The sequence below is a fragment of the Lemur catta genome, chromosome 5 (assembly GCF_020740605.2).
Source record: "Lemur catta isolate mLemCat1 chromosome 5, mLemCat1.pri, whole genome shotgun sequence".
In the NCBI taxonomy this organism is placed as follows: Eukaryota; Metazoa; Chordata; class Mammalia; order Primates; family Lemuridae; genus Lemur; species Lemur catta.
This window is the reverse complement of record NC_059132.1, coordinates 79,664,803-79,869,602: the sequence shown is the minus strand read 5'-3', so window position 1 is coordinate 79,869,602 and position 204,800 is coordinate 79,664,803. Positions and strand designations below refer to the sequence as shown.

Genomic DNA, 204,800 nt, shown 5'->3' with positions numbered 1-204,800 from the left:
GATTAACCGTCACAGTACCCATCTCATCCAGTCGTGAGGACTAAATGGGGTAACATAGAAAGCATCTGACAGAACAGTGCAGGCACTGGGGAACCAAAAAGCAATGTGGTATGCATGTTTGTGGTTTAAGTTCTTTATCAATGGCATGATTTCAAAACCGTTTCACTCGAGCGCACAGTGGGGAAGCCAACTTTGGTAAGCTGAGTGTGCAGGAAAAAACAAACCAACCAACCCTGCTTCAGGGAACATGAGAAACTTGAAATTTTCATATAAGCCGAAAGGATTTTGAAATACCTAATCTAACTTCTCTGTATAGTCTTTAAGATAACATAATTCAGTATGGCATTATGTTGTTACAAAAGTTACCTTCAATGGCATAGTTTTTTCTTGAGACCACAGTGTATCAATGGATCTCATCCCTTTTCATAGCAAAAATTTTGTAATGCCTCCTTTACTGCCCTAAAACTCAAATAACTACTTATATAATTTATGACAAACCAATACAATGCCTAGATGTACTATTTAAAAGTAATTTGCAATGGTACATAGTTCAACATATAAGTGTCGGGCAGTAGTAGGTTAGAAAATATGAAGTAGGCAGATGCTTGCATCTATATAGCATCTCCATGAGTGCAGCAGCTACAAATGAAGACAGATGTAGTCTGTTAGTGACTTCAATTCCATGAGTATCATAGCTGTTAGTCACGTAGTTTTCCAAAAGTACGTCAATTCTTGGTAAACACCAAGTGACCAATTCTTGTTAAGGCAATGTCTTCCCTCAATTTATACAACAGCTGCATTCTTAGAGAATTCATCATATATTAAAATCCTGTAAATAATACATTGTGCTTTTATGTAAAGCAGAATTGAATTCTCAGATTATCATAAACAGGTTTTTCACTCACAGGGATGTCTGGCAGGACATTTAAAGAGGTGACACAGGAGGTGGGACAGCTCCTCATCCTGTGGGGCTGTCCCACGTAGCACAGGACATTTCGTTTCACCTGCCCTTCTGAGCCCCCTCCCTCTGTATGCTACTCGCTCTTAGCTGTCATGCTAACCAAGAATGTCCCCACATTTCCAAAGCACTCCTATTGAAAACCACTGACGTATATAAAATTGTTTCGGTATGGATTATTGGAAATGAGACTTCTGAATTTGATTAAATGTAACAAACATCATATGCAGTGCCAGGAAAATGTTCAAGATAAATTCAAAAGGTTTATTGCACCAAATGCCACAGAAAAAAATGGATCAAAATAATACATGAACAAGTTTTAACAAAAATTTCCATACAATGACATTGGTAGCTATGCAACTGATCAAAAATATAAAGTCCTATGAGTTTCTCTTCATGGAGCTTCAAATAATAATAAATCCCAGAATTTTCTCCTTTTTTAAACACCATTTAAATTTAAGCATATTGCAATCTCACTTCTAAGATGTATGGTTCATCAAATCTTGACATTTAAAAATTAACATTCAGAGGGGGCTGCCTGATTTAGGCAAAAATTATATTAAAATATCCTCTCCCCCAAAACACAATAAAAAGACAAACGGTTCACATTTACCAAGAGAAGCTAAAGACTTTTTCAATTTAATGGTGAAAATATGCATGGACAAAATGCTCTCAAAAGTACATATTAGTGGAAAAAGCCAGACATTTAAAAGAATTTTGGGGTCACTTTGTATTCTTTATTTTTATGTACAACCAACTCTAGTGAAGAACCTAAAAAGCTACAGACTAAATTTTTATAAAATCTCAGGACCTAATTATAAGAGCACAAACAACAGTTTAGTATCATTTAGCATGTGGGGATTTTCCTCCCTTCAAAAAAGTTAATTTTGAAAAATATGGTAAGTTTAAAAAGTTGCAATGTGTAAACGGCAGTTCCATGGGATGTGAAAAGATTATAATTACTTTCATTAAAAAACAGCACACTTCAGAAAAATGGACTGAAGCCTGTACAAAAAGCTCTTTAACACTGATAAAAAATAAAATACTTTGGAATTATGCACAAGGATGGAAGCTACATTTTAAATTTTCATTGTCATGTTTAAAACGTCAATTACCTTTACATTCATTTCACTTATCAATTTATTAAAAATAAAACTGCAACATGCTAGAAAGAGGTCCATCACAGTAACATTTACACACTTCTGCTCTGTCATGCCTCACTAGCTTGCTTAAAAAAAGCAAGATGCTACAAAAGTTACACTCAACAGGTAAGACTTAAAAGTTGAAGAAACCCTAAAGGTGGAATCCTGTCAACTGAGGTAGATTTCTTTTTTTTTTTTTAATTTTTATTTTTTTCTCGAGGTGGTCATGGGAGCAGGTGGGATCCCTTTCTTGCCTCTTGGGCTCAGCCAGAATGAAGCCACTGGGTGGTGCCCGATGGGAGAGTGGGTGTATCTCAACACACTTCCATGAGATTTTTTTCTTTTTTGCTTTTGGGAAGAGGTTGAATTTAAGACAAAGAAAACTTGCATGTTAAGTATTTAAAGTAGGATTACAAAAGAGCAGCAACATTCTTGGTCTGTTTTTGTAGGCGATAGAAATGATTAGGCTGGGACTGGAATCCTGAGTGTTGCTGAGACAACTCCCACCCAGGACCCACCTGCAGTTTTGAAGAGTTTTAGAACATTAGATTAAGAGGCAAATTAAATTTTCTCAGGCTTAATGAGGGTCTAGGCTAATTTTTTTTTTATGTATAGAGTTCGGAATCAACCCTTTAATTTCCCCTATAGGGGTCGAATTTTCAACATGCCACTATGTCCACATTAGAATTGAACTGATTTGTATCAAGTTATTTTTCTGTGAAAACCTGGAAGATGGTGAATGAGGGAAAGTGCCCAAAACATGTAAACAAGGAAAAGGGAACTAGAGATGAGGGGAATGCTTTAAAAACTGGTGCGGATGGAAAAGTTGTAACATTCACATGCAATGAGAAACGAATGCTGAGGAAGCTGAGCCACAGGTGAGGTTCATTCTCTTTCTGTAACATAACAGCAAACAATAATGTCATGGAACTAGAGAATTTAAAATACCAAAGTCAAATGTTAGGTAAAAGGAAATGGAAAACCTCAATTTTATGAATGACATAAAATGAAAATTAAAGATCTTAAGAGCCTTAATGCACCCATCTACACTTTGCATTGTAAAAAAAAGAGGGAAAGGTAGCAGTTATGACCTATTCCTAGGAATTACTCCTTAGAAATAATACGTTGATTTTTCTCCATTGGTACTGCTGGTATACTCTTTCAAACAAATAATTTGCATTTGCAAAAGAATAAAGAGACAAACTTGTGTTAACTTGGTGTACAGGATCAGGATTTTATCAAATAGAACATTTGAAGTCATTCTTATCTCTAAAAGGGAGATTATTTCATCTTAGGAACAAAGGATGGATGGAAAGAACTGGAATTAATTCATAAAACGGTGAAAGGAAACCAGAGCTTGGTTACAAGCAACTGCACTTGCACTCAAGATCGGTGAAGTGCTAACAATGTTTTGTTTTACAACATTAGCTCCTATCTTTTAATGGCCAATTTTTTTAGAAAGTCTTTTACGATAGTCTGTTTCAGGGTCAGTAAAACTACAGTGTTTTATATTAACAGAAAATTAAGGTTTGGTTTTTTTAAAAAGTAAACTGGGCTAAACAATTCATTTTGGTAGGTTTTATACAATGGGTAAATTAGTTTCTGAAAAGATGTTTTGAAAAGGGACATAGGGATTAGAAGGCACAGCAATGATAATGTAAAAATTCAGATCATATGAGAATTGTTTCTAAACGTTCAGACTAATTGCTTTCACTAGTCATGCTGAACTGTTGCAGGTTTCGTTTCCCACCAGGACAGCTGTGCCTTTTAAAGTATAAATAGTCATTTGTATTAACTATTCTAACAAAGTGGCTTCAGCTGGAAGAACTTACCAACAGAAACACTCTTGAGCTTATAGAAATAACTTTGGTAAATGGCCTCTCTTAAAAAGGCTGGTGAAAGCTCTAAAGTAGAAGGATATAACATATGGTTTCAGACTGTACACTTCGCTGCTACAAACTACATCTTGATGGGATTAAGATGCTACATTGATTCTTGGGTTTATTGCACCAACAATCCATCTCTGACCTACCTGTGGCTACATCTGAAACAAGGTAAACTCCAAGAAGAAATGAAAACAGTGGGCTCCTAAAGCACTCTTTCCAACAGGCTATCCTCTTTCAAACAGTAACTGCTACAGCCACCAGAGCTGAAGATGGTACAATGCGGCTTTCTTCTTTTCACCTTGTGTAAAAAGCAAACTCCGATCTGGACTACAACGTCCTTGTTCTGTCTTCTCAGAATGGCAAAATAAGCTTTCTCCAGTCTGGAGTGCTCATGCTTAAAACTTGGACATGGTTTCCTCCTGGAATGTTATGTACATTGTTTACCTCCCTGCTCCAAAGTCACTGGTTCTTCTTCTGTCCAAACAGCACAAGGCAATCTGTAGCGACAGCTTAGTGTTTCCTGTAGTGCTTATGTTTCCTCCTACAAAAAAGGTCACTCTCTCTGTTGATTCATGGGTAACAAAAGGCTTAAAGTGTTCATGACAGTCACAAATGCCACTATGTCAAGTAAACCTAAGGCTTCCAATGAAGCAGCCGCTTGAAAACAAAAACACAAAACAAAAAGGTGGAATGACTGTTTGTTTGCTCTTCTTATGCTTTTGACGTCACAGATAGCTTTATTCCTTTCTCCTTCAGTTGAGAATTTGATTTTTTTCTTCCGAGGAAGAACTGTCCTGAGCTTTAGCTTATAAGAGTATTTGAGCCACATAAGGAGAATGTGTACTGGCAATAGCAGTCAACAGAGGCAGGTCATTGGATTCAATCCTGAATATTGAAGGAAAAAAAAAAAGAATATTATTTTAACATAGCATGATTTTATAGGAAAGCATTATTTCTAGGTACCAAGCTTGCTAGATCATCCTTTAAAACTAATAGAAGAGTAAAATAGATGGAAAGATAATTAACTTATTAATAAGATCTCCCAGTGGACATGACCAAGGAGGCAAAGGGAGGTGGATGCACGTGTGTGGGCATCAAGCTGTTCTTCCGACAGCAGGGGCCACCCCACTTTACGTCTGTGACTTTTCTGTATTCCCTGTAGAACCTCCTTCATTAGGTCATACTTTAAGCTTTCCTCCAGTCAACACTCCTGAATGCACAGGGATTTGGCATCTAGGTTCAAGTGGTAGTAATTTCTTCAAAAACCCTGCAGATCTGTCCAACAGGGCATACGACTTAGGGCCTCACTAACCCTTGGAGCCACAATACTTTGAGAGCAAAGTGACACTAAAAGACATTAAATTAAGAGACATAGTTTCAAACAGACACAGCTTTCACTGCCCCTGTTAAAGCAGAGAGGGATACAGTATAGTCACCGGCTAAATAATGCCAGATATCATGAAAAAAATTTTGGACTGTTTCAGTCTGTGCGATACAAAATCTTTTCCTTGAATTCCCCAAAATTAAAAAATGGTAGCTGGCATTACTTGATGGAGTTCTCTGTTCCTTCTCTAGTAATGCCAACCTGCAGATCTAGTATCAGAGCGGACAAGAAGTTCTCCAGTACTTTTAGTGCTGCTGGACCTGACCCTGGGAGAAAGCGGGTAGTGAGGATGAGCATGACTCCACTATGGACGAAGAGGATCTAGAGATGAGTGCTAAGGAGAAACAAATTCTTATGATCCTTCTAATAGTGTTGATGATGGACACCTGTCAGTCAGGGACTGGGTAGAGTCCTAGAACTAAAGGCACACACCTGGCAATGGGAAACATAATGAGGCAGGATTAAAGTAAGAGGTTGGTAAAGAGAAAAACTAAAAACAGAGCTACGTTGCAAGTTAATTGCAAAAGCAAACATCTCAGAAGGGGATTAAATAATAATTAAGTATGTAAGAAAAACATAGGAAATGCTAAAAGCCAAACAATACATCAGTCACATTCTGGGTGTGAAAGATGAAGTCTGACGAGAAGGCGAAGGCCTGAGTCTTAAAAATACCATCTTGATGAGCAGGCTTAATAGAGAATTTAAAGGTCAGCATTAGAAGCCATATTTTCTTGTCTCAAGTTAGGGAAATCACGATCATAGATAAAGGGGGCAATTCCCCATATATATATAATGTTTTTTTTTAAATTTTTCTACTGAAAAATTAAGCAGAGAGTTAAAGCAAGCCAGAATTTCTTCCCCTGGAGAAGTTATGGCAAATACCCTCTGGAAGATGATATACGTTATTAGTAACAGAGGCAAGTCTCCTTTGTGGTGGGCTTATAATAAAAGGAAAAGTACAGTCACCCCACAGACATGCAGGTGGGTGCCCCAACGTCCAAGAGAAAAATGCCTCCCAACTCCTCCTCTGGGAAGTGAAAGGTAAATACAATCTGCTGCTGTATGTCTGACAGCTTGTGACTTGGGCATCTTAAAATATTAATACTGGAAATGGGCAGACAGCGTGAGATTAAATTTTTTCCTTTCAAGCATAAAATAACCCAGGGAGAAGGGTAACAAAGTACCACTAGCCTAAAGTTCTGCGATTGTTTCTAGGTGTGAAATCTGGTATCAGATACAAGGAACATGCTATTTACGGGGGAGCTGCAGAGGCACACAGCTGATGGACCCCCAAATACTTGGGTGGGTCCCCAGGGCCTGTATGTTTAGGGTGGCACAGCCAAATGAGTCAGTCGGTACAATACTGGGAATAGCCCATCCCAGGGAGAAGTGGTGGCATGTCACAGAACTCACCCCAGTACAACACCTAATTCTTTCACGTGGACTCGTGTGTGTCCCCGAAGATATTCAGACAGCATTTTACTTTTAAGGTACATCTCCTGTAGTCTGTCTTCGAGATGCATGATGCACTGCAAAGCCAATAACATTCACAATGAAGGCTAGAATTCGAACCTCTGCCAGTATTTTAAGAGTTAGAATTCTCTTAATTCACTTCTAAGTACACAAGTACATGGTTATAATCTCATCCCTTTCAAATACACTTAAAAAATTACAAGCCATCTCAAACCTTGGTATAACAGGTTTTCGTAAAACAATGAAGTTTACTTTTTCTAATGACTATTAGGATTTTCATATATATCATTCTAGTCTTTTTAAACATTTTTTACACAGTTGAAATAATTCCTAAGTACAATTATTCCCTGCAACCCTTTCCCGTGTTAAGAATTCTTTATTGATGTAATTTTCATGGCTAAATAATTCTTGAGAATGAATTTACAATTATTTAACCACATGGCAATTTGCATTTTTGTTATAAATGATTTAGTAAGGAATATCTTGGTTGTTTTTTTCCTGTATCTCAGATATTTTGGCCTATTACATTCTTAGAAATAGAATAACTAGAACAGGTCATTTTTGAACACTTTTTTTTTTTTTTTTTTGCTTTCAAGAGTGTATTTTAACTAAGTCTTTAATAACAATAAAGAAAAGGCAATTATTTGCAGGACATCTTTACCCTTGGAATTGTGTTCAGCTTCATTTTTTAGAGAATAGCAACCATCTGTGTCTTTCACCAGAGGCAAATGCTTTTGCATTTGGCAGGCAGAGCTACCCGAGCATCTTCAGTAAGACACCTGATGGCTTTGGCAAGGGTAATTTCATCATACATAATCTTCTAGACCATTAGGCCTGTTATTTTCAAGGTAAAAAGATTAACCGATGCATTTGAAAATGTTGATCTTGACCATCTGGGCTGATCAGTGACATGGAAAAAGTATCTACCAGAGATACAATCTTTTCAGTTTCTTGTTGATTTAAAATCTTAAATGCATTGTGTCGGGTGGATGAAACACAACTGCTAAGTGACAATGAGAAATAATCAAAGCAAAGAGGATTTCACCAATTCTCATGGAAATGTCCCCCTGCCCCAGTAAACAGAGTTAAATAGTAAAAGGATTTCTTATTAAGTTTCAGTTCCTTAAGGAGTGAAATACAAAGTTTTTAATAAGAATGCTATAAAATATTAACAAGAACATTCATTTTACATTGAATCAAAGGATGTTTTGAAATAGTTAATTTGCAGTGTTTTCACAGTCTGCGTGAAAACTGGATGATGCAATATGGAAATAAAGAGAGCTCTGGTCTATATGGAATGTATGCTGAATGTGAAATCAACACAGTTAGAAAAATTTTTTAAAAGCTTGATTATCACATAGAACTGTATTGGGTTTTTTTTCTCCTCTTTCTGGGATTTTGTTTCTAAGATAGATTTCTTCAATTTTTAACTTCTAAAATTTTACATAACTGCTTTCTCCTTTTGTGCTGAAGGTTCTAATAGCCATTTAATCATGTTTTATTCGAGTGATATTAAAGGATAATTTTAAATTGCAGATAAAATTTTCTTTGATCTTGGTTTTGTCACGTTAAATACGTCATTTATACTATTAAGTGGTTAAACATACTTCCATCCAAATGAAGTAAAAAGAATTAGCTGCAGTAATGTGTTACTTTGATAACTAAGATGTCAAATGTAAAAGAGCTATGTATTATACAAAGAAATAGAAAAGTTTGGTAAATGCTTACAGCAGTAAAAAACTATGAAGTCTAATATATGTTTCTTCCCTTACAGGAAAAACTTAGCCTCTAAATCAGCATAACCAAACCTGCTTCTAGAAAGAAAAACTGCCTACAAACGTAGAACAAAAAATGAGGTCATTGTAACACATAAATACTTGTCCTATTACCCCTGGGATGGACGTCCTGCAAGAGTATGCTTCTGTTTAAAGACCAAATAAAGATTTTAGTAAAAAGGTGTTGTCAGTCTTTACAACCATTAATACTGTTTCATGAAACTAATTGTTAGTGACCATCATACTGATAGTAGCTGTCTACTGAGTGCTTATACCATCTAACACTATTCCAAGTGCTTTACATTAATTACAACTCTATGAGATAGGTTCTATTATTTCCCCAGTTTTGCAGGTAAGGACATTAAGGCTTTGAGAGGTCACACAGTAAGTAGCAGAACTTGGATTTCACTCCAGCCTATTGGACTCTAAAGGCCATGCTCTGGTCACTCACATGTACTAGCTTTTAAAGTATTGTATATTGGCATGGTGTTTTGGCAGTTTAAAAAGCAGTCTTGTATCCTTAATTTTCAGAAGATTCTCACAGCACACTTGTCGAATATGTACTATCTTCATTTTACAAATGAGAAAGCTGAGCTTCAGAACACTCAGGATTGTCCACTGCCACATAACTAATCAATGGCAAAGCCTAGATTTTAGCCCAGCTACGTTCAGTGGTCTTCCTGCCACACCCCACTGTCACTCCTTTGACAACAACCAGACAGTGTTTCAGAGCACCTTCTTCAAAGCCATAAAAGTCATAACTTTTTCTGAGGAATGTGGTGCAAGTGTAGATTTGGTCACAAGAACCCAAGGAAAGTGAATACTCCATTAGCAATTAGTATAGATAATTAACATTTAGCTTCCTACCTGGTTGTTAAGCAGGTCTATATCATTTTTGGGTTGGCAGCCTCCAGGGTTGGCTCACCTAAGCCCTTCCTGGCCACGAGACCTGCAGCTTCGCTTCTTTTTTTTTTTTCCTAGTGGTCATCATCACTAGAAAAGCAGCAGCTCCTCTTTAGAAATCTTTCTCCCTCCCTCTCTATGTATATCTTCTCTTTCTCTCAATTTCTCTGTATACACACAGATATTAAAAGGAATTTGCTGTGTATGCTAATTCCAGTACTAGGAGAAGCTGCTGCTAATTTTCTAGGAGTTTACAGGCTCCATTTGTTTGTATTTAAAATAATGTTATGAAAGTGATTCTAAAATCCTCTTTGAAAAGCAACAGTTGATACTATCTTACATGTGTATAGTACTTCACAATTAAGTGTTTACACCAACAGTATTCTATTTTATCCTCAACACCTTTGTGAAGATAGTCACTGAACAAAAGGAACCACAATCCCTGCTTAATATTGATCTAATGAAAGGGGAACTAATGAGTTCTCCAAAGGAGGATTTAAAATTTCCCTGTATGCTCGATCCTTCCGCCTATACCTTATTTCCTTTACTGCATACCATGTTCTTTGCTCAAAAGCATTTCAGTGCCACTTTTATTTCATGGAAGGGCTATTGTTACTGAAATCTATCCTGTTTGCTGGTCTTATGTTGCATGTTCTATTTTTACTTATGCTAACCTCCCATTAAAAACAATACTTTTGAATTTATGATTTTATAATCCAAAGGTTGTTAAAAGTACTTTTAAAACTACATTTCTCTGGTGAGAGAAGAACAAATACTTACAAAATCTGCTGGGAGGTGAAGTTTGTAAAGCTGTAAAATGGACTGGAGTAAACTGGACACCTGGCTGGACACCAACACGTCCTGGCCCAGTTTCGTGGTGTCCGTCACCTTCCTCTGACTCGTGGCCACCTGGACGGTCCACTTGTCCGTGTCTGCGACGATACAGACGGCCTCGGCTATTGGCTCATCGAGCACTGGGTGCTGCAAGAGAAACGCAGAAGGTCCCCTCTCCACAACACTGCGTGACAGTGCCCCGAGTGTTCCTGTTTAGCATGAGACCGGTGGTTTAGAGGTAGATGGTGGGAACTACAGAAATTTGGAGCTTTATGGGGACTCAAATAGGAGTATCACTGAATCATTATTTAAAATTAATTTGGTAAAGATGCATTGCATCATTTTTTTCTTACGCCAAGGAGGCAGACTACAAGTATTATTAAATGTTCATTGGAAGTGAAAAGATGTATGTCCTCCCAACATTCCAGGATATTAAAATTCATTTCTTTTTGAAAGACTGCACTCTCCTTTGAAAATGGGAAAAATGCAAAGAAGGTGTAGGATTCTGTTTCTCCAATAACAAGGTTAAGCAGGGTAACTTAGTATTTCCTTAAAGTTAGCTTTAATCATTAATTCTATGTAACTATGTGTGCTACATACATAAATCATCTCTAATCATCCCTAACAACCAACTAAAATCAGACTAAGGGATGAATGTGTTCATTCAGATGAGTCCAAAAGGTCAAAATTTGACTACTAATATACTTTTAAAATGTAAAATTCTCGATAATAGCATTTATGGATAGAACAGATTAGCAGCTGGTAAATTGTGCCACAGGGTAAACAGGCAAACACTGAAGCACTCAAGGAAAAGGGCCTTTTAAAAAGTCTAATTTCTCAAAACTGATCAAAGCATAACTGCTTCACCATCAGCACCTTCTGGAACACACACTTAGTACCCTGTGAGTACACAAGTCAACGTAACAACAGCACTGCCCTTCCAGGCCCCAAGCTAAGGGAGCGAGAGAAGAGAGGGATGAGGTTACACAGACACAGACAGATGTCATAGCCACCGCACATGAGCACATGTTCCCATCCCTCATCTGCCAAAGGAAAATGAGTATTGGCTGCTTCTGTCTCTCGATCCCTTCCACTACCCAGTGGTGGCCATTTGTTGCTTTGGGCTGCTTAGCATGACTTCCTCCTACGAAGTTCATCCTCCTTTCCCTTTGAAGAATGACCTTTCTTGGATAAGGTCTGGTGGGACTATAATCAGGGCCCCACCTCCCTCCAGCAAGGTGTGGTCACATGACCTGAGCTACCGCTTAGATGTTCCTTCCCTGGGACTTCTCTGTGAGCATCAATGGCTGGCATGGCCCTGTTCCTGCCCAGACAGCATCAGTCCAAACTCCCACAGGCAGTCAGTCTGTGGTTCCTGGACCTCCAGAGTTGCCCTGTTTCCTATCTAAGCCATGCCTAGTTCTTTGGTCTCCTCATCAATTCTAATAATCCTTCCAGTTCTAATTAATCCTCTAATTCTAATATCCTTCCAATAAGGTCCCTTCTGTTTAAGTTAACAAGAGTTGGTTTCTGCTAATTGCAACAAAGAACCCAAACACACACACACCCTTGCTACTGGACAATGGTTACCTGTGATTTTTAAGACTTAACACAAGTAGTGGGACGACTGTAAACAGAAATCAAGGATGTAGCTGTCACACTGTAATTTTAACAGGTGATTTGACTCCCTAGTCCTGGACTTTGTTGTTAGAAGGGGAGCCCATGCAGCTTTGTGTTCCTTCTCACAGATGGGGAAGATGTGACAGGTGGGCTGAATGAAGTGACTTTGTTGGGACCAACATTTTTTCCTATACTATATCCAAGGCGGAAACTTTCAGGGTTTATCTTTCCCACTGAAAGGAACAACAATCAGGCAAAGCCTAATGTCCAACATTTATTTAAGCACATGTTCAAATAATCTTAAACATGAGAAATAAAGAATTTGATAAAGCATACTTTTGAATTAATAAAGCCCAGTTTTCCAAGACAGTTCTCACTTTGTAGACTTGTTAACCGAACAGCACAAAGGTTTTCTCGCACACATAATGACCCCACTACCACTCTCAGCCAAAGGTTTTCAGGACCCGTCACTCCTACACTTCTCACACGCATATCTACACTCTCCAGAACAGAAGCTGAAGACATATGGCCTCCGTGACTTCCCTCTGTAAGCTTTTGCTTATCACTGTGTTGTAAATATACAGCAAGATGACAATGACCTGCCATCAATGTGGCTAGTCCTTATGAACAAAGAAAATGGAAATTTGGCAATTTAAAGGATTTGTAATTTGAGCTCAAATCCCTTCACTGCTTTGCATTTGCCAGAAATTCAGAATGTGCTGGTAACACCACCACAGAACCAATCTCTCCTCTGTACCTTTCCTTCATTACAGACTGTATGCCAACGTACATACCATGAGTTGAATGTATGCCAATCACCTTTCACCGTGAAATCTAGCCTTTTTTAGGGGAGATTATCTGTGATTTGCAGCAGATACTTTGGGCTCTAGGTTCAAATTGAACCCAGTCTTCTAAATGATCTCCCCACTGCAGTGGTAGGGAAGGGAAGAGTGTATCAATCCTACTGTCCAATAGATTGTAGACTATAAATTATATGGTACCTCCACCAATACAAAAAGCTTCGTTGTAAGAAACAAAATGCTGAAATAAGGGCAATGAGGCTTACTAGGGAGGTGATGGAAGATTCTCTAAGCCCGAGTCACATCAGAACGGTGTAGATCTAGATGTGGTAACAAAAAGGGCAGAGAAGCTGGCTCAATTGTTTTAAAAGCAATTAAAGTAGGCAACAGCAATGTTAAAAAAAAAAATCTGAGGCAGAGACTTTAGGAAACTAAAGACCAAGAGGTCCAAGGGTTGAGACAAACCGATAGGAATTTTCGAGCCCATTCCTTGAAGATGGGGACTTCCTTTGCTCCCTATATCCTTAGCCCGTGGCACAGGAGCTGGCATTTGAAAAATGTTAGTTACTGACTAAACTGAGACAGGTTAAGCACAAGCACATGAGAGCTGATGAGCATCTTGCATTGCTGTGCAGCATGAGATTGCTGGCTTTTATGTCTGCAGGCTTCTGCAACAGAAAAGGACCCCCTGAACATTTTCAGAAGAGTACCTTAGAAAAATACTCAAAGAATTACACATCCTCAGACTACTAAATACCTGACACACAATTCCCTAAGTACATCATAGGGCAATCCAATTGCCTCTATCTAACTAGATCATTTAGTAGCTACTTATTTACTGAAGAATAAACAACTTTTAAAGGAAGAAAAAAATAGAGGGAAATCTAAATGTTTAAGAAAAAGAATACTAGAGAGAGATGAAAAAAATCATCAGCAACTACTTTAGTTACCAATTCGAGGGGCGCCAGGGCCACTGGCTGGCCATCCCCGACCAGGCCTGAACTTGCATAGGGTCAGAGAGTTGAAGCGTAAGTTCCAGTGAGTCTAGAGATTTCTGATAATCTTTCCAAAGGAAATTCAACCCCATTAGAGAGAGGGCAGCTTAAATATATTACAATTTGGCTTATCAGTCAATCTCTAAGCTTTCAGAATTTAAAGAACTCTAAGATCCAGAAAACCATGTGTGGATATGTCACAGAAATGCACACCCAAGTTGGGCGTGGTGGTGTGCACCTGCAGTCCCAGCTACTTGGGAGGCTGAGGTGGGAGGATAACTTAAGCCCAGGAGTTTGAGGTTGCTGTGAGCTATGATGACATCACTGCACTCTACCCAGGATGACAGAGTGAGACCCTGTCTCAAAAAAAAAAAAAAAAAAAAAAAAAAACCACCAAAGAAAGAAAGAAATACACATGCCCGCACACCCTAGGCCTTGGTATTTAAAATTCCTCTTAGGGAAGGCTCTATTTAAGACATACATATTATAGAACCACAATAAACAAATGAAACACTGAATTATATGTATGTTTCTTTTTAATGCTTTTTCTTAGCTGCCATACCTTAATGGTAAAAGGTGGTAAATAGTAAAATCTGTTAAGATGATTTTTTAAAAGGTTCACAATTTTACCAAGTTCATGTACATATCAGGGTACAAACACACATACACATCATTGCAGTAACATACAAGTAGCAGTAATTTTAAGAAATTATACACTCTAAGAAATGCTATAAAATGTAAGACCAAATGATTTAAACACCTATGAAAAGCCTGATCCATCCATCAGCTAACCTTAGGGCTTGGAGGTTGGGCAGGGGGACTGAAGAAAAGGCATAGGAAGGTGGGGCATTGTTGTAGCCCAGCACTGACATATAAACCAGCATGAGCCTCGCTTTGGCCTCCTCTAGACCTTGAGGAAAAGGGAGATACAACATGGATAACTGTCAGCTTAATAAGATTACTTAGTAAAATTTGTCTTCTTAATGTTGAAACTTTTTTTCCAAAAAGCTTTGTTATTTTGGGTACATGTCACTAGAAAAACAAGCCAAAAAGCCCACACCGTACATTTACCCTTTTAAAAAATCTCCTCCAAACCATTATCGTCTCAGATTAATCAAGTCCTCTGATGGAGTTCTGAACGAAAATTTGAGGGAAACACTAACACTAAAAGGTCATTTCCACTTAAAATATGCTTGTTCTACCCCCTTTTCCCCCCTTGAGACAGGGTCTCACTATGTTTCCCAGGCTGGTCTCAAACGATCCTCCCCCCTCAGCCTCCTGGACTGGGATTATAGGTGTGAGTCGTCACGCCTGACTTAAAATGCTTGTTTAAGAAACTTTATGAAACTTACAGATGCTGCCACACAACAATTTTACTTCTCTCTCTCAAGCTGAGCAGAATCAATTTCAAAATAAGTTTCTTGCCCAAAAAATTTTTCAAATTCTCACATCAGAATGACTCTGCAACATGTTCCTATTTTCTCCATAACCTGAAAAAGGCGCTGCCCTATCGCCGCGCTCCCTAGTGCCCACACGCACTGAGCACCCAAGTGCAAGCAGGTGGTGACGCAGCACTACCAGCCTGGCGCTTTCCTGCCACCCACCCCAGACCACAGCCACCAGTGTCCACGCCTCCCACGGGAATGTCATCGGGCAACTCAGAAACTTCCGACAGGGCCTGGACTCAGTGAGGAGCTGCAGACGGTTGTTAAGGTGGACGGTAATGGAAGGCCACTATCGTTTTTCCCTTGCTCTGCTCATATGAGAAGTTAGAAACAATCATTTACGCAGTTCTACCTTGTCAACATCTCATTTACCCAAACTACTTTCCTGTGAAGATTTCTCAAGATATTAATAGACTAACAAATGAAATGCTGTTTTATAGATCTTTAGTGGTTTCTCAAATTATCTTGGCTGTTACAGTTTGTTGAATCAACAGAATAAGCCTGGTTAATTTGTAGGCTCCGTGGATTTGTGGGTCCGTTTCCTGGGAGTGTTAAATGCCTAGGATGTCTCAGTTTTAAGGTTCTACATCAGCTCTCTGAGTACACAAAATATGCTGCCTTGATTCACATACACACGACTTCTGCTTAACTTACAGCTTCCAGGAACAAGAAATGTCTAGAGGTTTCAATAATCAGAAGAGCTGTAGCTCTGATAATTCAACAAAGGCAATGATAAGCCAACAGCAAAGGCTATGAAGTCAGACAGGATTGGGCTTGAACATGACCTCCGTCGCTGACTAGCTGTGGGATCTTAGCAATGCCTTACCTGGGCCTCAGTTTCTACATAGGTAAAATGGGATAGTACTTAACTCAGTTTCTGTGAGGTTTAAATGCAGTTTAATGCATAGGTTTTCTGTAAGAAGAATGTGTGTGGAACACGTAGCACAGCACCTAACGCACTGAGTACCAGACAGTCGCGCTGATTTCCCACACCACCCCTCCCTGTACTGACCACGTGCCCTGAAACCTCAAACTCAGAGCTCATAAACAGTGAGACTGTGGACAGACTGTGGACAACACTGCCCTAGTTACGCACTTTACCTAAACCCTCAAACTTCCTAAAATACCACATTATCATTTCTCTTACAACTGAAGCCCCCCTGCTAGCATGTATCACCCAAACCATTAAGTTAGAACTGTTCTGCCACACTCATAGCTCCTCGCGGTCTAAACCCACCTCACTTTGTACATGTTTTTTACCTCTCAGTGCTCTCTAAGACGACCCCCCTCTCCAACCCGGGAGGACTCCTGACTCTCACCTCAGGTTGCGCCCAGAATGTCTTCCCTTCCCTGCCACCTGCTAAAAATGTGACCATCCTTCAAGGACCCACAGCTGTGGTCTCATTCCTGCCATGCAGCTTCCCCACACCCACTGCTCTTTTACCTCTGACAGCACTCACAGTCTATGCCACTCATTCCGGCATTTCATCACCCGCTGTCTGAACTTGTTCCGGACTTCACATCTGTCTGTCTACTCAGTGATTTTATCAGTAACTCATCGAGGTAAAAATCATATTTATTTCTCTTCTGTAGCCTCTGAAATGTGCATAACGATGTGCTGGGCATGTGAAAAATACCTCATACATTCTAGCTGTGGTGAGCAATTTATTTTTGGATTCAACCTAGTTCCTATTAAGTCATCTGCACAATCGTTAATATATTTCTCTCTTTTCCATGCACCACATAGAAATGACTAGCATTTCATGTGATTATCTATTTTTAACTTGATGAAGAGTAAGAAAATACCATTCTCGCATATATGCTTCCCATAGCCACTTACTAGTTGATCATGCTGTTCTTCCTGCACGGTGGGCAGGAACACAGTGCTGCTCTACAGATAGGAACACTGAGGTAAAAAAATATTAAGAGCTTATTAAGTATCTTGGCATGTCAGAAATAGAATGTAGGAAATCACTTGGTGAGTCTGCCATGCCCTCTGCTATGAAATCCTAGGAACTTGTCGGGGTGGAAATCCTTAGAAGATCAGACTGCAAGAAGTGCGATGATGGTCCCAACTCGTCGACAGTGGGAGAAAACATAGCTACCTCTACTACGCACTCGCTATGGAACTGCCCCGTCTTTAGGCTGCTCATGTTGTCCAGTAGATACTCTAAACTGACCCTTTGTCCATCCTCAAAGATGTCTCAGCCCATTCGCAAATCCACCCACAGAAAAGAAACCTGGTTATCACTTACCATTCTTAAGCCACCTCCAGTATATAAAGTCATCTAGAAAACTCTTTTACTAAATGTTGAGCATCCAGACATTCCTGACGGCAATTTTACTAAGGGGGAAGACAGACAGACCCCTATTGGTGGTGGCAAAGCCAGTTCTGCCTGTAGGTTGAGAAGATGCTCATTCAACTCCATTAGCCGAGGGGTCTCAGTTCCCAGAAAGAGCCAGGCCACCCCTGCACCTTCCCCGCTTCTCATCCCCACTCACCCGCTGCTGCTGACGCCAGCTCAGGGTCCTCACCACAGCCACCCCGGCGCGTCCTCAGCACCCCGGCCTTCCCCTGCTGCACGCTCTACCACACTGTATTTCCTGCTAGACCTCACACTCCCTGAGGACAGGGGCCATGTCGTCTTCTCTCTGGCTGGTTTTAAGAGTTTTATCTTTGATGTCTAGTAGCTAAGTGTGAATCCGTTTATACTTTCCCCAATTGGGAGTCAGTGTGCTTATTTAATCTGAAAAAACTCCAGTTATTCTTTCTTTGAATATTGTTTTCCTTCATTTGTACTTCTCTCCTTCTGAATGTGCTTTTCGCATTTCCGAAAAATCTCTTCATTCTAGCCTCCACGTCTTTTACTTGCTTTTCCCTGTTTCTCATGTCTTTCTTTTCAGAGCCTCCATTTCACAGGTTGTAATTCTCTTTAGCCATATTTAATCTGCTCTGCTCTTTAACCTATCCCTTGAGTTTTAATTTCAATGACTGTTTTTCAATTTTAGAAGTTCTTTTTAGTTCTTACACAAATCCAAATAATCATTTATCACATTATCCCATCTTAAGTTTCCGATTCCTTTTTTTTTTTTTTTTTTTGAGACAGAGTCTCACTCTCGTCTGGGCTAGATAGAGTGCCGTGGCGTCAGCCTAGCTCACAGCAACCTCAAACTCCTGGGCTCAAGCGATCCTACTGCCTCAGCCTCCTGAGTAGCTGGGACTACAGGCATGTGCCACCATGCCCGGCTAATTTTTTTCCTATATATATTTTTGGCTGTCCAGCTAATTTCTTTCTATTTTTAGTAGAGATGGGTTTTCGCTCTTGCTCAGGCTGGTCTCAAACTCCTGACCTAGAGCAATCCTCCCGCCTTGGGCTCCCAGAGTGCTAGGATTACAGGTGTGAGCCACCGCGCCCGGCCTCCGATTCCTATTTTTATCATTGTAAACATTTTAAACATAGCTACCTAACAGTCATGGCAGATTGGAGGAGTGCTCATTCTCCTGCTCGTGTTTGCTTACTCGGCCTCATGATGGCTTCTGGGTTTCTTCAGATAAGGTTTGTAATTTCTGAATGTGGGCCTATCTTGCTGGAGCTGTTTCATTTTCCTACATTTGTCTCATGAGTTTGTGGCTGTGAAGGTGTCTACAGTAGTGTGCTTCCTTTGGCCAGATGCTAGAGGTTTCAATGCTCCTGGTTTTTATGTTTATTTCTTGGATAGCAATCCCCAAGTCACTCAGGTAGAATAAATCTGGACCCCAAACTCACAAATCTCACAGGCCTGGGGTTCTGATTTCTCATGGGTGACTTTATTTCTCCCCCCCACCCAAGTTTCCCACCTGTTTCTTTGCTGCTTCACTGCTTACGTCTGAAGTTTTCTAGTTTCCTTTTCAAGGAAAAATAGCTCTTTGAAGCTCCAGGCTTTAAGTAAAGGGCTCAATTCCAGGTCTGAAGCCTATGAGTATGCAAGACCACAATCTCTCATCCCGGGGTGAATTAAGAACCGCACCAATTCCTAGGACCTGTAGCCAGACTGAAATCCTAGAGGACCAAGGTTGCATCAGACCATGCTTACTGCTCTGGTTTTGGTTTCTATTTGTTTTTGGCACAAAAGGATTTCCATTTTTTTCATGTACAGGTATTACAACAATGGAGCTTGGGTCCAAACTGTAAAATTTGGATTCAGTCAAAAGGCTGCACTCAAGGGTCCAGAAGGCCACATGGGGCCCCAGGGCTGCAGGCTCCCTGCCCCTCTGGGCTGTAAACACAACACTGAGCACATGAAAGGTACTCAGTAAGTGTTTTTCAGTAGATAAGTAAGTCTCCAAGGTGTGACTCTCGCCTTCCTCCCCAGAAGCATCTCCAGCTTCCCTGCCCCATCCCTGGTTACGGGAGTCAGCCAGACAACCGGAAGTGCCACCACCAGAGATGTCTAGTACATCAAACATATTTTTAACATATGAAAATACCAGAAGGGGTAACAATTATATATGATCTTATCATAACTCTGTAAGTATTTATCAGAAATTTTCTCTCAGAAACAGGTTCAATGTCAGCCATTAAAGTCTTAAGAGCTGTAATAAGGTAAAAAAAAAAAAAAAAAGAGGAAAAAGAAAATCAACTATTTTGGACCATGAGATACTGCTGAGGGATCCTGGTGGGTACACCAAGGTGGGGGACTCCAGGGACCCTAATGACATCATGAAGACCTGGGCAGAGGGTAAGAGAGAAGGGTCCCAAGTTTGGAGGGTGCAAAGAAAACACCTGACCTTGTACGTGTGCCTGTGACCACCAGGCTCGCTGGACAGACGCCCAAATGCGGCCTGTGGCCTTGAAGCCACAGTGTTTGACCTCGGGAACGGCTGAACCGCCAGTCTGGCCACTTGTTGAGACAAGACACAGCTGGAAGTCATGGAAAAGTGCCCAAAGTCAAAAAGGGTCATAAGAATAAGGCTATGTGAGGATTTGTGCAACTCCAAAATACAAAATAAAATGAGAGAGGGTTGGTAGTTTTTTGTGCCTGCAAGATACTTGGCACAGAAGTCCAAATATCTTGCAGGTAGTAAAACAGTTTGGGAAATAAGTAAAAAAGTAAAACAATGCAAGAGACATGAAGCCTAAGAGACCTATAATAAGCTTTTATTCTCCTTTAGGTAAAGAAAATGAACACAAAGAGGTACAGGCATCATGTCTAAACACATTACTCTTCCCCTTCTTTCTTTTAAAGAAAGACCATCTGCCATTTCTTTTTACTTTTATCACAAAGGGACACACTAACCCTCAGTTTTATCTGTAGTAATAAACATACGTGAACCTAAACCCAGTTGTACAGGGAACAGTCAAGTAACATTAATGAGTGCTTTCTATGTGCCAGGCACCCAGGCGAGGCACTAGGGTATAAAGGAAGAAAAGTCCGTTTTCTGCTTCAAGGTGCCAGCATACCTCCTGGGAGGAATGACGTTTGGAATAGAACAGACGTACAATTTGAGCTGGGTCTTCAAAAATGTAGAGAAATTTGTTCAATAGTGCCCTAGGCAAAGAAGGCATAATCTACACAGGAAGGGAGGTGTGAGAAAAGGCAGACCATTTAAGGAAGGGCAGACAGAGTGACCAGAGCATAAAAGGAGACATAGGGGTGTATGAGTGTGTATTTGAAGAACATAAAAGCTAAGGAGTTTATAGTTTACTCTCTTTAAAAATGGGAAACTCTTAAAGCTAAACAGTAAATGATCATATTCATGCTTTAGAAAGAGTCCTCTTTTGGCACTACACAACATGATTGGAAGAGGGAAAACTGGACACAGGGATATTATCATTATATTTGGGAAGTTTAAGGGGCACTTAAGATTGTAGTCACAGTGAGAAGGGGAGAGAAAATCACAAAGATTTCAGACTAGAGTTGGTGATACCTGGGATCAGTATTGTTCTTCAAAAAAAATTTTTTTAACCACAATCTATAAGAAGAAATACACTTTACCATTATGACCCAGGGTATATGCTTGTACCTGTGTGATGTATGTACATAAATGTACATATATATACAATACAAAGATTTCACTAACCAACAATAACCCTAATTACATGTGATGATTTAAGTTCTATATAATTTTTAAAAACTGGTAATCAAAACCAGTTATAGGTCAAAAACATGTAGTTTAAGAAATCCTCCACAGGCTGGTGGACACAGGTAGTGTTGCATTCAGGGCTGTAGCCACAGAAGACACTTCTAGAGGCCCAAGGCAAGGCCATGTTCATTACCAACACAGGGAAATGAAAGCAACAAGAGGTGTTCTAAAAGAGATTTGTCCTACATATTTGTCCTACATGTTTCCTTTGCAGGCTATTGTTTTTAAGGTTGTTGTTGACCTGAGGCATTTAATGTTATCTGTGTTACTTAAGGAATGATTTACCATTTGATGGGACTTGCTGTTCTTTTGTAGTCTTGCTGGTTGATTACACTGCATGGATTAATTAGGTATTCATGAGCATACATATCTCACCGCCAGGCTTTTAGCAAAGCTCCTTATCTGTGCTATGGATTCCTGCATGATATTTCTGGAGTCAATCTGTTGCTACACTTAAAATTAAATGGAAGAGGCTGCTATATCCAACTGTTAATTCATTTTACATACTACTCTGTAAAATGCCTGAAGCCCCAGAGCATAGGTTTTTAAAAAAACAAAGCCATTAAAATGTGATGCTAATTTTGGTCTTGATGACTGTACCCTGCAGAGTTAGGGCTGCCTGGTCTGCTCCAGGCAAAGTGAAAGTGATGCTGTGAGCACTGAATGAACGTGTGCATGGGTTCTGTTCTGTCATCTGCAATAGGAGTTCCCTAAGACTGAAAAGGCCACTGACTAGTTAGGAGAACTTTAAGTACATTTGCATATAACTTTAATAGTAATTTTCATTTTTACTAAAGTAACGGTTGTCATTCTGTTGTCCCATATTAAAAACATGTTATATTGCTTTATCATTTACAAAGCACTTTCAAGTATATTATTTTTTAATAATAGCTAACATTTATTGGGTATTAGTAACGCCCACCCAATATTAGTAATGAGCCAGGCACTGTGCAAAACACTTGATATGCATTATCTCACAGAACCTTCAAACCAAACCTATGATGTAGGTATTGTTCATTTTCCAAATTAGAAAATTAAAGAAACTTGCCCAAGGCCACAAAGCTCCTAAGGGGCGAGCCATGATTCAAACTCAGGTTTGTCTGTCTTCAGAAGTTAAACTCCTAAGCACTGAATTATATTTTGTCTAAATACGTTTTTCTGAGGCTTAGCGATGCCAGTTGATTTACATAAGATTATCAGCAAATGAGTGATAATGCCAGGACTCAAACTCAAGCCATCAATGCTAAGTCGGTGCTCTTCTGCCACCTTACACTGCTCCACAATTTAATGACCGCACATTACCCATGTCAGCAGTATTCACAGGCAGGACCCAGGAGAAAAAGAGGAGAGGGAAAAGGCTACTCCAGAGTCACAGGCACAGAGTGCTGCTGGCATGATCCCACCCTCCATTTAAAATCAAAAGGAAAACAGAGGAAAGAATGCACATTTAGATGTGGCAGGAAAAAAAAATGAAACAATATTACTTTACACTAATTTAAGGCAGCTGTATAACCTCTATGTTAGGAGACAGAGTTCAAATGACAGAAAAGAGGTAGTATATGGACTAAACAAGAACATGTGTTTAAATATTTAGAGAACTTCTGAGTCTTAACATGTGAAAGTCAATAATAAAAATGAAAATACATGAAATAAAGTTAATATATTTTTCTTTCACAAGAGACTAGGATAAGTACAAAAAGAAATTCTTAGTATTGGAAGCTCTAGAAAGCAATCCCTCAATGAGAGAAAAACTCCAAAGTAGTCCACTGTGGTTATAAAAAGCACACATATACAGCCAGGTGCAGTGGCGTGTGCCTCTCTAGTCCCAGCTATTCGGGAAGCTGAGGTGGGAAGATCACTTGAGCCCAGAAAGTTCAAGTCCAGTCTGGACAACACAGCGAGATCCCATCTCTTAAAAAAAAAAATAGTACACATATACATAAGACAGATTTTACAATCCAAATCATGCACAGGTCTAGAAATTAGATCAATAATCTAAATTAATTGCTTTTAAACAGTTATTAAAAATCCTTCTCTAAAAAGAATTATGAATATCAAAGTCCAATGAAGTCTAGCATGAACACTGGGAAAATTATTAATGTCCAAAAAATAGGTTTTGATTGATAAAGCAATTTATTCCAATTTTCTCTTCCTCAACAAGCCATTATTATAGCTCTAACTCCGGTCATGTACTTGTTCTTGGATCTTTGCTTCTTTTTTTGGCAACATACTCAAGAATTCAAATAATCACTAGGCTGTATGGAGCAGTAAATTCAATATAGCATTTAATAAAATACTCAACTTATTTTTCAACAAATATTTGTAAATAGATGTTGAAAGTAAAGCTGTTTAAAAACAAACAGACAAAAAACACTGCCATAGACCAGAGTGCCAGTCTGAGAGGCAGTTTAAATGGAACACTACTTCAAAAGCAAAATTCATTATGATGAATGTGTCAAATGAAATTAGGAATCCACTAATGCTAATTGGATATATTCTGAATGCATTAAACTTCTGAAGATATTTTTATGAACCGTTTGCAATTTCCTATTAACACCCACGCATGGCTGCACTTTGGATATACCCGCAATTTGACACAATATAGGTTATTATGCTTAATAACTTTCCATCTCTCAGGGTGATTACATAGTTTAAAGAAATGAGAAAAGCTACAGTGTGAAAACACTACTTCTGAAAGGCAGGGAAAATGAAATATTAAAAAGCTTGAAGAGTAATGACAGAATAAATATGGTTGTGTTTTTTCAAATATAAGAATTATAGAGGCAGATGGTCACCATGAAAATCTAATATATAAAAATTAGAACTTGCCAGCCTATGGAAAACATAAAAAATTTCAAGAATGGTTTTACAGATAAGTTCAAAGAGGGTTTATCAATCAACGGACATTTCCATGGTGGTCAGTGAGTGAATATAGGGCATTCAGATACAACCCCCCAGCTGCTAAGACTGATGTCACTGAGGACAATCCCATTAGTTCACATGCAGTCTCTCAGTGCCTCTGTCAGAAGTAGAACACTGGGCTTCGTGGGAGAAAGGCCCAGTGAACACCAATGTTCTCAGGAAACAAAATGACAGCAGAGCAGAAAGAAAACACCCAACAGGTTTTGCATATACAGTTTATATAAACATAAGGTGCTGACAGAAAAGGAAATGAAGTCCTCTAATTCCCTGCCTTAACACTACAGGCAGCTACTAGGCATATATAGTCTACAAAATTGCAGAGGCATCATACAACGCTTAGGACAACTCAGAAAGATGACACCATCCAATGACGGCATTGTTCTCATCCTAGGGTCATTGATGTACAGACCCGTGGAATGATAAATGAGTATGTAGTGTCCATTATAACTATGAAAATAAATTACATTACGTATAGAGACAAAAGCAACATCACAGCTTCATTCCAGGGATATCCCAGTGAGGGTGGCGTTGGCCCACACAGCAGGGTGGAGTAGGAATGTCTGGCCACACTGCTCATCTCTTCACCCTCCCCACTGAGGGGGTTAGGAAGACTCCAGCTTCACTACTGAGCTTTTCTTCCCATTCCACACAAATATCCTTAGCCTGTTTAGCCTGTGTCTGATGCATGTTTAGTCTTCACAGAGGACATGCTCAGGCCAAAGATAACATGCAATCCCTTCAGTTCCACCTAGAGGGAAATACTTGTTGGGTGAGGAGATAGGTAATAAGCCAAACTCCAATTTTCTTAATGTAATAAAGACTTTCTCCACTGCACAAGATACAATATGTTTCTAATGCGAAACATTTATTTTTGCACATCTGCCCAATAGCAGCTCAATTAAAAATAGGCCAACAGACTGACACAGTTGCCTTAACTTCTCAGTTCCTGTCACGCTGCAGATAGCAGAAAAGCACTTAACGGCAGCTACAAGGCAATTTTCCAGTAAGTCTTGTTAATCTTTATACAGTCATCCTCATGCAGCCATCAAAGTGAACTTAATGACAAATCAGCTAAAATAAATTACTTTTAGGAACTTGTTTAAGAATCAGATAAAAAGCAAACCATATGTGACATCGCTTTGGTCCTCCCCATGATGGCATATAATTGTCACCATCTGTGGTGTCTATTCCATCTGCCGACCTACCTGCCTCCCAACCATCCCCAGAGCCACGCTTTGCCCTTCTCTGTCCTGTTATGGGCCCCAAGAGGCTCACCCCTATGGACCACAGGACTGTATCTGCATCAGCTGTGACCTTGCTTTCTGGTTTCCAGCTGGGCTCAGCCACTGAGAGGCACCCGAAGAGATGGGAGGATGGGAGGAGAGACGGCAGGAAGTCATACTGCTCCTACAGCTATCCTGCGAGGCCCTGGGTGCTTCACCAGTCCTTGCTGTTTCCGTAACCCTGCCCACATCTCTATAAACAACCCCTTAACTAGTCTTCAGTCTAAACACCTCCTTGTGGGCCAAGACCTCAGCTGACACACTGTTAGCAGCCAGAGGCTCCAAGCTGGGATCACTCACATGAACTGTGTGGGCCAGGTCGGCCAACAGGCACTGCTTCAGCTTCTCGTCACTGCTGGTCCCATGAAGCACGAGGTCAGGCATGTACGTGGGGCAATAACCTGCCAGAAGTGAGCGGCCAAAGTTTCTTACATTCTGGGTGCTGATGCTCTGAGACCTAAAACAACATTTGGCCCATTAAAATACACAGTTGAAAATGTATGTCCTTCTTTCATCATAAATGGAACAAAAGCCCAGATGACAGGTAAATAAAATAGATTCAGGGTGTCCCGTTTCACCAGTCCTCTAGTAAGTGGATCATTGGTGTGGGAACAGGAGGGGGTGGGGAAAGAAAAAGGAGTTTTTTTTTTTGAAAATGGAAGGCCAGAAAAGTATTATATTTCCATGGCTGGTTATGAGTTTTTTCTTGTACCTCATATCAAACATCCACCAGGCGGTCTGTATCAAAAGAGTGAAGATAGAAAAAACCTGAGGAAGGGCTCTTGCCAAAAGTCTGGCTTTAGGAATTTGACATATCTGCACAGGGTGGTGCCCATGACGGTGCAGAAGAACAGAAGAAATCTCTAATTACTGCTTTCAGTCATCACAGACCAAATAATCAACCTGATGGAGTGTTAAGGAAGAGGTGTTGTTTCCCAACCACCTCACGCTGTTCTGACCGGCAGGACAGAGGCCACATGGCGAGTGTAATCCACCACCTCTGAAGCCAGGCATCTGCTGCCAGCCGTACAACTTCCCTACAGATGACAGAAAATTAAACTCCCTGTTCCCTACCACCACCTCTACCATATCCCTGAGCTTCTCCAAACTGTCACGATGCTGCAGAGACAACCACTGGCCTTCTTCATCAGTGAGCTCAGTCACACTAAGCCAGTGATCATCCTTGGACAAACGACAGCCTGGAAACTGCCCACCCTGATTTGGTAACACTTCTAATACTCTGAGAAAAAAAAGGCACTGTGTGTTAAGCAACCTACAGCAGCTAACGTGATCATGGGTGTCAGGCCAGGAAGACAGTAGCTGAACCCAGTTCCCTCTACTTCCCGGCCTGCCAGCATTACCTTGGCAAGGGCAGCTCCACTTCCAAGCACCCTTCGGTCCTGTCATCACTGTGACCTAGATCTGGTGTGGCTGAAGCACATGCTTCGTCGTCACTGTCTCCAAGAGCGCTGTCGGAGCTTTCATTCCTCGGAATGTCTCCTTCGACCCTGAAGTCGGCCTTCTCATCGTCATCCCCACAGGGGACATCTGCAGCAACCGAGAGGCCAGAGTCCTGCTGGACACACCTGTCTGCAACAGGCTCTAACAGAGGCCCTTCCGCAGCCTTCAGATACAAACCTCGCGTTTTCTCCAGCGTCCCCCTTCCGGTTCCCGCCGCAGTGCCGGCAGCTGCACCCGAGCCAGCAGCGTGGTTGACTTGCCCAGCAGCCTCTGTGGCGGTGTTGGCTCTGATGCCTCTGTCCTCAGCGAAACCCCTGTCAGACTCACCTTCGTCCCCCTCAGAAGACTGATTCTGAGGACAGCAGACATTCTTTTGAAAGCCAGGTTTGAAGAAGCACCTAGAAACCCGCGGGTCCTGAGCCCCGTCAGTGGCCGTCCTGGGCTCGGCCGAGGGACTGGCTGACTCTGGACATTGTCTGCAGGCCCTTAGCCGCTCTTCCATTTTTTTTGTGCGGCTTTCAAAGTCAGACTCTGGAGATGCGGAGCTTCCAATCTGGAAAGTGACCTTTTCTAAAGGAGGCTTCTCACGGAAATGTCTGTCGGGGCAAGGCCAGGCTGCTGACCGGTCTGGTAGTTTCCTGGGCATCTCCCCTTTCAACTGCTCACTGGCGGTTTGTTGGTGGATCTTCATTCCTGTCCCTAGCCCTTCGCAGCTGGAAAATCTTGAAGAGCCATCTTGCAGTGCCTCTTTTAAACTTTCTTCATCCCCACAAAATGCGCCCTGAAGTTTCCAAGAACTGTCTAATGCTGCCTCTTGGAATCCCATGCTACAAGCCTCAGAACTCTGCTCTGACCTCTTGTTTCCTTCTTTGTCAGGTTTGGGACCCAGGTCTCTGATGTCAGTGCCCTCCAGGGTCTCAGGTAACCTCGCATGCTGGGAGTTCTTTCTCTCAGCTGTCGTTAGCGGTAGGATGGGGGGTACGAGAGCAGGCTCATTTCTCACTGTAACTACCACATACTCAGACTCCTCCACTTCTCCTTTCTCCAAGGCTGTTATAATCTTGCTCCCATTTAAAACTTGGTCACCTTCACTGTGATTCCCACTCCAGGTCAGCTGGTTCTCTTGCAGCTCGGAGCAACGGAGAAAGTATGTGAGGACATAAAGTATGCGCTGGACCAAATCCTTCTGTTTCCCTACCACCACGGTGCGAGTCAGTCTCACTGGAGAGCCTATGGCTCCGTAAAGATCACCTAGAGAGCAAAAGTGGACACAAGACAAAGTCCTCTGGGGTTAGCATGTCACAGAGATGTCAGCCTTTATAAGAGCAACACAGATAACTTGTATTCCCAACCTAGAATCATTTCTTCAGACACCTGATTTCTAATTTCTAGTAATGACAATGTTTTAGTTTTGCCTGTCATGGAGAGCCAGCCTGGAAAGCCCGGGCACAGGCTGCAGCCCACCACCCTTGGTGCATGGACCCGGGCTATTGCGGACACCACGCCTGTGGGGTCTTTCCACGTAGCGCACTGGCTGAGCCAGTGGCTGGCCCAAGCAAGGCTAAAGCCAGAGCTCCGAGTGTGGCCAGATCCAATACTGAATCTCCGAAAGCGGAAGCATGTGTTAGAAGAACCCCAGGAAAATGGGCCTTGGGATGAAATCCAAATTCAAGGATTTCTAAACAGAAGTGCAGTGAATCAACTCAAAATACTTCATGATGTGGTCTGCTTAGATTTCTCTCAAAACACGTACACATACCAGGTAGAATCATATGATTAACAAGAAGAAAATCACTTAGTCCTGACTAATGAGTCTGAAGGTTTTATTTTATTTCAAATAAAATTCTGCCGGAAAAAAAATATGTCCCATTAGTTATATCCTGACAAGTTCATTAAAAATTGGCTAATGCACCACAGGTCTACATCCCGCTTAAGGACGGAAGAATAAGGGCAAGTGTGTCATCCAACCACCCAGCCGTTAGGAGCTTCTCATCAAAAATATTTCAGTTAACTATTAAAACTATTGCATTTGATAACTTGATTATTACATTGGACAATAAGTTGTATATTTGATACTTTGTTGGTAATAATAATATGGACAATTATAATAAAGAGCCAGTATTTACTGACTGGACAGGCACTCTGCTAAGAGCCTAAATGTTGACCTCATTGTATCTCTGTATAACCAACCTGGAATTAGAAACCATTAAAGAAATATGTTGGAACAAATAAAAAACTGAAAAGATATGAAATAAAGGAGACATGATACGTGGTAGTATTAATAGTTATAAACAAGAACTTAAGAAGTTAGAATTCATCTGAGGAATGCACCTAGAGGGGGGAAAGGCATTATAAAAGTATATACTAGATAAAACTAAAATTAATAAAGATGGAAAAAGCTTATGAGAACCACCAGGAAGTACGTGTCCCCGGGGACACATCAGGAAGTTCCTCCTCTGGAGAGTGTTCCCTGGTGTGAGGCTCCTAAGGACATTCAAAGGGCAGGACAGAAATAATAATCAACAGTCCTCTCTATAAAAAGACTGGATTATAGGCCAATAGAACTTAATTTTGCAGCTTTTGCAACTGACTGAGAAATCATCCTAGAATTCAGAAGAGTAACTCAGAAATATAGTCTGATGGTAGGACTTTTGTTTGAGAAAACTTTCTTGACTAAGAGCTTATTACTCTTACTTTCCTTTGATTACATCTGCCCATTGCTGCAGGGCATCACAGTCTTTTCAGGAATTCGTGGGCCATTTCTGTTAAATCAATTTCAATGTTAATAGAGAAAAAGCATTACATTTCTAAAATCTGCTATACCAAACCACAGGGGAAAGGCCACTCAGAATGACATTTTCTAGCAATGCATTTAACTTTTACTATTGCACATTTTAATAACTAAATGGAAAAAGCAAAACAAGGAAAGTTATTAAAAATACAACTTATGATAATTTAAACTATATAAAGTAATGAGAGCAATGTGTGTAGTACCAGCATTATTACTTTATAGCCAAACATCATAAAATAATGAATGCATCATTACAATAATAGACCCATAATATTAAAGATTTACTGGATCTTGAACTTGAAGGCAATTTTTTGAATCCCGAATTAAAGAGGCTACTAATTTTTAGAGTAGATTCCTTTGTTTTCATGAGTATAATTTTTTAAAATGAAGAAGAGGTAGCACAACAATGTGAATATCCTTAACACTACTGAACCATATGCTTAGAAATGGTCATGATGATGAACTTTGTTATGTTTTTTACCTCAATTAAAAATAAAAATTTAGATGTAAAACAGAGAGGCAAATGGGAGAAAAACAGGACAAAAGGACAAAAGGAAGGAGTGAAAGGGTGCTTGCAGGAGACAGAGAGAGCACAGAAGCTGGAAGGGATGTTGGGCAGGCCGGGAGGAAAGATCAAAGGAAAGGCGGATAGACAGGGGAGACTAAGGGAGGAAAGACAGGGAGGAGAGGCACAGAGAGAGGAAAGGGGGAATAACAGAGAGAAGGATGAGAAAGGAGAAAGAAAAAAGATGGGACATTAGAGAGGTGCAAAGTGATAGAGGACCAGAGAGAAGGAAAATAGGGTGGAGAAGGGGAGGTGAGAACAGCAAAGAGGGTAAAGCACACATTGGAAAAGATAAAAAAAAAAATGTCTAGGGAAAGCGAAAAGACAGAAACAGGAACTTAGAGAGGGGAAGAAGCAATGAGGTGGAGAAGCTGAGGCAACTGAGGAGCCCTGTTTAGAGAGGACAGTAGAAAGAGAAGGGGTAGAGGTAGGGGAATGTAGAGACAGAAACCCACAGAAACTGGGAGAAGCTGAGAAAAAATAAAAAAGGAGATGAGAGAAAAAACTAAGGACCTTGAAGGGACTCTTATTTATGATTGCATTCTAGAAATGTCTATGCTAGGGAATTCTCCCTTAAACAGTGTTTCCCTACACCCTACACATTTTGACTATGTCTTTATTACCACCATTAGTGCAAGACATTTTCTAATTTCTCTTGTGAAATCTGTTTGGCTTGTGGGTTATTAAAATGTGGTTGTTTCATATCTGAGCAGTTGGGAATTTTCTTTCTTTTTAAAAAAATTGATTTATAGTCAAATTCTACTGTATTTTGAAAAAAAATAACATTTAAACTGTTGGGGGAAAAAAAGAAGAAATTTCAGACATTTTTACTTATATTAATTTAAACCAGTGATCTGAGGAGAAAAAGTGCTTTTCATTTCCTTAAACCCTCAAGATCATTAGGTCAAAAAGAGACCAATACGGAACTCCTTCAATCCCTGGTGTAAGACAGTGGCCTCCAAACTCTGTACACCCACACCAAAAAAGAAATATACCTTATACCACAACCTCACACACCCCTGGAAACAAACATTTTACAAAACATATATGTAAGCCGCTCTGATATTTTCCATTCTATTATACCTTTTCAATGCTTTTTTGACCCATTAAATTGTTTCCACAGCCCACCAGTGGGAAAACACTCGCAGAGAGCACACATCCCAGGCACAGGCAAGGTTGCTAAGCTCCTGAACAGCAAGTCGGTGAAAGTGTGGAAGGGCTCATTGCTCCCAGCCTCTCCCTTCTGGTCCCTGGGAACGCTGAGAAGCCACGGAGAGCTGGGCACTGCAGGGGTCCCTGTCCTGGCAAGCTCCCAGAGAAGTCTGTGAACTGATTCAAGACAGAATCTCTTCTATCACTTAGGAACCTGGATTAAAATTACACCTGCATCATTGTATATTCCCACAGCTTATTATATTTTTCTATTTTTCTGTGACTTGCTAAATACTTAATGAAAAAAACTTTGGAAGCCAAGTGCCTCCTCTGTCAAATTATTGAAGCTTCTTGATGTTTGTAATAACAGAAACTCAACCAACACTTACGCTTGCCTTTGCAAAGCTATCCCTGCCTTCTCTGCCCTGGGCCTCATCCCCTTCCTCACACCTCTCTTGTCAACAGTCAGATCCCTGCTGCCTTGTTTGGGAAAGGGAGGATTGAAGACTTTCAACAATACATGATCTCCCCTGAAAAATGACAATTGTGAACCCACAGGAAGGAGATTCTAACTTGCTATGCTGAACATCGGGAATTAATGGCTCTCAATTAGGTTAAATTTCAAATGAGAAGCATGCCTAATTATAAATACATTTATCTAACTAAATGCACACTGCTTAATTAGCATTGTTTTTAAATGGGTGACCCAGCAGCATGAAACACCATGTTTCCTTAATATCCAGCCCCCTTCCCTTTACCACTTAATGATACTACATTCTTCCCCAAGGTTACTGGCCCATAACAAAAACAACCATGTTTTGTCCTCCCCAGAGTGAATCAGGCCATGTTCTGTGTTCTTGCCTCAGTTCAGTATTGATCGTTTGTATTGTCTATTTAAAAAAATTTTTAATTGACATGTAATAACTGTACATATTTACGGGGTACAGTGTGATATTACAATACCTATATACAATGTGTAATGATCAAATCAGAATAATTAGCATATCCATCACCTCAAACACTCATCATTTCTTTGTGCTAGGAACATTCAAAATCCTCTCTCATAGCTATTAATACCTGAAAATACAGAATAAATTACTGTTAACTATAGTCATCCTACAGTGCTACAGAACACCAGAATTTATTCCTCCTGTCTAGCTGTAATTTTGTATGTTAGGCAACCTCTCCCTATCACTCTCCCTTTAAGTCCATTTTTAGCATCCATAAATTCTTTAGTTAATTCATTTAAAACACACCTATTATCCCCAAACCATGAGACCTGAACTCCCTTACACATCTCATGACCAAGGGCACAAGGACAAGACAACATCTGTATTGCTATAAAATGAGGACAATAGTTACAGGGTCGGAAGGGGAATCTAATCAATATGTGTAAAAAGCACTTAAAACAGCACGTGGCTCATAGTGTTAGCTTTCGTTATTGTTATTCTAATAGGATATTTTCTAATACTGGGGTGCTTTCCCCCACTCCCTATTTCATTTTCTAGAAAATGCCATTTTAACATTTTCTCAAGTAAGCCTTTCTGAAAATCCCCTCCATCTCCTCACTCTGTCTCTCTAGATGCCCCTACAATACACTGTTTGCAGCAGCAGCACCAGCAGCCATAACAAAAGTGCTTTATATCACTGACTTAATTCCCACAGCAACTGTGAGGTAAGTTCCATCATCACACGTTTCACAGGTGAGGCAACAGGTGGGGGAGAAGCAGGGCAACCTGCCCGCAGAGACTGGGCCCTGCGACCAGACCCCAGCCCCATGTGCCTCACCTCTACGCCTTCTGTCCCTCTCTTGTCCTCTTGAACACCCCCACCAAAGGGGTATCAGGATGCTCTGAAATCAAGAGATCACGAATCTGCTTCTCTGTTGCGCAGCCAGTGCCCGAGGCGAGGCAGCGTGTGCTGCTCAACTCTCCAGCCCAGCATTGTTCAGGCCCTGTCTCAATGGGGTGAGTGAGAGTGAGTGTCGAGTTGTTCTTTGTCACTCTAATGTTTGGTGAGTGAGAGGCCCCAGAGTATCCTTCTCCTCCACAGGAACCCAGATATGCAACTCCAGTCTCACTAGCCCCAAACTCGATTACCAAACTACGCCAAAGCACTGGATTCCTATACCAAGCCTAAGTACAAAGTGTGAGGAAATAAATGCCGTCACTAATTGCAAAGAAGCAGTGTAGAGAAAGATAAGATTTCTGACTTATGCTAAAACTTAAAAGGTAGTGAGATCAGGGTGCGTTACCTTGTTTTTTTTCTCATTTTTTCCCCCAATCCACTCCATCTTCTGGGACAGTGGCTCTCAACCAAGCAGTGTTTTGCCAACAACATCCCCAGCTTCACCCCCAACAGCTGACAATGTCAGGAGACATTTTTGATTAGTACAACTTCAGGCAGGGAGGGAGTTCTACTGGCATCTAGTGACTAGAGGCCAGGGATGCCGCTAAACATCCGATAACACACACAACAGCTCTGCCCCTTCCCCCAGCAACTCAACTGGTCCAAAATGTCACCAGTGCCAAGGTTGAGAAACCCTACTCTAGGGTAAACAGCCACTGTGGAATGGGAGAACACCGTTTACCTACCCTGTTTTAAGAGGGTAGAACAAAGCTGCTAGTAGGGGAGGTGGTAGCCTCACAGTTAGAATCTGTGGGCCAAACCTGTATTCCCTGCCTGCCCAGTGGCAACCCATGAATCACTGGGTTGGAGAGCCAGTATAAACTACAAATTCTAGCAATTTTCCTATTCCATCCCATACATTCTCTGAACAGTCAAACTAGGTACTAACCCAGCTGCGCCCAGAGTGGATTATATGGATGTGTCTTGGCCAGCATGTTCACTGACTGAGAGGTGCGTTTCTCCGAGAAGGCTTTAATGGGAGGGTGATCCACAGGCATGACAGTTGGCACCCAGGCCAGGTGGTAGGTTAACACTGCAGTCAATAAGGCAGCAAAAAACCTTGGAGAAATGGAAGAAAATACAATCAGATTACTTAGCGCAGGAAGGGGCATGTCCTATATAGCACGTCCACTAGCTATGGAATTTGCATATAAGCCTCCAGAGAGTTAAAGCTTACTGGTTTTTGTTGATCTGTTCTATTAGAAGTGTAAACTCCTTGAGAAAGCGCTGGCAGAGCTGGGTTTTTTCCAAAGTGCTAGACATCATGGTAAGCCATACAGGTTCCGCTATCCTTGGAACAGAATATAAGTTCCAGATAGTTCCTCTATAGAAGAGAAAAAGAAGGGATACACAAAACTGTTACAAATATTATTTTGGATAACCTTGGTATAAAAGAATAAAGGAGAAAACAATAATTTGGATGTATGTAGTCCTTAAGGGATTCAAGCTTCATACATAACAGGGGTTGTAAACTATGGCCCACAGGGCCAAATCTGACTGCTACTTTTTATAAATAAAGTTTTATTGGGACACAGTCATGCTCATTTGTTTACATATTGTCTATGGCTGTTTCGCAGGAAAAACGCAAAGCTGAGTTGCTCCAACAGACTCTTTACAGAAAAGTATGCCAACCACTGATATAAAATATCCATTTTAAAAACAATTTATTTTCACAATGCCTGTGTCAGAATTTACAATCATTTTTATAGTAAACAATAAAGAGAGAAAAAAAGCACATGCTAGTTCAGGGGCAGCTCAACTCTCCCAATTTCTGGTTAATGCTTTGGGGTTCACTATGCCAAAGAACACTATTCATTTTAGATGGAAAAAACCACACAAATGGCTCTTGTTTATTATATGATATACTAAGTTTTTACATGGAGGCCTAGAGAGATTGGGTTACCTGCACAAGACATACAAATATTTAATGACAGGGTCCGGGTGAGAATTCAGTTCTCTATCTCTGGCACATATAACTTATACTCTAAGTTATATGCCTCACAAATGCTTTTGCAAAGAGCATACTAACTTGGCTTAGGATGTCCACTTAAAAGGACACTATATCTCCAAATTTAAAACACATCCACTATTCCCAAATCAAGACAGATGAGACATATTCTGACTTGACATTCTAACTGTGTACAGGAAAGAATTGGGACACAATAGAATTCTACCTTGACAAAAAACAAGCACCTGCTGAGTTAGGCAGCAATGGCAACAGTTATATGTCACTGGGACTCATCTACTAAAACTAAGGTCTCCAAATGCTAGCACTTGATTCTGTCACCATTTCTGGAGGGATTGATTGTTGAAGTAAGAACAAGATCTAGGTACACAGTGAGGTTTTTTGGTTCTGTACATTCAGTTTCTTGATGCCTGAAAAATGAATACTTTCATGAAGGTAGTATGTAGACTCTTGAGCACAAGCCAGCATCTAGTCTGGCCATAGTGAGCAACAGGCAAAACCAGTGATGCCCACACAAACTATGGAAGGTTTACTAATCACCAGATTCCCATCAAAAAGCACAACCTCACATTCTTTTTCCCATACATGACTTAAGTTTTAACAATCACCAGATAACGACTAATGTGTTACTTGAGTTCTTTATGTACAACCCAGAGTTCATAAAGGCTGGTGATTTTGTTCCAGGTAGCATTATAGAGTTCACCAACATATACTTTAAGCATCATAAAATGTTCTAATATTCTAAGAACTGTAAAACATTTTTATCCTCCAGCTATGGAGTAACAGTTTGACTCATTAGCTCATGACTGCTTTGGAGTGGGACTCCATTCCCCACCGAGATATTGGCTCTAGGAAATGGTGCAACAATCCCAACTCAGCATGATGGGACAGAATCCCACCTGCTACCCAAAGCAGTGTACCTTTCCACCCAGACATTAGGTGCAAGGACTCTAGAAAACCACTTTCCAGAGTACAAAGACCATCAGTTAGAAATTAACTATGAAGACACACTAATGTGCTCATATAATTTAATGCCCAGACCAGGAAACTTATGAGAGGACACTGGGTATAAACTAGGACCTTTCTGGCAAGCTGGACTGTATGTCTCCCTGACATGCATTCTTCCACCATCTACGCTTCAGATAAGCATCTCTGGACTCAAGTGTCCACATCTGTAAAATGGGGTTAATAGTGCTTACCCTTGCAGCTTTTGTGAGGACACGAGATAATGAAGAGAGTGGTAAGAGACACCTGAATATTAGCTTTCTCCATTCACCCCGTTAAAACAGTCATGTCAAAGACTGTCCATTGGGCAGTAGTGAGGATTACTCAGTGGTGGGTTACTTAAATTTTTGCTCTGTTTGGTCTCAGAGTCCATCTTGAAGGCCAAAGATGCTAAAGAGACTAATAATTGCCAGCCTCCCAATTCTGCGAAGGCGCGGGTCTCTCTGTACTCCTAGGTCCGTGGTTGCTGTTGCTACCGCTGCTCATAAATAGCCCTGGTTGGATTTGCCAAACTTTGCCACTTTACCTGAATTCCCCCAGAGCTTCCATCAGACGGCTGACATAAAACTGGACGCGGAGGGTTGATTCTGCAATTTTCCTGCAGGAGATCATGGCCTTCATTGAAGAGAAAGCAAGCCAAATTACTGAGAAGAAATTTTATAACATATCTACTGGGCTTTTTAATGAAAGATAATATTATAATCAATTAGAAACACTCAATAATGCCTTCAGTCATGAAAAAGCAGTAATTTCCTTCCCTCCAGCAATCCAGAGTCTGGTAACTAACAACAAAACCTAAGGATCTATCACTGCTGTGGGTGATTTAACTTCTTTAGGAAAGAGATCTGATACATAAACAAAGTGATTCTGTCATCTTTAAAGCCCCATAATTGTTTCTTTATTTGACATTGGATTACACTCTTATTACCTTTTCAATTGCACTCTTCAGCCTGTTCATGTGAGATTCAAACAGGGGAAAATGAGAAAAAAAGAAGTCCTGGAAATTCTTTTGTGCTTCTTCTTTCTCACACAAGGAAAAGATGATGCTTATGGCAATTTTCTTTCTTCTAACCATGGCTGGATTAGAACTACAGGTTTCTTCAGCCAAGCTGAATGTCTCATCAGTTGACCTGGAGGAAAAAGAAATTTGAAAAGTTGCCATGCATCAGTGAGACACGCTGAAGACAAACTGTGACGCCCGGGGACGGCATTCAGAAAGCTAATTCAGAACACTCAGTCTTAACTAGGAGTGTGTCTACCTCTAGTTCATTCTCCTCTGTAATTCCCTGTCATGAAAAATGAGAAGAACAGCTGGCCACACAGTATTACCGTAACGTGAAAAGAAACTCAAATGAAAATGAAAAGTAATTTAAATGTCCCCTTATGAGACTCTTGTCCTTTTCTCTCTGGATCATTTTTATGTCAGACTGACGGTATTTAGGAAGGAGCATAAAATATCTGTTTGCTCAAAATATAGGTCCTTTGTCTTGGTTAATAGATACCAACAGAGGAGAGTTAGAAGAGGAATGATTCTCCGTGGTATTCTGTTTAACAAAGGCATCGTATTTGAATATTTACTGGTACTTCCAGGCTTGTTTCCCAAGGCTATTAAAACCACTAGATGAAGTTACTCCTCTAAAGGCTCAGATTAAGCCACGTGGTTGACCAAGCTCTCTGGGAAATCCCCCAAGCAGAAAGACTCGCCTTTCTTCTGTTACAGTCAAATTCCCAAAAAACTTATGACTCTTCTGAGAGATTCTGCTTTTATGATAAGAGCCATGAAGCCAATAAATTCTAAATACATAGTCAATTTGTTTTAACAAGTAAGCCTCACAAATATGGCCTAACCATGTCTCTTACTCAACCATTGTGAAAAGCCAAGTATAGCTACCCCATAGCTACCAAGAGCAAGAGTGAAAATAAAAAAATTAATTTGCTCTTTTTCTACAAAGACACCAAAGCAAAGGACATAACATATTGCAAGTGAAAGCATCTAGCCTGGCACGCAGTAGGTATGCAATGCATTTTCTCTTTCTCATTGACTCCACCATTTGGCTTCATATCTCTGCCAAACATGGGAAGGAACCGCTTCCTCCATTTTCAGTAATGCAAATTACAACATAATAATTACTTATGCTGGGCAGAATTTGAGGCAGTTTGCCTTCTGCCCTTGGTCCTAAACTTCTTATTTAGTGCTCTACTCACAGTCTGTAATGTTCCTGTGATTTCAAATATATTCAGATTTTATTAAACACATATACATCAAAAGATTTAAGGTCAGGGAAGCTATTTTATTTTTAAAGAAAAGGAGACCGACATCACAGTTATATGTTACCGTTTCCCTTAACTTCAAAGAAGATCCCGGAGATGTAGACATGGTTGATAAATCAGTAGAAGGTTTTCACTCCAGACATGTCACTGGCAGCACATGGTGCGACTGTAAATGCATTAACTGTTCTGAGAAATCCCTACGTCCTAATCATCAGAAAAAATTCTTGATGCTTTCTCAGAACTTCACACAATCTCACACGATGCTCCCCTCTTCTTTTCTAAAATACCTGTACTAAAACCTTGTTTTCCTGCACTAGTATCTTCTTTTCTGTATAGGAAATTTTTCTGAGCTTATATTACAAGACTTATAATCCTTTTCTCTTTGTCTGGCATCTCCTATTTCCCTTCTTTTTCAGAAGTAAGATGAGCACATCAGTCCACTCATCTTCAGGCCAACTTGATCTTTAATAACCAAACTGCAATAAACACTGAATCCTATGAAGCTTTACTCATCATCTTCACCTCCACACTATAAACAATAGCCAAATCTTTCATCAGGTTTAACATAGCAGAGAGTGCCACCTGCTGAATTTCTGAAAAATTTCCACAGCTGTAACAGTGGATAATTCTTGCTTGCTTCACTGTATCCCTCTACTGAATTCTAAAGCAAACACGCTTCATTCTATAGACTTGGATCAACCACGGAACCTGGAATAAATCAGGTCATGTGGTGTGGTAATTATATTTTAAAAATTCTTCTATAATAAAAGGGTGTTTGAGAATGTTTCCAGAAATTTAAGTGTACACTCAAATACTTCATCATATCTTTACCCCCAAGTCATCAGGGAAGGTACACAGGCTGTTTTGCAAATGTGGAGACCGAGGCAGAGTGCATATTCAACTTGCCTCAAAAACAGAAAGCTTCTTGGTAACAATGCTGGAATTAGATAGAAACTAGGGTTTCTATCTTCTAGTCCAGGCTCACTTTTGGGACACTGGAAATGACCGGGGACTCTGACCTCATGGCTAATCCGTCTGCTGGCGCCCACGCAGCACACCAGCTGGAGTACTGAGGGGAAGGAGCTGGACGCAACTGCATCAGCTGACAGGCCCTGGAGTCAGGGAAAGACTGCAGCTACACACACAATTTTTTTCCCTTATAAAGACATCAGATAGAATTTTGTTGATATTTATGAATAAGCATTTATGTACATTATAAGTACTTCAAGATCACAAATAACTGAAGCCGAAACTATGATTATGTAAGTACATCTCAATAATCTATAATTGATATCAGGACTGCTTAGTCTAATTGTTATTTACGTCAGCTTTGAATGTAACACTAATCTATGTAATACATTGGACCATATGAAATTTGACATCTTCGAAGGTCAAAGAACGTCCTATCAGCATAATTCAAATCAAAGGACATTATACCTTGCTCCTTTAGGGTTTCAGTAACCTCATTAAGTGATGGAATCCCTGAAGCTTGTCTTTCCCTATAGACAGCACCGCTGTACCAGCTACTAGATGCCCAAGCCCCTTTCCCCACCAGGGAATCAAAGCTTATACTTGGCATAGTCAACTGTTAAGAATTGTCTTAGGAAGGATATCTTTAATTACTGTGTATTTTCTCTCAAAGCCAGAAGCAATCACCATTTTTGGTACCCATTGTCTTCTTGTCTCTAGTATAAGAAACTAATTTTTCCACCCACATACCTACCAAAAGGGAGAGATCAAACTGCAACATCCTTTAAGTGAAAGGATCTTCACAGGCACAGTGATTAATTCAAAGTGTCTGCTGCACTTACACTGTCAGTGTTCAACAGGGCTGGCTGCATGAGCTGGTGACCCTGCTCACACAGGGCCCTGCTCTCAGAAGGGCCTCAGGCTTCGTTTCATGTTCTGGGATTGCTGTCTTCGAATCTTCATAATTTTATCTTTGAACTTGTGTGCTGTAAGCAAAGTCTCATGGGACAATGAACCACGTCTTGGGGCTCAGGAGCAAGACTCTTCTGACCCTCTCCTGCCCTTCCTTCTCCTGCTCCCCTCTCTCCCTTAAGGCAGGCCACAGAAACTAGAATTCCTCTTCCCAAAGGTAGGTCATAGAAACTGGAACCCCTTTTCCCCCAAGCCAGCCATAAAACCTAAAAATATTGTCCTAACTTTTTCCTGCCTTTCTGTATAAGAGCTGGCCAAAAAAATTCTCTGACCTACCTTGTCTGAAAGTAAATCACAAGACCCTCATTCCAGGAGGGGTCCTGCCCTAAACCTGGGAGGAAGGAATGCTACAGAGAGGTCAAGAAGAATTCTGAACAGACAGGCCGTGCTGGTTTTTTCTGCGTAAGTCTAATACTATTAGATCATACCCTTTTGTCCAACCACAGTTCCACATGGCTGTCCATTCTTCATTAAACCTAAGCATAAAATAGACAGTTTTCTCTATGTCTTTGGGTCTTTATCTCTGAAAGCTCTCGTGTTGTGTAAAACTTTGATTAAATAAATTTGTTACGCTTTTCTCTTGTTAACCTCTATTTTGTTATAGGAATGTAAGCTATGACCCTTATGATAGGGAGGAAAGTTATCACACCCTTTCTCACCCTACACATGCACATAAGCAGTGAAGACACTGGGCAGCAGTTTGTACATGGGTGGGCTCAGAATCAAGGGCATGCTACCCAGACACTGAGCAACTGGCCTGGCGGTCAGCCACACACCCACATGTCTGAGGCAGGCCACGGACTTGGACCCAGACTGATGGCTGTGACAGTGGCAGAAGCAGAAGCAGCCATGGTCACGAGAGATGGGGGAGAGGAGAGAGGAGGGACTCCAGCAGCTTCAGGAACCATGGTGAGAGGCCAGCTTGCCCATCCATCACTGGAGCCTGTCCCCATGGAGTCTGCACAGATATTTAACTCTCTGACCTGAGCCCCAGGACAGTAAATTATCACAAAGTGAAAGCCTACACAGAGACATTGCAATAAAGCATATCAGGAGTTCTTGGAATTCCCCAGAGAGTTTATAATCTCTGGTTTTGAAAACTGCTGCAATATTGCAAAGCAAATATTCACAGGCATAGAAATAGAAATTTAATGTAACGATTATCATACTGGACCAAAAACCCCCACTGTTTACACATGAGCTTTAGTTGAACAAATTATTAATGAAGACCATTTAAAAATTAATTTTTCCTCATAATTGAGGACACAGTGATAGAATGCATAAACAGGCATTTTGAATGATATACAACTCATAAGGACATTTTTAATTTCTTGTAAGATCTCCACAAGTTGCAGGAAATGTCAGAAGAAACATTAAAATAACCTTGTATAAATTTACACCTAAAATTAAATTCAGACTTTCACGAAATGGAACTGTGTGAAGAACTAAATCTTTAAAAAATTGTTCCACAAGAATCATCTGATCTAGATGTGCTAAAATTTACATTTGGAAAGTTTATCTGAAATTTATCCCAATGTTGTCATAGCCCATAAAGCTACGTAACATCACATCAGCAGAAAGATCCTTCTCTAAGTAAAAAATTACCAAAAATTATTTGCCACCTTACATTTGTCAGGAGTGACCAATATCACTTTCAAACATGTTGACTGAAAGCCAAGTTGCTAAACCTATAAATATTGATGACCTAACAAGTAAACCTGTAGAAAAGTGAGCCAGAAAAATCTTATGATGACCCAAGATATCACATGAAATATTATTTATTATGTTATATAAAATTATGACACCAAAAACATTATTTTTGGAATTTATAAATTTATGTTATTCATCTATCACTATTACCTCTATTACATCTTAAAATAAAATATTCTTTAAAAAAAACAACCTTTAAGTGTCTTTCATAGTACTTTTCTTGCTTTTTAGGCAAGAGGTTCAAACAGTTTCATTTTGTACTGGTCCCACAAATCATGTAGCCAACCCTGACTGTATTCACAGACCTTCTGAACATCAGATATTTATTTTAGGTATCAGTTCACTAGAGAGTCTTTAGTTCCCAATGCCAGGTCTCAATTCAAATTAGAGTATTGAAGAATTTTGGAGAAGTGAGTTAAGGAACACTATTCAACTTTGGATTTAAACCTGAAGAGACGTGAAAGCATTTTCAATAAAGAGAAGATGTCTGAAGGAGAAGGTTTCCAAGATCCAACTCTTCCAATCACAGACACTGTGAGAATAGTGAGGATGGTGGCAGCTCCTTTTCCTGACCGATGGCAGTAATGGTGATGACAACAATAGCAACCATAGCACCAGGTAATTTGTATTGACTAGTATTTTATTTACCATATCCTGTGTCCTGGCTAAAAGCTGGACTTGCTGCAACTCATTTAACCCGCCCAACCACACTCTGAGGCGGTACCAATATTAGCATCACATTGCAGACAAGGAGGCAACACTTAGAATCCAGGTTAACTTGCTCCACCATTCACCTAGCGAGTGGCAGAGCTAGGGCTTGTCCTCATACCAAATTCCAACCCCTTCGTCACTCGACTAGAAATGCCCCAACCACAAAGCAGCTCCCAGTGAGCGATGCAACTGTAGTTTTTTCTTTCTGTCCAGCTCCTGAGGATTGTGAGCAGAACAGGGGAAGAGGCAAGCAGCCCGACTTATGCTACACGCATGTACCATCTCTTCCACGAAGGGCTCCCAATTCCCCTGTGACCACCCCTGTTTTGTCCCTCCTAGGAATCCCAGAGCACTTATGTCTCCCATGGCATTTATCATGTAACAGCCTTATACCATTATTTATATGTATACCATCTTCCCCACCAGTCTGTAAGTACTTCAAGTGCAGGCGCGTAGATGAAGATGTTTATAGCTTCACAGATCCTGACATATGATAATTACTAGTCAATTTACTAAGTCAATTAATTGACATGTGAGTTTTTATAGGTACACATAAAAACTCCCCTTTAAGTTTTTGTGCTGTAGGAAGAGGAGGTTGGAAGCTACTGCTGTAACATCAAATGTACATGTTGCACACAACTAAATTTTAGATCCAAAAACCAACTGAAATGAAGACAGAAAATACCTAGATGCTGTCTCTATAATCATATTCATGTCTGTTCAGTTTAAGAATTTAAGTTTTACAAAAAGAATATGTCAAACCCTTGATTTCATATATTTCAAGTATCACACTGGTATCACTGTAGCCAAGGAGAGATTTATCCTCCCCTTCATTACTTATAAAAGCTACATCTCGAAGGGATCCAATTTAAAGAGGGCACACTCATTTTAAATTAACACCAAATCTACACCAAATACAACACAACTACCCGGATATTTCCTAGTGTCTTCCAAATGAGAAGATTTCTTTTAAAGCTTTTATTTATTCTTTCTTTAGAACTTCTAACTAGTAAGCTTGCAGGCTAAGCTGAAACTAATCATAATGTTTGAACTGTTTTTCCATTGACATCAGGCAAGTACAGCTGCCCTGACAGTTTCACCAAGCTACCGACACTAGCACTTTTCTCAGTAAGAGGAAACTTGCAACTCACCTCCTTGGAAAGATGCCATTTTCCAGACTCGTTGTCTGACTTCGAAGCCAGCGGCGCTGGTAACTGCTGGAAGAGGATGTAGAGGAGCTTGGAGATGGGAAAGGCGTAATCAGAAGACTGCTTAGTGAGGCTGTGGGGAAGAAAATTTGGAATTCACGTAAATGAGTCCTTACATAGCTACATAATGTACAACATTAGCAATATATTAAATACCACTGAACTGTATACTTAAAAAATAATGGTCATGATGATAAATTTTATGTTATATATATTTTAACATAATAAAAAGATTGGAAAAATATATATATGTAAAGTAACCTAAATTTTCAGAGTCTACCAGTGTTATCCAGCAGGGGGAGACTGTAACTTCTTCCTTACTAAGATTTCTGCACAGCAAAGAAAACATCATTTAAAAAGGAAAACAAATTAAAGGAAACAAGAATTACAGATATAGCAAGTACATAAGTTATCAGGCCCCACATTTCAAATGCAAAATAGTTATTATTCCAATTAAAGTATAAACTGCAGATTTCTGATAAAATGGTCCACATAACTGTTTATATTGCTACCTGGTAACTAATGCCATGTACAATGCTTACTTATATATATTTCCTCCTCTTGACTACTTCTTCTCTCCATATTTTGAGGTAAAATTTATGCAAATGAGTATTTCTTCCTCCTTCCCAAACCCCATCTCTACAATACAATACTTATCCTTCTTCCCTTCAACCCCCTTGTTATCCTCTTGCCTGTGAAAAAGCAACCTCTGCTTGGGTTACTTATTTGCCTCTGAGCCCCTGTGTCCCCCACTACATAATATTGGATGTCTACACTTGGGCTCTCAGGAAGTATGAGCTGACTGAGCCAGCCCACACTTTTCTAACAGGCAAGGAGGGACTGGTCTCTCTCAGGGTAGGCAGAGGGTTTCTTTCAAGTCATGGCTGCTTGATGAACATCTGCTGGTTTGGAAGAATGAAAGGAGAAGACAGACTTGTTCTGCTTTTACTTCCCTAGGGCTAAGGAATTAGGCACTGAAATGTCACTCTGTCCAGTGGAAAAGAAAATGGGGTGCTGCAGATGGCTGGTCAACATCTTCAGAAGCAAATCACACGGCAAAGGAAACTGATTTCGATAAACAGTATACTATGCTCGTGGATATCACTTGATAAGGCAGTTTCTCCATATGAACTATTACATTTTTATTTACACTTTTGCAGGCAGATGTAAACAACTTAACTCCCTGATCTGAGCTCTTAAATACTACAGGAGTTGTTTGGCTATTTGTCAGTAATAAAAAACCGGATCCTGGAGAGTGCCAGGTGCCATGCTAGGCAACTGAGATATAGTGGAGGCCAAGACAGAATCCATCCTTATGGAGCTTCAGGTCTATAAGAACATCAGTGATCATGATAATGAGAGCTTCTCTTCCACAGCAGAAGTCTATGGGATGCTTTTCTTAGAATCTAGTCAATAGTCACAGAAAATTTGTTTGGTGGGTCTTAATCACCTTTGTATCCCTTGTACCCAAGGCAGTGCCCTGAACACAGGAGGCAACTGGCAAATATTTACTGAATATATGGCACTTTTTTTTTTACTAAGGTGTTGCCCAGATGTGGCTGGCCCCAGAAGCTGCCTCTGTTCTGATGTGGCTCCAGTAAGTCACCAAAACCAAATCCACATTTCAAATATCAATGAGTGGGTAATTTTATTGAGAATTTTGAAATTAGAAGAGAGCTTTTCCTCAAATTCACACAAAGTTACTTAATTAAAAAAAAAAAAAATCCCAGGCTGGGCACAGTGGCTCACTCCTGTAATCCTAGCACTTTGGAAACTTTTGTCCATTATATATAAAAAGACTTATTACTGGATCATGATGTAAAATGCATTAGCATGGGTTGTAGACAAAAGAAAAATGTGAAAAACACTGACCTACTTCATAGGGTCCCTGCAAAGATTAAACAAATCGATACATGTGCAACACAACCCAGTGCCCCACAAAATAAATGTTAGCTATTCACTCCCTTTGATAATTCTTGGAAAACGTGGGCCAAGTAAGACATTTTGGAGTTCTAAAAGATTATTAGCTCTGATTAAATAATTATGAAAAGAACTTAGGACTTGTAATAAAGACATGAAAAGGGAAGGCAAAAAATAAAAGAAATAGAAAAGAACATTCCTTTCGTCCTGCTAAAGGACAATTTTTTATGGTATACAAATAAGACATTTATAGCTTAGTGCTATCCAGCACTTCCTCATGAAAAAAATTTTATTTTTTAAGATTTTTATATAAAAGTACTGTGGCACATCACTATCAATCATACACTCTGGCAAACAATATAGTACGACTTTCAAATGCAAGAGCAGGACTAATCTTAACTTGCAAACCACTGCTATTTTCATGATTAAAGGGCGGATTCAGATATCTGTTCAATCAACATTAGTGCATTTGAATATTGATTGACATGGCTCAAGGTCTGAAAGGCAGCACTGTCTGATGCAATGCTGGGCTTCTGGGGTGCATTTGAACCACCTGGGGGAGCTTGTTTAAAATCAGAGCTGTCCCCAGCTGATTCATTAACTGGCAACAGAGCCTGGCATCTGCATGATACTGAAAAGAGTTTTTGCGTGAGAGTTCAGTGGTGTGCGTTCCAGCCCTAGCAATGCCCCTGATTAGCCCTGTGAACTGGAAAAAAAATTCTTCAGCTGGTGCCTCAGCTATAAAATGTAAGACTTTTAGTTAAATTATTCATAGGCTTAGTTTCAGTTTTAAAAGTGCTATATCTAATGCTCCTTAATATTTTTAGTATCACTTTTGTTTTTACAATATTTTCATAATTAGAAAAAAAGCTAATACATACAGACTGCAAAAACTTTTGCAGCTTTATGCATTAGTAATAAAGATTACCCCTAGTCACATTACAAGGAGATTTTAAACCTGGTTCACTCTCTGAAAAAACTGTGCTTTTATCCCCACCCTACTGTCTAGGGAGGAGTCTTCAACTAGCACCTGTTTATTCCTGCAGAGATTAACAATGAGAAAAGAGACTAAGTCTAAAGATTTAAAAATGCTGATTCTTGTTCTTCTTGGCATGTGCCATTCAAGTTCAAGATTAATGTTTAATTTTCTCTGAAAAACTGTTTGCCATTTTGACAGTTTACTAGACACTGTGAACTGATGATTTGACTACAGAATTTGGATTTTATCAAATAATGCCCTGGAACTCTTACGTCAAATCCATTCACTCAACAAATATTTACTGAACACCTACTAAGACCCTGGCACCATGGTAGGGACCTGGGATGGAAACTTACAGGATACAGGCAGAGTATCTGCCCTTAAGAAGCTTACACTCATGGAACAAATAAATGTTTCAGACTATGATAACTACTATCAAGTAAGTTATTATGATTTTCTTTAAGTAACTAGGGTAAAGGCTTACAAGTGGTGGTAAATTCTTTAATCAGTGGTCAGAGAACACTTTTATGAAAATGGGACATCTCAGTTGAGACGTAAATGCCAACAAGAGCCAGCCATGGAAAGGGCTCAACGGGAGGGCATCCCATACATTCTATATGAAAAGAACTGGATAATATTAATAATTACAAAAAAACTGTGCATACTTCTACTTGTATATATGGATGGACATATTTTCCTCTCTCATTCAATATTCACTGAACATCTACTATATGCCAGGCACCATACAAGCTGCTGGGGATAGAACAGTCAATGTGACGGACTGGGCGGGTTTCTGCCCTCATGGAGCACACATCTTAAAGGAGAAGAAGAAATAAACAATAGTCTCCAAGGAATTAACAAGATAACTGCAGAATGTGGTAAGTCACAGGGAATAACCTTGACTGAGAAAAGGTGCATAAAAGTCTAGAGCTCAGAAGCAGTTACGATTTCTTCAAGTGGGAAGAATTTTGAGGTTGGCTTATGTAGCTTGCTAAGAAATATAATGATAATACCAAAAAAGCAGCACCCTTGGACTTTGTGCAGGAACAGGACTATAGCAAATGTTCAGAGCAGGCCCAAACGTGGACCTAAAACAGCGGGTTTAGGCCTTGCCAAACATATCTCACTTGCAAGGAGACATTTGGAGGAATGATGCTGCAGATAGCTCCTCTCTGTCTCTTCTGTAGCCTCCTAAATATATGTATTTGAAAATACTCCCAGTGAAATAAAAAAAGTATTAGTGGCATCAGGGCCCCTGTTTCGTCTCTAAGCTCATCCTGCACCACTGTCTCCTCACTACAGTCCAGCCTTTTTTTTTCATTCCTTACACACAAACCTGCAAAGCCCATTCCCATCCCGTGCCATTCCCATGCCTAAAATGCTCTTTGCTGTGATCTGCATGTGGCAGTCTCTACTGGCATTCAAGTCTCAGCTGAAATTTCACCTTCTCAAAGAGGCCTTCCATGAAGCAACTCCGTATCTTTTCTTTTCTTCAGTGATGTGGTTGCCTACACTTTATTGCTCATCGTCTGTCTCTCTTTTATTGAATATAAACTCCGTGAGATCCAGGATAATGTCTATGTATCACTGATCCAACCCCATCTCCTAGAAAAATGTCTGCTACATGAGATACTCAAGAAATGCTGCTGAATGAAGAATGAGCCAACAGTTAAGTGAAGGATAGTGATGCCTATTTCAGTAAGTATTATAGAAACAAAGCATTAGAGAACAAATTTCTAGACAGAATTCAAAGACTGAATTTGTTAAAAGTTCCTGTGGCCACAGCTATATATACAACATTTAGATTGTCTTTTTCTCCCCCACCTTCATTTTTTTTTTTTTTGGATGATGGTGGTATAGCTCTGAACCTGAGCACTTTTTATATCTGTTTGACACAGAGGGTATTACATCCAAAACACAATAATGATCTGTTTACTATAATGTAATGGTATTTCTTTTCAAGCTCTAGCTTATTTAAACATTTGAAAAATAGAAGGTTCCTTAAAGTTTAGGAGTTGTATTTCTAAACACAACAAAACAGAAGCATTTAAAAAGTCAATGGATAGAGCTGTAACTATTGTCTGGCAGGAAAATCTTATTTTTAATCAATCAAACATGTTAATTTAATAGGCAAATCTAATTACAGGTAATACGTTTTAGCTCCCAAACCACAAAATGATTGTAGGACTTCAAAGAGTCCTCAAAAGCACCACAGGTAGTTTAAGTTTTAATAAAATTCCTATAATGCCCCCTTAAAGAAAAAATAACGTTCTCACCACCATGATTTCAAAGTACCTTATACTTGAATTTCTCATCTAGGATATAAATTCTAGCCTAGACTTGGTGACCAACTCACTCTCTGCATTTATATGCCAAGTTATTCAAATACTATATCTTATTTATAGCCTGGGTTCTAAGAATGAAGTATCTGCAAAAGACTTATGAAAAGCATAAAAACCTGATCCTTTACTCTTCCGTATAAGTAAAAAGTTATTTAGTCTGGCTTCTCAAGGGATTTTAATTCAGATTACACTGAATTTATAAATTAGCACAATTTGATTTCTCACTCCCTTTATTTAGGTCTTCTTTTCATAAAGTTTAAAAAGTTCTCCCTAATAGTATCACACATTTTGTTAGCTGTATTCCTCAATCCCTTATAATTCTGACTGCTATCTGCATTATTTTCTGATTCTAATCTTTTTTAAATAGGTATGTAAGAATGCAAGTTTAGACTACAGGAAAAACCTAAAGTGGAAGAGCCAACAAATTTGTGAGAATGAGGAAGATAAATACCCATTCCAGGAAGATACCATAGGTCTGAAATATAAAGAAATAAGAGAAATTGAGTTCTGTCCAAGCCACATGTATAAGACAAGGCAAAGCAAGGCCAAGGTTCAGTGGTAAAGATACAACCGGGTATTTTTAGACTGGGCAAGTTTATTACCTACACAGACAGGGAAAAGAAGAGTAAGCCAAAAGTGCCAGCTCCCACTGACCCTTATCACCACTTACCAAAAAGGACAACACCACACAAAAGGGACTGGATGTCTGCAATGCAAGCTGCGGGATATCTATTGTTGGGGAGCCAGTACTAGACTATAGCTAAGTACTTTTATATTTTGCAGCTCTAGTTTGGGGGGGGTGGGGGGAAAAGCCCCATATCTCATTAGAACCCTGGAGGTGATCAGAAACTGCCTCAGGAACACCTCCTGGGGCGACAGGGAAGTGAGTAGAAGATGACCTCCTAGTAGCCCCTTCATGGTCTCCCATCCTCTCGTGTTCCAAGAAGATCACAAGTTGTACTGCCAGGACTCAGACAAGTGCAGTTCAAGCCTTTGCCTATCTTATATGGAACTGTGCAAGGTCAACAGGGTGCCACAACCTTGTTCACCTGGACACACAACAAACGATAGCACCCTCGTGGACTCCTGCTCCTCTCTACAAAGCACAGTATCAGTTAAGTCAAGGAAGGGCTCAGGTACAAATGGGCTGTCATTTTGCATTATTCAATGGTACCCATGTTGTAATTAAGAATCTGACTTCATTTCTAGATGCTCAACTGCTGACAGCTCCTCAACTTTACCCTCCCCACCCCCCTTTCCTTCCTGCTCCACATCTGGGCAAGCTGATGAGAAAGCCCATCCTCCAAAGCTTCTTTGGAACCAGTGAGAAGTTCAAACCACATGCAGGAACACACACTCCAGCCTCACCCAGTAACCACCATGAAAACCCCAAGGTTAATCCCCTTTCCCTGTGCTCTCAAGCCACTTTCTGACCAGCTTGGGGGGCCCACCTTACTTTCTCACCAGAAAAATCTCATTATATGAGCAATAAACATTTTCATATCATCTTGGGGTGTGTGCATGTGTGGTGTCATCAGCCTTGACATCCAAACCAAATTTTGGGTGGGGGTCCGTACCGTATCTGCAGAGTGGCCAAAACATGTCTTATTCAAATACTATGATGATATACATCCTTACCCTGAAGGTGCATATAAAAGCACTTAAATAAAAATGTTTAGGCCAGGTGCGGTGGCTCACGCCTGTAATCCTAGCACTCTGGGAGGCTGAGGCAGGAGGATCGCTCAAAGTCAGGAGTTCGAGACCAGCCTGAGCAAGAGCGAGACCCCGTCTCTACTAAAAATAGAAAATTATCTGGACAACTAAAAATATATACACATAGAAAAAATTAGCCGGGCATGGTGGCACATGCCTGTAGTCCCAGCTGCTCGGGACGCTGAGGCAGAAAGGTTGCTTGAGCCCAGGAGTTTGAGGTTGCTGTGAGCTAAGGTGACACCACAGCACTCTAGCCTGGGCAACAAAGCCAGACTCTGTCTCAAAAAAAAAAAAAAAAAGTTTAAAAGTACATATTAGAAGTTTTCTTTATACTGACCTGTTTATTTTATCACGTTTAAGAAAAAAGGAAATTCAGTGGCAGAGAGAATGAGAAAATTATTTTTCTTGCCAACGATTTGAACCTTTTGATGAGGATGAGAATTTAAAGTTGAATTAAGGTCGGAAGACGAGGCTCGGTGACGCTGGTCTCAATCCTAGCCCCCCTCAACCTTACTCTACTTATGTACCCAAGACTTCTAAATTTTAGCTTCTGCTCAGACCCATCTATTTAGAGCCAGTTTCCTATATCCAAATTACAGCTGACTACTCACAACTGGAGAACTTGTAGATACTTTTAGCTAAAAAATTATCTCAATATCTGTCTTCCTGCTTTCCCTATACTGGTTAATGCCCACCCTCCACTTGTCTACTCAGTATAGAAACGGGAGAGTCATGCTTGATTCCTTCCTCCTCTCCCATATCTCCTGTCCCATTAATCACTAGCCCTCCCACTACAACCTCCCAGTATGGCTGAAAACCCATCCCTCCTCTTTCTAACACCTTACTTGAAAATTTCTAACTGCAACCACTAAAGTAACTTCTTAAAACACAACTTATCTTTTTTGTTTATATGTGCAAAGAAGATCAAAATATCCAAAATAAAATAGAGTGAGAATGCATTTCTCCTCCATACCTGTCCCAACTTGTGCCCCTTTCCAGACATATTCTATAAGTAGAGAAATGGTTGATTCTAGGACCCAGGCAGGAAATACATAAGATGACTCTGGAGCATCTTGTAGTGGCAGAACGTAAGGAAGTGCTCAAAATACTCACCCTACCACCTCCCAGATGGGGGTATGCTAGCACGTTAAAGGGGCACAGGAGCCTATCGAAAGAGTTCCCAGTGCCCAAAGCTGAAACAATTTGGGCAACAAAATAAAGTAGCATTGGGTTATAGCCCAAAGTAAAAAATATCATTGAGTTCATATTGATATAATGACTGAATAAATGGGGAGAAGAGACATATCTCCTATGCATTCCAAATAATTTATGTACATATTCTGCCTTCAGGAGGAGCAGCACAATTCCCTACTCCTCAGGTGTAGGCTAAGTATGTAGACTTCCTTCCAAAGTACACAGTATGGGAAGGGAGAAATAAAGAGTAACTTTACAGTGGAGAGACCAGACAAGCATGCTCTCAGCCAGGTAATCAGGGCCACTATCAATGGCCACAAATCAAGTTGACAGCAGGTACTGTTGATATGACACGATAACATGATACTTTACTTCTGTGACATTCCTTCCAAAAACTCATAACCTCAATGTGATCATAAAAAAAAAAAAACATTTAAAAAATTCTAATAGTGGAGCATTCTACAAACTACCTAACCAGTACTCTCAAAGGTTATCAAAAACAAAGGAAATCTGAGAAACTGCCACAGCCAAGAGAAGCCTTAAGAAACATGACAACCAATGTAATGTGCTCCTGGAAACGAAAAAGGGCATTAGGTAAAAACTATGGACTTTAGCTAGTAATACTGTATCTGTATTACATTAGAGAATAAACTATAATCAGGACACAGAGAGCTCTTATGTTAAGGGAGTGTTAAATTCCCCCAGAGTTGTAAAGCACACACTAGTCTGCACACGGACTCGGTGATACTAGTAGGGGGTATCCGAAGGTGAGCACATCTACTAGGACAGCAAGGAGAGCAAAACCCCACTCAGGCATTTGCAGCCCTCTCCATCATCTCTGCCCTCTTTCTTCCAACAGGAGAACCAGAAACCGCAAGTAAAGATTGCCTGGAATAGAAGCCAAACTACCCAAGAAAGCCAGTCTTCTCTAATTCTGAAAATTCACATTTATATCAATACTGCTCCCTTCCCCACCCCAAATCTGGTCAGTCCCAAGGTCCTCTCATGGGCTGCGTGAAAACAATCAGATCTGGCTGCTATACACTTTTCCCTTTAATTTGAAGTTGGCCCTTTCCTGCTTCTCAAGGGGCAAGGAAAAGTAGTTTTAGGAGTAATTTAGAATCTGAAGAATACCGAACAAGAGAGATTGTTACCTGGACAACATGAACCATTTACATCAACTATAAACTGAAAAGTTCCCTAGGAAAATCCAAACTTCCTCCTAATAATGTTTGTGTTGGTATTAGTTTATCAAAATCTCTAAATCTTTTCTAGAACAAGAAGGGGCATAAACCAATAAAATAAGGTTACAACCAGACAAAAACTTGGTGATATTAGTGTTCAGAATGGGCCTCAGTAGAATGTTGTTCATCTTTCTTTCACCACACAAAGCCAAACATACTAAGTTCTGTCAGCCACGAAGATAGCAATTTTGATTAAAAGTAACGTCAGTTCCAGGGTTGTGCTTCCCACTTTATGGTTTCTGGCAAGACCCACACCTTCTTACCCGGAAATTCAACCATAACAAAGCCAGCCCCAGCACCAGTCCTGCTGGGTGGGCCCTACAGGGCAGGGGTCTGAGCCTGGGGACACTGAGCTCTTCAACGTGCACTCATCATCTTCGAGTAATTGACGGAACTCAGAGAGTTATGTGACAGTGCCCCATAAGCAACGAGCACCATTAAATATAAACAAAACAAAAACAGTTCATTTATCACTTCATACGTTGTCCTTTACCTTCTCAGATTTTATGTTTGTACACAAGGGGCTGTGAGTGAAAATGATGCAATCTAATCAATGTGAGTTACATCTGTGACCAAAGGTTCCTGCCCAACTTCACAGGAAAGATTATGAACACCAAAACGAATCAATTTTAACCAGAGATAAAATGCTATATGTTTTACACTATGTGACATACATACAAACCAAATGGGATTCAGTAATAAATTACATTTCATTTAGTAACTCGAGAGCAGAGTTGTACAAAGTGGGGTGAAGGGCTCTGATACTACGCAGAAGGAGCACAAGGATCTGTGAGTAGTGTCTAAGGCAAGAGCTAGAAAGGGAATGAGTGAAGGCCAGGAAGAAAGGCACTGGGGCCTGGGTCCAGCCCGAGCACTGGTTGGCCGGCCTATTTGGTGAAGGTGCCATGTGTCACAGGAGAAGCCAGCAGGGTGCTTCTAGTCTTCACCGGATGGTAGAGGCTAACTGTATGTTAAGTATTCATCAGGCAAAGCCCCACACACCTCTGAGTCCTTGAATTCCAGATCATTCATTCATACCTTTATCTTATAACAGAATCTACCTCAGATCTGTACCAGAAATCAAAAATCAGAAGCTGAGCTGTGTACAAAAGCTGAAACCAAGACATCTTAGAAGCGGTATTAGAAAAGTTTAGGCCTTGAAGCAAGGAGAGAAGGGGACCTGAGATAAAATCTAGATAAGCATGTCTCTAGGACATGAGAAAAGGTGACCTGGGCAGCAGGCTGGCCCTCCCACTGCCATGGACAGATTCACTTTCACAAACACTTCCCTTCCTCTGATTCTACACTCAGTGGGCACCAAGCACACTCCCAGTACAACTGGCTTAAGGAAGCTTCCCTCTGGAAAGGAACTGCTCAACATACATTAGTCTCATATGAATTTGGGTATTAGAGAAGAGTAGTTTATGTTGCACAATCACTCACAGATGCTGTAATCAAAGTTTCAGATCTCCAGACATGTGACTATTTTAGAATACGAAGAAAAAAAACCTAGAGGATGAGGCCTGTCTACCTGTCTTCTACTTTCCCAACTTCTTTACCATTATGGATAGTTCACTTTATTAGTTAAACCAATAAAAAGAAATACAAATACCTGATCGAGCAATGCCACTGTCTCTGTCTTCATTCTGCCCTCTGCTTGGCATATCAACTGGTGTGCTGTGTGCTAAAATCAAGGCATAAGGAAACCATGTTATTGGGGTCTTCAAAGATATGAAAGTGTTAAAAATGACTGTAGTAATTTTTACATTTCAAAGTAGGCTACTGCTACCGATGATTGGCATAAGTTTACAATAGGCTTTAATGATTTACTAGAAGGCAAAACTAAATACATACAAAGATGGTGAGAGTAAGAAGAAAACAAAGTAACCATCTGCCTTATCATATTATAGCATGTAAATTTTTTTGAGTGATGTTCAACTCTAAAAAAGCCTGAATACTAAACTATTCATGCAGTTGATACAATGAACAAGCATTCTCAGGTAGATATTTTTAGCCATTTTCCTCATTATTAGTAGTATTTAAATAGCACTGTATTTTCAAAATGCTTTATAATCAGTTTCAGTAGTAACTGTAGGCAACTTAGGGAAGAGAAATACTTGAAAACCATTTCATAAATTCAAAAAATGTTTCTCTGTTTAGAACCCACTCTTTTGGCAGATAGAAAACACTTACATTCATTTTCAAATATTTCTTCCTCCACTTCTTTTCCGTATACACCCATACACAGTATTATTGAAGAGTTACTTAGGAAAACTCGTGTCCTGGCATGAATTGTGGAAAACATTCTAAAATATTATAGTCTTCTAGGAATGCTTCAGGTTGACCTAAGCTGTGTACTGAGCTAGAAGGCAGATGAAATGTTGCCACAGTAAGTTTTACAATTACAAGAAGCCTAGTGTCCTGCCTGATTATTATGCTTGCCAGCTATTTTTTGAAGCATATTTATTTTCACAATTTTAAAGAGAGTATATAAACATGTTATCCTCACTCTAAGTAGGTGGGAGGGTGTCATTTTCATTAGGGAGTCAGTTAAATACGGTGCTTAGCATATTTCAGGCTACAAAGAAGAATGGAAAGAAAAGTACCATTTGCTATACTCACAACTTTAAATGTTAGTAATGGAGGTTCCCCACACTTGTTAATCATGCCAAGACTACAACAGACATTCAACAGCCTTAGCTAGCAAGGCCAGTTCAATCTCAGAATTTACCCAGAGATACCAAGATGATTATACCTGTAAAGAACCTAAAAACTGTATTTAAACTAGTTAATTGAGAGAGAGAGGGAGAGGGGGAGAGAGAGAGAATCTTCCATGCTCTTATTAGAGTGACTTTTAAAGAAACTCCGTGCAGGTAAGGATGCAGGTGAATAAATGGATAAAAGATACCACAGCAAAGGGAACAGTTCATAGCAGCAGAAGAGGCCCAGGGAAAAAATCAGAAAAATAATCCTCTTAGAAACACTAAGGGCTCATTTCAGATCAAAATCAGCTTACACTGGAGAATTAGTGGACGTTTACACCAGAGGTTCACTGGTGGAATTTTCAAAACACCAAGAATTTGGCTACATTTGAAACTAATATCTCTTACCTATATAAGAGCCCCTTGGATTTCTAGAGAGGCACAAATAGAATTTTTTCTAAGAATCTGCACAGGATTTATTCATGTGTGTGGGTCACACTGTACTCAGCATTCCACACAAACCTGCAAAGAAAGAAGCACTCCGGGTGAGCCGGAGGGGTCCTCCTTCAGCTAACCCCTGCAGCAGTTTGCTGCTGCAAGCTTGCAGCAGACCTAGACAGAAACACATAGAAGAGGGCAAACAAAGTACACACACACAAAAAATAAAGACAGATTAAAGATAATGCAAAAAAAACCAAAACACAACAAACTCAAATAAAGCAAAACACACGCCCACAATAGTGGTATTTAGAAAGAAAGGATTTACACGTCTGATTTTACCTAGGTTACTTGCAGTACGACAAGGACCCAAATTATTCTGATTTGTGTTCAGTTTTCCCAAGTTAGGATCTTGGTTGATGTATTCAAAGCTGTCTTGCAAGCTAAATCCAGCAAGGGGGAGAAAGAAAGAGAGAGGACAAAATTGTCAAGAGGCTACTAAAGCTGTTTTCTAACAGACTTGCAAATACAGACAAAAACCAATCGTTCAATACTTTTCTTTATAAATAAAGTCTCACATCTACCAAAGGGAGTTAAACTGGCAACTTTAGAGGAATTTTTTGGAGGAAAATAAAAGCTTTCTGGAGGTAGCTCAACCCATACTACTAAACAACTGTATTTCTAACAATTTCATGTTATATAATGGGACACAAAACTCTAAATTTTGCTTCAGTGACTGACACCTAGGATACTGCTATTCATTTCTAAATTTTGCTTTAGCAACTGACACCCAAGATGTTGCAATTCATTTCATGGATTTTATATAAACCCTCAAAATGAAATTAATTTTAACTCTAACATTCATGAGCAATTTAGCAATTTTTTTTAGGGGTAAGATATAACAGAAATTATGATTCTTATAGGAGTTTGATTTCACAACTTCTAAAAAGTTAGAATTATTCAAAAAACGTGAGGAAAGGCCAGGCACGGAAGCTCACACCTGTGATCTAAGTGCTTTGGGAGGCTAAGGCAGGAGGATGGCTTGAGCCCAGGAGTTTGAGGTTGCTGTGAGCTATGATGCACTCTAGCCCGGGCAACAGAGCAAGACGCCCCCCCCCAAAATGAGGGAAGTAGATTTTAATAATTTATTGCATTTATTAACAAGTAAAATAAATATCAAGACTTTGAGGATAATTCAGCATGGTAAGGCCAAAATAATTTTTACTTAAATCTGAGCTCAATGTTTTATTACAAGGAGTTAGAATAATAAACATTCGGGTAATCCTAAGGGTCTGAAAAAAGAGTATCTCATAAAAAATAAACATTAATTCTCATACTGGCTTAAGTCATGACAGTTCAAACGATTCTGTTGAAGAATAAGGAAAGACTTACTAAAGGGTACCCAAATATATAAAGGAATATATTTTTAATTTTCCAGGATTATTAAAAGAAAATACCCTTCACTTGGCCCTTAAGAATGCCCTTTAATTTATAACAAGACTTTCTCTCAAATTTAACAACATGTAACAGATGGTTTGCTGTTTTACTGAAAAAAAGCATATGAAATAATTCTCCTTGAAAATCCAAATAGATGAACAAATGTGCCAAGATGAGAGGTTAAGTTATTAGACATTCCAGTATTCTTAGTCTACGAAGAAGTGTAAAATTAGAGGGAAAAAAATCAAGAGTGAAAATCAAAATAATGAAAGGCCTAAGTACCAATCCATCACAAAGGCTTAACTGGCCGCTCAGAATAGATGGCAACCCATCCTCCCATACAGGTGTGTATCAGCCTAGAAAAACTCATTATGTACTTTAATCCTTCAGAAATAAATGAATAAATAAGATTTTTTAAGAGATAAAACAATATTACAGAATACCATAAAATCATTAATGTAGCCTCTTCCTTTTTTTCCCTTATTTTTCATTTTTCAGGGAATTAAAACTTGGTGATTGGCAGTAGGAACACAGTGGGTAATAGATGGGAGACCCAAAATAAAGACAGTCATCTGTCTTTAAGGCTACCTGATAAAGTCAAAGGCCTTTTCCCACTCACTGTTTATAGGGCAATGACCACTTTTAAAACCCCTTTGTTAACTTGGACTCATCTTGTTTTCTCATTCCAAAATGCCTTAAAAGAATTACTCTATCCAGAAACAGACACTCAAAAAAATGGGAGCAGGCAGAGAGTGCAAAACCCCACACTTACTTATTTGTACTTCCACAGAAGCTGCCCATTCTAGCAGAGAAGACTTTACTAATCATCAGTTGTGGAGGAGAGCTGGAGAAAGGAAAAAAAAGAAAAGAAGAGGGGGAAATGCATTTTTGAGTTAAGGAGTCAATATCGTCATTCCACTTTTCACAACTGGTAAAAAGGGAAACCCAGACTCACCGTATATAGTGTATCTTTAAGGTGGAGCCTTTGTAACTCATTGCAACTGAGCCAAACATCATTTCCCCTAACATGTTGACATCAGAAGCTGGTCTTGTATACTACATGCAAGAAACCAAAACCAAAGTTAGTACGTAGAACATCATAATATGCAACGCAATAGAAAATAATGTTTATTGATTTCTGGGTCCCTCAGTTTAGTCAGTAATTACAACTCTTTTTCAATTCTGTAATTGATCACTTTATAATCTTAATCTATAATGGTGATTGCCTATTTTTCCCCCAAATTATTGCTAATGTTCATGATTTCTCTATACAATATCTTCACACAGGATCCAAATGTTTTATCAGAGTTTATTTTTATTCCTTTTATGAGAAACAAAGATTACCATTAACTCTATTTGTAAACACTAAATGGAAAGGTTAAATTATGCAAGAAACAGAGTAATTCTTCTTTTGGTACTAAAAGCACATCCTGAACAGAAATACGATTCATTATTATTTGACCAAATAATAAACAAGTATTGATCAAAAATACCAATTGGTGCAGACAGGGCTTTGCGAGGGTTCGAAAGATATCTGATGGTCTGACAACTCTAAAGTTTTACAAAAATGTTTGACCCCTCCTGTTTCTGACCAGTCCTCCTCATGCCTCTTGTCATCTAACAGGTGGGCTGTGCTGCCTCCATTTCCCCACTCTGGCTTGCCTGCTCCCCTGCTGTAGCCCAACTTTGTCTCTAATGCTCCATCTATCCCAACTGCTCTGATGATGACCTCCGCCTCCCTGCCAGATCCAATGCACACATTCCAGTTTGATGTATTAAACTTCTTTCACTATATTTGATGCTGTTAATTATTCTCCTTTTTGAATCTCTTCTTTCTCAGATCATCCTTGGAACATGATTGGTTCCTCAGAGGGCACTCCTACTCGCTGCCTACATTTTCAATCATTCTTCTAATTTTGATTATTATTTGCATAGAAGACCCTGCCGCTGCCCCTGGTGTCTTTATCTCTAGGCCCAGGCCTCTCCTTGAGCTCTAGAATCCCTAGACCCCAATGCACTCATTCACCTACTGAATATTGTATGGGACATGTGAACGAATGCACTGGGATATAGCTTCTTAGCACCCACGTTAAGTGCTGGTGGCACACTTACGAACAGGATAGATATGAATGTTGAGCAAACCAGTGTACCACAGGCACCCCAGCATAGCTGGACCAAAACAAACAACTATCTCCCTGCACCCCAACCTACCAGCCAGATTCTCTGCTCGTGTGCTTTCCACCCAAGGAAAGACATGGGAATCATCCTTAATACTCTCTTCTGAATCTTTTATTTTTTTAAACTCCAAACACACACGGACACACACACACACACACACACACACACACACACACAGGCACGCGCGCGCGCGTATACATACACTGATGCACATATACAGACCTACTCAGACATGGTAGCAGAGGTAAATCTATCAGCCTGTTCAACTAGGTTCCTCTCTCTGGTTATAGCTCACACCAACCTCTGCACTACATGCGACAGAAACCAACTGGCTTTCACATTCTTTATTAATAACTTCCACCCACCTCCTCCATTTTATAATCTGCTTTTTCTTAGGGTACAAGGGCCACAAGCCAACTGTGATTCTCAACTAGCTGAAAATTTCACTCCATACTTTTTTAACTGCAAACTGCTTTGAGACCGAGGAGCACTGTGAAATAAGGGTAAATGAACTACACAAATCCTGACTATGAAATTAACAAAGTCCTCTAGAGCTATGGCTTCTGGTAACTTCACTGCCTTTGCCTTTCCAGCAACACAGTAGAGAAGATTTTACATGGGTTTAAAAAAAAGTTTGATATATCCTTCATCAACTAATACCCTTCTGCTATTCAGTATTTACAAAACATTTCTTCTAGTTAGTATTTCTCAGTAACCCTAAAACACACACATGCACACACACACACACAGCATAAAAAATGCCACCAGCTCTCTGTTCTTCATTCTCACGTTAGGTGTTGCCATTCCTTTCTTCACCTATACAAGGCTTTCTTCCTTCTATTGATAACTTCTATTTCCTTAGGACACCCATATACATCCCCAGAATCCTTAGCAGTTCTCATAACAAAACTGGAAAAGACATGTTTATTATTCTGGATGTGACGGCAAGGCATATGAAACAAGATAATTAACTTGATTTCTAATATTTCTTCCTCATTCCATATGTATTGTGCTGTATCACCTCTGCTTGATCACAGTTTTTACTGAGAGAGAAAAGTCAAAGTGAGAAAACGATATTGACAGGAAACACATTCGAGTGCCCTGCTGAATACCTTTTCTCACATTCCTGGAGCAGAGCCCTGAAGCAGGCATTATTCCCTCAGGAGAGAGTAAATTACTTCAACCCCATGGGGCATTCCTACAGAAGGGGTGATTTTACCTGGTACTTTGGAAGCTGCTCCTTAGCGTGGTGTAAAGATCCCCCGGAAGAACCATGTGAAGAGATGCTGCTGCTGCTGCTGCTGCTTCCTTGACAGCACTTGGGGGACATTTTAATAGGGACATCCTCTGTTTTCTGGGTTGGGAGAGACAGGCAAGGTAAAGGATAACTGAGTATATCCGACTTTGTCAACATGTTCTTTAATCAAAATTCCTTTATTAAAATATTCTGGTGTTTAAGTTGCATTAAAAACCAGAAGCTTTTTTAATTGTTTTCTAATGACAACAAAAATATGGTTCCTGAGAGTATACAGTATTTGGGAAGGTGGGATGCTGAAGAAGGGTATTATTAATAGACAACAGGTGGGGGGATATATATTAAGACTTTACTCTCATTTAACTACTTATATTTCAATTCATATTTTAAAATCATCAATAAGAATTGATATGCTTTGGTTATTAGGAGATTTTTAGTACTATGTAGAGTCATAACCTATTAAATTGATAAGAAGAAAGATGACACTTCAAATTTTAATTTTTATGAAGCAAATGGAAATAAGGAAACAAAACTATTAATTTGGACAGAACTGGCTCATGTCTTTAATGACACACCTCGTCTAGTACTCCTTTTTAAAGGTACAGGAAGGAAAATCAGTGAGGTCAAATTTGTGAAGGATGAAGTCAAAACCTTGAAATAGGAGCTACTGTGAATCCACAGCATATGATGGAAATATGGTCTTTAAAGGTTAGGAGTAACAGAGGATTATCGACCATACAGTCCCTAAACAAAGTTCATTGCTAATTTTTATCACAGTGACATAAAGGTATAAAGATGCACCTTAATTTTTACCTCCCTCCTCCACCAGAATATATTACTCTCTACAGAAGCTTCCTGTACTCTCTATGATAAGTTGTTTCTATTCTGAGTCTTCTTTGCCTTTTTTTTTTTCCTTGTACAGCTTTTGCTTGGAAAAAACATGAATGCAACTGCAGCTTATCTAATCTCCAGTGTGACAGTCACACTGGTGGTCTAATGCAAATGCCTGCAGTCATGTGCTTGATACAAACTCATGACGTTTTGTGCTTGCCAAGGGGGGTTGAGGGGGAGCTGGAAATGGGAAAAGAATGTAATGAAAACACAAAATGTGCTCATCTACAACGGTCACTCCAGCAATGATGGCATTCAAATGGACTTGGTTATTCCCAAACATCCAGCACTCCCTCAACACCCTCTTGAGATCTAGCTGTTACTTAATACCACTTAAGCCAGAAGGCTGCCTCAGAGGGCCTAAAGAGACATGAAGTCCCACCTGCCTCTTGGACTGCTAGACCCTTTGGCTGGAGTACAACATACTGAACTGTCTATAATTGGAGAGAGCACCTGGTATATATAGTGAATTAAGCACTGACTGGATTCTTTCATAGCCCTGGGCAAACTACAATCCTCCCTGAACCTAAATTGCCTTTCTGATAGATGAGTGCTTCTAAGAAAGCTTTTGTTCCAGATTCCAGAGATATCGTTACTGTGGTATACTGAAGCTTTTAGTTCCTTTTGAAAACTTTTAAGATTCTTTTTTTCCTCCATCTGTCACCACTATTAGCAGCCCTAGTGATGGGATGTGGGTACTCAGCTAAACCGTCTGTGTGAGGCCTTCAGAGAAATGGGAAATGATGGGGTAACCATCTCCTGTCCACCAAGGGTCAAGTGCTGGCTCACCTAAACTACTTTTGATACAAATCTACCATTAAAACCTACAGTGAATCACCTGAGAGATTTCTCAGCACAACTCCCCACCCCCCTACCTAACAAGCCCAACAACTACTGTAATGATTAGCTACCTGGCAGAACTCCATTTTAAAACACTGTGGAATCTACCCAGTGAAACTGCCTTTAACCAAACACTTCCTTCCTGCAGAAATGATCCTTATCAAAAGCAGGAAAACAGGCCCTTGGCCCTGATGAGACAAAGACTGTGTTATAAACTGTTCATTTACTTAGCTTCATATTCTACAAACAGCCAGAATTTATGGGTAGCAAATTACAGAACATAAGAAGAATAAATACAAATGGATTTATTTAATTTGGAGACATCTGAATAAATACTGAAAAGAGAGTGCAAGGTCTAAAGGTGACCATTTAGAAATACCCTGGACTCATACCCAGAAAGACTTGGGAAGGCCCAGACTCTTCTCCTTACCTTAGACACATTACTTTACCTTTCCCATTCTGGCTTCAAGGGATCAAGAGCTGCTCTGTCCTCAACTCTACCCAGCCCTGGTCCCCCAACCCCCTGCCCCACACCACCCCCATCCCTACCCAATCCACAAAAAAGGAGATGAATAAAAGCTTCCTTGGTCAGATAGGTTTGAGAAACACTCCCTTTTGAAGACGACAATGCAGGTTTGTATATTGAAATCCTATACTGAAAGCTATCTAATTTTGTTTAACCCAGTGCTACATAATACCATAATACTTCTTATTATCTATGAGAAACACTGGACAGAATGATCTATTAATTTCCCTTCACACTAACACTTTAGCACTTTATGAATTTTAGAGTTCTGTTTTCCTACTACCTCTGATGCACATACTTGGCATCAAAATCCTACTGGATTGCAACTCACCAGCAAATTCACCTCCAGTGATATTGATAGTACACTGCTTAACTCCTGTCATGATAACTTGCCAACTGCTTCACCTGTGTTTACTCACGAGCATATACATGCCTGCTGGGGTGGGGCTTTGCTTATGTTTCTTCTGAACCATTAATGGCCCTATATAACTCAAAAAGAAGCATTTCATACCTGAGCTGCCACTTCTTCAATCTTTTGAACAGCTTTAGAATCAAACAAGATTTGTCTGCCTCTCCTTTCACAGTCCTGGTAAACTATCAGGCGAATCTCATTCAGGTCGAACTCCGAACATGACCAACTGTGGATTAAAAAGAGAGAAAGAAGTTATGTTATCTGCGACACGTGGGATTACCGGACAGGTAAGTTTCCCAGCTAACGTGCCTTCGTGCGTGTAACAAGGCCACAAGTGTGCCAAGACGATGATCCCCTCAGGCCTGAGGCAGCCAGTGAGCCCCGGGCAGACAGCCTTGTACGTGGATTCCAACAAGCCATATGGATATTGCCAGTTTTCACGACAAAGGCTGGGAAGATGCTTTATATAATAAATCACTGGAGAGAAAGCTTCTCCTTCCAAAGCCAGTTTGGACACAGATGGCAGCCAGAAATCGCAAGGACATGCAGAGAGGGCTAAATTTGGATGCCTGGGATCTGGGGACGGCACATTGGAATTAAAGGAGTGTTCAAGCTTCTGTGTCATTGGGCAGGGAGGGAACCATTTGGAGCAAGATATTAGAGCCTTCTCCTCTTCCCCTCTCCCACCCACCCATACTCAAGTCAAATTGAGAGGAATTACGTATCCTAAAATGTATTATTTTCCCCTATCATGACTGGCTCTAATACAAGAGTTTTGAAAACCAACTGCATCACTGTATAGCATCTGAATTGGCAACAATTACAGTCAGCAATAAAGGAAACATGGCTTGTTCCTAAGCAAACCAAAATCTATTGGGATAAAACTGCTCTGAAGAAAATATAAGCTTATTCTGGAGTAATAAAAGTGAGAATGAGGGAACTATAGAAAAAGTAATCATTTAGAATGTACCGCTTTGGGCATACTCAGCTTTAATCCATTAATCCATTCAACACATATTTGAATGCACATTAGGTTCCAGGCACTGCAGTAAATGTTGAGACTCAGACTCAGCATTTATTAACCAGACTTGGTCCCTGCCCTCATGGAGTTCATGGTTTAGTGGGGAATATTAGGCTAATAATCATACATAAATATATAAATACAAATTGTCAAAAGTGCAAAAAGGAAAAGTAAAGGATGTGATAGTCTCAGATGTCCAGAGTGAAAGGGTGGGGAGAGGGGCAGGGGCGTTCCTAAGGACTTGAATTGACATTTAAATACAGACCCGAAGAAGCAAGAGTTAAAGAGAGAAAGTGAATGAGGACCGCAGCAGGGAGCGGGAGGGAGGCAGTAAGGTGTGAGGCTGCTACAGGAGAGAAAGAAGAAAACAGCCAGAGAGAGGGTGCAGGGAGGTAGGCTGGGAAGGCAGGCAGGGCCAGGATCGTGCTCTGTGAGATGAGAAGCCAAGGAAAACAGACGGCTGATCAGATCAGATCGACACTTTTAGAAGTTCAATCTGGAGGCTCAAAGAACACAGGGGCGGGACAGATGAAGAGTGGAAGCAGAAAGGCCGAACAGCATTTACAGTAAGAGTTCAGGCCCTCTGGGATGAAGGCTGGGGTGGCAGCAACAGAGGTGGAGGAAAGGGGACAGACGTGGGCTGGGAGGTGGAACTGAGGAGGTTTCTGAAGCCTGAGTGGGTGCCTGAGGCAAAAGGGAGCCGGCTGCTTAGAGAACCCTGAGGGGAAGTTTTAAAGGGATGGATGATGGACAGACAGACAAGACTAATGAAAGCACACTGTAAAACTAGGACGATATGACTGAAGTGAAGTCAGACACTTCTGGATTCTAAGCTTCTAGTTCTTCACCAGTACAATGAGAACATGGAGGCTGACCTCACAACGCTGCAGTATGGATTAAGTGAAATATGTAAAGTGCTTCACACAAAGGGAGACACATAGTAAGTGCTCCAAAATGGTAATAATTAGCTCAATGTTATGATTTTTGAAGAAAATTAATACAGTGTGTGGTACCCAATCACAAATTGTGCATTTTTGGTCCTTTCCTTTTTCATACTGAACATGTTCTTTTAAGGTAGCTGATTTGTTTTCTTAAATGCCAGCAGCAAAACATATAAAGTTCTGTTTGTACCTTCTTTCAACAACCTGTGTTCTAAGCTGTCATGCTCAGCATCCTTTGCTCCTAATTTTGATGACAATATGGCAAGCTTATTTGGGAAACCATTTTTCCTCTACTCTCAGTCCAAAGGTATTTCATGTTCCAGGTGAAACATGGCCATATGACCCAAGCTGGCTGTGTGAGCAGGCCCCAAACTTAGATGCTGAGTTCATAAATGGCAACCCTGGAGTTAGTAGTGGCTATTTTAGCCATCACGAGGCAAGACAAGAGCCTGTCTGAAAATGAAGTCAACGTGGAGGAAAGCAGAGGTGAGCAATGGAATGAGACAGACTCCTTTTGGCACTCGAAGACAGCTGTTCCTGAGCAAGCACTATTCCTGGAGTTAGTTTTCTGTCACAACCAAAAAAGCCTGATAACTGTGACCCAAAGCACTAAATTTTAAAATTACGCAAGGTCATTAAGAACATTCCCCCAAATTATGTATTATCAAAACTGGCCGGGCGCGGTGGCTCACACCTGTAATCCTAGCACTCTGGGAGGCCGAGGTGGGAGGATCGCTCGAGGTCAGGAGTTCGAGACCAGCCTGAGCAAGAGCAAGACCCTGTCTCTACTAAAAATAGAAAGAAATGATCTGGACAGCTAAAAATATATAGAAAAAATTAGCTGAGCATGGTGGCACATGCCTGTAGTCCCAGCTACTCAGGAGGCTGAGGCAGAAGGATTGCTTGAGCCCAGGAGTTTGAGGTTGCTTTGAGCTAGGCTGACTCCACGGCACTCTAGCCTGGACAACGGAGCAAGACTCGGTCTCAAACAAACAAAAAAAACAAAACCATAGCACACAGGTTGAAGTTATTAAAAGAAATCAACAAAGATTTAATTGCCTTGTGTTTGTTTTCTCATTCAATCTATTTTGCCCCAATAATTTCATGCTGCCAAAACAGCATTATAATTTACAAAAGCAAGTTGTTCAATCCTTATTTTTGAGGAAGAACATTTATTCAAACATCAACTAAACTGAAGATAATCTGTCTAGAAGAGCTGGAATTTAATAATGGCCCTAATACCTTATTAAATGTTTCATGGTTTTTTTTTCAATTAAAAAAAGATGGAAATAAAAGACACATGGAGGGAAAATTATGTATGTCAGATTGTTCATTTTTTTTTAGCCAAATGCCTTAAAATTACTTTATAAAATATAAGGAAAACTCTATTCTTCCATGTGAATACTGTCTTTGGTTTAACAGCTAATTATAATTTTGACATTTACCATCTCTAATATTAGTAGAAGAAATTATAGTTAAGTAATTTGGTAAAGGAAATAGTGGCAAGACAAAGGCCATTAAATGAGTGCTTCGGAATGAGACAGGCCTAGGATCAAATCTCAGCTGTGCCTCCCACTAGGTTTGCAGCCTTGGGAAAGTCTCCCTTTCTAACACTTGTAAGGCCTGTTGTGAAGATTAAGGGAGATAATCTATGGAAATTCCAAGTGCACTTCCAGTCTCTTTCCCTGCCATGCCCAATACACAGGGCTTGAGTTATTAGCAGTCACATGCCACATGTGTTCTCTTCATATTCACGTTCACGTCTCCATCCAGCCAACAGTCACGGGGGAGCTTCTGTGAGCACTGACCATGGTTCCTGGTGTTTTACTAAGGGCAGCTCTCCGTATGACTACGGGCAACTGTGGATGGTTGAAGGAGGTATGAAAAGAAGCCGGGGACTTTTGCCTTAAAATATCTGACCATTTCAGAGGAATGTATTCTAATCGGAACTATCTTACTTCTCTGCTTTTGTTGAAAGCAAAGAAAGAACAATGTAATTGAAGAATGGAGACTGTATTATTTGTCCATTCTATGTCTACTGTATGACTTCAGGCACAATATGATAAGACGATTTGTTCACCTTTTCTTACTGTAAAAGTTAAACAAAATGACTTATATGAACTCTTTTTGGTTTTAAAATTCTACGATGCTAAGATCTGCCTGGGTAGAATTGAACCAGGCCTTATTACTGGAACGAATCAAGAGCTGAAAGCAAGTAACCAAAGTTTGAATTACTTCCCTGAAAAATAACAAGTAACAGTTCAAATGATTTAAGATACAGAAAACAGAATTATCTTTAAAATAGCTATAATCATGCAGTGTGGTTCGAATTATGTCCCCCAAAAAGATACAGTCAAGTCCTCATTCGTGTACCTATGAATATGACTTTGTTTGGAAATAGGATCTTTGGAGATGTAATCAAGTTAAGATGAGGTCATACTGAATCAGTATGTGCCCTAATCCAATGACTGGTGTCCTCCTAAGGAGGAGGAAATTTGGGCAAAGACACAGAAGGAATAATGAACGGGGGATTCACTGCAGACTGAGGGCACAGCACTAACAAAAAGGCAAATGGCACAATATCATTGGGTACTTGGAATGTGTCTACTGCAGAAGAATCACACAGGAAATGAGGCTGGAAAGACACTTGGGCACTATTTGTGGGGGACCTTAAATGCTATGCCAAGAAATGCATATTTTGTTCTTCAACCCATGGTTTGACAATTCTAAGAATTCAAGGAAAAAAATGACATGATCTGCCCTGGTTTAGGAAGAGAACTAAAGTAGCTTGAGAAGACCATTTTCAGGGTAAATGCAGACGTAGTACTAATTTGTACATCTAGAATGTGAAGGAGTAATGGCCAACAAGGAAGAGAGAAGTAGTTGTATAATTTGTCACAGGATGATTTGCTATATCCTCCAAGACCAGTTCTAGTGTTGGGGGTTGATTCTCCCCTTGAACTTTTACAGGAACCAGACTAGAAATGGGCATGAGTATCCCCATGTTGAAAAGCATGATCTACGTTTTCCCTCTTGGTCTCACAAGGAAGCAACCGTATATAGTCAAAAAATAAGTTTAAATAGTTTAAAAAACAGTCTTGTGATCCAAGAATGTAAATGTTTAAAGAGTCAGGTATGATAGGGAACTTTAAATGGTCCAAGAAAAGGTAAAATGAAACAAAACAAAAATAATCACAACAAAAACTGGCAAATCCTGCCCATTTAGTAAGCAGTTCCTGCGTGCCTACTGTGTGCCAAGCATTCTACCAGGCACTGACATAAAACAGTGAACAAACCATTACCCCTGCTCCTAGGAAACTTACTATATTTATGATATTTTCCAGGCACTCTGTTCTTTTTTTCTGCCAACCCGCACTGCTTCCTTACTCTCTCTCTCAAAAAAAAAAAAAGTTTCTAAACTCAAACAGAAATCTCTCAAAACGTTTGCTCAAGAAGAGTGAAGAGGCTCAAATGTCTGTAACAATAAAGGAAGACTGGGGGTGGAAGAAAGGGGAAAATTATGCTTAAGATGGCAATCAGAGTTCACCCCATCAGCACAAAATATACATTATTTCACACCCAGTAACAAGCTATTTATTTCAAGAAAAACATTATGTAAATAGATGGTAATAATAGATTTGGCATACATTTAGTTTTTGCTACATTAGTGTTCTCAGACAGACAGCTAACAGGAAAAGTATACTGCAAATTAGTTGACTGTCCTTTCTTCTCCTTAGCTGCATGATTCGCCTGGTGTAATTTCAGAGGAACTGCATAAAAATTCACCACTAAGCTGCTGTCCTATGATCAAGATTATAGCAAAAAGTGCCTAAAGATTTCAGTCCTCATCAGAAGCTTTAATATATAATATTAGTTTACAAACTATTCCAATTAAATGTATCCCACTGTTATTTTACCAACAGATGTTGGATGTTGGGTGCAATTTTTCTGTCTCTAAGAAAGTGGGTAAATCCTTTATCCTTCTGTAAAAGAACATGGGGAATGAAAGAATAAATAGGAATAATCAAGAGCATGGCACAGAAAGAGGACTGGAACATAAGTCCAAAAGCACACTTCTGAGTTCACTCCTTCCACATACTTTGGAGAGCCTGGCTTGACAAAGGTACCATGAAAGATATAGGGAACAGAAAGAAATTAACTAGATCCAGTTCTCACCTCAAAATGCTTACAATCTGAAATGGAATGGCCAAAGCATAAATAAGAGAATTAGACTGTTACAGGCACTGAGATGAATGTCTATAGGGTGCTACGGGGAACCTATTGTCAAGTCCACGTGGGGAGGTGAGGGATGGTGCGAGTCACAGAGGATGTGAAGCCGGGGACATGCATTAGTATCCACGAGGGTAAAAAGGGCTTCCAACTCTAGCTCTGCCACTTTCAACCCAGGTGACTTTAGGACACCTCCAACCCGAGCAGTCAGCTTCCCAAAATGTATCAGCTTTATCTGTCTCACAAGGTTGCCAGGAAAAAAACAGAGAACAAGTATGAAAGCACTTTTAAAACTGTAAAGCATAATTCCAAGATCAATTCAGATACACAATCCCTTAACTGAGATCCTTGGGGCTACGTGTTTCAGAATTCAGACTTTTCTTAGAAATTAGAGATGCTTATACCACGTATTACACAATACCTCCTCCAGGGGTCTGAGCTATGCTCAAACCCCAACATCAAACAAATTAATATTTCACCAGTCTGAGTTCTGAACACTTCTGCCAAGTGGATTAGATAGAGACTATAAATAGCCTTGCATCAGTTCAGATCAATTCCAAAAGATTTTCCAAAGATTTTAGGATTTTGAAATTATGGGATACAGAAATGTTGACTGATGTAATGATTACCATGTCTAAGGAAGGGACAGAAGACAAGAAAAGTAACTTTCAGATCCTGCACATTTTCCCGAATCTAACTGATCGCTAACAAAAATGACAGCCAAAAGTTTGTGTTAAGCAGGTTGTTTGTAACTCTGAGCTTGCTTCCCCCTCCCTGCCACTGAAACAATGCTATAAATGGCAGCAAAGGTCACAAGTGAAAAACCACATAAGTCTTTAAATAATGTGTTCACACAGAAGTGACAAAACATTATACTATGAGTCACAATACAGACTGAGGTTTGGGCGCTATGAACAGGGAGCTACCAAGTACAGAAGAGGAAAAGACAGAACTTCTTCCTTCTTTTCTGAGTTCAGGGTCATGTCAGGTAAAACTCTAAAATAGGTAAAGTTTGTGTGTGGCACTCACAGCTGCAGTCCCCACACCCCCTTGCCCTGGGGCCACCACGGCACAGATAGAACAGCAGAGCACTGCACGGATGCCAGAATTCCTGGGCTGGAGGCAGGATCTGAGAGCCTGAACCCAGTCACACTCCTTCACCGCTTAGTGCAATGTTTCTTCCTCTATAAAATGAAGGGGTGGGGCTAAAATAATCCCTAAAGGTCTGGTCTTTCCAACTCCAACACACTATAATACCAAGTTATCTATTTTAAATGTGCAGAGTATAATTCAGAGTAGATGATCCCAGCCAAGTACTAAAAAGGAAAACAATTTTATTAACCTACATTGCTACATGGTATCTATCCTGTAACCATTACAGATATACTCTATACTTTGATAAGCATGCTTCTAGTATAAACACATCTCTAATCAATAGAACTTTCAAAAGTGCTAACAACAATTGAAGGGGAAAAGTACAAGTGCTTTTGAGGCAACAGGGACACTGAGTGGGCAGGTCATCGTCCCAGTCAAGATTCTGCCCCTGGCTAGATTTCCGATTTTATTGCTGCTGTTATTAATAGTTTCTTTCCTTTTTCTCCTTTAAAACCCCACAGAATCTCTATGTATGGCCAATTTTTCCCCAAATGGTTCCTTTAGTTCTTAAATGATCATATTTATTCTTGTCTGATATCTATAAACTAGAAACCACCAGTACTTAAAAAAAGAGCTTTGCTGTTCATCCCCATGAATACATAATTTAATAATCACTGAGCTAATTCTTTTATACCTTTGTCAGCTTAACCAAAGCAGTCAAGACTCATTATTACATACCTGGATTACTGAAATGTATAATTGCTCTGCTAATAGGTAACTTGCATCAACAGAATTTCATATTTCCTCCTGAAGATAAGGTTTCCCATCCTCTTCCCCATTTCCACGGAAACTGTATACTATTAAATAATGGCAAATGAATGAATTTCAAAGTATATATCCAAGACACTGCCTTATATGTTTATCAATTCTAGAGCTAATTAAATTATATACAGATAAGGTAATATATTTTCCTAGCAGTTTCCAGAGGTCAAAAGCATGATTCTCTGTGTAAGGTCCCTCCATTTGTAAAATGAGAGAGCCAAAATAAATTATCATCTAATTTTGGTTGCAAAATATTATCTCTAGGCCGGGCGCGGTGGCTCACGCCTGTAATCCCAGCACTCTGGGAGGCCGAGGTGGACAGATCGTTTGAGCTCAGGAGTTCGAGACCAGCCTGAGCAAGAGCGAGACCCCGTCACTACTAAAAATAGAAAGAACTTATATGGACAGGTAAAATATATATAGAGAGAAAAATTAGCCAGGCATGGTGGCGCATGCCTGTAGTCCCAACTACTTGGGAGGCTGAGGCAGGAGGATCGCTTGAGCCCAGGAGTTTGAGGTTGCTGTGAGCTAGGCTGACACGGCACTCTAGCCCGGGCAACAGAGTGAGAGTCTGTCTCAAAAAAAAAAAAAATATATATTATCCCTAAAAGACTATGGGTACAAACACACATACTCTTTACCCGGTAATTTCACTTCTAGGAATTAATCCTATAGACAAACTTGCACGGGTGCAAAACGATTATGTACAAAAAGATATTCATTGCAGCACTGTTTGGAATAGCAAATGACTGAAAAAAAACTGTCAACATAGGATGATTAAATAAATTATGGTACATTCATAGAGTGGAGTATTATATAGATACAACAAAAACTGAAACCCAAGACATCATTTTGACCGGAAAAAAAGAAGTACAAAACATTATATATAGAATGCTACCCTATGTCTAGAAAAAGAAAAAAATGGGTGTGGGGGACTCTGGATTTTATTATGTATGTGTAGAGTATCTCTGGAAAGATAAACAATGAATTGGTAACACTAGTTGTCTCTGGAACAGATATCAACTGGGCTGTTGATGGACAGAAGAAAGCCGAAGACTCTTCACCGTACACTCTTTACAGAGCAAAGGGAAAGGCTTTCTCTGCACTATGTAATACAAATCCATCAAGACAGCACAGTGAGAAAGAGTGCAGACTCTGGACCCATGCACCTCTACCTCTTCCTAGCTATGTGACTTTGGCGAGTTACCTAACCTCTTTGTTCCTCAACATCCTCATCTGCAAAATGGTTATAATAGTACAAACCCCTTATATGTTTTTTTTTCCCATTTCTTTTTAATTTCAAAAAATTAAGGGGGTACAAATGTTTTAGGTTACATGGATCACTTTTATAATGCTTGGCGTCCCAGCTATAGGTGTGCCCATCATCCAAATAGTGGTCATTGTACCCATTAGGTAGGTTTTTGCCCCTTCCCCTCTTCCCCCCTCCCACTCATTGATTTCCACTGAGTTTTACTTCCCTCTGTGCACATGTGTGCTCACTGGTTAGTTGCAATTTAACAGTGAGCACATGTGGTGTTTGTTTTTCCATTCTTGAGATACTTCACTTAGGAGAATGGTCTCCAGTTCCATCCAGATTGTTGGAAAAGGTATTAATTCATCTTTTTATGGCCAAGTAGTACTCCATAGTATACATATACCACATTTTATTAATCCCCTCATGAATTGATGGGCACTTGGGTTGATTCCACATCTTTGTGATTATGAATTGTGCTGCAATAAACACTCAAGTGCTGGTGTCTTTTTGATGAAAAGTCTTCTTTTCCTTTGGGTAGATACCTAGTAGTGGCATTGCTGGATCAAATCGTAGGTCTACTTTTAGTTCTTTAAGAAATCTCCATACTGTTTTCCATAGGAGTTGTACTATTAACCGTTCCTGTTTCTCTAAATCCACAACAGCGTCTATTGTTGTTGGACTTTCAAGCCATTCTAACTGAGGTAAGGTGATATCTCATTATGGTTTTAATTTGCACTTCCCTGATGTTAGTGACATTGAGCATTTTTTCATATGTTTATTGGCCATTTGTCTTTCTTCCTTTGAGAAGCTTCTGTTCATGTCTTTTGCTTACTTTTTAATAGGGATGTTTATTTTTTTCTTGTTGATTTGAGTTCTTTGTAAATCCTGGATATTAACCCTTTATTGGATGTATAGCTTGTGAATATTTTCTCTCATTTTGAGGGTTGTCTATTTGCTCCATTAATTGTTTCCTTAGCTGTGCAGCTTTTTAGTTTAATCAAATCCCATTTATTAATTTTTGTTGTTGTCATGATTGCCATTGGGGTATTTAGTCATGAATTCTTTTTTTTGAGACAGAGTCTCACTGTGTTGCCCGGGCTAGAGTGAGTGCCATGGCATCAGCCTAGCTCACAGCAACCTCAGACTCCTGGGCTTAAGCGATCCCACTGCCTCAGCCTCCCCAGTAGCTGGGACTACAGGCATGCGCCACCATGCCCGGCTAATTTTTCCTATATATATTTTTAGTTGTCCAGATAATTTTTTATTTCTATTTTTAGTAGAAACGGGGTCTCGCTCAGGCTGGTCTCGAACTCCTGACCTCGAGCGATCCACTCGCCTCGGCCTCCCAGAGGGCTAGGATTACAGGCGTGAGCCACCACGCCCGGCTTTAGTCATGAATTCTTTACCCAGGCCAGTATCTAGAAGAGTTTTTCCTACATTTTCCTCTAGAATTCTTATGGTTTGACGCCTTAGATTTAAGTCTTTTATCCACATTGAATTAATTTTTGTGAGTGGTGAGAAGTAGGGGTCCTGTTTCATTCTTTTGCATGTGGTTATCCAATTTTCCCAGCACTATTTATTGAATAGGGCTTCTTTTCCCCAGTGCACATTGTTGTCTGCTTTGTTGAAGATCAGTTGGTTACAGGTAGATGGTTTTATAACTGGGTTCCCTGTTCTGTTCCATTGGTCTATCTCTATTTTTGTACCAATACCATGCTGTTTTGGTTACTATAGCCTTGTAGTACAGTTTGAAGTCTGGTAATGTGATGCCTCCAAATTTGTCCTTTTTACTAAAGATTGCTTTGGCTATTTGGGCTCTTTTCTTTTTCCAAATGAAGCATAGAATTATTTTTTCTACATCTGTGAAGTATGATGTTGGTAATTTGATGGGGATTGCACTGAATTTGTAGATCACTTGGATAGTATGGACATTTTAACAACGTTGATTCTAACAATTCATGAGCATGATATGTTTTTTACATTTGTTAGTATCCTCTGTGATTTCTTTCCTCAGAGTTTTATAGTTCTTCTTGTAGAGATCTTTCACTTCCTGTAAGTGTTGTTGTGATAATTAAATATAAACTCAGAGAGTATACTCTAAATACTCGCCATGACTTTGTATCTTCTGAATGTCAAACCATGTGACTGTATTGTCTCTTGAAAAATTAAAAATAACAAAGATGGGGACTACAACAGGAACACCCTATTATCTATTATTGCTTTAAGACAAACATCCTTAATTACTGTTTCTTTTAAGAGACTTCTTGGTAGCTGAAGCATGAGGCAGTGGGTGAACTCCTACAGGGAAACCACCTTAATGAATTCAAGGCATTCAGATTCAGTTTTCAAATATGTAGTTTGGCCTTAGACAATGACATTTATTGAGCTTTCTTCTCAGCATTCATATACCACATTTTCCTGTCTTTCTTCATCCCCTGCCTCCTTGAAGGGACAGGAGAAAGTTTCTCTCTAAAAACAACTCCTCTTCTCATTTATTAAACCCATTTACAGTTTTCAGTTTGTGATTGCTATTCTACACTGTATCAAATGAATTTCTATTAATATAATAAATACCTGCCTTTTTTTACTGCATAATTCTCAGAGAGCCTAGAAACACCAGTTCCAGGTCTGGTGTTTGGATATAGGCAGGGGAAGGCTGATAGTCAAAGATGCACAGCACATACACAAATAAATGCCTAACATTTTAGAGTCTGCCAAACACTTGTACAGAATTCACCTGAGTCAACCTTCACATATGTTCTATGAGAGCCAGAATTAATCTATTCTACATAGAAGTTAGACAGGAGACTTTAACAAGGTTGTAACTAGCAAGTGGCAAACTCAAGACTCAAACCAACGTCTCCTGACTCAAAATTCTGTGTTCTTCCAACTCCACTACACACACTTAACACCTTAATATTAGTAGACAACAAGTCAAGGTAACATCCTCTGCCTTCCAGGGCCTTCCTCTGAATTTCCTTCTGAGGTTTAAAAACATGCCACATTTGAAAAATAAAAATGCCAGTGATATGATGTTAAGATTGAAAAGCAGAACACAGAATTATGCATACAGTGTGACTTTAACATATGTTCTGCTAAAAAAGAAAAGTATAAGATCTATGACGAAAACTATAAAACTCAGATTTAAAAAATCAAAGAACTAAATAAATGGAATATTTCATGTTCGTGAACAGGAAGACTTATTACTGTCAAGATGTCAGTTCATCCCAAATTGATCTAAAGTCTCAATGCAATTCCAATGAAAACCTTGGTAAGTTATTTTGTGGATATTGACAAACTTACTCTAAAGTTTATATGGAAAGGCAAAAGACTCAGATTAGCGGCCGGGCGCGGTGGCTCACGCCTGTAATCCTAGCTCTGGGAGGCCGAGGCGGGTGGATCGCTCGAGGTCAGGAGTTCGAGACCAGCCTGAGCAAGAGTGAGACCCCGTCTCTACTAAAAATAGAAAGAAATTATCTGGCCAACTAAAAATATATATACAAAAAAATTAGCCAGGCATGGTGGCGCATGCCTGTAGTCCCAGCTACTCAGGAGGCTGAGGCAGTAGGATCGCTTAAGCCCAGGAGTCTGAGGTTGCTGTGAGCTAGGCTGATGCCACGGCACTCACTCTAGCCCGGGCAACAAAGTGAGACTCTGTCTCAAAAAAAAAAAAAAAAAAAAAGACTCAGATTAGCCAACACTACTTAAGGGGGAATAACAAAGTCAGAGGACTTATACTAACCAACCTTTCCTATACAGCTACATGAATGAAGATGGTGCGGCATTGGCAAAAGAATAGGCAAATTGATCTACAGAAATGAACAGAGAGCCCAAAAGAAGATCCACATAAATATGAGTCAACTGATATTTGACAAAAGAGCACAGGTAATACAATGGAGCAAAGATAACCTTTTCAACACATGGTGCTAGAACAATAGGACATCCAGATGCAAAAAATGAATCTAGATACAGACTTTACATCCTTCACAATAATTAACCCTAAGTGGATCACAAACCTAAATGTAAAATGCAAAACTTATATAAAACACACAGAAGATAACACAGGAGAAAATCTAGATGACCTTGGACATGGTGAAGAGTTTTTAGATACAACACCAAAGGGATATAACAAGTTATTGATAAGCTTGTCTTCACTAAATTAACAACTTCTGCTCTGAGAAAGATACCGTTAAGTGAATGAGAAGCCAAGCCACAGACTGGGAAAAAATATTTACAGTAGAGGTATCTGATAAAGGACTGTTATCTCAAATAAAGAATACTTAAAACTCAACAATAAGAAAACAATCTGGTTAAAAAATGGGTAAAAGACCTTAACAGAACCTCACCAAAGAAGATATAGATATGCAAATAAGCATATGAAAAGATGTTCCACATCATATGTTGCTAGAGAAATACAAATTAAACAACAATGAGGTATCACTACATGCCCATTAGAATGGCCAAATCCAGAATACTGACAATGTCAAATTCTGGTGACGATGCGGAGCAACAGGAATTCTCATTCATTGCTTGTGGTGCCACTTTGGAAGACTGGTAGTTTCTTCCAAAATTAAACATACTCTTACCTTACCAGCAATCGTGTTCCTTGGTATGTACTAAAATGAGTTGAAAGCGTATGTCCACACAAAAGCCTATACACAGATATATAGCAGCTTTATTCATAATTGCCAAAACTTGGAAGCAACCAAGATGTCCTTCAGTAGGTGAAGAGATAAATAATCAATGAAATATTATTCAATGCTAAAAAGAAATGAACTATCATGCCATGAATAGACATGGAGGAAACCTGAATGCATATCGCTAAGCAAAAGAAGCCAACCTAAAGGCTACATACGGTATGATTCTAACCAAACGACATTCTACAAAAGGCAAAACTATGGAGATAGTAAAAAGATGAGTGGTTGTCGAGGCTTAGGGGAGAGGGAGGCATGAACAGGCAAGGCATGGAACATTTCTACCATAGTGAAACTATCCTGTATGAATGGTGGCTACATGTCAGTATAATTTTGTCAAAACCCATAAAATATACAATACCAAGAGTGAACCCTAATGCAAACTATGGACTTTGGGTGATAATGATGTGCCAATGTAGGTTCAATTGTAACAAATGTACCACTCAGGTGTGGGATGTTGGTAGTAGGGCTCTGAGTGTGTGGGGGCAGGGAGTATATGGGAACTTTATACTTTCTGTTCAATTTTGCTGTGAACCTAAAACTGCTCTAAAAAATAGTCTATTTAAAAGGAAAAAAATCTTTCTAAAAAAGTTTCAATTGTCAAGGGAACTTTTAAAGTATAGGAACTTTCAGGAATAAGCACTAGTTTTAAAATAGTGATAGGATGATTCTCTGAGGATCATTTTGGTCTGTTATAGTTTGCTAGAAAAGCCCCGTTGAGGATGAGAACAGAGAACACATTGCTTGAGCTCTGGATGTAGCCATCAAAAGTCTGCCCCTGCCCCTGTTACAAGCCTTTGTTCTATCCACCCAGCTGGAAAGGGGAGGTCAGTCCTCACACACTGTTCTACAGAGTGCACCTAATCCTCTCATGTGGTCTTGCTGCTACCAACAGAGGAAAAAGTTCCCATAAAAATAGTTCACACTAAGGTATCAGTTACTGCAAACAGAGAACAATTCTTACATATAAAGAAACAATATAATGACAGCAGTTTTTTAAACAAGCAAGGGCCAATGGGAGAGGTCTAATACCTAATGGGCAGGCAACCTCTGCCTCCCCCTCATAGCATGGTGTGTAGCTGCTAGACAGGTCTACAAGCACACCTGCACCCTATTCACATTCTCACGAAGGATCACGAAGGACCATTTACCTTCTGACTCTAAATCATCTTCACCCTCAGGCAATATTTTTCATTTTAGGATGCACACCAGGCATGTTCCTGTCTTAAGATCTCCGTACTTGCTGTTCCCTCTGAAAATGTACTTCCTCAAATACCCACATGGCTTGTTCCCTCGCATGGAAAAAAGGTCACTGAGATAGTTCTGACTCCCTTGATTTCCCAGGGCCCCATCTTCACATTTCTCTAACTTTGGGACTCATGGGTCACTGACAGGTAATCGGCATGTTAGAGCTGGAAGGGACCACAGATACCACCTATTCAGTGGTTCTCAGATTTGGCTTATCATTAGAATTACCCCCGAATCTGTGTGTGTTTGTATGTGCATGTCTGTGAGTTAATCAACAAAACTTCATAGGCTCTACCTCCAGGAACCAGTGGATCTGAAGTTGAGGCTCAGGAGCTCACATTGTTAAAAACACTTCACACATTTGGGAACCACTGTCCCCAGTCTACCACTTAATTTTTTTGGGAAAGAGAGAAGAGGTGACGTTCCCAAAGACACAGTGACTTCAAGGCAGAGAAGACCCCCAGATCACGAAATCAGGATAGAGAAGATCCCCAAATCAAAGATCCTTCCACTATATCTGGTCCTACAGTCTAGAAAGTCAAGTGAGAGCTGAATTTAAAAAAGAAAGAAAAAAGAAAATTAGTAAGTGTAAAAAAATAGCTTAATTTTACTAAGTTCTTTTTTTGCCTTTGGGCAGGGTAAGGCATTAAAGTGAACAGATATGGCACAATGAGAAAAAAGGATTTTCATTCACATCTGTTACATAAAGACCTGAAAGTAGTTTTTTTTTTTTTGTTAACCTTTCTTAAACCCTTCAAGATAGGAAGGTTGACGGATGTATGCATACCTGATACCCACACATCCCCTTGGGACCCCATAAAAAGAGAGAGAATTCCCAGGAACCTTGGTATTTTTACAGCCCACAGGCTGGACTCCCTTCAGTGAGTTTTGATTGGGAGCTCAATTATAATCTTAGATGGGTCACAAGTTATTGCTCTCTCCAATTCCCACCAGGGCTTGCTACATCACTGTTCAGCAGTTATTCAGCTTTTGTTACTATAACAATAAACGGATAAGGCTAAGCTGGAGCCTGACTCACAACAGGAGTCATGACAGGAGAACCAGGAATCGTGGACAGTGCAGTGAGCATTCCAGGTCAGCACAGAGCTGAGCAGGAACTGGAGGAGAAATGGCTTTCAGAAGCTCCCCAGTGACTGGCCCGCAGACCCCAGAGCTGGAGTCATCTGGACTTCCGTCTGGAACACTGTCATTCTGGACACAATTAGTTACGGTGACTAATAACAGTGCTTTACCCTGTTACATCATCCATGCTTATCCAAATACGACCCAGACAAAAGTTTATGTCAGTTGTCAGCTTCTATGAAAATCCCCTATACTGAGACTGCTCTGATTTATTCCCAGTACGTGATGTATCATCCTCAGAGGGAAAAGATGAATGTTCTTGAATCCTTAATCAGACGTGACACTGCAGCAATACCAAATCGCCACTGTAATCCTTCATTTATTCACTCAGTCAGTCTCAAATTACATCAACCAGTGGAAATAAACTCTAACTAGTCAAAGAAAAATCCGCATGGCACATAAAATCAGTAAAAAGGGAAGGAATGCAGGAAGGGCAGAAGAGCTTGTGACAGCAATACCCAATGCAACTGAAAGAGTCACACCCAGCAATTTACAACCTCCTGGTGAAGCTGTCACAAAGCACAAGACCATCAGCTGACTAGGGTTTCATTTTTTTTTTTCCTCTACCCACTTCATCCAACCTGTCCAACAGCTACATTTACTATTAAGTATTATCAAAGTAGAATGGTTTTCAGTTTCTATGTGCAGAACACAGTGGAAAATACTCCTCCCATTCCTATAACCTGCATCATACTTTTTTTTTAATGACCTTTTACTAGAATCTTCAGAATTCTTTGGTCTGTTGCCTTAGCATCTCTTTCTCTCTAAATATGTGACTATTTTTGTATTTCCTAGTCAGTAATCCTAACTGCTATAAATAAAGACTTGTAGTAAAAAATCATGGTCAGCTTATCCACGTGAAGCAGTTCACTTCGTGAACATACACCCTGGTTTCTGTACTTACTTTCTTGTTAAGCAACCACAATTTAAGGATTTTCCTTTCTAAATAGAATTAGTTCTTATAAATATACATAAGACAGATATCTACATTCATTAATCTGCCTGCTTCTTCCATCCTGGTGATTCTAAAGCAGTACTGAGAGTTTTTTCTGAATCCAAATTTCAAGATATGAAACTGTAAAGCACAATTGACTCTGAAGTGCTTTGTTTCAGTTCCTCTTCAGGGTGTGAAGGGTATATTTTAAAGACAAGATTATGGCAAGTTTTCTCTTGCCAACAGAGAAATGATTCACAAATAGGCTTAGCAAATACTCCCAGATTTCTCATGTAAACAATCCTATGGACTTATTTAATTAGCTGGGAAAGTTTCAAAAAAATCAAAAGTTGTTAGCAGCTTTGCTATAGTCAGTATTTTAAGAAAGAAAATTGGAAGCAATTATTTGAAGACTATACCATATACCCAGCATCATATTTCAGAGTTACTATATTTGAAGTGAGTTTTAGCAAGGAATTTTTTTAATGACAAACCATCTAAAATGCCTTTCATCAAATTGTAGTTTATGTTGACTCTGGAATTTTGTGAAATGAATTGAACCCCAATATTTATCATTATAAAGTTTAAGGAGAATGGAAATGAAGATAAAGAAGACATTCTGTGTTGAAATGTTTCATGCCACATGAACCACTATGAGATGATCAAAATGTTTCTTTCTGCACTGAACTGTGTCAGTTTTACACTGTGCTACCTTTAGGCACGCAACATGATTCTACTGTACTTGTGTAATCTTTCTCTTCATCTTTTCAATAACTGTAAAATCATGAGGAGAAAAAAAAAAACCCTGCTTATCGGTGTGCTCAGCTAACAAGACCACCTGAAACTACTAATTTAACATACCCAAGAGCAAAAAGGGAGTTGGAAGTCCTACCTGACTGACTGCCACATGACTTGGACAAACAGATAACTCGTGAGCACCCTGGAGCCAGATCCTTCAGTGCAAGCTCCTGTCAATAATTCACTTTAACCTTTGAGTTGGCCCCAGTCCTAAAGAAATTCTGGAAACCAAGCACAATACTGAAAATGACAAATATGTTTTCAAGATTGTAGGAAGGGGAAGAGAAAGCAGATAAGGTCTACCAACACAACTGGTCTGACCAGAGACAGTTCCAATTAATTGACAAATATATGTCATCACTGTATAAAATTTTAAAAAAAGTCAGCATTAGAGAAGTGAATCTAAAGGAAGAGAAAATAAGGAAAAGGGATAATGGGTATAATACCATTTTAAGTTTAAAGTGTTGCTTAAACAAAAATGATCACAATTCTACCAAATAGCAAGTTTATTCAAAGTAAGGAGCAGCAGGTCATACCAAAAATTTTAGAAGTCTTATAAATATTGGTGTGGCCCTGCATATTATTTTCTTCTTGGACACTTATTTCCTGTCCTTCACCCTAAATACCTATTTGTGGGTCTAGAATTCTACAGAATAATAGAGAACACAGAAGGTCCTAATGCTATATCTCAGAATCTTAGGAGAAGAAAGAATTTTTAAAATAATCTGAACCAACTATAGCTTAATAGTTGAGAGTGAGACACCAAAAAGCCAGGTTATTGGCCCAGGGCTGGGAGGCTCCCAGGTGACAGAGTGGGGGATTAGGATCCGGAGGAACTGAGTGTCGCTCTATTACTCTCTCCTATCACTCAGCTGCCCTTTCTTGATGAGAAACAGATAAACACAGATATTATAAAAGTGAAATTCTTATCTGAACACTCAAATGTATTTTTCTAACATACCATATCATTACTTCTTCCTCCACAAATATATCTCCTTAATTGAGTGAACAGCACATGACCAAACACTTGTAAAATGACTTCCCCACTTCTCCCTAACTCTCCAATCTACTGGGCTCTTATCCTGTGTTGACTATATCCCATTTCAAGGTTCTCTTAAAAAACGATAAAGATTTTTACATGGCATAAACTATATCCTGATTATTTTTAAGAAAACCAGGAACCATATTTATGGGATAAATAATTTATGAGACATGTTAATTTTGAGAAAATTTCTGTAAGAAAAAAAATTTGGATGAATTTAGAAACTTACTTTTACACTAATCATGAGAATCAGTGCTTAACCTTTGGCTGTCCTTATTATCTGTCTAATAAGATTTTGGAATGAAATGTAATTCTCAAAGAGTTTTTCCTTTTTATTGTATGCAATAAAATTCTTTACAATAGTGTTTCAAGTTTTACTACTAATAAAATTAATGAATTCTTCCAAAGTGGATGAAAAAAAAAAATCAACCAAAAAGAAAATAGCAAGTACAGTTACTCTCTTGAGACAAGCTACATTATTAAAATTAGTTGATCATAATACATCCTACTCATGAAAAAGATTTTTTCCAGAGGAAGACTAGGCTCTCTCTCTCTTGCTACAGAATTTTCTGCACGACTGGCCACCCACCACACAGACTATGAAACGAGAACTCCCAGTCCTGCACCCCATCTACTAGCTTTGGTGGTACTTCAGGACCGCAACTTTTTTTCCTGATAATTACTGTGAATAGCATTGTTCAAGCTTTAACAAAAGACAAGCATGTAACCATTTCTTACATGTTGGCTCCAGCAGAGGTAATGAAAAGTTAAGAAAAAAGTAGATGGGTAGTAGAATCACAGAAAAAATACCCATTTTACACCTATTCTATAAAAGAAAGGTTTTTGTCTCTGCAAATCCCCCAACGACCCCATTCCTCCTATTAGAAGCACTTCTGAAAAACTGTCAGATCAATGTAATTCCATCTCCTTGGTACACAGTGAGTTAAATAAAAATTTATCTGAGACTTTGAAATAGAACTAAAGTTTCAAACCTGTTGTGGAGTCCCTTGTGATCAGTGTTCCTTCCTACCCCCGCACGTTTTCGAATCTTTGTGCATAAAAGAGTCTTGTAAATTCTCCCAGCACCAGAAACGGCATCACTCACACATCTGGCTGAATCTTGCCAGCCCCCTGGCTGGTATGTGGTCTTCGTTGTGCCGCCACACATCTCCTAAGTGGTTTGACGTTCTTCCGGTTTATCCCAACCATCAACATGGACTTGGACACAAATCTTGACGTTCCTTTGTTATTTGAGGGATAATCCACAGTGACCAGCAGTTCTAAACAATCATTTCACTCCCTTTAGAGTATGAGAAAAGCTACTTGGCAGCAGCCTACTAATTTCCTCTTTCAAAAGTTAAAAAAAAAAAAGGAGTGGGGAACATTCATTTGTTACGTAAATTAAGCCTGCCAATGATTTAGGAAGTCAGATGCATCCATCACGTTATAAAACATGCTGTCTGCAAATTCATTATAAACACAGGCAAGTCCAAATCCCTCTTCCTACTTTGTTCCTAAGCTTGTACTCCAGTTAGCAAAAGACAAAACACTCAACAGGTTGAGCAGCTTGGAATGACTCACTCCATCTGTCCTCCCTAGCTAGAGATTATGTAGTAGTCAATTAATTGGTCACAAGACCTATTCATATGGCTCTGAGCAAATGCAGTGACTTGCCTTCAGCTGCAAGGTTGTTCTGACATTGGCCACACCACCCTCTTAATGGTGTCATGTGAGCAAGCATCAGCTGACAGGTCTTACTCTGCAACCTTGCAAAATCCTACTCATAGCAAGTGAGAGACGGTTACCCACAACAGCCAAACGTAGGCCTTAACGTATAGGAAGTACCTTGGGGGCAGAGTAAGGACATATACTTGCTTTAACGCAAGAAAAAAATTGGTAAGAAAAATAATAATGATAATAAGAAGTAATAAGCCCTCAAAACTTGTGCTGAATTCCTGGGCATATCCAAATTGAGAAAGCCCTGAACTACTAGAACCCAAAGACAAAAGCCGTTCAATTTTGACTTCTGACACTAACATACCTCATCTGAAAAATGAGAATATAGCATATCACTATGATTCTGTGCATTCATAAAGAAAACATTTCATTAGAAATAAAAATCAGTCCAGGCTCCGTGGCTCATGCCTGTAATCCTAGCACTCTGGGAGGCCGAGGCAGGAGGATCGCTCAAGGTCAGGAGTTCGAGACCAGACTGAGCAAGAGCATGACCCCGTCTCTAATAAAAAATAGAAAGAAATGATTTGGACAGCTAAAAATATATATAGAAAAAAATTAGCCGGGCATGGTGGTGCACGCCTGTAGTCCCAGCTACTCGGGAGGCTGAGGCAGGAGAATTACTTGAGCCCAGGAGTTTGAGGTTGCTGTGAGCTAGGCTGACGCCATGACACTCTAGCCCAGGCAACAGAGTGAGACTCTATCTCAAAAAAAAAAAAAAAAAAGAAAGAAAGAAAAATCATACGTCCCTGGAATATAGATCAAATCTTGATACACAAAACTATAAGGGATTGCCCCTACCCCTATTCCTCTTCCTCTTCCTAGTCCTATAATTTGGCTGAAGAAAACATTAATGGATCCCTAAAATCTGATGAATGTTTGACTGGTTCTTTGGCTTCAGGAAGTTTTAAATGTATCTTTATATACGGCAGCCATGTATTTCACTCCACAAGTGTGAGAAAAACTAACCATGTCATGGCGGAGCCCTCAGTTCCCTTAAGACATTATGACAGGCCAGGCGAGGTGGCTCACGCCTGTAATCCTAGCCCTCTGGGAGGCCGAGGCGGGTGGATCGCTCGAGGTCAGGAGTTCGAGACCAGCCTGAGCCAGACCCCGTCTCTACTAGAAATAGAAATAAATTATCTGGACAACTAAAAAAAAAAAAAAGTATATATAGAAAAAATTAGCTGGACATGGTGGCGCATGCCTGTAGTCCCAGCTACTCGGGAGGCTGAGGCAGTAGGATCGCTTAAGCCCAGGAGTTTGAGGTTGCTGTGAGCTAGGCTGACGCCATGGCACTCACTCTAGCCCGGGCAACAAAGTGAGACTCTGTCTCAAAAAAAAAAAAAAAAAAGACATTATGACATATGTGACCCCTATAATTCCTACATAATGAACTCAAAAAAATGATCTTAAATACACCCTCCCTTGAGAAATAAAGATTGCAACACACCTATGACAATAACTTGACCTCTTTGTGGCACAGGCTAAATTGACAATATCAAGATAAAACCTATTAGGAGAAAATGAATTCATTTTTTCATGAAGGGGAATTCATTTTGAGCTTAAAGCTTAACTGCCATGGCCATAGGCTGATCAAGGGGTCTTTTTTTCCCTTGAACTATCTTTAAAATCACTTTCTCTTTTGAAGAGAGAATCAGAAGATTACTTACGCAAGCATTATAAAAACTTTAGGCACTTTCCACTTTAGGCATTGGGCAGCTCAGTGAGCAAAGGCTGAAGGTAAAGCCTCCATTCACTAAGAACCTACCTGCCTGACAAGTGATGCCCCAAATTAATGTCTCCAATTCACCTAAGGTTTAGATAGTCTAGAATCACAGGAGAAACCAAAGTATGGGTTCAATGTAGGGGATTTAAAAATGCTCCCCAACCCTGAATTTTATAAAACATGTAGTGGAATTGCTGGGGGAACACACCCCACTTTTTATGTATAAAAGATGAATTTCAGTTTTAAAACTTAAATCTCTAAATGACATTTATCCAAGATCTGATAAAAGAACATCAACTCTCTATTTAAACATCTATTCTGTATACACTTTTACCTAGTAGTTAGCCCCCAAAATGTTCAATCATTGTAATACGTGGCTTTTACATTTTCCAGAGGCTTCAGATAAGGTCATAAAAATGCAAATTTTATCCCCTATCCAGGTGGTGCAGACATTTTAAATGATGGGAATAATAGGAGATAAAAATGACAACACGGTTACAAAGGAGAATTGGATGAAATAAGCATCCACCTGAAGTCAGACAGAATTCTCTTAAACAGAAACTAAACCAAATGGCACAAGAAACTCTAAACCTCTCCTGCTGTGTGTCTCCTTCGCTGAGCAGCCATCGTTAACTCAGCACTTACTGTATGCCAGTTATTGTCTCTCCCTAACTTCAGTCAGCACACCTTTAGCCACCACTTCCTTGGTAAAGTGGTGTTCAAACGTTAGCAAGCTTGTATGAACACAAATTGCCAGGCCTACCCTCAGGGTTTCTGATTCAGCAGTTCTGAGGTGGAGTTTGAGAATTTACATTTCTAACAAGTTCCCAGGATGCTGTTGCCGCTGGTCTGAGAACCACACATTTAAGAATCACTTCCTTAGTAAAAATTCCATCTTCCCCATGAAGACGTTCCTGATTACCTAGGCTAGATGATCTTTTTGTTCTTGAACGCCTCTGTAATATTTTTTAACCCCATTTTGAATATCTAACACATAATTGCTTTGTAATAGTGTATATGTCTTGTGATCCTAACTGGATTATAAATTCTTTAAGTATAAAAACTGGGTCTTGACATTCATCTTTGTACCTCATATAGGTTTTACCTATGGTAGATGCCCAACAGATACTTTCCAATTGGTTTAATAACACTAATTATTTGCATGAAAGCTATGATATGAATCTACCTGCAATAAGCAGTAGGCTTCTTTGACACTCTGATCAGGAGGGTGCTCATACACTCACACACCATTTCTCCATTTCCCTCTCGTTTACTACAGCAAAAGTTCCTTGGAGGCTTTAACATCTTGTGAATGTGACTTATTATGATACCTTAACAGAGAGGACTTTTAGATTTTTTAAAAAGTGAAAATGCCATTTCCTCTGTTATTCTGCTTAATAAATCTTAATGCTTTAAAATCTGATAAAATGTAATAATGTAGAGATGTATATCAAAACCACAACTATAATACTTAAAAGGGATACCTCTATATGACCCAAAATTTCCTGTTCAAATGGGAGCTCTAAAATTTCTTCAGTAAATGGAAAAAAACAATAATTATTCACAACTTTTCTTCTGGGTGAGAGAGCAGCTGAGAGAGTAGCTAAGAGAAGGTATGTTTAGATCTTCAATGCCCAAAAGTCTGTTCTCTCCCTCAATCCAATCTCCCTGTTTTCTCAATCTTCTCCCTCCTGAAATGGAATTATCCTCTCATATAGGGATTCATACTGTTATTCATTATCATGCTGGGTACCCTGCTCTTAAATATCAAATAATATACATATTACAATTTATCATCAACCCTACTTGTAACCCTATACATGGCCAAGTTCTCTATTTCCCTCACACAGTTGATCCAAGTTTCACAGGAAATAATTTGGGTTATCCAACATTTACACATTTACAAAAGTGTCTGCAATCACTGACTAGACCCCAACACTCCACGTGTAGTTCAATATGTTGATGGAACAGCTGCTGCCATCACTGATACTTTCACAATATAGATGAACTTAATAGATCACTGGCAGGAAGGACCAGAGAAGTATGGAAGTATGATGAATCCATGTGATATATGGAAGGAGAGGAGAATACTGGTTCAGTTTTTTAAGCTGCTATTTGAACTGCTAGCAATCTCATATCCCAGGTACTAAGTGGCCCCACAAAAGAATGCCAAGTTACTAGTAAATAAATGGCATGAGTATCATTTAGATCACTGAAGGCAAGTATCTGGTACTCGAGACACCAGTCCAACCTCTTTAGCCCATGGCCAAAATCTCTAATCAACCAGAACACTATTTCCTGTCGTGCCCAGACTACTCTCCCTCCAAATCTTTCCAGTGCAGCCCTCCCAGGACCCACCTCCAACCCAAGATTTGACATCTGAGAAAAAGCCCATTCCCACACCTGATGTAGGGTTGGAAGAATTAAAGTCAGGAAAGTTTCAAAGCAAGTATTCATGCATTTCTGCATTCCCTTGACCGCTCTTCACCTGATGAAAAGCAGAGATCACCATATGTAATGAAAATAAATTCAAAGCCCACGATTGCAGTGGGTTTGAAAAAAGAAAAAACTAAGGCTAATATAGCTCCCCCAAAAGTCCAGTCTAAATTATTCTTAGCTAATAAATCTTTCTATCAAGAATCTTTCTTGGCCTATTCACATTATCTTAATGAACAAAAGGAAGAATGTAGGAGGGGAGGGATCCACAACACTATAACTGAGCCTCCTCTTTATTGGGGTGATTCCCGCTCTTCCACAATGCCTTCTCCATGCCCAGGAACAACTGATCACGAACCTTTCTACCAGTGATTCTCAAAGCCTGGTCTCCAGGAGACATAAAAAGGTTATGGGATGCTGTTTCTTGATATGAGTACTGTGCTGTGAATACACAGCAAGCAGAATATGTATACTTTTTTGTGTATGTATTATAATTCAATATGAAGTTTACTAAAAACAAACCCAAAAAGGTCTTCATCAAGGCTAGAGCAAGTAGACTAAAAAAGGGGATGTGAGAGCATTTTTGAAGCAGTGTGCTTTAGGGGGACAGGGTTTGGAGACAGAACCAGGATTGGAACCAAGTCTGTCAATACGTGGCTGTTTTCAGAAATGTGGTCATGGATAGCTCCTAACAGTTAAGCAACAGCCCATCCTCACAATACCAGTTCAGTGTGCAATTAAAAAGTAACATACCTGCCCTAATGCCACCTAAACTCAACTGACGAGCTGAGTACTCAGGAAATTTGGTGATATGTGCAAACTCAGTCATATAGAGTAGATAATGCCTGGAGTTAGCTAGATTCACCAAGTGCTTACTTTATGTGCCAGGCATCATCCTACATGTTCCATTTAATTACAGGAAATAGGTAGTAGCTGTATCTTAACTGATAAGAAGAATGAAGCACTGAAAGGGGAAGGAATTGCCCAAGCTTGTCAGTGGCAGAGCCAGGAATTAAACCCAGGCGTCCTTGCTCACGAGTGAGCCCACCCTGTTCAGCTGCACACTATTCTGCATTTGACTATCTGTGAACAGATTTTGGAAAAAGTTAGGAGGAGGTAGGTGGATATCACTGACTGATAAATCAAGTCAAATTATTTCTCCTACATCTCGAACCCCAGGCCACTTAGAATGTTTAAATTCTCACTAATTCAGTTCACTGAGGACAAGGCCCCAGTCATGTGCTTTGTGGGTGACTAAGTGTCTTGTCGGACACCTTGCCATGAACCCTGCCCTACTTGACTGTAAACAACCCCTGTGCAGGAGCCAAGCACACCAGCCATCCTGCAGGACCCTGCTCTGTCCTCCCCACTCCACCCTGGCCAGTCCAGCACGTTAGCTGGGGACAGGCTCCTAAGCAGAATGATTTTTTTGATTCACACAAAGTTAGCTTAAATGTACAATAAAACCAACCAGTATAACTGCTTTGACTTAAAATGTAAAACTACCTGGGAGATCATTTGGTTTTCAGATTCAGATAACAGTTACATGAAAATTCAGGGTGATCTGCAGCACCTAGTTATAATCTAGATTATTTTCTACTCCCATGTCTCCAAACTTTGAAGAGCAAAGCATCTGGCACCCAGCACACAGAAGGCACTCTGTAACTGAAAGAATGAGTGAATGAGTGGCATGGCTTCATAAAATCTGTGAAACACAGAAAGATAATTATGTTATAATGTTAAATAAAAAGAGAAGGATACAAAATTGTATATGCACTTTGGTAATAAGTGTGCTTTTTAAAAACCAAAAGTAGAAAAAAAATATATCGGGATACCTCTGAGTGCCAGACTAACGACACTTTTGAAAAAAATTTTCTATATTAATATTTACACAGACCAGCAAAAGTATATAGCTGCAGCTCTTACCCTCTTAAAGTATCTAACTAAAACAAAACAAAAACCAAAAACAAACAAACAAAAAGTTTGGAAACCTTGTTTAGTACCAAGCAGCAATACAATATACATAACAATGACAGGAATTTTTAAACCACACACATTATACTTTTTTTTTGAAAAAGTGCTACTTCAAAGGCTATCTGACCAAGTACCAGCGTGCAGACAACACAGAGATAAGGAAAACAAAGATAACACTCCAGGAAATCTCCAGCCTAACGAGTGAAACAGTGGCTCTGGGAGAAGAGCTACAATGAAGCATGTTTGTAACTATTTCATATCTAAACTTTAACAAGAAAAAGAGGCGGCCAGGTCAGGCCTGTTAACAAGAGGTTGTGAGGCTTTGCGGTGTAGCTGCCCACAAAAAGGGGCACTGCTTATCATTTTGTCTCAGTCAAATGATTCACCCTTTTTCAAATCACCCAGATAACCAGTACTTTAGATAAAGACTTTCATGACCTTTTTTTTAAAGGTCCAATATCAGATCTCCATCTACGTTCTTTTTTATGTATTATTTTTACAACCCATCCCCAGGTTTCACTAAAATTAATAACAGCCACGGGATTATTTTTAAGATTGCCAAAAGTGGCCGGGCGCGGTGGCTCACGCCTGTAATCCTAGCACTCTGGGAGGCCGAGGCGGGTGGATCGCTCGAGGTCAGGAGATCGAGACCAGCCTGAGCAAGAGCGAGACCCCGTGTCTACTAAAAAAAAAAAAAATAGAAAGAAATTATATGGACAACTAAAAATCTATACAGAAAAAATTAGCCGGGCATGGTGGCGCATGCCTGTAGTCCCAGCTACTCGGGAGGCTGAGGCAGGAGGATCGCTTGAGCCCAGGAGTTTGAGGTTGCTGTGAGCTAGGCTGACACCACGGCACTGTAGCCTGGGCAACAGAGTAAGACTCTGTCTCAAAAAAAAAAAAAAAAAATCACCAAAAGTTAGAAATGCGTTAGCAACAAAATATTAATTATATAACTTCTAAACTTTCACTCTGATTTCAAGCCAGGTTGTCACTAGCATTTGGATATAGGAAAGGTATCGTTAGTCCAGACCTGTTCAAGAAGTTGGAAGCTGAGCTACTGGGTTGGGGCCATCATCTCTGGAATCACTCACAGGTCTCTCATTCTCCGCAAATCACGTAATCAGGCACACAGTTACAAAGCAGAGCAGAAGGTGTCTTGAGGAGTTGTTACAGAAATTCTTATTCATCCCATTCGCTGGCTCTACGTAACTGACAGAAAATGGCTCCACAGTGCTGCCAGTTTTCAGTGCTCCCATTCTCCCCATCAAAACTGTCATCATGCTTAGGGAAATTGTTTAAGTTGTTTAATTCATTGAAAAAATACTGAGTGAACTCTTGGCTACCTCCATCTCCCTTCCATTTAGATATACAGCTATGACATAATTAAACTTTTCTGTTGATCCTTTGGAACTTTCTGATGTTGATACCTGGATTACTCAGCATGCAATGGGGAACTGTACAGTTAAAGTCAAGCCCTAAAATGCTGTCGGTATTTAGAAGCAGCAGCTCATGTGCCCAAAACCACAAGCAAAGCTTTAGCCACCTGGGCTGAGTACGAAGGCCCCTGCGGTACCTTCTCATCATTCTGTACCTTCTCATATGCCTTGTTCCATTCAGGTAAACTACACACCTGGGTCCCCCACTAAACAGGTCTATAAGTCTTCTAGGAGAAGAGCATTTTTGTGAAAAGGCCTCTCTCTTACACTTATAACATTTTAAAGCATTTGTAATTTTTTCAAATACTTACAACATGGAGACAAACCATCTCACAGAGGAATAAATAATTTAATCGGTTTACTCTAAATGACATCATATAAACAATAACTATTATTATTGCCATTGGGGTAATTTTGGAATTACTAGTTATTCCTTAATATATATTGCAATTAAAAAAGCCACCAAATGGGATTAAATTAAATAAAGAGCAATTTGATATTCCTTTAGAGTTTATAACGGCATCTCATTGATTTTGCAGAACAATTTATGAACTTACTTCTAAAATATGTTATTGAAAGACTTAGGATTCCACTCATTCATCCTTTTAAAGATGTGATGTGCCAGGCCCCATTCAGGATGCTGTTGATACATGAACAACACTGAACAAAACCCCTGTCTTCATGAAGTTTACATGATAGTGGCAGAAGAGGGAACCGATAATTTAGAAAAATATTTGGTATGCCAAAACAAATGGTAAGTGTTATAGCAGAAGATGAAGCAGGGCGAGGGTAAGCAATGGAGAGTACTGAGGGGGAAGGAGACTCACCTAATTATCCATCCCTCTACATGGAGAGTGAAGACTTGGGTTAAGGAAAAACCTAGAAGCCTTGGGCTTCTCATGGTTGCCAGTATAAGTAGTTGTAAATAAGACAAAGAGGAAAATGAAATTAGTGAGCTGACGGTCTCAAAGCACATGTAGTGATGGTGTAACAGAGCTCCTAGTGTTGTGGGAGAAGGTCTTGTTAGAATACCCAGAGTACTAAGACCCTCCCTTCGCTCACCACTGGTGATATGTAAGGCTGAGCAAGAAGTTTCATCCAGAGCATATGGTGCTCCTGGTTCCCTCGTGACTTGGGCCAATGGACACACAGCAGCTTCCATCACAGCTGCCTATGCCACCACCCTAGTCCAAGCCCTGTGTCTTGCCAGGACTGCTGCAACAGCCTTCTTACTGGCACCCTACAAATTCTTGTCCTGCTACAAATCCACTCAATGGAATAGTCAATGTACATAACAGAATAACAAAAGTAATGGGAATTATTCAAGGAAATCTATGAAGAAGCTAAGTTAGTGACAGCAGATGCTTCTCTCCTGTTTTCCTTCAGTTCTGGTTTCACAGCCAACAATAGTGATACCTGGCATAATATAGCTAAAATTAAAAGCTTACCATCTAATAAATTTATCAATGGCAAATTAAGTGAGAAAGACTCTTAAAGTGCTTTAGGAGTTCTAATAGCCATAAGACTAAGAAAGCTGCTTAGGAGTTGAAAGAAATCAATTTATGAGGAGAGAAGCCTGGGAAATCAAAGGCTGGGAAAAACGTATTCCGCTCTGAATCAGCAGACTCTCATTTCTCTGAGTCAGTTCCACATGATAAGGCTGAGTACTAGGAACTCAGGAGACGCCAGCAACCAGATGAGGAGTCACCATCAGCAGTGTCCCTGCTGAGAGAGGGTGTCATACCAGGGAAAAGAACCCTGGATGAGAAGGCAAGAGCTGTATCTAGTTCTGGTCCAGCCATTCAGTTCCCACATGACTCTGGGGAGAGACACTCGGACTCGCCGAGCCTCAGTTTCCTTAGTTATAAATAAAAGGATGATGATGATACTTACTCCACCTATTTCGGAGGGTTGTTGAAGATATTCAATGTGAGCATTTGAAAGTCCCTTTGAAAAAGTATAAAGCTCTAGACAAATACGACGTGTTATTTTTTATATACACGAGTCGAAAAGGACTCACTGTCCTATTTGAGTTGCTAAGCTCATAGATGACTCCACTGTATTTATACAACATGAAACCAAGATAAATAACTTTGGCCACAAGGACATCTGGCAAATAATGATTTTACCCAAGAAAGTCAATCACCTCCTCACCCCTCATCCATCCCCCAAAAATGTAGACAATTCTCTGGAAGCTCCAGGCAATCAGCACTCTAAAATAGACTTATTACAATGTTCCTTGACAACAATAAACTCTACAATAAATTAGTGTAACAGCTAAAAAATTATATCTATGAAATAATTAGCTTTCAAATTAGTATAAGGCATTCTCTCTTCCACTGATAAATCCCCCTTCAGCCCCTGCGTACCCTCAATCACATCAATTTCCCCTTCTAAAATACCCTTCATCTAACTCTACAAGCCAAATCTTCTAAGTTCTTTCAGGACCCAAACCAAGGGCCATCTGTTCTGTAAAAACTTCCCACAATGGCCCTTTTCTGAAAATGTTTCAACATCTGTAACGGGTAGACAGAATTGACTCTATATACAATGCCTCCCAAGGATTCTCTATTCACTTCTTATAGCTCAGAACCTCCCCAACTACAACCATGGCTCGACTTTCCCCTTGGCTATGCTTTAGAACAACAGTCCCTGTGTCTTACGTATCGCCATAGATCATGGTTTAGAAAAGAACAGCTGCAAGCCATGAACAATTCCCATAAAAGAACACATGTGGAAGTGGTGTTTATTCAAGTTTACCTTAAATTTTTTAATAAATAATTTCAAAGTTTAGCATTTTAGCTGCTATTATAAGGTATTAACCTCTCCTCACATCTCATCAGATACACCAGAATGTCAGAATGTCTGCGAGGAATTCCTGGGCCAGATAATGAACTTCTTGAAGACAGGGACATCTTTAATTTCTTTTGTGTTGTGTTTGTGCAGTTAAACTAACATTGAGCAGAGAGAAGACACTTAGTAAGTAGTTATTAAATTGCATCCTTTCAAATGAACCTCTTTTCTGTCATATTTACTAAGGCTGCCTTCCAAATAGCTGTTCACCTAAGTTCTGAAAATAGTCATTTCTCAGGGACAACAAAACCTTATTATACCATGGCTTGATGTGACACAGATTCAGATATTCTTTTGAAAAATAATTATACATTTGAAAATCTGACTGTATTTGATTAGTCCAAAACCCAAGCTCATGCTAACCCTGATACCAATTCTTAAAGGGTTTCTTTCAGTCATATTCCATCCAGCAGAATTGCCATGAATGTTGACTTCATTTTATTTATTACAAAAGAATTTCCAAGGAAAATGAATAAACTTCTGAGGGAGAAGTTTTCTTAGCAAGAGAATGTTTAGTATTCATGACAGTAATTCTTCCGTTTATAAGAGCTACGTTCAACTTTGAGGACATTACAAATACAAACTGGACCTAACAATTTGATCTTTAGAAGTATATCATTTAATATAATCATTTTCAAATTATTCCCTGGAAATACAAAGGAGTAATTCAAAGGGAGCAGTGCTGTCCACCAAAAAGATAGTGTGAGCCATATATATAATTTAAATGTTCAACCACCCACATTTTGAAAAGCAAGAAACAGATCAAATGAATTTTAATAATTTATTTTATTTAACCCACTATAGATAAAATCTTATTTCAACATGTTATCAATGTTGAAAATTATTAATGAAATATTTCTCATTATTTTTTTTGTACTATGTCTTCAAAAACCAGTGTGAATTTTATACTTAGAGAACATCTCAATTCAGACTAGCCACATTTCAAGAGCCCACCAGCTACACATCGCTAGTGTTTACTAAATTAGGCAGCACAGTTCTAGAAAATTCTTCACAAGAATTACTAACATGACGGTGGTACATGTGTATGATTTGTCTCTGTTCCATTCCCAAACCCCATCACAATGACCAATGAGAAAATGTACAAAACCCAAACCAGTGGCCAGTGGGAACGTTTGGAAGGCTAGGATCTGAGTGTGCAGAGCTGTCAGTGAAACCTTAAAGACAGTTAAGAGGAAGCTGACCCATTTCCCCAACCCCCATGCAAGCAGAACTGAGAGGAATCATTACCTCTATTTACCAAACCATAAGCATGCATATTCGCCAATCTTAAATGCCATAATAATGAAAATCACATGATAAGGGAACTGAAAATTGAGGAATTATGAGATAACAAAGAAAACTCTGGAAATACCTAAATTAACTCTATAGAAGAAAAAGCATCTCACAGCAATTAGTCAACACTGGAGCAACTCTTGACTATTCACTCCTTTCCTCCCCTCCTCTCTGGAAACCTAATCGATAAGTAAATCTTGTTGGTTCTTCCTCTGTGTCTTTCCCATGGCATAAATGCCGTGGGGCTTGTAAACTGAAAAAGTACTTTGTATTCTGTGCAGTAAAGAACCTTGCCACTCGTTTGATCCTTTGCATAGGCCTCTTTATACTTGTTCTTATACCTGGACTTTTAAGATTCCTGGATCATGTTTCATGGCCCTTGGAATCTCTGGAAACATGTACACACAGCCGTACCCAATGGGCACTCAAATTGCTTTGTCAGCACTCTGGGCCCTCTGACCTGAGTATCACTATATAATCAATATTCAGAAATGGTCTATCCAACCACTAAGGAGCTGTTCTCTGACTCTTTTGTTTTCATTTCTACCCTCCCGCATTTTCCAGTAAGACTTTGACTAAAACCTCCTACCCTTGCAACTATCTTATTTCCCCCAAGCCTGCCTGCTGACTTTAATAACCTTGCAGTCCCTTGATAACTTCCTTTATTAAACCCCTCCTGGATTCATTTTTTTATCTTGCAAGCCCTATGAGTCAGCACTTTGATCCCCTACCTCATCTATCCTTCCATTGGACTGACCTCCAAAACCCATTTTAAGAAATAGCCATCCATTTACCTTCTCCACTCTAAGGCTGCTGACTGCTACACAGTACTTCCACTGTATGGTCCATTCTCATTATTTTAAGTAGTTATGTTTTATAAAGTTGCTAAGAACACTGAATTAGTGAATACTGAACCATCGCTTCTAGGAGGAAATTCAGGGTTAGGTTCCTATAAGCCTCTGGTTACAACATTTTCATCAACTAATAAATATATAACCTTGCTTTATGTGTGTTGCTGTAAGCTCCCTGAAAGTAGAACATGTCTTATTCCTCCATTTGCTTCCAGAAACTAGCGAAGAGCTTGGTATACTGAAAGCACTCAATAAATGTTTGCTAATCTCAGCTATACCCACATTCACCTTTTCCTCCTCCTACGGGACAAAGTTTTGCTTCTTGTAGTCTAAGGAAAAGACAAGATAGCCCCTGAGCTCTGGACTCCATTGCTCATTGTCTCTCCTCTCCTAAGGGCCACTGCTCCTGCTATCAGCTGCCCCTACCACCTCTTGCCTGTTTTCAAGCTTTCTATATATGGCATGCATTGCACTCAAGACTACTGACATATGTAACTCTCACTTATTATTCTACAGAATGCAGAGAATGTGTAGGAAAGCAAACATGGAGGGTCACTTCTGACGGTCTGTACTGGCAGTATGGGCAGGACGGCAGGGCACGCTGTAAGCCCATGGAAAGCAATTGGGTTCCAAAAGAGACTTCCTGCATTTCAACAGTGGCTGGTTATAACTGGTAAAATTCCTAGTATAACAAACATACCAACATGAGAACTACTAGGGTTCTCAGTGCAGAAGAAACACCTAAAGCGCAGTATGTTCATGGACACTAAAAATAAAAATGAAGATATAGAGGGGACTAGAAGCAATACTGCCTGAGAGAGTTTAGGAAGAAGCCACCAATTCCCATCAGAAAACTCATTTGTTGCTGCCCCGCTCCTCCACCCCCCTTCTCCACCCACACCCCTTTCCATTGCCTTGGGTTAAGTTTTCAAGAAACCGCTAAATAAATTTTAATCATGATAACCTGATATTTATTTTTAGAAAATCATCTGTAGACAAAATGGAAAGACAAGAGTAAAAAAGATTATGAGCACAAAAATCCAAATGATTTAAAAATATGTATTGCATATCTAACTCTCCAAATAGATGGAAAGACAAAGATCTAAAAAAGTGCTGAGTAAAGAATAAAAAATAAAGGAATCTACCAAGGTGAGAGATCTAACTTCATCTAATAAACCTTTATTGAACACTTCTGTAAGGCTTCCTTTGTCTACTTTTTGGTATACAGGTTGGGTATTCCTTATCCAAAATGCTCAGGACAAGAAATGTTTCTGATTTTTAATTTTTTTGGATTTTGGAATATTTGCATATACATAATGAGATATCACAGAGATGGGACCCAAATTTAAACACAGTTTACTTATGATTCATATACATCTTATACGCATAGCCAAAAGGCAATTTTATGCAATATTTTTAATATTTTGTGCATGAAACAAAGTTTTGACTGTATTTTGACTGTGACCCATAACATATGGTCAAGTGAGGAATTTGCCACTTGTGGCCTCATGTTGGGGCTCAAAAAATTTCAGATTTTAGCGCACTTTGGATTTTTGGATTAGGAAGGCTCAACCTGTACTGTTAGCTCCTGTCACACGTTACAACATAGTAATAGGGAATAAACCTTCACGAACTAAACTCTTCAAGGGCAGGGATATTTCTTATTCATTCTTGCATTCTAGCAATTCATTGTACCTGGAATATGAAAAATGCCAATAGATGCTTTTGAATGAACGTTTACTGTTTGGGATCCTGCAAGCTGCAAGTTTTAGAGCTCAGAGCACACATTAGAAACATTATTATAAAGCATGCTCAGAGCACCTGGCCATACTACAAAAACCAGTTAGCTTATATTCTAACAAATAAATGAGCTAACTGTCCTTCATAACATACCATCTTAACCATGGGAAAATGTTTTCTGAATAGTAAAAGCCTACTATTTTACATATATATACACATACACTGGCCCCCACCCCCCGCCACACACACAGCTCTTTTAGAGGCTCTGAGGTCAAGGGGCAAAGGGTAGGGGAGCAAGGTTATGAAAGTCCAGTTTGGGGTCAATCTTTGCTTTTCACTACAGCCTGCTGAAAATAAGATCAATTCTACAGCAATTCATCCAATGAATCACTAGTCTCACTCTTCTACTCTTCAAACCTTTAATGGCTTTAAACAAAAGAATCACAGCAGCACAGCAAAGCCCTCTCCCCTGCCCCTGTAGGTGAGGCATTACTTCACCTAGAACAGCTCCACCACTGCCAGGCCTCAACCACATCACCCCCACCCCTGGAGGTGGAAAAAACAGACTCTCATTACTTTTAGTCAGAAACTATTCTATTCTCGTATAAGTTTTTCCTTGCACATTGTTTTCCTTTTTGACTAAAGATGGAGCGTGTAAGGTGAAAAAGTCAAGTGGCTTCTACTACGCCACAGCACACTTGATCACCAACAAAACTGAGCACCAGGAAATCCTGCGAGTGTGCTTTAGACAGCTGGGGACAGGAAGGCTATGGCAGTGTTTAGGTTAAATCCAGACTTGGGGCCAACATCAACCTGGAGGTTCCACCTGAATCTAGCTTGTTCTATGTGGAACCCACTTTAATTTTTTCTTTAAGAATACAGTAACTTTTCAAGAGTCTCCTCCATATGTACAGCCTCTTTTCCCAAAGGGGAACAAGCTACACTGAGCAATAATGTGTTACAACTCCAAAAGCCTCCATAAAGAAACCTAGGTTATCTAGGAGATGATCTTTTCTATCCTTTCCCCTCTCCTAAAATTATCCATCAAAAGCCCCAAATAAAAGGTAAAAAGATTTTCACAAAAGGAAAGAAAAGCTGAAGTCAAAGACGCAAGCTTACATCATAAGCTAAGGAGGCCTTTCCTTATTCATTTATTCAAACATTTGTCTAGTGTCTGTAAATGCCAGCGTTGTAACCTGAAGTGAACAACACAGATGTGACACGGTCGTCCCTGTCCTTGTGGTGGAATGGTAAGAGTTAAGCACAATTACAATCCCACAGGACAGGGTCCTCAGTGCCACGGTGAGCCAGAGAAGGAGCAGAGCTATCTAGTCCCCTGGCGTGTGGGGGTGCTATCAGCGAAGGCTTCCAGCTATCAGAGGACTTATTACGTGCCAGGCACAATTCCAACTCTGCAAGAACAAACCCACTGAAATCTCATAACCACACTATGGGATGGTTACTATTACCCCCAATGTACCAGTGAGAAACCAGCAGCATAGCACCCTGTGGTTAATTAAATAACTTGCACAAGATCATACAGTTCTTAAGTGATGGTGTCAGGATTTGAAACCTGAAGTCTGGTTCCACAGCCCACCCCCCACTCTTAAGTAGGAGTTAGTTCAGTTAAAGCAGGAAGGGGGTAGGCGAGTTCCAGGCAAAGAAATCTTTGTAAAGGGAAAACTAAGTTGTTTGAGGAACTGAGACAAGTTCACTTTGACTGGAGTAAGGAGTGTGAGGGGAAGCGCAAAGAGAAACGAGACAGGGGCAGTCACATGAAGGAGGGTGGACTTGATTCTAAGAGTTACATGTCATAATTCTCAGCCCCTTAATACCAGAAAGGAGCAAAAGTCTACTGAAAATAACACAAAGGTCCAACAATACAGAAAAGAATATACATTTATGGTAACTAAAAATCAAGAAAATGCATTTTAGCTACAGATTCATAACAGTTTTTAATAAGTGCAAAACAGGGGAACTTGCCTTACTTGTAGGACTAAAAATTGGCTGAGGCAAAAAGCAGAAATCAAAAGGTCTGTGTTCCACATCTTGCCCGGCCCATAAGGGTAACTAAGCTTTGTAATCTTGGTCAATGAGCCTGTTTCCTAATCTATAAAATATAACTGCTTTGGAAGATAAAATCCAAGTAAAGGTCTGCTACTACAGTTAAATTCATCTTATCAATTATACTTCGAAATACTGGTCTTTAAAACACAGCAACACATTAAACTAATACGCACATCTCTCTCACCACAAGTTTTAGAAAACTATTGGGAAAACTGGTTTGTAGAGGACGTAAGCCCTAACTCCAGCATCCTAAATCTCCAGCATGCATGGCTTGTTTCTGCTTTGAAACCATCGCCACTACATTTCATAGGCTGGACAAATCTTTCTTTGTCTTTGCCAAGGAAGAGAAATGATTCAATTAAAAGGACCTCTGGCTAAATGCACTCATGGGGGCAGGGAATATTCTGAACTTTCTCAACAACAGCTAAATGCAAGACCCTCCAACCCCTGACCCTCCCCCCCTCCTGGACCACCGGGAGACAGTAGCAGCTACCTGGAGTCACAGGTCCTTCTGTCCTAGGTGTAAAATTAAAAAAATCACAGACTTGGGGATTAAAAGAAACCTTAGGGCCCCCGAAAGCAAGAGAGACTCAGAAGATAATCTCTTCTTCTACTGCTTCCTATCCCTGTCCCCACCAAGAAATTATTTCATCTTAGTCAATTAAAGTGGTAAATTAAAGGTACAGCATCATTAAGAGAGAATCATAAAAAATCATAAAGAGAAAGAAACCCTATATTAAAATTGCAATATCTTTGACTCTGGTTAATTTGTCACTACATTTTTAAGAAACAGGGAATAAGTATCTCACAGAATAAAGAAGGCTTCAGAGGCTGACTATAAACTGTGTTCTTTGGAAACTAAAAACCACTGTCAACTTCCATCACTATATGATGACAGGCATATTTTATAAGTGAAATAAATATTCTCAAGCCTTAGTTGGTTAATTTATTTCAAAACTGATATCCACAAAAACTCATATGGAAGGAATGAGCTTCTGACAGCTCCTTGAAAACTATGACATATAATCTATGCACTAGTAAATCTAGTTTTTTTTTTAATTCTGGCCATGGGAAACCAAAATAAGTATTCTTTTATTCATCTGAATCTCCTATGCAATTAACATTTTTCCTATATGAACTGCATTAGTACACAGGTATTTGGTCACTTGTTTTTATGAGGATAAAACGGCATGAGGCCAGTAGAATATTTATCTTGGACAGAGAACTGGATTAGGTCCAGAAAAAACAAAAAAGGACAGATAAACAAACATTTCTCTGGAAGAAGAAATATAAACAGAGTGGTCTTTTCAGTGATGGGTGTAAAGACTGAACTTGACATTTTCATAACTAATCTGGATGAGAGATTGGCCAGAAATAGGACCATATCTATAGATGGCAGTAAACATTTTCTCAATGAGATAATGCTCAAGTAAAGAAAACAAACAGTAAGACCTTTCAAGGTTCTGTGAACAAACAGATAAATGACAAATGAGTTTCAGTCAAGACAAAGGTTAGATTACTTTGGGTAAAAATAATCTTAAAGCTATTCTTATGATAGATCCTAAACTCTTAAGTTTTGTTCCACAGAATTTACTAAAGACATACATCAGCTGGGAGAGGGGAGGAGCCAACAAAAATGCTAAGTAAATCATATGTGGTGTCAGAAACAAAATGAAAATTACCTTGCTTTCATATGTAAAGAAAAAAAAGTATATTCTTAATAAAATGTCATACATTTCTTTGCAGTGAATTTCAAAAATCTAAACTGGAACTGAAATAGAAAACAATAAAATCTTTAGAGGTGAGTCTCTGAAGTTAAAAAAAAATTATATAGCAGGACCCCATCTCTACAAAAAATTAAAAATATTAGCCAGGCATGGTAGAGCACTCCTATAGTCCCAGCTACTCCAGAGGCTGGGGCAAGAGAATTGCTTGAGCCCAGGAGATAGAGGCTGCAGTGAGCTATGTTGATACCACTGCACGCCAGCCTGGGCAACAGAGTGAGACTCTGCCTAAAAAAAAAAAAAAAATTAGATAACCCTGTAACTGGAAAGAAAGATCACAAAATGTTGGTAAATACAGTAAGAGGCGTGAACAGGATAAATACACTTACTTGTTAAATTCTGAAATAATGGAGATGTTTTCAAAGCTTGAAAGAGACAAATTTATGTTTTTTGAAAAAGAACTTGATATATTGGCTCATAAATTTGTATTTCTTTTTTTTTTTTGAGACAGAGTCTTGCTTTGTTGCCCGGGCTAGAGTGAGTGCTGTGGCGTCAGCCTAGCTCACAGCAACCTCAAACTTGTGGGCTTAAGCGATCCTACTGCCTCAGCCTCCCGAGTAGCTGGGACTACAGGCATGTGCCACCATGCCCAGCTAATTTTTTCTATATATATTTTAGTTGGCCAGATAATTTCTTTCTATTTTTACTAGAGACAGGGTCTCGCTCTTGCTCAGGCTGGTCTCGAACTCCTGACCTCGAGCGATCCACCCGCCTCGGCCTCTCACAGTGCTAGGATTATAGGCGTGAGCCACTGCGCCCGGCCTGTATTTCTTTAAGTAGTGGTACTACCTGAAAAAAACAGGTTCAAATAAACATATTTAAACATTTACCATGCTTCTACCAATGTACTATAATCAATATTATGCTATGCACTACAGGGACACACATATAATGTTCCTTGCTCTCAAGGTATAATCTGGTAAAGTGTTTGGATAAATTAGAAAAACAGCTTGTGGAATGTGGCAACTGCCATATAAAAAGAAATATGCTAAACTTAGTAGTTCAGAAGGACCAGCATGCCCATCTGGGGCAACCAGCAAAGACAATCAGAGAGAGCATCTAAACTGAGTTTGAAGAAAGAACAGAATTTTGACAACAGTAATTTTAGGGGAGGGAATACAAAAAGAAAAGTTTTAAAGAGCAAGAGATGGATTTCCTGGGCTCTCTGGCAAACATTGATTTAATATCCACTGACAACTATGGCCTCACAAACATCACGACTTGAAGTGTCCAACTTCACTCAAATTCAACAGATACAAAAATCAAATGTAGATATTCCCTTTTTAAAAGTCGCTTCTCAGTATAACTTCCCCATTTCTACTAATTATGGCACCCAGGTTACTCAGGTTCAGAACCTTGAAATTATTTTATGTATTACTAAGTATTTTTACTATTTATTCTGTTTGCTTATAATTCCCTCTCCCACTTTCACATCCTGTCCAGTTTTCCTCTGAAATATGCCTCATGTACATTCCGCCATGGATACCAGTTAGGTCCCCAAGGAAGAGAAAGCAATGGTAGACATAATAAACCCTTAATTACTTGCAAGCTTTGATGCAAATCTCAGCCTCAAATCCTAGTAAGCTAACCGGGACCAAGTAGTTCTGGAACTGAATGGGACCAGATGGAGAATTCCAGCTGTGATTTTAGGCCACCCAGAGTCTCAAGCAATGTAAGTCAAACGACCTCCTCCCCTACCCCCACAAGGCCATACAGAAATCTCTATCATACTAATCTGACAGTGAGGAAGTACCCCTTTTCTGAGAGTGTGAACCAGCCAAAAAAAAAATAGATCAAGCCTGCTTGTCCCAATAATTAAAGTAGAGTTGGTCTAGGCATCACATCCCAGAGGGGTAATAAATGACAGATTAATAATACTTTGGGATTTGAATTGAAGAAGTGGGGAGATACTCTTTTATCCTTGAGGATAACTGTGCCTCACCCCCAGTAAAAACATGTCTGGAGTAAACCTCTGCTGGAAAACGATGAGCTGGATGCCCAGTGCCTTATACAGAACAGTTTCTAAAACAAATGGAGAGAAAGCAGAAGTTTGACACATTATGGCAATACTTTAACACCAGGAAGTTACCTATTATCGTCTGGTGATTCGACCACAACAATTTTGACAATCAATGGCTAATCCTGACATAACTCTGAAAACAACCCTCTTCTTAAACTACATTAAGCACGCTGGCAGGTCAAGGCAAGCTCAAGACAACTCGCTTTGCTACTGTTGGGTTAAACACAATATTGACTTTAACGGTCCAAGCTGTAAAACTCAATGCTCTGCTGGAATAAACTAAAGAGCAGCGTGACACAGGGATCAGCTGTGAGATCAAAGTCCAACACAACCTGGATTTGAAGAAGGAAGACACATGAGGAACAAATTATAAAGTGTGGATTTCCACCTATTTGGAACTAGACTGCTTTTTAATAGCTTAAGTTGGAGCAAGCAGAGGTTGCACACTTCCCTTAGCACATTATCTAAACTAGCACCCCTGTGCAATTAGAAGCAGTATTTAGCACTTTGCAGGATAAGATTATCAGACAATTGGAGCTTTTCTTTTTTCTAGCTTCTGATATAAATACCTCTCTCTCTTTCTCCCCTTCTTCACCACCCCTCCTTTCTGTTTATAAAAATATAACAATTGTGAATTAGTCAGAGCCTTCAAACACAAACTCCTCTCCTTGGAGTAGTTCTGGAATTTTAGGATACAGTCACAACTGGCTCTTCACAAATGCTCATAAAATGAATCAAAGAAGCAGAAGAGCTATCAGGAAACTACTAAAAAGAAAAAAAGAAGCTTCTGAGATATAAAAAGACATCTATATATCTGATATGTTTACCAAGTATGAGCCTTGCCACAGGCTGGGAGGGAAGCGCTAAAGGTGGGAGAATGATGTTACCGGCTTATATCAGTTTTGTTCTCTCCCTTCGGAGATGAGAGGTCTGGGATGGGGGACAGAGAGGGAAGACTGGGGGATATAGATCAGGTTCTGCTTGCTGATATCATGCACAATAAAATTGCACTGACTTGAATCCCAACACCAAAATTTATGTTAAGGTACCTGTGGTGTTTTTTTTTTTTTTTTTTGAGACAGAGTCTCACTCTGTTGCCCAGGCTAGAGTGCCATGGCATCAGCCTAGCTCACAGCAACCTCAAACTCCTGGGCTCAAGCGATCCTACTGCCTCAGCCTCCCAAGTAGCTGGGACTACAGGCATGCACCACCATGCCTGGCTAATTATTTCTATATATATTTTTAGTTGTCCAGCTAATTTCTTTCTATTTTTATTAGAGACAGGGGTCTCACTCTTGCTCAGGCTAGCTTCAAACTACTGAGCTCAAACAATCCACCCGCCTTGGCCTCCCAGAGTGCTAGGATTACAGGCATGAGCCACCACGCCGGGCCTAAGGTACCTGTGTTGAGCAAGCTGCCACACCAATCCACTGCTCAAAACTGCAGTAGTTCCTCACTGCCTGAATTCAGAGAAGGAACTCCACCTTTTGGTAAAGACAAGCTAATTGCCATTTCCCCACAATCTTGAGATCACCCAGAGAAGGGATTAATACAGGGAAGCAGCTGAAGGAGCTGGAGGGAAAGACAGATAATATTTAAGTCTCTGAGAATTGTAAGAGTTGCTACATATTTAATGTCTAATAGGTGCCAAGCACCGTGCAGTAGGATTGACATATATTATTTCTAGTCTTCAGACACCTTGCAAGAAAGGCAATTTTACACCCATTTTACAGATGGAAAAAAACTTAGAGAAAATAATGTGCCCTACCTATGTTGTAAGTAGGAGAACCAGATTTGCATTAAAAAATGTAAATCTATAATAAAGTCCCTACTCCTTCTATTAACCTTCAAGGTATAGATTGGACACCCCCCCATCTATACTTTAGGGTCACCTAAATTTAAAATTAACAATGCTTGCAAGGCCCTGCACAATCTTGTCCCAATATATCTTGCCTCAAAGGAACACTTTCATTTCAAGGAAACTGGTACATTCTTTATTAACCCAGGAAAACTTCTAAGGTAAAGAGTTTCTTCACCTCTCTGAATTCTACCCATCAGATCCTATGGCCTCCGTAAAGCCTCCCCTAACTAGCCCGGACTAAAGAGCCCTCCCTCACTTCTTCCTTTCATCTTACTGGACTTTTGAGTCTTGGTCCTGAATTACTGCTTTGTATTATTATAGATTACTTTTCCACACTTAATACCTATTATTTGCAAAATTAACAGTAAGTTCCCTAGAAATAGTACTTAGATGTCACATTTTCTTATAGACCGCACAGAATCTACCATAGAATCCCAATCTTAGGTACTTCCAATAGGAATCTGCAGAGAGGGAATAGAGATCATGTTTTAGTAGAACTGACTGACTTGCATTTGAACTCCCAGTGTCACTAGTTAACCACTCAATGATCTAAAGCAAGCTTCAATTTTTCATCTATAATTATAAATTTTTAATCTATAAATTGGCTACTAAAAATACCCATTCTCAAAGGATAACTGTGGAACATGAGTGAGATGATTTAAGTAAGAGCACTTAACACAGTGACCAGCACATGGTATTACTTTCTGCAAATATTAATATTAAAGGGGTCTCCCTTAAAATTCTTTTTTTTTTTTTTTTTTGAGACAGAGTCTTGCTGTGTCACCTGGGCTACAGTACAGTGGGGTTATCATAGCTCACAGCAACCACAAATTCCTGGGCTCAAGTGATCCTCCTGCCTCAGCCTCCTGAGTAGCTGGGACTACAGGTGTGCGCCATGACGCCTGACTAATTTTTCTACTTTTTGTAGAGATAGGCTCATGCTATATTGCTCAGGCTGGTCTTGAACTCCTCGCCTCAAATGATCCTCCTGCCTCAGCCTCCCAAAGCACTAGGATTATAGGTATGAGCCACTGTGCCTGGCCACCCTTAAAATTCTTGAGTAGTTATTTAGAGGCATCTTAAAAGATTTCAGGGAAGCCATTTACATATGTATTCTATAATTACATTTTCACTAATTAATAAGGTCTTTACAATATGAAAATACATCTTTAAAACCATAAATAAATGGCTATTTGCATTATGGAGGAATTTTATTTTTCTTCCTAATTTTTATTTTTGCCCACATAATTTTATTATGGTAAAGGAGATATTTTTTAATAAAGGATATTTACCTACAATCTCATTACCCTATCATGTCAGGTATTCTTTATTATTTTTCTGTTTTTCTTTCTATTTCTTGGTCATACATTTGCATATTTTACTAATATATTCATCTTTTAGATACCAACTGGTGTTGGGGTTTTTTTGTTTGTTCGTTTGTTTGTTTTCATTTAACTTAACAAACATTTTACAGTCTTCAGGCCAGGAGCTGTGGCTTACGCTTATAATCTTAGCACTTTAGGAGGCCAAAGCTGGAGGACTATATGTACACTATGTTTTTTTCCTACACCATACATACCTATGATAAAGTTTAATTTATAAATTAGGCACAGTAAGGGATTAACAATAAAATATAACAATTATACTGTAATAAAAGTTGTATGAGTATAGTATCTCTCTGAAAATATCTTTTACTGTACTCACCCCTCTTCTCCTTGTGATTATGTGAGATGATAAAACGCCTATGTGGTGAGATGAAGTGTGGAACAGAGATTTCACTTTATTCAGAATGGTGCGCAATTTACAATTTATGAATTATTTCTGGAATTTTCCACTTAATATTTTTGGACTGAGGTTACCAGGGAAAGCAAAGTCTTGGATAAGAGGGAACTACTCTGGTGTGTTTGGCTGCACACTAAAATTACTTGGGGAAGTTTTCATAAAGACAGACCCACAAAGCACCAGCCCAGACCAATTATATCAAGATCTCTGAGACAGCAGTCTGGGCCTTTAGATCTCTCTACGTGACTTTAATGGCAGCCAGACTTGAGAACTACTGGGTTAAGTCTTATACAAGCATTTATTCAAAGGACTACAAGGTAACTTTTAGCAAAATTCAGTGTATACAGGAACTACCATTTTATGTGAAGAGAATTTTTTTATTGTATTTGCATAGAATATTTCTAGAAGGATACAAAAGAAATTGGTTCAATAATGGTAGCCTTTGGGAAGAGGTATTAGGGGTGTGAAGTGAGAGGCCTATATTTCCACATATCTTACATTGATTTTTAACCAGGTACGTTAGAAATTAATAATCCTAAAATCGAATCACAATTTCACAGCTAAACAATTTTTCAGGTACACATGGCACTAAACAATGCATAGCAATCTCACAGCAGGGAGCAGCTACCAGTGTTCATAAGGTCTTGCGTGGAGCTCTGCACACTTGGAAAGAACCAAGTAGCTACCGGGGGTCCATTTTTGCCCTCTGGGCAGAGCCAGTAGCTCCTGCCACTTCCTCCTGCCCTAGCAACTAACTTAGTCAATGTACCATTCTAAAGCAAACAGTCACTGCCTGATATGCTTGGGGAAAATGTTTACTCATAGCTCCCTCCTCACACAGTGGAGGCCACCATTAATGATGTTAGTCTGGGGCATACTCTTCTTAAAGAACATGTCAGATTCATTAATCCATTTTTAAATTAATTTCTCAAATGGAAAAATCATACATGGAAAACAGGGATGATTCCATCTTTTTTCTAAAGCACTTACTTCATGTAACATGCAAATACAGTATCTGCAGGGTTCAGAATACCAATATTGTTTTCCTAATTAAGGTGTACCATTCTAAAAATTTGAGAGAACCAATTTGCTCATTTCATTCTATAATGTATCTCAATGTTGCCAAGCCACACAAGAATTCAAATGAACCTAAAAAGTATTCTACATTATCAACCCACAGCTAACAATTTCAGAGCTTCACAGATATTTAAATTAAATACCTTTTCACTAGGTCATTTCTGACAGCTGTGGGATTTTATAACTGGGTCTCAGATATTCTACTTAAACAAATGTCTTTTTTTTTGGGGGGGGGGCAGGGTGGCAGGTCACTCAACCCCTTAGAGCACTTTTATCCCATCATTTTGATACCGGAAAAACAATTCTCTAATACTAATGGAAAGAAGGAAATCTCTTTTGAGTTGTCTGTAACAAGATTCCTTTTAAAAAATGTCATAATACATGTCAGAAACATCAAGAAAGGCAATTTCCTACCAAAAACATTAACATTTTAAGAGGATCAGATTCTGGAATACTAGAGACTCTTTAAGGATCATCAGTTTTCAAAATTCTTAAATTCATTCATTCATTTAATACAAGTTTCTTAAATGCTAATTTCCTGCCAAGCACTGCATTAAGCACTACAGACACAATGACAGGTCTAGGATTTAGCAGAACTCTCATGGCCATGCTCTAAGCACTACATGTACATTTTCTTGTTTCATTCAGTTACTTTCAAATGTATGCTTTAAATTTAAAAGATAAATTGAATTTGTAGCATCAAATTTAAAAGATATTCTTGTTACTGTTTCTTAATCATATTTAATAAAAGAACTTAAGTAAACAAGGATAGTTATTTAAGAGCTAAATGATAACAAACATACTTTTTTCCCCCATAACCCCTAAGGTTTTGACTATAAGACAGAAAAAAGAAAACATCCAATTTTCTGGGCACATCAGAGAGAGACAGTTGGCAGTCTGAAGTATTTATAAGGTGTTAAAGGCAGAACTGATTAGACTGGTGATTTTGTTGCTTCTTTCTAACACATCCTAAATCAACACCTGTTTCATCTCTTGAGGAATGTGCAGGTTAACATCTAACTTGTCTTCAACTTGCGAAGAAATAGAGTTGCCATGACAACATGCAATTATCCTCACTGGGAATTAGATGAAGGTCCCCACCAGATATGGAGCTTCCTGATCTGTCCCATTGAGGGATGAATTTCTACTGCCCCAGTGTCCCCTCTCACTTAGGCACCCTGAATGAATTGGTTGTCATTTTCAATTAGAAAACCAATAGTAGATAACTAATCACCCATCATTTATTTAAAGATATATATCAAATACAAAAATGCTCTTCTTTATGATTAAAAAGTCCTAGGCATGGTGATAAAATTATCTTTATAAAGCAATACATGCGTCTTTATAAAGCAATATATAGCACTATGCTGGACACAAATTCTAGAGTATAATCTACAAAGTAAGCAAGTTTACAGGGACATACAACTAGAAAAATATTCTAAATTTACCTAGAAATGACAGGCATACAATTCAGGAGAGAAGCATATGATAATCAGAGATCCAGACTCATGCTAATACTAAAATCTTATGTAACGGAAAAAGCACTCTGCTGTACAACACTTATCCACAACATTATAGTATTAATGGCTGCATTTTATTGCACTTAATGTATTGTATTATTTTGGCACAACAGAAAGTGCAATAAGAAACAAATTATGTAGCATGATGCATGAGAGGGCACATTGTCCTTTTCAGAAGTCCATTATAAAGGCAGCTGGACAGATTCTGGCTGAACACAAGTGGGATGCCAGCCCATCTCTTCCATCCCCACCCCACCCTCCCATTCAAGCACTGGTTACAAAAGTGCCTGTGTGGTCATGAGAAGTGAGTCATGGATGTTCCATTTACAGATGGGGTGGGGTTGAGGGAAATCACTATTACATGCCCAGTTAGCTGGAAAAGTCCATCCTGTTTTTTTCTCTTTTACATAATAATCATTTTTCATAAACCTGAGATAAAGAATGCTTGGTAAGTAGGAACTCACCAAATATTTCAGCACTCATACTCAAAGGAAAGACTTACTTTTACAGCCAAGTACATGATCTCATAGTCCAGGCCTAACAATTCACACTAGGCAAGGGACTTGTATAATCAGTAGAAAACATTTGTTCCTTTCACCCACACCAAGAAAAACAGTGGCTGAAGAAATAAAGCACATTACCAGCTCCTAAATCAGATTCACCCGCCAGGAGTTCATGCTGGCAGCCAAAGAATTTCATGAGTGCAAGGACAATCTTTTACAACTTCCTTTGCCAAAGAAACACAAAGGCAAAGTGGCTTCATAAAGCTAACCTTACAAGCAAACAATAAGAAACACAACCTAAAGCAACAACAAAAACCCAAGCCCTCTTAGGAGTTACACACTCTGTGCATTAAAAGACCATATGCCCTGGTCCATTTCTTCATACTACCTAAATCAAAAAGCAGTGTATGACAAATTCACATTTCAGCCTAGCTCACAGCAACCTCAAACTCCTGGGCTCCCGTGATCCTCCTGTCTTAGACTCCTGAGTAGCTGGGACTACAGGTGTGTGCCACCACACTCAACTAATTTTTCTATTTTTAGTAGAGATGGGGTTTCACTCTTGTTCAGGCTGGTCTCGAACTTCTGACCTCAATCGATCCTCCCACCTCAGCCTCCCAGAGTGCTAGGATTACAGGTGTGAGCCACCTCGCCCAGCCCACATTTCAGAACTTAAAGTTACAATACATGTTTTAGCTTTGAAAACATCTAACCCAGGCCTCTTAATTTATCCAAGTTCCCTCAAAATCCAAAGGGCTGTGTCAGTCTTTTCTAAACATATTGCAGATAAAACTTGAAACCTGCATACAGCTAAACTATGCTCTGAGCCCCCATGAAGACTACACTGGACTCTGAGGCTCGGGTGAAGTAGAGACCTTGCCCAACTAGTAAAAATTTTGCACATACATAGTCTATAGTTATTATTAATAACATCACCAATTAACTTGGCGTCCTAAACTGTGAAATGATTTCAGGTTTTAAGTACATTAAAATTCACAAGAAACATTACTTTTAATAACAGAAACCATCAGTTATTTTAATGAAGAGGAAATATTCTATGAAGAATTCTTATTCAAATCAGGTTTCTCCACAAAAATCTTTAGCCTATTCCCTCACAGTATAAAATACTCTGAATATTTAAATTATTTAAAATAAAACTCTAAGGAGTCTTTAAATTATTTAAAATAATTCAAATCACAAAAGCAACACAAATTCATTAGAACAAAATCCAAAAATACCAACAAAAAAGAATAAGACACAAAGGAATAAAATAAAATTTTCACCCACCCCTTGGCAAGCACTATTAATATGTTGGCATACAGCGCTGCTGACCCTCTTCTGTACATGTATAACCATATATTCCTATTTTATTCTTTTTGAAAGATTTTAAAACTCATTTTATTACCTCCTCACCACAACTCTATTATACGGGACTGATGCTGCCACTTTACAAATGACAAAACTGAGGGCCAGAGAAACCAAGAGTTTTGTTTGGTCTCACATCAACATAGTACATGAGGCAAGAAGAAATCAATGGTCTCCTTAATTTGTCTTCCAAGTGCTTTTAACAGAACCCACTTCATTAGATGGAAGAGTTCCCTTCTTCACCTCTGTGAAAAATCACTAATAACCTCCCAAGATGCACATTATGTTTCAGCATGAGGGGGTATGATGTAAGGAGTGTGCCAGTAGATCTACAGCGGCAGGCAAGAAAATCTTCACAAAGACTATTAGAAAGTAGTAGAAAGAGATTAAAACTGCTATTTATGTGTCTTATGTCTTATGGGCATTAAAAATGTGTGGGTACTGGAATAAAACTCTTTTTTCCAGAATATTCTCCATCTTAACTCAGAAAAATCTCATTACAAATGCTTGCATCTTGGAACCTGGCAGTGGGAGACGAGAAAGCACTTCTGTGTGATGTCCCTCTGTGTGAGGGAAGAGAAAATCACAGTCCTGCCTCAGTCACTCCAAGGATGAGAAAAGCCAGTGAGTTCTTGATTCTGTTCTTAATGTAAAAATCCACTCTTTCTCGCTGTTTGACTTATCTGTTACAGCTTCCAACGTGCTGTCTGCTGTTTATTCATTTATTGTATAATCTGTTGTCTTTCAGATTATAAATGCCAGGTCAGACCATGGGTGTCCTACCTCGGTTCATACAGGTAGAGCACCAAGCCACATGCACATAGGCATCCAGTGCTATTTGATAATGATGATAAGTGGATTAACTTATATTTATACTAACCCTCTAACAGATTACTTAAATTTGTTCTAACAGAACAGTGAGGATTAGCGCTAAGTAGGCCATTTGGCCCTACGTATTCAGGACTGGGAGGAAGAAGAGTGTAGTCTATTCTCTGCCATTTACAGAGCTAGCTAGCAAGCAGCTGCAATACTTCCATTTACTCCCCATACCCCAGGCAATATATATGTTTACTCACTTCATTTAACTGGTCCAAAATAAAACAAAACATTTAATAGCCCATGATCCTTTCCACCTTCCTGTTACATACACATTTTAGGGGGAGATTGGCCCATTAATTTATTAGACACATTTAAAGAACAAAAAACCTTAAGATAATGTTTCAAACTGGAGCCACACATGTAAATCAATGGGCAAATCTTGGTTTTTAAAAACTCCTATGTAAATATGCTGGCCTTAAATCTAAGGTAACCAAGAACCCAATTCTATGTATTTCTGACTTGAGTCACCGTACAAATCATTTTTTTGGTCCTAATTTTTCCTTTTGGAACAAAAGGTTATTCAAATATAAACTTAGATATCAATTAATTAAAAGAGAAAAGCATTCTGAAGACCAGCAAATAGAGAACTCTCTCAAATTTCAAAAACTACAATGCAGTTCTACAACTTCAAATAAGGTTTAAACTTCACAAATACCATAATCATATAGTGTTCCTGACTTCTTCCAAAATGTAAATTTGATCTCTTTTGATTCCTTTTCTGTTTTCCTAGCAACTTCTTTCCTCAACACTATGAAAAGGACTTTTTGTCAAGATCCTAAAGGAAATATTCAAGAAGGAATCTTAACTGTGACAACTTTCTTTATAGATGAAATGCCAGGAAGCATGAAGACCTGAAAATGACCTGTGACATAGGCCACTTACATTAGACAACAAACTTCCTCTCCAGTACAGTACGTAAAAGCTGGAGGAATGAGAGAACGGTGAGAAACCCAAAGAAGGGACTAAAAAGTGCACAAGAGTAAACAGAGTAAAACCAAGGGCAAAATAGTTCAGAGAAGAGAAAAGTTTAAAATAACTAGTGAAAGTCCATCATGGAAACAGGGAAGATACAAAAGGCTTCCACAAACTTTAAAACAGAAAACAAAAACATAAAAAGGTGGATCTTATTTTTGTTTATATCTTCCCCAATATACACTACAAAACTGCCCCCAAAGTCTACCTGAATCCTCAGGGACTTTTCATTGTCCAGATCTACAGGTTACATCCTGTATTTAAATACACTAAAGAACACAAATTCATATTAGGAACACTTGATTTTTAAACCAAGGGTTTTACCTTAACTTCTAGAAACCTACTCAATTACAAGGTGGGCTCCCAAGAGCAGCTAATCCCCTGTATGAGGCACCCCCTTCCTCCAAACAAGCACATCTCAGCTCTTATTCGGTAAAATCTAGATAAAATGAAACACAAGATCATAATTTTTTAGGTGGAAAGAAAATTTTTCCAGAAGGCTTTTCCCAGGAGGGCTATACAGCATGTAAGAATTAGTCTGGGTAAAGAGAACAAAAGGAAAGACTTGTTTAGGTGTCCTTTCTTAACCTCATGAGCAATGGTTGATTTGTCCCCATCTTCCTGCATCTTTGCTGACACTGGCTACTTCACCTCCTTTTTCCATGGTGACCCCTATCAGGGACACTACAGAAAGGGGTTCTTATCAAGTGGGGTGTTCAACTGAAATTCTTAAAATTCTCTAAAAATATCTACCACAAAAACTTATAGAAAATACTAATGAGGTCAAGAAAAAAAAACTTGGCACAATTTTCTGTTCTTCATTCTACACCAATGAGAAGTCAGAACACCATACTGAAAATATTCCCACAAAGTGGGACTCAATTTCCCTAATATGGCCAGGCCCTAAATATAGCCACAATTTTTGTTCAAAATATACCCAATTAAACTTGTGGCTGGAGGAAATGGTGGTGGGCAACTGGGCAAGGAGCACAGGAAACAATGCCAGTGTAACTCCACTGTCTCCACCAGCATTAAGATGGCTTTAAATGTCCTTGGCAAGGGCTGCCAAAGTATAGACACCTGTGACACACATGCCCCCGTCGCTCCAGGCTTTGTACTCTTGACAGAGTCTGGGTTACTGGGAGGGAAGGGAAGAAATTACACACCCTGGGTCTGAAGTAATTCTACCATTCTGAGAAGGTATGTGGCATCACTAGTACTCAGTCAGAGTAGTGAAAGGCATAGAATTCCCTACTCAAATTATAAGGATTCAGTTAGTCTAAAGGAAACATGAGAATTTAACCAGGGTAGTTTAAAATCCTCACAATTTACCTTTCAAACACACACACACCACAAAAAAATACTGCTTATTCAATTTTCACATAACTACAGTGAGGGACTGTGTTTCAAATGAATGGAATTCAAGAAAAGCAAAATCTAGAACATAAAACTTAATCCAAAATTTATTTCAAAGTTTCACTTAACTTTTTAAAAGATTTATTATACTGGATCTAGACCTGTTTTTGCAAGACATTTTGGGTGAAAACCACCTAGCAGAGTGTCAGAGTTGGGAGCAGATAATAAAAAATTGCTGAAAAACTGGTAAAGGTAGGTAAATGAACATCTCAACATAAGTGCGCTGAAAGGCAATATAAGACATTTTAAGGCATCTTTTAAAAGTTAACCCTTGAAAGCAGAATAGCATAGGGATTTTAAAGACTAGATTCAAATTGCCTGGGTCAAAACACAGGCTTTGCCACTTAGAGCTGTGGATGGATCTTGGGCAAGCTGCTTAAGTTCTCTGTGATTTTAAGGTTCCTCACCTGTAAACTGGGAATTATACTAGCACCTACCTCACTGGCTGTTACGGAAGTAAAGGAGAGAAATCAACATAAAGCACTTAAGATAAAAGTATGTTTTCAGGAGGTCAAATCTATTAAATGCACGCTTCAGCTTTGTTAAATTGAAATCTCAGAAATTTCATAAAAGCATTTTACTCCCCCTTTCCACACACCATGCGGCATCAACCTTCCAAATGATGTGGAAATTACATACTTTCATTCATCCGTTTGAGAGCTTGTCATTAACGGCAAGAAAGAAGAAAGATGCCTTTTTCGTAGCTGTTGCTCCTTCACAACTTCAAAATACTGTCACGTACACAATAGGTTGGAGCTGCCCTCACAGTGACAGCTCCCAGCTTCGCAGGCCCGCAGAGGCGCCCGGGCGGCTGTGCCCGGAAGGGGTTCACCCCAAAACACGGCGGATCTCCCACCTCCAGGGCCAAGCAAAGCGCACGCCCGGGAGCCCGAAGGGACACGAGAGAACTCTCCGAAACGGGGAAGGGCCCTGAGTTGTGGAGACAGAGGGGAAAGAAAGGAGGAAAGAGGGGAGCCTCGGGGTCACAGAGGGTCCGGAGACACACGCGGAGCAGGCGCGTCCACGATGACAAGCCTGGGAGCGGGCGCCGGCGACGGGCAGCGACGTCCCGGGAGGCCCGCTCCCCTCCTCCTTCCCTTCCCCAGCGAGCGCCGAAGCCAAGTCCGGTCCCGCGCCGGACTCGCCCCCCGGCGCCCCCTCACCTGAAGGCGGGTCCTTCCTTGGGAGCCCTGCCCTGGGCAGACGCCGACGCGGAGCTGCTGCCGCTGCCCCTTTTGTTGAAGAGCTTCTGGAGCAGGGTCGGGGCCATGATGCTGCCGCCGCGGCGGCTCCGGCCGTGGCGCTCGGGGGGCCGGCGGCTCAGCGCGCGGCCGGGCGCGGCGGCCGCGGCGGCGGGGCCATCGCGGCGGCGCGGCCGCCCAGCCTTGCGGGAGCGCGGGGCCGCTGCGGCTGAGGAACTCTGCTAGGCGCTGGGGGCGCCGGCTGCCGGTCATATGACTGAGCCCGGCGGCCGCCGCCGCCTCGCGCGCTGACAGTTATCTCCTGCGGGAGGAGCCCGCAGCCCCACGGCGGCGGCGGCGGCGCGGGAGGAGCGCGGCGGCCCCGGCGGCGGCCATTGGCCGGGAGGCCGCCCGCCCCGGGCTCACGTAACCCCGGCGGGAGGCGCGGCCCCGCTCGGGCGGCCCGGGGCTCCCGGCTCGCGGGGGACGGGGGCGGGCGCGGCGCTTAAAGGGGCCCGAGGGGCGCGGCCGAGGTGGGCGGCTGCCGGGCCGCAGGTCCGCCGGCAGCGCGGGGCTCCCAGGGAGGCTTCGCTCTTCCGAGACAGCGAGGAGGCAGCTGGGCCGATCTTTGTTCTTTTGAGACAAAGACCCTGAACTTGGGTCCTCGCTTTGTTCAGGTACCGGGGCTCGTTTATAGAAGGCGTGTGCCGAGGGAGAGGGTTTAGCACGTGAGGCGGCTGTTTCAAAGGGCTGTGATTCGAATCCCACAGCACCCAAGGCATGGGCACGTTTCTTCCAAACCCGGGTTAGATTTCTCTGGGCTTTTTAAAATTTGAATTCAAACTGATTATTCAAATTATTTGTTCTGTTTGGCGTCTTGGGCCACCGTACCATGGTTGTAGCAAAAGTTTCATATGAAATGTTAAGCCCTTAAAAAAAAATGAAACTCAGTTCATAGATTTAGAAACTTCAGCTATTTTACAACAAGGGAGATTGCTTTCCTAACACATGCTTATCAGGGCACATAATAATCTGTTATCAACGACAGATACTGTTTGGTTTGGGGAAGGGAAGAATTATTGTGCTTGCGTTCACTTTCCTGCTCAGTCCCACCCCCCAATCCCCTGAGAATTTAATCCTGTGTGGTGCATCAAGCAGCCTGTGGTAATGAAAGACGTTACGAGACTCAAAGCAGCTTCTTAATCTATGTTTTATAGCGCTGGGCTCCACAGTTTTTCTGATCTTGGGTAAGACAGTTAAAGTTAGTGAGATCCCAACCCTGCCTATCCCACGTTCTCCTTCATGAGCAGCAAACAGTGACTCACCTGCGTTCTGTCAGACTTCAGAAGACTCTTTAATTCAAAAATGCAAATGTATTTCCATGAATATAAGTAATCAAAAATATCTATTCTGGGCCTATTTAATTTGTTTTGTCATTTTTTTTTTGATTGTGTAGGTTTCTGGCCTTGGTTGGAAACTAGCTGTGAATGATCATGTGCTGAAATTTCACAAAGGTATGGGAAAGGTGGTAGAAACTGAAACTCAAGTCATTTTATCCTTTCAGATTTTGACTGTTAAAATGGTGGATTAGGTAGGTGTTCGTGTTGGTGAACAATCATCCTTTTGCACAATTGAGTGTAGACAGAACCCTGATTTGCAACTTTGCTGTTTCTCATTGGGCTGCCAGCATCAGTCCCTTATTTAGTAGATATTCGCTTCTTCTGTTCTGACTTTATTAAGATACAGTCCTAGTCATACTATGGCCAGCAAGCAACACACTACCTTTTCTTACCCCATCCTTGGTCAGAAAATGTTCTTTATTCTCCAAACAAAAATCTGCCTACTCTCCATGAACCTAGCAGCTCTTGTAACTACATATTGAAGAGTAATTTGAAGACAGGGTGTTCCTTGTTTCTGATTTCCAAGGACTGTTTCAGTTCCAGTCCAGTCCAAGTATGCAAGATCATCGAAAACAAGCAACTAAAAAAAAAATCATAGCCTGCCCCAACCATCATCTTCAATTTGGCCTTGCCTGGGCAACTATAAAGGAAGAGTGTGCATTTAAAGCTATTAAGGACAAGCTGGTGGGACTGCAAACTAGTGCAATCTCTGTGGAAAGCAATATGGAGATACCTTAAACAGATACAAGCAGACCTACCATTTGATCCAGCAATCCCATTATTGGGCATCTACCCAAAAGAACAAAAGACATTCTATAAAAAAGACATCTGTGCTCGAATGTTTATAGCAGCACAATTCACAATTACAAAGATGTGGAAACAACCCAAGTGCCCATCAATACATAAGAGGATTAATAAAATGTGGTATATGTATACCATGGAGTACTACTCAGCTATAAGAAACAATGGTGATATAGCACCTCTTGTATTTTCCTGGATAGAGCTGGAACCCATTTTACTAAGTGAAGTATCTCAAGAATGGAAAAACAAGCACCACATGTACTCACCGTCAAATTAGTTTCACTGGTCATCACCTAAGAGCACATTTAGGAATAACATTAATCAGGTGTAGGGCAGATGGGGGAGGGGAGGGGGAGAGGATGGGTGTATACCTACATAATGAGTGCGATGCCCACCATCTAGGGGATGGACATGCCTGAAGCTCTGATTTGGGGGGTGGGCAAGGGCAATATATGTAACCTAAACTTTTGTACCCCCATAATATGCTGAAATAAAAAAAATATATAAAAAAACAATTAAGGACAAGATTTGATATGAAGGAGAAAAAAGGAACTGTAATGGCTCCCCTCTTTCCTCTTTGGCCCTTTGCTTAGCTTCCTCTCAGCATCACATTCTTCCTCATCCTGGTTCTGGCCACACCCCCTGCTTTAGGTTTTGTTTTGTTTCGTTTTGTTTTTCTTTAGAGACAGGGTCTTGCCCTGTTGCCCAAGCTAGAGTGCAGTGGCACAATCACAGCTCACTGCATCCTTGTACTCCCAGGCTCAAGCAATCCTGCCTCAGCCTCCCAAGTAGCTGGGACTACAGGTGTGCACCTCCATACCCAGCTAATGGATTTTTAAAGTGTATGAAAATCGTAGCCAACAAAGGTCTCAGAGATGATTCTAGACAGCTGTCCCAGTCTTATTTTTCTTTTTGGCTATTCAAGTTCTCTACAAAAACCTAATCTTTTGCTTGTTATCCATTGGTCACTGCCTGATCCTGGAGGCTTGTCATAGTCCCAGTCTCTAACACTGGTGCTAGAGTCATCTCCCAATTCCATACATCTTCTTTATTCACCTCATCCCACTCACTCTGTTTTAGAAAATATACCAGCTGGCTGTTCCTGTATGCATCTGGCAAGAGGAACAGGAAATAAGACAACATCCTGCATGCTTGGAGATGACAGAATAACACTAAGATGGGAAGGGGACAGCTATAAAGGACTGACTTACTTAGCCTGGTCCATTCTGAGTCCTGCTAACAGTTCTCAATTAGTGTATGTTCTATAAGTTGTTTTAGTAGTTTTGCTTCTAGGCTGTCATAGATGCTGTTTGTAGCCTACCTAGTATCTGTTAGCCCTTCCTCCTAACAGGTTGCAAGAGGAGAAGGAGCTGGAGGAGGAGTACTTCTAGAAAATGTTTCCCCAGTTTTAACAGAGAGATATATGCAGTTTCTTTTTCTTCCTTTGGGTGATGTATGTCTAGATTTAATGCCACAGCTATCTTGCTACAACCCTGAGGATGAAATTAGAACTGGAGATGGCAGAGCAGAGAGGTGGAAGCAAGCTGGATCCTTGATGACTGAGCCACCATCCCTCTATTCTAAGCTGACACTCCACATTAGGTGAGATAATATTTCTATTGTCTGAAGGCAGAATCAGTCTGTTTAAGAGGTTCGTGTTTTCTGGCCTTCTCTATTGCTTGTTGTGTGAGACAAACTTTGATCTATTTAACTCAAGTATGCTGGAGGAAACATTCATCACCAATGGTCCTGTTCTTTTTTCCCCCATGTGTTTAAGTCATTTTGCAAATCATTTACAAAAGCAAGAATAAAGAAATAGTGAAAAATAATTTTTTAATAAATTTTACTTTAAACATAGCAAGCCCAATTTTTTATTCTGTATTTTCCTGCATTTGAAGCAACATTTACCTTAAATGGGCAATGTTCTTTGACTACAACTACTTGTCAATCAACATAGATGAATCAAGAACACAATCATCTTGTAAATATTGGTACCAGGTTTCAAATACATCTCTAATGGTTCTAGCTTATCATTACTTTTGCTTCTTCTTGCACTTGAGTAAACAAAAAGCAATGCTTTTGAAAACTCTGATGGCTTATCATTTTAAAGAGAGGATAGCCATATTCTTTGCTTCTTAGCTGTGAAACATTTTCATTTTTAGATTTATAAACTCCTATTAGAATTAGCAATTCAATGAATTTTTTCATCTCTACCTCATACATTTCTGTGCATTCATCTTTGTATGTACATATTTGCCTTTATCATTTGTTGATTTACAAACTAAATGAAGTATATTTGATATGCAGCATCATAAAATATGACAAAATATATTACATCTGTTTAGGATAGCTCAGGTTCTTGTTGCAATATATTGAATAGGGAAGTCATTCCTGTTAAATGACTGACAGGATGAAAATACCATATTTCCTTTTTATTCTTAAATATATATTGTTGAAATCATTGATTCTTGAGTTTGAAAAAATTTATCTAGGATATCATCATGTGATAAATTTCACCAGCATCATTAAAGTCCAGAGTTCTTTTGTCTGTCTTTTTGCATTCATCTTATTTTTCCAATATTCGGAAATGTTTTCCTTTATCAGTTTTCTTCTCTTTGTCATTATGGAAAGAAAATGAAAAATTCTGAATTTTTGTCAGTGGTTAATAAAAGCTTTCAGACCACAACAACGAACACTACAAAGACAGTGTCTCCAGATTTTTTTTCTACCCTCTTGAAAGATGATGCAGTATTTTGGACATTACAATGAGATAACAGAAGGATGATCTAATAGTGATGATTTGTTTCACTATGGAATCAACCTAGCTGATTCTAAATTCTTCATCTTATTATTTTTGTCTTTTCTAGTATAGTTGGGAATAATTATTGAGTAATGTTGAAATAATTCCTAGGATAATGATATAGCAAAATGTTTGAAGCCAGAGGAAATCAAGACCGCTAAGATCCTTTATAAGTTATGAAAGGTTCCTATGGATCCTATATGGTAATTGCAAGATAGAATGAATTTTATAGTATTTTTTTAAAAGGGAAATTTACTCCTTTTTGGAAAAAATAAGAGCCTAAGAAAGAAAAGTTGTGAAATAGCTATCCTTATAAACAGTTAGAACCTCTTAGAGAAAACCTCAAAATATAAAATTAAATCCAACGAACCCTGGAGGTATAAGGATTAATTCACTGTAAATTGATTCTTCTGGTATTTGCAACAGAATTCAATTCACCTGATAATCTTACAATGCCAATCAATGACCTCCATGGTGCTGAAATCAAGGGATGTTTTCCTGTCTTCTCTGCAATCCATGCAATTGACCACTTGCTCCTTTTTGAAACATTCATCCTTTGATACTGCAGATATCTTCTGGTTTTAACCAACCTTATTTGTTATGCCTTCAGTCTCCTCTGGAAGTTCTTCCTCTTCCCATCCTTTAAAATATGACATTCCTCAAGGCTTCTCTTCTCCTTTCACCAGTACTCTTCCCATCTGTACTCTCCCTCTCTCTAGATAAACTTTAAATGCCATCCATATGTTGATGACACCTAATCTTTTACCTCTGATCCTGACCTCTTTTCCAGAATTTTATAGACAGCTATCTACTTGATATGTCCACTTGGATATCTTACAGGCATCCCACACTGAACTCTTGATCTTTGCTTATTCCAGATCCTGCTTTTCTTGCCCATCTTCCCTATCTCAATAAGTAACATCTCTTTCTTACACATGTTTAAACAGAAACTTAGGAAGCACTCTTAACCCTTTTTTTTCTCTCATCATCTGAAATATTTCTCATATCCATTTCTCTCCCTACCCATTGCCACCGCCCTACTCCAAGCCAGTATTATCTCCTGGACTTCTGCAATAGCCATAATTGGTTACTTTCTTGTCTTATCTCTAATTTACATACAGTTGCCAAAGGGATTATTTAAAAACATAAATTGTTTTCTTTCATGTCACTCCCTTGGTTTAAAACTTTAGTGGCTTCTCATTGCACTTAGTAAGTCCCAAAATTCTTAGCATCACCAATAAAGTCCTATATGATTAAGTCCCTGCCTCCCTCTCCACATTCATCTTATATCACCCTCCCACACACTCAATATCTTCAGGCCACACTGGTATGCTTTCATTTCTTCCACCAAGCCGCCTCTGCCAGGAATGCCCCACCCCCATCCCACGTCTGTCGGGTTAAATCCTATTTATCTTTCAGTTTTCAATTTAATGTCACTTATTCACACATTCACTGGCCAGTTCCCTTCAATCTCCATTCTTATTAATAGTTAAAGACCCCACCTCACCCTGTGCTTCTTTTATAGTATTCTTTTCTATTCCTTTAAAGCACTTACCAAAATTTGTAATTTTGTAATCTGAACTTTTAACTAGACCCTCAAGAAATTTGGAAGCAGAAGGACTATAGATAATACTTGGAGAAACATCACCCAGATCCCTGAAATTGTATATAAAGTTTTGTAGAAATGTGCAGTTTTTCAGAGTCCAGAATTTTCAGATTCTCTTTGATGCCTCAAACCCCAAAAAGTATAGGTTCCTATCTGCTTCTCATCGAAGAATAATTGAGATTCTGTTAATTATTTAAGGTCAAAATCAGAGCTAATTATTGTTGTAGTAAGTTAAACACTTTGTAAAACTCATTAAATGATATACACTAAAAGGCACTGGCCAAATTTTCAGTCCATTGCTTAGTGGATTGCATGGTGAATGTATTGAATATAAATCTAGTGACTTGAAAAAGTTAGTATGAATCTATTGGCATCTACCATGATGTTGACCAACCCTGTAGCTTATTTTTATTCAGCTGAAAAAAAAGTGTTCATATGTGGTCATTCAATTGTATCTCAAATGGTATAACTGTACCACATAAACGTTGCCACAGTCCAACTAGAAAAGTTTAATGCAGGTATTTTAACAATATTGTACCTTTCTTTAGTCAACATTTTAGTGATTTTATGGTACAAGCCAGCCTTTTGCAAACTTTTTCAACCCTTTAAAAATTGTTTTTGTGTTTATAAAACATTATAGGAGTTTGTGAGATGTGATTTGGATAGATAGTGATATGTGATTTTATTTTTGGTAAGAAATCATCAAAATAGATGGTATTAAATGTTGATTCATATATTTTTTAAAAAAACCATATACATTAAGAAGTTAGAGAAATTAACTTTTTTCATTTTAGTGAAAATAGAAAGTTTTAGACATTTTAAAAGATGGTATATCACATGGATCAGCACAAACCAGTAGCTAATAAATTAATTATAGAATGAACAATAACATATAGCATGGCCACTATTAGTATTTAAGCTGATTATGCATAGTAGTAGTATTATTCCCATTTTACAGAAGAGAAAAGTGGGGCACAAAGTAGCTGTACACTGCTAAGCAGTGATTTGGACCTACCAGTCTGACACCAGAATCTGTTCCCTTAACTGCTGTGCTGTACTCTCACAAGACCAATTATCACAGAACAATCACATAAACAATTATATCAGTATATATGGTATTTTCTCATAGATTTTTTAAGATACATTAAAAACTATATATCACTACCAAAAAAATATTTTTCCCACAGAACAACTATCAGCCAACACCTTGTGGCACCCTCATGTTTCAGAGAACACATTTTCTGAAATGATGGCCTAAGCAATAGTTTGAAATTTCCATTTGTGTCATTTGTTTTTGGCTATAGTTCCTTCTCTTGGCTGCTTCTGAATTTACTTGCCTTCCTGAACTGCTTCTCTTGCAAGACTTATTAAGACAACACCTTCATGCAACACTCTGGCTATCCAAAGTGCTTTCTTAACAAGCCTGCACTTCCCCTTCCTCCTACCCACCACTAAATGCTTAGTCTTTGATCTATATTTCTTAAAATTTCCTAATCAAAGTGTAAGTGGGATCTAACTGTCACTAATGTACATTTCATTTTTTTTAAAAAAAACTTGTTAAGCCACCTTATATCACTGTAAAAAAAAAGTATCCACTGTGATCTAAATATCATAATTTGATACCTTTTTAATAGCTAGAAATTTTCATCATTCTTTGATATCCTTGAGCTAATATTTCTATTCCACCTCTCCCACATGATTTTATCTTGATGTAAAACATTTTTTACACTTGAAAGTCTTTGAGTACTGTTATATTCTGTAATAAAATATGTATATAAATTTATTTCCTGGGTTAATAAAAGCTGTAAATATTCAAGTGTTATACCATTTTAATTATTAGTAGCAAAAAAAATTGTAATTCTTAAACATAAAAAATTGCATTGTAAATGCATTTCTCAATCTTATGAAGATTTCACTGCAAGAATGAGACAGGTTCAACATATATACATAGAGAGAGAGTTTGTTTTTATAGTTGTAAATGCTAAGAAACCTTATTTATTTAAATAAGTAGATGAGAATGGAAGGAGTTTTGTAACAGCATATAAATTTTTGTTCCAAAATATATTTTAAAAATCACCACGTCCTATCATCAGAAATTAGACTGGTGGCCAGGAGCAGTGGCTCATGCCTATAATCCTAGCACTTTGTGAGGCCCATGTGGGAGAATCACTTGAGGCCAGGAGTTCAAGACCAGACTGGGCAACATAGTGAGACCCTGCCTCTACAAAAAAAAGATAAATTAGCCTGGCATGGTGGTTCGTGCCTATAGACCCAGCTACTTAGGAAGCTGAGGCAGAAGGATCACCTGAGCACAGGAGTTTGAGGTTGCAGTGAGCTATGATGACACCACTGTATTCTAGCCTGGACAAGAGAGTGAGACCTTGTCTCAAAAAAAAAAAAAAAAATTAAACCAGTATCCAGCATGTAAAAAACTCTATTAAAAGTTAATGTTAACTTCTACTTGTTTTTAATAGACTTTCTATTCTCTTGCATTTGTTTTATCCTTTCCAATCAGGTATCACACTGCTTTAATCATTATAGATTTAGAGGGTATTTTGATATGTTAGGCCAAGTCTTTCACTTATTCTTTCTTTGTTTTTTGTGGTTTTTTAAAAATAAAATTTATTTTTAATTGATAATAATTATATATATTTATGGTGTATAGTGTGATGTTTTGATATATGTATACATTGTGGAATCACTATATCAAGCTTAATCATCAATAGTGAGAACATTTAAAATCTATTCTTTTCGTAATTTTGAAATATATAAGGGCTATCTGGAAAGTATCCGGCCATTGTTAACATAACAAGAACAATTCCATGGCTGGATATTTTCTGGACAGCCCTTGTACAATACAACATTATTAACTGTGGTCACTGTGCTGTGCAGTACATCTTTTTTTTTTTTTTTTTTGAGACAGAGTCTGGCACTGTTGCCCAGGCTCGAGTGAGTGCCGTGGCGTCAGCCTAGCTCACAGCAACCTCAAACTCCTGGGCTTAAGCAATCCTACTGCCTCAGCCTCCCGAGTAGCTGGGACTACAGGCATACACCACCATGCCCGGCTAATTTTTTCTACATAGATTTTTAGCTGTCCAAATAATTTCTTTCTATTTTTAGTAGAGATGGGGTCTCGCTCTTGCTCAGGCTGGTCTCGAACTCCTGAGCTTGAGCGATCCACCCGCCTCGGCCTCCCAGAGTGCTAGGATTACAGGCGTGAGCCACCACGCCCGGCCTGTGCAGTACATCTTGAAAATTTATTCCTCCTAAGTAAAACTTTATACTCTTTGGTCAGCATCTCATTCCCCACCCCACCGCAACCCCTGGTAACCACATCTACTCTGCTTCTATGACGTTTTCCTTTTTATAAATTCTATATATAAGTGAGAACATGTAGTATTTGTCTCTCTGTGCCTGGCTTATTTCACTTAGCATAATGTCTTCCAGGTTTATCCATGTTGTAAATGACAGAATTTCCTTTTTTTAAGGCTGAGTAGTATTCCATTGTGTGTATGTGCCACATTTTCCACATCCATTCATCTGCTGATGGACACTTGGGTTGATTCCATATCTTGGCTATTGTGAACAGTGCTGCAATAAACATGGGACTGCAGATATCTCTTTGATGTACTGACTTCACGTTTTTTGTATATGTACCCAAAAGTGGTATTGCTGGCTATTCTCCTTCAAAAAAATTTGGGGGGCTCATATATACCTTTCCCAGTAGTTTTTATGATCAACTTGTCAAGTTTAAAATTCTTGAGTTAGGATATTAATTGAAGTACATTGAATTTTAGATTAATTTTAACATATTTGTTATCATTCCAATACTGAATCTTTTCATCCAGGAACCCAGTCTCTCCATTTTTGTAAGCCTTGTTTCATGTCCCACAATAAAGTTTTATACTTTTAATGGATTTCACATATTCTTGAATTTAAGATCACACATATTTTGGTTACTTTAAATGTGTTCTTTATTTCTCCTGCCTCTCTTACTTGCTTCCTTCTTTCTTTTTCTTTTGCTCTTGTCATCTCAAATAGATTGTAAAGTCCTGCAGGACTGAGAATGGATTGCCCTTATAACCTCCTAAGTGCCTAGGATAAAGCTATGCTAGACTGGTTGCTAAGGAAAGAAATACTTGTTGAATAAATAAATGAATGAAAGGCTTGATTCATAAACAGAAATGTAACAGGAAGAATCTGGGGGGTATGCCAGGAAAAGCCTCAAAAGAATTATAATCCCTCAATAATGGATGATAAATTCTGGCTTGATTATGCTATATGGAAGATCTAAAGAGAAAAAATGACTTGGACATTAGGCATATTCTTCCAAGTGTAGATTCACTCAGAGAAGATAAATAACTGCTGCTGATTTCCTCAGAAAAATGCCAACGTTTTTCTACCTGTGAAGCTCCCTGAAACACTAGTTCCATTGAACAAAAAGATAATTACAATTTTCTCTCAAAAAGGATGTCTGCCCCCAAATGGCATAGATTTAATTGGCTTTTTATTTTATTTTATTTTTTTTTTTTTTTTGAGACAGAGTCTCACTTTGTTGCCCGGGCTAGAGTGAGTGCCGTGGCATCAGCCTAGCTCACAGCAACCTCAAACTCCTGGGCTTAAGCGATCCTACTGCCTCAGCCTCCCGAGTAGCTGGGACTACAGGCATGAGCCACCATGCCCGGCTAATTTTTTTTTGTATATATATTTTTAGTTGGCCAGATAATTTCTTTCTATTTTTAGTAGAGACGGGGTCTCACTCTTGCTCAGGCTGGTCTCGAACTCCTGACCTCGAGCGATCCACCCGCCTCGGCCTCCCAGAGCTAGGATTACAGGCGTGAGCCACCGCGCCCGGCCTTAATTGGCTTTTTAAATAAGAAATGTATTAAACACAAAGACTAACTAGTATTAGGGATAGTGGAGGAATTTTTGAGTGGGGCTGTTCCATACACTGTGTTGCCTAGAAAAAGATTACTGTCATTTCAGAGTGCACCCATCCTTCTATCTCTACATAGCAGAGAGCCTCTGCTCTGTGTGTTTGCACATGTGTCTGTGAGAAGGGGGATGGGCCGGGCGCGGTGGCTCACGCCTGTAATCCTAGCACTCTGGGAGGCCGAGGCGGGTGGATCTTTTGAGCTCAGGAGTTCGAGACCAGCCTGAGCAAGAGCGAGACCTCGTCTCTACTAAAAATAGAAAGAAATTATGTGAACAGCTAAAAATATATAGAAAAAATTAGCCAGGCATGGTGGCGCATGCCTGTAGTCCCAGCTACTCGGGAGGCTGAGGCAGGAGGATCGCTTGAGCCCAGGAGTTTGAGGTTGCTGTGAGCTAGGCTGACGCCACGGCACTCTAGCCTGGGCAACAGAGTGAGACTCTGTCTCAAAAAAAAAAAAAAAAAAAAAAAAAAGGCGGGGGGGTGGGGTGGCAGATGGAGGGTACAGTTTTGAGGCATCAGAGAGTTTACACCAGCAGAGGACAGACCTTCTCTTTCTGAAGTCAGAGACCGAAAGTGGAAGACGACTACTTGGGCAGAAATCCATTTGGACAGGAATCTCCTCTGACTCCCACCACAACTTAGTGAACGGAGCCTGGAGGGTGGGGGAGTATAGGGCAAGGACTGATCTTGTGCTGCGTGTCCTGCAGGCTTCACTCTTACATGGTTCCAAAGTGAGGCTGAGAAGAAAGCACTAGAAAACATCAGAAGCTCTAACCCAGAAGCCTGAGGAGATCTCAGTGCCCTTTAAAGATGACAGCTGTTTACTCACCCTGTGTGGGAATTCAGACTGCACTTGTCCCACTTCTGCATGCAGTGACAGGAACAAAGAGGTGGCCTCAGAGTTCCTGGAAAGACCTCATTCCTTCCTACCCCACAACACTCACGGCATTGACAACAATATCCACCTGAAACCATCAGGATTAGTCACATTATCCCTTTATCCCTGGTTACATGAATGCTACCAAGAAGCCATGGACTCCCAGGACACTCTCCCTTACTCCAGTCCCCTCATGGCTATGTAATCTCACTCTCTTTCCTTCTCCCACCTCTCCCCTACTCCCAAAACGTTTGCACTGTGCTCACCGTAATGCCTAGTTTCTCAACAGCACAGTCCCTATACCCTCTCCAGATGCTCTGTGAAGGTTTCCTTCACTGCCTTGCTGGACCTGAAATCTGAATCCCCCCTGGGAGATGACCACCTCCCCTGCAGTCCTCTCTAGTAGTGGCTGTTTCCTCTGTCACATCCCAAATGACATTGGTCCTGGCAATGGGCTGAGGGTTCCCCTTCCTCTTTATTTCCACTTTCAAACCACTCCTCCCTAAAAACCCCAGCTTTGGATCTCATGTCATCAGTTTATACCACCTGCTGTCCCTCATTGCTTATAAAAGGCAGTGTGTGCTCAGCCTTTGGGGTCTTTCTCTGTTCGTGAAGACTGACTTCTTCCACTCTCTCTGGAATGTATTTTCAATTTGTGTAGCTTCCTTCTTTACTTTCATTCTTCTATGTGATAGACTGTTTGTATAAAATTGTTCTGTGTCTGTGATCACTCCATCATTGGTTCGACTCAGTACCAGTACTCGTTCTTGATGCTGGGAATTGGGGGACTAGGGAAACGTCCACACAGACAAACCTAACAATGATGGATTATTATTATTTTTTTTGATGTGCTGTTGAATTCAGTTTGCTAGTATTTTGTTGATGATTTGTGCATTAATATTAATAATGGATTTTGGCCTGTAGTTTTCTTTTTTTGTTGTGTACTTTCATGGCTTTGGTACCAAGGTCACACTGGCTTTGGAGAATGAGTTGGGGAGGATTCCCTCCTTCTTGATGTTATGGAATAATTTCTGCAGTATGGGTACCAGCTCTTCTTTGTAGGTCAGGTAAAATTTGGCTGTGGATCCATCTGATCTGGGGCTTTTTTTGTTGTTGTTGGAAGATTTTTTATTACTGCTTCAATCTCATTGCTTGTTACTGGTCTCTTCAGAAGTTCTATTTCTTCCTGATTGATGCTGGGGAGTTTCTATGTTTCCAGGATTTTCTCCATTTCCTCTACATTTTTGAGTTTATATGTATAGAGATTTTCATAGTATTCACAGATGATACTTTATATTTCTGTGGTATCAGTTGTAATATCTCCTTTTTCATTTCTGATTGATCTTATTTGGGTCCTCTCTCTTCTATTCCTGGTTAATCTACGAAGAGGTCTATTAATTTTGTTCATCTTTTGAAAGAACCAACATTTTCTTCATTGATCTTTTATATTTTTTTTCCATTTTGATTAGTTCTACTCTGATATTAGTTATTTATTTTCTTCTGCTGGCTTTGGGTTTGGTTTTCTCTTCCTTTTCTAGTTCCTTGACACATGTCATTAGAGTGTTAGTTTCTGATCTTTTTTTTTTTTTTTTTGAGACAGAGTCTCACTTTGTTGCCCGGGCTAGAGTGAGTGCCGTGGCATCAGCCTAGCTCACAGCAACCTCAAACTCCTGGGCTTAAGTGATCCTACTGGCTCAGCTTCCCAAGTAGCTGGGACTACAGGCATGTACCACCATGCCCGGCTAATTTTTTCTATATATATTTTTCGTTGGCCAGATCATTTCTTTCTATTTTTAGTAGAGACGGGGTTCTCGCTGTTGCTCAGGCTAGTCTCGAACTCCTGACCTTGAGCGATCCACCCGCCTCGGCCTCCCAGAGTGCTAGGATTACAGGTGTGAGCCACCATGCCTGGCCTCTGTCTTTTTGTTGTACGCATTTAATGGTATGAATTTTCCGCTCAGGACTGCTTTTGCTGAGTCCCATAGATTTTGGTAGCTTGCATCCCCTTTGTCGTTCGGTTCCAGAAATCTTTGATCTCCATTTTAATTTAATTATTGACCTAATAATCATTCAGCAGCAGGTTGTTAATTGCCATGACTTTATGTAGAATTGAGTATTATATAGATTTGAGTGTTTCTCATGGAGTTTATTTCTATTTTTATTACACTGTGGTCTGAGAAGATACATGGTATGATTTCTAATATTTTGAATTTGTTGAGACCTGTTTTGTGGCCTAACATGTGATCAGTCTTGGAGAATGTTCCACGTGCTGATGAGAAGAATATATATTCAGTATTTTGGGTAAAATGTTCCGTAAATGTCTGTTAGGCCCATTTGTTCTAGAGCCCCATTTAAGTCCAGAGTTTCTTTCTTTATTTTCTGCTTGGAGGATCTGTCCAATTCTGTCAGAAGGGTATTGAAGTCTTCGGCAATTATGAAGCTACTGTTCATCTCTTTGCTTAGATTAGTAGGGTTTGCTTTATGAATCTGGGCACTCCTGTGTTAGGTGCATAAATATGCACAATTGTTGTGTCTTCTTGTTAAATTGCTACCTTTACCGTTATATAATGACTATCTTTGTCTTTCTTTACTATTGTTTACTTAAAATCAATTTAATCTAATATAAGAATGGCTATCCCTGCTTTCTTTTGGTTTCCATTTGCATGAAATATTTGTTTCCATCCCTTCACCTTGAGTCTGTGTAAGTCCTTGTGGTTAGATGTCTTTCCTGGAGACAGCAGATACTTGGGTTGTATTTTTTCATCCATTTAGCCAAACTGGGCCTCTTTTATTTTTTTAATTTTTATTTTGCATGTCATCCTTGCTCAGGGGCCATGCTAATCTTCTCTGTATCATTCCAATTTTAGTATATGTGCTGCCGAAGCGAGCACCAAACTAGGTCTCTTGAGTGAGGCATTCAGACCATTCACATTGATTGATAGATCTGATATGTGGGATGCTGTCCTGTTCATTCTGTTGGAAACCTCATTCCTTTGTATTACCTCATGTGCTATTGTTTTATATGAGCTCTGAGCTTTAGCTTTTGGGTGGTTTTACACTGGTGGGTATCTATTGTGCTGATCCATGTATAATGCCATCTAAGTATTTCCTACAGGGCAGTTCTGGTCCTGACAAATTCCCTCAGTGTTTGGTTGTCTGGAAAAGTCTTTATTTTTCCTTCACATATGAAACTTAGTTTTGCAGGATACCAAGTTTCAGGTTGAAAGTTGTTATGTTTAAGAAGACTGAAGATGGGGCCCCAGTCCCTCTGGCTTGTAAGGTCTCAGTTGAGAAATCTGTGGTGAGCTTGATGGGTTTTCCTTTGTAAGTAACTTGATGTTTTTGCCTCACAGCTCAGGACTTCCTCCTTTGTGTTGACTTTGGCCAGTCTGATGACTATATGTCTTGGTGATTGCCTCTTTGCAGTGAATATCCCAGGTGTTCTTTGAGCTTCTTACACCTGGATGTCTAAATCTCTAGCAAGACCAGGGAAATTTTCCTCAATTATTCCCTCAAATAGGTTTTCCAACCCTTATGCATTTTCTTCTTCACCCTCAGGGATGCCTATGATTCTTATATTTGGCAGTTTTATATAATCTCATATTTCTTGAGGCTTTATTAATTCCTCTTAATTCTCCGTTCTTTATTTTTGACTGAATTAATTTGAAAGAGTTGTCATCAAGCTCTGAGACTCTTTCTTCTGCCTGGCCTATTCTATTCTTAAAACTTTCCACTGTGTTTTGTATTTCCTTAAAGACTTTTCATTTCCAGAATTTCTATTTGTTTTTTTTAATATATTGATCTCTTTAGTGAATTTTTTATTCATTTTCTGAATTGTTTTTCTGGTTTCTTTGAGTTGGTTTTCCATTTTCTCTTGGATTTTATTGAACTTCCTTACAATCCATATTTGGAATTCTTTATCTGTCATTTCAATATTTTCATTTTGGTTGGTATCCATTGCTAGAGAGCTGATATTTCCTTTTGGGGTATCATTTCACTCTGATTTTTCATACTCCAGAGTTCTTTTGCTGATTTCTTCTCATCTGGGGTGGCTGTCAATTCTTATTTTTAGATCTGTAGGTGGGTAGTATTCTCAGTTGCTAGTTGTTTGTAGGCTGTAGCAGTGGTGATCTATGTGTCTGGGCAGATTCTCTAGGTCTCACTGATGAAGGTGGAGGTCTTTGAGATCCTTTCTGTTTTCCCAGCCCTGTGGTCTTCTTAACATGTGAATTATATTGGCACACCTAATTTCATCTCTGAGACAGTAGGTGGTGCTCATCTGTAAGAATCAACCACACCTTGTATGATTGAGTCAGTAAATGCTGTAAAGGGCTGTGCAAATTGACCTCCCTGTCAGTAGGTGGCACTTGCTAGAAGGAACAAGCTGCTGTGTTGTGTTTGGGATCTGTGACCAGCTCTAGCCTCTCAGGAGAAGCACTCAAATGCCCCAGGTGGTGGTGGTTCTGGTCCTGGAACTTCCAGGTGAGTTCTTATTCTCCTCCATAGGATAGGCGGGTGGGGGAGTGAGGCTGGGTAGCACTGGGTAGGATGAGCTTACCCTCAGGCTCCACAAAAGTTGGCAAGGTAGTTGTTTCAGCAGGAGTCAAAAGTCCGTTTCCAGTCTTCTGGGGAATGCCACCAGGGAGAGGCTAAGGTGGCTCCACCCAGCCAGAAAGTCTGCTTGTGGAGGGTGGGGGCCATCTGAGATCTGTAATCTGGCTGTCCAGACAGGTTTTGCTCTTCTCCCCTCTCCCCTGCTCCGTGGTCTCCCTCTGGCATTTGCCGGCAGCCAGGAGCTCAAACTAGCTGAGCTCCCCCATGATCACACTGCAGGCTGGGGGCTTCCCTGTCCAGGATCCCATCCTGGGCTGAGAGCGTGGCCTTCCTGTGGAGAAGGGGTGTTCCAGGAGTGTGCTATGGCTGGGACCCATGCTGCATTCTCTTTTCAGTTGTGTCTACATGGGCCCCCTTGCCTCCTGAAGTTAGGTTCACAAATCTCCCCTCCATGCTCCAGAGCAACATGATGGAGTCCTGGGAGTGTGGGATCTGGCCTGTGGGCCTGTCCCTAGGTCCCCAAAGATCAGTCCCTACCTGTACCAGAGAGAAGTGTGCTGCCTGAGCTGCCTGTGGGGTGCTCAAGCAGGTTTGATATCCCTCCACTTTGGGGTGTTCCCTGCTCTGATGGAGCAGCTGGGCGAGTATTAATAGCACTGGGGAGGGCTGGTGAGCAGGGAGCTCACGATCCAATTACCCTAGTCCTTTGCAGGTCTTTAAGAGGAAAGGTTTGAGACCCATTCTCTGTGGAGGCCCTAACAGAGGGGCAGTGGCTGCTCCTGAGAGCCCCAGCTCAACCATATCTCTGGGCAGCCATAGGCAGGGGAGGGGATAGAAAGGAAAAGAGTCTAGATGGAGGAAAGCTAGCACTCTGGTCATCTCTGTCCCTCTCTTCAGAAGGCAGCCCACCTGGAATGTCTAGGCTCTGAGATCATGCAGATCCCGGGGACCTGCCAGCCCCATGTGGCTCCCGCATTCTGCGCCAGAGTTGGAAAATGTTTGTGTGGGAATGAGCAAGATGAACACTGAGGGGCTGAAGCCCTTTGGGGAGGACAAAGGTGCATGGTGGGTAGAGAAGCAATATGGCACCTGCCATCCTGGCATGGTCTGTGGTGATGGGAAGCACCCCAGGGGGCTGGCAGGCTGGTGCTTTGACCTCAAGAAGCTCCCAGTTCACTGGCAGCAGCAGCTTTGGGGCTCATGAGTGTAGAAAGGCTCTCCAGGAGCTTGGGAGCCTGCTGCCTGCCAGAAATGTGAGGGGGGGAGAAACAAACTGCTCCACCTACCCTTTTCACTGGACTCCAAGCATCCTAGTGGTTGACCGGTGCCAATATCTTACTCCCTCTTGTTCTGCTCAGCAACTTCTTCCCATGGAATCTCTTGTGGATTCTGGTTAGGTTAGGTTCTGGTAAGTTTTCCCTCGGAATTACACCCGATCTGTTATGGTTTATTTATTTGTTTTTCTTTTTCATCTAAAATTTTCCTTCTTTCTCAGACAATCTGGCAGCTTGTGTCTCTGGTCAGCCATCTTCCCTGATCCCCTGGGATTCTTTCGTAGATAATGACTTTTAAAAATGTCATTCAAAACACCAATATCTTATCTAACAAATCTAAATATACAGCTAGGTTTTACATTTCCTAGATTGTTTCAAAAACTTTTTATAGTAGATTTGCTCAACTGAACACATTGTATTTGGCTGGTGTATCTTTTAAGTCTTTTTTCATTCCTAACAGTTTCCTTCCTCCCTTTTTTCATACCATTTATTAATATATGTTTTTTAAAAAAGCGGGTCATTTTTCCTGTAGAAGTTCCCATGTTCTGGAATCAGCTGCTTTCATCCTCGTGGTTTTGTTTAACATGTTCCTCTTTTTACTATATTTCCTGTAATTTGGTTGTTATATTTAGACACTGGATTCCCTTCTCTACTGAATACATTCCTCACCATGTTGGGGCTCAGAACCTGATACCCCAAAGTATGGCACTTTGGTGTGGTGAGTATTTTTAACTAAAGGAGATTGGGAGGCCTCAGAAGCAAAGTCTCTCTGACCTTCCCTTACCCTCCTGTCTCTCGCCCCTTTTTCTCTCCCAAATAAAATCATAGGAACCAGAATTCTCTTTCCAAAGGTGGCTCATAGAATCTAGAACTCTTCTCCCTCAAAGTAAGCCGTGAAACCTAAAAAGATGACTCTCTCTCTTTCCCCTTGAAGACTCTCATTCCAGAGGGATCCTGTCCGGTCCGCAGAAGCAAGGAATGCTGCACAGAGAGACCAAGAAGAATCTGAACAGACAGGTCTCGCTGGGTTTCCCCCCTGAGTCTATTACTATTAGATCCTATACTTTTTTGTCTTAATCACATTTCTACACAGCTGTCCATTCTTCGTCAAACCTAAGCATAAACATCGCTCTCTCTGGGTCTTTAGGTCTTCATTTCTGAAGGCTCCCGTGTCATGTAGAACTTTGACTAAATGGATCTGTTGTGCTTTTCTCCTGTTAACCTGTGTCTTTTGTTACTGGAGCATCAGCTGTGACCCTTACGATGGAGAGGAAAGATATCACACCTTTCTGCACCTGTAACAACTACTGCTGCTCTAAACCCTGTCATGTTTGTTAGTAACCCCCTTTGCTAAATCTAATGGTCTATACACAGCCCTCTTCTTCCTCCATTCAAGGAGATCCTCCTTGGTGGATTTCCTGATCTGGCTTATAGGACACCACACTTTTGTTGTTTCACTTTTACCTCATTTCTTGCTCCTTCTCAGTCTCTTTGCTGGCTCCTCTTTACCATTACTACATCTAAACATTGGAGTACCTTAGAATTAGTTCTTACTCTCTCTTCCTCTCTATCTGCATTCTCTCCATTGGTGGCCTCATCTAGTTCTCAGGCTTTAATTACCATTTATACATAATGACTTCCTAATTTATAGCTTTAGACTGGATCTCTCCCAAGAAATCCGAATTAATATAGCCAAACTTAAAAAAAAAATTTTTTTTTTAGAGACAGGGGTCTTGCTGTGTTGTCCAGGCTGGAGTGCAGTGGCACAATCATAGCCCACTGTAGCCTCAAGCTCCAGGACTCAGACGATCCTCCTGCCTCAGTCTCCACAGTAGCTGGGACTACAGGTGCATGCCACCACACCCAGCTCCAAAGTGTTTATTTGATACATCCATTTGAATGTCAAGGACGCATCTCAAATTGATCATGTCCACCATTTAACATCTGGCCCTCCTTCCAGGTCTTCTCCTCTCATAGTTTTCATTTCAGTTAATGGTAACTCTGTCTTTCTGGTTTTTCAGGCCAAAAATCTTAGAATCATTCTAGACTCTTTCTTTCTCTCTGTCCATATCCCATCTGTCAGCAAATCTAGGTGATTCTACCTTCAAAATATACCCACAGTCTGGTCATTTATTACCACTTCTACTGCTATCATCTTGATTGATCCCACTGTCATCTCTTGTCTCATACCATAGCCCCCTAACTGTTCTCTGCCCCACTCCTTTGTTATCACAGCTGTAGAGTGGTCTTTTTAAAATGTAGGTCATATCAGGTTACTCCTCTGCTCAAAATGCTCCAGTGACTTCCCATCTCATAAGAGTAAAAGCCAGAGTGCCTAAAATGACTTATTAGACTCTACCTGTCTTGTCACACCAATACTACTCTGACATGTCTCCCGGCATTCTCCCTCCAAACTTATTCCACTCCAGCCACACTGGCCTTCTTTTCTGTAACACATTCCTTACACTCTTCTCAACTCAAGCATTAGTATTTGGTGTCCCGACTTGGCTGTTCTTCCCTGGATATCAGCATGGCTCACTTCCTCACATCCTTCAGGTTTTGTCCATTCCTGACCACCCTCTTTAAAACTGTATTTCCCTAGAAGTAGAATTGAGGGGTCAAAGGGAATTTGTGTTTATATTTTGATAAATATTGCCAAATTGTTTTCACTAATAATGTAGAAGAAGCATGTAAGCTTCCCCCCATAGCCTGGCCAATTGAGGCTATTAGCTTATAAATTTTTGACAATCACAGTGTAGTTTTAATTTGCATTTCTTATGAGGGAGTTTGAGAGCCATTGGTATTTTCATTTCTGAAAACTATGAGCTGACATCCCTGGGTCTCTTAGAGTGTTGGTGTTGGACTTGTTTATTTGTAGAAACTCTTTGTGCATTAGGGAAATGAGCTCTTGGTCTGTGATATGTGTTGGAATAAAATTTCCCCAGTTTGTCATTTGTCTTTGACTTTATTCATAGTGGGTTTTTCTATGTAGCATTTTTAAAAATTGGAAGTCTAATTTATTAATATTTTATTTTATGGGTTCTGAATATTGTGCCATACTTTGAAAGGCCTCTCCCACCTGAGATATATTTTGTAAATCAAGATTGTTTACATTTATATCTTTTTATCTATCTGCAATTCATTTTGGTACGAAGTGTGAGGTATACTTCTGACTTCATTTTTTCCCAGATGGCTACCCATTTGTCCCAACACCATTTATCAGATGTTCCATGTTTTCTCCATTGATGTGAAATGCCATCTATGAGATTCTTAGGCAGAATTTAATAGGTGTGAGCTGAATTTGAGGTAACAGTGTTTTCTCTTTGTGAAACCTGTCCATGCAGAGCCCTCAAGCATGCCACCGAGAGCTGCAAACAAGTCAAACCTGTAAAGTGCTAAAAGCCCACACCCAGTAAATGCATGTATAATGTCTCCAAATTGTAGCTTGGGATGTTGTGAGCACATGATTCTTACATAGTTAGCTCCTCCACCCCACGCACATTCTCTCCAATAATGTCAAAGGGTGGCAGGGAATAATCATGTGATTTTTGGTTGTTTGTTTTGCAGACTGACTCCATCTACATTTGATGAAGACCAGACGTTAATATTTGTAAATCACTTTGAACTATGGATAAGAAAAGTGCTATTATAATCCTTTATGATATCTTTTGGATTTTAAGCATGTTATTGTGACTTCAGTATTGTAGACTTAATGAAGTTTTATTTAAATGAGTATAAATTATCCATCTGTGCTTAACCAACTGTGAAACCAAGCCACTGGGTGTGGATTCTGAGGGCTGAAGCTTTGGGAAATGTGATAAAATTTTCAGAACTGGTGATATCATATGAGATCATTAGAGGTGGTTCACCTGGCATCTATCTACTAGGGTGCTTTTTTTTTTTTTTTTTGGAGACAGAGTCTCACTTTGTTGCCCAGGCTAGAGTGCTGTGGTGTCAGCCTAGTTCACAGCAACCTCAAACTCCTGGGCTCAAGAGATCCTTCTGCTTCAGCCTCCTGAGTAGCTAGGACTACAGGCATGTGCCACCATGCTCAGCTAATTTTTTTTTTTCCTATATATTTTTAGTAGAGACGGAGTCTCGCTCTTGCTCAGGCTGGTCTTGAACTCCTGACCTCCAGCGATCCTTCCGCCTTGGCCTCCCAGAGTGCTAGGATTACAGGTGTGAGCCACCATGCCCGGCCTACTAGGACGCTTTTTAAACTAGGATACACATCTATTGTTCAGTGATAATTATGTGATGACACTAAGAGCCTGCAAAATCCTGCTGAACTCTTTGAAATAGGTTCTTAATCATCATAAATAATTTTGAGAAATATACTTTAACTTTTAAGACACTTTGACATATTTCTTAATGGAAATACTTAGTGGTTAGGGTTTTGTTCAAGATGCAGACAGGAAGAGTGTAATCTTGATTCTTCCATTTTTTTCTCTGAATGACTTTGAGCAAGTTAACCTCTATAAGCCTTAATTTTTTCATATGTAAAATGGTGATAATAATAGTACTTACTGTTAAGGAGATTAGTAAAATAATCCATTTAAAGCATAGGTGCTAAGGGATTTGCCCCCTATCTGATTAGCAAAGATCAAAAAGTTTAAAAATATATTTGTCGATGAGAGTCTGGAGACAGGTACTCTCATATATTGCTTAGGGAATGTAAATTAGTATGACCATCACATAAAACAGTTTGGTAATGCCTATCAAAATTTAAAATGCACGTATTTTATGACCAGCAATTCTTCTTGCTAGAATGTATCAAACAGATATACTTGTAAGTACATGAATTGATATTTGCATGTGGATATTTATTACAGTACCGATTCAGTAGGAAAAGAGTGGAAATAACCGAAATCTCTGTCTAATAGGGGCTGTTTTACTGGACTCATACAATCCAATACAGGTGGAGTATCCTTAACCAAAATGCTTGGAACCAGAAGTATTTTAGATTCTGGATTTTTTTGGATTTTGGAATATTTACATATACATAATTAGATATCTTAGGGCTGGGACCCAAGTCTAAACACAAAATTCATTTATGTTTCATATATACCATATACATGTGGCCTGAAGGTAATTTTATACAATATTTTAAATAATTTTGTGCATGAAACAAAGTTTTCACTGCATTTTGACTACAACCCATCACATGAGGTCAGGTGTGTTATTTTCCACTTGTGACCTTACGTCAGTGCTAAAAAGTTTACGGTTTTGGAGAATTTCAGATTTTTGGATTAGGGATGTCCAATGCTATGGTTTGGATGTTTGACCCTTCAAACCTCATGTTGACTTTTTTTTGAGACAGAGTCTCGTTCTGTTGACCAGGCTAGAGTGCCGTGGCATCAGCCTAGCTCACAGCAACCTCAAACTCCTGGGTTCAAGCAGTCCTACTGCCTCAGCCTCCCAAGTAGCTGGGACTACAGGCGTGTGCCACCACACTCGGCTAATTTTTTCTATTTTTAGTAGAGACAGAGTCTTGCTCTTGCTCAGGCTGGCCTCATGTTAAAATTTGATTCCCAGTATTGGAGGTAGGGCCTAATGGAGATGTTTGGGTCATGGAGGTAGATCCTTCATGAGTAAATTAATCCCTTCTCTGGGGAAAGATGAGGTGAGTGGGTTCTCACTCTCTTAGTTCTCCTGAGAGCTGGCTGTCTCCTCTCTGTCTCTTGCTTCCTCTTGCCATGTGATCTCTGCACACACTGGCTCCTCTTCACCTTATGCTGTGAGTGGAAGCAGCCTGTGGCCCTCACCAGATGCAGATGCCTAATGTTGAATTTTTCCAGACATCAGAATCATGAGCCAAATAAACCTTTATTCTTTATAAATTATCTAGCCTCAAATATTCTTTTAGCAATACTAAGTGGACTAAGACACTCAACCTATACCATGCCATAAGAAAGAATGAGGAAATATTTATGTTATAGTATGGGGTATTGCCAAGATATAGTATTGATTGGAAGAAACGAAGTTTAGAACAGTGTAAAAACAAGGTGGGAAGTAGATAATACGTATACACATTTGATTGTATAATCACAGAAATGCTCAAGAAAAACACCCAAGAAAATGTTAGCATTGAATTCCACCAAAGCTAGAATTTAGGTGACTGGATGGCCAGGAAACTTTTCAGTTTATGTTCCCTTTCATATTCTGATTGTACCTTGTGAATGAGTAACTTTTTAAAAATAAAGTGTATAGAACACTCATAAAGTAAGCGTGCAATAAATGTTAGCCGTTATTTAGAATTTTAACTTAATGATTATCTTTCACTAAAATAAAGATATCCAGAGATTTTTTAAAAAAAATTAGCTATCTAAAAATTTAAATACCAACTTCTTCCCTATCTCTCCCACGAAAAATAGGTCCCTGCTCACCCACGGCCCAGGATCTGGAAGCTGCAGCCCACGAGCTTGGGTGCTCGTTTGGACTTTCGCAGTCTGAGAGGGCCGCCGAGGCATCAGCCTGGAACGCGGCTGAGTGTTGGTATTCCCATCCCGTGTATGCAAGGTACTGGCAACACTGGGATAAAGCAGCGGCTTGGTTGCAGAGCCACCAGAATGCCCACTGGAAGGCCATGGACTCCTGCTTCAATTTTCCATGGTACCTCCCTCCTGCAGCTCTTCCCCAAAGCTCTTACGATAACGAGGCTGGATGTCCTCAGTCCTTCTGTGACCATCACGTGGCCTGGCAGGACTGTCACTGCGGTTCTTCATATTTCAGAAGGTCTGGGCAGCATCCACACGACAGCGGTGGGATCCAGGCATCCACGAGAGAAGACCAAGCTGTGTCTGAGGAGATGGAGGTAGAGACCGAGTCAGATGGGGAGGTAGAATGCGACCTGAGCAACCCGGAAATCACCGAGGAGCTGCGCCAGTACTTTGCGGAGACCGAGAGGCACAGAGAAGAGCGGCGGCGGCGGCGGCAGCGGGACGCGGAGCGCCTGGACGACTGGGAGCGCTTGCACGGGGACAGCGCCGCCAAGACCCGGGCCCTGGAGGCTGCGGTGCCGCTGAGCTTTGACAAGCACTGCGACAGAAAGCAGCCCAAGCACTGGCCGCTCATCCCCCTGAAGTTCGGAGCCCTGGGACCCCTGCGAGTGCTGTCTGCACTGGGTCCGAACAGGGTTCCCAGCCTCACCCCCCTCCTTTTAGGTACACTCACTTCATCTCTCCTCGTGTTCACCCAAGTCCCAGTGGGCCCACCACGAGGTGGATGTCATATACCAGGCACTAGGAAGTCAGCAGGACGTGTACTGTTGCCAACATGAGAAATTTTCTCCTGACATGAAATGATAATTTTGTGTATATTACAGTTTTTTTGATGTTGTCAATAACAATGTTCATTAAAGTTCTTGCCTAGAACAAATAAGTAAAAATAAAAATTTAAATACCCCAAATTTTATATACGTAATTTGTCTTAATAGAAATTAAAAGGCATTGCTTTTGGCCCATGAAGTTCTACATATCTCTTCCTTTATCATTTATATTTCTAATAAGGTTATTAAAATATTCAATAATTTTTAAAAGTCTACTTACGCAAAGCACATGACTAGAAGGAAAAGTGTTCTTATATAAATGAAAATTTCTCATGATTTAGTCTGTGCAGTTGGAGATTTGGTAGATAATAGGTGTCATTAACCTCTCAAACATTGCTAGATTTTGAAGAAATGAAAATACTGAACATTTTTTAGATAGATTTATTCATAGTTGGGTTTTGTTTATAGTTCTGAGTTTTGAGCAAATTTAGATGAATTGAGAATAAATAGAGAATTCTTTTTCTTTTTTTTTTTTTTTTTTTAAGAAATTGGTCTTGCTCTGTTGCCCAGACTGCAGTGCAGTGGCTAGCCACAGGCATGGTCATAGCTCACTGCAGCCTGGAACTCCTGGGCTCAAGCAATCCTCCTGCCTCAGCCTGTAGACTAGCTGGGACTATGGGTGCGTACCACCATTCCTCTTTTCTTTTTCCTTTTGACTTACATGTATTCAGACTATCAAGCTGTGCTAGATTTTTTCTCGATAAACAATGTACCGCTTCTAGGTTTCTCACTTTTATCAGATATTCCACCATAAATATTTTATTTCATTCTCACTCATACTTTGGTAATAACAGCCTCACTTCTTTCTCTGGTTTTTAATTTCCTAGATATAAGCAGCTTTTAGGCCATGCTACAGATAGGACATTAGCATGTGTCTGGCAAGACCCTAAACTTTTAGCTTAGTAAAGTATTCAGAATTTAAGAAGACTTAGATCAAATAGCACCTCCCCTATGAAATTGTTAAGAGACCTCCAAAGTTGGATCTACCAATTTTTCTCCCATGATATCTTGACTCTACCTTCATTTTATCACACATGTTATAATGTTCTGTCTCTTTCAATAAACAGTGAATCCCTCAAAAGCAGCAACGCTGTTTTTTATCCTTGTAACATGTTCGGGGCCTGGCTTGTATTAGCTACTCAGTAATGTCTACTGAATAAAGACTAATTTTTTTCCCAGTACACCCTAACGAACTTCAAATTGTCACCACTAGTAATCCATAGTTATCTAGGATGATTGATATTGGCATTAGGATACAGAGGGCACTTACATGTGAAAGTGTCTGGCACAGAACAGGTATTCAGCAATGTTAGTTTATGTATCTTTAATTACCACAAATAGAAAAAGTGGTTCCCATGGTGACCCCTCAACCACAAGGGAGGTCCCAATCCAGTCACTATACACAAGATGCAGACCATAACCAAGTCCCTTTTGCACCCTTCCTTTTGTTCTTCCCTTGCTGTGACAGTGGGGCCAATCGTCATCTGTGGCATACGTATCATGCTCTGTAAACCTGCATCTTGCTATTGCCATATAATCCCATCTTTCTCACCTCAATAAACCTCATTTTTGTGCTTGCCTAAAAAAAAAAAAATCCCACAAATAATTCTGCCAAAGAAACTGAATCTTATCATGTAATAATTGGGATAAAACTCTATTATCATAGGGTTTTTTATTGTTCACATCATTTTCAATAAGTTTTGAGGACATTACAATAGTAAAATTTTGGGGACTGTTAATACTAGAAATTTAAAACACTAATAATCACAAATTATTTCATCAGAGAGGCAATACCATCAATTATTAACATCTCAGCAAGCTCAACAATGACCTCCAAGACTATACTTTCAGGGATCACACCCCCCACCCCACACACACACTCAAACACCCACACACACTCCCACAGACCTACACACACTCAAACACACCCAGACACACCCACACAGAGTCACACACCTACACACACTCACACACCCCACTCAAACACACCAATCCATCAGTTGGTACCGTTGGTTTTGCCTCCATGTGCCTTCCCCATGCATCTATTTTATCCGTCTTTACTGTCACCACTTTAGTACAAGTTGAGGTTGTCTCTCTCCACTAGTAACATGCTCACGGTCCTCCCTAAATCCATTATGGCTCCTCTCCATTTTGTTCTTCATGCTAGAACCAGAATAGTCTTTTGAAAATGCAAATCTTTTTATGTCAACCCTGCTGAAAATTCTACATTGACTTCTTGTTGCTCTTGACAGGAAATCTGGAAGCCTCAACATGTCATAGAAGTCCCGTCAATAAGACCTGGCAGACCTTCTCTCTATACATTCTTCTACATAAAGGAGGCAGAGATACCAGGGGGTGTTACTTTCCTATCTATTCATTTCTTTTGGCTTCAATCTCTGCCCAGAATTGGGGACATTCATAGAAACGCCAAAAGATTGGCACCAAATCTCTAACCTGTGTAACCTCTCTCACTCCATGTAAAGTGATTAGGAGGAAATTTTGTTATTGTTTCCATTTCCTATGGAAAAATGTTTTATTTGCCTCTGTTCACATTTTACACATATCGAATATCTTACAAAATATATAAAAGCCTAATCCATTTTCTAATGTCAGATCAAAGCCAAAAAATAAAACAAGTCCAGCATTAATTTTCAAAAGGAGCCCAAGTGCCCTTTATATATCATGGTGTTTTTCTTTACAAGTATTTAAACCTATCAAGATTGTTAGATTGTATCTTCCTAGTGCATAATGAAGTGGTTTTAGAGACAGAGACACGTTGGGCAACTTTCTTAACCTCGCTAACCCTTATTTGGTAAATAAAATGGTCTGATGACCCTTCTTTGTCTGGCAAGTTATGTACATTACAGAGTTATTCTGAGGACTAAATAAGAAAAAGTATGTAAAGTACTCAGCACAGAGCCTGGCACATAGTAATGATCAATAGGTGCTAGTTACTATTATTTTTGTTTACGACAGTCACAAAGTCATTTTTTAAAGTCCTTTTAGGTTCGTGTAAATTTTTTTCTTTGGAGGAAAGGATTACTAAGGATTTGAACAAATCTGTCATTGGTGTTGTTCAATCAGATAAAGGTAAATACACGCTTTGCAACTGAAAGCAGTTAAAAGTAATCTTAAGTATTACTCCATGGAAAGAAAATAATCCTATTACTCTTCAGAAAGATTTTACTATTACTCTTTATTACATATAAGCCTCCTCCATATATACCTAGCGCTATTTTAAACTGATAATCAAGATCCTTTCTTGTCATGTCACTTTCGGCTCCTAGGTGAAGACTCTTGTCCTATTGGGAGTCCTCAGGCACAAAGTCCACTGCATCACTTTGTCTGTGGGATGATTTCTGCTGGTGGCAGAGACTCTGCTGTCCCCTGGTGGCATCTGCTGTCTTTCATTTGCTCAGTATTCTAGCTCAGAAAACCTACAGTTATCCTTAGACACTTGCAAGTTTAGCAGGCAGAACCTGAGAGTAGCGCTTATGTTCTGACCTATAATTATTACTCTGATAGTGGAAGCAGCACTTCCTCTGTACAGTTCAGAGCAGGGATCTTGGGTAGGAAGCTTTCCCACATGTTGCTACCCCCCCATCAACACCAGTGCTTCCTCTGCTTAGAGTTACATGTTAACCTCTTCTTCGGAGTTCTAATTTTGCAGTCAGAGCCTAACTCTTCAGATAGCATACTGAAATTTCCTCCTCTAACCTTGGTGTCCTTCCTAATTTCTTACTTTTGACAAAGGGGTTGGATGTTACTTCAAATTTGTCCCCCCTGCCCCCCGCCCCACTTCGAGATGGCCCACCTTTTCAGGCCAAACCAATGTATGCCTCCTACATATTGATTTATGACTTTACCTGTAACCCCTGTCTCTCTGAAATGTCTAAAACCAAACTGTAACCCAGCCACAGCGAGTCCACTTGCTCAAGGCTTCTTGGGAGTGGCTCCGAGTCATGGTCCTCAACTTGGGCTCAGTAAATCTCCTTAAAATTATTTTGCAGAGTTTGCCTTTTTCTTTTCTGTTGACAGGAGGAACAGACAGAAATAATAATAAGGCTCTCAAAGCAAATATTCTCCCCTATATCCAGATGAAACTTTCTCCTTAGCCCTACGAAATGGTGCATGCTCTTGGCTTTTCTCCTCTGTCCCTTGCTAAGCACAGGCAAGATGTCAGAACTCAGAAGCCCTGTTCTAAATAAGCAGACTGACAATAGGACAGGTTGTCTTCTAGGAAAAGGTTTACCTTTTCCCTGGAGATCCTGTTCCGAGCGGTTTTGAAAGGCACAATTCTTTTATTTGGTTTGGTTCTAGGAATGTGACAGTTTATATAAAACTGTTACTTTACTGTGAAAAATCTAGACACAGTGAGAGTAACATTTGGAGTAGTATTTTACACCCAGAAACCTGCATAACAGGAAGAATCACATTTTTTCCCTTCTAAGAATGCAGAGGCATCCTCAAAGCACCTTTGCAGTTTTAACTTCCATTTTGAAATATGTTGATGTTAGTAATTATTATAATAAAATATTAGCTATTTATGGTTAATAATAATTGCTAATACTTATGGCATACTTATTATGTGTCAGATACTAAAACACCTTCATTTAATCCTCATAAAACTTTAGGAGATATGTATCATTATGTTTACAGGTGGGGAAAGTAAGGCACAGAGAGACTAAGTAACTTGTCCAAAGTCATAAGCTAGTGTCTATTAGAGACTGAATTTGAACTCCAGAAGTCTGATGCCTTGAAAGTGTTTAACTATCTTCAAAGCAGATAGTTAAACTGCCATGTGAGTTGTATTTAACTCACATGAACTGCCATGTGAGTTGTATTTAACTCATGCTAGTTTTGAGTCTGGGGCCTTGTAAAGCATATGTAACTCACACATCTCTTCACCTTGGGAGCCACAAGAACGATTTTTCAAGTTGCATATAACTCATGCACAGAAAACAATAAAAAATAACACATTTTTCATTAAACTAGAAAGGATCATTTTGTTTTCAAAATTTTTTTCTATTTTCATAATAAAACACCATGGCCCCAAGGAAAAAAAATTTTTTCCATTGTGGCAGTCAACGTGTTAATAAGTATATTCATCATGATAATAATGGTTAGGAGGCTATGGCATAAGAGTGACAATTCTTGCAATAATAAGCTGAAGGCTGATTTTAAGTTAGTAGATCAAAATAAAAATTTTAATGAGAAATTATAGTTGGGATATATGTGAGACAAAGTGTAAGTTACAGTTTGCAGCCCAGACAGAAGACTGGGTTAGAGAATGACTTTGACTCTCCTGTTTACTAACGGACACAGAAATTTTGTGCTGAGTTGTCTTGGGTCTTTAGGGAATTACAGTGAATAAACACCATGGAATTGAAGGACATAGGAAATTAACCTTGTATATTAATCTTAATGTGCTGGAATTTGAAAGGATCCACATGGAGATCTGATACAGAGAATCTTCTCAAATTACACTTAAAAGCACATGGAAATGAAATTTCTTATTAACATTATTTCATTTTATTTTATTATTTTTATTTATTTATTTATTTTGAGACAGAGTCTTGCTCCATTGCCCCGGGTAGAGTGCAGTGGCATCTTCATACTCCTGGGTTCAAGCGATCCTTCTACCTCAGTCTCCCAAGTAGCTGGGCCTACAGGCGTGGGCCATGACTCCTGGCTAACTTTTCTATTTTTAGTAGAGACAGGGTCTTACTTTTGTTCTTGACCAGCAGAGGCTGGTCTCAAACTGAACTCCTGAGCCCAAGCAATCCTTGTGCCTTGGCTTCCCACAGGCACCAGCTTTTGAGAAAATAAAAGCTTTATTGCAAGGCTAGCCAACAAGGAGACAGGAGTCAGGTTTACATCTGTCTCCCCAGTTTGGGGTTTGGGACAAGTTTATGGGGTTGGTGGGCATGGGAAAAGATTTAGGAATGCTGGCTTAGTAGGGTCTGATTGGAGGGCTTCAAATTTGACCATTTACGGTAAGGTATGCTGAGGTGGATTTTAGCTCTGGATCTTGTGGGCCTACAGGCCCCTCACCACTGAAAGAGTTCTGGCAGTCAGAGTCCAGTTGTGTCCTGGGCTTCTTGGTTCCAAGAGGAGGAATTGTTGGTGCCAGGTATTGCTACAGGTCAAGCTTTTCCAATTGTGCATGCCCAGGCTACATGACCTGTAGTTTTTGGCTCTGTTATACCTACAAGGTAACCTGACATTTCATTATGAACAGAGTGTGCCCAGTTTGGGCTTGCCCTGGGTTTACACTATGCACTGGGCACTGTTAGAAGGGCTCGGGGTAGGGTAATGAAAAAGCAATATAAAAAATTCTTGTCATCATGGACCTTAATTGTAATGGGAGAAGACAAAACAAATAAATAAGTAAACAATTAGTATATTAACAGTGATAAGTGCTAAGGTAAAATAAGTTAGGGACTTGCTATAGGGGTGCCTTTTGAGTTCTTTCTTCTCATTGTTCCTTTTCCTTTCTACTTCAGGGATAAAATGGGCTAAATCCCTACTTCAGGGAGAAAATGTTTCTCATTCTCAAAACTCAATCTGAAGAAAAGCTGGACAGAAATACAATCCAAAGTATGACTTCTGATTCAAGCTCAAAACCAGTGGTCCAGATTCACCTGAAGTCAAATCACTGTCTGAAAAACTGGCTTCTCATGGAGAAGTAACATGGTTTTGTTGTACATTTTTCCCTCATATGTAGTTCCCTCTCCTTTGAACATGCTCTTCGCCTGTTCCCTCCTTACCTCTCTTACTTGCTACATACACCCCTGTGACTGACTTTACTGTTATTTCTGATCTCAAAAAAGGTCTCTGCATTGTGCCCCTGCTACGTACTGAATGTAATTATATTTTCCCTATTAAAGCACTACACACACTGCATTGTAGAGGTTTATTCAACAATATTTCTCTCCTGTTAGACCATAAAATTTGTGTAGTTAAGGATAAGGACTATTATTTTCATCATTGTATCATCAGCACTCTGGCTTATGGTAAGAGCTCAATAAATTTTGCCATATATATGAACTATCTATCTGGGCATGTCCATGTATGTATGCATTTTGTTAATGATGGAACTTCGTGATTACACAGAAATATTTAATCAATATAATGTCCTTATTGATTTGTCCTAATATTTCACTTTTTTGATTATAAAAAGATGTTGGTATTTTAATTAAAAATGACTTTACAAGTTAGTTTTATAAAGAGCACCTAGTAAAAACTGGACAAGTAATTTCTTTTGTCCCTTGTAAAATATTTTTTTATTATGAAAAATTTTAAATATGCAAAAATAAGGAGAGTAGTATAATAAACCCCCATGCACCAATTATCTGCCTGGCCAATTTGGTTTCGTCCATAACTCTACCCACTCACCTGACCCCAGATTATTTTAAAACAAACCCAGATATCACAGCATTTCATTTGCATAGTGATTTTAAAAAAAGTCTTTGTATACAAATGCTTTAGAGTTTGCAATGCAAATGCGCACATCATCTCTTTCCATTCTCATACTCTGTTCTTTTCCACTTTACTGAAAAGCAAGCAGGTTCAAAGAAATTAGATGAATGTTCTTTGGTCACACTCATAGTATATATTGTAGTCAGAACTTGAACTCATTGCATTTTTTTTTTCTTTTTTAAGATCAACTTTAGGCCAGGCGCGGTGGCTCACCCTGTAATCCTAGCACTCTGGGAGGCCGAGGCGGGAGGATTGCTTGAGCTCAGCAGTTTGAGACCAGCCTAAGCAATAGTCAGACCCAGTCTCAACTAAAAATAGAAAGAAATTAGTGAAACAACTAAAAATAGAAAAAATTAGCTGGGCATGGTGGCACATGCCTGTAGTCCCAGCTACTTGGGAGGCTGAGGCAGGAGGATTGCTTGAGCCCAGGAGTTTGAGGTTGCTGTGAGCTAAGGTGATGACACGGCACTCTGGCCCAGGCAAGAGGGTGAGACTGTCTCAAAAAAAAAAAAAAAAGATCAACTTTAATGCTTCATCCAGTGTACAATATCATAGGCCACTTCAAGTTGAGAGTAGGAACCAGTTGTTCTTTAACCATGACCATTCTAATTTTTACATGTCCTAAGACCGCGCAGCAATCAGGACATGAGCCTTCATGTGTATAGATGGTGGCAGTTCTGATAGCGGAAAATTAGCACTGGTCTTTCCTTCCAAAGGCCACTCTGGCTGCTGCTATCGACACAAAACACCTGGCTTTTGAGATATACTCTATGTGTGCTGCATTCAACTACCATGTCTCTTTACTTTCTCATCAGGAAAAAAACGGTAAGCATCTAAAGATACCTTAAGCATTATTGATAAGATAAGCCTCGGGCCGAATCCAAGTCTCTGGGCTCCAACAGAATTAGCGGTCAATGCAACTATGCAGGGAAGTTCCCACTTTTCTCCAAAACTGGGCTTTATCAAGAGGTGAGACTATGTTCTCCTCATATATATAGGTAAAATATTTCACACACATTCCCATAAGGGAAAAATGGACTATAATAAAACAGTTTTATTAGGAATCAAAACTATGCCCTCTTCTGGACTCTCGGCTTCAGCTCTTTGGAGTGTAACGTGAAGATCAAATTATAACAGTATGACAATAATAAGGCTCCTATTGATTAAGAACTGCTAGTTTGTGTCAGGTATTGTGCCGAGTGACTTACGTGTTCAATCTTCGAAACGACCTTCCGAGATAAGCATTTTTATTTCCATTTTCCAGAAGAGCATATTGAGAGAAGTCACACGCCAGTTAGTGGCAGACCTAAGGCTCGAATAGAGTTGCCTCTAAAGCTTTCTACACTACAATGGTAGGAAAGACAATGGAATGCAAACGAAAAGAATAAAAAGAATTGGGAATTTCAGCGAATGAGAAGCCAGGTACAAGCGCAGGAGCGCCGCATGCGCGCCGCCCGAGCGCGTTGAAAAGCCGCGGGGAGGCGGTGCCGGAAGTCAGGCCGCGGCTTCCGGGCCTCGCGCCGGAAGTGGCTCCCTCAGCGCCTCCTCCAACCTCCGCCGGCTAGAGGCGCTCTAGAGTTCGAGCTGCGGGGCCGCCACGAGGTGTCCGGATCTTGCTTCCAAACGCGTCTGCAAGTCGAAATGTCGCACCCTTCACCCCAAGCTAAACTCTCCAACCCCAGTAACCCCCGAGTGTTCTTTGACGTGGACATCGGAGGGGAGCGAGGTGAGGAGAGTGTCTGACGCTCGCAGGAAGGACCGTAGGTTCCCGGGATTCGGGGACTCCAGGAGGGGCGGGGAGCGCGCTGTTCGGGCCGGGGGCTGCTCACTGTCGTGGAGGGGGGCGGGGATGGCTGCCTAGTCTGGTCCGCTGGAACAAGCCCGGGTGTCTAGGGCTAGGTCGAGCCATCGCCCTTGTCCCAATGCCATCGGTCGTGCAGAAGTTTCTAGAAATGTCTGGTTCAGGAATTGTGGCGGCCTTTAGATTTGCCTCTCCTGATCTGGTTCCACTTCCCCGCCACCTTTGCACCACTTAGCATGAAATAGGATTGTTTTAGGTTTGCAGTGGGCCAGTTCAGAAGGCTCCTGGGATACGCGACTGCTAGGCTCCAGGCACGCCATATGTTTTGGCGCACAAAATACATATATCAGCATCTGCCATGTTATTTATAAATTAAAACCACTTGTTTGCTTATTGCCTTTTCCTTGTTACTGATTTTTAACTTGGAAGTCCAGTCAGATAGGCGAGCATTTTCTGTATTTTGGCACCGGGAAAATGAACTCAACTTAGCCATGTGGTTGCCTAGGTTACACAGCAGCTCAGAAGTTCCTATGCTCTGGTGAGTTAGGAAGCATGTTGTTTTGTAATTGAATCGGTCTTGTTCTGGAACATGTTAGAATTACTGGCCAGGCAGTGTGTTTGAATGCATGTACAGGACACACACATTTGCTCGTCCATTCTGTTTGTTATGGAACTAGTGGTAGATTTATTTTCACCTGTCTTAGAAGCTTTCTAGAGGAGAAACTTTCTCAGCTTTTGCTTTGGAGGCTGCACTAGGAAACTTCGTAGAGCACAAAGGCTACAAGTATACATAAAACTTGGCTAACCTGACCACTTTAAAGGATATTGAATTTTCTCTTGTTGGTTACTTCGTGATTGGAGAGTCTGAGTACCTCTTGAAGAAATTACTCAGGGTTTAAAACCGTAGTACTTCCTGGTGTCCCTTCTATGGTGCTAATCTACTGCTGGTTACTCTAATTGGTTGTGATACTTTGTATGATGTTTCGAATCTATTTAGATACATGACAGTAAACTTTTGGTAGATTAAATCTGAATATTAGAAAAATGACAGTAAGGTCCACCAATCCCACTACTGATATATATATATCCAAAGGCAATGACGTTGGTATGTGGAAGAGATCTGCACTCCCATATTCATTGCAGCATTACTTGTGATAGCCAAGGTAATGGAATCAAGATAAACGTCCATCAGCAGATGAAGGGATAAAGAAAATGTGTTATACACACAGTGGAATACTAGTCAACCTTAAAAAACAATGAAATCCTGTCATTTTTGACAACACGAATAGATATGGAAGACATTATGTTAATTGAAATAAGCCAGGCCCAGGAAGACAAATACCACATGATTTCACTTATATGTGGATTCTAAAAAAGTTGACCTTGAAGTAGAATGTGGGTACCAGGGGCTGGGGAAGTGCTGGTCAAAGGATTCATAAATTTCAGTTAGAAAGGAGGAATAAGTTCAAGATTCTTGTACAACATGGTGACTATAGTTAATAACAACATACTGTGTTCTTGAAGTTGCAAAAAAAAAAAATGACAATAAAAGGGGATTTGGTAATTCATGAGTCATCTTTTGCCATAATTATACAACTGTCTTTATTATTTGCCTGTTTGGTTGGTTGTTTCACATACTGACAAGATTTCATTTTCTTTTCTTTTAGTTGGTCGAATTGTCTTAGAATTGTTTGCAGATATTGTACCCAAAACTGCAGAAAATTTTCGTGCACTATGTACAGGAGAAAAAGGCACTGGACCCACAACAGGGAAACCTCTCCATTTCAAAGGATGCCCTTTCCATCGAAGTATGTGTAAATTTTCTGAATCTGATTATTCATCATAATAAATAAGTCCTGTTCTTTAGGAGTTAGGGAAGAAAACACTAAGTAGGGAGTGAAGGTTAAAAAGTACTGTTAGTTTCCAAGCAGAACCTTTGACATCTGATGGAGTAGCTTAGTTTCATACAGGCTAGGCTGTGAGAGATGGAATTACTTATGGGGAGGTAAGAAATGGACTACCGCAGCTTTGCAAGTCCTCTAACTCCTTCACTCCAAGGTGATTTGATTGAAAAAGGAAGGGCGTGGCCGTGATTGATAAGCTGATCTTAGTTTGCTTGGTAACAAAAAAGTTATGGGCATGGTTGCTTAGGAAGGCTGAGGATTTGAAGTCTCAATGTCTTGAACACATTGGTGATATGTGATTAAAATATGCCATTTTATACTGCTTATCACACTTTGTAATCATACCTTTGTTTAGTAATTGATGGTTCCCCCAAATAGACTGTAGTCTCTGTGAGTTCAGGAACTCTATGTTCTTACTGTTATGTCTTAAGAATCTAGTATGGTTGTTGAGTAGGCACTCAGTAAATATTTGTTTAATAAATAGACTAATAAGTTAAACTATAATGATATGAGTGGTTACTTTTTTAAAAAAACTTGATTTATTAAAAAATTAACATTGATATTTAAACTATTGATTTACTTTCATGTTTAATAAACTATCAGAAAATGCTATTAAGGTATTTGCAGAAAATATATAACATAGCCAGGCTGAGACTGCTATCCTTAGAAAGGTCTGTCTGCAAGAATAGCACTTGGGAACTTGGCACTTGAACCATTTCCTAAATCATAAGGGTGATTTGCTATGCCTAGATTGTACAAACACATGATTTATGCTGAACATCTGCTTTTTTGGGGGGGAGTCTAGAATTTTGGTACATGCTGGGAAGAGAGTGCCTGCCTACATGACAGAGAGTGCCCAATAAATACCTTGGGTGCTACTGAGTCTCTTGTTGCCTCTTCTGGGCAGAAACATTGTACACGTGCTGCTGCATTTTCATTGCTGGGGGAAGTGTGTGTTCTATGATCCTTCATGGGGGGGGAGAACATAAGGAGGCCTGCACGTGGATTCCTCCAGACTCTGCTTATGTCTTGTCTTCTTTGAACCTGGCTGTATGTCCTTGCTACTGGGATACAACCAAGTGCTATATCCCGTGAGCCCTAGGGATCTTGGAAAGTGGGAGAGGTCTTGGTAAACCTTGACACAAAGTGGTAATATTTGCTCAGGTATTTCTGTTAGGGTATAACAAATTTACAGGCAATAATTGAGTAACTCTGATGTGCCCAGCCATGCACATAGTTACAAGATGAAAAACAGGACTGTTGCTGTACTTAAGAGGAATTCATTGTTTGCTGGAAGAGATAGATCATTATGATGTATTAGAGTCAAGATACTGTGGGCGAAAAATTAGGAGATACAACTTTGGGATGTTTGTGACAATTTTATAGGGGAGGTATCAGGCAGTAAAAGTAGGTTGGACTCAGATTGTGAAAAGCCTTTAGAGTGTGGAGTCTTGTGGGTATGGCTGTAGAAAGACAGGAGAGTGACATGACTAGAGTCATGGTTTAGGAAGGTTGTCTTAATCATTACATACTTGTCAGTTAATATTGTTGAAGTCATCATGTCTCAGTCACTAATAGCCATTTTCCTTGTTTGTAGTTATTAAGAAATTTATGATTCAAGGTGGAGACTTCTCAAATCAGAATGGAACAGGTGGAGAAAGTATTTATGGCGAAAAATTTGAAGATGAAAATTTCTATTACAAGGTGAAGTAGAGAAAATGCATGTTATTGCTGTTAAAAAGATTGTTTTCTGTCTGAAATATGTGTTGGATTAAGACACCAAAAAAAGTCATCTGTGCTTAGATTCTCCTTTTCTTATAAAAGGAATTACATTTGTAAATATGGGTCTTTAGTATGGCAAGTTTTCACCCAGTAATGAATATCAGAGTTATTTCAGTGTGATCCAGATTGGTTTTTTGTTTTTTTGTTTTTTGTTTTTTTTTTTAGTTAAGCTGATGAGTTTTTAAGTGCAGCCACCATATGGCAAAATTGTTTCCAGGAAAAATATTATCATTATTGGAAGGATGGTAACTTGTGTGTCTTTATTTGAATTTGAAGAGTTGATAAAACTATCACTAATATCTGGGGTGTTAGGGGATTTGCAACTAGTGAATATGGTTAACGTCCCAGCTCCTACTGGAGATTAGTGGTGCCTGTGCCTTCTTTATTGTCCCCAGATGTAACTGGGATATACTGCATCGTCAAGTTATGAGGATGAACACGTAAGTACAAAAGTAAAGCGATATCTTTGGAAGTGAGGAGTATGAGCAGGGTAATAGGATAATTTGAAAAGAAAATGACATCAATCTTTTAAATAGTATTTATTGACTGCAACTGTATGCTCAGTACTGTCACTGGCATCGAAGGGTTTATAAAAATGAAAGGCGTTGATGACCAGGAATTTATAATCCTACTAAGAGATAAGATTAAAACACATGGGACAACTGAATAATGGAATGCACATAAATGCTAAATTGATGGAATATCCTTGCTTGTATAACATTGATAGTACATAACTTGAAAGGTATGAATTATGTGGTCCAAATTATTAGGGAAGACATTGAGGAGGAATGGGTACTTCGCTGTGCAAACTGGGACTTTCAGGGTGGCTAAAATTTGGTTGGGCAGGAACTAAAGTATAGATGCAGGATTGAAGAAGGGGTGTGGGTGAGAAATACAAAGGCAGTGGGAGGCTTAGGAAATAAAGTTAGTATCCTAGTTAATATTGCAGTAAACAAAGGAAGCTACCAGAAGGTTGAAACTAAGATTACATGACAATCACATTGATAAAAAGAAAGTGGGGGGGTCTAAAGAAAGGACACAGTTCTTGCCATCTACAAACTCGGTGGCTTTGAAAGGTGAATTTGATTTAGATTGAAGGGGTAAAAGACATTTTAGGTAGACTGACTTGAGACATGACATATACCATGAGTGTTATAATGCATGTACCAACAAAGAATACATTTAGAAAGCCTAAGAGATGAAGTGAAAAGTTGAAGAAACTGGGTTTTACAGAACCTTTGAACAAGATGATGATGCCAAGGCAGAATTTTGGTTTCAAGATGTATGCAGCATTTTGAGCACTTTCTGAAGAGGTGATTCACCTGAGATGAAAGCCGTTAAGATTTGTGTTCTTTTGAGATTAGGAAAATACCTAACTGAATGCCTTATTTATATTCAGCATTCCAAGGCCAAGTGTGGTGGCTCATGGCACTTGGAGGAGTCTGAGCCCAGAGGATTGCTAGAGGCCAGGAGTTTGAGGTTGCAGCGAGCTATGATGACAACACTGCACTCTAGCTCAGGCCACAGAGTGAGACCTTGTCTCAAAAAATAAATAAGTAAATAATTGCAATATCGGATTACTATTCCCAGTTTATTGATATGTAAAGGAAGACTCATAATGTTGGGCCCATTTATGAATGTGGGAAGACTTTTCAGGTCTTCCCAGAAAAAAGAGCATCCATCATAGAGAGGGCAAAATATATTACTAGATTTCATTAATGCTGCATCTTAAATACGAATTATAAGCATCTTCTCAAGATGGCCAATTTAGAAACAACTCCCCACCTCCACTATTTCTGTTATCTTATTTGGATTCATGAGCTTTTCTTAAAGTTTAAAAAGTGATTAAGTATCCCATGTTTTGTGAATTAAAGGCTGCAATTTTTTTTTTTTTTTTTTTTCCAGAGACAGGGTCTTGATCTGTTGCCAAGGCTAGAGTGCAGTGGCAGGATCATAATTCACTGTGTCCTTGAACTCCTGGGCTCAGCAGTCCTCCTGCCTGAGCCTCCCAATTAGCTAGGACTACATGCACATGCCACCATACCTGGCTAATTTTTCTTATTTTTTGTAGAGATGGATGGGGGTCTTGCACCAGCCCAGGTTGGTCTTGAACTCTTGGGCTCAAGCAATCCTCCTACCTCAGCCTCCCAAAGTGCTGGGATACAGGTGTGAGCCACTATGCCTGGCCAAAGGTTGTGATTTATACAAAGAAAAATGTAATTTAAAAATTTTAAAAGTAAAAAAAGCAAAGTTTGATCTAGATAGGTCTGTCCATACCAGTTTTATGTGAATAGTCAGTAAAAGAACAGTTCAGACTAATACCTCTAACTTTGATTTTCTTTTAATGATTTTATTTCTACAGCATGATCGAGAGGGTTTATTGAGCATGGCAAATGCAGGCCGAAATACAAATGGTTCTCAGTTCTTTATCACAACAGTTCCAACTCCTCATTTGGATGGGAAACATGTGGTGTTTGGCCAAGTAATTAAAGGAATAGGTGTGGCAAGGATACTGGAAAATGTAGAAGTGAAAGGTGAAAAACCTACCAAAGTAAGTAAAAAGTTACAGTGAAATACACTTATTTTATTAGTTGCTATCTTAAAGAAATTTAAGTAAAAGGATTGGGTGATTATGGGCTGGAAAAATTGGAAAAACATTAGAATGGCTTTTGGTATGGGAGCCTAGATCTGCCACTTTTTAACTGTTTTCTACAATGGGAAAGATGACTAGGGTAGTTTTAAAGAAGGCAATTTTTATTCTTATTTCAACTTCCATGTTGGTGATCTTTGCTAGATTACTTAAGTCTTCTTAGACCTGCAAAATTTTTGAGTCAGTATGTATACTAGTACACAGAAGAAAGAGGACGACAGTAAACCTAAAATCTTGTCTGGATCGTGCCATTAATAGAAGTTTGGCCTTGATCTGGTTACTTTTCTGGGCCTGTTTCTTCATTCTTCAGTAATCTAAATTGCTTAAGGACTAAGACTAGATTCTCTCTTAAGATCCTTGTGTTTTAAATGTCTGTGAATCATAATGACTGTAATACTATCCAACGTAAGTGACAGGGCTGTGAGTGGGAATTGGAAACTCAATTACCTGTAGGAGGTAGGCTGTCACTCAGTGTATGAAGGGAATAGTAGTAAACTGAAGGCTCATGCTGCACCTAAAGACAATTACACAGAGAATGATAAAATTTACAACTTAGTGTTCACTGAGCTCCTGAATAGCAATAAAATACAAATAGTGATATATCAGTTGGAATGTCTATAAAGGGCATTATTGTAATTATAGCAGATAGCCTTCTAATGTAAATCTGAATTAGACAGTGTTGCACATGAGTTCCAGCCATACAGCTTTTAAACCTAGACACATTTTTAATCTCTCACTAATATGGTAGTGCACTTCAACAATTTAGGATTATTTTTACAGTTGTGCGTTATTGCAGCATGTGGAGAATTGAAGGAAGGGGATGATTGGGGAATAGTCCCAAAAGATGGTTCTGGCGACAGTCATCCAGATTTCCCTGAGGATGCGGATATTGATTTAAAAGATGTGAGTATTTTCAGATTAGTTAAACTTTAATAAATAAAAATACTTAGTACTAAAAGTTTGAGGTTTTGTGTCAATATGTCATGATAGACCTAGCATTAAACCACATTACTTACTAAAATTGAACATTTGTATTTTTTATACAGGTAGATAAAATTTTATTAATAACAGAAGACTTAAAAAACATTGGAAATAATTTTTTCAAGTCCCAGAAGTGGGAGATGGCCATTAAAAAATATACGAAAGTTTTAAGGTAATAAAAATATTTTTAATAAGTTACTTTCAAGAACTTATAAATTTCATTATAAGCTGAAATTCAGAATTGCTCATTATATTTTTGGCTCATTACTTGTGGAATAACCAGGTGTGTTGAAATAGTTGCATTTCTTTTGTTGCCCCCAGCTTATTTTGAAAAATTTCAAAATACAGAAAAGTTGAAAGAATATTCCATAATTTCTCATACCTTTACCTACATTCACCAATTTTTAACTTTTGCTATTTTTGTTTTTGCAGAATAATTTTGAAAGGAAGTTGCAGATACCATGATACTTTACCCCTAAATATTTCAGCATATATCTACTAAAAAGAAGGACATTTTACATAACCACAATACCATTAAAATACTGCCCAAATAATATTGATAACATAATAATCTGTCATCCATATACAAATTTCCCCAATTGTTTCAGTTTTTTTTGTTTTTGATCCAGGGTCCAAATTAAGATCCTGCATTGTGTAATATTTGAATGTAATATCTCTTGGTTATTTCTCACTGTTAATGGTACCTACCTCCCCTGGTTTTTTATTCATTTGCATTTTTTGTGGAATCCAAGTCAGTTGTTTTATAGACTACCATTCATATGTGTTTGTTTCCTTAAGATTAGTTTGAGAAATATTTTGGCCAGAGGACTTAGGCAGGTGATGTTGTATATTTTCTGTGATATCACATCCTGAAGGCACATGTCAGTTTGGCTTGTTTTGAGTTTAGGGCACTTGGTTAGAGTGATGTCAGCCAGAAGTATATGTTACAAAAGTACCTTTTTCCCCTTTATAAGTAATAAGTAGTCTGTGAGGTAGTACTGTGAGATTATCCAGATCCTAATAAACTTTCATGCAATGGTTTTAGCATTGTAGAGGTGGGGGATCATTGAAGATCCTTGCCTAATTATTACACTGATGATTGCAGAGCTGTGATTTTCTTATTTTAACATTCTACATTTATTAGCTGGCATTCTTCTGTTTGCAAGAGCCACCCTCCCCCCATTTTTTAGTGTCATTAGAGACCCAGGGATATTTTTCAATTCAATTTGTTAATATACTGTTCCCATCATTCTTCTTGATACCCAAAGGGTTCCAAATTTATTCAGTGGAAACCCCCTTTCTTACTAGTTTGTGAACACTTGTTTACTTTCTTGCACAAGGTGTTCTATGCTCATCTTACATTTACCTTGCTTTCACATCTGGTATCAGCATTTTCTCTAAGGAGCTCTGATTTCTTTCAGAGAAAAGAAACTACTGAGAGCCAGGTGTGCTGTTTCTGGGCCCCTTTCAGTGGACAATTCAATACTAAAGGATTCTCTTCACCCATTATTCCCCATTTAATTCTCTTCACCAACATAATTACATTGGAAAGTACATAATGGGAACCTGAGTTTTAAAAACAGAAAAGTGTTGCTAGTGCATAATTAGATTTGGGAATTGTTCTTAAATTGGTCTCTTTAAATACTTTGGGAAAAAAGTTGAGGCAAATAAAAAAATCTCCTAAAGAAAAATAAAGTAATAAAGAGATTATGATCATTAATAGTATTAATATTAGCATTTGATGAGCTTTTTATATCAGAAATGACATAACAGTTTTTGACAGTTGCAGAAGCAGAGTAAGTCTTGTTTATGTGGCATTACATACTGCTTTTATTAATGGTTCTCCAGGTATGTGGATGGTTCAAAGGCTATTATTGAGAAAGCAGACAGATCTAAGCTGCAACCTGTAGCTTTAAGCTGTGTACTGAATATTGGTGCTTGTAAACTGAAGATGTCAAATTGGCAGGGAGCAATTGACAGTTGTTTGGAGGTAAGTCTGTTTGATCTTGAACTTTTTGAAGGAGTTGGATTATGACATATCAAGTTGAATAAAAGCAATTTTTATATACTTTAGTATATCTTATTATATAGGACCTAATGAAGCTTGATGAAACATAATCTGAGACATCTTGTCTCTAATTATTTTGGACCTTTAGTTCTTTCAGTTTATTCGTATTGCTTTTAACACTATCACATAATATCTACGAAGGTACTTTCCTTTTTTCCCCCCAAAGCATATATATCAGCTCATTTATTCATTTAAGACCACCTATTATATGCTAGGCATTGGAAGACGAAGCCAGGAATGGTCAAGAATATGAGTTGTAGAGTCAAAGACAGTTTTTTTTTTTTTTTTTTAATTAGGTCTCTGCCACTCACTAGCTTTGTGGTCTTGGGTAAATTCCTAATTTTACAGTCTTAATTTCTTTACCTGTAAAATAGAAATAATACCTATACCTCATGGAGTGGTTATAAAAGATTATATAAAATAATGTAAGGCATTTAGTACAATGCTTCGCACATTTTAAGCATGTAATAGAGACTAGTTATTTTAATTAAAAGACAGGTCTGTGCTCTTATGAAGCTGAATAGATTTGGGATAGCAGGGGGTCAATTTCAGTTTAGCGTTATTAGGATTTATATAGGGAGAATGGGTACTATTGGAATAAGCAGAAAGGTGTTCTCTTTATGAAGGCCATCTAGGTATGCTAACATACCTTGTAGAAAGGTGGCATTATCTTCCTCAAATAGAGCAGTTCTGACTCTATTCTGTAGTGTGTTTGAAAAATTTTCCAAACTAAACATTTTATGTATTTTGCATGTTAAGCTATGTACTTAGATCAGCTATGCTCAGAGCAACTAGAACTAACATGAGATCCTAATTTGGTAGGGTAGGTGGAATAAGCCATAAAAATATATTTAAAAGGGAGCATATAACAGGAAAAAACTTACCAAAAGAAAAGATTGGTCTTCACTCTTGATCTTTTTGACTTTTGTGAGGCAGATAATATATCCACTTCAGTAAAAATCAGAGTATGGGCCTTTAAAAGATGTTACATAAACAAAATTATTTTTAAAATGTTTCAGGGGAGAGACCTGAAACATAAAGTCTTTTAAAAGTTATTAAAAGTTATTCATATTCCTAACAAAACCCTAGATTTCAAGTAAAAGAGTATATGCAAACTTTTATTATTTATTTATTTATTTATTTTTTAAATCTTTTTTTTTTTTTTTTTTTTTTTTTTATTGAGACAGAGTCTCATTCTCTTATCCAGGCTAGAGTGCCATGGCGTCAGCCTAGCTCACAGCAACCTCAGACTCCTGGGCTTAAGCAATCCTGCTGCCTCAGCCTCCCAAGTAGCTAGGACTACAAGCATGTGCCACCATGCCTGGCTAATTTTTTTCTATATATATTTTTAGCTGTCCAGATAATTTCTATTTTTGGTAGAGACGGGGTCTTGCTCTTGCTCAGGCTGGTCTCGAACTCCTGACCTCGAGCGATCCACCCGCTTCGGCCTCCCAGAGTGCTAGGATTACAGACGTGAGCCACCACGCCTGGCCAACTTTTATTATTTATTAAGAATGGTTTTCTCATATAAATATATGAGGGTCCAATCAGGAGATAGAAAGCACAGTGCTGAGAGGAGCACCGGAAGAGAAACATCCTTCTCCCTGATGTCTGTTTAGTGCCCTCTACTGACAAAACATAGTGGCTGCTGGCAGAAGAGAGCTATTTACAGGTTTCAGCTCCATTTTCACAGAGCAGTGAAGGGTAGATTTGGACTTGACAGGCAATAAACTGAGATTTGGCATGTACGTTTAATACTTATAATTTTAATTTTATAATTTTTTTTGGTAGGCCCTTGAAATAGACCCATCAAATACCAAAGCTCTGTATCGCAGAGCTCAAGGATGGCAAGGATTAAAAGAATATGATCAAGCATTGGTAAATTTTGTTCTTAATGTTTAATTTTTTAATATAGACAACCACCTTATAAATCATACACCTAATTTTCTTAACGTTTTTTTCCAATTAAAGGCAGATCTTAAGAAAGCTCAGGAGATAGCACCAGAAGATAAAGGTAAGTTGGCAGTTTTTCTAGTGAAAGTTCATTTTGTTGTCTCAAAATTTATCCTTACGAACCATTGTTTCCTTTGCAGATATCAAATATTAACAAATATTCTGTAATATCTGCTGAACAAATAAATATCTCCATGGCATTGATCATATAGTAATGAACAAGATAGTCAAGGGACCTGTCCTCAAAGAGTTCTGGGCACCCTCAATAATGTACTAGTTTTTCACATATGTGAATACTGTTCGTATTTACCATATCATCTGAGATCCAGTTCCTATTACGGTAATTCTAGTTGAAAGCTCAGCACCTAGGCCCTTTTGTTAAGACACAGAGGTCTGTTCACCATTCTGTGGTGAACTTGTCTTGTTCTTGCTCTGTAAACCTATTTTGTCCTTCGTCAGTAAACTTCATTTCATGGCTTGTGGAAAAAAAAGAAACCTCAGCACTAAAAGATAACAGTATTCATGCTAAATATAACATTTGGGACATTCCTTGAGCTGAAAGTGGCCATAACCTAGTATTCTAGCTACTGGTTATATGTTTTAGGAAACTAACAAAAATAAGCTTGTTTTTCAGGTAAGCCAATTATGAACAGTCACACTAGATCTAGATATTAAAAAATATCTTTGCCTGTAATCCTAGCACTTTGGAAGGCTGAGGTAGGAGGATTGGTTGAGGCCAGGAGTTTGAGACCAGCCTGAGCAAGAGTCAGACCCTATCTCTACAAAAAATAGAAAAAATTAGCTGGGCATGGTGGCGTGCACCTGTAGTCCCAGCTACTCGGGAGGCTGAGGTAGGAGGATCGCTTGAGCTTAGGAGTTTGAGGTTGCAGTGAGCTATGATCCTGTCACTGCACTCTACCCCAGGTGACAGAGTGAGACCCTATCTCAAAAAAAAAAAAAAAAAAGTTTGGTTTCTTATTGCTAAAAGGAAACAAGGGAGGCAGTTACTGTCCTCTCTAATGAAGAAGGAGAAGGCAGAGCCCTGTGTAATTGAGTTCTCTCAGTTAACAGTCTTCTAAAAATTGTACTTTAAGATTCTTGAGTTCATATTATTCTTAGAATAGAATTTTCTGTTATTGGGGCTCAGTTACTTTATGGAGGAGAAAAGTTTTATCAAGGGGGAGTTAACTATCATTAAAAGTTTGTTGGTTATCTTATTTTTTGGATGTTTTGAGAAATAACTTGTATTGCATATTTTTCAGCTATCCAGGCAGAGTTGCTGAAAGTCAAACAGAAGATAAAGGCACAGAAAGATAAAGAGAAGGCAGTATATGCAAAAATGTTTGCTTAATAATAAGGATTCAGTTTTGCTTAAATACTGTGTGTTGATTGTATAAAGGCAATAAGGAAATGTAGGTTTTTGTCTATTATATATGATCCCTAATGTGTTTCCTTTGACACCTCAGTTCCCCATTGTTTACAGTTATAAATACTGATGGGGGTTTGCTGTTAAAGTGTTTCAATACATTGAAGTTGGTTTTTTAAAAAAATGGTTATGTGCATTTACAAAGAATAATGGTGTCTAGTTTGTTTTTAAACTCCTAAAGACACTTGTTGAATAAATAGGTGAAAGCTTAAGTTCATATATTTGTATTGTTTCCGTCAATTCTTTGATGCATCTATGGTTAGTTTGTGCTGGTGTTTTACACTTGTATGTAGTATATATATACTTGTTCAGGGGTGGGCAGACCTTTTCTGCAAAGGGCCAGATAGTACAGATGTTTAGGCTTTGTGGACCATGTAGTCTGTCACCACTACTCACTCTGCAGTTGTAACTCAAATTTAGCCATAGACAATGTGTAAACAATGGGCATGGCTGTGTTTCAATAAAACTAATAAAACTAATAATTACTATTATTAATAATACGTGGTGAGCTGGATACTGACCTCTGGTCTAGAATATATGTTCATTTTTACACTTAAGACTTAAACTTGGCAATGCAAGTGTGTAATAAAGTCCAACAGTGCATTTTCCTGTTGGTACTGAATTTCTGAAGAACTGAAGAGATAAGTAGATGCTACATCATTATTAAAGTTTTATTTAAGAGACATATTCATAATTTTATGGGGCAATTTTAGAAATAGTATAAAATTTTTATTTCTAATTATTTTGTGAACATTCTCATCAATAATATGCTGCAAGATATTTTGATACTTGTTAACCTCTAAACATTTTAATGTTAGCTCGCCATACTTTTTAAGGCACTGGCTATCAAACATGCCTGCAAATGAAATAAGTTTCAGTTTACATTCCATTGTAGGCAGGTCCTCCTCCACCTTCGGGTACCACCCAGTTAATATTCTGACTTGGATCTTTAATATCACATGTTTTACAATGCACACAGTTCTGAGCATTTATCTGTAACCGAAATCCATCACCTTGTTCCAAAGGTACAAATTCATAAACTCCTGTAAAGTAAAAATAAACAATATTGAAGTCCCTAACTTAAAATTTTTAAATTCAAAAGTAGAAATTAAAGTCCTAGAACCAGTGGCTACAGAAACCTTGAAGGATATTTTCTGAATGTTTACCTGTAGAGAATATTACGAAGATCTTGGCATGTACTGTTGCTGTTAGTGTAAATTACATGTCCATAATAAAAGAAGGAACAGTAGTATTTGGCTGAGTTAGTCTCACTAACAAGGGTACTCAATACTCAGTCTTTGAGTCTCATGTACAGTAATCTCCCTTACCCAGAGGGGACACGTTCCAGCCCCCAGTGGATGCCTGAACCCTTGGGTAGTATCCATGCTATCAGTTGGAACATGTTTCTATTCATGTCTTCCACCCATGAATGTGACGCCTTGTCCATCTTAAGCAAGCGCTTACCACACACTGTGGCTGTTAACTTTTGCAGTCAGTTTGAGGTATGACAGCAAAACCATCATGATTTTTTTTTCCTCCTTCACTATTTCCCAGATAGAAGATTTGTTCTCAGCAACCACAGTGTAGGATTTTTTTTTTCCTTTCCTTAAATTGAGAATTTTCACCTTTTTGCTTAAAGGAAGTGCTTTATGGCTTGTCTTTGGTATATCCAAATTGTCGGCATCATTATTCTTGTGTTTTGGGGCCATTATTAAGTAAAATAAGGGTTACTTGAACATAAGGCACTGTGATACCACCACAGTTGATCTGATAACTGAGGGGCTACTAAGTGACTTAATGGGCAGGTAGCATCTATAGCATGGATACTCCGGACAAAGGGATGATTCAAATCCAGGGTAGGATGAGGCAGGATGGTGCTAGCCATTATGCTACTCAGAATGGCATACCATTTAAAACTTATGAATTGGTTATTTCTGGAATTTTCCAAGTAACATTTTCCGACCATGGTTGACTGCAAGTAAAGGGGGACTACTGTATACATGCTATAGTTGAAAAAACATGAGATCCAGTCCTTACCCCCAGGGAATTTAAAAACTCACGATGATGAAAAAAATGATTATTTTTAAAAAAGATAGCAAGGGTCCTTGCCCTTAAAGAGCTTACTTGTATACATTCTAGTCTTTTAAGAATGTACTCATTTTCACATATCTGAATACCATTTGTTTTACCATATCATTTGAGACCTGTTTCCTACTACTGTAATTTCAGTTGAAAGCTCAACACTAAAAGATAATAGTATTCATGGTGAATTTAAAGTTTGGAACTATTTCCTTGGACTCAATGCATCCATAACCTATTTTAGCACATGCACCCACACACACATTATGAGCTTCCATGACAGAAATGACTTAGTCACATGAACGTGCAAAGAGAGTTATTCCTTTGTGTTGCACAACCCTTATCTTAGTCTGGGGGTAGGACTAGGAAAGGTTTTCTTTGGAGAAATGTCATCTGAACTAGGCTTAACAAAAATTCTATATTTTAACATTGCTGGTTAGAGTATGAGTTTCCTATAGGGAGCTGGAAGTAGAGTCATTTCTAATTTCAAAGCAATGGGAAGAGATAAATTATTTCTTAATGAAATCACATTTCTAAAATGTTTAAAGTAAATATTTAGGAATCCATGGAAATTATTACTGACCTGCAGGACAGAATCGCTGCTCAGGCCCATCATATATCGACAGATTTCTATTTACAGGTATACTGTCATCCCTTAAGGTTAGATGTGCTGGCTGGTCATGTTCATGATTAGTACCACTCAGAGCCACAGATGACAAGAGGTCAAAACTGATCTGTCCGTCAGGTTTTGGATACTCAATAGGTGTGCAGTCCTTGGCTGGTTTGAGTTGATCAGAGTCAGAACCTTAAATAATTTTGAGGGAAATATTTAATAAAATAGAATTTTGAAGTACTTTCTTAAGCATATTCTTATAAAAACTTGAAAATATTATTGTACCAAAGAAATAAGACTTTAGCCCTCTTAAAATAACAATGCACTGTTCTCTTAAAGACATTGAATTTATAATTTCTCTACTTAATGTTTAAATTTAAGTTTAAAACATGAAAGTAAAATATCACTTTCTCCACTAATTAATGGATCCCACTTATGAATCTTTAATGATTATAACATTGATATTCTCAAATATCTTTGAATTACCTTTATGTTTGAGAGTCCATGGCTCCATTCCTCTTAATATCCAGTAAAATATTCCAGTGTAAATCATCCCTCCATACAGACCCAGTATTCCGTGGCAGGACGGTCTTATATTTCTAACAGCATATAGCTCTTTCCATACCCATGATTTCTTCAAATTGTCCTCATACTCTGTTACATGGAGTCCTTTCATCAAAAACATAAAATCTTAAGTGTGAACTTTCCCAAAGGTACATAAAATGCTCTATGGTCAAGGTATTTTGCTACTAAATTATCTGATGGGTGAATCTTAGGTCTATTTTCAAAAACAAGTGGTCATGTAAGACCACACTGAAGAATCTTTCATGTACAAATGCTGACATCTTCCAAAAGACAACCATTGGATAGATAGTTTGTTAATAGGCAGTAGGCATTTCATTTCTTATCTTGGTAGCATGGGAAATTAGTTTCAAATTTCAGTGAAACTGAAAAAGAACCTTAACATAGAAAGTTCATGCTACCTGTAAGAATGAAAAGTTTTACAATTTATCAGTAAAACTACTTCCTATTATGAGTTGAAATGTATCCCAGCAAAAATATATTTTGAAGTCGTTCTAACCTCCAGTACCTCAGACTGCAACCTTGTAATAGGATGGTTGCAGATATATTAATAATTAGTTAAGATGAGGTCTACTGGAGTAAAGTGGGTCCCTAATCCAATATGACTGGTGTCCTTTTAAGAAGAGACAGACACACAGATGATGGCCACGTGAAGATCAAGGAAGATACAGAGTTATACTGCCCAAGCCAAGGAATGCCTAAGGGCTATGAGAAGCTGGGAGAGGCAAGAAAAGATTCATCTATAGGGACTTCAGAGAGAGTATGGTCCTGCCAACACCTTGATTTTGGACTTCTGGCTTGCAGAACTTGGAGAGAATAAACTTCTGTTGTTTTAAGCCACTCGGTTTATGGCACTTTGTTATGGTAGCCCTAGGAAAGCATAATACCTAAAACTACAAATACCCAAAACTTGGTGCATACATTTAATATTTAAGGGGACAAATTGGTTCTTATTGCCATATTCTTTCATGAACTCCACATTGACCATACTCTTTCCAGTTATTGTCTCCTGTTCTGGCTCTACTGCACTTTCCTTCATTCAGGTTTTAATCCTCATCTAGTCTTTGGTGATAAACTGGCTCCAGTACTATCTATGTGTGGTACTATGTGTATATGATACAGTTAAAGTATGGCTAGTGGTCCAACAAGGAATGATATTTGACAATAATATTAGAAAAAAGTTCTACCAGGCTGGAGTGCAGTAGTGCAATCATAGCTCACAGCTCAAACTCCTGGGATCAAGTGAGATCCTCCCACCTCAGCCTCCCAAGTAGCTGGGACTACAGGTGGTTGCCACCACATCTGGCTCCTCTTGTCTTTTCTATGTTCTACTTTATCTCCCACTCCGATACACCAGGCCTCCACTATACAAAGATATTTGAAGGCATAACCAGGCAGCATACTTTTAACTAGTGGAACATTTGTTACCTGGGATTCTAATAAGGTTAATTTATTAAATATCTATTGAGCTGCCAGATGTTTTGGATTCATAGTGAACAAAGTTCCTAGTCACTTGGAGTTTTCATCCAAGTGGCATGAGATAAAGTTGATAATTAAATAAATTACGTAGTGTGCCAAAAGTGGAACATGTGCTGGAAGAGACAGTGTTGTGGGGATTGGCTGTGCTCCGTGTGCTGCAAGTAAGCTAGTATGGTCAAGATATCATGCTAGAGTGATATTTAAACAAAGGAAAGGGAGTGAGGGAGCCGGCCATCAGCAAAGACCATGAGATGAGAGCATGCTTGGCATGTTCCAGGGACTGTAAAGAAGCCAGTGTGGCTGCAATAGAGAGTAATAAGACAAAGTCAGGGGTGGGGAAACTCTGGCTCTGACTGAGAAAAACTGAGAATCACACTAGAGGGCCTTTTTAGATCGAGGGTTTATTGAGGAATAAGTGCTGGCTGTTCCTCTCCACCACAGCAGAAGGATCATATGCCTGAGCTCGTGAAGCTTGGTAAGGAATAGGTGGCTGATTCTGCCTTCTACGAAGCTGTTCTATTTTCAGTCTAAAGATACTTCAGTACTTGCGAGGTATCTTGTGTATATTACATGTATGCAATGTAAATGCAGCACTGTCAAATTTGAAAGTTTCCAGGTAGGTGGGACACTGGTACTTTTCTACTTTTCATGTGAATAAAACAGAACATTGTAAAAATCTCTGACCATAACTATTAGGAGTAAGTCATGTAGTTCATTTTCTATAGCATGCATCTTAATACATTGTATAAAGTGACAGGTGCATATATATATCTTTTAACGTCAATTGAAGTAGACATAACCTGGCAATTTTCTTTCTTATACCATAAATAGGAATTTCTTACCTATTGTCTTTGATTGGAGATTTTCACTAGTTAGTTGATTAAAAATAGATTCTGCTGCCAAAATTCCACTTTTCATTGCTGTGTGGGTACCTTTGATCTTAGGAACATTCATGAAACCAGGGCTACAACCAATTAGCAAACCACCAGGAAAGGTGAGTTTTGGTATAGACTGAGGAAAGAAAGATTCAGAATACATTTATTCTCAAACAAGCAAAACTGAATACTTCAAATCACAGCCTCTTAATAAGTCTTCAGAGCTGTAGGGAAAGGTTGAAAAATATATGAAAATGAATGCAGCAAAGGGAAAAAACAGAGCAAGGGCAATTTTCTTTTTCCTCCCCTAAGAGTGAAGATTGGGACCATTACTGGCTTTTTTTGTTAAGAGTTTTTCCTTTTCCCTCCCAGACTGACCTACATGGGATAGATTTAAGATTGAAGCATTTGAATAAAATGTTTTTATGTGTGCATATCCATATCATAGTTAAAAAACAGTCTCTAAACTTGAATGACTGTTATCTAAACTGTTATGTAAATCAAAACCACAATGAGATATCATCTCACCCTAGCTAGAATGCTATTGTCAAAAAGGCAAAAAATACCATGCTGGCAAGAATAGGGGAGAAAAGAGAACTCCCTCTTACACATTGTTGGTGTGAATGTAAATTAGTACAGCCATTACAGAAAACAGTATAGAGCTTTCTCAAAAAATTAAAAATAGAACTATCATACAATCCAGCAATACCACTACTGAGTATATATCCAAAGGAAGGAAAAACAGTATGTTGAAGAGATACCTGTACTTCCATGTTTATTGCAGCACTGTTCATAATAACCAAGATAATGGAATCAACCTAAGTGTCTATCAACAGATAAATGGATAAAGAAAATATGGCATATAAACACAATGGAATACCATTCAGCCACAGACAAGAATGAAGTTCTGTTATGTGTGGCAAATGGATGAACCTAGAGGGCATTATGTTAAGTGAAATAAGTCAGGCACAGAAAGGTAAATACCGCATGTGCTTACTCATGTGTAGAAGCTTAAAAAAGTTGGTTACATAGAAATAGAGAGTAGAATAGTGGTTACTAGAGGCTGGGAAAGGTGGGAGGATAGGGACAGGGTGGTTAACATACAAACTTACAGCTAGATAGGAGGAATACGTTCCAGTGTTCTATAGTAGCACTGTGGATGACTACAATTAATAATTTATTGTATTTTTTTCAAATAGCTAGAAGAGAGGATTTTGAATGTTACCAACACAAAGAAATGATAAGTGTTTGATGTTATAGATATGCTAATTACCCTGACTTGATTATTACATATTGTATATAAGTATCAAAATACCATACTGTAACCCCCCACAAAAAATTAAGTGGTCCTGAAAATTAAAAGGGCATTAAAAAATTGTGATTTGCTTTTACATGGATCCTGGATAATAAATTACTTATAAAAGATGCTATATATCCTTTTTATTTTAGTTTCCTGCCAGGGCTGGAAACCTATGATCTAATCATGACACCACTACAACTAGCTACTATCCCAAACAATATTATTTTGATTAACTTAAGAATAAGTTGAATTTCCAAAATAAATTTTAAGACAGTTGTCTGGACTTCAGTATACATTTCTGATAAAAAAAAATCTAATAAAGTGTGGCAATATGCTTCTGTTTAGCCATCAAAAGTCTATATATAGCCCACAATGTAGCAGCTGAACTAAAGATTGCACTACATAGTTTGAAAAGAAAAGGAAAAAGTCAATGCAGAGTTTTTCTTTCCTCGTTCTGTATTTTTTCTTCTCTAAGGGCTTCCTAAAGTAAGCCATGGATCTTTGTTGAGAAGGTGGGGGGGGGAGTAAAAGTTTGGCTGATGATGAAGGGACTCAGAGGAGGGGAGGCTAATGGAGAACTGCCATCAGCTGCAAGAGACATAGTGAGCACTTTGTGGCGGTAGCTCTCATCAGTGATGGAACTGTGTGAGGGAAAAGTGGTGAGAAGCAAAACGGGGGGTAAGAGGCAAGGCAGAAGGAATGCTGGTAAGAGAGAAGGATCAGGGACCAGGTCCTTTGACAGGATATGTGGGGAATGAATTTAAGACTGTGGTTCTCAGACCAAACTCAATATTCAAATCACCTAGATAAAATAGCATTAAATCAGGATCACAGGGCAGACAATGGGGAGAAAGGGCTTTCTGGAATGCTACTAGTTGAAAACAGATAATGGTTAGGAACTTGGACAATGACAATGATTTTCTCAAGGCTGCGGCTTTGTTGACACTAAGTTTGATTCAAGAACCAAAAGAGTATAAAGTTTAATAAAAGGATACAGACTGTTAGTTCAAGTTTTTCCAAAACAGGTGCTTCAATCCTAAGAATAAAAATGTTATAGTCCAAGGAAAATGTGTGTTTTTAAGTTCTAGAAGGATCCTACCCAGAGTGGGCAAGGTTATAGGCAGATGGACATCTTGTTAGGAAACAAAGGACCAAGGAAAACCCGTGTTGAGAAATGTATTTTGGGACAGTCATTAAACTAAGGTTACATACAAGTAATTAGAAATCCACTAGGAAAGATGAGTTTTGGTATAGACTAAATCAGAAAATTCAAATAATAAGTGTGTGTATGTGTGTGTGTGTGTGTGTTCAGCTTACTTCCAATCTTCAAATCATCTTAGATGTTGAAGTACACAAGGCAGATGTTTTAAATAAAAATCTGTATGTACTATTCAATATACTGAAATCTTTATACTATAAATTACAAACAGTAGAATTAGATTGATAGTATGTATTATGGACATTATTCAAACAAGTTTAATAGGCTATAAGGTATGCAATTCAATATATATTCTACCAAGTGAATTACTATTCTAGAAACAAAAACAACCTCATGAGAAGTAATCCCATAACAACAGAATTTAGGGACAATGTTATTTTAAGATTCTAGTGATTATGATTTTACTTGACTTTATGAAATATTGTTATAGTAATAAAGTCTTTAGAACTTTACTTTTAAGGTTGTCAGCTTCTCTCCCCCACCATTTTCCTATTATCTATTTGTTACTTTCATAAAAATCCAATTTCTAAAACAGTCCTAGATTCCTTAAGAGACAAAGGATCATCTTTACTTTACAGATGATCTCTTAGGGCCAGAAGAGTTAAGTAACTTGCTCCAAATCATTTAGTATATAAGTTTTAGGGCCGATTTTTAGATCATCTTACCTGTCTGATACTATTTCTACAATGGTACTGTCAGCTTTCATCACAGCTATCTAGGTCTTATTTCATTAGTACATACTGAATACATTAACTACATTTGCTAAGATTTATTTTGAACATATACTAGAATAGGACAATTAAGGTAAAGCTTAACAGAAGCCACTTAAAAGGTAAGAAAGTTACTAGGTAGTTGGGATGAATTAATTACATTTGCTGAAAATTAAATTTTCTTTTGTGTTTCCTGGCAGTTAAGAAATAAAGGGAAATATCTTAGATCACACAGTTTTTATTTTCTAGTTAAAAAAACAAAACAACGAACAAACAAAAAGTCCCTGAATTTATCTCTAGAGATCAATATATTCTTAAAACTAAATCAATGGTGTAATTTAAGTTCTGTGTGACATTTTTATAAACACTAGATACTTTGCTTAAATTCCTTAGATTTTCTCCATATGAGATAATATTCTATTTTTTTTTTTCAAAGACAGGGTCTCACTTTGTCACTCAGGCTGGAGTACAGGTTCACAATCATAGCTCACTGTAACCCCAAAATTCTGGGCTCAAGCGATCCTCCTGCCTTATCCTCTTGAGTAGCTAGGACTACAGGCATGTGCCACCACACCTGGCCAATTTTTAAAAAAATTATTATTATTTTTTGTAGAGATGGGGTCTTGTTATGTTATCCAGATTGGTCTCAAACACCTGGGCTCGAGTGATCCTCCCTCCTCGGCCTCCCAAAGTACTGGGGTTATAGGTGTGAGCCACTGCACCCAACCTAATTTTCTATTCCTTACCTAAATTTGTTATATTACGTTTTCAATTCTGAATTTATACTAAGAAACAAGGAATAAAAAAGTCGGGAGAGTTACCTGAAAGCCACCTTCATTGAGAGCTCTGGCTCCATATGCAATCCTTTTTCCACCTTCCAATGTTGGCCGAATACTGGGATGGTGTTTCCATCTCTGGAACTCTCTGAATGGACTCAGGTATGGATTTTGATAGTCTAGGCCAACCTTAAAATTTTATATTTAAATTTGATGTAGTTACATAATCAGACATTTTAATTAAGAATTATATCAAGGTAAAATGTGAGCAATGTTTATCAGAAAACATATGTTAAATTTCTTGTACTCCAAGTATTTAGACCAATTATGCAGTAATGCAAATTTAAATGAAAAGTATATAAAGTCTGTTTGGAAAGAAAGGGTAAACAAAAGGATACCATGTGTTATTACAATCAGCAAAATTTTGAAAATTTAGAACATATTAATAAATTATTGTGCTCTGAAGATCAAAGTCTAAATTAAAAAATATCCGTAGGTAAGTATTTCAGATTCTGTTTCTACAAAAGGAGTTGTAAGGATTTATTACACATTTATCAATACCATCTCTAAAAATAAACTAATAATCTATACTACAGTACTACTGGGGCAAAAATGAAGAAAAAGGATGTAAATCACACTTAGAAAAAAAGAATATAAGAAATACAGAATGTTATGTTTTACAAGGCATTACCAAAGTGCTGAAATTAATAACCACACATTTTTCCTTTGATAAGATTAAGTCACTGGGATATCTACCCCACAGTGATGCACTGAACACTTGACTGGGGAGTCAAAAAACACTGACAATGCACAAGTTTAACAATGTGTCATATATAAGTCTAACCATGACACTAAACTACTATAAAGCTGCCACCAGTTGCAAGGTGCAGAAACTCTTATATTATTTTTCTATTCTTTGTAGTGTTCAACATGTAATTTACTGCCAAAAAAGGGAAATTGCTTGTGTTTTAAAGAAGTTCTAAGTTCAAACCCAGTGCTGATTTCATTTTCAGTGGCAGCATGCTATAGTGGAAACAGGCTTTGAAATCAAATAGGTTCAAGTATTTCTGCCTGTTATTTCATGTATGTATCTGGGAAAGTTGTTTAGCTTACTTCTCAACAGTAAAATAAGGAAAAATAAGGATACCTATTTCACAGGATTGTTACAAAATTTACTTAGAAATCTCAGTAAAGCATCTAGCACGGTGCCTGGAGTGTAGTAGCTACTATTACTAGACCTATGTATATTTAGTAGACTAATGACTATAACAGCCATAAGCAATTTACATATTGATAAAATTAGAAAGTAAGCTTTAAATGAAAAACATTTTACATTCTCCAGATTCAAAACCCTCATTTCATAACACTGATGATCCTATAATTCTAACAAAAGAATTTTCCATAATGGGAATATAACTTACCACAAGACCAAGAGCTACTAGGGGTTCACCTTCATTTAAATGATAAAGGAAAGAGCCTCCATAAGTATGTCTGTCCAGGGGCCAACCAACAGTGTGATCTACTCTCCCGGGTTTCCACTTCTTTTCATCAATAATCCATAACTAAAACAAAAACAAAAACAAGTCCTGTAGTATTTTTAAATGTTTTGATGTCATTGCAATGCATACAACTTGTCAGGTTTAATGTCTTATTTATGAAAATTATAAATGAAAAACTCTAACATGAGAAACACAAAAAATTATTTCATATTCAAGAAAATTATATCAAACTGCAACATGATGAGTTGGAGCAAAGAAACAGGTCAGAAAAGTTATGATATCTTTACGACATTAATTAGATCCTCAAACTGGTAGAACTTTCATGCAATTACAGGAAACATCACTGAAAAGATGAGGAAAACTTCTGAGGTACTGTAATGTTCTATGTCCTCCTCTGGGTGGTAGCTACATAGGGGTGTTCACCGTGTAAAAATTCACTCAGCTATACACTTGAGATGTTACTTTATAATACATATGTATTCTTCAATAAAAGAGTATACACCCTCCTATTCTTCAATAAAATAGTTTGCCCCCAAAATTGAAGCAAATTGTTCATCCTATTTTCAGACTTGCAAGTTTAAAATTTTAAACAACAATTTCTATCTGAATATTATCTAAAAATCAGATAATATTATGTGCAATCTACCAAAAGAACCCTTTATTCACAATATAATGAATCCAGTTATAAAGAGAATTTGAACCTTTCTGAGATTTAACCTAAAAAAAATTTAAACAAAAGGGTTATAATGAAAAATATTATACTCTAATAAGCCAAGGATTTGGGAAAATGTACTAGGGAATGAATAAATTGAGAAAATATACAACAGTTAACTTAATTAAATTTTAGGTTGCAGGTCAAAATACTATGGCTGAGTGTGTATTTCATCAACAAAATTATCTTCCCATTTTAATTTTGAAAAATTAAATGTGGTCATCCTACAAACAGCATATGGATAACAGGGTAGATGGCATTACAATGAAAAAAAAAATCAAGGTTCAAATATTTTCAAGTTCAAGGCTCATTTTAAAGCAACATTTGGTAAAATAATTCGAATATGTAAAAATAATTTAAACAAAAATGGGATTTGATCAGTAATATTTTCTAGCCCCTTGAAAAATATCCCAAAGAGTTTTAGTCATAATGAACATGTCAAGACAATGAAAAAAATATAACTATAAAATCAAATCAATATTATAAACTACATGATAATACATACAAATGAATTAAAGTTCCATCTTTCAAAATTAAAATTCCAAAAACAAACCAGGATACCTCCTTCAGTCCAATCCCATAGGTTTGAGGTTCACAATTGGCCCTCAAATCAAACTTCTTATATAGTTGCTTGGCTAGATGTCCATGGCAACCCTCTGCAAAAATTGTGACTTTAGCATGTAGTTCTAGTCCTCTCTCAAATGTTGTCTAAAAAAACAAAAACATATTAAATGGCAACATTTGACACTTTAAAATGTACTCACAATCTGCTCAGGTTTAAATTGAACTATGATTCAAGTATAGAAGAGACAGTACAAATATATAATATAAAAAATAAAACCAAGAGTACTGTTTTAAGTGGAATCTAATTTAAATTTTATGTATATCTTATGTCTTTGTTATATTTATTTTCTTTTTTACTTGAAAAGTACTTGACTGAATGGCTAACTTTGTAAGAATTAAAAAACCAGGCCGGGCGCGGTGGCTCACGCCTGTAATCCTAGCTCTGGGAGGCCGAGGCGAGTGGATCGCTCGAGGTCAGGAGTTCGAGACCAGCCTGAGCAAGAGTGAGACCTCGTCTCTACTAAAAATAGAAAGAAATTATCTGGCCAACTAAAAATATATATACAAAAAAATTAGCCGGGCATGGTGGCTCATGCCTGTAGTCCCAGCTACTCGGGAGGCTGAGGCAGTAGGATCGCTTAAGCCCAGGAGTTTGAGGTTGCTGTGAGCTAGGCTGATGCCACGGCACTCACTCTAGCCCGGGTAACAAAGTGAGACTCTGTCTCAAAAAAAAAAAAAAAAAAACCAGGCTGGGCATGGTGGGTCACACCTGTAATCCCAGCACTTTGGGAGGCCAAGGTGGGAGGATCATTTAAGCCTATGAGTTAGAGACCAGCCTGAGCAACATAGAGAGACCCTGTCTCTACAAAAAGATAGAAAAATTGGGCAGGTGTGGTACTGCATGCCTGTAGTCCCAGCTACTCTGAGAGGCTGAGACAGGATTGCTTGAGCCCAGGAGTTTGAAGTTGCAGTGAGCTATGATGGTGCCATTGTGCTCATAACCAGGCAACAGATTTGAGACCCTGTGTTATGGGAAAAAAAAATGAAAAAATGAATTAAAAAAGCAAATAAAGCATGCTTATGCAAAAAAAACAACTCTACAAATGAATACAAGGTAAAAAGGCCATTTCCCCACGATTTCTGATTTTTCAGTCCTATCATGTGAAGAAAAAACAATAGCTTTTTTGTAAATTATGCCAAAGGAATTTCTATGAATAAAAAACTATATAGAACCTACTTACATTCTTTTAACACAAATCGGATCACACTAAACATACTCTTTAGATATTTTCTTTTTTCACTTTAATTTTCCTTGTTCCCTATTGTTGAACATATACTATAAAACTGAAATGTTTTTTCTAGTATAAAGAAAGCTACAATGACAGTCTTTCTCTTCTTCTCTTGCTGTATAAGTTTTATACTTATGTCTAGAAAAAGGTAGGTTCACAATAAAATTTATTGAATAAAAGAACACAAAATAATGAGTGTCTCTCATGAAATATATCTTTCCCAGTATTTTTCTATTTATTTATTAGCATGTATGTATGTACACAGAAACATTCATACAAATAATAGGTTTATACTTACGTAATGTTTTATAATTATTTTCACATATTATAAAGTGATTTGCCAAAGGCAATATATTCCATTCATTTCTCATGCTTGAATAGGTTCCTCTAATTTTTTAACCAATTCATGATACTCGGACATTTAGTTTTTTTCAGTGGTTTACTAGCATAAGCAGGATGTGGCCTGCCCATTGGCATACCAGGGTCGGGGATGTGACTGCCACACAGAGCCTGGGTCCACGGGGCACACCAGGCCTGGGAGCTTTGCTCTTCCCACTGGTGTGCACTACCACAGGGGTGTGGCCTGCTGGTTGGTGTGCAGGCCGCAGGGGCATGGACCTTTGCTCCATGCCTGGATCTTGGGGGGCCATGGGCCTCAGTGTGACAGCACTTGGCTGAAGGGCTTGCTCCACTGGTCAGGGTGCATAGCTGTGGGGGCTGGGTCACTGGATGGCTGGGGCTCCTTCCCCATTCAGGTCCTGCCCAGGCTGCTACCGTGGGATGCTGTTAGCTCCACTTGAGTTCCCTCATGTGGGGGATGCCCGCCTCCCAGTCAGAGGCATGCTAGTGCCTCTGCTCTCTCTGCTCTCCCTGGCCTGGCAAGGGCCAGTGTTGGGGCAGCTGCAGCAAAGCCAATGCCTGTGTAGACTGGGAGCTTCAGACCTAACAGCTCAGAGTGGTGTCAACTGCGGCAACCCCTAGAATGGAGACCAGTGGGTCCCTGCTGAGCCTGTTCTCTGACGCACCTTCACTGTAGTCTCCAAGCAGTTCCCTGATCAGCGTGGAGGCCTGCGGTGGTGGCAGCCCCCACAACTTGAGTCACAGTGTCCGTGCGGGGAGTGTGGGGTCCTGGGGCTCTCTCCTTTATCCCTTCCCCACACGTAGGCGTCTCCCCCAGGTACCTCCTGATCTTGGCGAGGGGAACTCGCCGTCCCTGTCTCCTTCACTCTGAGTGTCTCCTGTTGGTTCTCTGATGATCTACAATGCCTTCTCCAAGAGACTCTATCTTTAGGTCAGCATCTACTTGCAGTTTTCAATCCTCTGTCAAAGAGCGGCATATGCGGGCTGCTTCTAGTCTGCCATCTTGGCCTAGCTAGAGTGCCGTGGTGTCAGCCTAGCTCACAGCAACCTCAAACTCCTGGGCTCAAGCAATCCTCCTGCCTCAGCCTCCCGAGTAGCTGGGACTATAGGCATACGCCATCATGCCCGGCTAATTTTTCTATATATATTTTTAGTTGTCCACATAATTCCTTTCTATTTTTAGTAGAGACGGGGTCTCACTCTTGCTCAGGCTGGTCTCTAACTCCTGACCTTGAGCAATCCTGCCACCTCGGCCTCCCAGAGTGCTAGGATTATAGGCGTGAGCCACTGTGCCCGGCCAATAATTATAATCTTACATCCACATAATTAATATATAGTTTGTAGCAAGACCTAAATTACTGAGTTTAAGTTGGTTCTTTCTTTTTTATTTGTCAGTTTGTTAAGCACATAACTATTAAAAGGTTTACCTTTGGTGCACCATCCTTTTGTATCCCCACATCATTAGTGGCAATTCCTTTTACACTACCATCATCATGAAAAAGGACCTAAAAATGATAAAAAAAAAAGTATTTATTACCACTTTAAGATTCATAATAACCTGGAAAAGAAACAGTAAACAGATGTAGATTTCTTAGAAAGTGAACAAGTCTCTAGATTATAGAAATATAGGCTTTAAAATGTTCAGGCAAAAAAGAAACACGCTATTAAGGTACTCCCATATAGAGCGTAAAAGAACACAACTCAAACAGTTGGAAATGAAGACAATGCCACAATCTTGATGAGAAAGAAAAGGGGGAGGCTGCTAAAGAGACCAGAAAGATTAAATAAGAAACTCTCTTCAGATATCAAATCATGCGTAAAGAATCTGAAATCAAGGCCTATAACAAATGAAGAACATGAAGGTGGGTGCAAAAAGAAAAACTGTCAGGAAAGCTTATGTCTCAAATGAGCTAAGACCCAAAAACAAAGAAAACAAAATAGAGAGAGGCTGAAGACAGTGCAAAGGAGATTAAACTTTATTTCTGGAGCAAGGAGGGGGAAAATAGGCCACAAATATAATTCTGAGGATAAGAAACAGCAATACTCTATAACTCTTCCTTGGTTTCTGTTTCTTCTGGAGGAAAATGCTCTTTGGATAGAAAAGTACAAAATCTACACTGAAATCATACAACATATTATAAGAAAGCATAGGAGTGGTGAGGTAAAACAACGATTAGCCGCAAAAGATATGGAAAAATATATACATAAAGGTTTTATTTGATATCCTGAAAACAAATCAGCAGTAGAATGTAGCTATGGATTAGAACTAAAATCTGGCTCAGAGTACCCCCCTAAAAATCTTGGCAAACAGATCAGTAATCTATTGATGATGAACATTAAGGAACTGAGGAAAACAAGAGAGGTACAAGAGACTGTCAGTGTTTGTGTGTGTATCAAAAAGTGAAAATCATGGATTCTACAAACCACCTCCTTGTGATTTTGACACTGATTCTAATCAATAATGTTCATCAAGGAGAAAAGCAAAATCACATACTTGGGTCCAACAAACCAAATGAAAATGTATGGGCTGGGAACCAGAAATTCACAGCAGCAAGTATAATACAGGGATCTATGTGTTTTATTTGACTTACATACTCTACAGGTAAAAATAAATGTAAAAAAATTTGAATTTCCCTAATGCCAAATACAAAAGAGAACTTCCCCCTATCCCTTTCAGCATTTCCTTTAGCAAACTGTAAATCCTTTCCCTGTCTTTCTGAGATATATGGGAATCTTTTTAAAAGCTAAGTAAACTTCTTGCCAGTTTTGCATTTCAGGAATGTCTTTCTTGGGGGCTCTGAAACCATCACTTTGAAATGTGAACATCAAGGAGGATGTCCCCCTGTCTTCCTGTCTCTGTGGGAGTTTGGGCTAGGTGCTTGGCTGCAAATTGTAACTTCCTGCTTGTCAAAAAAATACAAGAACTTTTATTTTTCCTTTAGGTAAAGACAATTAACATGTATGTAATAGATTGTATCTGCCTGGCTGTTTAAAAGGGTATGATTTCTGTCTTGGTCTGTGATATGCATCACAGTCTTGGTTTAATGCTCATTCAATAATAAAGTGGTTTCATTCTTTTTTATAAATTGAGGAAAGGATTTTTCTGGGTTGGCAGGAGATTTTATTTTTAATAATTTCCCCAATAATATACAATGAGAATCAACAGTGTGATGTGGTTGCCAAAAAAGATTACTTCGAGAGTACTAATGGAAGAACAGTTTCTAGAAAGAAGAAGATGATAATAAGAAGCCTGTTATACACTAGGCTTGAAGTTTATTCATTCTGGGTATTACTTTACAAAGTGGAAAAAAAGAGAATGCACTCAGAAGTGGGCCAACAAGAATATTGAAGGAACTCAAGTTATATAACATCATGGCTGAAAGAACTGAGAATATTTAGTCTAGGGTTGGGGCTCAGAACATGATACCCCAAAGTATGGCACCTTGGCATGCTGATATTGGGGCTCAGAAACCAATACTTCAAAATATGGTACTGTGACATGCTGAATGGAAGAAGCCTCAACACGTCTCTGACCTTCCCCCCTCACCTTTGTCTCTTAATCCTCTGCCTCTCCCAAAGCACAGGGGAAAGTTGTTCTCTGAAGTTCCCTTATCTGTCTAAAGTATGGACCTGCCAAAGAAGAAAACAATTACCTCTGGTCCTTCCTCTGAGTTTTCATTAACTGAACTCATATTGCAGGAAGAAAGACTGAAGTCTAATAACAAACTTGGACAGACTTTTGTCACAAACCACTGTCCTCTACAGGCCAAACAGACTTTGTCCCAGGCCATGGTATGTTCTTCATGCCCACTGAATTCCCCTAAAAATCATTTACTACCCCCCTAAAATCATCCACACTTCCCTATCTCCCCTTCCCCTAAGAAGAAGGGTATATAACCATCTTACCCCACTACGTGGTGGGGTAATCACTCTGTAAATTTCCCCTCATGTATACCAATAGATGTGTATGCCTTTTTCAGAAGCAAGATCTTTCTGACCTTCTTCTGTCCTCTTGTCTCCCACTCCTCTTTCTCCACCAAAACAAGTCATAGAAACTAGAATTTGTCTTCCCCGAGGCAGGTCAATGAAACCAGAACTCTTCCCCACCAAAGCCAGCCATAAAACCTTGAAAGGTTACTCTCTTGCTTCTCCCTTTTCCCCTGATGACTCTCATTGCAGAGGTGTCCTGCTCCATAACTGGGAGGACATGCTAAACAGAGAGGCCAAGAAGAATCTGGACAGACTTTGCTGGGTTTCCTCTCTCCGTCTATTACCATTAGATCATACCCCTTGCTTCAATCATATTTCTACATAGCTATCTGTTCTTACGGAGTCTAAACATAAAAATAGACAGTTTTTCCTGGGTCTTTGCTATTAGGCTTAAAGAATTCACCCTCCCCAAACTTCCTTCCAAACCTCCCATAAAACCCACTGCTCTCCCCTTTCTAAGGGGTATATTAGGCACCTTTGCCTGTGACAGACCCCTAGGGAGATAAAGGAATGGAATGCAACAGAGGAACTTGAATTCCTTATCCCTCCTGATAAGGACAATGCTTATGCCTCCCCACAGGGGTCCCAGGAACTGGTTGTTTTGAAAATAATTTATTACAGCAGCTGTTCTGGCCTAGTTGCTCACTCCCCCCGGAAAAACCCTCTATAAAACCCAAGGCTCTCCCCTTTTCTCATGTGGACATTCTTTTCAGCCTCCACCCTTCTGCATCCAGATGCTCAAATAAACAGCATTTTGCTACACCTGAGGCTTTGTGTGTCTCCTTGGATCCAGACCTAACATTTGGGTTCTTCATTTCTGAAGGATTCCATGTCATGTAAAACTCTTAAATAAATTTGTTATGCTTTTCTCTTGTTAACCTGTCTTTTGTTATATGAATGTTCCCCGTGACCCTTATGATGGGTAAGAAATGGTATCGCACCTTTCTGCTGGTGAGGCTCAGAATATGACACCATAAAATATAACCCTTCGACACGCTGAACTAAAGCAGCAGCCTCTCTCTGACCTTCCCCTCCCTCCTGTCTCTCAACCATCTCTCTCAAAGCACAGGATGAGGCTTTTCTCTGATACTTCCTTATCTACCCTTAAGACTGGGCCTGCCAAACAAAATATAATTGTCTTCCATCCCCTCCCTGAAATCTCATTATCAACTGCAGAGGAGACTGAAGAATGCAACCACACCTGGACAAAGTTTTTCACAAGATCATGTTTGTCTCTTGGGCTCATTCAAATTTCAAAGAGAATCATTTACAAATTAATTTCTGTCTCCAAGGTCCATTCATTCCCCCTAAAAATCATGTACTACCCCTCATGATTGCTAAACACCCCTTCACCCCTTCCCTTATGAAGAAGGGTATATAAGAATCTGGATCTCTTTAGGTTATCGGGCAATCATTCTCAAGTTATTTCCCTGTGCTTACGCATATTAAATAAATTTACATGCTTTTCCTATTAATCTGTCTACTGCCAGTTCATATTTAGCAAACTTTCAGAGGGTAGTGAGTAAGCTTTCTATTTATTCATCCCTATAATGGTAACAAAAATCTCCAGGGTGAAGATGGGGAAGAAGAGAGCAGAGCATAATCGTAATTGGAAAGTTGTCCTTGGAAGGCAAAGATTTGTTCTGTATAGTATAAAATAGCAGGTAATTTCTATCTAATATAAGGAAGAGATTATCAACAGTCCACAATTTTTCATCCCTTACAGTGTTCGATCCCTTGATGGGGGTACAATATAAGGAATTCACATACTCTGGATTAATGTTCCTTTTAATCTCACAATTCTAAAATCATATGGCTTTTTAAAAATATTTATTTCTTTACCTCTGAAAATTCTTCATTTATTTTCAAAAGGAAAAGAGATTTCCTATAAATACTTAAAACAAAACAAAACTATACAAACCTCAGCAGCCGCATAACCAGGGTATACTTCAACACCAAGCGCTTCTGCTTGTTCTCCCATCCAGCTTACTAAATGTCCCAAGCGCACAATGTAATTGCCGTGATTATTCATTGGAAGACCTACACATAGATGCTTAATCTATGAATCTTTTTATTGATAAAACATCTCAAAAACATAAATAATTAAAAAATTCTAATCAATGTCTATTCTGCATAAGTGTAAATGTTATCTTGATGGTCATAATTTCAACTAATTTTCTACAATTTTGGTCTAGAGTTCTAATTTATTAAATTAAAAACAACATTAAAGCACTAAATTAAAAATTCCTGGTTGGCTTACAAGGCTATCTCAATTCTTCTAGACTCGAAGACAAAACAATTGGGTTCTAGTCCCACTTTCCCACCAGCTAGCTGTATATCTTTGGGTAAGTCCTTCAGATATCTGGGCCTCAGTTTTCTCATCTGTAAAAGGAGGAGATTTCACCAGATGAAATGTAGTTCCTTCCAGCTATGGAATTCTACAGTTCCATTAATATTTAAAGGCCTCACCTGGAAGAATTGGCACAGGAATCCTATATTTCTCTGTTAAAATTCCAAATCTGTCTTCTGTTACAGGAGTGTTAAGTGGAGCCTAGAAACAAAAGAAAAAGTTTTTAGTTCATATTTGTAAGGGTAAATATAAATAAAAAAAGTTCAAATTTATTCTGATGACAAAAGGGAAAGGGAACTCCCTCCTCACTTTTCTTTCAGCATTTCCTTTAGAAAACGTGTAACTATAAATTCTTTCTCTGTCTCTTTGAGATGTATGGGAATCTTTTAAAAATCGAAATAAGTCTCTTGCCAGTTTTGCATCCTAGGAATTTCTTGGGGGGCCTTGGAGATATCTTTGAAATGTGAACATCAACTTCCTGCTTGTTGAAATGTAAGAGAAGTTTTATTTTTCCTTTGGGTAAAGACAATTAAGATGTATGTAATAGACTGGACCTGCCAGACATATACACATATATAAAGGTGCCAAATCAATAAAGGGCTTCAAGCTGAAAACATTTTGAAAACAATTGATATTATGTCAATAATAATTCAGTGATATCTACTTCAGATATAATATTGAAAAGAGAACTTTAATTAAGCACAATTAAAGCATTTCTAGTTTAATAGAGCTTGATATTTTAGAAAGACGAGCATAGATAAAATTTTTGGAATTCAACTTACTGTATATGGAAAGAATATAGATGATATTTATATAACTTTTTGAATTTTATCAAGTATATTCAGACATTCAATATTCTAACCTTGGAGGTAGGACAGGGATAATATAACCCATCTTACAGAAAAAAAAACTGAGTGTAAAATTTTAACCAAGTTTTAAAATACAAATTTTATTTGAGGGCAATAAAACCAGCACTTAGTCCTCTGCTTAACATATCTGTGGCTTTTCTGCTTAGGTTATGGGAGGCCATATTAATTTATCTCTTTAGAAAATCAGATTGTCCTCTTCAGCTTTAGATAGTGCATTGTCCCAGAAAATTTTATTTTATATTAAGAACAATGATACAAAGACCTGAAGAACAAGTTAAAAAATACTCTCAAAATAAAAACTCCTGTATTTCATTTGGTAGAAATATTCAAAGGTCTTCTCAAGATAATGTCTTCTCATAAATCCAGTACGTAAATATAACATGTAGAAGACATTACATAAAAATGAGTTAATATTTTAAATTACATCTTTATCTGATATGCTTCAATCTTTATTTTGTTCTTTTTAATTAAAAAAATAAAATTATTCCCTTAGAATTACATGAAAAGGGTTTCCTATTTCAAGTAATTTGGAAATAGAGATAACAATAAAGATTAGACTTCATATAAAAAACAAATTCTCATACCCCCTTTTCCTTCCAGTCTGGGAAGAGTTCTTTAAAAGCACTTGGATCAAGGCAAGCCCCTGAAAGTGTATGAGCTCCTATTTGAGCAGCTTTCTCCACTAGACACACACGGATGTCCTTTTCATGTTCAGCAGCCAACTGCTTTAGACGAACAGCTGCGGAGAGCCCTGCAGGGCCTGCACCTACGATTACTACATCTGCTTCTTCTGCAAACCTTTCCATGTTCACTCCTGGGGAAAAAAAATGTTAAATAAAAATTCTAGGACTAATATGATGCAATAATCACATGGTAAATCACATGCTGGTTTAAAAATATTCACTATGCTTACAGCATTTATAGAAATTCCCCCTGTACTTTGCACAATAATTATACTAAGTAGTAATACAGTATATTACTTTGATGTTCTCTTAGGTTCTGTTCCAGTGTGTATTTTATTTTAGCTTCCATAAACCAACTTTTGGCTTTGAGACTTATAAAATTAGCAAATATCTGCTTACCCGAATACAGTCACGCTTTGTTCAATCACAAGGATACATTCTGAGAAATGCATTGTTAGGTGCTTTTACCCTTTTGTGGACATCAGAGAGTATACCTACACAAACCTAGATGGTACAGCCTACCATATACCTAGGCTGTATGGTATAGCCTATTGCTTCTGGGCTACAAACCTGTACACCATGTTACTGTACTGAATACTCTAGGCAGCTGTAATACAATGGTAAGTATTTGTGTAACTAACATATCTGAACATAGAAAAGGTACAGTAAAAATACAGTATAAAAGTTTTTTTTTTTTTTAAAGAAAGGTACACCTGTATAAGGAACGCACCATGAACAGAGCTTGCTCTGGGTGAGTCAGTGAGTTGAGTGGTGAGTGAATGTGAAGGCCTAGGACATTACTGTACACTACTGCAGAGTTTATAAACATAGTACACTTAGGTTACACTAGATTTATGAAAAAAATGTTTTTTCTTCAATCATAAATTAACCTTAGGTTAATGTAACTTTTTTACTTTATAAATGGTTCACTTTTGGCTTTTTGAATCTTTTGTAATAACACTTAGCTTAAAACACAAATTGTATAGCTGTACAAAAAATATTTTCTTTCTTTATATCCTTATCCTATAACCTTTTTCTATTTAAATTTTTGTTTAATTTTTTAAACATTTTTGTTAAAAACTTAGACACAAACACACACATTAGCCCAGGCCTAAACAAGGTCAGGAGCATCAATAATCACTGTCTTCGACCTCCACATTTTGTCTCATTGGAAGGTCTACAAGGAGCAGTTATCTATAATAACAATGCCTTCTTCTGGAATACCTCCTGAAGGACTTGCCTAAGGCTGTTTTACAGTTAACTTTTTTTTTTAATAAGTAGAAGGAATACACTGTAAAATAATGATAAAAAGTATTATATAGTAAACACATAAACTAGCAACACAGTTGTTCATTATCAAGTATTATGTACTGTACATAATTGTATGTGCTATACTTTTACACAATTGTCAGTGCAGCATGTTTGTTTACACCAGCATCACCACAAACATGTGAGTAATGCACAGCACTATGACACTCTGAAAATTATGTTCTGGAAGATGTCACTAGGCGATAGGAATTTTTCAGCTCCATTACAATGTATGGGACCACTGTCATATATGCTGTCTGTCACTGACTGAAATGTATGTGGTACATGAATGTAGCAACATATATTTGTAAAGCCATAAAATATTATTTAATGCTTTTAAACTACCATCAATAATATAATATTCTCCTCCACAAAATGATACAAAGTATCTAGAAAAGTCTCTCAAAAGTTTTACACAAATTACTTACCTTCCCATCGTTTGTCCTTATCCCGGGGATAAATAGTATAGTGAGTAGTAATTCGAGGTACAGAAGTTGAAGACCATCTTGTAGCACATAGAGGTAGATAATTTTTCTTAATTTTTAAGGCATGAAAGCACTGATAAGCTGCAGAAAAATTATGAGCATTATCTTTTTTTTTCATTTAGTTTTCCCTAGCAGTAGACTGAAAAAACATACATTGGAATGATTATACTCAATGAGGGATATAAACTGAAACAGACTGTACTGTTTCCTAGATGAACAATTCAGTTAGCTTTTCCTCATAAAGCAATGTTTTCAAATCTTAAATATTTTAAAACTATCTAATAAACAAACTTATTCAATTTTAGCTCATGTAAAGCTTAACCTATAATAAGATGATCATATGACTAGTCATCCACACTGGACACTACTGAGGGAAATGGGGGAGAGTATTAATGACTATGTTTAAGGGCAAACTGGGTTTTATGGTAAGCTTCTTTTTTAAGTAAGTTGATTTACTCATACAGTCGTATCTTCTGAGATCCTTAAAAATGTATATATTTTTGAGTCAGCAAATAGTATTTTATGGAAATAAATAGAGGTGTGCAAAGATTCATCTGTAGAAATGTTCACTAAACCTTCTCTGTTGTCCTCAAACCTTCAACTCTACCTCCTCTTTCTCTTACCCAGCACAGATACACTCATATCAAACCTCATAAAGATAGAAGTAATTAGATGTGAACTCTCTCAATTTCTTGGTAACAACCTCCAACGTAATCTGTGTTTGTGCCCATACTGTGTTCATTCCTTCAGCTTATAACAGAAGAGATATCTTTTCTTTCCACCAAGGTTAATTCTTCTACCTGGATGATGAGACTTATATTTCTCATCTTCTTAGGGACATCTGATCCTGCCTTCCTCCTGCATCTTCAATTTCTGACTCCCCTCTCTGTCTCTGTTCTCCTTGATAATCCTTCCTATCATACAAAAAAGAACAGAGAATTCCCCCCATAAAACCAGTCCTGACAGATATAAAAACTTATATTTGAAGCTATAATAATTAGAAATCTGTTATAGGAGGAGGGATAGAATAATAAAAGGAACAGAATAAAGATTTCAGAAATAGAATGCACATAGGGATTTGGTATATGATAAAGATGCCATTTCAAATCAGGAAGAAGAGATGGGTACTCATTAAATGGTGCAGAGATAGCTAGAAAAGCCATTTGGAAAAAAGTATACCTTGCTCCTTTTGTCAAAATGGATTCCATTTGATCAAAGGTGTAAACAGAGCAAGTCAAAATATAAAAGATTATGGTGAGATAGCCACAAATTCTTTGATCCTCCTCTCTTTGAGAGTGGGCTGGACTTACTGACTAGCTTTTGACAAGTAGAGTATGGAAAGAAAAAAAATATTAACTTCACAGTAATAAAGCAGACACCACTTTAACTAAGTGATTAAATTTAACATTACCACAGTAAGACATATTGACCCCCTGATATGATGTGATGAGAATAGTTCTTCACCTCTGTGGTACAGATCCCCCAATTCTTTTTTTAATTAAAAATTTTTTATAGGAATACAGACATGAGTCAAATCTTTATCCCGACTTCCCCAAATCTTTAACCTCAGTCTAATCATGAGAAATCATTAGACAAATTCAGATTGAGGCACAGTCCACAAAATGCCTGACTAGTACACATCAAAAGTATAAAGGTCATGAGAGACAAGAAACGATGAACTGTCACATTGAAGGAGACTAAGGAGATATGACAACCAAAAGCAATGTGGTGCTGTGCATTGGATGCAGGAACAGAAAAAGAAAACATGAATAATGTCTGTAGTTTAATTAACAATATTTCATCAATGTTAATTTCTTAGTTTTGATAATTATACTATGGTTATGTAAGACATTAAGCTTGGCAAAGGGTATATCGGAATGCCATGTACTACCTTGGCAACTCATCTGTAAGTCTAAAATCATTTCAAGATAAAAAGTTAAAAAAAAATTATGGTGACACAAATTTAACTCAAAAAGGATGAAAGACTTAAATATAAGAGCTAAAACTATAAAACTGTTAGAAAAAAACATGGATATAAATCTTTCTGACTTTGAGTCAAGTAATGGTTTCTTTGATATGACAATCAAAAGCATATTCAAGAATAGAAAAAATGGTTGAACTGCACTACATCAAAATTATAGTTACACTTTTTGTGCTTCAAAGGATACCATGAAGAAAGTGAAGATAGCCCATAGTATGGGAGAATATATTTGAAAATCATTTATCTGATAATGAACTTGGATCTAGAATATATCATGAACTCTTATATCTAACAATAAAAAGACAAATAACCCAATAAAAAGCAAGCAAAGGATCTCAATGGACATTTCTGCAAAGAAGACATACAAATGGCCAATAAGCACATAAAAAGATGCTTAACATCATTATTCATCAGGCACATGCAAATCAAAACCACAATGAGATATTACTTTACATCCACTAGGATGACTATCAGTGTTGATGAGGATGTGGAAAAATTGGAATCCTTATATGCTGCTAGTGGCAATGCAAAATGATGCAGTCTCTCTGGAAAACAGTCTGGCAGTTCCTCAAAAGGTTAAACATAGAGTTTTCACATTACCCATTCCTAGGTCTATCCCTAAGATAGATAAAAACATATTTCCACATAAAATCTTGTATAAGAAAGAACGTTCACAGCTGCAGTATTCATAGCAGCGAAAAAGTGGAAACAACTTAAATGTCCATCAATGAATGGATAAACAAAAAATGATATATCCATAGAATGGCATACCATTCAGCAATAAAAAGAAATTAAGTACTGATACATGCTATAACATGAATGAACCTTGAAAACAATATGTTGTGTGAAAGAAGCCAATCACAAAAAGATGACATATTATATGATTCCATGTATATGAAATATCCAGAATAGACTAATCTATAGAGACAGAAAGGAGATTAGTTTTTGCCTAAGGCTGGGAGTGACTGTTAATGTGCATGGGGTTTCTTTTTGGGGTGATAAAAATGTTCTAAAACAGATTGTAGTGATGGTAACACAACCCTGTGAATATACTTAAAAACCATTGAATCGTACATTTTAAAGAGCATAAATTGTACGGTATGTGACATATCTCAATAAAGCTTTTATTTAAAAAAAGAATATTTACAAAAATATTACATGGAAAACACGGGAATCTAGGATTTTGAAAGGTTTTTTCTAAGTATTAATATCATAAAAATCTAAGAAATCATAAAATCATTTGACTAAAAATCTAAAACATTTATATGACCAAAAAAAGGTATTAATATAAATGTCTCATTTAGCTGTTTGTATTCCCCAGCAGAAAGCATGCTCCTAACGTATCTTTTTCCCTGTTGTATGCTAAATCCTAGTGTTAGCTTATATGGTAGGTACAAATATTTGTTGAGTAAATATTAGATAGTCCTCTTCATACTCTCCTTCATTAGGGTACTCATTTAAGATTGACACAAGGAACTATAAAAGATTAATGCTTTTCAGAGTATCGTCTGTGAAAAGGCAAGGCAGAGTTCTAAATCAGAGGAATTAAAAGGCCAACATGAGAGAATGAAAAGACAAGCCAAACTAGGAGAAAATATTTGTAAAAGACGTATCTGATAAAGGACTAGTCTCCAAAATATACTAAAAACTCTTAAAACTCAATAATATGAAAACAAGCAATCAAGAACATGGTCAAAAGATATGAACAGACACCTCACCAAAGATATACAGATAGAAAATATGCCTATGAAAAAAAGCCCACTATCTTATGTCATTAGGGAACTCCAAATTAAAAGAAGTTACACTACACACCTATTAGAATAGCAACAACGCCAAAAACTCAGAACATCAAATGCTGGTTGTGGATGTGGAGCAACAGAAACTCTTATTGCTAGAGAGAAAACAAAATGGTGCAGCCATTTATAAGCACTCTGGCAGTTTGACAGTTTCTCACAAAACTAAACATATTCTTATATGACCCAGCAATTGCATTCCTTGGTATTTACCCAAATGAGTTAAAAATGTATGTCCACAAAAAAAACAACACATGAATGTTTATAGCAACTTTATGCATAATCATCAATACTTGGAAACAACTCAGATGTCCTATAATAGGTGAATGGATAAACTGTGGTGCATCCATACAATAGAATACTATTCAGTGCTAAAAAGAAATGCACTATCAAGCCACAAAAAGACATGTAGGAAACTTCAATGCATACAGCTAAGTTAGCTACATGGCATTCTGGAAAAGGCAGAAGAGCCAGTGAAAAGATTAGTGGTTGCTAGAGATTTGGAGGAAGGGAGGAAGGAATGAATAGATGGAGCACAGGGGATTTTTAAAGCAATAAAACTATTCTGTATGATCTGCAATTAATGGTGGATACAAGTAATTATACATTTGTCAAAACCTATAGAATGTACAACACAAAGAGTGAACCCTAACATAAACTATTAAGTACTTTAGTTAATAATAATGTATCAATATTGCCTCATCAACTGTAACAAACATAAGATGTAAGATGTTAATAATAGGGAAAGGGCAGGGGGTGGGAAGCTATTAATATATGCAAACTATGTACTTTCTGCTGAATTTTTCTTTAAACCTAAAACTACTCCAAAAAAAGCTTATTAATTTAAAACAAAACCAAAAAAAGGCAATATGGAAAGGCGTGGTTAGGTGCACAGGCTTTAAAGTCTGTTTACTTTGTGTTTGAATTTATTAATAGCAATGAAACCTTCAGCAAGTTATTTAACTCTTCTTACCCCCTCAGCTCTAAAGTTTATGGTCAATCTTTGTCTTGTAGGCATTATAATTAAGGATCTACTATATGTTTTACACAAAGCAAATCATCAATACGTATTTGTTAACCTTCCTAGTTAAAATTTCAACTGTCACTTAGCAACCTGTCTCTGGTTTAACTTCTGGTATAGAGCAATAATAATCAGGCCTTTTTCTAACTTTTAAATTGTTTATTATGAAGCATCTGTCTGCAAATGAACAAATTTCCAAAAATGGACAGCAACAAATAGTAAAAATCAACAAAGAATTTCACATGGATTTGGACTACATAACACAATTTACATTTTCATGAACATATTGAACAGTTAAGAATTGTCTATTTTAACAGCATATCCTATTCTTCATAACTTTATGAGATATGTGGGGTAGCTACAATTTCCATTTACAGCAGGTAAATAGCAATTCAGATGATCCTTAGCCAAATTTGGACTCAATTCTTTCAAATATTCTGTAAAGCTCTGAGACTATCACTTGATTTGAAATTATCTCTGAAGGCACAGAAGCTCACTGTGGTAAAATCAAATTTTCTTTCTTTCTGATTAAATGGAGAGATGATGTTTTAATAAAATCAGCCTGGCATAGGTTAATTATTCTTATTCTTTAGCACTCAGTTGCACAATTAATATTATTTGATGCTTTATTCTTTCCAATAAAATGTTTTTTTTTAAAGTAAAAACCTGGCACCATCCAATCATTAAAGATTATGATGGACGCAGGAGAGGAAGAGATTTGGAGTGGCTGAACTCTTTCAAACACTAAAAATCTGTTTTTGATAATCTCTAAAAAAGTAGCAAAGAAACTAATTTTCTCTACTTGCAAACACATATTAAAAACTGTAGTATTAGGAATACTTTTTAGGCCTTAGATTACTATTTACCTATCCTAAATTTTTAAAAAAATGTACATAAACTAAGTTAATATACTATAGGAGAACTCAGTTCCAGAGTTCAAATATACTACTATCAATATTTAAAAGAATATTTATTTTTCCAATGCATTGTAGTTCAGTGTATAGAAGTTATCATTTACTTCTGAAGACTGATGATTGGAATATGACAAACTGTAATTCTTGTTATGTATTGCTTGTATGGCTACTGATTTTCTTGAGAATATTTGTAACTGTGTAGTCTGATTTCCTACAGGGAATAAAAAAAAAAGTCACAACCTTTACCCCTTTTCTGAAAACAAATCTGATATCTCACTTTAGAGATTTGAACATTTAGGCACCTTGGTAGGGAAGTGAGGGCACAAAGTCCACTGAACTCATAACATCACCATACCAAAGTCACATTTGTGTCCAACCTCTTTGTTGCTAGTAGTCCTAACATAATATTAAGCTATGAAAAGCAAAGAATTCACACCCAAAGAAAACAGAAGCAGTGGTGGAATTTGGTTAGCACTGGGGCCAAGCCTGACTGCATCTAAATTAGGCTGTAGAGCAGATAGCATCTAACTACTTTGATGTTCCAAAAAACATAAAGCGTATCTATACATTAGGTGTAGTAATAGACACATGGGTAACAGAAAATATAAACAAAATGAGGGCCAAGTTTAAAAAATGCTACTTTCATGACATTTACATAAGAACATCCTTGAATTTGCAATGTGTATTATACTGCGTAAAGATTCTATAACCAAAACTTAGACTCAAGATTTAAAAAATTAAGCCAGTTATAACAGAATTCAAGATCCTTTAGTAAAGTTTTCTGTTTGACTTAAACTTTTTTTTGTTGTTTTTAAGGAAAACTTTCAAAATATCATCCACTCCATCAGTCATCCTGATGGTGCAAGGAATACCCATCACACGATAAAGCCCCTAGTGTTAATTTTAGACAAAGTAGAAAAATCCCTGGCTCTCTATATAATCTGGTGATTTAGGCAGCATATGAATGTTAATCATGACGTGACAGATCAGACTTCAAATTCTTTACTACTGGACTAGGATAGCTGCAAAGACCAAAGTCAGGAGAAGGAGAAAAACTGCAAATACTAGTTTTTTCCATTTCCATCAAGGCGACAGGTAACACCTGAGCTTTGGGATAAGGGATTTGGGAAGAATCAGTTCAGGAGTCCATGGAGGTTGAAGGGTGCTTGTTGACAAGTTTTCTCTGCCCATGACCTTTAGCCTAGATGCTAATTCTTCCAATTGGGGCAACCCCAGCAGGAGGAAGCCAGGGTCCACCAACAGGCGCAGAGAGCGAGACCTTTGCCCTACTTCAGCATGAGAAAGCAGATGAGACTCGGGAGGGGAGAGGTGCCTGCAGTCTCCAGGTGTGACCCTGTCCGTTTCGCCCTAACTCCTCCACTTTCCTCCACTTATCCCAACCCGAAGTTGCCTCTTACCCGGGCAGGACAGCTTGGCTAGCGGCACCAACATGTTCAAAGTTACCAGGACTCTTGGTTGGACACAACGGAAGGAGCACTGTCTGCTGCTCGCCGCGGGCGCTGGACCTCTAGGCCGCGGGGGGCGCCATCACCGGCAGGGAAGCAAGAACCCCTCCACTGCAGTTCTCCTCTCCGTTTAGCCGACCTCTCTTGCTTCTCAGCGTTCCCGCCTCCTTCTCGCTCTGCGCCGGCGCCATGCATGACGCGGACGGCCAGCAGAGGCTTCCGGGTCATGTACCAAACACAAGAGGGAAAAGAGACTCCAAGTCCCGGCGCGCCCACGCGAGGTGAGGAGGCTGGAGGGCAGCGGCAGGAGCCCACGAATCCAGCAGCACAACGCACGCGCAGTGAAAGGCAGTGAAGGCGGCGCGGCGCGTATGGCATCCTGGGAGTTGTAGTCTTGTGCGCAAGCGCCCTCCGAGCCCGGCGGGAGGTTTGCGCAGGAGGGCTGAAATGACTGACATCTGATTGGCTGTCCCCCCCAAAATGAAAAGTCTTTCTGGTCCTGGGCTGAGACCCACGAGGAGACGGGGCGGGATTTCGGGCCGCAGGAGGCGGGGCCTCTGGGCTTTGGGCGCGAGCGGTTGAAAAGACTGTAGGTGTCGGTTCGGCTGCTCTGGTGGGATTCCGCCGTCCCCGTTGGTCCCCATGGCTGACCCTGAGGAGTTGCAGGTTTCCTCGCCGCCCCGGCCGCCTCCGTCTTCTCCTTCATCTTCAGACACTTCTTCAGCATCTTCGCCGGGCGTCCCAGTGAGTTTGGGCTGGCGAATTCCGAGCAGGAGCAGCGGCCGGACGGTGGACCCGCTGGAAGAAGTGGAGCTGCAGATCGGTGACGTGAGTGTCTTGTCGCCCGACAGGTCCCGGGCCGCGTCCCGGCTCGGCGCTTCTCGGAAGACAGACAGCTGCAGGGCCCGGAGGGGCGGGGAGTCCGCTCAGCCGGCCCCGCGACTGACCCTTCTCCGGCCTCCTGAGGACGTGGGCTGGATGGGGAAGGATGCCAGCCGCTAAAGTGCCACCCACCCGAGGATTCTGCGTATAGATTTAGTACTGAGGCATTAAGGGGTTATTCCTCCACTACGCACTGGTTTTTTTTTTTTTTTTGAGGTCTTGCCTTCTGGTTTCAATCATCCCCAGTAACCCGAAACCACACAGTTTTGCGCCGCTCTCTGCCCCCTCCTTTCCTATCGGAGAACGGTTTTAACTGCATGAGTTTGCCTCGCTGCCTGTTGGTGCTTAGGAGCAGGCTGCGATTTCTTTACGTGGGACTTAGAGCCTGCTGTTCTAGTTGGCCACCTGCCCAGAGCCAGCTGATAATGCTATTTGCTGTTGTCTGCCTCAGGCTTGCTTCGCGCTGGAGCCAGCTTGGAGGACTTAGTCATGTTGATTGGCCTCGTTAACGGTTTGGTGCAGAACTCCTCCCTGTGATTGCTAGAATGCATAATTACTCTGGATGGTTTCTGTTAAATCTCGAATTCCTGGAAACTAGCACCCCACCTCCCTACCCCTAACTCACACACCACTGGAGGCGGGGGGCGGGGTGGGAGTGCGGGGGGACAGTCACAGTTTCTGTATTTATGGATTCTTGAGTGGGTCAAGTGGAATGAGGCATGTAGGGTGCAACCTTTCTCGGGAGAGCTTTGTGGAATAGACCTTTCTTTGCAGATTGAAAACCGGGGAATGAAGTCGATTATCTCATTGCTCGACAAGTATTTGTTTGGTTTTTTTTAAAAAGACGACTAAAGGTGCTGATCCAGCTTTTATTTTTGCAGAACAGGACTTGTTACAAGTAAATACGTAGAAATGAAGTGCTGGTGTGTTACCTAGGAACAATGTTATTGTACATCATAGGTGAAGAAAACGTGACTACAAAAGTGAATTTTCTACCAAGAGCTGGATATTTTCTGCATTTGTGTGTGATTTTGTTGATATTATTTGATAGAACTCAGAATACCTGTTCTTTGAGCTATACATTTTCATTGTCTAAAGTGTTGTCAGGTAAAAATAGTGGAACTATGCCCATGTTACCCACATATCAGTAAAAGTTGGTTATGATAAAGTCCTTCAGATTCTGGTATGTAGTGTCAAGGGGTCCAAGTCATCTTGTTGAGCTCAGTGAGATTCCAGTATATTTTCAAAAAAACAAAAATACTGACTGGTTATGTCTCATACATAATGGATATTTTTCTAGCAGACATATTTCCTACTTAATATCAAAGAATTTCTTAGATTCCTTGAAAGAGCCAGTGTTTTAATTTGAAAATGTGTTACTTTAAAAAAAAATAACTTGGGCATTAGATTCAAGGCTTTAAGCTATTTATAGACTATTTATAAAATGAGATGAGAATTTTAAAAATAAACTTGTGTGACATTTTATTTTCTTTAATTTCAGGCAGCATTTTCATTAACTAAACTTCTTGAAGCCACATCTGCAGTATCAGCTCAAGTGGAAGAGCTTGCCTTCAAATGTATGGAAAATGCACGTTTCCTTAAAACATGGCGGGACCTCTTGAAAGAAGGCTATGATTCTTTGAAACCTGACAACTGATTTGACATGCTTAGTTGTTTAAATAATGACTGTAATAACTCATACTTCCTCATATGTGATATTTGCACATTACCGCATGTATAGGATGATCTCTTTTCAGCAGTTTTGTATACTCAGAATGAAATTTTTCTTGACTTTTGTGAAAATAGAATACTGATGTTTTTGATGCTGGCCAGTACTTGTTTATCCTTAAATACTGTCTTCTCTCTAAACTTTCATAGAATCCTTTATGAAAGTTAATTTCATCAGTAAATGGTTTATATTAATAGTGCCACAGTGCTACTAGTAGCAAACTAAGTAGGCCATTATTTGTTTTGCAACAAGATGCTAAGAATGGCAGAATTTGAAGTTGAGCTTTATCTTATGGACCCAAGGAAGGTAACTGTAAGGTCACCAATCATAGATTGGCATTAGGCTATGTTTTCTGGAGACAGTGATTGTTTTTTATTTACTTCTATAACTCCAGCACCTAAAAAAGTGTCACACAACACTCACTAAATGTTTGTTGAATAAAGGAGTTGACAAACATAATTAAAAGCTATGTTTTCTTCCTATATTTAGCATGAAGACTCTAATTGTTTCTCTAAAAAAATGTATGAATTAGAACTTCATTGACTTGAAGGAAAATGTTCTCTTTTTTTATGGGGATTTGAATTTTGATGATAGCTTTTTAAAACACATGATAAAAATTTTTTGTCCTATTATTTTTTTGAAAAATACTTCAGAAAATGAAAGACTGTCTAGAAAGAATGCATATTTTTTCCCTATTTATTTTTATGGTTAACTGCTTTTATAGTTTTTTGTATTTGATATTTTTATATCTTTGCTCTCTTTAAAGTGCCTTATCAAATGTATGACTCTTTGCTGTTACTTTTGGAGCTTTGCAGGTTGTTTATATAGTAATTCTAAGGATGTTTGTTTGTTTCCAATGTATCAAATTTAAATGATATGATTGTTTTCATATTATTTGACCTTAGTGACAATGTTCTATTTTGTTGTGTCTTACGTTGCTTTTTTGGTGGTTTGTGTCATGTGTCAACAGTTAAGCCAACTAATTCTCTGCTGTATATAACTTCTGAACATCTTTGATATGACCTCTTAGTTTTTTGTAAATATGGAGATGTGTACAGAACTATATTCTAAAGCCCCTGTATAATGGGGCTATGAAAGGGGACAGATGGATGGGCAAAGAATACTTTTGTTTAGCATGTTAGATCATAGTTCTTGATTAATTTTTTAGTATGATTTCTATACCAAAGTGATGCATATTTCAGAATTAGAAAAATATTTTTCGTATATCCTGACATTACAATTTTTAAAATGTGCAAAAATAAACTTATTAAAAGCAAATCTTATTTTCATTTCTTTGTGTTCATTATTTTAAAACTTTTTATTGACATATTTTAAATATATGGGAAAGGTGAATGATTTAACAAACACCCAGGTATTCCTGCCATGCAGATTTAATAAATATTAGCATTTGGCTGTATTTTCTTCAGATATACACATATGAATGTAAATGTTAGATACATTTGAAGCTTGCTTTCTTACCTCTTGAATCCTATCCCCTCTCTCCCTAGAGGTAACTGTTATCCTAGAGGTGGATATTCTAGTTTGTGTTTTATATTTTTAATACATATGTATTCAAAGCACTACAAAATATGTATGTGGTAGCCAGCCTCCAGATGGCACCAGTGATGTCCTGCCTCCTGGTCTTCATGCCCCTGTATAGTGCTGACTTGTGTAACAACCAGGATATTGAGGAAATGCACTGTGTGATTTCTGAGGCCATTTCTTGCTCATTTTTCTATTTTGTCTTTTCCTTGTCAGTCTGTAGATGTTACATATTTTGAATACTAATGATCTGTTAGGAATGTTTCAACTATTTTTTGTAGTCTGGTTTGTCTTTGTTTTATTTACATGATGTGCACTGTATGTGTTAATAAACTTGCTTGTTTTTCTCTTGTTAATCTGTCTTTTGTTACAGAGGTCTTTCCCAATGATGAACTTATGAGAGTTAAGGAGAAATATTTCCCTGAAAATTTTAACATTAAAAATAATGTGTTTGGTTTAAAAAATTCTGGGCACAAAATATGTGCCAGGCACTCTGTTAGGAGCTTTATAAACATTTCATGTAACGATGAAAATCGTCTCTTTGAGGAAAGTGATATTATTACTGTTTACAGAATAGAAAACAGAGGTAATAGAATAGAAAACTGAGATAAAATAATTTGCCTGTAAGTCTCTGACACCAAAATTGGTATACTATACCATATCTAACCACCTAGCTTTTAGACTTATTTAAGTTTCTGAATTTATTTACTCTCCTCATCTGTGATGGTTAATTTTACGTGTCAACTTGACTGGGCCACAGGTGCCCAGATATTTGTTCAAACATTATTCTGGATTTTTCAGTAAGGATGTATTTGGATGAGATGAATGTTTGAATCAGTACACTGAATAAAGCAGATTTCCCTGCATAATTCAGGTCATCCTCATCCTATCAGTTAAAGGCCTGAATAGAACAAAAGGCTGACCCTCCCCTAAGCCAGGGGAAATTCTGGCTTTTAACATCAGCTTTTCCTGTGATAGCTTTTGAACTGGGACATTGGCTTTTCCTGGTCCTAGAGTAAGCATGCCAGCCTTTGGACTCAAACTGGGACATCAGCTCTGCAGATTTTTATACCTGCCAGCCTCCATAATCACATGAGAATTCCTTATAATCTCTTTATATATATGTGTATTTATATATATGTGTGTGTGTATATATATATATATATATATATTTCTATGGCGAACCCAGAGTAATACACCATCCCAAAATAGAATATTAGTGCTAGTAACTGTATAACATTCAATTTTTTTTCCCTGAGATATTTTTTTAAAAATGTCTAAGAACCGATAAAGATCACCTGAACAAATTAGAATTGGAGGTACAGAGACTTGTTGGAAGACTATTGCAAATATCCCAATGAGACATGATGTTGACCCAAACTCTAAGGAATTGGGAATTGGGATGAGGAGGAGTGCATGGATTTATGTGTATGGGGTAGCATCCAGCCATAGAAGTGGATAAGATTGCCATACTCTGTAAACAAGAAAAAGGCTTAAAACAATGAGAGTGAATGAGGCTTCCAGTGAAAAATTTTCTTGAAAAGAGGAGCAACTTAGTAAAAATCAAATTTGTGGTTTTCTGAGGTCTCTTACCTAGAGTGGGTCAGTCCATCTTATTCAAGTATCAATTCAGGCCGGGCGTGGTGGCTCACGCATGTAATCCTAGCCCTCTGGGAGGCCAAGGTGGGTGGATCGCTCGAGGTCAGGAGTTCGAGACCAGCCTGAGCCAGACCCCCCCTCTCTACTAAAAATGGAAATAAATTATATGAACAACTAAAAAAAAAAAAAATATATATATATGGAAAAAATTAGCCGGGCATGGTGGCGCATGCCTGTAGTCCCAGCTACTCAGGAGGCTGAGGCAGTAGGATCGCTTAAGCCCAGGAGTTTGAGGTTGCTGTGAGCTAGGCTGACGCCAGGGCACTCACTCTAGCCTAGGCAACAAAGTGAGACTCTGTCTCAAAAAAAAAAAAAAAAAAAAAAAAGGATCAATTCACTTACTATTTAGAGTGTCAAGTAAAACACATGACTTCACGATTCCAGCTGCATATTCCCCCTTCACCTTTGTTCTTTGCCTTCAACTTTATCCATGTCTAAATTGCTTTGATTTGGCCAGACATTACTTGGGAGAGATTACATATTAGCATGATGAATTGGTAGTTCTTAAACTAAAAATGCTAGAAAATGAAAGTTGAGATTTTCCTGATATATAGTTTAAATTTTAGAACTTTGTCTTGCTTGATTTAGAGGATTGATTTGACCTAGAGCATGGTCCATGCATTTTAGACCAAAGTTATATTTCTAAGAGAGAAAACCTTGACACAAATCTGGGTTAATTTAGTGCTTTTTGTGTGCTTTCTATGGAAGCCAGTAGGAACTAGTACAAGTTATATACTACGTGGGTAATGACTCATCAAATTAAATTAAATAGAAGTTACTCTATTTGAAGAGGTGGAAGGGTGGAAGAGTGAGTGGATTGAGTAGACAAGAAGCCAAATGGCCTCTAGAAAATAATTTAAAATATTTTAAATGCTAAGGAAGTTTCAGATGTATATTTTGTAAATTTACTGCATTTCTAAGACCCTTTAACAGGTTAGAAACATGATTTTTGTAGGATTAAATTTTCTGTCCCATTTTCATAATTAATGCTTTTATTCTTTTTTAGATATTCTTTTTAAGAAGAATATTTTCCTATTTCATTACTTAGTAATAAGACTTCTAAATAATAAATAGCTCTAAAATAATTATTATAAAAGAATTTAAAATGTTTCCATTTTATAAGTTTTTTATTGTTTATTTTTTGTAGGCTAATTTAAAATTTTTTGCATCCTATTTATTGCAATAAAAATGCAAGTAGTTATATTATTGAATATTATAAGAACCATAATTTTCTATTATGTTCTGAGTTTTATTGAATATATACCAGATTCTTCATATAGAAAACTTATTGGGATCATTCCAAGTAAGAACAGAAAGAACCCAAAAGAATCATGTTTTTAATAGAATTAAATTTCAGGTAATTTATTTTAGAAATAAGTCTATACAATTATATCCTCAGTAAATGCATTATGTTTTTGATTCCAGTATTTTCATGTTACAAACATTTCTGATGTTTAAAACTACCTGAAAACATTTTTTTTCCTGTTTAAAGTTTTCAAATTACGAAAGGAAAAAAATACCAATAGACCAGAGAACAACTAGTTAAAAAATTACTGTCTCATGTACTAGCTGTGCCAACAGAAGGTAAAGCCATCTCTTGATGCCAACTATTTTCTCCTCAGAGTGAAACAGATACACACAGACCTTTCCTTCCTGAGTCAGTGCATTCTAGCTCTTCCTTCTTTCTTTTTCCTTTTAACTGGTTTATTGAGATATTTGACATACCATAAAATTCACCCATCTAAAGTGTACAATTCAATGGCTTTTAGTATAATCATAAAGTTATTTATCCACTAACACAATTTTAGAACATTTTTCTTTAGCCCAGGAAGATACCCTGCACTTCGTAGCCATCACCCTTTCAACCCCTTACCCCCTAATAATCTCTTAATTTACTTTCTGTTTCTATGAATTTGCTTATTCTAGATATTCCATTTAAGTGGAATCATACAGTATTTGTCCTTTCATATCTGGCTTATATTACCTTCTTCATGTTGTAGCATTATCAGAATTTCATTCCTTTTAATGCTGAATGATATTTCATTGTATGTGTATATGCCACACTTGTTTAACGATTCATCAATTGATGGGCACTTAATTTGTTTTCATCTTTTGGCCACTGTGAATAATGCTGCAATGAAAATTTGCATACAAGTATCTGCCTTGTTTTCAATTCTTTCGGGTTTGTATCTAGGAGAGAAATTGCTGGGTCATATGGTAATTCTATTTTTAATCTTTTGAGAAACTGCTGAACTTTTTTACAGCAGCTGAACCCTTTTACATTCCCACAAGCAATGTCCAAGGGCTTCAATTTCTACATCTTCTCTCCAACACATGCTATTTTCTGATTTTTTTTTAAATAATAGCTCTTCTAGTTGATATGAAGTGTTATCTCATTGTGGTTTTAATTTGCATTTCTCCGATGATGTTAATTATCTTTTCATGT

The 204,800-nt window shown here is 39.0% G+C and overlaps 5 protein-coding genes and 1 non-coding gene across 11 annotated transcripts; 3 read left to right on the top strand and 3 right to left on the bottom strand.

The window, feature by feature from the left end:
- Positions 1 to 1,201: 1,201 nt before the first annotated feature.
- FNIP2 (folliculin interacting protein 2) lies at positions 1,202 to 118,291 on the bottom strand. 5 transcript variants are annotated; one of them, XM_045552187.1, is made up of 19 exons: positions 84,520 to 85,000; positions 64,404 to 64,530; positions 61,600 to 61,734; positions 59,158 to 59,258; positions 58,975 to 59,046; positions 57,108 to 57,208; positions 56,850 to 56,939; positions 55,238 to 55,309; positions 44,177 to 44,306; positions 37,321 to 37,522; positions 36,919 to 37,007; positions 34,599 to 34,745; positions 34,311 to 34,480; positions 27,183 to 28,256; positions 26,906 to 27,092; positions 25,845 to 26,001; positions 10,302 to 10,502; positions 6,784 to 6,899; positions 1,202 to 4,871 (listed from the first exon to the last, which is right to left on the bottom strand). In XM_045552187.1, exons 1-19 carry the CDS (start codon positions 84,693 to 84,695, stop codon positions 4,793 to 4,795), a joined length of 3,426 nt encoding a protein of 1,141 aa, XP_045408143.1. In that variant the 5' UTR covers positions 84,696 to 85,000; the 3' UTR covers positions 1,202 to 4,792. The 5 variants fall into 5 exon arrangements, with proteins under 5 accessions (XP_045408143.1, XP_045408141.1, XP_045408140.1 ...); XM_045552185.1 differs by lacking the exon at positions 84,520 to 85,000 and adding an exon at positions 117,986 to 118,291 and having other exon boundaries at positions 26,906 to 28,256; XM_045552184.1 differs by having other exon boundaries at positions 26,906 to 28,256.
- A 221-nt stretch (positions 118,292 to 118,512) lies between these two features.
- On the top strand, positions 118,513 to 144,093 carry LOC123638814 (gem-associated protein 8-like; the record flags this gene model as incomplete). Its single annotated transcript, XM_045552631.1, has 3 exons — positions 118,513 to 118,680; positions 119,460 to 119,517; positions 142,626 to 144,093. Coding segments are annotated over 3 exons (1,131 nt in total), but the record flags the coding sequence as incomplete, so codon positions are not given.
- On the bottom strand, positions 133,210 to 133,314 carry LOC123638981. The gene has a single exon (XR_006735551.1). It is a non-coding gene; the product is annotated as a U6 spliceosomal RNA (small nuclear RNA).
- An 8,507-nt stretch (positions 144,094 to 152,600) lies between the features above and the next one.
- On the top strand, positions 152,601 to 165,844 carry PPID (peptidylprolyl isomerase D). Its single transcript, XM_045552182.1, has 10 exons — positions 152,601 to 152,786; positions 154,529 to 154,669; positions 156,363 to 156,469; positions 158,910 to 159,098; positions 159,978 to 160,100; positions 160,244 to 160,350; positions 162,027 to 162,168; positions 164,038 to 164,124; positions 164,218 to 164,260; positions 165,462 to 165,844. Exons 1-10 carry the CDS (start codon positions 152,702 to 152,704, stop codon positions 165,548 to 165,550), a joined length of 1,113 nt encoding a protein of 370 aa, XP_045408138.1. The 5' UTR covers positions 152,601 to 152,701; the 3' UTR covers positions 165,551 to 165,844.
- A 486-nt stretch (positions 165,845 to 166,330) lies between these two features.
- On the bottom strand, positions 166,331 to 196,871 carry ETFDH (electron transfer flavoprotein dehydrogenase). Of its 2 annotated transcripts, XM_045552180.1 has the most exons (13): positions 196,495 to 196,871; positions 189,311 to 189,448; positions 187,476 to 187,705; positions 186,142 to 186,223; positions 185,594 to 185,712; positions 181,110 to 181,187; positions 178,031 to 178,177; positions 176,680 to 176,820; positions 175,304 to 175,447; positions 171,221 to 171,389; positions 168,804 to 168,986; positions 168,288 to 168,509; positions 166,331 to 166,668 (listed from the first exon to the last, which is right to left on the bottom strand). In XM_045552180.1, the coding sequence occupies exons 1-13, from the start codon at positions 196,526 to 196,528 to the stop codon at positions 166,505 to 166,507; spliced, it is 1,851 nt and encodes a 616-aa protein (XP_045408136.1). In that variant the 5' UTR covers positions 196,529 to 196,871; the 3' UTR covers positions 166,331 to 166,504. The 2 variants fall into 2 exon arrangements, with proteins under 2 accessions (XP_045408136.1, XP_045408137.1); XM_045552181.1 differs by lacking the exon at positions 189,311 to 189,448 and having other exon boundaries at positions 196,495 to 196,736.
- Positions 196,822 to 199,613, top strand: C5H4orf46 (chromosome 5 C4orf46 homolog). The gene is made up of 2 exons (XM_045552183.1): positions 196,822 to 197,370; positions 198,926 to 199,613. The coding sequence occupies exons 1-2, from the start codon at positions 197,185 to 197,187 to the stop codon at positions 199,079 to 199,081; spliced, it is 342 nt and encodes a 113-aa protein (XP_045408139.1). The 5' UTR covers positions 196,822 to 197,184; the 3' UTR covers positions 199,082 to 199,613.
- The last annotated feature ends 5,187 nt before the right edge of the window (positions 199,614 to 204,800 follow it).

Bases quoted from the DNA above. Each gene is read 5' to 3' on its own strand.
- FNIP2 (XM_045552184.1), bottom strand. From the start codon at position 84,695: ATGTGTGGCGGCACAACGAAGACCACATACCAGCCAGGGGGCTGGCAA. The intron at 64,531-84,519 runs GTTTGAAACTTT...TTTAATCCACAG, and splicing joins CACAAGGGACTCCACAACAG to TTGGTCATGTTCGGAGTTCG. The intron at 6,900-10,301 runs GTAAGTATTTGT...TTGGCTTTGCAG, and splicing joins TTCACCTCCCAGCAGATTTT to TGCATCATGCATCTCGAAGA.
- PPID (XM_045552182.1), top strand. From the start codon at position 152,702: ATGTCGCACCCTTCACCCCAAGCTAAACTCTCCAACCCCAGTAACCCC. The intron at 156,470-158,909 runs GTGAAGTAGAGA...TTATTTCTACAG, and splicing joins ATGAAAATTTCTATTACAAG to CATGATCGAGAGGGTTTATT. The intron at 160,351-162,026 runs GTAATAAAAATA...ATGGTTCTCCAG, and splicing joins AAATATACGAAAGTTTTAAG to GTATGTGGATGGTTCAAAGG.
- ETFDH (XM_045552180.1), bottom strand. From the start codon at position 196,528: ATGTTGGTGCCGCTAGCCAAGCTGTCCTGCCCGG. The intron at 185,713-186,141 runs GTGAGGCCTTTA...ATCTATGTGTAG, and splicing joins TCCTGTGCCAATTCTTCCAG to GTCTTCCAATGAATAATCAC. The intron at 175,448-176,679 runs GTAAGTTATATT...TAAAATTTTAAG, and splicing joins TAGTAGCTCTTGGTCTTGTG to GTTGGCCTAGACTATCAAAA.
- C5H4orf46 (XM_045552183.1), top strand. From the start codon at position 197,185: ATGGCTGACCCTGAGGAGTTGCAGGTTTCCTCGCCGCCCCGGCCGCCT. The intron at 197,371-198,925 runs GTGAGTGTCTTG...CTTTAATTTCAG, and splicing joins TGGAGCTGCAGATCGGTGAC to GCAGCATTTTCATTAACTAA.